Genomic DNA, 270,633 nt, shown 5'->3' on the forward strand with positions numbered 1-270,633 from the left:
AAATTTTTATGGGCCTTTTTCACTATTTCAGGCGATGATAGCATGGTATCCCCCGGAAACTCGGGATTTTTCGTCTAGCAAACATCAAATCGACCACAGAACACGATTTACAGGCATATTGCCTTAGTCGCTAATGCTCCTAAAACCATACAGAAACAACAATAGTATCCAGGGTCAGTAACTTCTTAATACACTTTTCACAGGTATATTTACCCTTGCAACTTTCCATTCTTCAGGAAACACTCCCTAAGACATTGATTATACGTATATAATCAATGTCTTAGGAAGCGTTTCCTGAAGAATGGAAAGTTGTATTTAACTTTCGTTTGTTGAAACAATCCACTCTTTAACAATTTCTTAAAGGCCACCCTCCTGCAGTTCCATTTTGGTGAACTCAAAATCATCTACTTCACTTACATATCCTTGGTTTCGACTTTTGATACCGCTTTCTTTGGGAAACAAGACACGCACAAGATCGCCATCATTGAGTAATCCTATCCAGAAAGCCATCTACTTGAACCAAGTGAAAAGCTTTTTCCAATTTTAATTTCTGAAGCATTATATTGTAACAGCATTTTAAGGATCATCCGAACATATTTACTACATACTGCCGTGATTTTCGTTTTGCATCCTTTGTTTTATTAACATACAGTATCTTCTCTTAATTTCTATATATCTGATCCTTAGAGTCTATACTTCAATTTGCATATTATATTTTCTAGCCCTCTGGAAAGACCAAATGGGCTCTTACGACCTGCTTCCTCACCTCTGTCAAAGAGGGATTCCACCACAGTAGTTCTTTTATGTCTCTGACATCACCCTAAGGCATACGAAGCTCTATAAAAAATATCAATTACAACTTCTCACCAGCCAGACGATCATTCCATTCCTTCCCTCGCTAGGAATGCCTCATCAGGCAGTAGATTTAACAGGAGACTGTTCCAGTTTATTTATATCATTCTAGCCCTTTGGTGTTCTAATTAAAAAATACGATGGTCAGAAGTAGTCGATCCATCTCTAACTCTCCATTTAATACACTGTTGACAAAATTAACAGAAAAATTTTTTTTCATGAATATCTTACTGTGAACAATTGCTGAAGGTCAATATCTATTATATGCATCCTAGCATAGAAATTCCGAGTATTCAATAGAAATCGGTCTACCACTTTACACAGCTGCACTTTATGCATATTCACGCCTATAAAACCATGTTGTCACCCTATTACTTCATACACTTTTTTTTTTTTTTTTTTGGCTCAGGGTGGGAAGGCATCATCATTTATATGATTCTCTGAGATGGTAGGCTGTTGCACAGCTTGATACTGGGCAGTCGCAGGTGGCACAGCTTGTCATCTGGCACCATGGAAGCAGTTTCGGGAGACAGGAACCATTACCAGTTGGCCAAGGTCGATTGAAGGCTGTCAACCAGAACAGACCACTATCTGGCTCTAACAGCAAGATAAACCCTACAATGTATTAAGAAGGCTCAATTCAAGTTGACTGTGCAAGGAAGCCAGTGGTATCCTATTAACCTCAAACCGCCAGAGCTCATCTTTTTTTTTGGTAGTTATTGGCGCATTGGCTTCTATGGCCATAGTGCACCTCCCAAGGTTTTTTGCAGTACTTTGATCCAAGCCCGAGGCGGGATTCGAACCCACGACCTTTGGGTTGCCAGGCAGGCGCTTTACCCACCTGGTTAGCCCGGTCGGCCCCAGAGCTCATCAAAACTGGTGCCACGATCATGACTTGGAGCCCAGACAAATGGAGTAGTTCTGTTCTCCAAGTCCCATATCTTTCCATCAGAGAAAGGGACACTTATGGTGCAGGCAGTGTTTTTGTGAGGGGCAGAATAATGACTACTGTATCTCATTATACTTTGAGTACCAACAGTCAAATCAATGTTTGACTTTCCATTTATAGATGAAAAAGTGGAGTTGCCCTAATTTATTGACCACAATCACAAATGAGTTGGTTCTCAGGTCAATGTTTTTTTGTAAATTTTAACAACTAAAACAAAAGGTTGCCACCTGATAAGGCCCACATTTGCTATCAGATGAATGATTATAAAGCGTAAAGAAATTCTTGCATGTTACCAACAAGTTTTCAATTTTAAAAAGGCATCGTTACCATTGATGAGACATGGCCACACAACTTTGAACCCAAAGTCAACTCAGTGGAAGCACCTATCTTAACCTCTAAATGTCACCGGCAATAATCAAAGGTGAAACAAATGGTCATCGTAGCAAAAAATGATCATTATTGTCATTGATCATGTACCATTTGGAAGATCAGTGACTGGACACTATTATGCAACATTTCGTCAGATATTATGCCAGAAAATTCGTGAGGTATGTTGGAAGCTCATATCCATGATGACATAAGGCCTCATCGCAATGTGTACTTGTTTTTACCGATTACAAGTGGCAAGTACAGTCATGCCCCACAGTCCTTGCAACTGTAATGTTCCTCAAGCTTAAAGAAGTCTCTCACCTGCGTGGAGACTGCTTTTGTGCTTTTCTTTTGGGATAACTCTCATAGTACACCAAACAGGAACTTTTAAGTTCTTTATGAAGAAAGTTTTAGCCTCCTTAAGAGGTAAATCAGAGAATGGGATGGAACTTCTATTCGGCTTCTTTTAACGGGAACAGGCAAGGCGTGACCAATACCTCAAGTGTTGAAGTACAACAAAAGAGCATATTTGTTCAAGAAAACATATGCTCTTTTGTTGTAGAGCATATCTGTTCAAGATTGGTTTTATTTGTTTTCTGATTGGTTAATGCTTATCAGTATTCAACATTTAGGGTGGAAAATTTTATTTTGCTTACTGGCAGCACATAGGAATGCAGCACTACTGAGGCAGACAACATTGTGCTGAAAGATCCCAGCCCATTCTGGAATACTTGGAAATGAAAACACAGATCAGGCAAAAAAACCACCAAAAAATTCAAATCACTGCTATGATGATGGAATACCCTGCACAGTGCCATACTGTCCTAACAGTAAAACATATTTTTCTTGAGTGCCCCTGTAATTAGCAGGGAAGACAAGAAACATTTTTAACTCCCAGAAGTTTACAGAACCTATAACGTCAAAGCATACCTTGGAAAACAAAGTACACATAGATTAATTCTTCACCTTTGTAAAGATAAATATGTTCTCTCACTCCCAATCAGCATGCATATCTATAAACATAAAAAATACCTTGAAAAGCACAATACAGCGACTGTAGCCTTTGTTTCAAAACTGTCCATGCAGACAATATACTTTCAACCTCTCCAATTCTGATGCCTGCTCATGCACATTATCAGAAGTATCCTCTTTTTTTGTGCCTACTATACACAGTTCTTCATCAATTGTTTTCTTACTGTGGTTCATTTTTCTCCCAATAACATTCATGAACTTATAGCTAACAAATAAATATTCAGTGCTTTCCAAACCTTTAGATCCAACATACTTGATAAACTGTTATTATTATTATTAGCATATGGTGCAAGGAAGCCTGAGGCTTATGTTACACCAGCCAAAAAAAAAAAAAAAAAAAAAATTTCTGAGCTACCCTGAAAGAGAGAGATGTAGAAGGAAATCACCAAGAAAGAGAAGAATGATGATATCCAGCTCAGGACCCTAGGTGTGCCAAGCCCATACTCACCAAATGTGAGCCCCTGGGTTTAATTCTTTCTATTCTTCTTTAACAAGACCAACTGCTTCTTCTGTGCTCTGACAACCTAACCTACAGTGATCATTATCCCTCTAAAACTGCTGGCACCTGCTTAGGTGTGGGATAATGCTGGCACTGGGCCCTGTCTGGTGAAGGATATATATTTTTTGCCCTATCTCAGGACAGGATCTTCTCCTGGTAACAGACTGAACCCCAATGGCACCCTTAGGACTTGCAGATGGACAGTACTGCAAGTCCTATGGGTTTAGTCTACTAAGGGCAATATAAGTTGTAGCCTGCCTCTTCCTGGTAGCAATGTGGCCAGGAACAACCTAGTGGGTACACAAACACAGCATTATATGTATCATCTCAGCATACCACTTTCATGAACTAACATTCAGGAGTTGCCCTACATCAGAAACAACAAGTGTTTACATATCTGCCTGCCTGCTTTATCACAATAGAACAAGCACACGGTGCTGTTACTGAAAGAGTATTGCATTTCATGAAAATGGTGGACTTACTCAATAAATCAGCCACTCAATGTAAAGAGAAATAATGACATTCCTCTCCCTGCTGACTAACTTCCTGCTGATCATTGATAGTATGCTGAACCTTTATGGCCAACTGCTTAAACTACCAAGAAACCTTCATATCTGCTTATATTCCATTCCTTCTCATCTTGAACTGTCTTTAATTCCTTACTTCCTAGATTGTATTTCTTTTCCTCAACCTGGATTTCTTTTCCCCAAATGCAAAACCTTACATTTAGGATTAAACTTCACTTGCCATTTTTCAGATTATATGTGTAGCCAATCTGCACTTTCCATTAGACATGTGTTGCATCTTTATGTAGGGTGATCCACCCTCCATTAACTTTTGGCTAAATGTTAGTTAGATAAACTATGGTACATTGTGATGATACATAACTAAACTGGCTAGAAATGAGTATAGTAGTATGTTTGCATAGCATATATTTGGTGTTGTTTAGTTGTTTCTGACCACTTTGCTACCAGACAGCAGCAACTGCAATGAAAGCTGCATTTCAGTACTTGTCCATGCCATGAGGCAGGCCACAACTATAAACATAAATGTCCTCGGTGAACTAAATCTCACACCCTTAGGTAGTAGTTAAAGTGCTGTGAATCAATTCCACTCCACTGGGATCCAATGGTATTAGCACCAGACTGCACCATTTCACAAGCATGAAGAGGCCAGCAAACAAATCTTGCCAAAAGAATGGGGCCAGCAAAATATAAAAAAAAAAAAAAAGAAAAAGTACAAAATCAAGAGAAATGGTAATATACCTAGTGATGGCACTTATTAGAAGCAGAATTGTAGTCATACTGGAAATAAGTTATTTTTTTTCTAGTAAAACAGCTCTGGTGAAGGCTTGGAAAGCTTGAACATTCTCGTGACAGGAAAAACAATTGACATTCATTTCCCGGTGAAAAGGCTCAACTGCTGTGCATTGGCAGGTTTGGCAGTTCTGGAAAGCCATTTGTCAGGGATGAGGTTCTAAATCAAAGGTCTGGATATCAACTCTTAAGGGCAGCCACAATGAACCTCCCAATAAATTGAATGACATCTGGAGAGGGGGATAAGTGCATGATTCACCTGTGGTACCAGCAGCCATTTGCTGGTAGTTTAAAGCAACTTCTCTGTAGCATCAGTTGTTAGTAGCTGGTCTAGGGCAACCCCTAAACTCAAATAATTTTTAAGCAGCATAGCCTGGTCATGATTGCCAACCACCCTACTACTTTTAAATCATCAGCAAAATTTGACAGCTGTCACTGTATATCCTTAATTTTCCTGAGGGATTGCATTATATATTAGTCTTTCACTCTGTCTCCTGATCTGCTTGAAGATCTCCAGTTTTTAGAGTAACCTCTCATGAGGAAATGAATCAAAAATAACTTTACTAAAATCTAAATATACAATATTGAAACTGTTTCCTGCAGCTACATGCTTTATGACTTTATCATAATAATTAATCAGGCTTGTCAGGCATGACAAGCCTGATTAATTACACTACCTAACATGATTTTTATCTCCAGCAAATCAATGGTTGTTTCTGGTCAAGTTTTATGTATAGAATTTAAAATCAATCATAAAAATTTCCTATCACGTCTCAGTTTTAAGTTATAGATAGATAACTTGATTCTTTACAAAGATATCATTACTGTTTGAAATACAATTTTTAAACTTATTAACTTTTGGTTGGTTTTGTTTATTGGGCTAAAAGTTAAGCAAGTACATCATTACTGTTCTTGCAATATAGTATATTTTGATTTTGATGCACTTTTCCAGACAAGTCAGTATTTTTATTAACTTGATTACACCATTCAACTGTACAATATATAGTGTATGATAAACTACAATACAAGAATTCACCTTCTGTTCAAATTTACCAATTGCTTTTATTGTTTTTAGGTTAATGCATTGTTAAAATGGAGAAGACAAAGCACAGAACTTGTGTCAATCACCCAGACAACTTCTGCTGTTTGTGGACACTTACCTCAAAAACTCAGAGGAAGAAAATATACAATGTCACAAAAGTTGCATATTCACTGTACTTTGGCTGCAAGATCGGTGACCAAGAAAAAAATTGGGCTCCACATATCTGTTGTATTACTTGTACAACAAACTTAAGGCTGTGGTTATATGGAAAGCTGAGAGTATTACCTTTTGCCATCCCTATGGTGTGGTGAGAGTCCAAGAATCATTTTGACGACTGCTATTTCTGCATAACAAAAATAAAAGGTATTTCCAAAAAGAGCAAGCACTGCATCAAATATCCAAATATCCCACCAGCAATTAAGCCAGTGCTACACAGTAAAGAACTGCCAGTACCTGTGCCACCAAAATCTTAGGGTATTGGAAGTAGTGATGAAGGTACAGAAAAAATGGTAAAACCATTTTTTCTGTACCTTCATCATGGAACCATGTACTTCACATGATTTGGACTACGAGCCAGAAAAAAGAAAAGGCCCCACACTACATTGATCTCTCCACATGCAAATTTGCATGTGGAGAGATCAATCTGGAGTATAAAAGGAAATCATTGAGTGGGAAACATGTCTAAGTAACATATATTGTGTGTAATAATTACAACCATAAAAAATTCGTATATCTTTTGATGTAGACGTGACAGAAGTAAAAGATTGATATTTTCATAATCAGGACATTAATTTTGTGCAGAATAACCAACTTTTGTTCCAGAGGTATGACAAAAAAAAAAACAATTTGTTGCATAGTGTTATTATTAATCAGGCTTGCCTGTTTAATTACTAATTAAAAAAATTCATGCTGTGATTCCTTCAGGACTTCAATCTTATCAAGGTATTTCTGTATTGTGTCCTTAATGACAAATTCTATTATCTTACAGGTACAGAAGTTAACCCCACTGGTCTACAGTAACTCAATTCCAACTTAGCTCCTCTCTCATGAATAGGTGAGATATTTGTACTTTTCTGGTCCAAAGGAATCACTCCAAAGCCTGGCAATGATCTCAGTTGTAATCCTAGTAGTATGATGCACTATACTCATCTATACCAATGCTACACCTTTTACTAATGGACTGCAATATACTTATTAAATGTAATTTTTAGATGAAAAATTTAAATTTAAAAATGTGTTCTTTATACTCATTGTTTCTAAGTGAAATAAAGCTTTTATTACTTTTTCTGATAATAAAAAACAACATAACCTCTTCACATAATTACTCTGTAAAGACAATAACTTGGTTTTTGCAAAGATAATTAGGAAAACAATGTGTGTAGTCAGGGGGGGGGGGAGGGGAAGGCCACTAATCTTGATAGGATAGGATAAAATCCTATAAAAATTCATGATTTTTTTAAAATCTCTTTGAGAGACCATTTACTTAAAACTCCAGCCAATGATATTATTACTAAATGTATTCTTAAGAAGACCGGTTACTTTATGATGGAAATCAGGTGTCACTCCATCCTTCTGAGATATGGTGCTATCATATATGCCAAGTTAAAAGGCAAAATTATTATTATTATTATTATTAGTAGTAGTAGTAGTAATAGTACTGGCAAATGATACACAATCAATTAATCTCTTTCTGAAAGAAAATTTTTGCACATCTATCCTGCAGCCATTCTTTTTCAAATTTATGTCCCCTTGTGTGCACTGTCTGAAAAAGAAAATACCATCATCATTAAGTTTACTCAATCCATTTAAAGCCTTAAACACTTCGATCAGGTCTTCTCACAAGTGCCTAGTTTACAAGTGGTTCAATTTGCAGAACTGAAGTCTTTTGTGCTAAGAGTAGCCCTTTGTGGTCTTGACTAATCTGGTTCTTCTTTGTAACCATTCTAATAGATCCACATTTTTCTTAAAATGAAGCTTCCATTCCTGCATGCAGCACGGTCAGAGCCATGTCGAAGGTGAGGCAAACGAGGCTCTTGCCTCAGGTTTAAAGATGAAAGGGACACCAAAAGAAAGATTAAATAATTGCCAATGTTGCCATCATTAACAGTAGGGTGCAATTTTTCATTTTTGCCTCAGGTACTAAAATGGCTCGGCACGGCCCTGCTCAAGATGTCACCTAACCTGTCTTATACAAAGGGATAACACCATGTCCCTGCTGGCAAAGTTCCTCTATATCAATGACAAAATCCCATGAGTTGTTCTAACAGCCTATCTGGATTGCTCAGAGAACTTCATATTGGACTGTGCAATTAATACCTAAATTATCTCTTTCATTCTCCACCTGTTATTCTGAGATAACTGCTGCCTATATGCAGTGCCTTGCATTTACCAATATTAAACTTGAACTGCCACTTCTTAGCCCAACTGTCTAAATTATCTAAGTCTTGCTGATGTAGTATGCCTTGATTCCTGTCATTTCTTGAACCCTGCTAACCTCTGTATCATCATGTCAAGGGTTTTTTGATAAACTTCTCCTGATATGATGCTAGAGAAAAATTGGCTGATCTATGTCAACTTTTTTAAACTAAGTTCATTAATTATGAGGGTAAATCAAAATGGAAGATCTTCAATGTTGTGATGTAAAAACTAGGAATACAGAATGCTTGCCTTGAACATTTCTAGAATGCTGTGTTACAAATTAGATGAAAACTGGTCCAACTAATTCCTGCTATAGGTCAATCATCCAGGCATGTTTTATGTTCATCTATTTCTTATAAGGCTGTAGACATAAAACTAATAGACATCTGCAAAGAAATTGTGACTGTATGTTAATGCTACAAAATATGTTTATATGGTTTGCAAAAAATGTCAGTGGTTTAAAGAAGGAAGAAAACTTGCAGGATAGAAAAAGTGCTGGTTGCCCAAAAAAAGAGTAAGTAATCACTGTTGATTTCACAGAACATGGCCACACAATCTTTAGACATAGCTAACTAACTAGTCTAACTCAGCAGGCAATGGGTAACAAGAAAATAACCTTAACTGCTTGATGATAGAATCACCCTCTTGCACGAAAATGCACGTGTGCACACACACACACACACACACACACACACACACACACACACACACACACACACACACTGCAATTCACAAAAGACTGGATGGGTGGAACAGCATCTTTCCCATGTGGAACTGATTTTAACACATTCAGATTTTCATCTGTCTCCTTAAGCAACACACCCCGCAGGAAACCATTTTTGGCAATGCAACAGTAGTGCTTTGAACATCACAACACATTCCTGCAATAGGGTTTCTAAAATCTCACGAAACAGGACAAGTGTTTGAATTTTCATGCAAGTGCTGTTGATAAATGAAGCACACTGTGTATTAATGTAATTTCCTTTCTTTATTTCATTAACTTTTAGGAGGGGGAAAAACCAATAGTGCTGGGATTTGGGATTTGTTTGACCAACTAAGACTGATTTAATAGCATCAGCAAATATTCTTGCACTCCTATTTAAGAGTATTCTATCCCTTGTAAAAATAGTCTCTTCTGTTAACAAGCACAGACAATGCTGAGAAAAATTCAACCCTGTGAGTCTTGCATGGTCTTTCCAAGGCTGAATTGAATGACAAAACTCTCATCATATACTCTCTCTCCAGTCTCAATTCTGCCCAGTATCTTTTGTCTGGCCAGAACCGAGACATTTTTAAATTTATTCTTAACTTGCACTTCATCTCAGCATTACTCTGTACTTGTTAATTAAATTCTCAGATCTTCTACTCTTAATATTATTAGATATTAAGCTGTTTCATTATCAGACATATGGTGCAAGGAAGCCTGATGCTTTTGCTGCACCAGGCAAAAAAAAAATTTCCTGAGTTACCCTGAGGGAGAGGGAGATAAGGGAATCACCAAGAAAGAGAAGAATGATGATATCCTGCTCAGGATCCTGGGTGTGCCAAGCCCATACTCACCAGATACGAGTCCCTGGGCTGTTCAACATTTATAAGAAAAGCATCCTTCTATGGGGATTTGTACTCCATGTAGTCACATTCAGGATTATAGTACTTACTCATTGAGAAAATTTCTCTTCTTGTTTTAGACTCTCCATAACCCTAGCAGCAGAAATGCCTATGGATAAGTAAGAGTCATCCTTCTTGTTTAGTCTGCTATGGTAATCAATTTCCAAATTGGAAAGACTTGAAAAACTAGGTAAAATAAATTAGCATATCTAGGAGTAATATGCATGGATATCAGTACACAGATATGAGGTACACTGGATTGAAGAGCTATGTTCGGATTTTCAAATGTTAGCATACCATTTAATATAAAAAAGCAAATTGCTTTATTGGGGGTGAGAATAGATTTTCTGTATAAGTAAGGATACCATGCCTAGAATTATCAGACTGCTTGGCCTATTTAGAATTGCTTTCACCAGAAGTTTGCAATTCAGAAGTTCTTTTTCTTGAGTTCATCAATTTTTCTTTCAAAACTTTTGGTTCTTGAACTGGATTTGAACATGAGTCAGTACCATCCACTAGTGATCATTTGTTGTACATTTCAATTTGGTAACTCGAAAGAGTGCTTATATTGCTTTTCCCACCTCTTGTAATGTCTTATTAAAAAATTACTTGTGAAAGGCTGCCACTGTTCTACAGGGTGACTGAAAAGTTTCTCTGCAGTTGTACTAGATATACAATATTCACTTTACTGGCAAACATTTTATACAAATATTTACAAAATCTATATACACTATGTTTAGAGTAAGTACTGAAAGTGCTGTCCACCATTTTCTTAACTCAAATTTCAAAAGTATTGCTGAATTAAAAACAATGATAAATATTATATAAAATATTTACTAATAGCTATGGTGAACTTTTCGATCACCCTGTAAAAGTCTAGTTACACATTTACCCTGACAGCCAACATATACACACACATGCTTCATATTGTTTTTTTACTTCAGTGGCATGTATCAGTTGAAGCTGTCTAAAATATCTTTCCTCTAACACTTCTTTCAAGATAGTAGTAAATCTTCAAGTATTTATCCGCTTTCATAAGGACGCAAATCCCTTTATGGCATACAAATTAATAAGATAACAAGGGCAGCCTATTACTACCAAGTGCTCATTCTCTTCTTTTAATACCTTGCTACACATTTTCAGGCCCACCATATAACTGTGCATTATCAACACTAGGTGCAGACAGTTCTTTGAAGGAATCATATGTTTTCAGGTTGTGCAGCATTGTAGCCTGTTGATTCAATGTTCAATTCTGATACTGAGAGCAAACTGTTTTCAATTTGATCGTTATTATTATTATTTATTATTTTTTTATTACAAAAAGTTGACACAATGGGGTATAGCTTGGATAACTTTGATTACTGCCATCTGTACCAATAGAAAATGTCTAATTTTTCAGTGACAAACTACTACTTCTTTCCCTATCCTTTCTAATGTGCTTTTCTGAGAGTAAAAGTACCAATACTTTTTGAAATGCCTTTGTAGAATTAAAAGTCAAAAATGAGACTCATTCTGAGTTACCTGAGTCAGCTCAATCACAAAAATCCTCATACTCATATGGTCAAGGCCTCTTGCAACTATGACATATCTTGTAAAATTCTATGTACCAACTGCAGAATCAATGCATGATAAACTTGGGAAAAAACGTTAATTTAAATTAAAGCACAAGTCATTTTTTAGTGAAGACATTACAAGAGGTGGGAAAAGCAATATAAACACTTTTTCGAGTTACCAAATTGAAATGTACAACAAATGATCACTAGTAGATGGTACTGGCTCATGTTCAAATCCAGTTCAAGAACCAAAAAATTTGTAGTATGCCAAATTTTATTTCCTCATTGTAGTTAATAATATGGTTATTAAGTACAATATGGAGATATCCCATTTTTGAACTGAATTCCCAAATTTCATGAAGCTCCCAGTGCATTTCCCTTTATTACAAATTACTAGTGATTAATAAAGCTATATGGTAATAGGCCTCTACTTATAACTTTCAATACTGCTGAACTATGCATTATTAACAGTAAAAACCTGTCATTAAAACTTGTTAAACATCATCATCACAGACATTAATTACCTTGAGACTTAATTTTAAAAACTTATGCACATCAATTCCAATAAATAGCTTCAAATTATTAGACTAAATTTTTGTAATTTACCCTAACATTCTAATTTTACCAGAGTTACTACAAGTGACCTTGAAATTCATGCATATTTAATAACTCATTTATGACTAATGCTAGAATCCCTATGGGATCATATTTTTGAAATCTGCTGGTAAAAGTATATTTGTACCTTTTAGAGAACAGATAAATTCTGTTAAGCAGACGATTTATTTATATTATCAACTTTCAAATTAGCCATTCTTACAAAAGCATTATCCTGTCAAATTTAGGTTGGTCAAAACTTATCCAGACAACTCAAAATTTTTAAATTTATTGATTTCATAAACTAGAATTCCAACACCTCAAATAGTATCTTTTATAATCTGCCCATTAATGAAACCTTGTAGCAAACAGTTATTTTAAACCAAAAGAAATTTCAGCATTGCCTCACACAATATTTAATTGCTAAACTATATAACATTTCCTACCCCAAAAAATTTATACGATTTGTATATTTTGCTAAAATATATTTTTAAAGCAAATTACAAAATATTTAGAAATGTCTGATGGGTTGTCAGGTTAGTGTTATGCAAAGTAGTGAATGCAACTGCTTATGCAAATTAGTGATAAGTCTAATTTTCATATTAAGGCTGTTTGCATAGTATGAGCCAATAGTTGCACTGTTTCAAAAACAATGTCTTCTTAAAACTTGTAAATGTTATTAGGCAATTAGATAGTATGAACCAGAGCTGTAATGCTCAATACGTTCTTTTTTTTTTTTTTTTTTTTTTTTTTATGTGAACCCCAAACACGAGAGGTATTAGAACCTATAGTACTTAGTACCGTGCTTGGGTTTGAGGTTAAGAAAACGAAAGAAGATATTTGTTGACATTGGACTTGAACTTCTGTAGATTGTAATTTTCAGGAAATACGTATGAAGGAAGGTTCTTCCAGAAAACGGCAGTTGAATGAATAAATGAGGAAGATGAAAAGTTGGTTCTGTGGGTTTGAAGTTGGACAGTAAATGGATGTTGGCTGGTGGCGGCACGTGTTCGGACTGTTTTGAAAGAGAGAGCAGGAATTATAGAAGCCAATTCAGAAGAACAGTGCCCATGGAAGTATCTGTAGAAGAGGCATGCAGCAGAAACAGTGCGTCTATGAGAAAGCGAGTGGAGAGACTCTGTTAGAGATGAATCATTAATTAACCTAACTGCCCTCTTCTGAATGGAATCAAGAAGCCTGAGAGAGGTTTTGGGGGCACCACCCCAGATGTGGGAACAATATTCCATGGCAGGGCGAATTTGCGATTTATACAGAGTGAGCAGCTGTTTGGGAGAAAAGTAACGCCAAGAGCGAAAGAGAAAACCTAGTTTTTTAGATGCAGAGGAAGCAATATTTGTAATGTGCTTGTGCCAAGAGAGATTAGAAGTCAGGGTAATCCCCAAAAGAGATATATCATTTTGCCTAGAAATCGGAGTGTCACTAAAGATAAGCATAGGAGTAGAAGAATCCTTTTTGCGAGATATAAGACAAGACTGAGTTTTAGAAGGGTTGAAATCAACTAAGTTGTCTTTGCCCCACTGGAGAATTACCTGAAGATCGGCATTTAAGGAATTGGTAGCAGATTTTCGAGAAGTTGAAGCTGATTGAGCAGGACCAGGTTTCTCAAAATGGAAAGTTGAATGCAATGTGCTATCATCGTTTTATTATGGATAGGATTTCCAGTCAATGGAAGAAGGTCACTGATATACAAGAGGAAAAGAGTGGGGGAAAGAACTGAACCTTGGGGGACACCGGCATTAGTAGAGAAGTTAGAAGACAGAGAGCCATCTACCATCACCCTCAGTGAGCGATCAGAGAGAAAACTGGATAACCAATTACAAAAAAACAATTGGCAAACCATAAGATGGAAGCTTGTTTAGAAGACCTTTATGCCAAACACGATCAAAAGCCTTTGAGATGTCAAGAGCAACTACTTGTGTTTCACCGAACCTTTCCATTGAATTAGTCCATAAATGGGTAACATAAGCCAGAATATCTCCAGTGGATCGACACTGACGGTATCCATACTGGTGATCGTTGATCAGACGGAAGGTTTCTAGGTAGTTTAAGAGTTGGCGGTTAATTGATTTCTCCATTACTTTAGAAAGAGTAGAAGTAATTGCAATGGGACGATAATTGGATGGGAGGGATTTGTCACCCTTTTTAGGAACTCGCTGGATATGAGCAAATTTCCAAGCAGAAGGAAAAACATCTTTGGAATAAGAAAGTGAAAAAAAGGCGGCAAAGAATAGGAGTAAGTTCAGGAGCACAGGTTTTGAGAACAAGTGGAGAAATACCATCAGGACCTGGAGCACTGATGTCAATATTTCTACATTGATATCAATATTTGTAAAATAATAAGAGAAGTTTACCTCAATATAGTACATAGAACACTTCCGCATGATACTCTCCAGAAATTAAAACAAAAAAATCGAAAAACTTACATTAGAGTAACAAATAGTTTAAAATAAGAAAATTAATTAAAAGAATTTAATGGAAAAAAAAAAAAAAAAAAAAATTTGCAAAACGATTTTCCTTCCTGCAGCTGACAACACTTTTCAACTGTATGTCGTGATCACAGGAATGAAAATTACCGAATAGGGGCAAGTATGAAACTTAAATAGGGATTATTTGTCTTCACGCATGCACGTAAAAGCCCATGAATCGGATATGGGATGTGGCCGACGAACATTAACAGAATTTTTGTGTAATTTAATTTCTACGGTTTCTGCAATTAATAGTCGCGTATAATTACGTTGGGCACTAAGTATTTTGACCTCGTTAAATAAAAAAGTATGTTTTTTGTTAACAGCATGAAAGGCTAATTCTGATGCTGCTGAGCGAGAAGCCCGAACTGAGGCCGCATGTTGATTAATACGAATATTCAAAGGAAAACACGTCGAACCCTGATAAGACGAGTCGCAATCACCGCAAGAAATGTTGTATACCAGGTCATTAATCTTTATATCTCACACAGTGAAGTATTTGTTTATTCAGTTCAATCAACCTGCATAGCAGTAAGCTGTTCAATAATTTATAAGAGATAACCTTAACTATTAATGTCATATAGTGGGAAACAAAAAAAAAAAAAAAAAAAAAACATTCTCAATTTTATATTGAAATTTGTATAGAAGACAGCTTTTGGGGACTTAAGCTTCCCTAATTCATACAAAAAATAATAAATAAATAAAATATATATTATTTCCAAGCAATATTTACAGATGATACATCAATAAGTTTACGAATTTAATGTTTTATTTGATGCATAAATTTTCTTTTTTCTTTTCTTTTTTTTTTTTACAGACATGTATCAAACAAAATGCGCTTTCCTCCTTCAAATATTGAAACTTAATACTTGAAGATATGTATTATAATGCACCAAAACGTTCTGTACATAGGAATTTATACAATATATTTATATAATATGCATAAATATGTATACATTTGAAATAAAATGTATATTGATGTATACAAATTCACGCATTTAATTTTAAAATTGCTACTCACACTGTATGGTTATAGTCACAAGTATTTATTAATCATCCTGATATTCTTCTGAGTTGTTCCTTTTCCTATAATTTCGTCCATTACTCCGCCGTTGCTTTGACTGTGTAAATGTTACCCACACTGAGTTTTCAGGTTCAACACATGAATTTGTATCATTCTCCCTAATATCTTCATGCATATTATTTTCAGTTCTTCCTGTTGCATTGGTATCACATATAATGTCATTTACAGCATCAGCAATATTATTAACTACATTTGATGCACTATCAACAGGGGGTACTCTGGAACAACTGTCAATGAGGGTAACTGTACAGTTGCTGTCATTACTTGTATTTGATTCCTTGGTAGCAGAAGCACCATTGTTACTGTCTGAATCTGAGCTTGAATTACTGCACGGATTTTTTTGAAGAAGTCTAGAACGCTTCTGTCTCAGAAGTTTCCTTTTGTCTCTGATATTATTAACCTGTTTCTGACCAGATAATAATAAATGAATAACTTTTTTGGCATTGTCAAGACACCACTGCCCACTTTCTGAATCAGATTTTGATTGCTTAGAATTGATTCTTAGCTTTTTAAACCATTTGGGATGTTTTTTGGTCAACTTTACTGCTGCTTTTGCAGTTCTTATAAGTTGTTCTTGTCTTTTGTGGGCAATGAGCTGTGATATACGATCTGAAGTGTCATCTTTCACTAGTTCAGGTTTTAGAACACTGCTTGCTACTGAACTATCTTGTAAGCTTGATTCTACTCTATTTTTTAAAGAATAAATATAAGACAAAGTCTGTGGATTTAAAATGTTCTTTTTGCACTTCTTTTCCTTTTCATTGTTATCTTCTTCAGAAGAAGATAAGTTGGAAGAGGATGAAGATGAAGGCGATGATGATGTTACAGATATAACAGCATCTGAACGAACTTCAAACGAAGTGCCAAGTAGGTTGGTATTATTACTACTCGTGTTACTTGAGTCAGAAGACCATCCTTCAATATCTCTTTGAACCTGTAAATCAAAGAAAATATTTCAAATGATTGCATATAGTTTAAAAATATCATTTAGGTAGCATTAAAAATAAACAATGGTAAATGTAACACAGTACAGATTTTTATATTTATGTGGCCCAAAGATGCACTTCTCAAATTAGTGTAATAAATTCCATTTGTAGTTCATTCAAGTTGTTCAATTCTTGAAAATAGTTTATGAGAGCAATTATTATTCTTTTTAAAAGCAACAAAGGCTTTATCAATATTCTAAAAAACTCATAACATGAGCAGTGGTATGGTGATATAAAAATTGACAAAAGCAAAATGTTAGTAATGAATACTTGTTATTCAATGTTAATAATACATCCTTCTGAATACTTGTCATTGATTTTTATCTTCCCCTAGTTAATATAGCACTCTGTTCTATAACATTAAAATGCTATAACCATAAAGCCAATTATTTATTTATTATTATTATTATTATTACTTTTTTTGGAATCCAAGTACAGATTTTTAGTACTTGGATTATGTTGCTATGTGTGAATGTTTATGAATGGCATTCCCCCCCCCCCTTTTTTTTGTTCATTAATATTATTACTAACTTAAAAATGCATAAAAAGGCTTTCTGGTAATTTTTTCCCTTTTCCAATCACTCCCCTAAAAACAATAACTGAAATAAGATGAACAGAACATATACACAACTGTCTTTAACAAAAATCAAATGGAAGATTATACCTTGCTAAAAAGCAAAAGTGTAATATTTTTGATGCAAAAAATCCATATGGTTTTATCTTTTTCACCTTCTCAAATATTCTACCTCCCATTTCCACTGAAAGCATCACTGCCACAAACAATTTGCTACAAGCTATGTTCAGGTTTCAGGATTTGTAATTTCTCCAGGTCATAGAGTGATAGGGAAAAAACAAAATTTCTATTTCATTTTGAGGAAAATGTGACACTGATACTGTATATTGTTATACATCATTTTTTTTTAAGCAACTTACAAAACTATTTCATAGTTTCATTATGTAAGATGCTGTTTTAAACTATGGCATGGATCAAGTCCTAAACTGGAACTCAAAAACCTACAGAAATAAATAGTTATAATAAAAGAAGTCCTAGTAATTTTGTAATAAATAACAGTTAATAAAACAAATTAATTTTTAGCTACAATATAATGAAATGAAAATATTTCAGGATACAATGTAAAGGAGGGTGTTTTGTAATTTTCCAGCCCAAAGCTGCCCATGCCATTGTCAAGTTTGCTGTGTGTAAAAGTCTGTAGCAGAATGATTCCTTCTGACAATTTCTTAAGCATTTTCTTGTGAATTTCTGTATGCCATCATCAAGAAGCAAGTTTATACAGCAGTAAGCATTAACTGCTACACAAAGTTATAAAAAATTAACAAAAACTTTTGAATCCCAAAAGACACTTACCATAATCTTGTGACTGAAAGTTGTTTTGAATTTTTTTTTTTTTTTGGGTGGTGGGGATTCATTATGCCCTAATTCCAAATGGGCTGCTTTGATTCTGGATTGAAATACTATATCCATGTCTCATCACTATTCACTAGAGCTCAAATATTCAGCAAAAACAGTAATGTATTGTGTTTTCAGGTATAATATGTCAGGCATTTCTGGAATTTTACCACACACACTTTGTTGAATAATAAGTTATATAACTGCTTCTTCACACCCAACATTTATGCACACTTTTGGTGCAATATCACTCTAATTCATGTTTTTAAAAATCAGTTCCTTCACAAGAATATTCATATCTGTAGCAGTTGCTGGATGCTCATAAGCATAAAACAGGCTAGCAACTTCTTCACTGTCTTCATAAAACTTGATTATACACACTTTTCTATTATAGAGTCTCTTCCCCATATTGTGAGGAAGTGACTCTGTCATGAGCATGTGGGCAAGTTCACTTTCTCTTTTAACAGAAATTTGTGATACAGTGCTTTTAAAGTATCACAGTATTAAGTTCTACATACTCAGAATGACAGAGTCTGATGCCATCTTGTAGTGTTTGCAATGTGCATTAAACATCTATATTTTAGGAAGAACTAAGAGAAGTTCCCACCATCTGGGAGGGGGGGGGGATTTCAGGTCAACTATGAACCACCCTTTTAGAATACTGTTTGTGGGTTTTTCTCTGCCCAGGTGATTCTTAATTATGTATATTCATTCCACTGAGGATGATTTCAAAAAAACATATTTTCAGTCAAAAATATATCATGAGTCAATAAATTTATCATTTCTGTACTGCCTGCGTAGCGTGTTACTCATGTTATTAAAATGTATGCTGTAAGTTTGGAAAAAAAAATAATACAGATTGTATGCTATGGAGTGACAGATACAGACCTGGGAAAATTGCTGAAACTGAATGATCATTAATGATTTAGTTATGAAATCAATAAGCATAACCATTTTAGATGTTCCATGTGGCAGTGCTCCACAAAGGCACATTTGTTAGGTAAAGTATATTGACTTAAACAGTAAACATTTTATTGTTAACATTATATACAGTCATTGTGAGATGGAAAGCAGGGCTTGTTTATCTGTATAGGCCCAATATTTAATACTAAACACTTATCTCTATTTCACTGGTAATTTATCCATTTAAGTATTCAATTTATTATTAGGTATTCAATTTATTATTTATTATTAAGTATTCAATTTAAAGATAATATCTAACATGTGCTGCAAAATTGCATAATTTTTCTTAATTTTGTCTTTCTTAAGTGTTGTGCTTCAACCATGAGTTTAACAAAAGAATAAAAATACACAGCAAACTAAGTTAGAGAACTGTGTGTTTAAAACAGCATGGACGTCGAAATACTTTTCACCAAACTTTTGGTAAAGCTATTTGCCTCATTTGTATAATTCAATCATCATCATCATCCAGGCTGTTATACCCAGTGAGTTTAAAGGTCGCAGTAGAAATCAATCCTTCTGGATAACCAGCCTTTTAGTCACTATTTTCCTCCATATTATTATCTTATTTCCTGTAGATCTTTAGTCACAGCAATATAAGCCCTCAATCCATTTTCCTCTTGGATTACCTCTAGGGCTATTACAATTCATTTTTCCTTTAAATATCTGTTTAGCTAATTTCCCTTCTCATTCCTGCATGCCCATACCATCTTATGATTGATTCATTGATTCATGTATTTATGTTTGGATATTCATTGCCCATAGAATCTTTCTTGTTTTCTCATTTCTAGTATGGTTTTGTCTTTGCTTCCAGGTGTTAATTTCATTTATTTCTTAAGCAGTTCGCTGATATGTTAAAATATGGCTTAAAAACTATATTATAAACACATTCAAGTCCTCCCCCAAATTATATTACATCAATTAATTCATAAATGATTAATTAAGCTTTAGATACAAACTAAGCACGAAATAAGCCAAAAAATGTATGGAAACTGTGAAGCTGCTTGTGACTTGATAGCAATCACACTTGAAGTTTGCAGTCTTAATATGGAGAAGCAGTTCTACTTTGATACTGTCATCCTGTGTTTTTGAATTCCAGCACCAGGAATTCCAATGTGTGCAGTGAGGAATGGTAAAGATATTAACATAAAAAGATATTTAACTGCTCTGTCCAACAGGACATGGTTCTTTGAATGAGTGCTCGACCAAAATTATGTATCTTTCAATGAAATGCTGTTCTTAGGACAGTAAATAAAGCAGGCTCCAAGAGCTGCTCTTCTGAAGCTGGAAAGATAATTTTTGCAATATATGGTAATGTTAATAAAGAAAGAGTTTCTTATTAGCTGAAACCAATGCTTAGTTCAGGAAAATACTTACAAACACTTTTCTTCAAACCTTCCAAGTTCCTTCATAGTATGCAACACATCAGCATTGAAATCTTCATCTGGCTTGACTAAGAAATCATAAAGGAATGGAAAGGAATCTAATTCATTATAACTAAGGTATTTATCCCACAACTACAGTTTTCTAATCATCATGCTCACTTTTTCTTGAACATGGATATCACCTTACCTTGCAAGGATAAATTATCTCTGCTATATACTTATTTACAAAGCCATTTCCAGTCAAGAATGAAGTTCCACAGATCAGATGTTTCATCCACAGAAACTTATAAAGTTCTGACAGCTCACACTGAACTTTCCACATGAATGCCAACATATTTCAGTGTGAAATAGAGGTAGTGTGAAGTCTCTGCATATCTCATCACAAAACTGAGCAAAAATCCAGGCATTTGGTAACTGGCCTACAACTTAAATGGACTCATCACACCTCTTTAGACCTTCAGGTATGTTCTTGATGGTAAGTGCTTCTCTGTATATATACAACAGTGAGTTAATTTTGCTTCTAATGCAATGAACCGAATACACAAAAAACTCCTTCCTTTGCTTCAGTCACAGTATTAGCTATATGTGGCAAGGAAGCCTGAGGCTTTTGCTGCACCAGTCAAAAAAAAAATAAATAAATAAAATAAAACAAACCATCTATGACTTCCTTCTCACATAGGTACCTATCCAACTGACATTTGAATCTCCTCAAGCTGACAGCCTCAACCATGGAAACTTATTTAATAATTAACAACTATTAGGGTATAAGAAAACTTGCAATCCAGTCTTCTAAAAAAATCCTTCCAGCAATCCAACCTTTTCCCTCATAATTTGAAATTACAGCCCCTAGTTCTGGAATAATTTATAACAATTAAAATTTTGCCCTCATTCATTTTACTTTCACCTCTCAGAGCCTTATACACCTCAATCAAGTCTCCTCTAAGGAGCCTAGTTACCAAACTCTGTGGCCCACATATTCAGAGTCTTCCCTTATACCTACCTTTTGCTGATCTTACTAAGTGCCTAGCCCATCTTTGGACCCTTTCAAGATTAATGTCTTTTTTAGGTGCAGTTGCCATACTTCAACACAATATTCCAAGTGTGGTCTTACAATCTTCCTATCTCTACAAACATACTTATGGACCTTGGACCTTCTTGCTACCTGTCTACAATGCTCGGAGAACTTCATGACCAACCATAACTGCTCATAACTCCCAAATCTCTTTTTATTGTTTGCTGTTATTTGTTGTTAGTTTGAAGGATAATACTATATGAACGAATCTTCCATATTATGATTATTCAGAGACAATTATATAAATTTATGCATCTTAAATATTGAAACAGTTCTTTAAAATTTGCATCACTGCCAAGAATCTGGGATAAAATTAATGGTTCCTGTAGGTTGTATAGAGAGCTAAAGCTGAATTTCTGGATACTTGAATGTTGAGGACATTCAATGAGGATATATGTGATTGTTAGCTGGGATTGGCTGAATGAACACTGAGGAGGGTTCTCTCCTTTAAAAAAATATAGATGAGTTGGATGGGAATGACTGATGTGGAATCTTGCCTACTTTTCCTGAAACCAGATGTCCACAGTAGTGGTTCTTTTTTTTATTTGAAGAAGTTAATTATTAATTATTGATTTCAGTTTGGCACAGTTGAGACCAATGATTCCTATGCTGCTTTAATAATGAATTTGCAGTCGGTGGTAGAGCACTTCCAGCTGATAAGAAAATCCAGTGTCAGGATGTTTGGCAGCATGATCTGCAAGTTCAATACCTGGGATGCTGACATGACCAGGGATTCAGCAGAAGGTGAATGATTGGATGTTTCATAGTGACTAAATCTAGATTGGATCTGTTTCACGATGGGGTGAGAGGGATAAAAAGTGACTGAATAGCAATGACTGCACTTAAGGATTGTTTATGTTATCTAGGGCTAGTTTTATTGCAACATTTCTGCAGTACAGATACTATTCACTGGGAAGAGATACCGCAATTGAGAAGGTGGAAGAAACCTGCAGCATCTATAGCTGCATCTGTTAGGTTTGTTGCATCTGTTTCCAAAATACATGCTTCATGCTGCTGCTGAAAATTGATGTTTGCTAGGGCACATTTTTGCCATCATAGAAAGAAATTGTCACATGGAGGTGGCAAGGAAGTCCAAGGAGGTTCAGGAGTAGCAGCATCTTGAAAGATAAGTTGGAAGTTAACGTCCTGACTATGCATGAACACTTTCAATCAGTCTTGCAGGGCAGTTTTCATTAGGTTTATTGTGGAATAACATGGTATATATTGAGTTGAACAGGGTGCTCCAACTGGGCTGAGATGGAGTACTGTTAATTTTTGCTGCACAGTTAAACAGTAAGGATTTTCTCCTAAGATGCACAGGGGGGGGGGGTGTTCATTTGCCTCAATATACAGGCTGTGGACCACAGATATACTAAAGGCTCTCACAACAATTCTAAGGGCACTATGTTGGATGGTATTCAGATGTAACAGAGAACTTTTCCTTGCTGAGTCATAGACTGGCAAGCTGTAGTTCAAGTGGGACTGAATTTAGATTTTATAGAGCTGTAGGAGGGAGCTTCTATCACCAGGAGATAGTTCTTATGATGTTCAATTTTTTTTTTTTAGACAAGCCATCTGAAGATAAGCTATATGATTACCAAAATTACAATAGAAGCCCAATAAATGGAAGTTGTTGGTAAGAGTTAGATTATTTTAAACATATTTCTGGATCCAGATATAGTTTGTGCTTATTACAAAAATGAATTCCAATGGATTTCTTTTTTTTTTAATTTAGCCCCACCAATTGTATAATTTATTTTGGGGTTGCCTATTTCCCAAACGTAAGACCTTACATTTTTTCTACATTAAACATAGCTAACACTTTTCTGACCAACCCTTAAATCAATCTAAGTCATTCTGAAGAAGTGCTGCTTGGCACTGATTATTAACTATTAACTACTGTTCTGATTTTAATATCATCTGCAAATTCTAATATCATTACTCTCTACGATACCTTTGTATTGATCCCAGTATTGATCCTTGAAAAACCTCACTTTGTACATTAGCCCAGTCTGACGAGTAACCATTGAGTCTCCTACTATGTAGCCATGCTGTGATCCATCTAAGGATTTTTCCTGAGATTCCAACATGTTCCAGCTTATAGAGTAATCTCTCAGGTGGGATTGAAATCAAAGTAAACAATGTTGAAATTATTATTTACATCCCAGCTCATGAGTGATTCCATCAAAATAGCTTACTAAATTGGCTAAATATGATTTACAAAACCATGCATTATTTTTACTTCAGAATTCTATTTCTATCCAAATGATCCTGTACTGCACACTTGAACATTTATTCCATAATTTTCCCTGCCAGAAGAGAGATTGACTGGTTGGTAGTTATCCACTTAACTCTTAGAACCACCTTTATGTAGTGCAATACATTGGCAGTTCTCTAATCCAAGTTAGTCTCCTGAAGCTAATGATGCCTTCATAATTATCATTAATGGTTCAATCAATCTTCTGCCACCTCCCTCAAAATTAATGGGTACCAACTTTGCTCATCCTAACACATGGGTGATTGTCCCTGATAAAGGGTTAAACAGGGATGACTTGGAAAATAGCTTTATTAGTTGTAAGTACATATCTGCACATATCTGACAAGACAAACAACAAAACATTTGCTAAATTTATAATATCTATGCATTCATCAATGTGCAGTCATAGTTGACTTGGCACATTATAGCCTTACATGCTAATGTGCCATAAAATCCTAACACAACAACAGTCATAGTGGTGACTGTGTCATACAGGAAACAATAATTGCACTTTACATTTTTGGCCATATCTGTATTTATAAAATAAAAAATTTTATTTGACTCGGAAACACTAACAAATTTCTGTGTCAGTTTGTCTTCAGCCATCACATTGTAAAATACCCTCTCATCACACTGCATTCTCCCTCATTCCCCATGGATATCCTTATTCCTATTCTGGAGAATTTTACTGGTTTGCCATAGTATTCTTTTTGAGAATCTCATAAATTATATTTTCGAATACTATCTGAAAATATAATTTGTTCTTGGTACTCATCACCAGACCATGAAAAGTGAATTAAGATCTTCATCACAATTCTGGGTTGTTTTTCTTTAATTTACTGTTAATGCCTCTCAGATGATTCACTGAATTGTTATTACATTTACCACTAAAACTTTCCTTTTCTTTCTTCTTCTTTATGTGGCTTCCTTGATGTCAGGGTGCAGCACCATACCTCTCCAGTTTCCTCTTGGTCTCAGCATAGTTTTGTGACCTTGCCCAGATCCTCATGTCATCAAACCACATTCTTCTTCTCCTTCCTCTATGTTTTTCCCACGATCTTTCCCTCAAGGACTGTTGGTGTTCTTTGTCCAGCTGATCCTCTTAGCAAGTGTCCTGCCAGTCTCATTTTTCTTTGAATCATTTCCATTAGTAAAGATCTTTGTGTTCTCATTCTTTGTAGGACATTACTGTTCCTTTTCTTCACACTTTTCTAATGTTTGAACTTCAAATGTCCCTTTTTTAGCCATTAATACATTGCACAGGGTTTAACAGAACAAATACAAAAAATCAAAAAAATAAAAAAATAAACACTTCACTGTGTAGAGAATAAATATTTAATAGCTTTTCTATAAAACTAACTGAAAAATATTAATAAAGCTATATGTTATGTACAGTTTTCTTGGGGATTTCTTTAGTAGCGCTTGAAAATTTAACTATCTACAACTACATTTTACTCTTTAAGATGTATATAATATATAAGTTAGATAATAGATATGAGATTACTTATATCATTCCCAGAATTGCGGAGTTATCCTGATATCAGAAGAAAACAACAATGAATGTGAAGGAACTGCCACAAGAATTACTATCCATAGCAATACTTTACATTCACTGTTGTTCTCTGCAGATATTAGAATGGGACTTCACAGTATGTGAGTGACATAAATAATCTTGTGCCTGTTGTATAACTTATGCATTATGTATCTTAAACAATAAGATGCAATTGTGAAGTTTAATTTTCAAATGCTACTGAAGAATTCAGCAAGAGAGGTGTGCATAACATATAGCTTTATTAATATTTTTGAGTTAGACTATACAGGAAAGCCATTAAGAAGTGTTTTTTTTTTTTTGCTTGTTTTTTCTAATTCTTCTAATTGCTTAACCATGCCCTCTGCTGACAACATTAGAATCCCAACAAAACTTTTATGCACAAAGAAACATTACTAGAGTAAAGAGTACATTAAATATCACACTGTTGTTTCTGCTCATAATATATCCTAGCAGCTAAAGGGTTGATACAAGAGTGTGGGTCTATGAAGCGCAAAAAAAAAAAAACTTTGTTTGTACTGTTCCGTGGTAGTTTCCTGAACTTCGGCAGAAAAGAAAAAAAATAATGAGTGCCAGGAGAAGTTTTCAGAGATCCATATGTAATGGGTGCAATGTGGAGATGCAGAATTTGAAGAAGAGACTAATGAGTTAAGGAGAGCATAAACAGTATTAATTAATAGAACAAAAAAGGGAATCTTGGCAAGATTTTGTTGCAATCCATAGCAGGTTGGATCCTTTGGGTTTACCCTATAAGCTAATCTGATTTTTAAATTTGAAAATGTATTCCACACTGTAATAGGTTCTGGCTGGCATGAAAACATGCAAGAGTTATGAGAGGTGTTATTTCCACAGGATGAAGAGGCAGTCGATGATAAAAAACAAAATAGAATATGAGAAGAAAACAAGAGTTATGTTAATAATGAAACTAAAAAATGAATAGCAAATGCTTAGAAAACGGTACTCACCTTGTATAAATCTGCAATAAATTTTTTTGGTAGATGGTGGTTAAAATTTAGGTTGGAAGAAGCATTAAAAAGAACTAAGGCGGGGAATGGGGTGAAAATATTTTAAATATTTTAAACAGATTTTAAAATGAGCGCAAGGAAGTAGAAATGCAGATCTCCAATCCTTGGTTGTCATAAAGAGGTTAAAAGACGTAAATGAAAAAAAGAGAGAAGACTGGTGGTGCCAATAGTCGTTACGAGGGGCTTTCGTAAGTAAATCGTCATTAGTTGGCAAATGGAAGAGAAATGAGCGCATGCTGTATTTAAAAGTTTATCTAAACTCCCATGATGCTCTTTTTGACACGTGGGAACTTTAGCCACGAGAGGTTCCAAGCCGGTGAAAGGTTGAAGGGAAGTTTAGCGTTAATAATGTTGAGATCGGAATGGGGTCGGTACCATTCGATGGTGAGGGCTTCATATTGAAGAATTCTGTAGCTCGATCTAAGTTTAATAATAGTGATGGCAGAGTCAACAAGGGGGGTGTGGTTGTGGGTTTGAGCATGGGTTGTTAACTCAGTGCAGGATTGACTTGTCCTGAAACTGTTGAAGTGGTAGTATGCGCGGGTATTAGAAGTTGTGGAGGAACTGAATTTGGTGGTAGTGCTGCCGATGTAACAGGTGTCGCAGTTTGGTTGGCATTTTATGAGATATATTATGTTATTGAGATCATTGATGGGATATTTGTGTGTATCTTTATAAGAATTAAATAGGGAACCTAGTTTATTGTAAGTGGAGAAGGTGAGGGAGATGTCGGTATCTTTGAATGTACGTCAGAATTGTGCTGCGAGTTCACTATGGTAAGGGAGAACTATGCGAGTATTTGTCTTGTGACTGTGTCTGGTGGGGTTATTAATACTGTTTTTAACGGTGGATATTGTGTGTTGGATGAGTTGAGTGGGGGGGGGGGGGGGGGGGGGGGTAGCTCCTAGCTATGAATTTATCAGTAAGGTATTGAAGTTCATTGTGTAGATCGTTTTGTGAAGAGGTGAATTTGATAGCGTTGTAGATTTGGTTGTGTAGGACGACTTTTTTGGTACTAAGGGGACACTGAGTTAACAACCCATGCTCAAACCCACAACCACACCCCCCTTGTTGACTCTGCCATCACTATTATTAAACTTAGATCGAGCTACAGAATTCTTCAATATGAAGCCCTCACCATCGAATGGTACCGACCCCATTCCGATCTCAACATTATTAACGCTAAACTTCCCTTCAACCTTTCACCGGCTTGGAACCTCTCGTGGCTAAAGTTCCCACGTATCAAAAAGAGCATCATGAGAGTTTAGATAAAGTTTTAAATACAACACGCGCTCACTTCTCTTCCATTTGCCAACTCATGACGGTTCACTTACGAAAGTCCCTCGTAATGACTATTGGCACCACCAGTCTTCTCTCTTTTTTTCATTTACGTCTTTTAACCTCTTTATGACAACCAAGGATTGGAGATCTGCATTTCTACTTCCTTGCGCTCATTTTAAAATCTGTTTAAAATATTTAAAATATTTTCACCCCATTCCACGCCTTAGTTCTTTTTAATGCTTCTTCCAACCTAAATTTTAACCACCATCTACCAAAAAAATTTATTGCAGATTTATACAAGGTGAGTACCGTATTATAAGGTTACTATAATTTCACTATTGTTAATAATGAAATTAAAGAGAATATTAAAGGATCTGAGTTAAAACAAGCATTTAACAGAATGGTAAATCACCACTATATGATCTGAGGTGAAAGTTGTGAGGGAAAAAAAAAAGGTTTGTTCACAATAATAAGGGCATAGTGCTTGGAATGCTTAATCAAATTTAATCTAAATGTTTATATCAAGGAGTTTTTCCTAACTGTTGAAAGAATGCTCAGTTAAATAATTCTGATTAAGAGTTCAGGAAAAACCCTAGACATCCATCTGCTTATTGACCTATATAGCCTTACTGCCAATTTTAGGAAAGACATGAGAGATTATTAATAAGAAGAATAAAAATGCAGTATAGTGACAGTAGTTTGTCTTCAGATCATCAGATTGGATTTAAGAGTCTTAAATCAGGACGCTTTAAGTGAGGTGAATCTTAATGTGCAAATATCAAATTAAAAATATTCCTTAGGTAATTTTATAGATTTTAAAGAGGACTTTGACTGAATGTGGTAAGAGAGTGTAAGGTGAGTGAGAAACATGAATTGCCCAAATAACTTATATAAAATGGTTATAGATCACTATGTTCATAATAGGAAAATGACAATAAGTATGTTCAAAGTTCCATCAAGTTGATAAAGAAGTTAACAGAGGATGTTCTCAGTGATCCATATTTGGATCCTAATGGCAGAATTACATACCAGATGATTTACTTGTTTTTTTGACTGGAAATCAAGTAAAAAGCATCTGAAGTATTGAGAAATGGTTAGATTACATAAAATGACAATTTCAGCAGGCAAGTCTCTGGCTACGTTACTTAAAGGTCATCTTAATGCAAACAGAACCCTACGGTTTGAAGTGACAAGATAATACCATATGGCGTAGTGGTTAAACATCTGGGAGTTTAAATTGATGATAACGATTTAAACTGATGATAAAAAGAAACTGCAGTCTGAAAGGGAGAACTTTAGATATTTTGTGTAAATCTCTATTTCTCCCTATAATTATCTATGCTAGAGGAGAATAAGGACATTGTGTAAGGAATTAGGAGGCACCTCACATCAGCTCAGAGCTTTGCTTTACTTGGGAAACTCAGGCCTGGAGAATCATTCCTAATGATGCTTTACAGGTTGTTTCTGAAAGATGTCCATCAACTTATTGATTATACAAAAAGTTTTAGAATATGACAAAAATAAACAATTCATTTGAAATAATGTGAATGAAGGCTCATCCTAGGATAGACATTATGAGAAAAAAAAAAAAAGAAGAAAGAGATTTGTAAGAGAATTTAACAGAATGTAGCAAAATAGATGGACCTCTATTAAAGGTAGAGTCACCTTGACATTTTGACATTCATCTGCCTTTTGAGAGTATATGGATTTCAGGTTACATGGAATGATCATCAGACTAGACATGGTTTACAATCAAGTTTAGTCTCTTTAGTGCGGAAGTGAATCCTAATAGTTAAGGTTCTGAATGGACAGTGAAACATTATTTGTGAGTATTCTTTACATAATGATGTTAGCAAGAACTGCAAAGACAATATGGAGATATTTAAATAGTTATAAAGATTTTATAGCTGATGAGGAAGTTTTTATAAAATTTATTAACTAATCTTTCAAAAAGAGAAGCTTACTTAAGGGTACATAATAGGAATGTAAATATATCTGCATGAAGTGTATACAAGTATATATAAATTTATATACATGTTTACATATATAGTTAATGTAAATATTTATGTATCATATATCTGATTTTATATTTGTATGTGGAATTTATGTTTTACATATCAAAGAGTTATTAATATTTGTTTATATCATATACACAATGTTTTATTGAGGGATGAATTTTTATTTCATGAAGAAGTAGCAGCCTGCCTCTCCATAGCTGGGAAGGAAACCTAGACAGAGTCTAATTTATTAGATGGATTTCAAGTATTTATAACTACTAGGCACAGATGAACTTAGGTTGTTGCACTTTCACAGGAAGTCTTAAAAATTAAATGAAACACCGACATGAGATAATGATAAAAGCTGTAGAGATAAAATTATCAGCATCATCTGATAATTTTATTGTCAGCTCAGCTAAGCAGTTATCTTTTCATTATATTAAATATTTCTTTATCAGTGATGTCTTTTTACTAGAATTAAAAACCAGCTGGACAGGTAATCACTGTGCTTAGCACGTAATTGCTGTTTTTAGGTTTAGTTTGTATCAGTCAAAAGTCTCTGTGTGCAAAACAATATGTTACCTGATTTTCAAGAACATAAAACTAATATTTCACAGTTCCTTCAAAACTCTTTATCACTGAAAAAATATCAGAAAATATAACAAAACATGCAGCTGACACATGGATAAACATAAATATATTAATCATGACTTTAGTACTGGAAAGTCGTGATAACAGAAATGCATATTCAAAGAACAAACACAGCATACATGCTTCACTGAAATTTATAAATGATGGCAGACATGTGCACCACATATAAAATTTCTCATTTAGATTTTATAGATAGATATGTAATGTTCTAAGTGAAGTTTTAAATTAGTTTAACAATACTTTTAACAATAAATCTATACAATTAAGTCAGACTAAAGTTTTACAAATTTTTGACCTAATTTGACCTAATAACAAAACTAAAATTAATAACATTTCTGAATTCCTTATTGAATTCCATGTTATCAAGAAGAGTTTGGATTCCACAAGAATACAAAGTAGTGTACACATAGCCTGGAATCAATGTAAACATAATTACTTTAAAACATAGTTACAATATCTGCTCAAAATGGCTTCTGCCAATTTCAAATGCAGCATGTTTCTCTAAATATTTTTAAACTTGTCAAATGTTGATAGATATAACTACCATGCCTATATGATTCTACCTTAAGATATTGCAGATGTTGCTTAAGAAGTTTTTTTATTCAGTTTTACAGAATAAATTTTCAAATTTAAATAACCCCATTCAGCATGGCTAAAATAATGGGGCAAGAGATAATGACAGCACCACTTCTTACAAGAAATGGTCAGAAAGTCTATTTATTTGGTTAAAAGTAAAATAATTGAAGGTGGTGAATCTTCTCTGTTAAACAGTGAAATCAGTTGCAAATTTAATCTTCCTCATACAAGTTTAGTGTCCATATTATTTATTATTAAAAGTATTGTTAAAAATAACACAAAGTGTCTATAATAAAGACAAAATGCAAATTACAAGCCTAAAAAATAACAGCTTCTACTTTACGCTAATGGGCAAGACCCTAACCTGTCATAAAAATGGGGTCTGCATGGAGTTACAAGGACAGTAAGTAAAACACTTTATGATAAATGCCCACACTGTCTGATAGCAGTTCATGTGCTATACATTTTTTTTTTTTTTTTGTCAGGAAAGGGGAGATGGGGTGAATCAATCACAATCATAGCATTCCAATTTATGACTGATGATTTTTGAGTTTCATGCATGTTTTCTGTAATACCCACCCCCTCCCACACACACACACACACACACACACACATGCAAGAAAGGAATTAAATGAAGTATGCACTGCACTGGCATTCTTTTTGAATGACAGATATTATAAAAAGCATATACATTCCATCAAAAGGCATTTCTGTATGGTCTTGCACTGAATTCTTTGGAACAACATTAGTAAACAATAGTAAAACATGAGCCATAGTAAAGAAAATTGAGCAGTGGTAATTACTCATATGTATAATTGAAAATAATAAAGATAGGGTATGCAGCAAAACTTCAAGAATTCGGATTCAAAATTCTGGCACCCAATATTTCTCTGAAGACTGTACAAGGGCAGAAGCACACCACAGGTGCCAGGTTTTTGCATTATGTTCCAATACACAACAGCACCAATTTCATTTTGTTTTACATTTTTTGTGGACTGTATGTCATTATTACTATGTATCTACAACATATAAAATCATTCACTTTGCAAGACATTCAATACTGGTTCACAATATAGTACCTAAGAATGCAGTGGTTTTCAACCGGGGTGCTGCAACAACATTCTCGGGGTGCCGTGTAATTTGGGTTTAAGTTACTTAAAGTTATTATTTTGAAATTCATATATTTATTTCATTATAAAAAAGGTACAATATAAAGGGTGCGGTACAATATCCATTGTACTGTATCTTTTTAATTTTGTGATCTATAATTGATCTTTATTTAGTACCGCTATATAAAGAATAAAATTATTATATATAGGTATATATTAAAAGGTCGAAAACCACTGTGTTATGTATTTCTTTTGGCCTAGGGGTGCCGCGAAAAAATTACTGGAACAGTAAGGGATCCGTGAACCGAGAAAGATTGGGAACCTCTGTAATACAACAGAATGCATTTAGCTTTTAAAGCGATTCAATTGATCAAATCATATCACACTATTTATACCCCATATAAAAACATATTGGATAATCACGACACCCATACTGAAGGCATTATTCGAATCCAAAACCTTTTATTCTTAGGTAAGTACATTACCCATTGGACCAGTCCAGAAGTATGGAATAATCAAATTAAAATAAAATCATAAAACTTAGAAAAAGACAAAGTAACAGTAATTCTGACAACTGCAAGTGCACGACTCTTCACACAAGATGCACCCTCACATCCACTAAAGTATGAGTGAGTAATTAATTAATATTAAAAAACCGATTATAATCAAGTAATTAAAGCATATCACATGATAAAATCAGTTAAAATATAATGAAGAAAGTTGTGGTCATGAGCATTCATTTATGTTCATGATAAATTACTTACTTTTTTCATTTAGACTTGTTGACTGGCTGGATCAATGTTCAAATTTGCATTTTGTATGTTATATTATGTTTGCTTATTTAACCTACAGATAGTGGTGGCCACAGCATACATTATGGTTTTGAGTTTAGTTTGTTCATTATTTTCTTTTCTGGGTTTGGATCATATATGGACGGCTGTTGATATTTGGCTGTAGAGTGGTTAAAGACCAAAATACAATTTTTTTTGGAGTTCACAAGTGCTAATGTGACCTTGAAAAAGTAGTGCTTACGAATTCCGTCTTTATTGCATTTATTTATTATGAAAGTGGCACTGATATCTTGGTTTGGATATGAGGGTACATCTCATCGGGCAAGAAGTCATACATCTGCACTGCTGGTGAGTGTTGGGGGGTGAGTGTTGCTTTGTCTTTTTCTTAATTTTATGATTTTATTTTGATTATTAGGGTATCTTGGTACTCAGATAGTAGAATGGCCCTTTGTCAAATATAACCCTAATTGTAGCATTAATTTACCATATTTTGTGGTATATTTAGTTCATTTTTCTACAGTAGTCTTGGAAATGGAAAATATTTTAGAAATTTTCCCAATTTTTAAGCAACCAAATGAAGTATGACAAAGAAGGGGGGAAAAAATATATTATTTGATTATGAACCCAGTGATGAGGTTCAGGACAATTCAAATGAAAAATTTAAAATAAATACTTTTTAACAATTTATTATGGGGAACGAAAAAACTGGTTACATCATTATTAAATTAAACTTAGGAAACATTTAAACCACAAAATTAATACAGCAATTTAACAGACGTACAAGTTAGTGCATTTGCATCATTTCTGTACATATCCAACTACTTAAGTAGTTATAAATTGGCATCATTAAGTATATCCCATATTGTGAATACCTTTCACAATGAGTTGCCATGATATTGGCACTACTCGAATAAATAATGCTTCACCATAGGAGAAGGCTATTGTTACTTATTCTCAGTGGATACCATCACCCATACGGCACCGTTTCAGAGCTTTTTGTCTCCTCATCCGTGGATGGGCAGGTACCCTGGTGTTGCAATAATGACAACCCAGTTGCAAAGTATAACTCCACCATCAGGCATCTCTCATAGTGTGGAGTCATACTTCGCAACTGGTTGCATCATTGCAACACCAGGGTATCTGCCCACCCACTGATGAGGAACCAATAAGCTCTGAAACGGTGCCATATGAGTGATGGTATCCGCTGAGAATAAGTAACAACAGCCTTCTCCTAAGGTGAAGTGTTACTTATTCAAGGTAGTGCAATATCATGCAACTCGTTGTGAAAGTATTCACAGTATGAGATATACTTAATGATGCCAATTTATAACCAGTGGTGTATTCGGGCTGGAACACAACGAAACAACGTTCCGGTACTTTTTTCTAAATGTCATAATAGAAAATCATTAAATTTATACACCTAATATTATGAAACAATGGCATAATCAAATGGAAGGGAGAAATAATATCCATTTTACCTATTGCTACTAAAAATATATATTAATAGTAATCTTTAAAATTAATATATTTCTTTAAAAATTTATTTAAAAACAAAAATATAAATTTTGAAATGAAACTTGAACGTTTCTTACTAAAATACAATGTGTTAGATAAAGAGATCCAACAACAGCAAGTTTCTTGTTTATTAAACTACACGGTCCACCATTAGAATTATGGAATCAAAATTATGTCTGAACTTGGTTGTGGTTTCATCATTCTGCTGTTGACCAACAAACAAAAAGGGCTGTCACACAAGAATCGTAATCGATCCTGTATGGGAATTTTTGTGATTTTTCTGAACAGTATTTTTTATATTATTTTGGAGTTCTTGTTTTCGTTTTTTTCTTTTCTGATTTTTAAAATTTTTTGTGTTTGTTGTTTTACTTTTGAAATTTTTATTTAATAGTTATAAATAAATACTGAACAAATATTCTAATCTTTGACTTATTTTTGCAAATGAAAAAAGTGTAGGTAACTATTTGTAGTTAATCGACGAGCGTTCCGGTATTATTTTTTTTAGCAATACACCTATGTTTATAACTACTTAAGTAGTTGGCTACGTACAGAAATGATGCAATTGCACTAACTTGTACGTCAGTTAATTCCCTATGTAACCTGAGGCTTTAGTCCTAAACTATTCTGTACACCAATTTAATTTAATTAATGTTGTTAATATGGTTATAGGTAAGGCAAGGTGCTATGAACTTAACTAACCCTATATCAAACGAAAAAATCTGTTTACTCTGATTTCTTAATTTTGGCTGCATTTATTTGCAGGTTGTTTTGGATTCGTCACTTGTAGGAGTCAGCATATAAATTTACATTTTGTTTGTTATGCTTCCTTATTTATTCTATAGAGAGCAGTGGCATATTTTGTTTAGTTGGTTTGTTATTTCTCTTTATGTCCAGGCACACTAGGACATCCATTGATGTTTGGCTCAGTGATTGGAATACAACCCCTTTTCCAAATTCAAAAGTGCTGGTGTTCATTAAAAAGATTGTGTGTGTGCACACGCACACACACTTTGTTTCTACTTGTGGTATTAAAGTATCACTCATTCTTTGGGGGATGTGGGCATGTCTCTTTTGGTGAAATGCTGTGTGTTCATTCCTCCAAGGGTGAACGTTTTCTATTCGTAATTCTTTTCCATTAATTCTAATTTTATGTTTATTTTATTTTTTTTTTTGTTTTGTTATAGAGGTAATTAGAACCATAAAAGCAGAATAGCACCTTTCATTACCTATAACCCTATAACAGCATTAATTAATTCACTGTATTTATTTTGTGGTTCAAGTGTTTCCTAAGCTTAATTTAAAAAAATGTTTTTATTCTATTCTTGAAATGGCTAGTAGCTCTGTTCAAGAAACACAGAATGGTAGATGACTTTCATCAACTGGTGAAATACCACCACTTTGCTTATTGGAGGCTTGAAATGGTGAAACCCATGTTTAGTCTCTAGAGCAAATTTCCCGCATCCCCCCATACCTCCTTTCAACCCATGCACGGTACTAAGTACTATAGGTTTTGATACCTTTCGTGTTTGGGGTTTTCATAAAAAAAAAATAATAAAAATATTTTGAATGTTTTAAAATTTAGATGAAATTAATGTGAAAACATCTTTTAACAAAATTGTATAAAATTAGAAAATTGTCTGACAGATAGCAAAGAAAAAGATACAGATGATTCCAAGTTAGGTGACAAAATAAAATGTTTGAAAGAACTTGTGAATTGAGACTGTAAAAAATGCCATTAAATTTTAATAAATTGACTAGTTTGAATAAACTGTTATTCAAATAAAAGAAAAGCTAAAAATTTGATATTAAATTGTCTTTTCAATCCTTTGACTTCTAACTAGCTTCAAATACTGAAAAAAAATTGCAGTATTAGTTGTGGATAGGACAAGGGGTGCAAGTGAGCCTAGCAGCGGCCCTGCATACGTGTGTAAGTGTATATATGTATACTGGTATTCAAAGAAAGTGCATCACCCCTTAAAATTGTAATTGTCATCTGAATCACGTAAGTATACGGCAACATTTCTTACAGATTTCATCAGATAAGATTGACATGCATAAGTGATGACATAACATTGCATCAGCATGCTCTGCAAGAGTTGCAGTCATTCCTTGCTTGTGTCAGGATAGCGAGTTACATGAAGTTGATGCCACGAAGAAAGAGTGCCATTCTTGCTTTACGTGAGAAAGGATATTCTTCCCGTCATATTGCTTATAGAGTGTCTTGTAATCAGTCGACAGTGAGTAGATTTCTTTCCAAACTCATGAATACTGGTTCCGTTGATAGGAAAAAAGTAACCAGATGCAAACGAGTCTCTACGCCAAAACAGTCTCTATGTCAAGCATTTATGCCTTAAAAACCGTAAAGCTTCTTCGTCTAAGCTGAAAAGAGAATGGGAAGAACATACAGGAGTGGCAGCAAATGCAGTAACAGTCAGAAGATGCTTCTTCAAAAATGGACTTGTAGAAGAAGAAGCCCCTCCTCACACAAAAAATGAAAAAGGCCCAATTAATTTGTGTAAGGAGCATGTCAAATGGACCCCTGAGCAGTGGAAGTCAATTATTTTCTCGGATGAGAAGAAATTCAACCTACATGGCTCTGATGGGAGACAAACAATTCGCTGTAGACATGGTGAAGAATACCATCCAGACTGTATGGGGTTGCATTTTGTATCGCAGAGTAGGTCACCTGCAGTTTATAAAAGTTTCCATAAATGCCAATGGATACCTGGCTATATTGGAAGGCAAATTGCTGTCAACCATTAGAGACCATTTCAACCTGCCAAGTAAGTGCATCTTTCAGGACGACTCTGCTCCTTGTCATCGGGTGAAAAGTGTAAGTAGGCACTTCTGTAGTTACTTTAGCTTCATTTCTGCATTAGAGGTTCAACAGTAATGTGTTTACATTTGTTACAGGTGAAAAAAATGATCGGAAGAATGATCCATTACAACTTTTAGATGGCCAGGAAACAGCCTGGACCTAAACCCTATAGAGAACTGTTGGCATCGTGTGGAATCTGCAGTTGCCAGAAAGAAAGCAAAGACCCTTCGTGAACTTCAGGAAGCCATAATTCATGTTTGAAACCAAGAACTATCAGTTGATTATCTAAAGAAATTGATCTTGACAATGCCTAGATGGTGTGCTTCTGTCATCAGGGCCAGAGGTGATTCAACTAATTATTAGTTTGCACCTGGTGAACTTTTCATTTTGTTTTCCATTTAAAATGATAAACTGAAGCAAACTGAGAACTTCTTATAACACTTCAGCCATAATTGTTGTGTTTACCAAAACTGTTGTATAAAGGTTGCAAATGCTCATTTTGGAATATTTTGAGAGCACCTGTCAAATATTACTTAGCTTTGCCTCAACCATTAATAAATATATTTTGTTTATATTTCTATTGCTAGTCATTAATGTAACATACCATCGCAAAAAAGGGTTAGAATTGTGAAATTCCTAGGTGATGCACTTTCTTTGAACACCAGTGTGTGTGCAGTCGAAGCTCTATATAACGACCCCATAAGGGAATGAGAAAAACAGTTATATCAGAAGGACATTATATCAATCATTCATAAATTCAGCAACAAAACAAGTAAAATCTTGAACATTTAATGCAATTCTACTAATACAATATAGTGTAATCTTATTTATAATATATACTACAGTATTAAATATAAAAATGATTGTAGAGTGCATTAAGGTCACAATTAAAGTACAAATTTCACTACATAGGTTACAAACCTAAAAAGACCTAACAAGAGAATTGTTTCATACTTTAAAATAATCTGTCAAAACACGCTGTTTCAATGGTAGAGCATGTTTTATAAAAGAGAATTATGAAGGTGCACAATAGCAGTTATTTCACTTTCACAGTTAGGCTGCACTTGAAAAAATTGACATACAAGTTCTGATCCTTGATGAACATCTTTCACTGAAACTTCTTGTTCAACAACAGTAGGTTCCTCATCTTCATCACCAAAAATCTCAGAAGATTACATTACGTCTGCAATGAGTTTCTCTTCATTCGTGCATATCCTGAAACATTCAATGTCTGCATCCACTTCTGCATAATCTTTGAAGCTTAAGTTTTCCTGTAAGTTTAGGTGATGATGCATATGCTCAATATTTCTTCCCTATTATTGGACTGTTGTTCTTTGCAATTAATAGAGGAAGAAGCAAGTGAAACTTCACACATTGCATTATTCAAGGCGGTAAATCCAGCATGTTTGAAGCAGTTGGCAATCACTTTTTCTCAACTTCATCACATGCTGAAACATATAAATACATTGCCTGCAGGATATCGATTTTGCATTGAATTTTGCTTTCAAAACATAGCGCAATTATGTTAAATAACATTCTTTGGTAGTTTTTCTTAAAACGATTTTTCTTTCCATTTGTTTGTAGTGTCAATGTCCATGGCTGCATTTTCGCCATACTTTTTTGAAAGACAGGCCATGACGAGTCTTAAATTTCTGGAACCATCCATCTGAACTTTTATATTCTTCAATATCCATTCGATGCCCAAATGATCCAGCCTTAGCTTTTAAAAGATTACCATCTAGAAACATTTTCTGCACACATCATCATATTAGCCATTCCAAAAGTACCTTTTCAAGATCTAAATAATTCTCCTTTTATGCTCAAATCCTAGAACCCAAATGCTAGAACCTGGTGCAGCAGATTTCTCTAAACTTTCAATCTTTTCTTTCAGAATAGTGAACAGAGTACTCTTAGGAATGCCAAACTGTTTAGCAATGTCAGTCTTAGAATACACACCATTATCTACAGCTTGCAAAATCCTAATTTTATCTGCGATAGGCAAAGCTATCCGCTTTCTTGGAGCCATACCAACAAACATACGCTCTAACTATGTAATGAACTTCTAGCTAATGTTCATTTCATGACCACACTGCAAGAAAAGAGAGTGGGAAATCTTAACAAATGATTTCTCACAGTCAGGCTGCAATTACTTCAATATATTTAAAGCATATTGTCATTTTTAAAAGCAAATATTGTAATAAAAATTCAGATTAAGAGGTAGAAATTTATGCTCATTACAGAGAAATCCTTATTTTCAAGGTTGTTACACTGAATGTAAAATAGCATTAGGTTAATGAGAAATTGGCTGGGACCAACAACACACGACATTATAATGTGTTGGGATGCTAAAAATAGAGTCGCTATAAATAGTTTCGACTGTGTGTGTGTGTATATATAAACCCCCAAGGTTGTTTCAAGTACATTCCAAATAATTCCTCAAAATACATTACAGATCTTCTAATAATTGCACACATAGTTTAAGATCGATGGTGACACAAAAAACATTTTAAAATCAAAGCATCCAGTTCTGGCTTACAAAATTCTCTGAAATATATATCCAGAAGTTGGGTAAAATTTAATGAAGTGATACATAAATAGATGTAGAAGATAATATTACATCAAAAAAGAAGTACAGCTGAGTTTTTTATAGTATTTTTTGATTTCTTTTAAAATTTGTTATGAATTTTTTTTTTATAATTTTTTTTATTACTACTTGAAATTCTGATTTAATTTTTGAAATAATTTCCCTCTAATACTGGACAACCATGTCAAAATAAAAACAAATTAATATTTAAAAGCATTTATTGTACAACGCATTCATTTTTATGAAGAAACTTAATCCACAGGGCCCATTGTTTGTGGCGCACACACACAAGGTTGAGTAACTCACTTCAGAAAAGGTTAATTTAATTCAATTCCTTAATTAAAATATGCTCTGCAAATTTCCAATGACCAGATAATTGCTTTAAAAATTCATATACACCAATATAATTGTTTTAAAAATTCCTTTGATAGACAGTAGTAGTTCCAAATTTATTCAGTTTCATTATAAACAAATGATGCTATGCCTTTTCAGTCAATGATTACTGACTGACAAGGAACTTCTGTGCCCTTGATAATAAGATGGAGGGGGAAGAATGTAAAAATTTAGTCAGATATCATGAAGCACAGAACTAATAATCATTACTCTAATATTAAAACCAAAGTTTCTATTACAATCAGTTAAAACATTAGCTAATTTTTAAACTGTTTTAACTTAGCACAAAACACTAACCAGGGAATCAAAGAAGGCCATCATACGTGGATCTTCCTGAACAGACTGATGGCTGTAGTCATGAGTCATAAAATGACCACTCTCAAGAATCAAATTAATATATTCTTCATGGCTGTAAACTCTTCTCATATCATCTAATTTTGGTGGCTCAATCTCTTGCATTCCTACTCCTCCTTTCATTGGAAAAATATTCCATAACTAAAAGAGATGTTAATGAAAATTTTGGTAATTTTAGTTTTTCTATTATTAATATATTCTTTTTTTTTTTTTTCTTGTTAATTCCATTGTAATTTTTTTTTTTCAGATACTGATTACTGTTTAATAATAATTTTGCTATTTACTGATTACTCATTATAATTTTGATTAAAGTAATTGATTCTGTAAAAATGTGAAAAGATAATCATCTTAATTGAAGTTAAAGGGTATTTATACTAATGTAGAAATAGAGACATTTCACTATGCAAAATGTGGTTTTTATTTGTGATACATTTTGATGCCTCACAGTAGGGACAAATTTTCAAATTTCCATTTGTCCCTTCCTTGAGCACAAAATATATTGTTAACATATGATTTTACAATAAAAACTACTTTTAATGCACTGAGGTATCTATTTCTTCAATATTTAACAGCTGCTAGTGAACATTATTGTTACACTTTATATCCTATGAACTAACTAATATGCAATATTAGTTATGCAGTCTCCCAATTTTTTTTACCAATGACTTACTTTGTTTTCAATAAATACTGCCCTTCCTTTTACTACACATTCCATACGTCATTAATTTAAATAAAATGCCTATCATCTGAATTGGTAAATCAGAGACTCGTGTATCTAGAAAAGTACAACTTCTTACACAATATCCATAATGGGCTCAGACAAAATAGAAACACCTTAGATATTTTGGTACAAATAGAAGACTTAATCAGAAATGCCTATCAAACTGAATGTAGTCTGTTTTGATCAAATAACGATTATCTCATGATTACTGGTTTGATAACAGTTATCTAATGGTTATCGGTATGATAATGGTTTGCTTTTTTTGTTTTTATGTCAACAAAGCCTATGACATCACCTGGAAATATAGAATCCTTAACCAGTTATGTTTGCTTGTTATTTGGTTTTTAGGAGGCCATATTGCTCTGGGATATGCGGTGGTCATTCCCTGACCTTTCCGCATTCTCCGTATTTGGTGGTGATGGGCTTGAACCCCGGTCTACTCAAAGAGCGTGTGCTACTGCACTCCCGCTCCTGATCACTCGGCTACAGAGGCCGTTTTATAGTTCTAATCAGGTCACAGCTTGAATATGGCTTGGTTCAATTTACCACAGTGCTATATGAATCTCTTTGAAAATTTTTTGTACATCTACAATTCAGTATAGCCTGTATGCAAAAACACAGAACCTCTACTTTTGATTAGGCAACAACTAATGCTGCAATATGCACCGAAAACACAATCTCTTCCTGAACATACAAACTGGCTGATATTAATCACAGCACACTGGGAAACTCTATATCAAAATCATTCTTCAGGCAGTAGACTTTTAAGAATACCACTCCAGCAAATACTAATGAATTTAGAGCTGACAGTAGATAACAGTGCAGTTGCACCCAAGCTCCCCCATCCACCGTGAAACTCAACTCCACTACAGTGCAGTGAAATCTTACACTCCAGAAGTGGAGCACAGATATGCTTCCTAAGGAAAGATAATCCTTAGTCTTGCAACTACATGTCACCAACAATGAATAGTTCTCCATATTCATTCCAGTATATACAGATGGTCAAAGAGTGAAAACCAAGTAGGAATAGCTGTAGTTTTCTCAGACATAACTTTATAAAAACTACCACCAACAGAATTCAGCATATATGCTAGTTGTTGTTGTTATGGGAGTTTCTGGTGCAAGGGTTACTTAGGCCATATTGCACCCATATATGCTGGTGAATTTATCTGTGGAACATCAAAATCAGCAGCTATCCTCAGAAGTATGATATACACAGATTTTCCTAAGTTCATTGCATGGACTGAGAAATGCTTTTGCGGCTTCTCAATCTATCCTCTGGCAAATTTTCAATTCCACATCTATACTTGGTGAAGAGGGGAAAAAGATATGTTTCTGTTGAGTATCATGACATGATGGAATCCTAAGCAATGAATTAACTGACAATGCTGCCAAGTTAGCCACAACATCACCTAATCATCAAATGAAAATACAGTATGAAGACTTTAAGTAGATAATCTGAAACAGCTGCAAATACCAATGGCAACTAAGCTGGCAATGCCAAATAAACAACAAACTACAACACATAAAACCAGTTCTTCAACTGTGGCTCTCAGGCCTTAGAAGAGGGGGGGGGGGAGAGAGAGAGAGAGAGAGAGAGAGAGAGATGTGTGACTTGTGGCAAGAAGTAACACAAATCTCTCACCATATCATCACTCCTAGGTAATAACATTCAAATGAGAAAAATTTTTTCATCCTGAAAAGAATAGACATATATACAACTATGTATAAACTGACACTCTTACACCTTAAACATGGTGTATTACAGTCATAGTTGCTAATGTGCCTGAAGACCCACAAAAAAACAAGCCTATCATTTTATCTTCATCCTGTGTTTCTTTTCTGTGTCAAGCCAGATTCGCTTGTAATAAATGTAAATGCTTAATACAACTTAATGCAAAGAGTGTTATATATGATTTGAAAGTGTTTTTATGATTTTAAAGATGATAAACTTTTGAACATCGTCGACAAAATAGAACAAAAAAGATTAGAATGGTATGGACATGTTATGAGAATGGGAGAAGAGAGATTACCTAAAAAAGCAATGGAATGGAAACCCCCTAGAAGGAAAAGAAGAGGAAGACCTAGAAGCACATGGATGGAGGGAGTGAGGACAGCTATGGAAAAGAGGAAATTGAAGAATGGAGACTGGGAGGGCAGAAAAGAGTGGAGGAACAAAATTAAATTATTAAAAAAAAAAACTGTAGACAATGGAGAAATCCAAGAAGACGATAAACTTTTGAAGTAATTAGTAGATTTTGGTAGAAAGCTAATTTACAAATTTTTTCAAAATATTTACATATAGAATGAGGCTGCTTTGAGAAATACTATAATTGTACTGTTTCTCAAACTGGCATTCAAGCGTATGACTGGTGGGTCACCCTACTATAAGTAAATTGTATTTATTTACTTACTGGCAAGGTGAACCATGTCAGCATTTTTTGCAAGTTCAATGATAAACTTGTAAAAAATGGAATGGGAAGAAATATTCTGGGTACTACAAGTATTTTGACCTGGATAGGAATGGAACCTATATTTTCCATATCTTTTTGGAGCATATTTCAGTGAGAAAGAATCAAGTTTGAAGATAGATACACCATTCCTGCATGACAACTTCTCTTTACTATAAAAACAAATGTGGTTGCACCTCCAAAAGGCATAACCACATTTAATTTTCTGAATATGTTTATGGTATTTTAATGACTTCTCTTATTTTGATGAATTTGATGGTAATTCCAATTATACTGATATGTTTTAAAGCAATTCCACAACTGAAGATGACAGTAAGTAATAAAATTAAAAGTTTCTCAATCTTCATTCTGTTTGAATGATTTTGTTTAAACTGTCTATTTGTGATTATTCACAATTCAAAATATAATACATTTATGTTAATTACACACAATGAAGTGTTCCTTTAACTTTATTAAGGGTACCTATGTGATTCAGTTATGCTCTTCAATTTCCATATGAAAAAAATATCTCAAGATCATTGATGTGCATGAATTCCTCACAGGTAATGAGAAAACGGCTGGCTCTACCAACCAGATGGTTATGTACAAAATGTACTTCAGAAAAACTGGAAACTAATTTAAATGAGTTGAAGCAAATGCATAAAGTTCATATTTGAAATCTTTGAGAATGTATTGAACTCCCCTACAATATAATCCTGCCGAGATATTGTACAAATATCAAAATATGACTGATAATCAAGTAACAATTAACAAATCACAAACTGAAGCAAAAAAAGAAAAGTACTAGCATATTCAAAAAAAAAAAAAAAATATGTATATATATATATATATATGTCAATAAGTATTCTTATATTAGGAGGACAATAAAGAAGGTTTACATACACACGTATCTAAAATATAGACTTTACATCATTAAACTTAACACTTATAGTATGGGTTTCACATAACACTTAATAATTGGATATCGATTAACTTATCCTTTTACTGTGTACAAAACATAGCATATAAGTTCATTAGGCAATAGTTGTTTTAGAACTGTCACTTAGGCATCTTCAAAAACCATCTTTCTATAAACTCTACCTTTGCATATCCTTCAAAGGTCAACATTCGTGTCGTTGAAAATTCCGAGTGTGTCAGCTGAGAACATGTTACCCAAACAACCCAGCTGACCAAGCAAGTGGCATATCTGCGCACTCTGTTGATAATTCTTCAATTATTCTTAGGTTGCTCAATGAATCTAAGGATGCCCAGGGCATCAAGTCTTCCCATTATAAGTTTAGCGAGGGGGATGATGTTCAAGGTGACAATTATAAGTATCCATGGGGATGGTTTCAAGAGCGAGAGTAAAGCTGCCTTAGAGATGGTGAGGGAGGTTTCCAGTATTTGGTTAAGTCATCTTAATATCCAGTACTCCAATCTGATATACTACAGTAGATTCTCATTAATACAAAGTTCAAGGGACCTTAATTTTCATGTTTTGTAATAACGAGGTCATCCAAAAAGTTTCAAAATTTTAACTTTATTAATTATTATTATTTTTTTTTGGCACATGCTATATATCTAAGAATAATAATAAATAATAATACTAGCAAAAATAAATAAAAAAAATAATTTAAATTAATAAAATAAAATAATTAAAATATAAAATAATAAAAACAAAAGCCTTGTATAACAATACAGTAGGATTAACACTTATTTAAAGATTTTATTTTATTTGTAAGATAAACTAAGAGAAAAGCAATTAACAGAAATGAAAATATTGTACAGTATATATTTGGATATATACAATATTTTAGTATCACAGTAAAAGAATTAATCTTAATATAAAAGGAGACATACAATCCAATAACTTTTTGATAAATTAATCTAATTTAAAGAAAGAATCCAATGTTGTTTGCACAGTTTTTGTCCTATATGCATTTTTAACTACAGCATAGACATAAAAATGCAATAGTTGTTTCTTTATCAATGTTACTGCAGGCCAACACATTCTCTATTATGTTCAATGCATTTTGGGCATCTTTTTTAGATGGTAAAGTGTGTGTGTGTGTGTGTGCATGCGCGTGCGCACACTTCTTCACTTTTGCTGATAACAAAAACACTATTGTTTTGCTTGGTGCTTAGCAGCTCTTCTGCTGTTGCATTTCTGTGGTAGAAACTACATGTACCTTCACAAACTCTTTATATTCACCAACAAAATCCATAACTCCTTCACACTCTCCCATTCCTCAATGTTACTATAACATTTGGCTGCTGGACCATGTTTTTCGATGATATTCCACTCTTTCTGAAGCATTTGATTATTACACTTGATGCAATACTGTCCCAAGCAATAACCAGATTACGGATAGCATCCAAGACATTCCAATTTAGCTGCAAATTGTTCCCTTCCTCCCTATCTCTCTCCCTCTAATGGTGAGGACCAAGTATCTTTTCAGGCAGGCTCTATATGCTCCCTTGTGGTTATAAATAATGCCTTGGTTGAGTGGCTGCATAAAACTGTTGGTTAAAAAAAAAAAAAAAGATAAACTGCAGCCATTATCACCCACTGCAGGATGGAAGCCTCCTGAACAATTCATGTTGAGGGAAATGGACCATAGTCTGCAATGCCGGTCCAGTGCAGGTTGGCAGACTGACTGTATTTAGCAGTCAGGGGCTTGATTCCCAGTCTACTCAAAGAGCGTGTGCTACTGCACTCCCTCTCCTGACAACACAGCTATAGATGTTAATGGGAGGTTAAAAACAACAGCTGTATATTTGTAAACTTAAGTGTCTCAGCAGAATGCACTATACAATGATCTAGAATCATCAAAATGTTCCTTTTTTCCTGAAGCCATTCTTCTGTACACTTTTGATAACCAAGACTGAAAAATGTTTACTGTAAGCCAAGAACTTCTATTGGCCACATAATCACAGAGAAGTTGGTTAACTTTTTTTAAAACATCTTGGCTTGGAAAACTTATCAATCACCAGTGGCATAGTTTTGTATTGCCATTTGAATTTCAGCATAACAGAATAGCGAGTCTTTGTTTACTTAATTTTCCACTATGACAAGACTCCCCTCGAACAGCAAATGGATATATACAATATCCATTTTGTTTGGCAGCAAATTATAAATTAAACCTGTCTCATCAAGATTAAAAAAATTCTTTGTCTCATATTTTTCAAGAATGGACCGTACAGAACACAACCGGTCCGTAGCCTTTTCCTTGTTGACTAATCCAGACTCGATGCAAATATTTCACGAAACCAAGTTATTCCTGTCTAAATCTTTGGAGACAGCCACTGCTGCATTTGAAGTTGCTAATTCCATGTTGCTGAGCCAGATAATTTTCCTTTTCTTGCAAAATTGGACTTGATATTGGCAAATTAGATACACAAATTTGTTGGTACCACTCAAAATGTTTTGTTTCAAGCTCCTCATGTTTTGAACCAGGAATTCATTTCCTGATTTTTTTTTTAATCGCTGCTCCAGTGTCACGCAGTTCTTCCCAAGTTTTTTTTGGTTTTTCAGTATTGTAGATGAAGTAGGTAAAGAGATGTTGTATTCCTTTGCAGCCATTCGCAAAACAGACATTGTAGAAGTCTGTTTTGCGAAGTTCAATCCTATCAGCCTCTTGTATAATTTTCAGTTTAATTTCCAGGCTCAATTCCGTCAGTTATGTTTTGTAACCATAACACTACTAGATGAGATTTAATATAAACAAACTTTAAATTAATTTAAAGACAAGTTCCGAAAAAGACATCAGCTCAGATAGAATGGCACAAAAAATAGATTACTGTATACTCGTAGCAAAAGATTCTTTGAACTGGCATAACAATTGCAACTGACCGTAATCCTGTGGAGAGCAAGGGAGTGTATGTAAACAACTTAAAAAAACTTCTTTTATTCTTTTATTAATTTAACATGATGTTTTTGAGAATACACTTATGTTGTAGCTACTATAAACTGGTTTTGTTTACACAAAAATAATTTCTAACAAGTCAGTGCTATTCTTCGGGAAGCAGGGAACTGGGTGGCCAGAGGCAATAATCGACAGCTGTGCTAAGATTTGTATTAAACGTACAAAATAATATTTATTTCTCACGGGGTGAAAACGAACTTTGTAATACATATTAACCGAATTTTGTAATAAATGAATATATTTACATAGAAGAGCCTATCCTTTCACGAGGGAATGGTATGTACTTCATATAAACGAGTACTTTGTATAGTTTGTATTAACGAGATTTGACTGTATTATAGATATGTTGGCGGGGTGATGCAACTCTGTAAGCCGACTGGGCTAGCCGAGTGGGTAAAGTACCTGCCCGGCAACCCAAAGGTCGCGGGTTCGATTCCCACCTCGGGCTTGGATCAAAGTACTGCAAAAACCTTGGGAGGTGCAATATGGCCACAGAAGCCGATGCGCCAACAACTACCAAATCAAAAAAAAAAAAAAAAAAAAAAAAAAAGCAACTGTAAATATTTTGTGACTAGTTTTATATTGCGAAATCCAACCAGTTCTTATTGTGTAATCCAAATAAATCTATAGATTTATTTTTTGGCTTCTCTAAATGTACCTACCTTCTAGAGCTATACATTTTTCCCATCTTTTAACACTCTTGAACAGAACTCCTCACTTTGAACAGAAAACCAGGCTTCCACTTCATTAATTACCTCCTTGTCACTTTGAAATCTGTGGCCCCATAATGGTTTCTTTATTTTAAGGAAGAGGAAGAAGTCTGGAGGTGAGAGATCAAGAGAATAAGGTGGATAGTGCAGATTTCCAAAGCCACATCTGATTACAAAGTCTACTGTGAGAGCAACCTTGTGAAAAGGAGCACTGTCAGTTAGGAGGTGGACACTTTTAGACTGCTTTCCAAGTGTCTTCAACTTAATAGTCTTGCTTAACTTTTCCAAGAGGTTTCTGTAGTACTCCCCAGTGATGCTGTTACCGTTTTGGGAGGTAATCTGTAGGGATGACAGGAGTTCCTATTCCTACAGATTACCTCCCTTTGCTAACTATGACTGATAACAGACCGGTAACATGACCTTGTTGGCAGACAATTGAACGTTGGCTTTCTTGAGGGTTGGTGAAGATGAATATTTCCACTGTTTGCTCATCTGTTCTGTTTCTGGTCCATAGTGATATAGTCAGCATTTATCCATCATCACAATTTGGTAAAAAAAGATCAGTAACATTCTTTCTACAAAGCTCAAACAATTGTGCAGAACATTCTTTCCTGTGGAGCTTTAGAGGAGATGTCAACAATCTTGGAACCCATCGGGCTGCCACATTAGACATGTACAGGAACTTATGCATTATGATGTAAACAGATCCATGGCTAATGCTTCCCTCATCTGCTATAAAATTTATAGCTACATGTCAGCCTTCAAGGACTGGCTGTTCCACTTGAGCCACAATGGCAGGGTCTATGACCAAAGAAGGGCCTTCCTTTTCTTGGATCAGTGTGCATATTGCTTCAGCCATACCTGAATTATCTTTTCTGATTTTTCATAGTTTTATATGATAGGCAATCCTCCCCATATACAGCTTTCATCTCCCCATAGATTGATTTTGTTTCTTTGTTTAGAAAATGAAGAAATTTTATAACAGATCAAACTACAGCCTTCTCCAGCATACTACCTCTCACTATTTCTTCAAACAGGCCTCTGAGGTTGGGTATGTTCATATTGTAGTTTTAAATGTTTTTCACCAACCTTATGTAGAAATAAAACACAAAGAAAACAAAAACTGGAATCTTGATAACTGTATTTATAATAAGTTATATTTGTCTGTATTTACAATAAATTATATTTAACTTTACAACTAAAATATATACATATAAAATATACATTAAAATATACTGGGTTAAGAACAATAAAATACATTAAAATATACTAAATTAAAATCGATAAAACCAAAGCTTTCGAAGGCTCCTGCCTTCTTCTTCAGCGGTATTTTCTTTGTTCTGCGGTGCGTCTTTAAATACCAGCAGGTTCACGGTACTCATCACGTGTTTCATTCCCACGTGTTCCGTTCTCTTGTGTTACGGAATCGGAAGTGGCTCGAGAGTGGGTCATGTGGAACCGTTCATCCCTTCTGAGGATAGCAGCCTCAAAGAGGGGATGGATCCGCATTCCTCTATCTCTATTAATGTTCACTGTGGAACAGATCCGCAAACTCTCAAGTCACTTCCGGTCCCAGAACTTATTCGCCCGATCGGTGATGATAGCCTCGTCCGGGGAGAACAAAGAAAATACCGCTGAAGAAGAAGGCAGGAGCCTTCGAAAGCTTTGGTTTTATCGATTTTAATTTAGTATATTTTAATGTATTTTATTGTTCTTAACCCAGTATATTTTAATGTATATTTTATATGTATATATTTTAGTTGTAAAGTTAAATATAATTTATTGTAAATACAGACAAATATAACTTATTATAAATACAGTTATCAAGATTCCAGTTTTTGTTTTCTTTGTGTTTTATTTCTACATAAGGTTGGTGAAGAACATTTAAAACTACAATATAATACCTCTCACTATATTCATGACTAGTTCAGTAACTGATGGATCTAGAAAAACAAATATACATTAACTTATGAGACTCATTCATATATATATACATACACATCAAATTTCTAACTCAAATATTTCTATGTGAGAGTGGACTAGCTGACTGCTCCTTATATCTACATTTGGTTTAGAACTATTGATTTGTGGAGTCAATATAGAAATTTGTATTTTGTTTATTATGTCTGTTCATTTAAACCATAAAGAGCAGTGTTGGTCATGGCATATGTGATGTTTATATTTTTGAGTTTAGTTCATGTTACTTCCAATTCTGGATACAAATCACATAGGGACATCCATTTACACTTTGCTAGATAACATCAATGACAGTAATATGATCCCTCTGGAATTCAAATGGGATGATGTTCTCTAAATAAGTGATTCTTGTGGATACCCTGTCTTTATTTTATATATTTTGAATGTGATACTCTTCCTGTGATGGGTGCAAGGGTCTCTTTGGATGTTTGGATGGAGAGTTGGGTGCAGATGACAATGAATGTAATTTATTTATGGATTAAAGTTTAAATAGATAAATTAAAACTTTATCCATAAATAAATTACATTACAGAAATAAATTCATGTTTGCCCGCACAATTTTGTGTTCTCTTATATGTCTGAGATCTGCCTTGCTTCCTTCTTCTGAAGCATCCTCTGTAAGGAAATGAAGGGTATAATAAGATATCCAAAACAAAAATAATTACCTTAAAAAAAAAAATTACATTGTGTGGCAGAGTGCAAGGCTGACTAACCATTAATAAATCTTTTAACAACAAAAGGTACAAATCATTAACAATAAAAGAACCCTAACCTGAACCTAGAAACTAATTTTTGGGAAAGCAGTTGCTTCTGAATACTCCAAAAAGTAATTCCAAAGGGTATCCAGACATGTCTGTTTTTGCAGTCCACTGTACTGTCCCATATAAACAAGTGACAGATCAATATACATTTAAGACATAAGAGTAACAGAATTCAGTTGTTCTCACCATGGCATTTAGCCCAGCTGACTGATTTCACAGAGGTGTTACTATCACATTGCTAGCTTGCCAATTCACACAATTGCTAACAGCCTACACCAACTTAAGCTGACTGTTGATGTTTTCAATAGCAAAACATGAGAGTACCATCTGGCAATGTACAGAAAGACCATGGAGACAAACTCCATGTGAACAGGGACTACTTGAAAGGGTGTATAAAGACATCCAAGTACCCACTGTTCACATGGAGGGTACCTTGTAAGGGTTGTACAAAGACAACTTTGAAAAATACTGACCGGTAGCATGAGGTGTCAAAAGGGGTGGAGGTATGTCCTAAACCTCTACATACAGAGCTCCACAACCTCTGTTTTCATGGAAAAGCAGTGGTATATAAGAAAAAATCACCACCCAAAATCAACAGTCTCGCCTTGCATGGTGCAACGAATGCTGTATTCCACAGAGCAATGGAAATCAGATATGGAAAACAGGGATACTTGTATGAATAAAATATTTTTATTAGTTGTTAAAAGAGTAAGCATTGCCATACATATGGGACACTAGTACAAATCATTAATATTTACAGATTTATAGCAAATTCTATTTAAATGTGCAGATTTTATTTATTTTACAGAATAGGAAGAACATTATAACAAAACAAGTAGTACATTATAACAAAACAAGTAGTACATTAAGTCACATCACATTTCACATAGAACTGGTGGATTTACTATAAAATCCATTATGGGGACATTATCTTTGCTTTTTTGCAATATGCCATAAGAGGACACTCATTATGCATTCCATTTGGCATCTCTCTCTATTTTTTTTTAATAGTTCCTTTTGTATAGTTTCAAATATGCTACTGCAACTGTTCTACAAAATTCCACAGTATCTCAAGTACTTTTGCTGTGAATGGGCTATGTGATATCCAGCCATTGCCATTTTAAGCAATTTCAGTAAGTACAGTAGAATGCCAGTTATCCAGGCAGGTATTCATTGGGTTGGATTAACTGTAACCTCAGATATTATGTTTTTTAGCAATTATTAAAACAAACAAACAAACAAAAAAATAAAAATAAAAAATATATATTTAAAAGCCACATGTGTATCTTGGAACTGGCATTTTGGAACTACAGTACCGTACTTCTATTTCCACAGTTATGTGTTCTGATGATGGGTATCGGTAAGGTACCCAAACATTAATGTACGTTAATGTATAGTAATGTAGGTGAACGGTGTAATAAACCATAGTATTAATTTCACATGGTACAGTAGACTGTCGAAATAACGGGACCCCAAATAATGGCACATTGAGATCGGATGTTTACATACAGTGCAGATGTCTTGCACTGCTGAAAAAAGAAAACGGTAAGCCACATGATTACTTTATTTGTTAAAATTCGCTGTTTTGAAAGTGAATTCTGTACTGATATCACGGATTATAAACTGTTTACATTTATTTTAAATTAAAAACTCCTTAATATGGCTCCTAAAGTTAATAAACCTCATACAGAGAACAAAAGAAGAAGAATTAATTAAGAACAGTAAAGCCTAGTGACAAACTTGATATAATAATAGAAAATAGAATGGGGAATATGTAGGAGTGTATTAATGGCAAAATATAACATTGGATCGTCAACATGTTTATGTTTTTTATGTGCAGTTAATAAAATTGCATTCTTAATCTCTCTATTCTCATTTGGCCTTATTATTTCTGAATTAACTATATTAAAAATAAAACTTTCTAGATAACGAAAAAATCGAAATTATGGCATCGTGAGTCCACAAAGGTGCTATTATTCTGAAAGTCTACTGTATTAATATAATAATAACCAATGTTGATCAACTGTTATACATATGTATGTATTTTCTGGCATTTTTAGGCATTTACAGTTATTGTAAATATCCCAAAATGTCAAGTAAATAAAAATTACTTATTTCAAAAGTTGAAAACAAATCGGAAATTATTAAAAGATACAAAAAAGGGTTCAAGCACAAGAATGTGTTACATGCTTACACTTGAATTTGGAAATGTATGGGATATAATTAAAAACTAAGCCAGGATAGAAGAAATTGTGTCTAAATGTTAAACACTTTCCAGAGCTTCATAAAGAACTGGTGAAAGCAGCTAAAAAATAAACAATTTGACATTGCAATTGGAATGTGACTATGTTCAATAAAACAGGTTTCTTCAAGAGCAGGAGGAATTCCAATATCTCTGCCAATGACTTTAAATAAGGCAAATTATTTTTTTGGAAATTCCTGGAATATTTAAATTTTCTTCTGTTTGGGAAAACAGTTTTAAGAAAGGAATGATATAAGGGAATTAGAAAATACAGATTGAAAAGTTCTGTGCTGATAATGTGGGATCAACATAGTTCTGTGACAAATTATCAAAGATTATCAAGCAGAGAGGTCTTGTTCCAGCACAAATTCATAATGTTGATGAAACAGGACTTTAAGGCTGAGTGATGCCCACTTGTATGTTAGTATCCATGCATGGGGGGGAAATATATATATATATATATATATATATATACACAGTAGAATGTCGGTTATCCGGAATAATTTGAAAGGATGATCTTTCTTTCTTTTCTTTTTTTTTTTATTAATGGTAGTACAGTAAGCTTCAGTTATAGTGATCATGTTTGCAAATTGAATTTTGATTCTAATAAGCGAAAGACGAGTTTACTACCCATTTATAACAGATTGTACAAACAAAAAAGCCCAATAAACCGAAAACTGCACACTGTTTTTATTGTTTTATGGTTGTGACCTTTAGAATTCTATGTGACCTACAGAAATGTGCTTTAGAAAAATATCACAGAGACTACTGGGTTTTCTCGGAAACCATGAGTGAATTTCAGATTAGTTTAGCTCCAGATTCAGTAAGAATAATATCGGCCTGAAACTGAGTGATTTATTTTTTTTCTCAATTTTTTACGCTAAAATGTGAACGAAAATAAAAAGCGTAGTTTTAACATAGCAACAAAAAAACAGAAATTATTAATAGAATTAGAAAAGGTTAAAATTTAGGAAATCTCTCCAAAGAGTTTAATGTGGGGACTTCAACAATTTACGACATCAAGAAAAATTCCAATGCTATAACAGAAATTGTGTTCATTATGGATAGTGAAGGAGGATCTAGCAGGAAAAAAATGTAGAAACTTGAAAATGCTGCTTTAGAGGTGTGCACTCACTTTATTTTTTTGTTTTCTTCAGAGCAAAGTTTAGGTGAACCAGTGTCTGGCTCAATGTTGTGTGAAAAAGCATTGGATTTCAATCAAAAATTAATAGGTAACAAAGATTTTAAGGCAAGCACAGGTTGGCTGAAAAACTTTAAATTGAGACATGGTATACATGAACTAGATATTCAAGATGAGAAACTTTCTGCAGACTAATCCTTTCAGCAGCGGTGTCCTTTGAAAAGCAAGTTTGCTTCAGTTATAGCAAATTATGAGAAAAAAAACGTTTATAGTGTTGATGAGATGGGCTTATTATGGAAAGCATTATCGAGAAAAACCCTAAAAGAGAAATGCCTGCACCAAGATGAGAAAAGAGGAAGGAAAATCGTTTTGCAATTTTTTCATTAAATTAAATTTTTACTTGAATTAAATTGATTTTTAATTGTGTTCATTTGATTTTTAATTATTTCTTACTGTAATGTAAGATTTTCAGTGGTATAAATGTCCCATCACATACAGAGGAAATGTTGTACCCGAAGTCTGTCTAGAGGCTATAAGGTGGCAACCCCACCACTACTTACCCCGCGAAAGGCTGGCAACCTATCCGGGGGACATTCTAAATACTCGAAATAAGCTCAAGGGAAAAAACTGGACGGATCTCAAGGGTAACGACCTAGGCAATGGATATAGGACTACGATTAAGGAACTTAAGGTAGCAACTTGGAATGTTAGGGGAATAAATCACAAATTAGATGAATTGACCATGGAACTAAAAAATAGAAATATTGACGTAGCAGTCATTACCGAAACAAAAAAGAAGAACAAAGGATCCAAAGAAATAGGTAACTTCATAATGATATACGGGGGCGTACCTAGTGAAATTTGGGAATCATCGGGAGTTGCTGTTATAATAAAGAAAGAATGGGAAAACAAAATAATAGACTACTTTTGGATATCACCCAGAATATCGAAATTAAGACTAAAAATTCTATCTTATACAATAACAATCATTGGCATCTATGAACCAGCAGAAGGCAACATGATGAAACCACAGAATTTTATGACGAATTACAACAGATCATAGACCAAACTAACAAAAACGAGTATCTCATACTAGCAGGAGATTTTAATGCAAGGGTTGGTGCTCAATCAGTAGACAAATGTATAGGATCAGAAGGCGAACCCATGGTCAACAATAATGGAAGATGCCTGATAGACTTCTACATTTTTAATAAACTTAAAATTACAAATAGTTTTTTCAGACACAAGAATATCCATAAATTCACATGGGAAGCAAGAAACACAAAGTCTATAATAGATTATATTATCATTAATATTAGTAAATTAATAAGAGGAGTTTACCTCAATATAGTACGTGGAACACTTCCGTATGATACCCTCCAGAAATTAGAACGGAAAAAACGAAAAAATCGACAACTTACCGGTACATTAAAGTAAAATATAAATAATTCAAGTAAAATATAAATAATTAAATAATCAATTTAACACAATTCAAAATCAATTCAAAACAATTAAAATTCAAATTAACGCAATTAAAAGAATTAACGAAAATATTCAAAACGATTTTCCTTCCTGAAGCTGACAATGCTTTTCGACCGACTGTCATGATCACAGGAATTTTCATTCCTGTGATCACGACAGTCGGTCGAAAAGCATTGTCAGCTTCAGGAAGGAAAATCGTTTTGAATATTTTCGTTAATTCTTTTAATTGCGTTAATTTGAATTTTAATTGTTTTGAATTGATTTTGAATTGTGTTAAATTGATTATTTAATTATTTATATTTTACTTGAATTATTTATATTTTACTTTAATGTACCGGTAAGTTGTCGATTTTTTCGTTTTTTCCGTTCTAATTTCTGGAGGGTATCATACGGAAGTGTTCCACGTACTATATTGAGGTAAACTCCTCTTATTAATTTACTAATATTATTATCAACGTAGAACATATTGAGTATTACAGCTCTGATTCATACTATCTAATTATCATTAATGAAAATTTAAATGACAAAATTAGAGACACTAGAGTATTCAGAGGCAGTGAAATTGACAGTGATCACTACCTAGTAGAAAGCACTTTCAAAATAAAAAGAAATTATCTTAATAAAAAGAAGAAAATACCAACAAAAACTACTAAGAAATTAAAAATACATTTGTTGGAAGATGAAAGCACTAAATTCCTGTATGAAAGTCGATTGAAAGATAAACTCAAATCAGATGAAAGTGATAATGTTGAGTAAATCTGGTCAAACATGAAAAAATCAATTCTGGGAGCTGCTGAAGAAAGTCTAGGATATAAACCTATAAAAAATAAAAATTGGCTAAGAACTTGGAATGAAGAATTGAAACAAACAATCAATGAGAAAAAAAAAGACCTATAAACTGTTCTACAAACTAAAGATCTACATCTACACATAAAATATAAAAAGCTTAGAGCAGAAGTCAGAAAACTAACCAGAAGAATCTGACGAGATGACTGGGATAAATTTGTTAAATCTTTAGAACGTGATATCACGGGCTCACAGAGAAGAGGTTTTAAAATTTTTAAGAAATTACAACTAGACACAAATGATCAAATAAAAATCAACTCCATCTCCCAAGCAGAATGGAAGCAACACTATTCCAAACTATGGTATAACCCAGGCACTAGGGAAGTGGAAGATGAATCTGTGATAACCAAAGATGAAGAAAATATAACAATGGAAGAACTAGAGTTAATATTACAAAAATCAAAAAACCGAAAACGCCCAGGCATAGACAATTTGAATGTAGAACTATTTAAATATGGAGGTACCTTACTAAAAAACGCACTACTAAAATTATTTATCATATGGCATAAACAACAGATACCCAAAGATTGGGAAACAGGAATAGTAATCAATTTACACAAAAAAGGCTCCAGAAATAACCCTAATAACTACAGAGGGATAACACTGCTGTCAACTGCTGCAAACCTATACTCTAATATACTAAAGAATAAACTTAATAAACACAGTGAACAATTCTTAGAAGAAGAACAATGTGGGTTCAGAAAAGGGAGAAGCACAATAGATGCCATTTTCTCACTACAACAAATTTTGGAGAAAAGAAGAGAATTCAATCTACCAACATTTCTGCTCTTTATTGATTATGAAAAAAAGCATATGACAATGTAAACCGGCAAAAACGTTGGCAGATTCTATGTGAAGAAAATATCCCAACCCAACTCCGGAAAGCGATCCAAAGCCTGTATAAAAACTCAAAAGTCTGTATAAAATATTCTAATGGCCAACTATCAGATCCAATTAACACCAATAAAGGAGTGAAACAAGGATGTGGACTATCACCAAATTTATTTAATATCTACATCAATAAAATTCTTAAAGAATGGAAACAAACAATTAACAACAGAATACAGTTGAACAACAGGAATAAAATCCAAACTATATTATATGCTGATGATCAAGTTATAATCGCAAAATCCGAAGATGAACTACAGATAGCAGCAAATGAACTTAATAAAATAGGTAAAAAGTACAAGGTGAAAATCTCCACCTCAAAAACAAAATCAATGGGATTATGTGGAAAGAACATACAAAGAGTCAAAATTGTTATTGATGATAAAATAATAGAACAAATATCTGACTTCACCTATTTGGGAAATTTAATATCAAATGAAGGGAAAGACATCCACACTAAACTACAAAAATATAATAAAATGAATGGAACGATTAAATGCCACTTCGGAAAACAAATGACAACCGAAACAAAATTACGACTGCACAACATCACTTCAAAACCAGCCCTCTTCTACAGCTGTGAGACTTGGGTCATAAATAAGAAAGATGCACACAAACTAGAAGCAGCACAAATGAAATTTTTAAGACCATTATTAGGCTTTACAAGACTAGATCACCAAAGAAATATAGATATCTGCGAGAAATTAAAAGTAGATAACATTGTAAATGACATAAAACAGTATCAGGAAAAATGGATCAGCCACATAGAAAGAATGAACCCAGACCGGATCCCGAAATTAGCCTTTAACTACAAACCTACAGGCAAGAGAGATGTGGGTCGACCAAGACAACAATGGCGAGATCAAAACCACCTCCAAGAGCTACAACGTAACAGGTCTTAAAAGACCTAAGCCGGATCAAGTTCATGATGATGATGATGATTTATTAATTAAATTTATTTAATCTTAGTGGAAAATTATCTGGTTTGGTTATCTGGAAAATCTGGCTATCTGGAAGAGGTCCAACATCAATTATTCCAGATAACTGACGCTCTACTGTATATACATATACATATATATATATATATATATATAGTAGATATGGCAAATGGTTAACAGTTGAAAGGTAAAATATTCAATTGTGAAGGTGATGCAAACAGTGAAAACTATAGCAAAAACCAAAAATTAAATCAAAGACCTAATAAAGGTGAGAAGAGCTGATTAATGCCATCAATGTCTAGATAAAACATTACATCAGTCTTAATAACTATGAACATAGTATGAACGAGTAGGTGGTAACTAAGGGATGTGATATCAATCCTAGCTGACTTTGGTCCATGGTATAACCTAGTAGGGAAACATATAATTGTTATAGGCAAAATAAAACAAATAAATAAGGATAATTACTAAATTACTACTAGGTTATACCATGGACCAAAGTCAGCTAGGATTGATATCACATCCCTTAGTTACCACCTACTCGTTCATACTATGTTCATATATATATATATATACACACACACACACACAGTAAGCGCCGGTTATAGTGACTACATTTGCAAATTGAATTTTGATTCTAATAAATAATGATTCTAATGAGCGAAAATCAATGTTTATTAGAATTTTCACATTTCATTTACACTTTATTACCAATTAAATGTGTGAAAATCAGAAGAAATTATTCACAGGTTAGCAAAAAAATAAATAAATTTATATTTACGTACATAGCTTAATGTAAGTATAAATACATATTAAATAAACATAACGCATTGTAATATGATTATAATTTTAAATAGCCACTTATTTTAGATTGCTTTAAATTATCACTACAGAGTCTATTTATAGATTTTTTTCAATATTGTATTAACTATATTGAAAAAATTTGAATTGTATAACTATATACCATATAACTATATTGAAAAAATTGCTAATGCTATAACAGTACAGTTGTGGCCCCGTACTAGGATTGCAGGGGTATTTCAAAAATCAATTCAAAATTTGTATGATTTAACTGCAAAGAAAATCTAAATTCAATCATGGAGAGATTTTCTGTTCTTGGTGAAGACTGAGCAGTGAGTCCTCAATGCTAAGATTTGTTTAACTTAGAGACAAATACCATTATCCAGTTCTGCCTAAGAGTTAATATCCTTTTAAACTGCACAACATAACTGGAATAGGTGAATCTGCTATATATTTAAAAATCTGAGACAATGACAGAACAGCTGTGGCAGTATTTTTTCAAGCAAGTCATGTAAGAGAACTTTTTTTTTTTTTTTAATAATAATAATTATTTAGAGTTTAATTTAGTGTTGAAGACAAGCATACATTCTTTGTTGCCAGTTGAAATCAAGAGCAGAAAGTTCACTAGAAGGCCATACAACTATAGATGCACATTACTCAAACCAGTTACTTTGTGTTAATATGCCCTGTATTTATGTGCCTATAATTGTTATGTTAATAAAAAAGTGTTAATAATAGAACAATGATTAAAAATCAATTTTTTTGTAAAAAGGAGAAAAACAGCAGTAACAGTGACTCAAATAATAGTGCATTGTCGCTTGAGAAGATCAACTTTAACTTAAATGAAACATAAGAAATGTAACTACAATGATGAATACTTGTCATATGTATTCCCAATACAAAGGTCCTGAAGATAACCAGCAGCCACAATATGCACGTTGTTATGAACTGTTGTAAACTGAATGTGTGAAAACAGCCAAATTTAAACATCTCAAAACAAAATAGAATATATTAAAAAAAAATTCTATTATTTTCAAAATGAACAGTTGCAAATGCAAGGATAAAATGTAGAGGGAAAAATGCAGTTAGCTGCAATAATGAAAAGCAGTATTTATTTCTTATCGAGTATCATTCATTATAAAATGTAAAAAACCTCATAATATTACAGAATTTATTGACCGCAAAAATAATGGCCTGTACCATTATTTATGCAGCAAGTATGCTGTGAAAATAAAGTTGCAAAAGACCTCCTGGATTTGATTTCATTGTGAAATATCATGGTCAAGTGCAGAACTTTTACCTACTTAAATTGGTAAAAATATCGGCTAAATTTAATTTAACAGGTGAATAAAATCTGAGCCTATAAGGAGTAAATATCAATATATATATTTTATTCACCTATATTTTATTCAGGTGAATAAAATTAAATTTAGCTGATATTTTTGCCAATTTAAGTAGGTAAAAAAGTACTGCACTTGACCATGATATATATATATTATCAAACTGTTTTCAAAACCGTGTGTATAAGTTATTTCCAATATTTAATTATTTCTCTGACATGTCTGACAATAATTTATTAAGTTATCAATAGAAATGAAACCATTTTGTGTGTGTGTGTGTGTGTGTGTGTGTGTGTGTGTGTGTGTGTGTGTGTGTGTGTGTGTGTGTGTGTGTGTGTGTGTGTGTGTGTGTGAGAGAGAGAGAGAGAGAGAGTGAGTGAGACTTTAGGGAAACAATACCCCTTATGGCATATTTTTCTACAATTAATTCAGCAATATTTATCAATGCAACCTGTTTTTTTTTTTTTACATTTGGCTGTAGTGTGGAAATTATTTTTTTCCCTTACACCATCTACAAATACATCCCAATTGTATTACCACGTGAAAATGTCTACTTACTGTTCCACAGTCCTCTGTGACAACTCAGTCAACATGATATATCACCATTTGCCATCCGTTTGGAGAGCTCTGGGTTTAATTCCCAATGCCAACTGAAGGAATTTCTAAAGTCCTCTTCAACCAATGTTAGTCAATACTCGGGCGGAGTATGTAGGGTTCCTCCACAAGTTATTTGGAATTTTTCAGCCAGCACAACAAATTGGCCTGTTAGCACACACTTCTACAGACAAATACATGATACAAATATGAGCAATGAAGAATTTTTTTCTCTGTTACTGTGAAAAGAACGTTACACATCTGTTGTTGTTCAGCTAAATATGTTATATAAGCATATTTAGCTGAATATTTATGAATATTCAGCAGTGACATTTTTGTGCTCTGTCATGGAGTAATTTTTAATATACTAAGAACAATAGCCTCATTAATAATGCTTCTCTGTATTATGTTTTTTGGTCAACCATCTTGGAACACTGTTGTCCTCCAGTAACAGTGAGAGCACTCAGAATTATGCTCTTTGGAAATGACTACGTTTGTCCACATAATCAACCTAAAGTAACTAATATTGCTTTTAATTGGTTAACATCACCCATTAGGTAAACCAAGGCACTGCTGTGACCAGTAGGTAGGCTGTACAAGCCCAATGTTACAATATATTAAGAAAGAGGGTGCTATCTCAATACAGGTTAAATGCAAAATCTGAAATAGTCTCATAAATAATATTTCTTTGTATTAAGTGTTTCAGTTCAACTGTCTGGGGACTCTTATCCCTCCAGTGACAGTGATGTTAATTCCGAGCATAGTCACCCAAGCATTTCCACTCCTGACTTTCTCATGTAAAACAGCTCCAACTGAAATTAGAAAGTCAAATATCAAAAGTTATCTGGAATTTTTTTTATAATGGCCCAAGGGAATAATATGAATAATATCAAGCACAGAAAGACAAACGAGTTAAAAAGTTGGGAATCTTTTTGTGCCTTTGGTAAAAATTTGACAGCACTTGCAGTGTCAATTTGCTGTTACTGACAAGTGTAGTCGACTGCAAAAATTAGCAGTAAAACATGTCCAAAAGCAGGAACAAAGCACTCCTAATTTTTGAAAGTAAAACAACTCCAACTGAAATTTGAAAGTAACATACTACTTTGAAATTTTTTTACAATGGCCCAAGGGGATATTTTGTATGAATGAAAAAAAGTTAAAAGCCAGGTATCTGCTTGTGCCATTAGTTGTTGTTGTTTGGTTTTTAGGAGCATTAGCAACTAAGGCCATATTGCTCCGGGGATATGCGGTGGTCATTCCTTGACCTTTCCACATCCTCTATATTTGGTGTGCCATTAGTAAATATTTAAGTGCTCACTTCATTTTTCTAATACTAATGAGGACAGTATGCTGCAATAATTTGCCAAGAAAAACAGGAAATGTTTTCCTGGCATCTAGCAGCAGTGCTGTACTGCCAGCACTGCTACTAGACGATTGTCCCACACTGAGATCTAACTATTAAAAAGGAAAATGTGCATACAGTATAAATGCCTCCAAATTGCACATCTATTATCCAATTAATGTATCACGGCATTCTCCATTCCTTTAAATGAAAATAAAAGGACAATTATTCATACAATTTTGCAGCATGCAACAATGATATGGGAATTGAGTCATTTCAGAGAGAATTTAAAATATGCATTACACAGAGAAAGCAAGTGTAACACAGAAAATTTTGTCTAATGTGTGGCACAGATTGTGGGCTTTAATGCTGTGGCAGTGGGCTTGTGGTAAAGCAAGTTTTTATAATTTGTGTGGGGAAACAGAAACTGCAGATTGAGGCTATCAAGGAATGTTTTAATACAGACAATGACGATCTTGCTTTTCCTCAACTCACAGACAGTGAAATAGTTGACACGATTATGCATCCTGAAAAATGTGAAGACACTGATGATGAACTTATTTAACTTTACAAAGTACAGGAGGGCCTCGATTAATTCGTCCCGCAAGCACATCACGCAAAACGGAAACGAGTTAATCGAATATAATAACCAATAGGAAAAATTATAATTGGTCCTTGACCTGGAATGTCCATAAAGAATTTTAAAAATAACTTTTTAACTGTATACAATGTAAAAGATAATGAAAATAATTATGGAATTAAATGTTTATTGCATAAAACAGCGGTTCCCAAACTGCGTGCCGCGGAATATTTTAAATTTTCGAGGGAAACAGCGATACTCGACATCTGTCGGACACCCCGCGAACTACTAGCTTGAGGTAGTTCACAGTTTCAACATTTCTTATTAAGTTGTTTGGACCTAACTACTAAGCGGAACTGTTGGGTATTTCTTTTGGTCTGAGTGCACCTTGAAAAAATTACTGAGACACTAAGAGTGCCATGAACCGAGAAAGTTTGGGAACCTCTGACATAAAATACACAATGAAGAAATGACTGTTGCGGAAATATTTGAACAGTGTTGACTTTCTCTTTTCATCAATCAATTTCCGATAGCCGACAACAATCTTCTCTGGACCCTGGTGAAATAAATATCGCAGAGAACATCAAACCTTTTGTTTGAGGTTCTATGCGATACGAAAGATTTCATCTAATTCTTTTACCGTTATCTCCTTCGCGGTAAAATTTTCATCTGGCTCATTTAAAAATTTGAATTTTTATGCAAGTGTGCATTGACTTTATTAGCAGGAGACAAACAAGTAACACGTCTTCTTCCGATGGAACACACCAAGGCGGGCAGCAGGCAAACGTTTGTTTATTGACCATACTACTCGCGGTAAGCTTAACGTGCGATTCAAATCTTTTTCAACTATCGCATAAAAAAAAAAGATCACGTTAACTGGAAATTTGCATCGTATAAAGTGAAAAGTGGTATAATTTTTCAAATAGCATTAACTGAACTTTGCGTTAATCGAACTTGCATTATGCGAGGCCTTCCTGTATGTTTAAAAAAGTGTCTTGATGATCCTGCTCTACACAGCAGGATCACAAAGAGCAGAAAAACTAACTGCAGTTCCATAGCTTGTGAATTTAAACATAGGATGGTAGTCAGCACCAAAGGTCCCCAGTATCGATATCTTGGAAACTGTACCTTTTCTGGGGTTTTTACGACCTGTGTCTCGGTGTATTGAAATTGGCCCTGTAAGCTTCAGCCAATGGCAATCATGTTATTCTGCTGTTAGTTAAATGGGGAATAATGGAGTAATTCATGCAATAAGGTTAGGTGGAATGCAAGGAAGGCATGTGAGCACGCACATGCACACATCTCCTATGCATTATATCCAGCTACAGGAGATACATTTGTGTGAGTGTACTAAGGATGGGGAATGGGGGGGGAGCATTAAGCAGAAATTTAAATGTTTTGATGGATACATCTGAATCCTTGAAGAAAAGATTTATCATATATTCCAGAATATAAGTAAACTTTATTTTTTGCCTTGAAAATTCATTCATGCTAAAACATTTATTTGATCACTTTTTTTAACAGTCACCTTTTGTATCCTATATATGTATCTCCTATAGCGGTATATTACAGTATTAACAATTAATTGTTACAATCAATGTGTACGGAAAGGATGGACAGGACAGGAATGGAGGAGAGGTTATGCTGTTAGTTAAGAAACACGAAATCTACGGAAGTACATCCAATTGATGTTGGTGGACAATGATGTTTGTTTGTTTGTTATTTGGAGCATTAGCAACTAAGGCCATATTGCTCCGGAATATGCGGTGGTCATTCCCTGACCTTTCCACATCCTCCGTATTTGGTGGTGACAGGCTTGAACCCCGGTCTAATCAAGAAGTGTGTGCTATGCACTGCTGCTCCTTCCCACCTGGCTACAGAGGCGCCGGTGGACAATGAAATATTGAGTGTTTGGTGTGACATAAGCACTGGGAAACGAAAAATGAGAGTAGGTGTGTGTTATAGGCCTAATGAATCTGATGAGTATAATGAGCAATTGTGCAGAGAAATTGAGTGGGTCAGTAAATCAGTGTCTTATAATGGGGGATTTTAATTTCCCAGAGATTGACTGGAATTTGTGGGTTGGTCACTCACACGCTAGCAAGGCTTTTGTGGATTTATTGGATGATTGTTTTCTGCAGCAGCATGTTCAGGAGGCAACTAGAGGGAGTAATACTCTTGATCTGATTAACAGTAGTGATTCTTCAAAAAAGACAGCAACGTGGTAAGCTTCCTCATCTATTTGATGGATTATCAATGCTATCAATTGAATGGGTTTTGTTGAAAGGGCTTGATTTGGAAGATATGATAATAAATTTTTCAGCCATAAAAGCTCAAAAAGTTTTGCTTTAAATGTCTAATTATCAAAGGTTTTAAAAAATGTCGTTAACTGTCACTTTAACATGTTGCGGACATTATTTTGTATACTGTGCCTGAGAGTTTGATTTTTTTTTTCCTTCGTTTGAATTAAAGGCTTTTATGAATAGTTTTATTTTTTATTTTAAATTTAGTGTTATATTGCATATAATTTACTTTTTGTAAGTAAATAAAATATAAAATTAATCGTTCTAAAAGATGAAAATCCTAACGTTGGCAGGAGGGAGCACCATCATTCAATGTCGCCTATGGGGTGCCACATACTCTTGAGCCGGCTTTGCCCACGATCATGAGATGCAATTTCAACGTTAACTTCATATTGAAAGAAACTAAACTGTTATTTCCCTGCAAGAAACATTTGATCTCACAATGAATAATAATCCCTCAATCTCAACTACAAGATCAGGTACACCAATCAACATTTTTAAGAGGCTTTTAGATATGTTTCAAGTGTACGTCTCTTACTTCGGTTATCATAAATCCATTGTATGTCTTCCAGCTGAAATTATTGGAATTTATGATCAATAAAATATTTACAATACAAAAGCTCCTTTATTTCATAATCAATATATACAAATCAGAATACCTAAAACAAACAAAGATTATTAACCTTAACGGAAATGACATCATTTCTGCATCGCATTTTCGTGAAAAATTGATTTAACTTCACTCTGAAATTTAGTAGGTGCTGCCAAAGGTATTTTCACATCAATAAATATTTTTGATCTGATTCTTAATGTATTAGGAATTTTCAGGTAAAAAGACCACTAGATGGCAGTAATCACAATGGGATTAATTTAAAGATTGCTATCAAGGATGTAAAGGAATGGGATTTTACTTTTGCAAAGGTGATTACAATGGTCTTAGTTGTTTTAAAAATTATTTTCACTGAGAAGTGTTCAAGTAAGTAATCATAAAAGCTACGTGCATGGCCGCTTTATTAGGATCATGAGGTAACAGCATGTTTGACTACTGTTGTCCTGAATCACTACTCTGTCACAATATGGTATGGAGTTAACAGGATGTGGAAATGTGACATTACGACATGTGACATCATTCATGTAGCAAAACCATCTTTAATTCCTGGAATTCTTGGCAGAGTATTATGCTGATCAACAAATACTCTTCTAGTTCATTTCACAGATGATCAGTGAGATTGAGATCCAGGGATTGGGCTATCCATGAGGCTAGCCCAACGAGGCTTCCATATGTTCCCCAAACTCCATTTTCACACATGGTACTAGTAGTAGTAGTGGCACGTGATGCAAGAAAGCAAGTGTAGGAGCTTATGCAGCATCAGCCAAAAAAAAAAAAAAAAAAAAAAAAAAAAAAAAATCACACCATTCCCTCCAAATCCCTGTCCAGTTCCTCCTTAAATTTATTTAACCTATCAACTTCCACAACGACAGATGGAAGTTTGTTCCAGCAATTAACCACCCGCTGGCTAAAGGCAAATTTCCGCACGTCTATTCTACATCTGTCCTTTCTTAATTTGAACTTATGTCCCCATAGGTTCGTAATCTGAACAAGTGGAAGGATCCCATCAGAATTCAGCGTGCTCAACCCATTCAAGGCCTTATAAACCTCAATCAGATCACCGCGCAGGTGCCTAGTCTCCAGCCACTGCAATTTGCAGTACTTAAGCCTCTCTTGGTAAGAGGATCCCTTCATTCCCCTCACCAATCGTGTTGCTCTTCTCTGTACACGCTCAAGCAAATCTACATCCATCCTAAAATGAGGCCTCCAGACCTGTACACAGTACTCAAGGCGTGGCCTGACCATTGCCTTATACAGAGGGACAATCACCTCCTTTTCCCTGCTAGCAAAATTCCTATATATCATTGACAAAACCCCATGACCTGCCCTAGCAGCCTGTCTGCACTGCTCAGAAAACTTCATATCTGACTGCACAATTACTCCCAGGTCTTTTTCATTTTCTACCACCTTAAGTGTAGTACCACACAGTTGGTACGTTTCTCTGGGGTTACTTCTACCCATATGCAGTACTTTGCATTTGTCAAGGTTAAACTTCAGTTGCCACTTCTTAGCCCATCTGCCCAAATTATCTAGATCCTGTTGCAGTAGCACACTGCCATGACCGTCATTAACAACCCTGCCAACCTTTGTGTCATCTGCAAACTTCAACATTAAGCCTGATATACCTTCATCAATATCATTGATAAATACACAAAACAACAGTGGACTCAACACCGAACCCTGTGGGACTCCACTAATAACATTAGTCCACGAAGAGCAGCACCCATTGATTACCACTCTCTGTCTTTTCCCACTTAGCCATCCTTTTATTCATTGTAGCAACTTACCCTTAATACCATTCTGCTCCAATTTGTACAGTAGTCTTCCATGCGCAACAGTGTCAAAAGCTTTCCTGAAATCCAAGTATATGATATCAAAATTATTTTTTGTATCCAGTTCCTTTGTGACCACATCATAATGACCAATCAAATTTGTCAAACAAGACTTTCCCTTAACAAACCCATGCTGTGTCTGAATTATTGCTGCAGTCTTGTCTAGATGATCCTGCAATGCATCTTTAACCAGTGACTCCATTATTTTACCCGGAACAGAAGTTAAACTAACTGGTCTGTAATTACTCGTGTCACCCTTCGATCCACCTTTGTGAATTTGGGATACATTTGCACATCTCCAGTCCGTGGGAACCTCCCCAGAGTCCAAGGATGCTCTCATAATTATGGCTAAGGGTTTGCTTAATTGCTTTGCCGCCTCCTTTAATATAACTGGATAGATCCCATCCACCCCAGGTGCTTTTCTTACGTTTAACTTCAACAATTTCTCTTCCACTTTGCTCTCAGTTATTACAAGATCATTAAGCACCCTGCTACAATTTGATAACCTTCTGCCATTTTCAAACCTTAATAACTCCTCATGTGTGAATGTAGATGCAAAATACTCATTCAGTTTGTTTGCTATCTGAGCAGGATCATCAACAGTCGAACCATCGATGTCAAGTGGACCAATCATATTCACCCCTTCCTTTTAGAGTTTATATAAGTAAAGAAATCCTTGCTGTTTTTCTTAGCATCTTTTGCCAAATTATTTCTCGTAATCCGCCTTCGCCTGCCGAACCTCCTTTGTGACCTGATTACAGACTAGCTTATATCTGCCACAGGCTTCTGCGTCGCCTGATAATTTATATGCATCCCATGCATTTTTCTTCTCTGTCACGAGTCTCATTAGTTCATTTGATAACCATTTAGGCCTAAACCTTGAACAATATTTCTTAATCGGTATGTTCCCTAAACTCCATTTTCACACATGGTACTGTTGATGATTGCATTCATCTTGAAAGTACCTTGTCCATAAGTATAAACAAGTAGCATTACTGGATTTACCTGACCCACAACAGTGTTCAGATATGCTCTGGAATTCATGATGCCCGCCCCCAATGGGAACAGGGAGAAGGGGTGAAAACATGCTCTATGTGTTTTCACCTCCCCCCCCCATACATACTGTTACACCTCTCCAATAGCCTGTACTAACAGTACACAACAGGATGGTTCCACATTCATCAGGGCTGAAAAATGCAAACCAGGACTCACTGGCCTGTATGAATTGCCGAAAGTCCTCCTTGAATCCATTCATTGCATTTCTGGCACCAATGTGCAGCCATATTTTCCAGTTAGTGTCAGAGATCAGTAGCTTCCATAAAGGTTTCCTATTCTAGTAGTGCATTCTTTGTGGGGTTTTATGCATGGGATGGGTATGTGTTAGTAATGGTCATATGGTGCAATGAAGCCTAAGGTGCATGTTGCACCAGCCAAAAAAGGAAAAAATAGTAAAATAATAATAATAAAAAATAAAATAAAATATTAATAAATAATAAAAGAAAAGGAAATAGACAACCTATGCATTTCCCTCCTCCTGTAGGTAACTATCCAGCTGACTTTTGAATTTCCCCAAACTGCCAGCCTCTATTACCCATGTAGGTAACTTATACCAGTAATTTATAACTTGCTGGCTACAATAAAACTTCCTGCAATCTGGTCTAAACATCTCTCCCCATAACTTGAATTTATGGTCCCTAGTTCCAGAATCATTTACTGTGAAAATTTCGTCCTCATTCATTTTACTTTTGTCTCTCATGTATGTCCTGAATGTATCCCAAATGAAATGCAGAGGTATTCCATTTTTCAGTGAAAACTACACTTGTTAATCTGCTCAACATATGCTGAGTTCTTCACTCAATCACCTTACATTTCCAGCCACAGATGTCTGTTAACAGATGCTTTCCAGGTATTTCTCCATCTATCAAATACTTAGATGGAGAAAAAAACTTGTTCACTGTCTTCAAACAGTGAACAAGTGCAGCTGACCTCTGCTAAAGCTGCAGTAACAATCATACTTCTTTGGAAATCAGTGAGATCCTGTAAGTTCCACACTGTGAACTGATTAGGGCATTGGGTCACTATAGTGCTTTTCCTGCAAATACTGTAATATTACGCACCACTTAACCTCTTTGGTTTACATATTTTTTAAAAGATGTTGCATACTGCCAAAACTTTCATGGCCCTAATAAAGTGGCTAGGAACTGTACCAAGCTTTTTAAACCAAGTAAAAATACTGTGTAAGGTTTACACAAAAATTAATGTCAGATGAACTGATAAGTTTAGTATAAGAGAAGAAAAATGCATGTGATGATTATAAACTGCCAGCAGACATGGAATCACAGTAAGTATAAATTACTCTGTAACAAGTTACTCAGGGTTATAAGTTACATATTATGGCAGGTTATGAGAAGTAGTTGGCTAACAACCAAGAAAAGTAGCAAAGAATTCTTTATTGATGTTAACAGGAAAGTGAGGAATCAACCCGGTCTAATCAATATGTTGTTGTTGTTGTTTGGTTTTTAGGAGCATTAGCAACTAAGGCCATATTGCTCCGGTAATATGCGGTGGTCATTCCCTGACCTTTCCGCATCCTCCGTATTTGGTGGTGACGGGCTCGAACCCCGGTCTAATCAAGAAGCGTGTGCTACGCACTGCTGCTCCTTCCCACCTGGCTACGGAGGCGCCTTCTAATCAATATAAATGGCATAATATTTTGTGTAAATATTCATATATTAACTTTTTAGAGATAGAGGATACCAGAAATCTAATAATGATTGAGAGTTAATAATTTTCTGATAACTGATAGGAAACTAGAAATGAAATAGTACCAATATGAGCTATATGGTGTAAGGAAGCTCTAGGCTTTTGCCATATAAAAAAAAAAACAAACAACAAAAAAAAAACTTATTTACATGTTTCTTTCCCTACACAGGTGTCAATCCAGTTGATCTTTCCTCATACATCCTGATTATATTAAGCATACCACCACACTGTATAGAAGTATGCTTATTCACTAATATAAATACAAAATGGTAAAATATAAATATTAAAATTGCATAAAAAAAATAAAATTTATGATTAAAAAGGATAAAATCCACCAGTTTAAAAATATACATAGCAGCTTTTGACAATTAAATACTGTCTTCTTCAGCTGACAACTTTCATGTCTAGCAAGAATTTAAATAATAATACTGTTACCGTAATAACTGCAAAGTCATGTGGTTGGCCATGTGCACCGTGTAATGTGATAGAGCCCTCACATTATCATATTCAAGCATTCAATATCATTCCTCATAATTTTAATTTATGGCTCTTTGTTCTAGTATCACTTATAAGTGTGAAAACTAAAAATTTCACCTTCAATAAGTTTACTATCCTCTCTCACAGCTTTATAGACCGTGATCAGATCCCCCATCTTAGGTGTCTATTTACTAAGCTCTGTAGATCACATATTCAGTCTTTCCTCAACAAGCACCCTTTTACCAATTTGACCTAATGCTTTGCCCATTGTTGGACCTTTTTAAGAAGCCCAGTGTCTTTTTTTAGGTGTGGTCTCTATACTTGGACACAAGATTTCAGGTGTGGTCTTCCACTGAATTATAGAGTGAGATTATAACATCTCTATCTTTACAAGGCAATGCTCAATAAATTGTTGAAAGGACACCATGGGTCCACTCTGCAGCATGTTTACACTGCACGAAGCATTTCATGTATGTCTAGACCATAACCCCTTACATCTCTCTCTCTCTCTCTCTCTCTCTCTCTCTCTTCTACTGTCTTTAATTCAACTACTACTACCCCCCCCCATAATGTACAAGTTATTTTGGGAGTTTTATTTTCCATGTGTAAAACCTTTCCTTTTGTAGCATTAAAATATAGATGCCACTTTTCAGAAAATCTCTGAAGCTTATCCAAACTGCTCTGAAGGAACACATAAGCAATGATCATTAACCACTCTCCCAATCTTGATATCAACCTTGCACCCCTTTATCTCTCTCTTACATCTCTCTCTCTCTCTCTCTCTCTCTCTCTCTCTCTCTCTCTCTCTTCTACTGTCTTTAATTCAACTACTACTACCCCCCCCCCATAATGTACAAGTTATTTTGGGAGTTTTATTTTCCATGTGTAAAACCTTTCCTTTTGTAGCATTAAAATATAGATGCCACTTTTCAGAAAATCTCTGAAGCTTATCCAAACTGCTCTGAAGGAACACATAAGCAATGATCATTAACCACTCTCCCAATCTTGATATCAACCTTGCACCCCTTTATCAATATCAATTAAGAAAATCAGAAACAACAGCACAGTCCCAGAATCAACCATTTATGAAATCCCACTTTGAATACTAGCCCAATCTGAGGAGTAACCATTAATTGCTACCCTCTGCTGCCTGTTCTGTGGCTATCTCATTCCATTTAAGGATCTTGCCCATTATACCAACATGCTCTAATGTATACAGTAATCTCTCATGCTGTACAGAGTTTGCTTGCTTTGCTAAAGTCCAAATAAACAATTTCCTACTTCAATTCATGAGTGACACTTTAAAAATCACTAACTGGATCATTTAAACATGATTTTCCCTTTACATAACTCTGCTGTGTTTCCTTCAGCATATCACTGTTATTGCATCTTCAGTGAGTGAAGAACACCTTGAAAATATTTTGCATAAATTGGTGTGGCATGTCAATAGGCAACTCATTATACTCAAAACAACTGTTTAGCAAGTCATCTGAAAGTGCCTTCATTTTCATACCTATCAGTTACAGAGCCGGCCACAACAGAAGTCCCCACGCACAAAATGATATGGTTTTTTTTTCTGAACTTCCTGGAAAACATGGCCAGTGATGGCACAATTATGAACAAGTTGGTCTTCAATGATGAGATAACACTTCTCTATCATCTGTCAGGGATGGATCAGCACAATTTGCATGTGTCAGGAAGTGAAAACCCCTCAAGCAAACAGAAAGTGAAAGAGACAAGCCCAATGTTAATGTCTTTACTGCATTAGCATATGAAAACATTTACAAGTCATTTTTCTTTGCAGAATTGACAAAAAAGGAATTGTATACCTTGGCACACTACATAGCTGGTTAATGCCACAGCTGCAGAAACACATTCCAAATTTCATTTATCATTAAGATGAGACCACCATCACATTTAGGTATGACTTACTTCCATAATGAAGTCAAGTCATTCTGGATGAACTTCTTCCTAATCAATAGTGTGCAGGTCCTACAGTATGAACCCTGAGATCCCCAGATCTCACTCATGGATTTTTGTCTCTGTGGGTCTTTTGATAATACTGTACAAGCTCAAAACATAGATCATAGAAGCTTGTGCAAAAATTGACCACATTATTCATCAAAAAGTGTGGTAGGAGGATGAACCACTCATGGTGCACACAATGAACTTCATTAATTTTTCATAATGCTATTTTTGTTGGTCCATCCTTTGATTTCTATTTCTTAATTATATTTGAAATGTGCATGGAGGCATAAAAAATTTAAATCTATAAAAATCGTTTTTGGACCATGCATTAAATGTTTCAAGTCTTAAAATTTTAACTTCTTCGTACAACATGACAATTCAAACTGACCTACTCCATTTTTAAAATGTTATCGGAAATTCTGAGACTATCCACTATCTTATGAGAAACAAGTGTTTTTATATAGGTGGTCATATCTCATATTTTAAAGAAATGTGAGAATAATCTCTTCATGATGTAATTCATTTAAAAGAAGTGCATCTGGGGACAACTTATAAATATCAAACTTTATTGTATTGTAAGTATTAACGACTATACTGTTACTTATGGCAGGTTGTTCCACTGGCTGCTAAATAGGACTAGATAGAACTCAATTTAATAGTTTGTTTTGTAGGCTATATAACTTTTTCTACATTAAATACTTAAAATAAAAAAAATAAAAAAAAGTTTTTGAAATCCTATATAGAGAATAACAAGTTGTACCAAAAAAGGAAAAAAAGTTCCCTATTTGTTCCTACTTTTATTGTATTGAACAAAATATGGTATATACAGGTGGCTGGAAATATTCAAACACTTTTTCACATAACTGCCCAATTTAATTTGGTAATTAGATATGTCATAACACAAAATCAGATGATTGGTACCACTGTGATAGAAAGTTGCATCCTGCTATCTAAGCCATGTTTTCACTGCTTGCTGAATACCCCATTGAACAAACTGCTGGCCTTCTAAGATTTTTTAAATGAAAGTTAGAGGGATCAAGATCAGTGTACAGTGGTTTTTCAAGAACCTCCCAATTCCAAATTTTTAAGGTATTCATGGGTATTTGTCCCCATTTTGAAAGAATCAACACTATTCTTCTACATACTGAATTGTCATTATTCTTTCCTCACAGAAACAAACAAATGTTCTTCATGAATTTTTGTCAGAACTGAGCCTTTGGATCACAGAAAATGAACAACTGCACAGGTATACTCTCTCAATGTGGACACAATTTTGAATGATTATTATGCACCAGAAAATGAATGGACAAATAGGGAATCTTCCTTATATAAAAAATTCTGCTTCTCATATATGCAATAAAAACTATTGTTTAAAGTAAAACTTACCTTAACAATTTTCTCTACACCAGATGAAGCAAGACTACCATTTACACTGTTATAACGAACTTGATTTACAATCGACCTATGTCCCTTCAGAATTAACTGAGCTTCGTTTACCCAAATTCCTGTAAAGATTTGATACATTTTAAAATAAGCCCTATGATACATACAAATACTTTTCCTTATGTAAATGACCACTGAATACAGTGCCATCACTTAGTTTTACTGGAACATAATAAAAAAAGAAAACAAAATACCACTTTTTAAGAAAACATTAAAATTTATTATGTAATTAAATACTTATTAATTTAAGAATTATACAAAAGCTTGGTTAAAAAAATGGTTTAATTACTTTTTCTTTTTCTTTTTTTTTTTAGTTTAGTTAAAACTGCATTATTTACATGGTAAGTCCTAACCTTTTGGGTACTGGAAGTGGTAATATAAAATATTTCATGAGGCCTTCTGTTTATGGAAAAAAAACAAAGAAGTATACTCTGCAATTAAACAAATATATATATATATATATATATATTTTTTTTTTTTTTTAATGTTTGATGTATATATATCTTAAAATTATTTATGTGATTACAAGATCTAAAGCACACATAAAAACAAATAATTTGTCAATGATCTAGCTGTTTACCAGTATCTTGATAGTGAATGCTAAGAAGATGGAATGGCAGAGATTTTCTCTCGCAACTGAGAAATCTAATTCTTTTGAATTTTGACTAATTGAATGCAAAAAATCCAAGTTGTTAACTTTATACTTAATACCATATATAGTTGAATATACAGGTAGGTGGACAAAATAATGGAAGCAACCTGTGATAAGAGCTACAGGTAAACATTAATAAGGCGTTGGGCAACCTTTTGCTTTTAAAACACTTGTGTTCTATGTGGAATAGATTCAAATAAATTTTGAACTGTTTTAAGAGGTATATTGGACCATAGAGGAAAATTTTAAGCTCCTTGAGTGATATAAGTGGAGGAAATCTGCTTCTTCACTCTCCTTTCCAAATATGCCCATAGTGGCTCAATAACATTTAAGTCTGGTGATTTTGCAAGCCATAGAAGATGCTTAGTTTTGGTTTCATGCGGCTCAATCCAAGATTGGACAGCTCTAGCTGATTGTATTGGAGATTATCATCTTGAAATGTGGTATCGTTTGCAGGAAGTAATGTTTGCACAATGAGATAAGTCTGGTAACTCAGAATATCAAGGTAATCAGTGGCAGTAATTCACCTGTTCAGGGTGATGATAGGACCTAAAGAATACCAAGGTATTGCTGCCTAAACCATTGTTGATCCTCCTCCATGTTTGAAAGTTGGCCAAAGACAGTCAGGATGATGTGCTTCCTTTGGCGAATGCTAAAGGAGGTACATAAAACTCTCCATGAAGTTGGAAAGTTTGAATGATGATTCATCAGAAACATGATGTGTTTCCAATCTTCATGTGTCCAGTTTTTGTGCTCCTTACACCACTGCATCCTCTTTCTAGCATTACCATCAGTAACTAGTGGCTTGACAACAGCAGCTCAGCCATAAATTTCAGCTTTATTAAGTTCTCATCAAACTGTTTTGCTATAAACTAGATTGCTGAGATTCACATTAAGTTCTGTGATTATTTCTGAGGCAGTAGTTTTATGTGTTTGGGCTACAATCCTTTTCAGTGTCCATCAGTCTATTTCATCAGCTTCGATTTCCTTCCACAATTCATCCTATCATATTTTGTTTTCCATACTTGGTGAATGAAGACATAACTTTCAATACAGTTGCTCTGAATATATTAAACAAATCAGCAATTTTAGTCACCAAATGTGCATCAACAATTTAACCTCTCTAGAATTCAGACAGGTCAGTCAATTTCTTCGAGTACCTTTACGGTACCTAGTATACTGGAGGTGACCACTCAGGGTGTCAACCAATATAAGCAGGGGTCGAGGTGGGGTGTCCACACCATACAGAGGAATGCGCCCCTCTGTGTTACTGGGCAATACTAATAGTATTTGCTGTATAGTGCAAGGAAGCCACAGGCTTTTGCTGAATAAACCAAAAAAAAAAAGTAAATAAGAAAACACAAATTACATGCTTCCCTCCTCATATAGATAACTATCCAGTTGACCTTTGAATTTATTCAAACTGTCAGCCTCAACTACCTCTGAGAGCAACTTGTTCCACAATTAATGACTCACTGGCTTAAAGAAAACTACCTACAATCTAATCTAGTCATCAAGATAGATTCTATTGTATAGACAGAGCAGCCAATCTACAGATTCAGATGAAAGAGGTTTAATCATCTCATAATGGATGTTATCTAGTCCCATGGCACTCATCTGGGATAGAAATAGTGCTTTCTATCCCAGATGAGTCACTTTCATTTCCCATTCTATGAGATGCTGATTGTATGCCTCACAGTTATTTGAAAAAACTTTGGGGGGGGGGGGGGGGGAGCAAGATGTTTCTGCAGACAAATGTTTAGAAAATGTATCCCCTAGAGTGTTCACAATTGCAGTTGTGTCAGTAATTACACATCTATTATATTCTATGATCGATGTAGTGTGCAATATGTATCTGTCCATTTTCTGGACTTTGTCCAAGATGAAACTGTCTGGGTGGTGGAAGATGTGAAGAATATCCAAGGTTCCTTCTGATTCTGACATCTAAACGTGCAAATGCCAAAGCATTTGCATGTTTATCTGTGGTGGGATAATGACAAAATATCTTCCACTTTATTTTGAGCCTTTCTTGCTGGTGCTGTACATTCCATCATGGTTTTGGAAATGGTGGAAACTGGATTTAAGTCTTCGGAAATGTAATTGCTGCTCCTTGGACAATACTTTCTGTGATGTCTTAACTGCATCATTAATTGGCTCCTTGCTGACTGTGGTGGTATTAAACATTGCCAGATGCTTTAAGGCATTCCAGTGTGATCAATCTTCCACCATGACAAGTGGCATGGTTTTCCTTTACAAACGATGGATATCAAAGGAAAATGATCACTACTATAAAGGTTGTCTTCAAACTCCCATGTACAAACAAGAAGAAGAAAAGGGTAACATATAGAGAGGCCAAATGCAGTAAATGTATAGGTAGGCATGTGGAAAAGGTCTTAGAACCCACATTTAGAAAGGTCAAGTCACTGCTTTCAAACATACACTCAATAGTCCGACCCCTTCAGTGATATCAGCACTACGTCACAGAATATTATCTCTGTTGAAATACCATGGTAATAGAAAAGTGGATGGCAATTGCTTAATAATGAGAGCATCAAGGTCTGCCTGGAAGATGTCAATTCCAGGTGGCAAATAGATGAAGCAAATAGTTAAGAGAAACCTTGCTCTAGGACAAACTGCTACTACCTCTAAGTTGTTGGTAAATGGCATAGCTTGAAAAGGGGTATGGTTACTCACAAGAATAGCAACTCCTCCATGGGCAGGTCCCTCCTCAGTTCTGTCCTTGCATATAACTGAACAGTTATGCAAATAAGGATCCTCATTCGCCTTTAAATATATCTCCTGTAAGCAAAAGTAGGTTGGCTCATGCTTATGCAGGATGACCTTGCTTTCATCACTATTCTGATGGAATGCATAGCAATTCCATTGTAAGAATTTAAATGTTTGGTTTTTTTTTTTTTTTTTTTTTTTTTAAGGAGCATTAGCAACTAAGGCCATATTGCTCTGGGTCATGCGGTGGTCATTCCCTGACCTTTCCGCATCCTCCGTATTTGGCGGTGACGGGCTCGAACCCCGGTTTAATCAAGAAGCGTGTGCTACGCACTGCTGCTCCTTCCCACCTGGCTACGGAGGCGCCAAATTTAAATGTAGTCATTATTTAGATTTAATGGGTCTGTCTGGTGGCTTCTGAAGGACTGAGGGCTTTGCTGTCCTGTGTCAATTTCTTCCTCTCCTGCGAATAGTCCAAGGACTGAGTCATTTGATACCTCTTTGATTTCGATATCCTTTTTTTTTGGATTGCTGCTGGCTCTTCCAATATATATATTTTTTTAACTTTCTTTTCCACTTGATTTTGGCAGTGGGGTAACACTAAGTGGTACTGATATTGGAGTGGCAGCTGACTGTGTTTATTGGGTGGGTTTTTGTGAGCTCGATATATAGTATACAATGGGAATGAATGACTCTCTTGGTGGAATAGTCATATCGGTTTGCATCCCAATGGAATGCTTCCCTGCAACTTTCTCAGTACATGTAGTATACTGAGAAATATACTGTCAAAAAATATTACTATTTTTTGGCTTCACTGCTTTCCTTGCCTACTGATAGGATATGTTCAGCTCTGCCATGTGTCTTTGTATCTTTATCCTCCTTCCACCATTGACATGCACTTGAGTATGCAGGATATTCATCTTAGCAATTGCTGCATAAAGGTTTCGGAGCTGAACATCCCATAATTTTGTGGTTCTTTGCACCACAGTGAGTGCATGCAAGGACATCATGACAGGCCCCGAGCAAGCATACACTTTCACTTGAATCATCTTAAGGGATTTGGTAAGTGTGACCTTACTTGCAGTGCAAAGTACCCAGCTGTGATGGAATTAGGAGATATAGGTGAGCTGTAGGTAAAGATGAGGTTTCTAGTGGGCACTAGATTCCCATCCCTACTGAGAAATATTCTCTTTACGGCTGTCACACCTTGTGGCTTACATTTAGAACATATTTCTTCCTCTCATACTTCCACAAGATCCCATTTGGAGATCATACCACGAGATAAATTTAGTGTTTTATGCAGGGTAACTATGACTGGTATTTGTCTGATAGTAGTGGAGCAAAGAAGCTGTTCCAAATGCTTATCATTTGTTGTCTCAATTAAAAGGTCATCAGAATGGAGCCAATTTACTAATTTAGGAAAGCCTGCCAAGCCTTCTAACCCCTTCTGTATAAAGAAGGGTGAAATCTTTGTTGTGGGCTTTTCACTAGAATGAATTATCAGGAAGTGTAGTGCAGGTCCTGATACCTCCTCTGTTCTGGGTCTTTTTGCAGCTGTAATAGCATTATTAACACCATCATTATTTTCTGATAGGGACTGTGTTGAGGTCCATAAGAAAAGTTTACATTATTGGAATTCATGAGCATTTTTTTTTTTTTTTTTTTTTTTTAGTGCTTGGGCTACCCACCCACCATGGAGCCCAAATGGGATGCCTACTTCCCGAGTACAAGCAATAAATGTACTTGGGAGTGGGATGCCAGGGCTGCCCAGACACTATGCTCACACTTTTTTTTGGCTGATGCTGCATAAGCTCATACGCTTGCTTTCTTGCATCACATGCCACTACTACTACTACCACCTCCACCAGCCTGAATTCTGTCTCTCGGACCATGAGGGTAGAGGCATGGCATCAACATGGTTGACCCTTGCATGCAAACCCACTAGCCAATTGATCCTGAGCGAGTCGTCCTGGGGGACCTGTCTTGTTGAAGCAAGGGCCAAAGTGGTGCGTTGAAGCTGGCCTCTCAACCACCAGCATCACCCCCTTTCAAAGTTTCCCGGGTTACAGCATACAAAAAAGATGGTGTGGGCTTAGGTCCCACTGATGCCAAACTGGAGGACCAGCAGCATCAATGGGAGGTCCCCTCAACATGTACAGGTGCACATGTTGATGACGGGGGAGGAAAGAGTAAACACTGCCAGGTATCTTCTGGAGCATGCCACTCCAAATGAAGAAGACTTTTTTTGCTCAAATTGTTACTGCTGATGAACGTTGGAATCATTACTTTGATTCAGAATTTAATGTTGTCACCAATGCTGGATCACCCATCCCAAAAAAGTTCAAAGTGCAAGCCTCGGCTGGGAAGATTCTCTTGACAGTCTTTTGGAACTGAAAAGGGTAAAACTGTGACAGAGAGGTGCTATGTGAATCTATTAATCAAATTATAAGAAAACATCAAGTGGGCAGCGACATGGAGCACCATCCCGAGGAGTGTTGCTGTTACTGTTGTTCCTATCAGTTCACATCTGCGAGATGACAATGCCTCAGCTCACAGATGTGAACTGATAGGAACAACAGTGACCAAACTGATAGTCTTTGCTGCATCCACCTGATATGGCTCCATCTCACATTTACTTTTTTGGAAGATTGAAACAGCATCTTCGTAAAATACATTTCGCAGATGGTGAACATTTGAAACAGGCAGTGACTGAGTGGTTTGATGAGAAAAACACAGACTTATCCAAGAGAATTATCAAGTTAAAACACAGATGAGAAACATGCATAACTGGGCGGTTACCACATAAAAAATTCTTAATATGTCATCTGAAATTCGTGTGTTTGAGATTAATGTTGTTCCATTACAGAAACTACATGTTTAACAAAACTTTTTGAATGCCCCTCGTACCTAGCCCCCACTAAGGAGGTGCCAATCAGCACAAAAATGACTAACTGGGAAGTAGTTTTCACAAGCAAAAGTCATCATTCAATGACCTGGTTGATTTGGTGTTCTTGATATTCAGGTCACAAACTTGAGGCTTATGCCAAAGATATAAACTTATGTAAAAAATTATGAATTTTTATACACTTATTACAGTAAATGAAAAAAATGGACCTGTGGGGAGTCACTGGGTTTAGTTTTAACTTAGATTGATGTACATCTCAAGTAGTAAAAAAGCATTATGATATGTAGAGATCATGTTGCTTTCAATTAAATTCAAGCACAAACATTAGATCACGGTGAAATGTTGCTCCATTGCACTGTTAGAATAAGTTTTTTAAGTAACATGATAATGTCAGCAGCTAAAAACAATCAAAAAAATAATATTTTTTGGTTTTTGTAATCATGGAAATAGCCTTCTTCAGTTTTGCTATTTTCAAACTAAATACCCCCCATCCCCAGTCAGGCATGTCCAAAAATATTTTACAGATTTCTTCTTTAATTTGACAAGCCTACTAAAATCTATCTGCCATCCTTAATAGGCATTTTCTAAATTTAAAACATTGCAATTAAGGGATCACTGCTTCCTTTGTCAGATCAACTGCATGATATAAATCCTAATCAATAATATGTGAGTTAATACTGTTCTTTGGGAAACATTCTTAAAGAGATTCACATTTATGACTACCATGATCCAAGTTTTGTCAGGTCAACAAGATGCAATACCAGATGATGTTAGAAATATCAAAAGTAATTCTAAAAAAAAAAAAAAAAAAAAAGCTCTCATTTACTTCTCTGCATCTGAATTATGGCCTTTCAGATAAGCTTTGATAAAATAATTCATCACATCAGTAATATACTTTTAAAAAAACATGTCTTTTTTTATTCCACTTTAAATTGTGAGGATTCTTTTTTTTTTCTGGTAACAGCCACATAAGCTAGAAATGACAGTCAGAAACTCCAAAACTACAGGTCAAAAAGTGATCATAATTCTCCTCCCTCACACACTTACCATGCAATCTAAGTTTGGTAGCTCATGTTAGTTACTAAATAACTTTATAACAAACCAATAAATAATTAAAATGTAATCCCTACATTAACTAGAAATTTCAATGTATATTTTAAAAAGATAATAAATATGTGACATTATGTTCATATAAAAACCCATAAACTTAATGCTTGCCTTTTTTTGAACTGGTTTCTTCAGGTATTTTCCACATATATAATTTGAAATCATCAGAGCCAGAAAGAACATACTGTAATAACAATAAAATTTAAAAAATAATTAATTCAGAATATTGAGATATGCTATCAGAAATAAGGTTCAGTTAGCTGTAGACACTTTTCTGAAGAATAAACAGCACACTAATTCTAATCATATGTTAATAGGACTGTTAAAATGTTTTATTTGGAAGAAGATGATTTACTGGAACTGTACAGTAGTGCCTAGAAAAACTTTATTCAAAGTCAGACTTAAGAAGCTGAAGCCGAGATAATGGCAAATTTACAGAACCAGACTTCTTAAAAAAATCCCTTAAAACTCACTCCTTACAACATCTGACATAGTTTGTTTTATCACGCCATATTCCTCACAGATGTGGGGAACAGATAAACAAAGCCCAACTTCTCTAATAGCTCTAATTTCTGTGCAACACTCATATGCACATGCTTTCTCTTTTTTCCAGCTTTCTTAGGGCCATGTGATACGCTGTAATTACATTTACAACAACGAATAAGAAGGCACAAATGAACACTTAATATAAGAGCAAGTAAACAGATTAAGACACTTGATGGTGGCCAGTGTGGCTTATGAGCACATTCAAAATACACTCTGGTACCAGTCAAATTTTTTTCTTCCATTAAATTCAAATGTCTGCTAAATTGAGGGTGTACTGTATAATTAAATAAGGCACTTTTTCATGTGACAAATTTTATTATAAAATTTATCAAGGCAGCAAAGTGAGAAAGACTTTTTACAAATTTCCTAACCCTAAAGCATCCAAATAAACATGGCAATATTTTTGAATTTCACTGTGAAATTGTCTTTAGACTGGGTAGGGAGGATCCTCATTAAGCGAAGAACATCCTCTCTGCATAAACACTCAGTGGGGTTTATGTGCTATTATGCATTAGTATTAGTAATGGCTGCATGGTGCAAGAAAGCCTATGGCTTATGCTGCACCAGCCAAAAAAAAAAAAAAAAATGAATAAAACAATGATAAAAAAAATAAAATAAATAAATATAATAATAATTAATAAAAGAAAAGGAAATTAAACCTATCATCTTATGCGCTTCCCTCACACAAAGGTAATATCCAGATGACCTTTGAATTTCCCCAAACTGTCAGCTTCTACCACCCATGTAGGCAACTTATTCGAGTAATTTATAACTCGCTGGCTAAATAAAACTTCCTGCAGTCCAATCTAAACATTACCCCCCCCCCCCCCCCGTAACTTGAATATATGTCCCCTAGTTCTAGCATCATTTATAATCTTGAAAATTTCATCCTCATTCATTTTAGGCGCCTCCGTAGCCAGGTGGGAAGGAGCAGCAGTGCGTAGCACACGCTTCTTGATTAGACCGGGGTTTCAGCCACCAAATACGGAGGATACGGAAAGGTCAGGGAATGACCACCGCATCTCCCGGAGCAATATGGCCTTAGTTGCTAATGCTCCTAAAAACCAAATAACAACATTCATTTTACTGATGCCTCTCAGAGCCTTAAACACTTCAATCAAATCTCCTCTAAGGTGTCTAGTTTCCAAACTCTGCAACCCACATATTCGAAGTCTTTCTTCATAAGGACGCCCTTTTGCTGATCTCATCAGGCGAGTTACCAGTCTTTGCACCCTTTCAAGAAGCTCGATTTCTTTCTTTAGGTGCGGTCTCCATACTTGAACACAGTATTCCAAGTGTGGTCTAACAAAAGCCTTATATAATGGGATTATCACGTCCCTATCTCTACTTGCAAAAGTTCAATAGATCATCAATAGGATACCATGGGCCTTCCTTGCAACCGATTTACAATGCTCAGAGAATTTCATGTCTGACGAAATGTCAGACATGAAATTCTGGGGAGATAGTCCCTTTCCTCCAGTACTGGATTTAGTTGAACTCCACCAAGTGAATAAGTTATTTTGGGATTACTGTTTCCCATGTGTATTACCTTACACTTTGTTGGATTAAAGCATAGCTGCCATTTTTCTGACCATTCCTGAAGTCTATCTAGGTCTCTCTGAAGAAGCTCAGCTTGACAGCGATCATAACTACTCTACCAATTTTAACATCATCTGCAAATTTAGACGTCACGCTCTCTATCCCTTCATCTATGTTGTTTATGAAAATTAAAAACAGTGGTCCTAATACTGATCCTTGGGGAACCCCACTTCTTACATCAACCCAATCTGAGGAATAGCCATTTATCACAACCCGTTGCCTCCTGCCCTGAAGCCATCCTGCTATCCATCTAAGGATTTTCCCAGTGATTCCAACCTGTTTCAGCTTATAAAGCAACTGCTCATGTGGGACTGAGTCAAAAGCTTTGCGGAAATCTAAATAAACAATGTCAAAATTATTCCCTAAATTCAGCTCGTCAGTGACCCTTTCAAAATAGCGAACCAGATTTGTTAAACATGATTTTCCCTTTACAAAACCATGCTGAGTATCCTTGACAATTTCAATTCGATCCAAATGATCCTGAATTCTACCCTTGATCATTGCCTCCATGATTTTCCCTACCACTGAAGTCAGACTGACAGGTCGATAATTTCCCACTTCACTCTTAGAGCCACCCTTATGTATGGGAGATACATTGGCACTTTTCCAATTCAAGGGAATCTCCCCAGTGTCTAATGATGCTCGCATAATTAGCCTCAATGGTTCAATGCACCCACTTGCCGCCTCCCTTAAGATTATAGGGTATATTCCATCAACTCCAGGAGCCTTATTGGCCTGTAGGCTCAAAAGTTTTTTCATTAAATAATCTTGCGAAATTTAAATATCATTAATTACATATTTTTCAACTTCGCTCCCACAATTTCCCATTGCCACAAAAGGTTTTTCATTTGTAAATATCGATGCAAAATAACTGTTCAGTTCATCTGCAATGGCAGCTGGTGTATTTAACACTATTCCCTTTCCCTTACACAAAGGTCTGATCTGGTTTGTCCTGTTCTTCTTGGCATTTATATATGTGAAGAATTCCTTATCCCCCCTCTTTTTCTCTGTTTGCTAGTGATTTTAAACTGCCTTTGCCTGTTGAACCTTTTCTGTGGCTCTATTACAGATCATCTTGTAGCTGTTATAGGCTGTTATTGCTCTGTAACCTTTCCATGCCACCTTTTTCTGCTCAAGTAATGTGGCAACTTCACTATTCATCCAACATGGAACCCTCCTCGTGGAGTATTTTTTTATTGGTAAATACGCATTCAAGGCATCTGTGATTAATGTTTTAAAAGCATACCACAGTTCAATTGTATTCATTCTCTATGCAATATCTACCCAGTTAATAGAGGCCATGTAGTACCTTAAGCCATCGTAATTTCCTTTTCTGAAATTAAAACCCATTCCTTTGCCTTTTACAACTGCTACCGCTCTCATCATCATCCACCATAGAACTCCGTGTTCACTTCCTGCTACTGGTTCCTCTAATGTCAGCCCTGTTATGTCATCTGATTCATAGGTGATGAGGTGTAGGATATTCTTTTCTCTAGTACTTTTCCTGATATGTTGATACAAATAACAGTCATCTAGTTGATTTAAAAATTTTGTTCCCCATGTCGAGTTTCCTTCCCATTTACTCCAATCAATTAGAGGCAAATTGAAATCACCCATAATAAGGCATTGACGCTTACTTGCCCATTCCATTTGCATGTAGAGGCTTTCGTCATAATCTTCACAATCACCTGGTCTGTAGATTACTCCTACTCACATTATACCTTTGTTTCAAACTATCTCACACCATACAGATTCTATACTAGCATGTGAAACGTCTAAATTCGGGAAAGCTATTGTCGCACTCAGGCTGCTTCTGATAAGAAGCATTACTCCACCACCCCTAATATCTACCCTATCCTTCCTAAATACATTATGCATTATACTGAAACTCATCATCCCCAATTTCCGGGTGACACCAAATCTCTGTAAGCCCTATTATGTCCGTGTTACCTGTTTTAACCAGCAGTTCCAATTCGCTCATTTTATTGACGACACTTCTAACATTACTATATAAACAATTAAAGACTTACTTGTAAGTCTTAATTGTTTATATAGTAATTGTATAGTGTTCTTGTATATTTCTTGTTCTTGTTTATATAGTAATTGTGTAGTGTCTTATATATTTAACAACCCTTGAAGTTTTTTAGGCTCTCTTCCCTGGAATTAGCTACACGCTCACTTGAAATGTTTCTGCCCCCAGAACATCTAGATAATATGTCCAGTTGGGGTAACAGATAAGAACCCTTGAGGTATGTGCAGGAGTTACTTTGACCAATATTATCAGATAAACATGTGTCAGTATTACCCACATCCCCCACCCCTAACTAGCTCCCTGAACCTTTAAGGTATCCTCAATAATACTGGAAAAAACCTTTGTACCACCTTTGTTTAAGTGTACCCCGTCTCTACAAAACAAATTCCTTCTACCTACAAATGTGGGCCATGCTGATAGAAATTTCCCCCCCTAAAGCCTTGCAGAGTCCTTCAAGTCTTGAGTTAATCCACAAGGCTTTTAACATATAATCCCTCCTATCGTGTCTAGGCAGAATTGCAGACACATAGACATTGCAGCCCAGCTCGCAGCATTTCTTCAGCATGGTCCTGTATTTTTCCAACAAATCGTCAGATTGTGTATGTTTAATGTCATTAGTCCCCACATGAATAATAATATTCTCTTTACCCCCCTTAAAATCTGACAATCTGTTGGTGACATCATTAATAGCTGCTCCCGGCAGACATACCCTGGTTCTACTCCACCTATCCTTATTACAAAAAATATTCCCCATTTCCCTGACAATGGAGTCTCCTTTTTAACCATAGTAGTGTGCACTTGGTTTTTCTGTTTTGAGGCCCAAATCGGGTGTGCATCACTTGGTAGATTGCTGGAGTCTTGAGTCCCTGACGAGCTCCCATATGCATTATTCTCGAGGGCAAGCACCCGTTTTTTCAGTGACTCAAATTGTTCCATCAGTGCACCAAATTATAATTTAAGATCAGTGCACTCCTTACATTGATCACAAAGAAAAGAATCCCCAGGTGAGCTATGGTTAGTCACCAGGTCGACCTTGGAAAACATTCCACAGGTTCCGCAACAGATTAAATCATGACTCACCCGTAAATCGCCATCAGCTATTTCCGTGTGAGTCACGATACCCTGTGACGAGTTTAAGGCAGATCTCGTAACTACCATTATAAAATTAGCTAAATATTAAATTAAAGAAAATTAACTTTAAAAAATTATATCTATAATATTATAAAAATCAAACTGTTACAGGAAAACCTATAACAAAATAATCCAACAATATCTAAATAAATCAAATATTTAAAAGCTAATCAACAGTAATCCAATCCACTTAACTGAGGAGCCCTGACGAAGCACGTCCGCTCACCTCGAATGCCATAAAATTAAACAAAGTAAGTACTGTACTTTGAAAGACACACAGGATTTCGAAAGGCAGATGAGTCATTCTGGCTGCATGGAGAGAGAGAGAGAGAGAGAGAGAGAGAGAGAGAGAGAGAGAGAGAGAGAGAGAGAGAAGAAATATACATCACCTTGTCTTGCATGTTATTCAGTCTTGTTGTTGACTCTGAGTCAGACAGACGTTATTGCTTATATCGCTTGTTGTTATTTGGTTTTTAGGAGCATTAGCAACTAAGGCCATATTGCTCTGGGGATATGCGGTGGTCATTCCCTGACCTTTCCGCATCCTCCGTATTTGGTAGTCACAGGCTCGAACCCCGGTCTAATCAAGAAGTGTGCGCTACGCACTGCCACTCCTGCCCACTTGGCTACAGAGGTGCCTTATATCGCTTCATTTGCATACTTCTTTATACATATATTATATACAGCAATACCCCACATAGCACAGATAATTGGTACCGAAACTGTTCCGCGTTATGTGAAACTGTGCTGATTGAGGTATAATTATAATGGGTTTTAATTGAATGCATACCAGAGACAGTCTATAAACAAATCATAATAAATCTATAAACAATTTGCACTTGATAGCCAATTAAAAGGTTTGAAATAAAAAATATTGCAAAAATTTTATTAATGAAAAGGTAACATCATGAGAGATGAGAAAAAAGCTTTACTGTTTATTTAGGTATTTCAATAATGAAGTCTGGTGAAGTCATCTCTTCTTTTTCTCGGCATACAAGTCTTTGTATCATCGAATTCCATTTTGTAAAATGCCGCACCTTGATGCTACAGTCACTTGTGAAAAAGTTCGCCACAGATAATATGCCTTGAATGTAGCAATTACACCTTGATCCATGGGTTGTAAGAGAGACATTGTGTTAGGTGAAAGAAAGCATATTTTTATATTTTCATTGAGATCAGAAATTTCAGGTGGATGGCCTGGTGCATTGTCTAAAAGCAACAAAATTTTGAACTCCATCCCTTCATCTTTGCAGTAACGTTCAACCGTTGGACAAAAATAATTTGTGAACCATTCTGTAAACAATTCTCTTGTAACACATGCTTTCTTATTGGATCGCCAAATTACGGGCAATGTGATTTTTATGCAACCCTTTAGAGCTCTTAGGTTTTCTGCTCTGAACACAAGCAGAGACTTCAATTTAAAATTCTCAGATGAGTTTCCACCCAACAAAAGTGTTAGATGATCTTTTGATGCTTTATATCCAGGTTGAGCCTTTTAATTTTTAGCTAAAAAAAAAGTTCGTTAGGGCATTTTTTTCCAGAACAATCCAGCTTCATCAACATTAAAAATTTGTTTGTCCTTGTAGCCACCTTCCTCAATGATGTCTTTCAATTCACTGGGAAATCTTGCAGCAGCATCTTTGTTTGCACTTGCACTTTCACCCGAGATACAAACATTGTGAAGCCCAACACGGTTTTTAAATCGCAAAAACTAACCACGACTGGTTGTAAATATTTCTTTAGTCTCTTCATTTTCTTCTTTTTTTTTCAGCGTGTTATAAAGGCTCACTGCTTTTGCTTGAATGATGTTTTGACTCAAAGGAATTCTCTTTTGATTACAATCTTCTATCCATATCAATAAAAGATGTTCCATATTAATCAATAGCGAACTTCTTTGCTTAGTTATCACTTTCATCATGTAAGATGCTGTAGAAATTCCCTGCTATTTATACTGATCCCTCTTTTGAATAATATTTCGCACTGATGCTTCATTCATTCCATTTTCACATGCGATTTTAGCATACGATGCACTATTTTCATTGCACTTGATAATATCAAGTTTTTTTCTAATGTAAGCCATTTACGTTTAGTAGTTCCACCGCTTTCATTACTTTTCCTTTTTTTTTTTTATCATTGTTTCGTATTTAAAGGGGTAAAAAATAAATTGTGAAATAAAAAGTTTGAAAAGCTATTACCTTGTCTTGTCAGGATGAAACACTGAACACTATTGAACTGTTGCCGCTGGCTGCCTGAGGAGAGCTATTGGCCCATATGCATGTAAGACAATAGAGTTGGCACTGCAGCATATATGTAAGCATACCTAGGCTAGACAATACAGCATATATGTGGAGTATGTGTCTAGGTTATTACTGTAAATTTTTGACTTAAACTTAGTCATAAAGTTTATTGCTTCCTCTGAAAACTAATAAATTTATTATTATAAGTTAAGATACAAAAATAAAAAAATAAACAAACAGGACAGCAATAAATATGTAAGTGACCTATATTAATTTTAATCAAGCTAAACAGTTATGGCTAGTTGGCATGAAACGAGTACAAGAGGTTCATTTTAACTAGTATGACAGTTGAATCATGTCAACTCACCATGAGCGTCCCTTTTTTTGTTTTATAAATCTGGTCACCATAGTGTACACTCACACATCAAGATTAATTAATATATAAAGCAGACAAAAATTATAATTATGTACAGACTAAAAACACAGATTTTGGATCTTTCTTTCATAATTTTTTCCTGAAGTCTGAAAATTCCTATTTCTAGAAAATTATGAACAAAAATGACAGAAGCTCATATAATTAAAGCAGACTGTAGAAAAATAATAAAGTCATTCAGATTTATTACATTATGATTATAATTATCAGTTCCATATTTTTGATAGTTATTACATAAAATATTTTGGTGTGTTGGCCTTAATTTTTTTTTTCTTTTCTGAAATGAAATCTGACACGTTTCTTTCAACATGTCAGATTTCATTATTCTGAATTATTCCGCATAATGGTTTAATGTTTTTAAGAGTAAGAATTTATTTTATCAAGTTGTGTAATTATTAGGTTTGTGTATATTGTTAGGCAATGTAAATTATTATTTATTTTAAATAGAATGAACACACTGGTACTCACTTCATGTGAGCATTTCATAATGTGCTTTATTTATTTCTTCCTGGATTTTAATAACAGTTGAAATAAATTAACGTTTTTGGTGTGATTAATATAAGCAAATAATAATTCAAGATTTATACAAGCTATCCCACCATACTGCCCATTTATTCCTCCAATCAGAACATGACAAAAAAACAATAATATCCAGTACTTTACAGGCACAATACAGTAAATCCTCAATTTTATGGACCTTGAATTAACTGACTTTGAATTTAATGGATGAAAAAAAACTTTTGTCTAGAACCAGAGTGAATTCTGAATGTGCTCATGATAGGAAAATACCTGGAACTCACAAGGCTGCAGCTGCCAGCAAACATCCTAGTTTGCTTATGGATTCACTTGTTACCAAATCATTAGTGCTTGTCTGTGCCCTGTTTTCTTTATTACATTGTGTCATCATTACCCCTAATTAAACTGGGAACAAGAGAAAGAGCACACATCTGGGTGTTGCACAGAAATTTTGTTTTTATTAACTTTATTTCAGTGTTTCTAAGTACATACAGGAGCGGTTTAAGGTCAGTTGAGGCCCCGGGCGCAGAAGAAAATATTGGGCCCCTTAAAAAAAGGAGAGAGACAGGGAAAATAAAAATACGTTAACTTTTTTAAAATAAATAAAAAATATTATGTACTATTAATGTTTTATTTCCAATAAAATTTGAATATAATATATGTATAATATAATTAATAATAGCATAATAATAATCACAAAGTTTTGAACTAATAGTTGAACATATTAGTTCACCTATTAGTTGAACTAATATGTTCAGATAATTTGTTGGGGTTTTGCGTGGGGCCTTCAGAAGTCGGGCTCAGGGCGCGCGCCCGGTGCGCCCGCCGTTAAATCCGCCTCTGTGTACATATACAAAGTAACTATTTAAACTTTTAATTATGTAGGGGGAAAATGGTCTCAGAAAAAAAACTTCTGAGCAATAATGGCCATTTCCTTCCTCATATTTGTCCATAAAAGCAAGGATTTATTGAAAGTATATAGATAGCCTATGACAGTGATATGTGAAATAAAAAACAGAAAAAGAAAAAATAAAATAATAATAATAAATTACTGGATTTCTTTCTATTGGTCTGATTTTAATGAAATTTGGAATGGCTCAACAAATCTTTCTAAAATTTCCTGAAAATCCAACCACTGGAAGTCAAGTTATTACATACAGATGGACAGACATGGTGGAGGCAGTAGGTGCTTTATGCATATATGTTAATGTGCTTAAAAATGGGGATTGGGCTATAATCCAATCCCTTGATTTTTATTCAATCCCACTCCTTTGTTTATTACAGATGCCTCAGTAAATAATACTGGAGCCACTAATAAATTAGGATGGATGCAGGAAGAAAATTTCTTAATGATTTATTCATAATTTTGCAAACTTTGCAAAATTATGAATTGCAAAGCCTGAAGAAAACAATACAATTCTACTAAAACTAGACAACATAGTTTTCATTTATCCATCCCATTTATAGATTTCGGCAAAAATAATTTCATCACACTTCTTTCTTTTCCACTGAATGCATCTCACAAACAACCACTTGATCATTCTGTTTTTGGACCACTTTTAAGAGACATTTCAATGATTTCAATTAGGAAATCCAATTATTATATTTTTGGGACTATTTCCTTTTAATTGTAACATATTAACATGGATCCCCCATACACAATTATGGACAAGTCCCTAGACGAGTCCACAGATCCCTGGTTGAGAAACATTGTGTTACAGACCCAAAGAGATTCATTATACATTGAAAGGTTGTTGAACAGATCATGCATACTATCTTTCTTGATCTCACAGAACAAACTCAACATCTGCTCCAGCTTTTCAAGAGTTGCTATTGGATTCGTGGAATGTCTTAAAATTTTCTTGAACAGTCTATCAGTAAGATATTCATACTTCACAATCACTAATGAGAGAGAGAGTAAGTGCAGAATGCTACACGAAGGTACCCTATCAGCATTACTCTTCACAACTGTTTTTATTCTGTTTCGAAAAAAAAAACCCTCAGTTCTGCCTTGTATCCAGATACATCTTTACTACCTTCTCTGCCTTCAGAAACTTCCCATCCTCACTGAGCACCACTAAACTTAATCAGCAACTATATATAATAACTTCATCTTTTACTGCAAATTCTTCAGTCTTGCTAATTAAGGATGAAGGGGTGAATTGATGGCCATCAATTCACTCCTTCATCCTTAATCCAAAATCATGTAGGGTTGAATCAACCCCAACAATATTTCAGCAATTTGTGCTTCATCTACTCCATCCATATAGCTGAAACTTCTAATAGCCATTCTTGAAAATGTTTTCTTTGAATTCTCCACAGAAAACTCCAGGAATGTCTGTTAATTATTGCAGAATTAGGAAAAATTCATCAAGTTAAACCTAATTATATGCATATATTGATTGATATGTGTCATGTTGAGTTACTGATAGCACATTTTCTTTACTGCTGCATGCTTTCTTCCAACTGGTAATGCTCTCTGCCTTCGTCACATTGATGCATCATTTGAAATCAAACTCTTTGTTGACACATGTACCTTACGTTTCATGCAGCAAACACTCCTTTACTGAAAAGCTCACATCTAATCAAAGCATTCATTGAAAGACAGGATTTCTAAATTTGCATTTGCTCAACAACTGGTCTAAAGGGTTTTAAAATTAAATTAAAATATATGTTTTTAATTAATTTAAAATATATGTTTTTAATACAGAACACAGATGTTCCACAGATGTTCAGAAAAGACTGAAAGTGTAGGTAGCATTAAAAAAAAAAAAAAACAATATTGAATTATTTTTCGCTTATTTTTCAAATTTTTGCAGGCCGGATTCAGGCATCCTGTTTCTAAATGTCATTCTTGATTCCAAACTAAGCTTTTTAGACCATTTTTCTTATCTCCATTCAAAAGCATTCAGAGAAATTTGGAATCAAAAAATGGATCTTTGCCAAATACGCAATAACACCTTTATAATGAAGTACATTAATGCCTATGTGATATCTATTCTCTGCTGTGCTTTGGTTTGTGGTTCTATGTTCTGAAAATTCAGAGTATCTAACACTAGATTCTGAAATGAGCTAATGGATGGTCTTACCAACCAAAAACCTCATGATCTGTATTGTGTAAATCCTTAACTATATACCGATCACAGACAGAATCAAAATTAGTAACTCGAAAACATTTATTAAATAAATGTTAATAAATTTAAAGGATAAAAAAAAAAAGTCAACAATGCTAATAGATAAAATATATATATTTTTTATTTTTAAATCATGTGCATACATATGGATAGAAACTTTAACCTGTTCTCCACTGTACCTGATCATTATCCCCAGCAAAACAGCAACTCTTCATTGTACACGAATTGTAGTAACCAGCATGGTCAAACTCAACCAACGGATATGGAGAGCTGATGTGATATAAAACAGGAGGTAGACGTCGTCTAAGAGCAAGGAGGTTGGTACCTAAGCTGTTAAAGCGAACACTCATAGAGCTCTGGCTGGAAAGATAAGCTCCATATTTCATAAGACAGCTGCAAATTAGAACATTAAAAATAAAGCATACAGTATTTTTAAATAATATGCTTTATTTAAACAGAGGGACACAATTTAAAGATATTTGGGTAGTGTTCTTTAATGTACTTTTTAGTAACTGCTTCCTGAGTAAAACGCAAAATCAGCTACCATTCTGCAACCTTTCCTAGTTTATCATAAACAAGTTAGTTAATTGTGATTTAAATTTATTATAGTAGTGGTAAATTGCGATTACTCTTCCAATAAATGACCTAAAGAGATTGAATATTTGGGTCCTATGCAAAGACTACTGAAAGGAACCCCCCCCCCCCGTACTTTTATTAACACAAAACAACGTCAATGCTTTACTTGTAAAAATATTATCTATAATGTACATTTTAAGCAATACTCAACAAATCGAAAATATAAAAAATTGTTAAATAAGCAATTAAATAATTTATAACATTATATGTTCAGTTAATTTATAAATTTGATTATTTAAAAATTCATCTTCCTTGCCTTTATGTTTGCAAAATCGTTAATTAATTCTTTAAGTCTATTTTGGTGGCTTTTTGTGTCAGTAGCTAGTACAGTGAGATCATTTAATATGGTTTGCCTAACAGAATTTCTTTTGTAGTCTTTTATTGTTTTTAATTTCCTAAATACCCTTTTAACACTAGCCCCTGTTACTAGAAACAGTAAGAAATAATGTGGTGGTTCCCTACTATTATATAATTATATTATTATTATTTGATATAGTTTTTATCCTATAATATTTATAACCCCCCCCCCCTTTTTTTTTTTTTTGTGACAGACCCACAAACCCCTCTCTTCAAGGGCCCTTATGCTTTGCTATTTTTCTAATTTTTTTCTGTTCTTGCAGCTTGGTAGCTATATCTCTTCCCTATTGAGCATTACAGCTCTGGTTCATACTATCTCTTCCCTCAATAATATAAGCTTTGTGACAGTAAAAGTGGAGAATGGGGAAAATAATCAGAGCCCAACATTTTATACCCATTACATTAATTTACAACTATTATAACCAGTGTGTATATTAAAAGCACCCATGTTGTAAAAGCTACATTTGTGGAAATGAAATTAAACCTTAACAATTTGCATGTTCACAAAAATAGTTTTAAAAATAAATAATTGGGATAAATAGCCACTTAAAAACAAAGAAATACAACAAAAACTGCAAATGTTGTTACTATTCATAATAAATAAACTAACAGTGTGGTTAAAATACCTGGATCTCACCCAGGAGGCCAGTGTTCAATTCCCAGCATGGGAAAGTTATAATTTTTGATTTCTTTAGATGGCATTTAATTTATTCATGACTGCTGAATATGATGCTGTTTCTTGTATTCTTTCAGTCTTGTGAACTCCTCTGACCATGTGGTCATCCCAGAGTATAAACAGAAAATTTATTTATTTATTTATACCAGGTGGTTATAAAATACACTGGTGTTCAAAGAAAGTACATCACTCCTTAAAATTGCAATTGTCGTATGAATAATGTAAGTATATGGCAATATTTCTTACAGATTGCATCGGATAAGATTGACACACATATGTGATGACGTAATATTGCACCAGCTGTTACTTTCAGCTATATAAGCACGCTCTGCAAGAGTTGCAATCATTCCTTTCTTGTGTCAGGATGGCGAGTTAGGTGCAGTTGACGCCACGAAGAAAGGGTGTTATTGTCGCTTTACGTGAGAAAGGATTTCTTCCTGTGATACTGCTTATAGAGTGTCTTGTAATCAGTCGACAGTGAGTAGATTTCTTTCCAAACTCAAGAATACAGGTTCTGCTGATAGTAAAAAAGGAAACAGACACAAATGAGTCTCAATGCCAAAACAGGACCACGTTTTGAAGTTCTTATGCCTTAAAAAATGTAAATTTTCTTCGTCTGAACTGAGAAGAGAATGGGAAGAACATACAGGAGTGGTAGCAAGTGTAGTAACAGTCAGAAGACTGCTTCTTCAAAAATGGACTTGTAGCATGTCACCTTAATAAGAAGCCCCACCTCACACAAAAAATGAAAAAGGACTGATTAATTTGGTGTAAGGAGCATGTCAAATGGACCCTTGGGCAGTGGAAGTCAGTTATTTTCTTGGATAAGAAGAAATTCAAACTGCATGGCTCTGATGGGAGACAAACGATTAACCGTAGACGTGGTGAAGAATACCATCCAGACTGTATGATGCCTACAGTGAAATTCCCTACCAGCCAAATGATATGGGGGTGCATTTCATATCACAGGGCAGGTCACTTGCAGTTAATATTATTAGATATTAGTTTATAATTAAATATTAGTTTGATAATAGTTCAAACTAATATTTAAATATTAGTTTGAACTGAAGCAAATTGAGGGCAAATGATAACATTTCAACCATAATTGTTGTGTTTACCAAAACTGTTGTATAAAGGCTGCAAATGCTCATTTTGGAATATTTTGAGAGCACCTGTCAAATATCCCTTAGATTTGCCTTAACTATTAATAAATATCTTTTGTTTATATTTCTATTTGTGATACTAGTCATTAATGTAACATACCATCGACATTCAAGATATTCAGGGGACTTTCATGTCAAGTGGACCCAATTTCGGTGAAGTCCGGATGGTCTGTGTCAGCCAAATCCTCTGCTTACACCTTCATGATGGTGGGACTGTTAATAATCCTGGGTATAACCTCGATGCATAAGCACACTGTGGTTGACTACCCAGGTGTGAATCAACGTAAGCAGGGGTCGAGGAGTGGCGCCCACACCACAAGGATGAATGCTACCCTTCTGTGTTACCAGGCAATACTAGGTGGTAGATGACTCTCATCAACCGGTACAATACCTCCACTTTGCTTATTGGATGCTTGAAGTGATGGAGCCCATATTCAGTCTCCAGAGCTAAGTTCTGGTCAACCCTTCCCCATCTCTTCCATCATGTAGTATGACTGTCAACTTTTGAGGTTATGATGGACATCATGGCAAGATCCAATCTTTCTTACATTTTGAGGGTACAGTTCTAAAACGGTGTTCGAAGGCCGGCCGCTAGTTAGTACACCAGACCGAACCTATTGATAACTCTTTAGGACGCTTCTGGATCAGCTAGTATATAATCTGACTGGGGGAGTCCGAGTAGTGTGTATACAGGGGGTGGGGGCATTGTCGAGGCCACATTATGTCAAGGATCTGGGTATATTCTTACCATGTGTACGACATATCCAAAAATTTCATTACTTCATACAGCATGCCCCCCAACTTTTTCTTACTATTGAATAAACCATGAATTGTCAAACTAATCGAGTAAGCTTATCTGCGAAAAGATAAGCTTTTGCAAGGGAGAACTTGTGAGATTTCTTTTCTTTTTTTCCTTGGTCGGATTACTGTTTCAAAACTTCTGATGTCAGTGTTTGCTCAGATTGTGTCAGGGAAATTATTCTTGTAGGAATGGAATCCTTTATTCCACACTCCACTTTAAAATCTCATCCTTTATCTAAACTTTGGTTTTCCAATAAATGTGCTAAGGCTGTTCAAGAGAAGAATGTTGCATATCGTAATTGGCTTGTTTCCAATTCTTCAATTTCATTTTCTGCCTACACCAAAGCTCGCAACAATTGTAAAGCAGTTATTAATCAGTCCAAAACTAGATTTTGAACAGGCTAAAAGTAGAAAACTTGCTTCTTGCCCTAATGGTAGCCGAGCATTCTGGTCTCTTGACAAAGCTATTGGCCGCAACTTTTGCTCATCTCTGCTCCCACCTCTGTCCAAACCAGATGGTTCTGTTGTCACTTCAGCCTAGTATAAAGCTGACTTGCTAGCATCCCATTTTATTTCCAACTCATGTATTAATGATCTTGGTAAAACACCTCCCACCATTCCCAACATTCTCCATTCAATGCCTCCTGCGGTCCTCCATCAAAAGGATGTCAGAAGGATTTTGATGAAACTTGATTCTCAGAAAGCTCGAGGTCCTGATGGTATTTCTCCACTTGTTCTCAAAACCTGTGCTCCTGAACTTACTCTTGTTCTTTGCCACCTTCTTTCCCTTTCTTATTCCAAAGGTGTTTTTCCTTCTTCTTGGAAATTTGCTCATATCCAGCCAGTTCCTAAAAAAGGGTGACAAATCCCTCCCATCCAATTATCATCCCATTGCAATTACTTCTACTCTTTCTAAAGTAATGGAGAAATCAATTAACCGCCAACTCTTAAACTATCCAGAAACCTTCTGCCTGAACAACGACTGCCAGTATGGATTGCATCAGTGTCAATCTACTGGTGATATGCTGGCTTATGTTACCTATTTAGGGACAAGTTTGGAAAAGTTGGAAAAATTCAATGGAAAAGTTTGATGAAACACAAGCAGTTGCTCTTGACTACGGCTTATAATACTGGGATCTCGAATACCAGGATCCCGGTCATTTTTTTCCGGTATTGATACAAAAAATACCGGTTTTTCAGTACTAATTTTAAAAAAATAATTGTTTATAATTTAATCACATAAAGTTTATAAAATAAACTTTTTTGTGATTATGACATCATTATCTCTACTAGCAAATGTTTGATAAATCATCAATAGGACACCATGCAAGAATGCAACCTGTTCACAATTTTCAGACAACTTCATGTCTGAACGTACCGTAACTCCCAAGTCCCATTCCTCCACTACTGACTTTAGTTCAACCCTACCAAGTGTATAAGTTGTTTTGGGGCTGCTGTTCCCCAGGTGTAAGACCTTGCATTTTGCTGAATTAAAGCATAGCTGCCACTTTTCTGACCATCACTGAAATCTATCTAGGTCACTCTGAAGAAGCTCTGCTTGGCAGCGATCATTAACTACTCTAATGATCTTTACATCATCTGCAAGTTTAGGCCTCACTCATCCCTACATCCCTTCATAGATGTCATTTAAGATAATAAAAAACAAGTCTGCATGGGTAGCACAGTGGTATCGTCACCATCCTCCCCACACTGGGTGGAAAAGGCCGGGGTTCGAATCCCATTGATGATGCGAGGAACTTTAATGGGCTTTTTTTCACTCCGTGGCTGAGTATGGCTCTGAAGTCGGTCTCAAGCGTAGATAGCAAGGTTTTTCCCCCCCAGAAACTGAGGGTTTTCATCCAGCAAAACAGACAAATCAACCGTAGAACACATGCAATTAACAGACATAAGACACAGCACGGCAGATGAATTTAATTATTCGGGTGGCCTAAATATAATAGTTCAGTTCAGTAATCAAAAACAACAGTGGTCCCAATACTTATCCTTGGGGAACCCCATTACTTACATTAACACAATCTGATGAATAGCCATTTATCACAATCCTCTGCCTGGTGTCCTCAAGCCATGGTGCTATCCATCTAAGGATTTTCCCTCTGATTCCAGCCTGCTCCAACTTATAAAGTAACCACTCATGTGGGACTGAGTCAAATGCTTTGCTGAAATCCAAATAAACAATGTCGAAATTATTCCCTAAATCCAGCTCATGAATGACCTGTCAAAATGGCTAACCAGATTTGTTAAACATGATTTTCCCTTTACAAAACCATGCTATGTATCCTACAGAATTCCATTTCCATCTAAATGATCCTGAATTCCGCCCTTGATCATTGCCCCATGATTTTCCCTACTACTGAAGTTAGACTGGCCGGTCGGTAATTTCCCGTTACACTCCTAGAACTGCCTTTATGTTCCAATTTACACCAATCCAACGGAATCGCTCCTGAGTCCAGTGATGCTCTCATAACTAGCCTTAATGGTTCAATGCACTTCACTTGCCACCTCCTTTAAGATTATAGGGTATATGCCATCAACCACAGGAGCCTTATCGCCTGTAGGTGCGAAAGTTCTCCTTAAATAATCATTTGAAATTTCAACATCATTAATTACATTTTTTTCAACTTCACTTCCATAATATCTCATTGACACAAAGGGGTTTTTTTTATGTAAATATCGATGCAAAGTAACTGTTGAGTTCACCTGCAACTTTAGCTATGCTATCTAATACTATCCCGTGTCCATTACATAAGGGTCCAATCTGATTTGTTCTTTTGTTCTTTGCATTTATATATGTGAAGAATTCCTTAACTGTACTCTTTGCTCTCTTCTTTATTCCTTATCCCCACTCTTTGCTCTCTCCCAGACTCAGTAAAGATACTATAGTGAAAATTATAATTCGCTTAATAAAACTTCTTTCTCCTTCAGAAAATGATGAACATAATTCAACCATGGAAGGCCAACATGGAACAGAGCATCAGTGTTCGGCAAATTCCTTCAAAAATAAGAAATTGCTCGACTCCAATGAGATTTTAAAAGTTGAACTTGAGTCGGAAATTAATGAAATACTTTTAACTATTATTACTAAAAAAGTTCAAAGCCTATAAAATATGGACTGAGATCGTCTGCGATTATCTCAGTACAATAGTATCAGAATAGAATCCGAAAGAGTGTTTTCTGCCGTTAATCAAATACTGTATGTACCAAAATTAGATCCATTTTAAACAATCATACTATTGATTGCTTATGTTTCTTAAGAGCCAACTTTATTCGGACAGGACAGTGTGGATGCTTAAACATAACTAAACTTTGGAGTAACAATATATATTTTTTTGTTTTTAAAATAACCGTATTTTAATGATTTTTTGCAGAATATTTATTATTGCAATAAAAGTTTATTTAAAACATGAATTCAAGTAATTACAGTACTTGTTTTTTTCCTTATTTTATTGTACCTAATTGTAATCAAAATTTGAAAAAAACGTTTGTTTTTAGAATACTGGTATTAATACCTGTATGCCGGTTTCATAAATTAAAAATACCGAAATACCGGTATTAAGATTTTGGCCCAGTATTGTAAGCCCTACTCTTGACATCTCAAAGGCTTTCGATCATGTTTGGCATAAAGGTCTTCTAAACAAGCTTCCTTCTTCGCCTAGAAATCACCTAGGTCCTAAGTCATCTTATGGTTTGCCAAATGTTTTTTGCAATTGGTTATCCAGTTTTCTCTCTGATCGCTCACTGAGGGTGATGGTAGATGGCTCTCTGTCTTCCAGCTTCTCCACTAATGCTGGTGTCCCCCAAGTTCAGTTCTTTCCCCCAATCTTTTCCTCTTGTATATTAATAACCTTCTTCCATTGATTGGAAATCTTATCAATACTTTTGCCGATAACAGCACATTGCATTCCACTTTCCATTTTGAGAAAGCTTGCCCTGCTCAAACAGCTTCAACTTCTCGAATATCTGCTACCAATTCCTTAAATGCCGATCTTCAGGTAATTCTCCAGTGGGGCAAAGACAACTTAGTTGATTTCAATCCTTCTAAAACTCAGTCTTGTCTTATATCTCAAAAAAGGATTCTTCTGCTCCTATGCTTATGTTTGGTGACATTCTGATTTCTAGGCAAAATGATATATCTCTTTTGGGGATTACCCTGACTTCTAATCTCTCTTGGCACAAAGCACATTACAAATATTGCTTCCTCTGCATCTAAAAAACTTGGTTTTCTCTTTCGCTCTTGGCGTTACTTTTCTTTCAAACAGCTGTTCACTCTGTACAAATCACAAATCTGCCCTACCATGGAATACTGTTCCCACATCTGGGGTGGTGCCCCCAAAACCTCTCTCATTCCATTCAGAAAAGGGCAGTTCGGTTAATTAATGACTCTTCTCTAACAGAGTCTCTCCACTCGCTCTCTCATAGACGTATTGTTTCTGATGCATGCCTTTTCTACAGATACTTCCATGGGCATTGTTCGTCTGAATTGGCTTCTATAATTCCCTTTCAAAACATTCCGAACACGTGCCGCCACCAGCCAACATCCGTTTACTGTCCAACTTCAAACCCACAGAACCAACTTTTCATCTTCCTCGTTTATTCATTCAACTGCCATTTTCTGGAACAACCTTCCTTCATAGTATTTCCTGAAAATTATAGTCTACAGAAGTTCAAATCTAATGTCAACAAATATCTTCTTTCGTCTTCTCAACCTCCAACCCAAGCATGGTACTAAGTATTTAGTATTTAGTATTTAGTATTAGTAACGGCCGCATGGTGCAAGAAAGCCTATGGCTTATGCTGCACCAGCCAAAAAAAAAAAAAAAAAAATCCGAACAAAACAATGATAAAAACAAAAAAAAAAAATAATAATAATAAATAAATAACTAAATAATAATAATTAATAAATAAAAAAAATAAAATAAAAAGGAAATTAAACCTATCATCCTATGTGCTTCCCTTACCCGAAAGTACTATCCAGATGACCTTTGAATTTCCCCAAACTGTCGGCCTCTACCACCCATGAAGGCAACTTATTCCAGTAATTTATAACTCGCTGGCTAAAATAGAACTTCCTGCAATCCAAACTAAACATTTCCCCCCGTAACTTGAATTTATGTCCCCTAGTTCTAGCATCATTTATAATCTTGAAAATTTTGTCCTCATTCATTTTACTGATGCCTCTCAGAGCCTTAAACACCTCAATCAAATCTCCTCTAAGGTGTCTAGTTTCCAAACTCTGCAACCCACATATTCGAAGTCTTTCTTCATAAGGACGCCCTTTTGCCGATCTCACCAGGCGAGTTACCCTTCTTTGCACCCTTTCAAGAAGCTCGATGTCTTTCTTCAGGTGCGGTCTCCATACTTGAACACAGTATTCCAAGTGTGGTCTAACATAAGCCTTATATAATGGGATTATCACGTCCCTATCTCTACTTGCAAAAGTTCGATAGATCATCGATAGGACACCATGGGCCTTCCTTGCAACCTGTTTACAATGCTCAGAGAACTTCATGTCTGACCGTATCGTAACACCCAAGTCCCTTTCCTCCAGTACTGGCTTTAGTTGAACTCCACCAAGTGAATAAGTTTTTTTGGGATTACTGTTTCCCAGGTGTAATACCTTACACTTTGTTGGATTAAAGCACAGCTGCCATTTTTCTGACCATTCCTGAAGTCTATCTAGGTCTCTCTGAAGAAGCTCAGCTTGACAGTGATCATTAACTACTCTCCCAATTTTAACATCATCTGCAAATTTAGACATCACGCCCTCTATCCCTTCATCAATGTCGTTTATGAAAATTAAAAACAACAGTGGTCCTAATACTGATCCTTGGGGAACCCCACTTCTTACATCAACCCAATCTGAGGAATAGCCATTTATCACAACCCTCTGCCTCCTGCCCTGAAGCCATCCTTCTATCCATCTAAGGATTTTCCCAGTGATTCCAACCTGTTCCAGCTTATAAAGCAACCGCTCATGTGGGACTGAGTCAAAAGCTTTGCTGAAATCTAAATAAACAATGTCGAAATTATTCCCTAAATCCAGCTCGTGAGTGACCCTTTCGAAACAGCGAACCAGATTTGTTAAACATGATTTTCCCTTTACGAAACCATGCTGAGTATCCTTGAGAATTTCAATTCGATCCAAATGATCCTGAATTCCACCCTTGATCATTGCCTCCATGATTTTCCCTACTACTGAAGTCAGACTGACAGGTCATAATTTCCAACTTCACTTTTAGAGCCACCCTTATGTATGGGAGATACATTTGCACTTTTCCAATCCAAGGGAATCTCCCCAGAGTCTAATGATGCTCGCATAATTAGCCTCAATGGTTCAATGCACTCGCTTGCTGCCTCTCTTAAGATTATAGGGTATATTCCATCAACTCCAGGAGCCTTACTGGTCTGTAGGCTCGAAAGTTTTTTCATTAAATAATCTTGCGAAATTTCAATATCATTAATTACATATTTTTTAACTTCGCTCCCACAATTTCCCTTTGCCACAAAAGGCTTTTCATTTGTAAATATTGATGCAAAATAACTGTTGAGTTCATCTGCAACGGCAGCTGGTGTATTTATTACTATCCCCTTTCCCTTACATAAAGGACCGATCTGGTTTGTCCTGCTCTTCTTGGCATTTATATATGTGAAGAATTCTTTATCCCCCCTCTTTGCTCTGTTTGCTAGTGATTTCTCATAAACTGCCTTTGCCTGTCGAACCTTTTCTGTGGCTCTATTACACATCACCTTGTAGCTGTTATAGGCTTCAGTACTTTTTATTGTTCTGTAACCTTTCCATGCCACCTTTTTCTGCTCAAGTAATGCGGCAACTTCACTAGTCATCCAACTTGGAACCCTCCTCGTGGAGTATTTTTTTAATGGTATATACGCATTCAAGGCATCTGTGATTAATGTTTTAAAAGCGTACCACAGTTCAATTGTATTCATTCTCTGCGCGATATCTACCCAGTTAATAGAGGCCATGTAGTACCTTAAGGCATCGTAATTTCCTTTTCTGAAATTAAAACCCATTCCTTTGCCTTTTACTTCTGCTACCTCTCTCGTCATCATCCACCGTAGAACTCCGTGATCACTTCCTGCTACTGGTTCCTCTACTGTCAGCCCTGTTATGTCATCTGATTCATGTGTGATGATGAGGTCTAGGATATTCTTTTCTCTAGTATTTTCCCTGACATGTTGATACAAATAACAGTCATCTAGTTGATTTAAAAATTTTGTTCCCCATGTCGAGTTTTCTTCCCATTTACTCCAATCAATTAGAGGCAGATTGAAATCACCCATAATAAGGCATTGACGCTTACTTGCCCATTCCATTTGCATGTAGAGGCTTTTGTCATAATCTTCACAATCACCTGGTCTGTAGATTACTCCTACTCGCATTATACCTTTGTTTCCAACTATCTCACACCATACAGACTCTATACTAGCATGTGAGACGTCTGAATCCGGGAAAGCTATCGTCGCACTCAGGCTGCTTCTGATAAGAAGCATTACCCCACCACCCCTTCTATCTAACCTATCCTTCCTAAATACATTATACAAGCCGTACTGAAACTCATCATCCCCAATTTCCGGGTGGCACCACGTCTCTGTAAGCCCTATTATGTCCGCGTTACTTGTTTTAACCAGCAGTTCGAATTCGCTCATTTTATTGACGACACTTCGAACGTTACTGTATAAACAATTAAGATTTACTGTTCTTGTATATTTAACAACCCTAACACAACCCTTGAAGTTTTTTAGGCTCTCTTCCCTGGCATTAGCTACCCGCCCACGTGAAACGTTTGTGCCCCCAGAACATCTAGATAATACGTCCAGTTGGGGTAACAGATAAGAACTCTTGAGGTATGTGCAAGAGTTAGGTTCTAAGTACTATAGGTTCTAATACCTCTCGCATTTGGGGTTTTCATTAAAAAAAAAAAAAAAAAAAAAAGAAATGTGAAATTCCTAGGTGATGCACTGTCTTTGAACACTAGTGTAAGTTTCCCTATTCAGGAGACCCTATTGGCAAAACGGTTAGAGATAGCACTGTGAAAATTGGTGGTTATTTCATTTAGGGTATGGAAAAGCGATTTGTAGAAGAAAAAAAAATAGTTTAAAATTTTGCCACCAGTGGAGAAATTGGCACTGTAAACATGAGATGGAATACTCAACTTAGGATTAGATTTTAATATCAGAACTCAGAAATCTACAGATATTGTTCTATGTGCTTTCCTTGACTTGAGATGATATTCTGAAAATGGAGGACTGCGTGCAACACAGTTTTGTGTAGCTTCTCATTGGGGATGTTGGCTACATGCTGTTTAATGCTTGTTTTCAAATCGACAATTGCCTGTATGCCACCACGGTAAACTCTGTCTTTCAGGTATCCCCATAGCCAGAAATCACAGGGATTGAGATCTGTGGATCGGGCTGGCCAGAACTGTGGAAAGTCTCTAGAAATGATGCAATCATTTCTGAATGTTGAAGAGCAGTTCCTTCACTTGTTGACCAACATGGGGTGGGTCACCATCTTGCATGAACACTATGGTCTGCAAGCATTGCCTTTCTTGCAGAGCGGGAATAATGTGATCTCTTAGAAGAGCGCAGTACCATCCATTAGTTACTGCACACCTTATGGGGTCATGAGGTGTAGACTCTTCAAAGAAAAATGACCCAATTATAAACTCTGCTGTGAAATCACACCATACTGTAATGTATGGACTTTGTAATGGTCTTTCATGCATAGCATGGATGAGAATATTCGGCAGTTTTGTGCATTTACAGCCGCATGAAGAGTAAAATGTGTCTCACCAGACCACAAGATCATTCGAGTCCATGTATTGCCGAGTTCCATACGAGCCACAAATCACAGAGCAAAGTCTATTTGTTGTTGCTGATCACAAGACTTTAGTTCTTGCACTACATCAATCTTGTACGAGAACCAGCGTAAAATTATTTGAAGCACTTTATGTACAGTAGACCAAGGAAGGTTCAAGTCTCTTGACATGCCTCTGGTACTACTGACCGTTATTATTTCACATTCTGCCCATTGACTATTCTGACCTGGAATTACACCTAACTCCCCAGTCATTTCAAATTTCTTTATTAGTTTTCGAAGTCCCACTGATGTCAAAGGTCTTTTATGCAAACCTTTAAGTTTCCGATATTCACGTAGTGCTGCATTAGCGTTACTATTATTCTGGTAGAATAGTTTTACTAAAAGAGCACGTTCCTTTTTTGTAAGAGCCCTAATGGTTATTGACATTGGCGGCCGCCTCCGTAGCCAGGTGGGAAGGAGCAGCAGTGCGTAGCACACTCTTCTTGATTAAACCGGGGTTCGAGCCCGTCACCACCAAATATGGAGGATGCGGAAAGGTCAGGGAATGACCACCGCATACCCCCGGAGAAATATGGTCTTAGTTGCTAATGCTCCTAAAAACCAAATAACAACAAACAATTGACATTGGCCTTTCTGCTTTTATCTAACAGGATGTCATTTGCATAAGCAGTGTGTCTTGAAGTAAATGACAACTTTTATATATGTGCAGCACCGTTTTCCCCAGGTGGTGGAAATTTTAACTAAATTTTTTTTCTTCTACAAATCGCTTCCCCATACCCTAAATGACATACCCAACGATTTTCACAGCACTATCTGTAACCATTTTGACACTAGGGGCTCCTGAATAGGGAAACTTATTTTATAACCATTCAGTATATTGAGCATGTGACTGAGGTTCTCTGTGCTAAAAAGAGCTGCCTAATGGCTGCTTTGAAGTGCACATCAATAAATAAAGAATAACACATTTGCAGGAAGGGAAAGAATTTAATAGAATCTGAAAGAAAAGTATAAACTTGACAAAAAAACATATCGCTACTGGAAAAGATGGCAGGCATGTGAATTTCTTTGACATGATGGGTTATTTAGTATGTAATGTATTAAGTAATGAGAGGTACTTTTTAAAATATACTTGACTTTCATTACTGACTCATTTTTAATTATATCTAAAAATATTAATTGTCACTTGTTTCACTGAAAAAGTGTAGTTTCTCTTCATCTGGCTATTTAAAATATTTCTTATTCACATAAACTTGGCTTATTCAATCTATATTATTCAGAGTTAATTGAGAGTAATATAAAGAACTATTTTAAGGAAAGATAGAAGGAACAGAGGAGATGGCATAGTAACAAAATAGAATTTTGTTAATAACAAAGCTCTTTCATTAGTTTTGATTTTCTGCTTCCTACAAATAAGAATTTGCTACACAAAATGGACTTAGTTCTGGAAACCATTATATTCACATTATTTCTTATAGCATGGCATATTATAAGCCAAATTACTGATGAGTAAAATGAACAACTATATAGACTGGGTCAGCAAACTAGAATGCCTTATCACTAGAGGATTTTAACTTTCCAGATATTAATTGGCAACCCATCAGTAGCAGAATATTTCTGCTGGCTGGATGGCTATGAAGGGAAGCCATCTCTTGGAAGGCAATTAAAATTTTCCCTCTCCAGTCACCATTTGGATTTCTTTAAATAATATTGGCAAAAAGGAATTCATACTGGCCAATTCACAGGATGGTTTACAATACAGTAATACCCCGACTTACGGAACTCAGAGTTACGCGGTTCTTAATTTTTTCGTTTGGCAACACTGCCGCCCACTATCTTCAAGGTCGTTTTTCATATGCTGTCGATATACGGTGCGATGGCGGAGAGTGAGAGCGAAAGATGAACAAAATTCAACTTTGCTGCCGCATGAGCTGCACACATATACAAGAATTTGTTCCAACTGTCATATTTATATGTGTGCATTCGAATTCACGCTCAACTTTTGTCGGAAATTACATCATTTTCATGAATAAAAAAAACTTTCCAGGCTTTAAGGTTTCCAAAGACCGATTGACAATGATGGTCGGCGGGAATGCAGCTGGTGCCTGCAAGTTAAAACCTCTCTTAATTTATTGCTCCAAAAACCCAAGAGTTTTAAAAAATATATCTAAAATTAGCTTACCAGTGATTTAGAAGTCAAATCATAAAGCTTGGGTGACAGCTTCCGTTTTTGAGGACTGGTTTGGTCACCACTTCATACCTGAAGTCGAACATTATTGCAAGTCTAAACAGATTCCATTTAAACTGATCCTTCTTATTAACAATGCACCCGGTCACCCTCCTGCCACCCTAATTAATTTCGACCGACGCATGAAAGTTGTGTTTCTGCCTCCAAACACAACCAGCTTGCTTCAACCAATGGACCAGGGAGTCATCAAAACCTTCAAGGCCTACTACACGAGGCGTTCGTTTGCACGTCTGAATGAAGCTATGAGACAAAATAGTGAGATATCTGTGAAAGACTTTTGGAAACAATTCAATGTTTTAGATCCCGTAAGAATCATTGAAGAATCTTGGGATGAAATTCACAAAAAAACATTGAATGGTGTCTGGAAGAAACTTTGTCCATATTTTTTCAAAAACGAGATGAAAACAACGCCAGAAACTGATCATGTCGCTCATATGATAGAAGTTGTTAATCTTGCCAGGCAATTAGGTTTGGAAGTCAATGGTGATGATGTCAACGAGCTTTTGGATTCACATAGTGAGGAGCTGACAATGAATGAGCTCATAGAGATGTGTGAGCAAAACGTCACTGAATTATCCGACACTTCAGACCCAGTTCCACCAGAAAAGCACATGACAATTGCAAGCTTGACAGAAGGTCTCAGCTCAATTGAAAAGGGCTTAAAAATTTTAGAAAACATAGACTCCAACGAAGAACGCGTTATAGCTACAAAGCAAGGAATAAAAAATTATTAGCTCGCTACGAAGAAATTCTGCGTGAAAAAAAGAAGGCGCTGTGTCGTCAGATGAATTTTTTAGATTTTATGAAGCCATCGACATCGAAATAACTTTTTTACGTAACTCATTTATTTTTTAATACATAATTTGTATTAATATGTATAAATAACTGCAATTTTATTAAATATTTTTCTTTTAAACTAGTGTTTTTGTTAGTCCTTGGTCCCAATTAAACAAAATTTATATGTATTTGTATTCAAAGTTGTACCCCGACTTACGCAAATTCGACTTAAGCGATTTTCGTCGGACCCACCTATCGCGTAACTTCGGGGTATTACTGTACTGCATCCTTCTCTTCTCCCGATTTTTTTTCAGTTCACTTCAATTTTCAAATTTAAAATTAACAGGGTAATTTTGGTTTCAATTAACTATTTTAATTCTTTGGCCTGATGACAGGATTCAAAGAGGAATACAGAAATTCCACCAATAATTAAATAATTCTATTGAGCCAGAGTCTTAACTTATTTTATGTAATATTTTTTATACAATAATATAATTTAAACAAATCATGGTTTGGCATTAGCATTAGCATTAGTAGAGGCATATGATGCAAGAAAGCAAGCTTATTCAGCATCAGCCAAAAAAAAAAAAAAAACCACTACTCCCATTTCACCCCTCCGTTTGTTCGAAATACCTGTCCAGCTGAGCCTTAAATTTGTTTAGGCTATCAACTTCAACAACAAGCGATGGGAGTCTATTCCACAAACCAACTGCCCGCTGGCTAAAGGCAAATTTCCGCACATCTATCCGACATCCGTCCTTTCTCAATTTGAATTTATGCCCTCTGAGGTGATTATTCTGGGCAAGATGAAGAATCCCATTGGCACTGAGCATGCTCAAACCATTCAAAGCCTTATACACCTCTATCAGATCACCTCGCCGGTGCCTAGTCTCCAGACTCTGTAATTTGCAAAACTTAAGCCTTTCTTCGTAAGAGCAACCCTTTGTTCCATTCACTAATCTTGTTGCCCTTCTCTGTACCCGTTCCAGCAGTTCTACATCCTTCTTGAAATGAGGCCTCCAGACCTGTATACAGTACTCAAGATGTGGCCTAACCATTGCCTTATACAAGGGAATAATCACCTCCTTATCCCTGCTAGAAAAATTCCTTAGATAGTATGAATCAGAGCTGTAATACTCAATATGTTCTACGTTGATAATAATATTAGTAAATTAATAAGAGGAGTTTACCTCAATATAGTACGTGGAACATTTCCGTATGATACCCTCCAGAAATGTACCGGTAAGTTGTCGATTTTTTCGTTTTTTCCATTTTAATTTCTGGAGGGTATCATACGGAAGTGTTCCACGTACTATATTGAGGTAAACTCCTCTTATTAATTTACTAATAGAAAAATTCCTGTATATCATTGACAAGACACCATGAGCTACTCTTGCAGCTCGTCTGCACTGCTCAGAGAACTTCATATCTGCCTGCACAATTACCCCCAGGTCCTTTTCATTCTCCACCACTGTCAGTGTAGTACTGCAGAGTTGATACGTTGCTCTGGGGTTACTGTTTCCCATATGTAGTACTTTACATTTGTCAATGTTAAACTTCATTTGCCACCTCTCAGCCCATCTGTTCAACCTTTCCAGATCCTGTTGCAGCAGCATAGCGTCAGTAGTGTCCTTAACGACCCTGCCAACCTTTGTATCATCTGCAAACTTGGACATTAAACTTGATATCCCATCATCAATATCATTCATAAACACCGAAAACAACAACGGACCCAACACTGAACCTTGAGGAACTCCACTAATAACATTAGTCCACGTTGAGCAGTGTCCATTGATTACCACTCTCTGTCTTCTGCCACTCAACCAACCCCTTATCCATAGCAGCAATTTGCCTCCAATGCCACACTGCTCCAATTTGTGCAGCAGTCTTCCATGTGCAACAGTATCAAAAGCCTTTCTAAGATCCAAATATATAATATCAAAATTATTCCCTGCATCCAGTTCTTTTGTGACTACATCATAGTATCCAATCAAATTGGTCAGGCAAGACCTGCCCTTAACAAAACCATACTGCGTCTGAGCTATAACTGAATTCTTGTCTAGATGATCCTGCAGTGCTTCTTTAACCAGTGCCTCCATTAATTTACCTGGAACAGAAGTTAAACTAACAGGTCTATAATTACTTGTGTCAGCCTTTGATCCTCCTTTGTGAATTGGGGTTACATTTGCACATCTCCAGTCTATGGGTACCTCCCCTGAGTCCAAAGAAGCTCTCATGATTATGGCTAGGGGTTTGCATACTTCCTTTGCTGCCTCCTTTAATATAACTGGATAGATCCCATCCACCCCAGGTGCCTTTTTTATGTTTATCCTCAACAATCTCTCCTCCACTTTCCTCTCAGTTATTACAAAATCATCCAGCTAACTGCCAATGTTTACTTTACCTACATCATTCTCCTTCCTGAATAACTCCTCATGCGTGAATGTAGATGCAAAATACTCGTTTAGATTGTTAGCCACCTGAGCAGGATCCTCAACTGTTGAACCATCAATATCCAGTGGACCAATCTGATTCATCCCTTTCCTTCTCGAGTTCAAATATGTAAAGAACTCTTTTCTGTTTTTCTTTGCATCCTTTGCCAAGGATTTTTCGTAGTCTGCCTTTGCCTGCCTAATCTCCTTTGTGACTTGGTTACAGACCAACTTATATCTATCATAGGCTTCCATGTCACCCATTAATTTGTATGTATCCCATGCATTTTTCTTCTCTGTCACATGTCTCATTAATTCATCTGATAATTCACATTTAATTAATTCAAATTAAATAATCAGGCTGCTAAATTTTACATCAACATTCCCACAGAAAGATGTTTTTAAAAATAGGGATAACCAGTGGTTTATCTAATACTGACTGGGAATTAAATGATTTTTATGATAATTGAAAGGAAATTGGAAGTAACTATACAAGCCACCTGCAACTGACGAAATCTAAAAATTATATTAAAAAAAATTAGCAAAAGAGGTGACGAAAGCTTTAGTGATAATAACGAGCATCCTCAGATCAAGGGGAAAGTCAATAAAAGCCGGATTATGAAAATCCAATTCACAAAGTTTAAAGAGCGAATTAGTAATTACAGACCTATAAACTTCTTCTTCTTCTTCTTCTTCTTCTTCTTTAATGCTGCCGAATGGCGTTTGCGACTTCGTTTTCATATTGTTCTCTGTCTAGCGCTGCGTGTAGAATTTGTGCTGTTGTCATGTGAAGCCAGGTGTTGATGTTATCTAGCCATGCCATTTTCAGTTTGCCTGGGCGTTTCTTGCCTTCGATCTTTCCCTCCAGGATGAGTAAACTTAACTTCTGATATTCCTATAATTCCTATAGGAATTCCTGAATTCCTATAAACTTAACTTCTGATATCGATGTTATTATTATTATTATTATTACAATCAACTTTTTATGGATAAGCAAATAAGCCAAAGGATAAATGGAACATTATAAATAACCTGTTAAATACAAGGAAGAAATTATCAAGGGGAAAATAAAATTAAAACACTAGAACAGATTTCTGGTACAAACATACAATATGAGGCTGCAAATAGGTTTGCCAAGGCTATATTAGATCTCAGTAGGAATTATATTTATGATTGCCAAAATTTTTTTAACCACAAGATAGTCTTCCTCAAATAGTGAACTCTAGTGTAGTCTTAACTCCACAATATACTGAGATTCTTAAGATTATAGAACAGTTGAAGAACAAGAAATCTTGTGGAATGGACTGTATTACAGCAACCAAGGTGAAGAGAAATAAAGAACAGTTCTCTGTTCCCTTGGTGGAGCTTATAGCACAGATGTTAGAATCAGGAAGCTATCCAATTAATTTACTTTCATTTAAGGTAATTCCAATATATTAAAAGAAATCATCAGATGACTATTACAATTATAGACCAATAACAATACAGTCAGTTATAAATAAGATAATAGAAAATTATATATTTTTTTTGTATTAGCAAATACTTACATCAATATTGACTGCTAAACAAATCTCTATTCTCATTTCAGAAGGGTAAGAGCACACAGACCTTATTAGAGAACTTAGTGGATTCATTTAACTTACATTTAAAGGACAATAACTTCATAATGATTTTATTTATAGATTTGACCAAAGCATATGACTTAATTGATATCCCAATATTGCAACAAAAATTACCGAAATATGGTATTAGGGGAAGAATCAACTTTTAGCATGTTATTTAACCAAAAGAAAAATAACAGTTGTAGTAGAAAATACAAAAGGAAAATCATATAATGTAAAGAGGGGAGTACCTCAGGTCACTCATGCAGGACTAATAATGTTCAACATCTATATAAATGAAATATTTGAAGTAATTAAGAAATCCTTTATAAAAATTTATGCAAATGATATAATCTTATATACAGTTGGAAATAACTTAACAAAAATGACTTATGATTTACAGGAGGATGTAATACATTTGCAAACTGGCTACATGATAATAAATTAGCACTCAGCTTTGAAAAGCAAAATTTTTGGTAATTAGACCTCCTCATCAAATCTTAGATAGTCATCCCTCTATTAAATTATATAAACATGAATGCCTTCATAATCAGAATTTCCAGAATTGCAAATGTCAAACTGTGGTAGAAGTTTTAAATCACTGTTACTTAGGTTGTGGATTGACTAGTCTAAGTTGGGCAATTCACATAACAAATCTGTACAAAAAAATTAGATTTTATGTGTAACTTTTTTTACTACATTAAGAATAAGTTAAATCTTAGAACAAAAGTTACCTTATATTATGCATTAGTGGATTCCCAACTCAATTATTTAGTAAATGTATGGGCACAAGCAAATATAACTGAAATAAGGGTAATAAACAACTTAATTAACAGGATTTTGAGACTTTTAATGGGAATAAACATTTGGAATGACCTGAATAAGAAGAGAAGGCAATTTTTGTTTAAATATAAAATACTTTATTCAGTTCAAAAACTGAAGTTAAATTTAATCTTGAAAAAATCTAAACATTATTTATGATGATCTCAATGAGGAAAGGAATTTCTCACATAATTGAAGGAACCCAAAAGCAACTGTTTTTCCTCACCCTAGGGCAGTGGTGTGCAAACTATGGGGTGCGACCCCTCTGGGGGTCGCAGGATAAATTACAGGGGTTGCAGCAATTTTTAAATAAAATTGATTATTGTGTACATAAAGGCTAAAAAACCTGTTGTTAAAATTATTTTTTCAATACGTAGGTGTAGAGACCTTACTACTCGAACGAAGTCTGAGATACGAATGAACCCTATTGCCACTCTATTTTTAGGGTGGTTTCACGTGCAATACAAGTGGCTTTCTTACTTATTGTCCTTATAAGTAATATGCTTTAATTTGCTCATTGGCTATAGACACCCAGAAAGCAGCTGGCTAGTGTGACTTCTGAGTATGTATTAACACTTCTCAGTACTACTCAATTGCTAAATCGTAATCCCTTTAGCTCTTAATTTGTGCTTCCTACAGGAATTTCCTAAAGGCCAGAGGTGCGAATATTCAGTGCTTTCACGTCAACTTGGATGTGTTATATTTTTATATTTTACCATGGACAATTGGGTAATCAGAACAAAACGGTCGAGGAGTGATCACAATAATGTTGCTACAGATACATCAAAAGCTGAAAGGGTAAGAAATGTATCAAGTGAAAATTTGGACACTAACGTTATTTCAAGTGTATGCAACCACCAATTTCTGGTAGAGGGCCATCATATTCCAAATCAAAAAAAGAGTAGAAAATATCAAGAAGAATTTATGAAATACAGTGTTTTTGATGATGAGCAGTCTTGTGTGCATAACATGTTAAGAAAAACTGGTTAACAAAAGCATGAAACCTATTAAATAGAAAAGACAGACACGAAACATCCAGAGATAATGAAAAATACTGAATCTTTTTCAAAAGAGACACCAACGCGATTCATATTTAATAGGAAAAAATTTGAAATCACATACTATTGCTGAATCTCTTGTTCTTCCTGCTGCTATAAAAATGATTTCAATTATGCATGGAGAAAAGTACAGCAACGATTTAAATACTATCCCTCTATCCAGAGCCACCACAGTCTCACAGCATATTACAGTTATCGCGGACAACATAAAATTCAGTTTATTAAATCGACTGAGAGAAAGTCCAATTATTGCAACGAAGCTAGATGGATTCACAGATATTTAAAACCTTGCTCGACTTATTGTATATGTCAGATGAGGGAGATACTTTGGAGGATTTTCTATTTTGCAAAGCTTTAGAAGAACGACAGAAGAAAGAAGAACGACGGGCAAGAAGATTTTTGATGTTATAAATATTTTCTTTCAAACAAAAATCTAGAATGGAATAACTGCTTTGCGATTTGTACTGATGGTGCAACTGTATTAACAGGATAAAATAAAGGTTTAAAAGGCAAAATAAAGGAAATTGCTCTAAATAGTTTTGAATCATTGCATTATACATAGGGAAGCATTAATAGCAAAGGAAATGCAAACTGATTTGCACGAAATTTTGAAAGGTGCGATAAGTGTGATAGGCTTTATTAAAAAAGTAGATGCTTAAATAGCAGACTTTTCACAATGCTTTGTAATGAAATTAAATTTTCTGTTTATACTCCGGTACGACAACTAAGTCAGTAGTTTATAATAAATCATCAATACAAATATTTATTGTATTTAGTAGTCACGGGCTTGAACCCTGGTCCATTCAAGGAACATATGCTATGCATTCTCACTCCTGACCACTCGGCTACGTCAAGCCAGCAAGTGCTTCTTTTATATACGAAAGTGAGGTGGCTGTCCAGTGGTAAAGTGTTGCTTCGTCTTTTTTACCTCAAACGTATAGTTTTTTTCTGTTTTTATCGGATAAAAATAAGAACCTTGTTCAATTGTTTACAAATCAAAAATGGCTTTACAAATTGAAATGCTTTTTGTAAAAGCATTTCAATTTGTATGATCACTTTTTTGAACAACTTACAATGTTTTTAACCCGTTCTCTTAGCTAACCACTGAAAATATTTGTTTTCAGGTTGATTCCTTTACTAAAGATATGATTAATAACTAGCAAAAAATACAGAATTACCTTCGAGGCTTTCGTACATCCCACAACCCAACACCTTCTTTGGCATTTGCAGTTGCCAGTAGACGAGGCTCAACAGGATTATACATAACTGCATGAAATGCTGAGGAGTAACCAGCTAGCATGAAAGGATCTAAAATAACAAAATCAGGACCTTTAATTATATACTCTACTGCAAGTTTAGACAACTAAATAACTGATCTGTAAAAGAAAATTATGAAGTAACAATTCCTAAAAAATTTGATCATAATGAAAACATAAGTAGTGCCCACTTAAAAAAGCAATGAAAAAATTTTAATGTGTATGCATATGCACTATTTAAGGAAAAAATATTTTTGAATGAATTAGTTTTTTTTTTTTTTTTAATCCTTAGCTAATTAAAGCACTCAGCTTTCACATGTTGTAATAATCAAAATTATATGCAGGTTTATCATTCATAATTACTCTAATATACAGTACTTGAATAATTCAGAGATATATCACACAGGCATATTTTAGGCTCCTGGTTAAACCAAAAAAAGTGGCAAAAGATAAAAGTTTAAATGGTTTTTTTTTTTTTTTTTGGTAGCTGTTGGCGCATCGGCTTCTGTGGTCATAGTGCACCTCCCAAGGTTTTTGCAGTAGTTTGATCCAAGCCCGAGGCGGGATTCGAACCCGCGACCTTTGGGTTGCCAGGCAGGCACTTTACCCACCTGGCTAGCCCGGTCGGCAAGTTTAAATGTACTGATAAAACAAACTACTTAGTATTTATTGCATTACATTTTATTTTAGTGTTTGACAATATTTTATTAATGAAGACCTTTCACACAGACACTGGTGTGTGTTTTGCTGTTATTATTATTTATATAATGTATTAGCATCTAAAGCCATATTGTAGGGGCATATTTTTCTATTTAGAGTTACTATGAAAAAGATTTTGCCATTACCAATGCTAGAGAGGTGAATATAGAGCCAAACATGAAATAAACATGAGGTTAACAGGTTGAGGTCAATAACTTTGAATGTTTGTCCTTGTGCCTTGATAATGCTCAAAGCAAATCTCAGGTAACTAGACCTGCTTAAACTGAAATGGCAGTTCATTTGGTATGATTGGAAAGTGTGAAACAAAAACCTGACCTGGTGTGCAGCTAATCAACTGCTGCTGCTGCTGCTGTTGGTGGATCTAGATTCTTAGGAAACATGACAAGTGCATCAATCTTAAGATTATTCTTCCACAGAGATAAGAAATTCTGCTAGATAATTGATTGTCTCACTGGTGTTGGTACAATATCAACAGATCTCAATTTTCTGTTGTCAATCAATGTCAATTTTTGTGCCACTATGGATTTGCTTTCATTTGCTAAAGCAAAGGCACTTATGGTTACAGAATTGATATTCAACATTTAGAAAAAGTACTTCTTTCAGTTTGTTAAATATTAAAACTGTTTTTTTTTTTTTTTTCAATGGCTTCCATAAAATAGTTAAATCTTAATTTCAGATGCAATAGCTCCAGTTTGAGCATAGCTTCAGCAAACAGCGCAATAAATGTATCACCCATAATTCAGACACAGCATGGGTTTGTTAAGGGAAAGTCTTGTCTGACAAATTTGATTGGATATTATGATGTAGTTACAAAGGAACTGGATGCAAAAAATAATTTTGATATCATATACTTGGATTTCAGGAAAGCTTTTGACACTGTTGCACATGGAAGACTACTGTACAAATTGGAGCAAAATGGTATAAAGGGTAAGTTGCTACAATGGATAAAAGATGGTTGAGTGGGAGAAGACAGAAGGTGGTAATCAATGGGTGCTGCTCTTCGTGGACTAATGTTATTAGTGGAGTCCCACAGGGTTCGGTGTTAGGTCCACTGATGTTTTGTATATTTATAAATGATATTGATGAAGGTATATCAGGCTTAGTGTCGAAGTTTGCAGATGATACAAAGGTTGGCAGGGTTGTTAATGACAGTAATGGCAGTGTGCTACTGCAACAGGTTCTAGAAAATTTGGGCAGATGGGCTAAGAAGTGGCAACTGAAGTTTAACCTTGACAAATGCAAAGTACTGCATATGGGTAGAAGTAACCCCAGAGAAACATACCAACTGTGTGGTACTACACTTAAGGTGGTAGAAAATGAAAAAGACCTGGGAGTAATTGTGCAGTCAGATATGAAGTTTTCTGAGCAATGCAGACAGGCTGCCAGAGCAGGTCATGAGGTTTTGTCAATGATATATAGGAATTTTGCTAGCAGGGAAAAGGAGGTGATTGTCCCTCTGTATAAGGCAATGGTCAGGCCACACCTTGAATACTGCATACAGGTCTGGAGGCCTCATTTTAGGAAGGATGTAGATTTGCTTGAGTGTGTACAGAGAAGGGCAACAAGATTGGTGAGGAGAATGATGGGATCCTCTTACCAGGAGAGGCTTCAGTTCTGCAAATTGCAGCAGCTGGAGACTAGGCAACTGCAAGGTGATCTGATTGAGGTGTATAAGGCCTTGAATGGTTTAAGCATGCTGAATTCTGATGGGATTCTTCCACTTGTTCAGATTACGAACCTAAGTGGGCATAAATTCAAATTGAGAAAAGACAGCTATAGAATAGATGTGCGGAAATTTGCCTTTAGCCAGCGGGTAGTTAATTGCTGGAACAAAGTTCCATCTGTCGTTGTGGAAGCTGATAGGTTAAATAAATTTAAGGAGAAACTGGACAAACATTTAGAGGGAATGGTTGTGTGAATTTTTTTTTTTTTTTTTTGGCTGATGCTGCATAAGCTCATACACTTGCTTTCTTGCATCACATGCCACTACTACCTGTTAGATGCACATTTGAAGGCTGAGTTGTTGATTTTTCTTCCAAATGTACAATGATTTAAGGGAAACCTGAACACCAAACTAGCTGTTCTCCTGTTAGCAGTGTGTGATGATGCGACTGCAGGGGCAATTAGTTTTCAATCAATCACTCCAAGCACATGATTTAAAGCTCTCTGTTATTTACCTTAACAAAGTTGCAATATTATTCAGATGACATCATATGGGACTTTACCACATTTGAACATAAAATTAAGTAATGAATCAAATTGAAGCTCTCTTTCATTTAATTTATGTTACTCCTTATCACTTATAGCATCAACATTAATTAATATCACAAATTTTCACACTAAATTCATTGTTTTTTTCATTTGAATTTTTACTTCATTCATTTATAACATTCATATTAATGATATCAAAAATTTCCTAAGCAAAAATATTTAATTAATGGTGCACTATTTTTTGTTTATAACAAAAATAATGTTAAAAATTACAAATTTTCCAAGTAAACTGATTTATACCTTTACTCAGCACTGGAAGTTTTTGAGAGATAAAATGATTACTCACAATAACCATGCAGTTGCACCAATTATAACAATAACAGTGCTGGTCTGACAGACCCCAAATTTTCATTTGTTAATCTTAAAAAAAAGAGATTCAAAGTGGTCTATATGGACCCCCATGGGTTGATCACTTTGTGCAGGGGATCAATAAAGATGTAGAGGTCCAAATGGAATTGGTGAATAATGACTTGCAACTTAAGGTGAACTTATGATTGCAATGGTCAGCTGTAGATCACCTTGAGGACTTGGACATAATTGTTTTCGGCACCCTCTATCCCTTTTATTTAGTATCTGTGATAGAACAAGTGTAAGCTGTCCTCGTCAGTGACCTCTGTCTTTCAGTGCTTGAAGAACACTTCATGTAATAATAGATTGGCATTCCTTGGGTGTTATCCCAAGTAATCCTGCGTTTAACCCCCATGCACAAGCACTCTGTGGTGACCACCCAGGTGTGAATCAACGTAAGCAGGGATCGAGGTGTGTCACCCACACTGTACAGATGAATGCCGCCCCTCTGTGTTACCAGGCAATATTATGTGGTAGATGACTCTCATCATCTGGTGCAATACCATCACTCTGCTTATTGGATGCTTGAAGTGGTGGAACCCATGTTTAGTCTCCAGCGCTAATTTCCGGTGATCCCTTCCCATCTCTTCATTCATGCAGTATGACTGATGACTTTTGAGGTTATGATGGACATCATGGTGAGATCCAATCTTCCTTACATTTCAAGGACACAGCTCTGAAACGGTGTTCGCAGGCCGGCTGCTAGTTAGTACACCGGACTGAACCTATTGGTAACTCTCTAGGAGGTTTCTGGATCAACTAGTGTATAATCTGGCTACCTCTACTCTATCAGATAGTGACTGGAGGGAGTCCAAGTAGTATGTATGCAGGGGGCATTGTAGAGGCCACATTATGTCAAGGAGCTGGGTATATTCTTACCATGTGTACGCCATATCCAAAAATTTCATTACTTTATACAGCACCTCCACACACTATTTTTACTATTGAATACACCATGAATTGTCAAACTAATACAGTAAGCTTATCTGCGAAAAGATCTAAACCTCCCAAACACTTCCTAGTTTATTTCACAAATATACGTGGTCTCAGTTATTTTTATGTCCCATGTACTTTTTCTGACATAATCTCAGTTATCGGTTAATTCAACTACTGCTCATCTCAGTTGCCAAATTATTTGCCTCAAAGTAAGTTTTTCAAAAAATGCATTAATATGAAAAAAAAAATTATATATTAGAAAGTTTCAAAGTAAGTAAGTATTCTCCTCTGGAATGTATGTAAAAACAGTGTTTTTGTAATAGTGTTTTTTAATTTTTTATTTTTTCAAATTTTACAGTAACAGAAATAATTAAATAATTTTATATTATACTGAACAAATATTTTAAATATGAATAATATTTAATACATTAATCAACAATTGCAGTCATCTCATAAAAATAGGAACATGAATAAATAATAATAGGAACCAATAATCAATAGGTAAGCTCCTTGACAGACATGAGAAAAAGATGCAGATGATATTATTAATTAGACCATTTGCATGGGGACCTGTTCAACAGAACTGGCTGAACATGCTTGTGGCCGGTGCTGCTTGTAAATATCACATACCTATCCCTCTGTACTGCATTCTGTTACTATTGCTCTTCCCTTACATTCCTACTATTGTTTATTTATGTATTTTGATATATATACATCAGTGTATAAAGTTAACATTATCATGTATAGCAAAAAGAAAATTTGTATATAAAAATTTGAATGCAGAATTCTACATGTGGGAAAGTGATAAAGCACTTTACCCAGTATTTCCCAAAAAATTTGTAACTCATGATTGAAACAGAAATCCATTTTTTACTCAAAACTATTTAAAGATATGACTGCCAAATGTTATCTTTTATTAAGGAATAACTAGTCATGTAGCATTCAAAAATTAAAGAAACTGGTGTGTTTCTGACTGTTGAAAGCATCAGCAAAATCTTGTATTACATATTAAGTCAGAATTGTTCTTAAAAGCAATTTTAGTAGATTATTGGATTTATTTATACAATATCAAGTTGATACAATTTATAAGTCAAGTTAAAATGGTAAAATGAAAACAACTGTGTGCATGAGTAGTAGACTAATGGAAAATTAAAAATAAATTTATATACACCAAGTGATCAATGAATCAAGGCCATCTAACCAATACCATGTTGGGGCACCATTTGCATGGATAACACCTGCTATTTGCCCAGGCATCGACTTCACTAGATGTTTGAAGATGTCCGTAGGGTTCTGCTTCCGTGCTGCCTGCAAAGCTTTCCAAGTATCAGAATAGATCATGGTTGCACATCCATATGCCTCATTTCTGGTTCCAAATTCTACCACAGATGTTCGGCTGGATTGAGATCAGGTGAATTTGGAGGCTGATCAAGTTGGGATACCTTCACTGTATTCCTTGAGCCACTCACGCATAGCGAGGGTCTGACGACTGTGCATTATCGTCTTGGAAGAATCCCATTTCTGTCCAGGAAAAAATGCAGCATGGCAGGGTGCATACAAATGTTGATCCATATGCAGCAAGGGTTCTGATTCTCGCTGGCAAAAATGCTCCATATTAAGCAACCACTGCCACCTGCCTGAATAAGGGGCACCATGCATTGGTCCATGGACTTGTGTTGCTTGTGCCACACAGAAAGGCACAAGCACCACAAAGCACAGTATTGGCATGCTACACTAGGTATTTGGACTCATCCAACCAGCACACTCATTTTCAGTCTTCTAGTGTCCAATCAGTGTGTTGTTAACATCGCAGCATTCGCTGTCAGTGATGATCAATGAAGAGAGGGTGTCTCTTGCATCATCTGCTGTGGAACCCCATACATCTGAGTGTGTGGCACATCGTCATTTGGGATATTGTTCTTGCATTTCCCATATTGTACTGTAATGTCCTATCCCACAGTGACCTGCTGTTGAGACTGTACAATATGCTGCACCCTTCACACACCACAAACATCCACCTTGCATAATTATTTAGTTCTGGTAGTGGGAGGTGGTCTGACCCATTCAACACCATTCTTTGTACACCTTAATCACAGTGGGCCATGAGCAACTGACACAACATGCCATTTCCAATATGGAAGTAATTGACGCATGAGCTCCGACAATCATGCAGTTTGAAACCCCGTGATATCTTTACTACATCCCATAACTGCTACTTTATCACTTTGATTTGATTTGTGCAAATTACCACTGCGCTGCATAGGAAGCTGATCAATATTTTATACCATGGGCTATGCTGCGCAATCCATTATGAATGAGATGGTCATAATTCAGTGATCACTAAGTATTATATATAAATTTTATAAAATCCGAACTACTATTGTTGTCTTGTGACCATATAATAATACAAGATTCAATTATTTCACTGTTTTCAGTTATTTTTGTTTCATATATTAGCACAGGCACAATGCAAGAAAGAAAGCTTATACAGCATCAGCCAAAAAAAAAAAAAACCTTCCCATTTCACTGATCCATTCATTCTAAATGTTTGTCTAGTTCTGCATTAAATTTATTTAATGCTATCAACTTCCACAACAACAGACGGAAGTTTGTTCCAGCAATCAACTACCCACTAGTTAAAGGCAAACTTCCTCTATTTTACAACTGTCTTTCCTCAGTTTGAATCTATGCCCTCTCAGATTTGTAATCTGAGCAAGAGGAAGAATCCCATCAGCATTGAGCCTGCTCAATCCATTCAAGGCCTTATACACCTCAATCAGACCGCCTCGCAAGTGCCTAGTCTTCAGAAGCTGCAATTTGCAGAACTTAAGCCTTTCTTCATAAGAGCACCCCTTTGTTTCCTTCCCAGTCTTGTTGCCCTTCTCTGTACTCATTCTAGCAACTCTACATCCTTCTTAAAATGAGGCTTTCAGACTTGTATGCAGTACTCAAGGTGTGGCCTGACCACTGCCTTATACAAGGGGATATTCACCTCCTTATCCCTGCTCACAAAATTCCTGTATATCATTGACAATACTCCATGACCTACTCTGGCAGCCTGTCTGCACTGCTCAGAAAACTTCATATCTGACTGCACAATTACCTCCAGGTCTCTTTCATTCTCCACTACCCTGAGTGTAATGGAAAATGAAAGAGACCTTAAGAATAGGTTAGAAGAGTAGATAAGTCATATTTGTATCCTGCAAGATAAGAATACAATGAAAACAGTATTTTTTATATATTAGCACTAGTTAGTAGAGGCATATGATGCAAGAAAGCAAGCTTATGCAGCAAAAAAAAAAAAAAAAAAAAAAAAAACTCCCAATTCACCCCTTCATTCGTTCCAAATACCTGTCCAGCTCAGGCTTAAATTTATTTAGGCTATCAACTTCCACAACAAAGGATGGCAGTCTGTTCCACCAACCAACTACCCGCTGGCTAAAGGCAAACTTCCACACATCTATCCTACATCTATCTTTCCTCAATTTGAATTTCTGCCCTACCAGGTGATTATTCTGAGCAAGAGGAAGAATCCCATCAGCATTGAGTATGCTCAAACCATTCAAGTCTTTATACAACTCAATCAGATCACCTCACAGGTGCCTAGTCTCCAGACACTGTAATTTGCAAAACTAAGCCTTTCTTCGTAAGAGCAACCCTTTGTTTCATTCACTAATCTTGCTGCCCTTCCTGTACTCGTTCCAACAGCTCTACATCTTTCTTAAAATGAGGCCTCCAGACCAGTACACAATACTCAAGGTGTGGCCTGACCATTGCCTTATGCACGGGAATAATCTTCTCCTTATCCCTGCTAGAAAAATTCCTGTATATCATTGACAAGACACTATATGAGCTACTCTTGCAGACTGTCTGCACTGCTCAGAAAATTTCATATCTTTCTGCACAATCACCCCCAGGTTCTTTTCGTTCTCTACCACTGTCAGTGTAGTACCACAGAGTTTATATGTTACTCTGGGGTTACTACTTCCCATATGTAGTACTTTACATTTGTCAACATTAAACTTCATTTGCCATTAGTGTCCTTAACAATCATTAGTGTCCTTAACAATCCTACCAACCTTCTTATCGTCTGCAAACTTGGACATTAAGCTTGATATACCATTATCAATATCATTTATAAATACAGAAAACAACAATGGACCCAACGCTGAACCCTGAGGGACCAGTGTGTTGGGTCCATTGTTGTTTTCTGTATTTATAAATGATATTGATAATGGTATATCAAGCTTAATGTCCAAGTTTGCAGACGATACGATGGTTGGTAGGATTGTTAAGGACACTAATGGCAGTACGCTGCTGCAACAGAATCTAGAAAAGTTGAGCACATGGGCTGAGAGGTGGCAAATGTAAAGTACTACAAATGGGAAGCAGTAACCTCTTGAGTAACGTATCAACTCTGTGGTACTACATTGACAGTGGTAGAGAATGAAAAGGACCTGGGAGTAATTGTGCAGGCAGATATGAAGTTTCCTGAGCAGTGCAGACAAAACAATGGGGGGGGGGGTATTAAAAATAAGGATGGTGAAGAAGGAATATGCACTTGATAATTTAGAGTTCACTATTGCACATGTTGCTGCGGTTCATTTTCAGTACTGCTATAGTGATATTTTATGTTAGCTTGTTTTCGATTATCTGCAGGCACTGGTCTAAATTTAACTCTGAATTTGATGTATCAGCCTCTTATTTTATTTAGTGAACTCTAAATTATTAGGTACATATTCCTTCTTCAACACCCTTATTTTTAATATCCCCCCGCCCCATTTTTTTGTGTGTAAATATATATACAGTAAACCCCCACTATTCATGGTATCTGTATTCACGGTTTCGCATATTCGTGGTCGCTGATTTAATATAAAATTAAACCTAAAAAATGTGAATTTTAAAGCGCCGTGAACATTTTCCGGCATAAAAAACATGGGCGTGGCTAAAATTATCTTTCCCGGTCAAAACAGCGCTCAGTGGGTGGGGGGGGTGACAAAATCCCGGCGTGGATGTTTCTCACTACTCCTTGTTCAGTATGTGTTATGTGCTTGTCATGGAAGGTTTCGTCGTTTGCTTTTAATTTATATGCTTATAAATTGAAGAAATTTATCAATTTATAAATTTATAAATTGATATGCTTACAAAAGTGATAAATCTACCGTTTTGCAGTAAAACAGACTTTCGAGTGTGTTAATGGAAGAAAGTGACTTTATTGTGGACAAGTTCTTTCTAACTCGTACAAAAATATGGCTACGAATAACAAGGGAAATTTGAAAAGATCAAAGAAGGTGATGACATTAGCAAATAAAACTGAGTTATTAGACAAAATTTCTAATGGTGAAAATGTCTCCTCAGTGGCAAAACATTATAAAATCAATGAGTCAACGGTACGACCAATCAAAAAATCGGAAGAAAAAATGTGCCGTAGTGTCCGTGAAAACGCGCTAATTGTTTCAAAAATTTGCTCTGTAACTCGTGATGTTAAATTAGAAAAAAAACGGAAAAAGCCTTAAATCTGTGGATAGAAGACCGAACTCAAAATAAAATTCCGTTAAGTTCACTCATCATTCGTGAAAAGGCAAAACTCTTTTATCAACACTTTAGCGAAACTGGTGATAGCACTGGCGGGATAAGTTTTTTAGCTTTAGCAAAGGTGCTGGATTGAAATTTCTAATAAATATTACATTTAATATTAAATTGTTTCTTATTTTCATTTCGATGCCATATGCTTGCATTTCACTATGTACTGTCTATGTACATAGTCATATTATGAAGATACATATAATACATACATACATACATAGACAAAATTTTAGACTAGTTTTTCTTATATATTTCATACTTTGGAATGGAACCCCTTTATTACTATGGGAGCCATAATTCAGTATTCGCGTTTTTGGTATTCGCGGCATTTCTCAGGAACGTAACCCCCGCGAATAGCGGGGGTTTACTGTATATATAAAAAAACTGTTTTCATTGTATTCATATCTTACAGGATACAAATACAACTTACCTACTCTGCTAACCTATTCTTAATTTAATTTAATTTGCATTTGTAATTTAAATGGCATTATATACAGGGTGTTTCAATTAAAAGTCACTGGGGGTCTTTCACTTATTTTTACATTTAAGCAATTTGTAGTCTGGACTTTTTGCCATATTTGAGGTGTTTAACATGAAAATTGGACTAAGTGTTATTGTTTAGGTTTTATGATTTCTAAATTAAAATTTACCTTAATAAAGTGCATTTTTCTAAAAACGAAAGTTGCCCCCCAACCTCACTTTAGTCTAAAATTGTTTTTGGTGTACTTTTGAAACAAATAATTTGAAAGTAAAAAAACAAAAGAAACACAAGCAAGACTGTATATAATGTTTGTGCATTTAGTTGTGGAAAGCCGTGGCCTGTATGAAGCCTGTCTGTTGTGTCTGCTTATTCTACAACTTTTTTTTATTATTCAAATAAAATCAGTTTACTTTTGTTTCAAAAATATACCAGTGACATTTTTCAACTGAAATGAGGATGGGGAACAACTTTCCCATTGCTTTTTTTTTTTTTTGGTAGTTGTTGGTGCTTCTGTGGCCATAATGCACCTCCCAAAGTTTTTGCAGTACTTTGATCCAAGCCCGAGGTGGGAATCGAACCCGTGACCTTTAGGTTGCCAGACAGGCACTTTACCCACCCGGCTAGCTCGGTCGGCCTTTCCCATTGCAAAAAATTCAATTGATTGGGAAAAATTTAGATTTAAAAACTGTAAGATCTAAATATAATACTTAATAAAATTTTAACATAAAATTCAGAAAATACATCTGAAATACAACAAAAAATGCTCAGACCACAAATAGCCTACACCTAAAAATAAGTGAGATAGATCCCAATGTCTTCTAATTGAAACACCCTCTATATACAGGGTGAAGAGAAACTCTACCGACAAACTTGAACAGGTAATAGATGGTACCAAAAGAAACATTTTTTGTCAAGTAAACATAAGTCTTAAATAAGTTGTTATAGTAGCAGAAACTATTAAAGGGTTGCAAAAATCAGAACAACACATTCAGTAATTTAATATCATTTAATGAAATTTTTTTTTCATTAAACGGCATAAAATTTTTTAAAATTTTTCAACAACCAATCAAATAGTCTTATGGCACTCACCAAAATTCTGCGCCCCAGGCAACCGCCCAGTGCTCAGGCCAGTTAGAAGACAGAGCACCATCTACCATCACTTGCAGTGAGCAGACAGAGAGAACACAGGATACACAATTACAAAATACAGTTGGCAAACCATAACATAGAAGCTTATTTAGAAGAACTTTATGCCAAGAGCAACTGCTTGGGTTTCACCAAACTCTTTCACCGAATTTGTCCATAAATGGGTAACATAAGCTAGAATATCCCCAGTGGATCGTAACTGATGAAATTAATACTGGCGATCACTGATCAGATGGGTTTCTAGGTAGTTTATGAGCTGGCAGTTAATTGATTTCTCCATTTCTTTAGAAAGATAGAAGTAAGTGCAATGGGATGATAATTAGAGGGCAGGGATTTGTCACCCTTTTTTAGGAACTGGCTGAACAGGAGAAAATTTCCAAGCAGAAGGGAGAACACCTTTGGAATAAGAAAGTGAAAAACGGCGACACGGTACAGAACTAAGCTCGGGAGCACAGGTTTTGATAACAAGTGAAGAAATATCATCAGGACTGGAGCTTTCTTAGCATCCTAACTGTTCAAAATCCTTCTAACATCCTTTTGATAGAAGACCACAGGAGGCATTTAATGGAGTGTACTGGGAATGGTAGGAGGTGGTTTACCAAGATAATCAATACATGTGTTACTAGAAAAGTAGGATGCTAGCAGGTTAGCTTTATCTTTAGCTGAGTGGCAATAAAATCATCTGGTTTTGACAGAGGTGGGAAATGAGATGGGCAAAAGTTGCAGCCAATAGCTTTGGCAAGCAATCAAAATGCTCAATTACCATTTGAACAAAGGAAAAATTTTCACTGTTATAAGGGATTTCAGAAATAGGGCCCATAAGTTAAAATTACTAAGAGGTTTAGAGTCAATCACAGGAAGTTTCCTTTTAGCTAGTGAGTTGTTGGTTAATGGAACAAGTTGTCTCCCCTGGTAGTTGAGGATGACAGTTACAGAGTTCAAAGGTCAATGGATGATTACCCATGTGAAGAGGAAAGCACATAATTAGTCCATTTTCTTAACTATATATATATGAAGTTATGTAGAAGAATATAAGAAATAGAAAAAGAGAGAGTGGCAGAACAGATTAATGCCATCAAATTTGTGATTGTACATTACATCTCTCTGTATATAACAATTTTTTAGTTAATTATAATACCAACTAGATAAATTGGAGAATTTAACATAAAAGTATTATGGGTGAAAACTACACTCATTAGTTCAAAGGACCAAGTATTTAGGTAACCTAAGTTGAACTTCTTTGTTGTACCCTATAAATAAACACAGAATATAATAAAATAAAAAAAGAAAAATTAAAATGATAATATAGCTAATTATAGATATATATGGATACATTGAATGGAATGTTAACTAGGACTAGCTCCACTCAATATATCCCATCAATAATTAGCTGAGGCTATCTGTTTCTGTTTGCCATTTGCCAGTTTTTCTATGTTCAAATATACTGAGAATTTACTGTGAATACTATTTTGTTTAATTTTTATTTTATTATACTCTATGTGTTTATTTATAGGGTACAACAAAGAAGTCGAATTTAGGTTACCTAAATACTTGGCCCTTTGAACTAATGAGTATAGTTTTCACCCCTAATACTTTTATGTTAAATTCTCCAATTTATCTAGTTTATAATTAACTAAAAAATTGTTAGTTAATTATAATTAATATATATATATATATATATTTTATATCTTCCATTATATTTTTATTAGTTTTTGATTTATTTATTTTATTCCTTTGTTATTATTGTTGATTATTATTCTTTTTACTTAATATTATTATTATTTTAATTATTTTTTTGGCCAGTGCAACAAAATCAGACCACTGAGGCTCTTACCATTGACTCTGTAGTTACATCACTCAGCAAATAATAGCAGCTGCAGAAACTGCCATACCCAAATCATCTATGAAAACCAGCACACACCCAAAAATATGATGGAATAAAGCCTGTATCAATGCCAAAAAAAAGAGAAGGAATTTATTTCGAAAACACCCAACCACAGTTAATTTCATACAGTTTAAGAAAGGAGGAGCTAAAGCTAGTCATATACAACGAATGAGTAAAAAAGAGACATGATCCTGATATGCCTCCACTATAAACAGAACCACAGATATCAAAGCAGTATGGACTAAAGTCAGAAGAATTAATGGGAAATACCCTGCTGTAACCACTCCAATATTACTTCTAAAAGGGAAAGAAATCCTGAACCCTGAAATTGCAAATTCATTAGGTGAAACCTTTCAAGTGCTCTCAGCTGTAAGAGCACTTGAAAGGCTTATGAGCCAACTTTTCAGTCACATAAAGTACAAGCAAAAAAATATAACCTGAATTTTAATACTACACACCAGCTTCCATATAACATACCCCTTACAGTAACCGAGTTACACAGTGCACTCTTACGATCAAAAAATAGTGCTGCTGGCCCAGATGGGATCAATTATACCATGTTATGTCATTTGAGTGAAGAGTCCCAGTCTGCTCTTCTAAAACTATATAATAGAATATTTCTCGAGGATTACTACCCTACTAGTGGTGTCATTTCATTGTACTAGCTTTCCCAAAACCAGGAAAGGACCTATTGCTTTAACTAGCTGTTTAGGAAAGACATTAGAAAAAATAATTAATGGCAAGTTGGCATGGTTCCTGGAGGCAGAAAACATCCTAAGTTGAAGTCAATATGGCCTTTAAAAAAAGTAGATCAACACTTGATCTCATTTTCAAAGCTGAAGGTAACATTCGAAATGCATTTCTCAGGAACGAACACTTAGTGATGATATGCTTTGACGTCCAAAAAGCTTTCGACACAACCTGGTGATATGAGATTCTTCACGATCTCTATGAATCCAGGTCTTCGAGGTCATCTTCCTAAATTTATTTGGATCTTTTTGAGCAATAGATCATTTCAGGTATGTTTTCACTCTGCTGTCTCACAAACTTATGTGCAAGAAGAAGGGGTCTCCCAGGGTTCCGTGCTTAGTGCCACACTCTTCTTCATCATGATTAATTCAATAACCAACTGCATTCCTGACACAGTTGAAACATATCCGTACGCTGACGATCTCGCAATCTCATGCCACTCTCAAAATATGCATGTCATTGAAAGACAGCTTTGAGGCACAATTAACAAGCTTGTTCAGTGGACAAAAAATAATGTTATTGACTCTCAAAGCAAAAGACAACAGCAATTCATTTTTGCCATAAACAAAATTTATATCCTGATCCAGACTTACAACTTGACTCTCATCCAATTACTTTTCAACATAGTAAGATTTCTTGGACTAATTCTGGATAAAAAATTAAGTTTTTTGGAGCACATTAAGCTTATCTGTACAACCTGTCTAAGGAAACTGAATCTACTTAGGGCAATTTCTGTCGTGGGGTGCAGATCGGTACATGCTACTGCACCTAGTGTTCACTAATTAGATCTAGACTAGACTATGGGTCTCCTGTCTATGCCTCAGCCAAACAAAGTGTATTAAAATGGCTTGACCCAGTACATCACAATGCTCTCCAAATTGTCCTAGGAGCTTTTCGTACATCACCAGTTCAGAGTCTATAAGAAGCACACAAACCACCTCTATTCCTTTGTCGGCATGCTCTGCTTTTAAATTATGCAGCTAAGGTCAGGAGTTTCCGACATCATCCTATATGGCAATATTTGTTCACACCAAAATGGGATAATTTGTATAAAAATAAACCATGTGGTATTCAGCTACAAAGCCTAAACACATGTTGGGGACTAAATATGGAAAACATAATTCCAGATGAAAACACGGCTACACCACCATGACAAATATCCTTGGCACATGTAGATAAACACTTCCAACAATGGGGAAAGAATGCCCTTCCAAATTTCGATATTAAGCAGATTCATGCAGCTCACTCCTTTCAATTCACTAGTTACACTCAAATTTACACCGATGGCTCCAAAATGGAGAATGAAGTTGGTGCAGTTGCAGTTCTATCAAATTTTATAATATCTCATCAGCTCCCTTTGGAGTGCAGCATTTACACCACAGAACTGTGTGCTATGCTGATGGCTTTAGAGAATGTAAAACAGTCTTCATATCCTGAAACCATTATATATACCAACACCTTAAGTGCAGTATCCACTCTTCAATGGATACTACTAAAGTGAATCCAGTGGATCCACCCTTCCTTCCAGTCATCACTTTTTACAACAAATTCAATTTCATTTAGCACAGCTTCTTACAAACAGGAAAAAAATAATCTTCTGTTGGATACCTGGACATGCTGGAACCACAGGCAATCAACAAACAGATATTTCTGCTAAGAATGTGAGTCTCATAACATCAGATACCTTACACCGATTACAAACATGTCATACAATGCACTGGAAGGAAAAAATGGCTATCCATTTGGCAGGAGAACAAAACCAGATTAAAAACTGTTCCAGATTAAGAATGATCACAAGCAGTGGGCATCAAGCCTAAATGGGAATAAATAGAAAGGAAGAAGTTGTGCTTTCTAGATTACAGATTGGGCATACCAACCTAACTCATAGTTACCTACTCACATGAGATGATCCTCCACTATACAGTAACTGTCAAACTCAACTCACAGTAAAACACCTTATACTAAAATGCCCATTATACCTGAAAGAACAAAAAAATAGCTTTCTCTTCACATCTCTGTTCCTCTAATGAATTTATTTTACAGCTAATTCTCAGAGACCGACAAGATGTAAATGACCTTTTTGCCTTCCTGAAAATGATAAAAAAATAACATTTTATCTGAACCTGCGTGTTTAATATATCAAACCTGTTCCAACGAATATTGTTATAGGTACATTATGGCCTTAGTAGCCCTTGCACCAACAACAACAACAAGTGCAACAAAAGCCTGGGGTACCTTGCACCACATGGCTAACACTAACTGAGATAATTCTAACTTTGGAGTTATTAGTAGTAGCATATGATACAAGAAAGGAAGCTTATAAAGCATCAACCAAAATAAACAAAAAACTTCTCACATCACCCACCCATCTACTCCAATAATCTATCTAGTTTTTCCTTGAATTTATTCGAACTACCCACTTCCACGACAACGGATGAAAGTTTGTTCAAACAATCAACCACCTTCTGGCTTAAGGCAAACATTTACACATCTATCCAGCAAACAACCTTCCTCAATTCGAATATATGTTTCCTCATGTGTAGTCTGAGCAAGTGGAAGAATCTCATCAGCATTAGGCTTGTTCAACCCATTCAAAGCCTTAAACAGATCACCTTGCAAGTGCCTAGTCTCCAGATGCTGTAATTTGCAGACCTGAAGCGTTCCTTGGTAAGACCACCCATCCATTCCCATCATCAATCTCTTTTCCCTTCTCTGCACCTTCCAACAGCTCTACATCCTTCCTAAAATGAGACTTCCAAAATGCAGTACTCAAGATGTGGCCTGACTACTGTCTTATACAATGGGATAATTGCCTCCTTATCCCTTCTAGCAAAATTCCTGTATATCATTGACAAAATCCCATGAGCTGACCAGGCTGCCTATATGCACTGCTCAGAGAACTTCATATTTGACCGTACAATTATTCCCAGGTATTTTTCATTCTCAGCTACCATGACTGTGGTACCACACAGCTGGTACATTAATCCCGGATTATTGCTCTCCGAATGAAGTACTCTGCATTTCTCATTATTATACTTCGATTGCCATTTCTCAGTCCATCTGCCTAATTTGCCTAGATCTTGTTGCAGTAGCATGCCCTGATTAAAAAATGCCAAAAATCTATGATTGTTTCATATAATTCTTACTGTGATGATTCACTGCTTTTACTAATAATGAGTCACAACTTTTTTTTTTTATTTATTGTACCAGGTGGTCACAGCCAGCTTTCCTGGCAACCCTGCCACTAATCACAATGCCGTACAAATATTTATAGACTTACATCACTAATTCCTCCTCCATCACAAGATACTGAAGTTCCACACTCCATGTTCCTGCACAAGAATAAGACATTGAAGAGCTGCAGTTCATATAAAATGAATTTGGAGTCCCTGCTAAAGAAAGTAGCTAATAATGCCATCAGTGACAATTTCAATGTGTCCAATCTGAGAAAGAAAAGTCTTTTTAATAAAAGAAATATTACACGGAAAGCTGAATTCCACACCATGGAAGTATTCTCCAAAGTAAATGGTAGTCAGAAGATGAACACAGATCTATTGCATATGCATCATCTTCATAAGCGTTGAAATATGTTTAGTTAGAAATTGATGTTTCTAACCGACTCATACAGTACACTGACTTAAAACACCAATCAGTGATGAAATGCACAATCTGAATCACCTATCCTCGTGTACTCAGACTTGAAATATCACTCAGGGAACCACCTGTCCTCGAATACTCTGCCTTGAAAGTGCACTCAGTGATTAAATGTGGGCTAACTAGGGATGTTTGTCTGGCCTATAATAGTCCTCTTGAATCATTAGTGATTATCTAGCAGGTGCCAAAGCTCATGCCTGCAGTATCTGGAACCACATCACACAGCTAGGTGGCACAAGGAACCACCTTGCTGTAATCTAATGATCAACAAATGAAACAGCTCACCTTCAGACATCATGTTGTAGGAACTGATGACACCTTGGAATTACAATTTAAGTATGATTTAGCTAGATGATCAACTCGTGCAACAAGGATCATTCAAGAAAATGTTATAGGAGCTTTCACGGCATGGTTGAAATTGTTTTCGATATGATGTTGCATGGAATTGGTTCTGAACACAGCTTCTTCCATGAATAAATATCTCTGAAATTAGCATTAGCATAGAAATTTGATAAGAAAGCAAGCTTTTACAGCATCAGCCAAAAAAACAAAACTTCCCACTTCACCAATCCATTCACTCCAAAGTCTGTTCAGTTCTTGAATTTATTTAAGCTATCAACTTCCTAAACGACAGATGGAAGTTTGTTCCAGCAATCAACTACCCACTGGCTATACCCCTTAGGTTCATAATCTGAGCAAGATGAAGGATCCCATCAGCATTGATCTTGCTCAAACCATTCAAGGGCTTATAAACCTCACAGGTGCCTAATCTCCGGAGGCTGCAATTTGCAGAACTTAAGCATTACTTGGCAAGAGGACTCCTTCATTGCCCTCCTCTGTACTTGTTCTAGCAACTCTACATCCTCCCTAAAATGAGACCTATACACAGTACTCAAGGCCTGGCCTGACTATTGCCTTATACAAAAGGATAATCACCTCCTTTTATTCATGCTAGCAAAATTCCTGTATACCACTGACAAGACCCCCATAACCCGCTCTGGCAGCCTGTCTGCACTGCTCAGAAAACTTCATATCTGACTACACAATTACCCCCAGATCTTTTTCATTCTCCACCACCCTGAGTGTAATGACAGTAATGGCAGTATGCTACTGCAATAGGATCTGGAAAATTTAGGCAGATGGGCTGAAAGGTGGCAACTAAAGTTTAACATTGACAAATGCAAAGTATTGAATATAAGCAGCAGTAACCCCAGAGTAACATACCAACTGTGCGGTGTCAGGGTAGTGGAGAATGAAAAAGACCTACGGGTATTTGTGCAGTCAGATATGAAGTTTTCTGAGCAATGCAGACAGGCTATCAGAGCAGCTCATGTGGTCTTATTGATGATATACAGGAATTTTGCTAGCAGGGATAAGGAGGTGATTATTCCTTTGTATAAAGCAACTGTAGTATCACACAGTTGGTACATTTCTCTGGTGTTACTGCTACCCATATGCAGTATTTTGCATTTATTGATGTTAAAACTTCAGTTTCCACCTCTCAGCCCATCTGCTGAACCTCTCCAGTTCCTGTTGCGGCAGCATACTGTCATTAACAACCCTGCCAACCTTCGTATCGTGTGCAAACTTGGACATTATGCCTGATATATCTTAACCAACATTATAAATAAATATAGAAACCAACAATGCGCCCAACACCAAACCCTGGGGGACACCACTAATAACGTTAGTCCATGATGAGCAGTGTCCATTGATTACAACTCTGTCTTCTCCCAGTCAATCCTTTTATCCATTGTAGCAACTTTTCCTTAATGCCATACTGCTCCAATTTGTACAGTTCCATGTGCAGGTGATCCATGTACCAACTGAAATGTTGGTAATAATCCATAATTGCTTTTTTAAGACAATAAGTTCAAATGAAGAAATGCAGATTCTAGAGGAATATGGGAAGCACAATAAAATTAAATAAATTATTTTAGTTAAGTATATTTTAATGCCAAAAATGAACTATTCTTTAAAATATAATATGTAGTAAATACTTTTAGTTTAAGATTCAAGTTTGTAATAATATTTCTTTAAAGCTGATTTACTTATACTAATCTTCATAGAGCAGGAGGGGGACATTCACATAGAAGCATAGATCAGTGGTATTCATAATCAGTTCAAGCGAGAGAAATACACATGACATCATCAAATTGTGTATCAGTCATTTTTAAGCATAAATAAGTTCTGCCCTAATAAGTACCTGAAAGTAAAAGATTACCCAAAATATTCACAACCATAAAATGGCTCGAAACTAAAGCTTAAGGAATGGTGTATGATATTTTCCCTATTTTTCTATTACTACTGTTAATGTGTATTGAGAAATTACTAACTTTAATATTCTAGATTTGAACCTGCCTTCTTTGGAATATTTTGAAATTAAAGCAACATACCATATGTATTTGGTTCTCGAATATCCCATATTAGAATCCGTCCATCATCACAGGCACTAGCAAATACATTATCATTCCAAGGATCAACAGAAAGCCCATACACAGCTTCATCATGTAGAAAGACATCTAATGGTTCACCCCTAAAAGAAAAATGCGGAGATATGTAATTAAATCCAAAAGGAAGAGTGCTTGTGATACAATAAAAATTAATAATAATCTAGAAGATTTATAGCAACACATAGTTAGTCATTATGGTTCAGGAGTGTATTTATTAGGTAGATAAACACCACGCCATGAAAGCTTTTAGGAACAAAAATCTCTGCAAATTAAGAATATACATTATAATAATATCCAGTATAGAAAACTCCCAAAGAAGGGAATTTTCAGAGGTAGAAAATTTGCAATTCAGATTTTTAAAAAAATAAAAAAAATTAAAAGAACAGAAATATCCTGTTTCAGCTTAGAAATTACACAATAACAAGCTGTAGTTCTCAGAAAGGCCAAGCCAAAGCATAATAATAAAGTTACTCATTATTTTGCACAGAAGGGAGAAATTTTCTCCGAATGTGATGATACTATTAAATAGCATAACTTGCAGGTTAGAAATGAAAAAAAAAACGAAAAACATTACAAAGGAAAACTTAAGTAAAGTTGATTATGATTAAAGAGGCCTGTGTGCTCTGGATTCATTATTACTATTATGGATTATTGCGGACACAGAGCGAAATGGAGACAGAATAAATAATGACAAGTTTGATATTAATTGGAAAACACACATATATTAAATTAGATACATACAAAAGCTTTCGGTTAGTTTGCTAACCTTCATCAGTCAAACTGACAGGAGTATGGAACATGAGGGTGTGTACTGCCAATCATGTATATCAACTGCGTGATGTGATGGTTAACTGTTGGACATTGAAGCCTGTGGCTGTGATGCATGTGAACATTCCCAACGTATTTCATTAATCAAAATGGTTGCTTCAATGATAGGGTGGACACAACATCCACTGCTCCTGTTGACTGAGATATTAGAGCATGTGATGTTCAACAACTCCAACCAGGCACATCGCCGGTAGTGGCGGGACCTATCTACAATCATGACATTTCAGTGTGGGTAAATGTCATGGTGGGTTGACCATAAGTGTTCGGCAATGGCAGAGTATCCTATGTCTGCTAAGCGGATGGCTCTTTCGTGTTCTGAAAGACGTTTTCCCGAGTCATCTCCCAGTTTCCCCAATGTAGCAGCTAGTGCAGTCACAGCAAGAGATGCAGTAGACTAGACCACTTTGTAGTAAGGTTTGTTTGTTTTTTATTTGATTTTTAGGAGCATTAGCAACTAAAGCCATATTGCTCCAGAGATATGCAGTGGTCATTCCCTGACCTTTCCGCATCCTCCGTATTTGGTGGTCATGGGCTCAAACCCCGGTCTAATCAAGAAGTGTATGCTGTGCACTGCTGCTCCTGCCCAACTGGCTATGGAGGCACCTTGTAGTAAGGTGGGAACCAGTATTTTCACTTTAGAGATGAGGGATCATAACTTTCTGCCTGGGAGTTGTATGCATTTTATCACATGTGATTTTAGGATCCTAGAAACCTATTGTGATAGGTTTGGGTAGTATGAGATAAAGGTGCTCTTGGTTGAGTCATTACCTTGGATGTTTCTGTTGGTCACTATGTGGTCACTACTTGATTAGAAAAGTGGGATAGCCACACCTCGCAAGATCCACCTGATTTTTGAAATCTTAGTGCAGCTCCCATCTACAGAACTAGAGTGGGTCCAGGCACGGGTTAGTAAAGTTTTTTACTGGAAACAAAGTAGTTTATATTGTTGCAACAGTTTTTTTTTTTGTTAAACTGAGTAAATTTTAGCTGTTTTCAAAGAAAAAACAGAAAAATATGAATATTCAAATTGTATATATCTAAAAAAAATCAGTTACATCATCAATTTTTCAAGTGGGTAATGAAATTATCAAATCAAATTATATTTGTAATGATTTAATAATTTTATTTATTTTATTCATTTATATATGACTGACAAAACTGTTAAACACACATTAAAAAAAATGTTACAGTGTTCATAAATTTTAATTCACTACAAACAAGAATTAGTTGCCCTATTTGTTTCAAAAGACTTAGAGAGTGCACAGTTTTTTTTTTTTTTAATGGTAATTACAAACATGAAATTGAAAGCTATTGCACTCTAGTACCACGTGCGTAGTGAAGGTTGAGAAAAGACATAAGATGTGTGTTGATATTGGACTTGAATTTTTGTTATACTTTAGGGGTAATTATGTAATCCTATTCACAATAATACACATAAAGGAAAGTCGTACCCCAAAGAACAGAAACAGAAGTGCTAAATGAATAAAAGTTCAATAAGTTTGAACTAAGTTTTAATATTAGTATTAAAAGAAGTTCCCTGTTCAAACCTTTAAATTTATATAAGCACTCCAGTTCAACAAAACTAGGTGATGATTATCCTAGCAGTTAAATAATCCTTTGGTTAAAAAATATTATCTTTATATCCAGTCTACAACTATATATCCTTCCTTAAGTGTATGCCATGTGAGACAACTGTGATAGAAGGGAAAAAAAAAAAAAAAAAGGATATATATTCCAACAATTATTCAGTTTACTATGATTAGTTGTTCTTTCAAAGCCTTAAATATCTCAACAAAAAGATAAAGTACAGCCTTAAGACTGCATCCCACAAAATTGAAGACTCATTATTGGAATGAAAAAATTATAATTCCTCAGAGCGGTTAATACTAGAATATACATATAGAGAAAACGGTTAGTATACAAAAGAGCTTTCGGCTGGGTAGACAGCCTTCTTCAGTTAAACATTAAATGACAGTTAGAATGGAGATGTGCACTGCCAAGTTGGTGCGTGAGGTGCGTGGCTAATTGTTTGAGGTTGAAGTTTGTGGCTGTGACGTATGGTGGTGACGCGGCCAGCGTTTGTCTACGGACAGAATTATTGCTTCTGTGATGGGGTTAACTTGACAACCACTGTTCCTGTTCAAAGAGGTATCCGAGCATTTTATGTTTAACGATTCCAACCAGGTGCGCCGTAGGTAATGGTGGGACCTGTCCACAACCACGACATCGTGGTGTGGGTCAATATCGTGGTGGGTTGTCCAGACATGCTCGGCAATAGCTGAGTGTTCCACATCTGCCAAACGGATCGCCCTTTTATGTTCTGAGAGACGTTTCTCGAGCCGACGTCCAGTCTCTCCAAAGTAGCAGCTAGTGCAGTCATGGCAAGAGATGCGACAGACCAAACCGCTCTGCAGAAGGGTGGGGACAGGTGTTTTCACGTTGGAAATGAGAGAACGCAGTTTCTTGCCTGGGAGTTGGATGCACTTTATCCCATGTGATTTTAGGATTCTACCGATCTGTTGTGACAGGTTGGGGTAGTATGGGATAAATGCCCTCGTGGATGACTCACCACTGTTGACGTTACTGTTGGTCGCCACGTTATCGCGTGCCTGTAGGTCACACCTGTCAAGGATGTCGATGGGATAGCCACACCTCGCAAGGTCCACTTTGACCCTGGTGATCTCTGTGTGTCTTTCATCTGCAGCGCTAGAGTATGTCCAGACGCGAGTTAGCAAGGTTCGGGCAGTGGTGAGGAGGTGACCCCGTGCGTGTGCTGACCGGAAGTTGGTAAATTGGCCAGCACACATAGGTTTACGATAAACTGTCATCTTCAAGCATGTGTCTTCGCGCCGGACGAGGGTATCTAGGTATGGTATGGTGTTGTTCGACTCCAGCTCAATCGTGAATTTTATGAAGGGCGATAGTGAGTTGAGGTGGGTTAGAATTCGCTGACCTGAGTCTCTAGGGATAACTACGAACACATCGTCTACATAGCGACACCAAAAGGCAATGTGATCTGGTGCGTGTGTAAACACACGTCCCTCTAACTCCTCCATCACGATGTTTGCCGTGACCGAACTGACAGGGGAACCCATGGCTGTGCCATGCACCTGCTGGTAAATTGAGTCGCTAAACATGATTGCACCCCCTGTTAAGCACAGTCTGAGGGCGGTGGAAATGTCATCAGGTGTCAGTCTGGTTCTGTCGTTAAGGGTTTCATCATTGTCCAAGAGTTGTTTTGCACAAGAGATGGCAAGTTCCACTGGGATGGAGGTAAAGAGTGATATTACATCGAACGATGCCATGACTTGATCTTGTGAGATGGATATAGTGCGGATCCTTTCTATGAACGCAATACTGTTGGAGACGGTGTAGGAGGTCTTTCCAACTAGAGGAGAAAGAAGCCTCGAGACAAACTTAGACAACTCGTAAGTCGGTGATCCACAGGATACAATTGGTCTTAGTGGTGTGTCTTCTTTGTGTACCTTCGGCAGGCCGTAAAACCGTGGGATCTGACACCCGGAGGCACGGAGGTGATTACGGGTTGACTGTGTTATCTTCCCCTGTTTGAGCCAACTATTGATGAGGAATTATAATTTTTTCATTTCAATAATATGAATCTGGAGCGCATAGGGCCTCTTTCACCATATGAAGACTCATTCTCTATAGGAATGCCTCTATATCAAAAACTAACCCTGCTGCTCTTCACTGCATCTTTTGCAGTGGATACACACCATCCCCAAAATGGTTCGACCTGCACACAATACTCAAGTTGTAGGTCTTCTGGAACCTTTCTGGAAGAAGACCAAAAAGCCTTCTGGAACAGCTATTATACAATGAACTCAAGTGCATGTGATGAGGTGAAAATACTGGTGATATGATTAGTTGTTCTATTATTCTTCACTTGTATTCAACCAATAAGATTTGTTCTGTAAAATAATGTTCCCAATAGTTTAATGTCCATACTATTTCCATCGTGATGTACCTTTGTCAGATGTTGTGCCAATCCCTGCAAAATACAAACTACAGAAATTGTAAAGTGAAGTACTGGTAATTCAAACTCATAGCCACTAGAGTGAGTGGTAAAATACTAGTTGTTAAGCCAGATTTCTTAAATGACATGGTGACTGTGCTTGTGCAAGTCCTAACAAGACATTATACAATGGATAATTACCTCTTTGTCCTTACTAGCAATCCTGTACATCGTGAGCTATTTTAGAGGCCTGTCTACACTGATGGAAGAACTTCATGTAGGATTACCAATTATCCCTAAGCATTTTTCATTGTTTGTTACTTCCCAAGACAACCTGGGCTTGCTATTGCCGAAATGAAGAACCTTACTTTTTATAGTTACTACTATTTTTCTGGAAAACTAAATAATTTATCTAAGTCATAAGGAAGTAGCCAACTTTGCCAGCTGATATTGTTTACTATCCTCCCAGCCTTTGTATCAACAGCAAATTTTGATATTAAGCCTGTTATGCTTTCACCAACTCATTAACAGATATCAGAAACAACATGGCACCCACATGTACTGGACCTTGTAGAACTCCACTTGAGACCTGACTCATTAAGAGCAGTAGTCACTTACAACAGCCTTTCTCTGCTATCATCTAACCAACATTTTTTCCACCAATGTCATACAGTTCTTATTTATGCAAAAGACTTTTGTGGCAGATAACAAAATCCTTACTTAAATATACTACATCAAAATTATTCTCCACAGCCAGTTCTTTTGTGAACCTGATAACAGCTTATTAAATTAGTTAGACACAATTTCCCTAACAAACCATATTTCTTGTGTAAATCCATTTCTGTCCAGGTGATCTGCAAGCACATCCAAAATTATCATTTCTACTTTAGTAAACTGAAGAAACATTTACAGATATCCAGTCTGCTAGAAACAGTACAGGGATGCCTATATAACAATAGTAATTAAAACAAAACATGTGTACCCTGTAAGCATGAAAGATGTTTTATGTGAAAACATCTTTAATGAAAATCACACAGGCACACACAATTTTTATATATGCATTTTTAAAGAACTGTTTTAAAATTGAACAGCTAAAATCAAAGGTATGAACAACGTAAAGTTTTATGCTCATGCCCACTACTTACTCTACCTAATCAACATGAGACTGAGTTAGCGTCATTACTGAGTTAGCGTCACATTTTTGTGACAAACTGGTTTTACTTCAGTCAGAAATTCAGTAGGTGCTGCCAATGATGTTTTCATATCAACAAGACAGGACAGCTTGCTTGAATTCATCCATGATAGGAAGGAACTCTCGGTTCTCACACTTGACTGCCAAAGCCTACAGGTGCACCATGCCGACCTCACTGACAATGTTACACAGCAATGCCAAATCTTGCTGCTATCTGAGACTTGGTTAGACAATAACAGGAAAATCAGCATCTTGAACTTCGATTGCATGGTTCAATTCAAGCTTGAAACCAAACAGACAGCTGAAGTTGCAAAATATCACAAGATGGACGAGGTAGTAGTAGTAGTGGCATGTGATGCAAGAAAGCAAGTGTTTGGAGCTTATGCAGCATCAGCCAAAAAAAAAAAAATCACACCATTCCCTCCAAATGCCTGTCCAGTTCCTCCTTAAATTTATTCAACCTATCAACTTCCACAACGACAGATGGAAGTTTGTTCCAGAAATTAACCACCCGTTGGCTAAAGGAAAATTTCCGCACATCTATTCTACATCTGTCTTTTCTTAATTTGAATTTATGCCCCCTTAGGTTCGTAATCTGAACAAGTGGAAGGATCCCATCAGAATTCAGCGTGCTCAACCCATTCAAGGACTTATATACCTCAATCAGATCACCATGCAGGTGCCTAGTCTCCAGCCACTGCAATTTGCAGAACTCAAGCCTCTCTTGGTAAGAGGATCCCTTCATTCCCCTCACCAATCTTGTTGCCCTTCTCTGTACACGCTCAAGTAAATCTACATCCTTCCTAAAATGAGGCCTCCAAACCTGTACACAGTACTCAAGGCATTACCTGACCATTGCCTTATACAGAGGGATAATCACCTCCATTTCCCTGCTAGCAAAATTCCTATATATCATTAACAAAACCCCATGACCTGCCCTGGCAGCCTGTCTGCACTGCTCAGAAAACTTCATATCTGACTGCACAATTACTCCTAGGTCTTTTTCATTTTCTACCACCTTAAGTGTAGTACCACACAGTTGGTACGTTTCTCTGGGGTTACTTCTACCCATATGTAGTACTTTGCATTTGTCAAGGTTAAACTTCAGTTGCCACTTCTTAGCCCATCTGCCCAAATTATCTAGATCCTGTTGCAGTAGCACACTGCCATTACTGTCATTAACAACCTTGCCAACCTTTGTATCATCTGCAAACTTCGAAATTAAGCCTGATATACCTTCATCAATATCATTGATAAATATACAAAACAACAGTGGACCTAACACCGAACCCTGTGGGACTCCACTAATAACATTAGTCCAAGAAAAGCAGCACCCATTGATTACCACTCTCTGTCTTTTCCCACTTAGCCATCCTTTTATTCATTGTAGCAACTTACCCTTAATACCATTCTGCTCCAATTTGTACAATAGTCTTCCATGCACAACAGTGTCAAAAGCTTTCCTGAAATCCAAATATATGATATCAAAATTATTTTTTGCATCCAGTTCCTTTGTAACCACACCATAATATCCTATCAAATTTGTCAGACAAGACTTTCCCTTAACAAATCCATGCTGTGTCTGAATTATTGCTGCAGTCTTGTCTAGATGATCCTGCAATGCATCTTTAACCAGTGACTCCATTATTTTACCCGGAACAGAAGTTAAACTAACTGGTCTGTAATTACTCGTGTCACCCTTCGATCCCCCTTTGTGAACTGGGGATACATTTGCACATCTCCAGTCCGTGGGAACCTCCCCTGAGTCCAAGGACACTCTCATAATTATGGCTAAGGGTTTGCTTAGTTGCTTTGCCGCCTCCTTTAATATAACTGGATAGATCCCATCCACCCCAGGTGCTTTTTCTTATGTTTAACTTCAACAATTTCTCCTCCACTTTGCTTTCAGTTATTACAAAATCATTAAGTATCCTGCTACAATTTGATAACCTTCTGCCATTTTCAAACCTTAATAATTCCTTACTTAATACCATTCTTAGTTGTCATCTATTAACAAACAACTAATCTGACAGTCAGTGTTTGGCCTATTGGTGCCCTATGTACAACGGAGTGCTTGTTACCCAATGGCCAAGTGATACTCACAATAGTTGTCTCTATTTCTCCTAACAGTGCCATACAGGATATAATTGACTTCGTTCATTTCTTTTTGCTGCCATACTCATACCAGCATACCCATGATAATGAGCTGCATATCATACTGGCATGCCACATACCCATGATCATGAGTAGCGATTTCAACATTAACTTTGGATTGGAAGAAACTAAACCATTAATTACTTTCCTGCAAAAAACATTTGATCTAACTCTCAACACTAATCTCTCAATTTCAACTACAAGATCGGGTACGTCAATCGACACTGTTTTCCAGAGACATTTAGATATGGGTCTATCACAAGTATCGTCTCATATTTTAGTTATCATAAATCCATTCTATCTTCTTGTCTTCCAGTTGAAATTATGGTTGCGAATGATCAATAAAATATTTACAATACAAAAGCTCTTTTAATTCGTAGTCATATATACAAATCAAAATATCTAAAAGAAACGCGAAGGTTAGTAACCTTTATGGAAATGACGTCATTTGAGTAATTTCCATCTTGCATTTTCATTACCACATTACTTCAGTCCGCTACTTACTCTATCAAATCAATGTTAGTGACTGAGAGCCACAGCATCATTTAGGAAGTGACATAATTTGCATCATTTCCACATCACATTTTCGTGACAAATTGGTTTTACTTCAGTCCGAAAGATGTTTTCATATCAAAAAAAAAAAAAAAAAATGAGAGAGGAGGAAGGCAATGGACCCCCAACCAGAAGGCATTCGAGGAGTTCTGGGATAACCTGTGGAGCAGTAAAGTTAGCCATAACAGCCATGCCCTCTGGATAGATCTAGAAAGGAAGAAAACCAAGAACATACAAGAGATGACAAAATGGGAGATTTGGGAGTAAGAAGTAAAACAGTCAATCAGGAAGTCCCACAGCTGGCAAACCTAGGAAAAGATAACATTAATGACTACTGGTACAAGGAAGTATTAGCTGCACACATACAGGCACATAGTGGCCAGTTCACCCAAATAATAAGGCACCCTAACACAATTCCAGAGTCTCTGCCTCAAGGAATCACATGCCCTAAGGCAAAAGACAGTGACACCACAAACCCAGCAACATACAAACCAATCACCTGTCTCCCAATAATGTACAAGATACAGACAAGCTGCATAACTAAGAAGGTATCAGACCACTTGGAAAACCAGGATATCACGGGTGAGCAGATGATGCAAGGAGCAACTGACCACTGACATTGCAGTTATGGAGGAAGCCTACAAGAAGTGCCAAAACCTGTACATGGCCTACATTGACTACTGCAAAGCCTTCAACTATGTGGCCCATAGCTAGCAAACGGAGACAGTGAAGAACCACAAAGTCAACCTGACATTGATGCTTGCTAAAAGCAACCATGGTGAAACAGAGGACTACCATCGAGGTCAAGAACATCATGACTAGACTGATAACCATCAGAAGAGCAATCTTCCAGGGAGATTCCTTGAGCTCATTATGGCTAGCATTCAAACCACTGTACCCATGCTCAATAACAGCAATTATGGATATACCCTGAAGGAAGGAAGAACATATACACCCTCTCTGACCTGATGTACATGGATGACATCAAACTGTATGCTGCAACTGAGAATCAACTCCAACTGAACAGTTCGGAACTAACATCAGGATGCAATTTGGCTTAGACAAATGGATTACACCAAGAATATCTAGTCGGACAAAACTAACAGCTGAAGATTTGTGAAGAGATTCAAGTCATGACAGAGGAGAGCCATCTGGGAATGATGCAGGCCCACCAGTTAGAACACAAGGAGATAAAGACCTGCCTGACTGAGAAGCCTGCTAAAATCAAAGCTGAATGGAGGGAACGTGGTCACAGACAAACACTTATGCAGTCCCAGTAGGGGGATCTCCATAGCCAGATGGGTAGGGGCAGCAGTGCGTACGTAGCACACGCTTCTTGATTAGACCGGAGTTCGAGCCCGTGACCACCAAATACGGAGAGGTCAGGGAATGACCACCGCATATCCCCGGAGCAATATGGCCTTAGTTGCTAATGCTCCTAAAAACCAAAACAACAGCAGCAGTCCCAGTATTAATGTACTCCTTTGGGATCGTAGCTTGGATCAACACTGAGCAGGAGGAGATTATGAGATTGACCAGGATACTGATGACCAAGAGCTGCCAACACCACTTGAAGTTGGCCATCGAGAGATTTGACCACAGCCCATAAAGAAGGAGGGAGGGGAGTTGACTGACCTCATGAGAAAGAAGGCAATTAAGAACCTGCAGGTTTATTTCAGGAAAACACAGCACCAATCTGCCAAGTCATAAAGACAGACAAACGGCACACAACACTCATCCTTAACAAGGATGACCCCCACTCACATAAAGAGAAGAAACAAAGACAGAAAGACAGGTGAGGAAGACACTACAACGATCTCCATCAAAACTACATAGATAAAATGGCTTACAACGCTTGGTTCACAAAAGGAAAGCTCTTCCCCGAAGACCGAAGAATTCATGCTCACCATCCAAGATCAGGTAATCAACACCAGGAACTACAGGAAATACATTGCCAATGACCTCGGAGTAACAGATAACACATCACCAATGCTACCTGGCCTCAGAAAAAATCCAGCACATCACCACAGGATGCAGGGTTATCATCCAGATGGAGTGCACTCACAAACACGACCGGATAATACATCAGAAGCTAGCACAAAAATACCAACTGATCAAAGAAAGTTTACCGTATTATTTGTACGAGCCTCGGGCCATACTAGAGCTCCCTACTCACAGACTATACTGGGACTGTGCCATAATAGCACACAAGACAATGCTGCACAACAGAACACACATAACACTCTTCGACAAGAAGAAAATGACTAGCTACCTGATTGATATAGTGGTGCCCTACACTAGCAACTTCTAGAAAACCTATGAGGAAAAAATCAGGAAGTACATATAACTAAGATGGGAAATCAAAGATATGTGGCTATGTAACAAAAAATTACCATCCCGATCATTGTGGCAACCACCAGCATGGTGCTAAAGACCCTCTATAAGAACCTAGCAACAATAGACCTCCCAAAGAACACTTCCATGGAACTCCAGAAAGCCATAATCCTCAACACCTGTAAGGCAGTAAGAGAGTTCCTTGACGGTGAATAACAATAATAGTAACTGGACATAACCAACCACCCCAGTGCACGTGGTACCAGTACCGATAACGGGGAATAAAAAATCCCATAAAGGGGAAAATGTTTTTTTATAATAATAATTACAAAGGAGAAAATATAAATCAGGAAAGTCGCTTCGTTGTGAAAACCTCTCTCAAGACTGAAGGGATGCCTGAGGCAGAGTGGTGCCATCTATGTCACTCCCAATAACTACCATCCACCACTGGATGCAAAAGCCAAAGCTAAACATGTCTACTTCCATTGCTGGATGAAGATTAGAAGTAGAAATATTTCAATATACTGCACTGACTGTGGCACAGGATGGAGTCACTCACATTCAGGCCTTAGGTAGAGGGGTTAGTTCGAAAAGTCTGAGACAGTCTCCCAAAGATGACAGTGCAGCAAGTGGCGCTGTACCCTATATGGCTACCACAACTAAAGGGCAAGACCACTCAGCCCAACCAACTGGAAGCGTTGGAACTGGAAAACTAATTATCTTATCAAAAAGATTTACAAATCTTGTTAGACAGTTTCCTTTAGAAAGCCATCCTGACTTCTGTATGTAAAAGAAGCCTCACATACTGTTCTTCATTATCAACACAACATTTTCTGAAAAGGCAATCATATTTGCTATGTTACTATTTTATTCATGGTTTTAATAACTATACTCAGAGACTGATAAAGAACTGGACTAATTTTTTGCAACCAGATGTCGGTGCGCAACGTGATGTATCGCAAGAACTTCGGAACATACTTCCTTTAGGTGGGCTATAAAATCTTTATGTCTTCCAACCATGGAGGTAGCACCATCAGTGGCACAGGATACCAAATTTTCCAATGGTACTTGTCCTTCACCAAACCACATTTTTACAGAAGCAAAAGTGGATGCTCCAGTACAATCAGTTTCTATAGATTTTATAAACATCTTTTCTTGCAATTTACAATCATCATCAAAGTAATGAATATATGCCATCAGTAACTGTGGATTCATCAATCTGAATAGAAAATTTTCTCGTTTTTAGTTTGTAATTGGCTGCTCTTCAATGTTAACTGACATTTCATCGTTTCGTTTTCGAATTGAATCATTGCTCAATGGCAATGCTTTTAAAACACTGGAAGGATTTTCATGCATCGCTGTTGAAATTACAGTCTCTAATGCGGGTCATATAACAGTCTCAGCAACCGTATGAGCACTACCAAGTTTTTTGCAATGATTTCTGCAATTTCATAAGGCGCAATCATTTCATTGTCATTGTGTGTTCTTCTTAAATAAGGAAGTAACAGTGTTACATTGCTCAAAATTCTGTTTTAAAATATTCGATATGTTTACCAACTTTATCAAGATGTTTCCATTTTAAGTGATCTAAAAATCGTGATGATTTCATAACCCCATTTGAAAAGGAACTATTACACATAAGATACATAGGCTATTTGAGTCAAATGGGCTTTCAATAACACCATAAGCTAGATATTCATCCAGATTGTGTCGACACTTTTTATATTCAGCACTTGACATGATTGTGATGGGTTGAATAACTACAAAGAATTAAAAAATAAAATATAAACTATTTTTATTTAACTCTCATAGTCCGTGTCACTCACAAAAGCACTGTGGATCAAAAATAAACAACTCCCACAAGAAAACAATAAATCAATACTAATTGTCGCTTAGAAAGTAGAAACAATAGACTGAAACATTTCCTCATCCCATCCAAGCCTCATATTCGCCCACCAATGAAACAAAAAAAAATAAATAAATAAACCTCACCCACCACGCCACCGCCAAAGTTGCACAAATGCTAAGGATTGCAAAGAATTACCTCTGAAAGCACTTAGGCATTTAATACCTATGAAAAGCAAAGGTTATTGAATTAAATCACGCCCTCTATCTTCCTTTTATCAAAATTTCTCTCTCACTCTTAATATAATATACCTACATGTTAAAAATCAGTTGTCTCAAGGGAAAAGAAAACCCAATAAGAGAAATTAAATATTAAGGAATAAGATATCATCGGGTAGGGTTGAACTTTGGAAGGCCGCAAACTGTTGTAATACCCATAATTTTTTTACCCCCCCAAAAACCAATTTTCACCACCTTGGGGATAATATTGCCCCCATTGAGAATCCTTGGTATATATATATATATATATATACAGGTAGTTCTCGACTTTACGAGTTAATTCGTTCCTAGTGCACACTCGTAAAGCGGGAATTTATTTGCTATAGACATAAGGTTAAAAATGGGGGTTACGTTCTCAACAATGAAATTAGTTAGCTAATTAGTTTATGTTTAAACAATGATTGATTTATCCAAATAAATGAAAACGTAGCCTGTAAAATAAGCAAATTATAATAATAGAGAGATTATTTATGATTTACAAATGTCAAAGAATGTTTATTCTTCATCATCATCGACTAAATGCACACTCGTTGACCACTCATTATTGGCTTGGCACTCGTTGGTTTGTTGCACGGGTCATCGCCTTCTTCAGAAATGCTTCAAGAGACGTTTGCTTTCAAGATAATCTTCTCTTTTAATTATAAATTGCAACTAACACGATTTGCATGGAGTAACAAGTTTACGAAGCTTAAAATAAAAGGAATGAAGAGAAGATTCTAAAAATTTATTTATGTTTTTTAAACAATTGAATATTTCAGTACAGGGGAAACACATTTCACCATAATAACGTAAAAAAATCACACAATTCCAGCTATCAGTATTTTCAAGTGCAAGAAGATCGAGTTCACTACCCATTTATAATTGCTTGCAGTAACAGAAAAGACCAATAAACCAGAAAGTGCAAATTGTTTTTATTGTTTTATGGTCGTGATCTCCAGAAATGTGCTTTAGAAAAATATCACAAAGGCATTTAAAATTGATTCTTATAATGGGAATATATGATAACGATGAAAGTGTAGTGCGTTTTAATGATTTGAATTGGTAACTAATTTACAAACCACGCTCACGACCTTTTATATGGCCTTAAGTCACGTTCATGACTTTAAAAATGACATTTTAGAGAGATAAATAGCTTAGTTATACAGCGAAAATTTCAACTTCCGAGATCTTGAAACAAATTACCAAAAAACAATGTGTTATTGGGTTCACATTACAATATTTTTACAATACGATGGTGTCTCTGGAACTGATTAATATCGTAAAGCGGAGTACACTGCATTGTATAGCTATGTACGTGGTTTGGAATGCGGTATTTATGAATGTTTAACATTCATTTTTTTTTTTTTTAATTAATGTTCATCTTTTCGATTTTGTTGATACCTGATACTTGGGGAAAAATGGCCTCCGTAGCCAAGTGGTCAGGAGCGAGAGTGCAGTGGCACACGCTCTTTGAGTAGACTGGGGTTCAAGCCCCTGACTGCTAAATACGATCGATCTGCCAACTCGCACTGGACCAGCGTGGCAGATTATGGTCCGTTTCCCTCAGCATGAATTGTTGAGGAGGCTTCCATCCTACAGTGGGTTGATAATGGCTGCAATTTACTTTTACTTTTTTACTTGGGGAAAAAAACTCGTAAACCAGGGAACTGCCTGTATATACATATATATATACAGTAAAACATCGATTTAATGGACCCCGATATAACGGATTTCACGGACAGGACAAATAATAATACAGTAATGTACATATTAATCTTGACCATATTATTTTTTTTTTATGTAATAACAAAACTTCAGCGTTATTATTAATTAAAAATTAATAATAATTACCTATTTCCATTATAATAATAATAACAAAATTCTTTATTCATAGAAGTGTAGGACACGATTCCCACTACAGGCAACCAGAGGAATCTCGCAATTAACTGGAAACATTACGTTCAGTATATACAAAACTACGTGGGTACACAGCAAATACATAGCAAGTGCTAATAGATTATACACAGCTTATATTGTATTATATATATTTTATAGTTATTATAATAGATTATACAGAGCTTATGTTGCATTATATAGATATTAACGAAGTTGAGAGCAGCGGAGCACAAATTAAGCGCCATTGTGAGCTTCCTCGCATATGCCAGGTGCTAGGCTAGAGTGTATCTCAGATTTATGCAGAACTGTGATTCTGATGTTGTATAGGGTAGGTGAGTCCAATTGTTGGCCCACTTTAGGACCCAGAATTCCAGACCCCAGAGCATCTTCAGACTGGACATAGGAGCAGCCGACCAAACTTCAATACCATAACCGATTATAGAACTAAAATAGTAGAGGAGAAATTTTCTGATTGTTTCCTTGTTGTGCACTCTAGAGAGATCAAGTTGCATACCCCAGAAAGCCCGTAATGCTCTTGAACGCAGTTGCTGGATTTGTTCCTTATATGTTAGGTTTTCGTCCATTACCACTCCTAGGAATTTTACGGAAAAAGGTTTACAAATCGTGTTAGACAGTTTCCTTTAGAAAGCCATCTTTGAGAGAACATATCCTGCAATGGAGGGCTGCAGAGAGGTTGCTGGATTGAGGTCTGCTTGTGCTCTAGGTGAGAAGATGATATATTTGGATTTTTCCGGGTTTATTTTAAGCTCAAAATAAGTAGCATATTTGCATAAAGAGGACAGATATTTGTTCAGGATGACAGATTTCGATAATTCCTCTTCCTGGGTCTGGTGAAGTGTTGTCGGGTTTGAGATGTAACATACAATATCGTTGGCGTAGGCCATAAACGCAGGTATCTCATTCATTAGCAGAATAAATATCACTGAAAAAAAGCAGTGCCGACAACGATCCACATAGGGGTATACCGACTTCCACCTGTTTTGTGATGCAGTTATTCCCTTGCTGGAAGGCAAGGCACCTCTTTGTTAGCAGATTCCTGAGGAGCTTTGAGACATTACCTGTGAAACCATAGTAGTTCTCCAGGAGGCACACATAAGTGGCTTAACTTGCACTTCAAAGGCCGCTTTCAGATCCAGAAAAACAGCATGAGCAACATAGCCTTGCTCATAGGCTTGAAGGATTTTCAAATTCAGAGCCTGTATGCATGTTATCGGTGATCTTTGTGAGAGTGCGTAATGTGTATGCTGAGGTCTCTGGAAAAGAATATGATTGGCAACCACTTTAAGCATGCACTTCTCCAGGCATTTGAGAAAAGGAGAGGAGATGGAAATAGGCCTATAGTCAGCAGTTGAGGTCAGATTCTGCACCTTTGGAACTGGAATGACTCTATAATTTAGCCAAGCATTTGGGACGACTCCCTGTTGTAAAATTCTGTTAAACAACTTCGTCAGCTCATCGCTGATGAAGTAGGAGGCAACTTTTAGGCAAAAGGTGGGAATAGAGTCACTTCCCATTGTTTTCTTATTGGACAGGGTATTGATCGCCTTGATTAGCTCCTCTTTGCCAGTCGTCACGTTAGTGAGATTAGTTGTCATAGTGGGCACTGTTACAGGGGAAATCCGCAGCTGCACTGTCTGTTTCGAAGAACCGGGTTACATGATTGCACCATTCGGCCAGGTCTAACACCGGATGTGATTGTCCAACCAGGATCACTGGCCACACGCTATCCTCTTCTCCATGAACAAGTCAATGGCCTGCTCCTTGGATTTCTGGAAACTGCATCTGGCTATTGAGTACGCTGAGTATGATCTTTCTGTGGGTGATCTCTTGAATTGGGCATGTAGTTGTTGTTTTTCTTTAAACTGGTGCATAAGGATGCTGGATCGCCACGGCTTCGAGTGTGGGCAGATGACGCATACTCTTGACATGGCCACTCTAGCAATGAAAGACAACCATTTCTGAAGCAAAAACACAGCTTCCTCTATATCGATTTCACTGAGAGTTTGCCAGGGGTAGAGCCTAAAAAGATCCATTGCTGTTTCAAGTTTTAGGTATTTTGGATCATATACAGCCTTCCTGATCTTTTCAATCGCGTTTGATTGGTTTGGTTTGTTATAGCATTCTTTCAACAGGATGAGAGAATGCTTCAATTGGCCTGTGGTCAGAGGGAAATGCCGAATTAGAACTGATTACCGCTTCAACACTCCCATGGCTGGAAAAGATTCTCTGTAACGTGCCTTCTCCACAAGAGGGAGCAGACACAGTTGCCATGGACGTTGAGACTAGACAGATCAGAAATTAACTGATCGAGGAGCTTCAATGCAGCTGGTAGGGGCAGGCTGAAGTCTCCGAGAACTATTACACCAGCATGGCCTACACTGTCTGAAATGAGAAATCTCATGGACATTGCCATCCACTACATAGGGACATCCTCTGACCCTGAAAGTGTCCCTTACTGTGAACATTTTCGGCAGTTCAGTGCGATCATTATTAAGAAACAACATCAGAGTGGCGAACAACTGAAGCTGGATGCTTTCTTTAAGCAAACTTCACCGACTCCCACCCCTATTTCACCTCCAACTGCTTGTACATCTCAACTGTCTACAAGCAAACAAATAACACCAGTGCCTCCATTTGTGAACATTTCAGAAGAATCTGAAGCTGAGGATTCCCCTTCACCCCTGCCTTCAGATACTGAATAATGACTACTGTACTACTACCACTATGGTCATGGCAAAATACTCAACTACACTGTCAAAAAGGTGAGTAAATATTACATATTCTTTATTATAATTTAATAATTTTATATTGTGCAGTACTGTATATTGTATTAAAGCTTTTTTTTTTTTACATTAAGAATAATAAAAAAAAAATGCCCCCCCCCCCAGGTTACATTCAATTTAACGGACTTTTGGCATTAAAGGACACCCCCTTCTCCCCTATTAGTCCGTTAAATTGAGGGTTTACTGTATATATATAAATAGATTTGAGTATGAGTGGAGAAAATTAAAAAGGTAGCTGTAAAATAAAATAATACAAACAGTACTTGATGCTATAGATCCTGTGACAAAGGAGGACAACCAACTGTGGTGCTAAGCAGGAGCTGGTGATATGGACTGAGGGGGAGTAGTATTGCCGGCTCCTGTTTGACACCACAGTAAGTTGTCCTTTGTTCTATTTCCTTTCATTTTATATTATTTTTGTTTAAATTTCCTCCTACATTGCATGCTATTAATTTAATCTTATTTGGTTTTATATTGTCTTTTACTTGTATTTTTATTTTAGATTTGATCTGATATTTTATTCCTTTCCATTTCAGTCTCTGTCTGGTTGGCTATGAAATATACATCAGCTCACTTTTTACCTCTTGCTACATATATTTCATATCAGAAACAGAGGACTTACTTCTTGCTGTATTTCCTTTGGTTTGGGCTGCTGACCCTTGATGAAGAAGTTAAAATCACAGTATCTATAGGATCAAGTACTATTTGTATTATTTTATTTCATTTTAACTTTATTTTATGGGTATCTTTTTAATTTTTTCCATTGCTGCTACATCTGACTTGGTCAGCATTTCTCCACACATACTCTAATCTACTTATCTACATTCCATTATGGTCGTTGGGTATTTCTGCTATTCTAGCAGTGCCCCTTGTCCATAATCCATCCCAATATTTTAATATATCATTCCTTTGTAAGCAGTAACTATTCACTACACCCTCTTATTATTAATACATTATATATATATATATATATATATATATATATATACCTTCTTCTTCTTCCAGTCACATAGCTCCCTGAGAAGCTGTTGTGGCTGGCCACCAACAAATTCCGCCAACTGCATCAATCATGTGCTCTACGAGCGGCATCGCAAAGTGTCATATCCAGAAGTTCACTGATCCCATCCTTCCACCTAGTTGTAGGTCTTCCTCCGCACTTCTTCCCCTCGATTTTTCCTTTCATTATATTCTTCAACAGAAAGTTTTCCCTTCTTACTATATGACCAAAAAACTTGAGTTTTCTTTTGTTGATGCTATGAAGAAGGATTTTAGGCCTGCCAATTTTATTCAATACCCACTCATTTGTTCTTCGATCCAAGTAAGAAATACGCAGTATTCTCCTGTAACACCACAATTTTCTTCCTGTCAACTCAACTCTTTTCAGATTCCATCCTTCACATCCATAAGCGGCAACTGGAAAAATTAATGAATCAATGATTCTCAGTTTCGTCTTTAGGAGGAGATCTTGACCATTCCTTAATTTTGGCATATCAGTTCTCAATGTTTTAACAATTGCCTGTCATCTCTTTACATCGTTTGAGCAGTCACTATTTTTATTTATTCTTGACCCTAAGTAATCAAATTCATCGACTTCTTCAATATCTTGCCCATTAACCTCCACTTTACCGGAACCCAGATTATCACCAATCACCATAATTTTAGTTTTACACACATTCAGAAACAATCCTTTTTTTTTTTTCTTACTTGCTTCACATACTCTCCTCAGAGTTTCTTTAAGATGATCTTTAGAATTTCAAATTACCAAAGTATCATCTGCATAACGAAGGTTGACATAGCCAAATGGTCAGGAGTGCAAGTGCAGTAGCACATGCTCTTTGAATGGATAGGGGTTCAAGCCCGTGACTGCTAAATACGATTAACATTTGTATGAATCGATTGATTTATTGTAAACTCCACTGACCTGGTGGTCGTGCCACAGTATAAACAAGAAATTTTTTTTTGTTGTTGTTATAACTTCAGTCCCCCAGTTTTGATACCAGTCTCTAAATCTTCCAAAGCTTCATGCATGATATCTTTGGCATAAAGATTAAAAAGGTGAGGTGACAAAATACAGCTCTGCCTTACACCATTACCTATTGTGAAAAAGGTCCGCATTTCTCATGTTGGTTCTCAAAGTTCCTTCCTGTTCCTGGTACAGTAGCTTAATCAGCTGAAGTATGTGGATTGGGAAACCCATATTACTCATCGTTTCCCATAGTTTCTCATGTTGAACCATTAAATGCTTTTGCATAATCTATAAAACACAAAACAACTGGAACATTGAATTCTTTGCATTTTTCAATAATCAGAAGTAGACTTAAGATCTGATCTCTGGTTCTTCTGCCCCCTTCTGAAACCTGCTTGCCCTTCTGGCATTTCTTCTTCAAATGATTCTGTTTAATACGATTTTAAGAAGAATCTTGCTAGTGTGAGAAATTAGGATAATAGTCCTGTAATTTGAGCAAATTTTCAGATCTCCTTTTGTTGGTAAGAGAATGAAAATTGATTTCTTCCAATCTGATGGCCACTTTCCCATTTCCCCAATTTTTACAATTATTTAATGAAAAAACTCAGAGCCTTCATACCTGTAGCTTTAATCAATTCCGCTGGGATTTCAACGATTCCAGGTGACTTACCATGCATCAGTAAATACATAATATACATATATATAAAATATATTAATAATATATAAGGGGCTTCAAATTTAAATATGGCAAGGGGGCCTATTTCATCCTTAATCCAACCCTGCGTATAAAGTAAAGGTAATAAATTGTGAGCACTGGATACTAACAATTTACTATCCTCGTAAATAAGACGAAGAAGAAGTTATAAAGTAAGAAAACATAACAAAAAATTCATTTTTGAATTTCAGATATGAAAAATCCCCCTTTTTTTTCTCCAAATATAAAATGTTAACAAAAATAAGAGTATACCTACGTTTCAACATCATGAAGAATGACCTGTTCATCATTTCCTAAAAGGGAAAGAACCAAATGATTATTGAATACATAAATTAAAGAACTTTTTTGATGTGAAAACATCTTCAGCAGCACCTACTAAATATTTTGGACTGAAGTAAAACCAATTGGTAATGAAAATGTGAGACAGAAGCGACGTCACTTCTTAAATGATGCTACCTTAGTCACTAATGTTGATTCAGTAGAGTACACTGAAAGGACAGAATTCATGGAATACCTGGGAAATGCAATGCTGTTACTCTCTTACTAGTGGATGACCCACTGCTTGGCAGGAATATAGGTATGCTGCATCACTGCATTCATGTAGATGGTAATTCAATGTCAGTATGAATAAACATTGTGAGTTAATCGAGTTTGAAATAGGGATGATAGTGGGTGCCTGATGCATGGGTCACCCTATCGTGGAGGTGTTACAAAAATTGCACTATCTTCGTCTGACAGTATCAAGAGTGTATCAGGAATACACTATTTCCAGAATGACAACTCATTGTGGACACAGCTGTGGGCAGAGAAAAGTAGTAGTAGTAGTAGTAGGTGACATGTGATGCAAGAAAGCAAGTGTATGAGCTTATGCAGCATCAGCCAAAAAAAAAAATCACACCATTTCCTACAAATGCCTGTCCAGTTCCTCCTTAAATTTATTTAACCTATCAACTTCCACAACAACAGATGGAAGTTTGTTCCAGCAATTAACCACCTGTTGGCTAAAGGCAAATTTCCGCACATCTATTCTACATCTGTCTTTTCTTAATTTGAATTTATGCCCCCTTAGGTCCATAATCTGAACAAGTGGAAGGATCCCATCAGAATTCAGTGTGCTCAACACCTTCAAGACCTTATACACCTCAATCAGATCACCATGCAGGTGTCTAGTCTCCAGCCACTGCAATTTGCAGAACTTAAGCCTCTCTTGGTAAGAGGTTCCCTTCATTCCCCTCACCAATCTTGTTGCCCTTCTCTGTACATGCTCAAGCAAATCTACATCCTTCCTAAAATGAGACCTCAAGACCTGTATGCAGTACTCAAGGCGTGGCCTGACTATTGCCTTATACAGAGGGACAATCACCTGCTTTTCCCTGCTAGCAAACTTCCTATATATCACTGACAAAACCCCATGACCTGCCCTGGCAGCCTGTTTGCATTGCTCAGAAAACTTCATATCTAACTGCACAATTACTCTTAGGTATTTTTCATTTTCTACTACCTTAAGTGTAGTACCACACAGTTGGTACGTTTCTCAAAGTACTGCATATAGGTTACTTCTACCTATATGCAGTACTTTGCATTTGTCAAGGTTAAACTTCAGTTGCCACTGCTTAGCCCACCTGCCCAAATTTTCTATATCCTGTTGAAGTAGCACACTGCCATTACTGTCATTAACAACCCTGCCAACCTTTGTATATCATCTGCAAACTACGACACTAATCTGATATACCTTCATCAATATCATTGATGAAGGTATATCAGAACAAAACAACAGTGGACCCAACACCGAACCCTGTGAGACTTCACTAATAACATTAGTCCACGAAGAGCAGCACCCACTGATTACCACCCTCTGTCTTTTCCCACTCAACCATCCTTTTATCCATTGTAGAACTTACCCTTAATACCATTCTGCTCCAATTTGTACAATAGTCTTCCATGCACAACAGTGTCAAAAGCTTTCCTGAAATCCAAATATATGATATCAAAATTATTTTTTGCATCCAGTTCCTTTGTAACCACATCATAATATTAAATCAAATTTATCAAACAAGACTTTCCCTTAACAAACCCATGCTGTGTCTGAATTATTGCTGCAGTCTTGTCTAGATGATCCTGCAATGCATCTTTAACCAGTAGCTCCATTATTTTACCCGGAACAGAAGCTAAACTAACTGGTCTGTAATTACTCGTGTCACTCTTCGATTCCCCTTTGTGAATTGGGGATGCATTTGCACATCTCCAGTCCGTGGGGACCTCCCCTGAGTCCAAGGATGCTCTCATAATTATGGCTAAGGGTTTGCTTACTTCCTTTGCTGGCTCCTTTAATATAACTGGATAGATCCCATCCGCCCCAGGTGCCTTTCTTATGTTTAACTTCAACAATTTCTCCTCCACTTTGCTCTTAGTTATTACAAAATCATTAAGCACCCTGCTACAATTTGATAACCTTCTGCCATTTTCACACTTAATAACTCCTCATGTGTAAATGTAGATGCAAAATACTCATTCAGTTTGTTTGCTATCTGAGCAGGATCATCAACAGTCAAACCATCGATATCAAGTGGACCAAGCATCGATATCAAGCGCCCTGCTACAATTTGATAACCTTCTGCCATTTCAAACCTTAATAACTCCTCATGTGTGAATGTAGAGGCAAAATACTCATTCAGTTTCTTTGCTATCTGAGCAGGATCATCAACAGTCGAACCATCGATATCAAGTGGACCAATCAGATTCATCTCCTTCCTTTTAGGGTTTATATAAGTAAAGAAATCCTTGCTGTTTTTCTTAGCATCCTTTGCCAAAGATTTCTCGTAATCTGCCTTCGCCTGCTTAACCTCCTTTGTGACCTGATTACAGACTAGCTTATATCTGCCATTGGCTTCTGAGTCGCTTGAAAATTTATATGCATCCCATGCATTTTTCTTCTCTGTCATGAGTCTCATTAGTTCATTTGATAACCATTTAGGCCTAAACCTAAAGGTGGTGGATGAACATGTCCGTTGACATTTGTCTCACATTGTTTCAGCTAATTGGAGAGCGATGGTGGCACAAATCACCATCGACTTCAACGAGGGAGGTGCTAGAAACATCTCCACCAAGACCATCAGGCGATAATTAGCGGCAATAGATTATGGGAGCCGCCGACCCAACAGAGTCCCATTGCTAACACCACAACACAGGACTCTACGCCTCAACTGGGCGAAAGAACATCGGCACTGGTCCTTGAATGATTGGAGTAGGTCCTATGAGTCCCATTTCCAGTTATTTTGAGTTGACGGGAGGGTGTGTATCTGGTAGAAACCGCATGAAGCTATGCATCAGTCATGTCAACAAGGAGCAGTTCAGGTACGTGGAACGTGGGTGATGGTCTGGGGCAGGTTCAACTGGCACAGGTTGGGACCTCTGATATGTCTAGATGCATCTTTGAATCGTCCGGGTTATGTGTCCATGCTTGTAGACCATCTGCATCCCTTCATGATCATCGTGCACCTACAGGGCAATGGACTCTTCTAGAAAGACAATGCACCTCTCCACAGAGCTGTGGTGACTAAAACATGGTTTGAAGAGCATTCTGCAGGTTTTACCACAATGGGATAGCCTTCTCATTCACCGGACTTGAACCCTGTGGAGCATCTTTGGGATGCAATGGAAAGGTCTATTCGAGCTTTGGATCCTCCACCCAGGAATGCAACAGAATTATAAACAGCAGTGCAGCAAGCAAGGATGGAAATACCTGTGGAACGCTTTCATGAACTAGTGGACTCAATGCCTCACTGTGTGTTGCCCTTATCCGGGCAAAAGGTGGACCTACCCGTTACTAGGTAGGTATCCCATGATTTCTGTCCACTCAGTGTAAGTAGCAGGTGTGAGCATAAGACATTACATTGTTCATAACTTCGGTTCTAGCTGTTCTATTTTAAAAATTTTAAAGGTTTTGATTTTCGTCAAAGATGTTTTCACATAAAATAAAACATCATTCGTGCATATAGGGTACACACATAGTTTCCTTTAATCTTTATACATTTTTAATACTATGAAAAACTGTAGCTGTTAATTTAATTACTTCATAAAACTGAAAGCTACTATTTCTTTCTTAAATTTCTACTTCACCATTAATTTATTCATTCACTATTTTATTCCAAAAGTATCTCACTGCAAAGTGAGACACTGAAATAAAATAAAGCACAAATACTTAATATAAATCCTAATTTGAAAAGCAGGATGTAACAAATGATTAACAAAGATAAAATGCATTACACTGATTAAGATGTACAAGTGTTATTCAAAATAAACACAAATATTACAATGAACAGTTCAGATATGAACCTGGTTAAAAGTAAAAAGACATGGCACTGAGATAATGGTCTCATTGTGTCCAAACAAAACATATCATAAAGTGACGAATTCTACTTACTGCTGATGAAACTAATGTGTGATAGTCTTCTTCACTTCACTCAAGGATTTTCACAGCGAAAGTGAAAATCCTTGAGTGCTTTCTTTGGGGGAGGATAAAAATGTAGTAGCCACAGGGCAAAAGGTATAAGAGTGCTGTCACTCTTCATCTCCTCCAATAGTTGTGGAGTCCTGTTAACACTCCAGAATTCATAAATCGGAGCGTTTTGGGGATAGTATGTCGCTATAGACAAAAGAACAATCAAAACAGTGGAAGATTCCATCTTCTCCCTCTCCTAAAAAGTTTTGAGCACAGAAGTCAGCTAGGAAGCAGAAGGGATAATCATGGTACATTTATTGGAATGAGGTGCCACTATCAATACTGAGTATTATTCTAGCCTACTGAGGATTAGCAAGGAACTGAAGTTCAAGAAGTGCAGGAAATTGGCCAAAGAAGTCATTTTGCATCAAGACAATGCACTGGCACACACAATGTATGTGACAGGCAACACTGCATTGACTGTGGGTTCAGACTATTACAGCATCCATCCTACTCACAGGATTTCGCTCCGTTAGACTATTTTCTATCTCCAAATCTCAAAAAGTACTTGAAAGAACAGAAATTCAAACAGTGACAATGCTGTGATGGATGCAATGAACAGCTTGTTCAAGTCAAAGTCTTCTGAATGTTATTTGAGTGGGCTACAAAAGCTAGTGTTTCATCTCAGAAAGCATGTTTATTTAAGAAGAGATAAAAATAAATGGGTTTTCACAACTTTCAGGCATTTCTTCTATGAGAGGCTAGAAACTTTTCAACCTCCCTCACATGTTGGGTTTAGGGCAGAGTGACAGACACTAAGTGATTAATGTGCCATAAACCCTAATAATTTTTTTAATAAAATTGTTACGTATTAGGAGAAGCACAGCATATAGCAAATCAGTTAATGGACTTAGAATTTTTAATAGTTACTGTATAGTACATTTTATTTTAATTAAATATTCATAAAAGTTAGATGATGTAAAATCTGACAGTCTCTTCTTCTTAAGATCAGCTTAGAATATTTGTCTTAATGCAGAAATAGTGGGTTTGAAGCTTCTGTTACTACTGCAAAAGAGATATTGACTTCCTTTAATTAAGAAACCTGCATAAACATGTCTGACACAAAACATGTCTGATGAGGAACTAGATGAATCAGTAAGACAAAACAAGAGAAAATATTCAAACATTATGTTTTGCTGAAAGAGCTTTGAACAGATTGAAAAATCATAAACTATGGGGATTTTTATATAAACATAGAAAACTACCAGAAGACTTTAGGAGGTCATATGAATTTACAAGTCTGCTCCATTTATATCACAATGATTTCCATCTTCACAGATAGTGATCTTTCTGATATAAATGTACTGGACCTCTGTGCTGAGCTGAAAAATATCTTTGTTTTCATTCTATCTACTGAGAAAGTAGATAGAATCTACTGAGAAAGATTTACTATAAGAAGCCCTTCAATTCATCCACGAATTGAAGAGCTTCTTATAGTAAAGCAATATTAGCAATACTGCTTTACTATAAGCAATACCTTGCCAATTATGTGTGGTACTATGTATTTTACTGATCATACCAGTAACAGTTGACCATGCTGAAAGAAGGTTTTCAAGATAACTAAAACCTACCTTTGGTCCACAATGAGAGGAGAGGTGAGGCTCTCATCATTGGAGGGCTAGTGAGATTGCTAATAAGCTTGACAAGACGTCAACTGTAATGCATTTTGATGGACCAAAGGCTCAAAAAAATAAATTTTATTTAGTTCTTAAAATGTATGTATTGTTTTATTTCTTGTGAATTTTGGAGCTAAATATAGTTATTTAATAAAAGTGTTTTTTTTTTGTAAAATTAATCTTTATTTCCCTGAAGTAGCTATTTTCATTTAAAATAAGTAATCTAAATATTTCTTTTCTATATATTATACAAAAAATATTTTTTATAAAGTGAAATAGCAGCACAATAGAATCACTTGTACTAGGCAATGTTTGAAGTAGAGAGAGAGAGAGAGAGAGAGAGAGAGAGAGAGAGAGAGAGAGAGAGAGAGAGGAGAGAGAGAGAGAGAGAGAGAGAGAGAGAGAGAGTGTGTGTGTGTGTGTGTGTGTGTGTGTGTGTGTGTGTGTGTGTGTGTGTGTGAGGGAGGGAGGGGAGGGAGGGAGGGAGGGAGGGAGGGAGTGAGTGAGTGAGTGAGTGAGTGTATATGCTGTAGAGAGCTTATATATGAAAATCATATACAGTGAACCCTCAGTTTTATGGACTTCAATTTAAGACTTTCGATTTAATGGATGAAAAAAATTTTGATACCAGCATCAGAGTGTTATTGTTAGCTTGTTATTTGGTTTTTAGGAGCATTAGCAACTAAGGCCATATTGCTCCATAAGAGTGTTATTCTGAGTGTGCCCATGACATAAGGAAAATTAGAAACTAGTGAGACATGTGCAGATGCCAGCAAGCAATCCCATTGAGTTTATGGTTTTGCTCACTATCATATCAAATGCTCATCTATACCGTTTCTTATAACCTCACAGTATATAGTAGTAGTAATCGTGGCATGTAATGCAAGAAAGCAAGCATATGAGCTTATGTAGCATCAGCCAAAAAAAAAAAATAAAAATTCACACAACCATTCCCTCTAAATCTTTGTCCAGTTCCTCCTTAAATTTATTTATCCTATCAACTTCCACAATAACAGATGGAAGTTTGTTCCAGCAATTAACCACCCATTGGCTAAAGGGAAATTTCCACACATCTATTCTACAGCTGTCTTTCCTCAATTTGAATTTATACCCCTTTAGATTTGTAATTTGAAAAAGTGGAAGAATCCCATCAGAATTCAGCATGCTCAACACATTCAAAGCCTTGTACACCTCAATCAGATCACCTCACAGGTGCCTAGTCTCCAGCCACTTCAATTTGCAGAACTTAAGCCTCTCTTGGTAAGAGGATCCCTTCATCCCCCTCACCAATCTTGTTTCCCTTCTCTGTACACACTCAAGCAAATCTACATCCTTCCTAAAATGAGGTCTCCAGACCTGCACGCAGTACTCAAGACGTGGCCTGACCACTGCCTTATACAGAGGAACAATCACCTCCTTTTCCCTGCTAGCAAAATTCCTATATATCATTGACAAAACCCGATGAGCTGCTCTTGCAGCCTGTCTGCATTGTTCAGAAAACTTCATATCTGACTGCACAATTACTCCCAGGTCTTTTTCATTTTCTACCACCCTAAGTGTAGTTACCACACAGTTGGTACATTCCTCTGAGGTTACTTCTACCCATATGCAGTACTTTGCATGTGTTATTGGGTAACCGAAAGAAACAGAACATGAAGAAACAGAACAGTGACAAAACAGGACTATGACAAAACAGAACAGGGGGAAAATAAAACATTTATTTTTGTCGTATCTCGATATGTCATATCTATTTATTTATGAAATATCTATATAAAACAAAATATACAGATATTTCATAAATAAATAGATCCACAACACTGCCATGATTCTAATCCTCAAAAAGCATAGGCAAACATTTTAAAGGCTAGGATGAAGCAAGACATGAAGGCAGTTGGTGCAACTCCGAGGAATGTTATGGGAAATATTTTATCAGAAGTGAATAGGGATGTTTTGGAACACTTACCAAAGCAATCCTCACTCACGCGGTCTTTTTAAACATACAGAAACTACTTATATTCCCAATCCAGCTACAACTGATTTTACTATCCCAGAGAAGTATGCTAGCCTCATTTTGTATGATACGGGAGCTGATGACCCAGAAAGAATATTGGCAATTGGGAATGATGATCTGCTCTCAGAATTAAACAAGGATGTCATTTATGGAGACGGAATATTTGAAAAAGCACCTAGCATGTTTTATCAGCTGTATACATAGCATGCTAAAATTGGCAATTCAATCCTCCATGTATTTATTTTCTTTTGCAAAAAAAGAATATGGACACACACAACAGAATGTTTACCATATTGCAACAATTGGTGCCCAATATATCACACCCCAAAAGATTCTGCTGGACTTTGAAAAAGCATGTATGCCTGCTGCTCAAGTTGCCTTTCCACAAGCAGAAGTAAAAGGGTGCTACTTTCACCTTTGCCAGAGTGTTATTAGGAAGATCAACAGTGTTGGCTTAAAGGAAGTGTACGAGTCTGATATTGACATGAAGTTGAAACTGAAGTCCCTACCTGCTCTTTCCTTTGTGGCAATACCAGGTGTAAGAACTGTCTTTGACCAACTAGCTGCCACATTTCCAGATGAGGATAACTACAATGAAGGAGTTGCAGGAAGGTCACCCCTCTTTCCAATTAGAATATGGAATCATTTTGAGGCTGCTGCTGAGAGATGTCCTAAGAATATAAATTGTTGTGAAGGTTTTCACAACGCCTTAAACTCATTGTTTCATTGTAGTCACCCAGGCATTTGTAACCTATTAGATGGATTAAGAAGAGATATATGCCGACCGGGCTAGCCGAGTGGGTAAAGTACCTGCCCGGCAACCCAAAGGTCGCGGGTTCGATTCCCGCCTCGGGCTTGGATCAAAGTACTGCAAAAACCTTGGGAGGTGCAATATGGCCACAGAAGCTGATGCGCCAACAACTACCAAATCAAAAAAAAAAAAAAAAAAGAGATATATTATTATTATTAGCCAATGCCCATACAGGTCACCCAGAAGTCAGAAAAAAGAGGGATGAGACCCTTAGTAATCAAGTGGCAATAGTTGTGCAGAAATATCAAAATCAAGAAGATAAATTGAGGTTTTTATGCCGCATGGCGAACCTGCAGTGATTAAATTTTTTTTTATATATATATTTCTTTTATATAGATATTTCATAAATAAATAGATACGACAAAAATAAATATTTTATTTTTCCCCTGTTCTGTTTTGTCATAGTTTTGTTTCTTCACCGTTCTGTTTTTTCATGATCTGTTTTTGTCATATTCCGTTTTTTCACGTTCTGTTATATCATGCTTCGTTGTTTCATGGAACCGTGTCAGTGTTAAACCTCAGTTGCCACTTTTCAGCCTATCTTCCCAAATTTTCTAGATCCTGTTGCAGTAGCACAGTGCCATTACTGTCATTAACAACACTGCCAACCTTTGTATCATCTGCAAACTTCGACACTAAGCCTGATATGCCTTCATCAATATCATCGATAAATATACAAAACAACAGTGGACCTAACACCGAACGCTGTGGGACTCCACTAATAATATTAGTCCACGAAAAGCAGCGCCCACTGATTACCACCCTTTGTCTTCTCCCTCTCAACCTTCCTTTTGTCCATTGTAGCAACTTACCCTTAATACCATTCTGCTCCAATTTGTACAGTAGTCTTCTACGTGCAACAGTGTCAAAAGCTTTCCTGAAATCCAAGTATATGATATCAAAATTATTTTTTGTATCAAGTTCCTTTGTAACCACATCATAATCCAATCAAATTTGTCAGACAAGACTTTCCCTTAACAAACCCATGCTGTCTGAATTATTGCTGCAGTCTTGTCTAGATGATCCTGCAATGCATCTTTAACCAGTGATTCCATTATTTTACCCGGAACAGAAGCTAAACTAACTGGTCTGTAATTACTCGTGTCACCCTTCGATCCCCCCTTTGTGAATTGGGAATACAATTTGCACATCTCCAGTTCGTGGGGACCTTCCCTTAGTCCAAGGATTCTCTCATAATTATTGCTAATGGTTTGCTTAGTTCCTTTGCCACCTCCTTTAATATAACGGGATAGATCCATCCATCCCAGGTGCCTTTCTTATGTTTAACTGCAATAATTTCTCCTCCACTTTGCTCTCAGTTATTACAAAATCATTAAGCACTCTGCTACAATTTGATAACCTTCTGGCATCCTAACTCCTCATGTGTAAATGTAGATGCAAAATATTCATTTAGTTTGTTTGCTATATGAGCAAGATCAACAGTAAAACCATCGATATCAAGTGGACCAATCAGATTCATCCCCTTCCTTTTAGAGTTTATATAAGTAAAGAAATCCTTGCTGTTTTTCTTAGCATCCTTTTTCAAACATTTCTTGTAATCTGCCTTCGCCTGCCTAATCTCCTTGTGACTTGATTACAGACTAGCTTATATCTGCTATAGGCTTCTGTGTCACCTGATAATTTATATGCATCCTATGCATTTTTTTCCTTCTCTGCCACGAGTCTCATTAGTTCATTTGACAACCATTTAGGCCTAAACCTTGAACAATATTTCTTAATAGGTATGAAACGTTTAGCAGCTTACACGATTAATTCCTTGAATGCTTCCCACTTAGAATTTGCTGTTGGTAACATCATCAGTTGGTGAAACTGTACAGAATTTAAATCATAAATATCATAACAGCTCCCTAAGAAAACTAGTGAAAATAGAAAGTATGCATCTGAGTGTGGCACAGAAATTAACACTGTCAGAAAAGGGTGAACTGTGTCAGACAATGTAAAAAGCAAGGCTAAAAGTAATTATTTTTAAATCCAAGTGTCCTTGAAGTTGTCACAGACATTCTCTCAGATATGCCAGACAAGCTGTACTTGCTACCTGGGAGTCTAAAACGCTGATGGAACTGATATTCGGGTGACACTCAAGTAAGTGGACATAATTTCGGCGAAGTCCGGACGGTCTGCTTGCACCTTCACGATGGTGGGACTGTTAGTAATCCTGGGTATAACCTCCATGCGCAAGTACATGGTGGGTGACCACCCAGTGTGAACCAACGTAAGCAGGGGTTGAGGTGTGGCGCCCACACCACATGGAGGAACACCACCCCTCTATGTTACCAGGCAGTACTAGGTGGTAGATGACTCTCATCAACTGGTGAAATACCACCACTTTGCTTACTGGAGGCTTGAAGTGGTGGAACCCATGTTTAGTCTCTAGAGCTAAGTTCCGGTCAACCCTTTCCTATCTCTTCCATCATGCAGTATGATTGATGACATTTGAGGTTATGATGAACGTCGTGGAGAGATCCAATATTCCTTACATTTCGAGGGTACGGCTCTAAAACGGTGTTCGCAGGCCGGCCACTAGTTAGTACACCAGACCGAACCTATTGGTAACTCTCTAGGAGGCTTCCGGATCAGCTAGTGTATAATCCTGCTACCTCTACTCTGCCAGATGGTGACTGGAGGGAGTCCGAGTAGTGTGTATGCGGGGAGCATTGTCGAGGTCACGTTATGTCAAGGATCTGGGTATATTCTTACCACATGTACGCCATATCCAAAAATTTCATTACTTCATACAGCATGTCCCACCCACTTTTTCTTACTATTGAATACACCATGAATTGTCAAACTAATAGAGTAAGCTTATCTGTGAAAAGATCTAAACCTCCCAAGGACTTCCTAATTCATTTCACAAATATATGTGGTCTCAATTCTAATCTCAACGATGTCCATTTCCACTTGCAGTCTGCCAAACCCCATGTACTTTTTCTGACAGAATCTCAGTTATCGGTTGATTCAACTACTGCTCATCTCAGATGCCCAAATTATTCGCTGTATGATTCCTTTTTCCTCAAAGGTGGTACTTGTGCATATGTCCCTTCTGGTATTCCCTGTCAGAGACTTGGCAATTTGGAATCTCCTCTCTTTGATCTTCTCTGGCTTAAAATCTCTCTACCTCATTGTGTTAAATTCATCTGTTGTCTCTACCGTTCTCCCAACTCCACTAATCATTTGGAGCTCTTTGACTTCCTCTCTTTGCAACTTGACTTTCACCAGTCCAACTTTCCTAACAGTGAGGTAATTTTCCTTGGTGATTTTAATATTCAGAACTCCAGCTGGCTTCCGTTTTCTAGTCACACCGACCCAGCAGGTCGAGATGCTGAGGCTTTTACAATTACTAATGACCGAGCACAGGTTGTTCATTTACCTACAAGAATACCGGACAACCCTAATCATACAGCCAATACGCTTGATCTTTTTCTCACAAACAACCTTTCTAAGTACACGGTCGAAGTGAGAGGTCCTTTAAGCACTTCAGATCACAACTTGTGATTGTCTCTTCTCCAATGGAACCTTTATCTCATGGCTATTCCGAACCTTGTATTGTTTGGCATTACTAGAATGCAAAATGGGATGACCTGCGAGACTTCTTTTCATCTTTTCCTAGGTCGGATTACTGTTTCAAAACTTCTGATATCAACGTTTGCTCAGATCGTGTCAGTGAAATTATTCTTGCAGGAATGGAATCCTTTATCCCACACTCCACTTTAAAATCTCGTCCTTTATCTAAACCTTGGTTTTCCAATAAATGTGCTAAGGCTGTCCAAGAGAAGAATGTTGCATATCGTAATTGGCTTGTTTCTAATTCTTCAGTTTAATTTTCTGCCTACACCAAAGCTCGCAACAATTGTAAAGCAGTTATTAATCAGTCCAAACTAGAGTTTGAACAGGCTAAGAGTAGAAAACTTGCTTCTTGCCCTAATGGTAGCCGAGCATTCTGGTCTGTTGCCAAAGCTATTGGCCGCAACTTTTGCCCATCTCTGCTCCAACCTCTGTCCAAACCAGATGGTTCTGTTGTCACTTCAGCCAAGGATAAAGCTGACCTGATAGCAACCCATTTTTCTTCCAGCTCATGTATTAATGATCTTGGCAAAACACCTCCCACCATTCCCAACACGCTCCATTCAATGCCTCCTGTGGTCTTCCGTCAAAAGGATATCAGAAGGATTTTAATGAATCTTGATGCTAAGAAAGCTCCAGGTCCTGATGGTATTTCTCCACTTGTTCTCAAAACCTGTGCTCCTGAACTTACTCCTATTCTTTGCCGCCTTTTCTCACTTTCTTATTCCAAAGGTGTTTTCCCTTCTGCTTGGAAATTTGCTCATATCCAGCCAGTTCCTAAAAAGGGTAACAAATCCCTTCCATCCAATTATCGTCCCATTGCAATTACTTCTACTCTTTCTAAAGTAATGGAGAAATCAATTAACCGCCAACTCTTAAACTACCTATAAACCTTCCGTCTGATCAACGATCGCCAGTATGGATTCCGTCAGTGTCGATCCACTGGTGATATTCTGGCTTATGTTACCCATTTATGGACTAATTCAATGGAAAGGTTCGGTGAAACACAAATAGTTGCTCTTCACATCTCAAAGGCTTTTGATCGTGTTTGGTATAAAGGTCTTCTAAACAAGCTTCCATCTTATGGTTTGCCAACTGTTTTTAGTAATTGGTTATCCAGTTTTCTCTCTGATCGCTCACTGAGGGTGATGGTAAATGGCTCTCTGTCTTCTAACTACTCCACTAATGCCGGTGTCCCCCAAGGTTCAGTTCTTTCCCCCACTCTTTTCCTCTTGTATATCAATGACCTTCTTTCATTGACTGGAAATCCTATCCATAGTTTTGCCGATGATAGCACATTGCATTCAACTTTCCATTTTGGGAAACCTTGTCCTGCTCAATCAGCTTCAACTTCTCGAAAATCTGCTACCAATTCCTTAAATGCCGATCTTCAGGTAATTCTCCAGTGGGGCAAAGACAACTTAGTTGATTTCAACCCTTCTAAAACTCAGTCTTGTCTTATATCTCGCAAAAAGGATTCTTCTGCTCCTATGCTTATCTTTAGTGACACTCTGATTTCTAGGCAAAATGATATATCTCTTTTGGGGATTGCCCTTACTTCTAATCTCTCTTGGCACAAGCACATTACAAATATTGCTTCCTCTGCATCTAAAAAAACTTGGTTTTCTCTTTCACTCTCGGCGTTACTTTTCTTCCAAACAGCTGCTCACTCTGTATAAATCGCAAATCCGCCCTGCCATGGAATATTGTTCCCACATCTGGGGTGGTGCCCCCAAAACATCTCTCAGGCTTCTTGATTCCATTCAGAAGAGGGCAGTTAGGTTAATTAATGATTCCTCTCTAACAGAGTCTCTCCACTCGCTTTCTCATAGATGCACTGTTTCTGCTGCATGCCTCTTCTACAGATACTTCCATGGGCACTGTTCTTCTGAATTGGCTTCTATAATTCTCGATCTCTCTTTCAAAACAATCCGAACACGTGCCGCCACCAGCCAACATCCATTTACTGTCCAACTTCAAACCCACAGAACCAACTTTTCATCTTCCTCATTTATTCATTCAACTGCCGTATTCTGGAACAACCTTCCTTCATATGTATTTCCTGAAAATTACAATCTACAGAAGTTCAAGTCCAATGTCAACAAATATCTTCTTTCGTCTTCTCAACCTCCAACCTAAGCATGGTACTAAGTACTATAGGTTCTAATACCTCTCGTGTTTGGGGTTCACATAAAAAAAAAAAAAAAAAGTGTGAATAAGTTCTTCCAGGCACTCCTATATAGTCACAGTAAGTTATCTTTTATTAACTATATGCTTTTTATCAACCAATAAAAGTCAAGGTAAAAAAAACAGTTTTTTATATAGTTTAACTTTATTTCAGTGTTTCTAATACTAACTTTATTTCAGTGTTTCAATTTAGTGGATTTTGACAATAATGGACACTTAAAGTTCAACACCAATTGTATCAAATTTTAAATAAATAAATAAAAGTCTACCCATATACAGAGTAAGTAAAAGAAGAGTAAACAAACTCCAAACTGCTTGTGCGATGATAGGTCTCCTTTCGGGCAAAAGTTATTACAAGTAAAATAAACAAAATGAAAGAAATGTCATAAGTGATTTTCATAAGTGAAAGAAATTTCATAAGTGAAAAACTCCATTATGCTGGCAAGAGAATATGAGGGGCATTCGATAAATTATCTACCTAAGGTACTTTTCATAGTTATATTTCAATGATTCATGATTTTTCATGTTCTCAACTTGAATCATACTAATTTTGATCCCACTAAATGTTTAGGTTGTGCCGCTGTAACAGAAAGAAGGAAGACATCAGTATCAAATTATGGATTTGCTGAAATTGGAGTATTGTTCAGTCATCCAGTTTCTCACCAAAGAAGGAAATGAATGGGTCAAAGGCCATTCATGAAAGGATGGTGGCTGTGTATGGCAACAGTGCACCTTCACAGTACCAAGTGCAATTGTGGTCAAAACAATTCAAGTGAGGTAGAGAGTCCATCGAAGATGATCCACATCCAAGATGGCCTGTAACAGCGACCACTCCGAAAATGTGACAAGCTATCAAAACCACTGTGCTGAATGCAGATGTTTAAATATGTCCTAAATCTCTAATGTGACATATCTGAGGAAACAGTTATAACCGTCCTCCATGAACATTTGGGGATGAGTAAGGTCAGTGCCTCAGTAGCCAAGTGGTCAGGAGCGGGAGTGCAATAGCACATGCTCTTTGAGTAGACCAGGGTTCAAGCTTCTGACTGTTAAATACGGTCGATCTGCGAACTCACACTGAACCAGCGTGGTAGATTATGGTCCATTTCACTTAGCATGAATTGTTGAGGAGGCTTCCATTCTACAGTGGGTTGATAATGGCTACAGTTTTTTTTTTTAAGGTCAGTGCAAGATGGATCCCCAGATTTCTGATTCCTGTGCTAGATTTTGGTGTCCGTAGGCCCTAGGCACTTTTATTCCAAAATGTGCTAAAAGATGGGGGGGTTAAATATTTTCTTCTATTTTAACACTGACTATCACGTCAATTAACGCAACTCAAGTTTCAACTATAATAAATGATAAACCACCTCAATTGATGGAGCGACCATCACTTCGATTTTTCTAGTTTCGAGAACAGTCACTAGATAGCATATACATATTGAATTGAAGCTCCTAGAGCCAATTGCGCTCATTTTCTCAGCTCATTTTTCATTACACATAGTGGAAAGAGTGAACTGCAGTTTTTTTGGTTTTTTTTTTTTTTGCCTTCTTTTATAGGCCCTAAAAATTTTGTAGGTCCTAGGCACTGTGCCTACGGTGCCTAATGGGAAATTGGCTCTGCCCTGTGCAAAAGCAATTCAGAGCATGATGTTGTGAGGAGAATTTAGAGCTTTATGGAAGGGATCCTGAAACTTTCATCTCCAGAATTGTTACAGGCAATGAAACATGGAGTCCTGAGACTAAGCAAGGATCAATGCAATGGATGCTGAAGGGTTCTCCCCCCAACCCAAAAAATTTTGGGCACAACCTTCAGCTGGAAAGATTATGGCCACCATTTTTTGGGATGCTGAGGGAATGTTGTACATTCACTATTTGGAACACAAGCAGACAGTCACTGGGGAGTCATATGCATCCCTACTGTACAACCTAAAGGATGTCATAAAGGAAAAACGCTGTGGAAAACTTTCCAGGGGTGTGCTGCTTCTTCAGGACAATGCACCAGTGCATAAGTCACATGCTGTTGCTGCTGCATTGAGAGACTGTGACTTTACAGAACTCACCCGTCCACCTCACAGTCCGGTTCTGGCCCCAAGTGACTATTTCCTGTTTTGACACCTCAAGAAAAATGTACGTGGACATTGCTTTGCTGATGATAATAAACTGAAATCTGTTGTTTCTGCATTCTTTGATGGACAGGGCAAAGAATTTTATTTGTCTGGTATTTCCTCATTGCCAACAAAATGGACAAGTATATTGAAATTCAGGGGAGTTACACTGAAAAATAAAAACAGATTTTTGCCTCTATCTCATTTCTTTCATAAGTAGGTAGGTAGATAATTTATTGAACATCCCTCATGTATTTCTTTTACTGGAAATATATAATCTAAAGCCATCAACAAGCAAGGAGAGTGATGCATAAAATACAAAATAATAAGGATGACAAAGAAATTTGGCCAATGATTCTCCATCTCTTCAAGGAAAAGCTGCAAAGCACTCCAGCAAGCAAAGAAAGAATAGTGTTCAGATAACATTCTCATCCCAGGAAGATCTGAGATGAGAGGCTATAGCTCAGATCCTCCAGCTCAACTCAGATCTTGTCTAGTCTATTCCAGTCTCATATATTTTTCTGTCAATGCATGATCACATGTTCAATACTTGGCTGTTTCCTTGCACTCTCTATCTTGATTCCTTGTCTCCCTTTTCATCACATTTCAAAATTTACATCTTTTGGTTCCTTCCTTTAAATTATATCTACAATACAGCTGAAGTATGAAATAAAATGATTGTTACTCTATCCTCACTAGTGGTACAGTTTGGGGCCTTTATATTCTTGTGTGTGCATTTTTAGTTCATTTTTTACAGCTTTGGGTGCTTCATTGGTCAGGAATGTGTTTGTTTACTAGCTGCCATAGTGCAGTCTTGCAACTTGACCTTCCTGGGATGAGGGTTTACTGAAGCATTACATTCTCTCTCTTTGCCCTTTGGGAAAGCTAAAATGCCTTTTAGCTTTCCCCTGAACAGATGAAGCACTCACAGCCAAATTTCTCTTTCTTTACAATCCCAGGTATTTTCAATTTATTCTAATATTTGATGCACAACCATCAAACCTTATTTCATTGGGCGGACTAAATTCATTTAATTTCAGTCATTTTTTTCTCTGAATTCATTTCAGCTTGTGATGGCTCTAGACAAGTAAAAAAGACACTGTCACAATGGCTTTCCAGAGTTTTTCACTTCTGAAATTTCTTTGTCATTTTGTAGACTTTATTTGTGATAACTTTTTCTGAAAGAACTACCTCTTTCTTTCAATTACTCTACTTTATATACGGGTGCACTCTCCTTAAATTACTTTATTTCCTTAAAATCAATATGATTGGTATTAAGCTTTAAGTCAACTCGTGACATACTGTTTTGATTTAACCAAAGAGGAAATACTTGATTTCTACTTCAAAAACCTGAAAGAATTTAATTTCACACGTGAAGAAATCTCCCAAGAGATCACTTTCCGATTTAAAATTAGCTCCAAATCAAAGAACACTTCTAACTGGGTGTTTGATTTTACCCCACATATTTTTTCAGCTATTTCTACTTTAGACAGGTTATTTATTGGGTGGACCACTCACCGATTCAAGCCTTTCATTGTTGTGACGAAGTGCTATTGTTGTCTTGCTTTCGGACACATTTCAAGTACGTGTAAACAAGAAGACCTTCTTGTGGACATTGTGGCAAACAAGGCCATATCTTTGCTGAGTGCCCCAGCAAGGATCAACTGCCTGTCTGCATTAATTGCAAGAGGCACAAACGTGATGCTAATCATTCAGTCAGTGATATCAACTGTCCTGAATACATAAAGGCTCAAGACACAGTAAGGCAACGAACAATTCCCTTCTAATATCACAGTTTTATTGAGTTCAAGCGCTTCCCAACCAAATATCCTGACTGTCAACAAAATTTCTGCAAGCCAATGCTCACCATTCACGCAACGTGGCAGATGAGCTACGTTGTGTGTCTGAGAAGAAACTCATTGACATTATTATTCTTCGAGAACCATATCATAGTAAAGGACAAATATCCTTGCTCTTCGCAGATTTTACAGCCAACCCATCCAGATCCCAAGGTAGCCATCGTAATATTTAATAAAAATGTTGACGTTTTACTTTTGTCCTGTTTAACATCACAGCATGCTATTTGCATTCAAGTCTTGAGCCCTAATCACTCGACTTATGTTATCTCAATGTATTGCCCTCCGTCATCCGATATAATTCCTCACTTGCACTATATCGATTCCGTATTCAGTTTATTAGGCCCTATTCCTCTGTTAATTTTACTTGACTCAAACTCCAAGTCTGCATTGTGGCATAGTTCTTTCACAGATGCTCGGGGATTACTGCTTGAGGATACCATCTTCTCCCATCAGCTTACTGCCTTGAATCAACCAAACCAGCCATGTACCTTTTCTAATTCCCTGTGTGAATCAAATATAGACATTTCTCTGGCCACAACTAGCACTGCAGATTCAAAACATTATCATTACTGCAATTCAGAAATCTACGCATAAAAATAAGCTAAAAACTAACTGCACACCTTGGTGGAATAACGAACTTTCTTCTACTTGGAAACTTGTACACAAAGCCAGAAGAAATTTTCAGCACAAACGGTGTACTTGGCTTCAAGAAGAAGTTAACAGATTATATGAAGAATACAAAACTCTCAAAAGAAAATATGTAAAATTGATTTATGAATACAAATTGCAATTCTGGCACAATTTTGTCCATACATCTGGGAATAATAATCCTTGGGGTGTCATTTATAAAATTGCTAAAAATAAAATGATCCTGGGTGACATTTTTAACTCCATTACCGCCAACAGTATGGCAACTCTTATATTAACAGACTCCATAAATGCCGTCTTGGACCAACTGCTTCCTAATGATGATCTCACTATTGACATTTCATACCATCTATCTATTAGAGATTTAAACCAAAAATACCTTCCTTTAGAAGAAACAAGTCCATTCACTGCAGAGGAACTTACTTCAATCCTGAATAAAATTCAGTCGAACAAATGTCCTGGCAATGACCTGATTGATAATATATTTATCAAACATTTTTATGACCTAAAGCCCAAAGTTTTACTTAAATTATTCAACTGCTTATATACAGGAACGTTTCCAAACCATGGAAACACACCATTCTTAAGATTTTACATAAACCTGGTAAGCCACTAGACAATGCCAGATCCTACCGCCCCATAGCCTTGCTCTCTCACCTGGGAAAATGTTAGAGAGACTAATCGCTAATAAAATTACCACACTGCAAGGAGCTACAAGCTCCACATCCTTTCTTCAATACAGTTTTAGGCAAGGGCTTGGATGCGAAGATGCCTTATTAGAACTTCACCACCTCAATGATAGCTCCACTTCCAAGTACGTCATGGCGATCTTTATCGATTTTGAAGGCGCTTTTGATACTTTGTGGTGGGTGAGCACCCTCAGTAGACTCCGTTCCAATCATTGCTCTCTTCAGCTTTATAAACTTGTTAGAAACTACTTTGCTGATCGCACCATCACCATCATCACTAAAAGCAAGAAGATTCACAGATCTGTCTCCCATGATTGCCCCCAAGGATTAATTTTGGGTCCTTTGATTTGGAACCTAGTTCTTGATGATTGGCTGCTTAGGACGACTTAATTTCAAAATGTGCAACAACTTGCGTATGCAGATGACCTTGTCATTTTGGTGAAGGGAAACTCAAGATCTGATTTAGAACTCTATGCCAATAGGCATAGAGTTCTAAATATCATCTTGGTCCTCTAAGAACAAATTGAAATTATCCCCAACCAAATAGAAGATTATGATTTTTAAACACAAATTAGACTAGGGCAGACCACCAGTTGTACAACTTGACAAGAAATCACTTCCACTTGTCCGAAGCACCAAATTTTTAGAAGTCATCATTGATGACCTTTTCCTTTACTGCACATATTCAATATCTGCCTGTCAAAGTTAAGAGTTTTACCGCAATGCTGCTCCAAATTACCAGACAAGACTGAGGATTAAACACTAAAACCCTACATCTAATTTATAATGCTGCCATAATCCCAATTACAACCTATGCTGCCATAATCCCAATTACAACCTATGCTGCCAGCCTTTGGTTTAGACGTACTGCACTTAAAACTGTACAAACTAAGTTATCCACTATTCAACATTGTTTTCTCCTTAACCTACTTCACGTTTGCCGAACAGTATCAACTCCAGCTCTACAGACTCTTGTGGGCACTATACCACTTGACCTGCACGTTGTGTTTAGAGGGCTTTGGTTTTACATCTGCAGAGGCATTTCTACACAATTTCAGGGAATCATTGTTAACCCCCAGGCTGATCCCAAAACTGAATGAACCCAATGCTGGAATTTGTTAGTGAACACCTGGCAGAATTGGAATTCTACCGAAAAAAAGGAGCTATTACCAAAAAATCCGTTCCCAATGTAACTGCACTACTTTCATCATCCACCAGAAAATGGTTTTCACCCTCTCTGTTTACCTCCTGCATACTAATTGGACATGGTTCGCTTAACGCAGAACTCTACCAATTCAGGCTTTCCAATACAGTCTGCTGTCGATGTGGGCTACAGGAAGACTCTCCTCAAGTACTTTTTGAATGCTCCATTTACAAGGGCCTAAGATTGGCTCTTAAGCCAACAGTACCAAACCTGTGTCCCGGATGTGAGAAGATACTGATTTCTGTCAACAACTTCCAGGCTCTTCAAACCATCTGCAATGCTGCTTTTAATCGAAGGAAGTCTTTCAATGTTAATGGAAGCAATCAAACTGAAAACACTTCATAAATGAAAATACAACCTGTTGCCCTGTTTGCCATCCTGAAGATGTAATATCCAAAATTTTGCTGGTTTTCAAGAACACACAAAGGTTTTAACAGATGCTGCATTTTTCTGGTTCATTCTTTATCAAGACTCTCCACAACTCAATCGTTCCTGCACAGTGACATCGTCATCAACCAGTGACTTCTGATACCACTCCAGATTAACAGAATTCTATCTAGAACTTGTTCCTGCTGATTGATCTTGTTTTTGGATGACATTACAACTTTTGTTTGACAATATGCCTTGTGGACTACTTTGGGCAGCACTGCATAAAGATGTGGGCAAAGACATGGATAAAGATTTTATTTTCTCTTTACTTCTTCGTCTTCTGCTGTCCTGTCTCCTGGGAATAACTGTGTGTGTGTGTGTGTGTGTGTGTGTGTGTGTGTGTGTGTGTGTGTGTGTGTGTGTGTGTGTGTGTGTGTGTGTGTGTGTGTGGGCGCATGCTGTTGTCGGCTTGCTGGCATGGGGTTCTTTTGAATGGCTCCAAACCTGCTTTGGACATTCAGCGCATGACTGTTGAGGTTGGCCATGGTTCATGCGTAGTTGTGGCCTACATCCTCGTGGTGTAGACGGACACTGGGCAGGATTTCCAGGTGATCACCTGCATGGTGACAAAACGGCCAGAAACAACACAACAACATGCACACTGCGCGAACATAATATTACACACATTTCTGGCCTGTTACAGTGCTCTGTAACCATCACAGTGTCAAAATAGCATATCTGCTATTTTGACAGACAAGTTGTCCCATAGTCGTGTTCACTACAAACCTGTTACATGTTGGTAGCTTCCCCCTCAGAAATGACTCAACAATCAAAAAGGATAAAATATTTTATCCAACAATCATGGGTGGATCTAGATTGTTTTTCTAGCCAGATTTTCTAGATTGCTTTTCTAGCCAGATTTTCTAGATTGTTTTGTTTGTCAACATAAATGTTGTAAAAAGTCCAGGAGGCATACCACTTAGGTGGCTTTGGGCTAACCATTGCCACCTGTAGCAGAAACCTTTTGGTAACCAGACCTCTGGTTTTCAGCTCCCACTTTGTTTGCCATAGCTCATGGAGCTTTGTGGCTATTCTTTTTCTTTCAGCATTGAAGGTGTTGGCTGTTTAAAAGGCTATCACCAAAAATTCTGTGACCCTTTGGCTACTTCCAGGTAAAGTGGAAGAGCTTCAGCCACCAACTAAAGTGCAGGTATGCTTACTGTGATACACGCTCTTGTATTAGTGAGTAGTATTGTCCTTTGTATTGATTCTAAATTATTCCTATTTCTTACTATGGCAGAGCAGGTGAACCATGCACTGGCTCCATAGGTGATAACAGGTAGGAATATCACATGGTATATGATTGCCAGGGTCTTTCTTTTGAGCCCCCAGTCTGCTCGACTGATCCTGGCAATCATACTGTATAATTTCTCACTTTCTTCGCCAAGTAGAACAAATGGGGATAAAAAGTTAATTTATAAACAAAGACCACAACAAGGTATTTTAGCTCTGTTACCATTTTTATAGTGGTTGTGTTAATTTTGATTTGTGGACATCTTATGTCAAAATTGCATTTTGAAAGTATCTGTTTGGTTTTTCAGGAGATATTTTGAGCATGTACATTTGTGCCCCCTCCTGCAGCTGCAAGAGGGCAGGATTTGATCTTTTCTCTACAACCACTCACTTGTTACCTTTTACATGGAAAATCATGTAATTTGCATTTGTCAATGTTCAACTTCAGTTAGCACTTCTCAGCCCATTTGCCCAACTTATCTAGATCCAGTTGGAGTAACATACTGTCTTTACTGTCGTTATCAGCCTTTCCAACCTTTATATCATCTGTGCAAACTTGGACATTAAACCTGATATATACCTTCATCAATATCATTGATAAATATACAAAACAACAATAGGCCCAACAATGAACCGTGGCAAACTCCTCTAATAACATTAGTCCACACAGAGCAGTGTCCACTGATTACCTCTCTCTGTCGGCTCCCACTCAACCATCCCTTTATCCATTGTAGCAACTTACCCTTAAGGCCATACCTCTCCAATTTGTACAGCAGTCTTCCATGTGCAACAGCATCAAAAGTTTTCCCGAAATCCAAGTATATGATATCAAAATAATTTTTGGCATTCAGTTCCTTTGTGACCACATCATAGTATCCAATCAAATTTGTCAGACAAGACCTCCCTTTCACAAACCCATGCTGTGTCTTAACTATTACTGCAGCCTTGTCTAGATGATCCTGCAATGCTTCTTTAACCAGTGATTCCATTATTTTCCCCGGAACACAAGTTAAACTAACAGGTCTATAGTTACCTGTGTCAGCTTTTGAATCCCCTTTGTGAATTGGTGGTGCATTTGCACACCTCCAGTCCATGGGGACCTCCCCCTGAGTCCAAAGAAGCTCTCAGAATTAAGGCTAAGGGTTTGCTTACTTCTTATATTGCCTCCTTTAATATAACTGGATAGTTCCCATCCACCCAAGGTGCCTTCTTTATGTCTAACTTCAACAATTTCTCCTCCACTTTACTCTCAGTTATTACAAAATCACTTAGCTCCCTGTAAAGTTTGATAAACTTCCGATACTCTTCCCACTGAAAACTCCTGATGTGTGAATGTTGATGCAAAATACTCATTCATTCATCAGCTACCCGAGCATGATCATTAATATTCAACCCATCTATGTTAAGTGGTCCAATCTGATTATCCCTTTCCTTCTAGAGTTTACATAAGTAATGAACTCTTTGCTGTTTTTCTTTGCATCCTTTGCCAAAGATTTCTCATATTCTGCCTTCGTCTGCCTAACCCACTTTGTGACTTGATTACAGACTAGTTTATATCTGAAATAGGGTTCTGTGTCGCCTGATAATTTATATGCATCCCATACATTTTTCTTCTCTGCCACGAGCCTCATTAGTTCATCTGACATCCATTTAGGCCTAAACTTTGAACAGTATTTTTTAGTTGAAATGAAAAGCCTAGTAGTCTCTAAAATTAAGTCCCTGAAGGTTTCCCATTTAGAATTGAATGTTGGTAGCATCATTGGTTGATCCCACTGTACAGAATTTAAAAACTGTCTGAGAACCCTGTAGTCAGCTTTACGAAAGCAAAAGTCCTTCCCTTTAGCCTTGATGGTAGTTACATCTTTAAGAAATTCCCACATCAGTACAATTGTGATCACTGCCACCCAGTGGTTCCTTTATCTATAAATTCTTAATGCGTGAATAATCACTGCTGATAATCAGATCAAGAGTATTACTCCCTCTGGTTGCCTCTAGAACATGTTGCTGTAGAAAAAATATCATCCAAAATCTTGCTACTGTGCGAGTGACCAATCCACAAGTTCCAGTCAATATCTGGAAAGTTAAATCCCCCATTATAAGACATTCTGATTCTGGCCCACTCTATTTCTCTGCACAATTGCTCATTATACTCATCAGATTCATTAGGCCTATAACACACACCTACTCTCATTTTTCCTTTTCCAGTGCTTATGTCACACCAAACAGACTCAACATTGCATTGTCCACCAACATCAACTGGATGCATTTCCTTAGATTTTGTGTGTTTCTTAACTAAAAGCATAACCCCTCCTCCCTTCCTGTCCTGTCTATCCTTTCTGTACACATTGTACTCCCCAAATTCAAATTCTGTACTGCTTATGTCTGTGTGGCACCACGTCTCTGATATCCCAACAATATCTGCCTTTGATGTCTTGACTAGCACTTCAAGCTCATCAATATTATTAACTATACTCCTAGCATTGGTGTACATGCAAGTATACATGCACCTGTTTCTACTCTTAGTTACCCTAATACAGCCCATGTATTTATTTATCCCACTATGACTCCCAGTAGTCCTGGAAATCTCCACTGCCTTGCTTTCCAGGCTGCTGCTCATTCTAATAGAAGCAGTGCAAGAATCACTTTTGCCTCTGCCTGCAGCCACTGTTAACCTTTTAGTCTGTGTATCCCCCAAACTAGCAGTTTTCTGACCCACCTAACACTGCCTCGATAGCATCAGCAAATATTCTTGCACCCTTTCTTGCACCCATCCCCTTAGAAGCAGTCTCTCCTGTCAACAAGCACAGACTAGGCTGGAAAAAATTCTACCCCTTCAGCCTTGCACAATCTCTCCAGGGCTGAACTGATCGACAAGGCTCTCATCACATACTCTCTCCTATCGTGTCTAGGCAGAATTGCACTCTCACATTCAACCCTAACTCGCGACTTTTCCAGACTTTTCCTAACTCACAATGTTCCAGAAGAAAGGGCCAAGGATTGAACCCTGCGAGCAACGTTTATTCACAGGGTGTATCAATTCCTGGAAACTTGTGCATACTGAGACACTCCTGTCTGTAAGGTAGCTGTTTATTACGTTATATTGGTTTTGTGGGGCTTTTGCCTGGCAGAGTCTCCTAAGGAAACTAGGCCAACAGAGTGAGTCAAATGCCCCAGCAAAGTCAATAGACATTGCCAGCATATATTTCTCCCCTGAGTTTTTAACTGTTGTCAGTAGGTGGTGAATGGCATCTTCAGTAGAGTTGCCCTGCTTAAAACCATACTGATTGTTGCAATATAAACCTGCTTCCATGTAGTATTGAGCTAATCTACTATATATTAGTCTTTCATATATTTTCCCTAGTACAGGGAGTAGGGCTATTGGTCTATATGATTTTGGATAAGTAGGTGGTTTCTTGGGGTTTTTGAGAATTAATCTTAACACAGCTTTTTTCCATATTTTTGGGAATATACCTTCTGGGAACAGGCATTCTGTGTGTTATCAGACACTCAGTCTAAAACACTGATGGATCCAATATCTTTCTATTTCAGAAGATTTAGGAGAAGTCCGGTTGTCCTGCCTCCCTAAAATCCACTCATGCACACCTTCTTGATGGTAAGCCCTGTTACATCACTTAGGTGGCAACGAACGTGTAGAGTGGTTCTCTTCAAGACGCCTGGTCAGCATGAAGAGGAAAAGATCAAACCCTCCAGCACATGACAGTAAGACAAAACAAATGGCCCTCAGTCCCCAGCGGCTTTCATTCCCCCTCTTATGGCAGTGAGAGGATCAGAGTGGAAGCAGAGGGTGGTAAGAATCTCTGGGTACGATCAAGCTGCCACGCACGGAAACTGAACTTGTCCTGTTACAACGTAAGATCGCTCAGCATGAAGACAGGATACTAGAGCTGGAAAAAGAATTAGAAAATGTAAATTGGAATATAATCGGTTTGGCTGAAACAAGAAGAAGTGAATCACTTATAAGTTTATCAAGTGGAAATCTGCTATACAGCAATGGAAACAGTGAAAGGAGTGAAGGTGAAGTTGGCTTTCTGGTTCATAAAGACATAAAAAAACAACATTTTGAAATTCAAAAGTACATCACCAAGGGTGTCAAAGACTACTACTCAGGATTTCTAAGAGGTATAAGCTAAAGGTTTTAATGATTTATGCACCAACATCGAGCCATGATGATGAAGAGGTTGAAGAAATGTAAACCGAAATTGAGAGTCTTCTAGATGAATAGAAAACTCACTACAATATCATTATAGGTGACTTCAATGCTAAGGTTGGAAAGAGACAAAACAGCGCAGAAAGGGGAACTATAGAAAATTTTGGAATTGGTGAAAAAAATGAAAGAGGTGAAAGACTTGTGGAATTTGCAGAATCTAGAGTATACATTGTCAGTAATATTATAATACATTGTCAGTAATGAACACTTTTTTTCAAGAAAAGGGTGAACAGAAAGTGGATATGGAAGAACCCAAATGGATTAACAACTAATGAAATAGACTTCATTCTCACTAACAGAAGATATATTGTGAATGATGTTACTGTCCTGAACAAGGTAAATGTTGGAAGTGATCACAGAATGATGGTAAGATGCACACTTGATGTAGATGTAAGAAAAGAAACGAAAAAACTGACTCGAGTAAATAATACAAAGGTCTTTGAGATAGCAGAAGAGGAGAAAAAGCAGTATGTACTGGAACTTAAGAACAAGTTTGAGCTTCTGCAGACTGTTCAGGACCAAGATATTGATGAGGGATATTACAACTTTCTGAAAGTGATAAAGCCCAAGAAACCTATAGGGAAAAAGAAATCCAAAGAAAAAAAAAATCAGTCAAGAAACACTTTCATGATGAACCGAAGATGACATATGAAGAGCAAGAAAAACACTGACAGGGAGAAAATTGAGTATATTGAGTTATGCAAAGCCATTAGAAAGAGACTTAGAGAAGACATAAGAAAATTTAACACAAGAAAAGTAGAACAAGCATTAAGGGAAAACAAAGGATTTAAATCAGCAGCCATGAGCAGTAATACAGAAAAACAAATGATACTGAAACTGAAGAATAGTGATGGTGTACTTGTGAATAAATAGCAGAAGACTACTATAAAGAGTTATACAAGGAGTGAGGGGAATGATGCCAGCAGTGGGGAAGATGGATCGCAAATTGGCAACACATACAACATATCTGATATCCTTCCTGATGAAGTAGAACATGTGTTGAAGAAAATGAAGAATCAGAAAGTCCCAGGGGAAGATGAAGTTACTGTAGAGTTGTTAAAATTGGGAGGAAGAGACATGACACAAAAACTGGCAAGACTCTTCACAAAATGCATTAGAAAAGGTGTGAGGCCTAAGGAATGGAATAATGCAATCATAGTTTTGCTGCATAAGAAAGGAGATAAATAAGAAATTGGAAATTATAAACCAATTAGCTTGTTATCCCACATCTACAAGTTGTTCACAAGGGTCATTACTAACAGATTAGAAAGAATACTTGATGAGAATCAACCGAAAGAGCAAGCTGGCTTTAGGACAGGATTCTCAACTATGGATCACCTTCACATAATGTCACAGCTAATGGAGAAAGCAAATGAATATAAAACACCATTATGCCTGGCATTTGTGGATTATGAAAAGGCATTTGACTCCATACAGCATAAAGCAATTTCAGGGCACTGGAAAGACAAGGCACAAATACCCTATATATTATGATTTTGAAGAAAATATATGAAAATGCTACCTCCTTTATTAGACTAGACAAAGACAGTAATAAATTTAAAATTGAGAAAGAAGTTCGACAAGAAGACACAACATCTCCAAAGTTGTTTACTGCTGCCCTTGAGGAAGCTTTCAGAAGATTAGACTGGTTGCAGAAAAGAGTCAATGTGAATGGAGAGTACCTGAACCATTTACGATTTGCAGATTAAATTTTGGCCATAAGCCACGATCCCAAAGAATTAGAGGAAAATCTTAATCAGTTATGCACAGTTAGTAAGGATTTTGGACTAAAGATGAATATGGCTAAAACAAAAGTAATGATGAACAAGTATGCCACGGAAAGGGATATAATGATTGAAGGAGCAGTAATTGAAAAGGTGGAGTCATATACTTATCTGGGACAAGTCTTTAGCTGTAATTATGATAAATGGCTGGAAGTCAAGAGAAGAATAAATTTTGGACAGATAGAATTCAGGAAATATAGTCACATACTGAGGAGCAATATCCCCAATTTGTTTTGTCTGAAACGTAAAATAATGAACCAATGTATACTCCCCACCATGACTTATGGAAGTGAAACTTGGGCACTCACCAAAAGAATGGAAGAGAAGCTGAGAACTACACAGCGAAGAATGGAACAAATTATATTGGGAATCGACTGATAGATAGATAATTTAGTCTGATAGATCAGACTAAAGAACTAAAATGGTCTTGGGCAGGACACAGCTCGAAGGCATGATGACAGATGGACGAAGAAAATAACAGAATGGTACCCAAGAGGAGCTAGAAGAAGACCTGGAAGACAACAACGGAGACGGAGATGTAATTCATGAGTTTGTGGGTAGTAAATGGATGGCCATTGCACAAAACAGAAGGAACTGGAAAGTTGCTGGAGAGGCCTTCATCCTGCAGTGGATTGAAAATGGCTGATGATGACCTTCTGTCATACTGTTATTATACAGTGCTATTAATTTGTCTGGTGTTATTTCTGCTAATTTTTTGATAATTTCAACCTCTAAGAGGTCAAAACCTGGGCATTTATTGTTTTTAATTTTATTGTGGTGCTATTTCTAAGTCTTGTATAGTAAACAAAGGTTCAATATTGGCATTGACATGTTCAGTGTTTTCTTTTATGTCTAGATGGGTGGGGGAATGATAGCTGGTTTCAGTCTGAATAATACTGTCTAGGATTTTATTTACAGAATCTGCCCAACACCGGTTTCATCTGGTTTGACAGTAGTTTCCAAGACATCTCTCCTCTTGGCAGCTTGTTGGTCACTATTCTGTAGACAACTCCCCAAGGGTCATTGTTTCCAGTAGTTCCCACCAAGTGCCTCCACATTCCTTTTTCTTGTCTCTTTTGAGGGCTGTATATTGATACCTGAAAGTTCTATAAGAATCTCTCAGTGCACCTACCTCATTTTGTGTTCAAGATTTTCAGCCTCTTTGAAAATGTCTCCTTGCCTGGTACACCCTTCTCCTTAGTATAGTCAGTTCAGGGCACCACCAGCGGACTGCCTGCTTCCTCGGTTTTTTCCACGGGATAGACAGGTTTGCTGTTTTTGTTAAAATGTGTCATAGTCAGTGCTTGTTTGTCTGGGCTACAGCTGTCTGATCTAGACCACTCGTTTTGCTGTTTTGCAGCTCAGCTGCTGTATGTTCTGCAAAAATCTTCCAGTTTGCCTTTTTAAGGTTATACCTTTTGATATCCAACAAGGAATGTTGGTTAATTTGTAACTGCCTGTTTAGTTTGAAGGTGATGGTTCTATGATCTGATGCGGTCCGGGCTGGCTGGATACACCAGCATATTTGACAGCAAAGTGTAAGATATGATATACCAATGAATATGTTAATTAGGCAGATCGGCTCCAGACTTATACAACTGGAGTAACTTGTTTAAGAATAGAGAATGGACTGCAGCTTTTGCTGAGTTTGCTATAGAGGTAAGCAGGATTAGGCCATTGTAAAAAGTTGTATATATGTAAACAGTGTTTTATGGAGTTGACATATAGTTGAAATTGGAATTTATTGATTTTATTGTTTAAAATTATATAAAAAGGAAATGTTGCAAAAAGTATAAAATACAAAATACAAAAATGTATTGATGAATTTTATTCTTTAGAGTTTTATACTGATTTTAGAGTTTATAGTTGTATAAAAAGAAAATATTGTAAAAAGTATAAAATACAAAAATATATTGATGATTTTTATGTTTAGAGTTTTTAATTTGGCTGGAACAAGAATCAAAGTTTATAGAAGTTTGCCTTTGAAGTTTAAAGTTTAATTGAATTCTAGATAGTGGAGATCTACCTCTTTGGGGCAGGGGCAGTAACATATCCACAATGTTTGATTTATCACACAGAGGATATGACTAAGGATCAAAGATTAAAATTGATAGGATAGAGGAATAAAGCATGGACGAGTTTATTTCTCAGGAAGTGCAGGTACAAGTAGGTGTTAGGATAGTGATGATGTCTCTTATGATGGCTGTATACTGATTCCTGAGGGTTCTATAAGAATCTCACAGTGCATCCACCTCATTTTGTGGCCAAGATGTTCTAGCTCTTTGAAAATTCCTCCTCGTCTGGTGCACCCTTCTGAGTATAGTCAGTTCAGGGCACCACCAGGGGACTACCTGTTTCCTTGGTTTCTTCCGTGAGCTAAACATGTATGCTGTTTTTATTAAAATATTTGTCATAGTCAGTGCTTGCTCATCCGGGCTACAGTTGCCAGATCTAGACCACTCATTTTCCTATTTTTGCAGCTCAGCTGCTGTATGTACTGTGAAAATCTGCTAGTTTGCCTTTTTAATGTTGTAATTTTTGATATCCAACAGAAGTGTTGGAATTTTTGTAATTGCCTGTTTAGTTTGAAGGTGATGGCTCTATGATCTGATGTGGTCGAGACTGGCTGGATACACCAGTCTGTAATTTTATAAGCTATTGAATTGGTGTCAAGACTAACATCAATGTCACTCTCCCACATGGTACTGCTAAAATATGGGAGATTATTTGGTTGGTTTAGCACTTGAAAGGGTGAGGTGGCTATAAAATTTGATAATATCTAGCCATTGTGGCTATTCAGCCTTATGGCTATGCCATAAGACTGACCGGCAGTTGATATCAGCACACATTATGATATTTGCTGTAGGTAGCACGTCTGTGACTGCTTGTAAATATTCTATTGTAGGATTTATATCTTCACCAGGTCTGGAATAAAGTGAGATAACAAAGAACTCTCCCACAGCACTAGTGATATCAGCACACACACACACACACACACACACACACACACACACACACACACACACACACACACACACACACACACACACACACACACACACCCCACACACACACACACACACACACACACACACACTGCCATTGGGGAGCAGAAGTGACCCACCTTTGTGACTAAGGTCAGTGTTTTTAACTACATTGCTGTAGAGGGGACAGCCGAGGTGTATTCTATAATTTTGTAGTTTCTTCAGTATCCTTGAACCCTACTCATATGTGCGTGTGGAGTACCAAGATGTCTATGTCATTTTCTTCTAATTTGAGCTTGATCTGATCTACAACAGCTCTTGCTCTTTGAGCATTCAATCAGATAAGATTTAGAGCCCTAGTCACGTTTATATTTTCAAGCCGGCCCATAACTGGTCCTAGATTATAGTTTTACTATTTTACTATTTTTACTTTTTTTACTAAGTTTTACTATTTAATTTTTTACTAATTAATTTTTTACTAAGTTTTACTATTTTTTTATAGAAGGAGCATTTGTCATCCCTGATGCTGCGTGCATAGTCAGTCAGCCGTGCTGCCTTGCAGATAGCACATTTTGGCTGCTGAGACTTATTTTTGCAACTTTTGTAATCGTGGCCAGTGACTGCACATTGACCACAGACAGATTCTTTTTGATTGCAATCCCTGGCAGTATGACCATACCTAATGACATTTAAAACATTTCTGTATGGGGGAAATGTTCCCTGAATCTATGGCTGGTCCAGCCAGCATAGATTCTATGTTGTTCCTGCAGTGCCTTCCATATTTTAGATGTAATTTCTGCTATTATGTTAAATAATTCATTTCTTTTGCTTTTGGTTCATCTTTTTAGAAGGAATTCAGCAGCAAATTCATCTATTGTCATTATGCTACTGAAGTTTTTAAAATATATATCCATCATTAGGTCTTTTTCTAACGTTGCCTCTGGTACATGAAATTTATAATGTTGCCTCTCCCTGAAACTTGGGTTTTTCTTGCAGCAAACAGAAAATCGACCTCAGAACACTCAATTTACAGACAATACACATGGAGCAATATGGCCTTAGTTGCTGATGCTCCTAAAATGCTGTTTACATGCCACCAAATACCACTTCAGTTTTGCAACCAATTGAGCAGGGACTAATAGCAACCTTTAAAGACTATTCCCTTCGCCAAACTTTCATGAAAATGGTAAGAATTTTGGACAGGTCAGACAAAATTATCAAGGATTATTGGCACTCATTCAATATTTTGAAAGGCATTAATAACATCAATGCAGTTCAGGAGGAAGTCTCAGTGAACTGTTTGAACAGAGTGTGGTGCAAACTTCTCGCACAATTTATGCACGACCTCACAGAATTAGAGCCAATGGAGAACACTGTTAAAGACGTTAGCAAGGCAAGAGGTGGGATTGGACGAGATTGTAGCTGAAGATATAACAGAGCTGTTGGATAGCCATGGACAGCAGCTTTCTAATGAAGACTTGGAAGAATTGGCTAAAGAACTAAGCCAACAGAAGGAGGAAAAAGAAAAAAGATGAAGAGCCTCCTCTAAAATCTATGAATACAAGCAATCTACAGCACATCCTTTCAGCCATCAAGACCCTCTCTGATGAGCTCTGTGAGATTGACTATGATTGGGAGCGAAGTGCAAAATGAAAAGGAGCGTAACTGTATCCATCAGCCCATATTCTGAGATTCTCAAAGAAATAAAGAAAGAAAGAGAAAATCTCGACAGTCAATGCTGCATGCTTTCTTATAAAAAAGGAAAGACCTCAATTTGTTTATCCCTGCTTATCTACTTCAATTGCATTTTATGACCTGAGGGCAAGAGGAACAAAATATTCTATCTTTTTACAAGAAGTAAAATCAGTTAGTTTGAGGTCTGTGTATTATTTATGATGGTACTTGTCAGAACCACCATGTGATGACTAATACCATGACAAACTGGACAGCAAACATGGTGAGTTGGAGTAAGTGATGAACGGCTGGCATGGATTCAATAAGTCATAATAATAATTTCATTTACAATGAAACTGAAATACAGATAGAGAGTGTGTTAGCAACTATGCTCATTAATATCAAAAAAGACTGATGTTCACTGGTTCCATTTACTATACTATTATGGACCATGAGCTTTTACTGCCAACACCAATTTATGCTGGTTTCTTAACAAAAGTCAGAGACAATAAAAGGTATTAAATAATGTGTTAGTTCTGTACACTTTACACTTCAAAGATTGGTATGGCTGTTCTGCAAGATAAAAAAAAATGATATTTAAAACAAGATGAAAATGATGACAAAAAAATTATTACCCTTCCAAAGAATGGAAAAGCACTATAAAAAGCTCCACATAAGTAAAACTTCATGCCTAGTAATTAGGTTATCATAATGTTCAATATAAATATAGAATAAAAAATTTTAAGCCTAATGTCATTTTAATTAGTTTTATTTACCTGCAGAAAGTAATTTTTTATGCCTTGAGTCAAATCCGAGGCAGAAAATGTTGCTATTATGTTCCCCTTTCATTGAACTTGGAAAAACCTTACTAGTCAATGCTTTTTCAACATTCCATAACAATACTCTCCTGTCATCACCACCTATTTAAAAAAAAAAAAAAAAAGTTAATTTAAAACAAAAATAAAAGATTTAAATTTTTTAATAAAAAGTTTTAATTTTAAGTTTGAAAGATAGAGTGAAAGGAAAATAAAGTAAAAACAAAAGGGATAAATAACTTAGCAGTAACAATATTTAAAATGAAATAAAAACAAACACTGATAATCTGGAGCATAGGGTGTGAATTTTGTTTGTTTCTTTTTTTTTTTTTTTTTTACTTCAAATGTAACAGTTTTATTTTATAAAGCTATTGTGTTCTATCATTGTTTTATTTGATATATAAATATAAATTACAGTTTGATTATTAGGAGAGGTATATTTATTTTTTACCAAACTCTAACCTGAATGAAATCATTAGTTTTATTTGTGGGGGGGAAGAGTAAGGAATTGTACAAATTCATTTATCATTTTGAGGGGGCCACAAAATTCTATCATTTAAGAGGTTTGGAATACAGTAAAGTTAGAGGAAGCCCCCCCCCCCCATTTAGGGCATAAGCTTAGTGTACTTCTGAAAGTCTGTTTCTTAAATTCCTGTTTATTTCTGAAAATAGTGCAGGTGCATGCACTTTTTTTCTTTTTTTTTTTTTAAATAAGAGAAAACAAAGAAAAGTTTCCTTCATTAAGTCTTAACATGTGGCACTGATCTTTCTCATAATGAGACTATTATAATTAGTTACCTCAAATGTTATACAATAAATAATAACAAGTAATGCCACACTTCCCTTCGATAAAGTGTTACTTATATGTAGAGTAGCATGAAAGCAACTCAGCTTCACATTAGGGATATCAAAGCTATTAAGATTTTTATCGTTAGCATTAGTAAAGGCACATGATGCAAAAAAATTTTCAGCTGATGCTATATATATGCATCATGCATGATGCATATATATAGCATCAGCTGAAAAAAAATATAATAAAATAAACAACAAACTTCTAATTTCACAGATACACTCACTCCAAATGTTTGGAGCGAGTGTATCCTAAAGGCAAACTTCTGCACATCTATCCTACAACTGTCTTTCCTCAATTTGAATTTATGCTGTCTCAGGTGATTATTCTGAGCAAGAGGAAGGCTACGATCGGCATTGAGCATGCTCAAACCATTCAAGGCTTTATACATATCAATCAGATCACCTCACAGGTGTCTAGTCTCCAGACACTGTAATTTGCAAAATTTAAGCCTTTCTTTGTAAGAGCAACCCTTTGTTCCATTCACTAATCTTGTCGCACTTGCTCCATCAGCTCTACATCCTTCCTAAAATGAGGCCTCCAGACCTGTATACAGTACTCAAGGTATGACATGACCATTTCCTTATACAAGGGGATAATCACCTCCTTTTCCCTGCTAGAAAAATTCCTGTATATCACTGACAAGACACAATGAGCTACTCCTGCAGACTGTCTGCACTGCTCAGAAAACTTCATATCTGCCTGCACAATTACCCCCAGGTTCTTTTCATTCTCTACCACTGTTGGTGTAGTACCACAAAGTCGATACGTTACTCTGGAGTTACTGCTTCCCATACGCAGTACTTTACATTTGTCAATGTTAAACTTCAGTTGCCACCTCTCAGCCCATCTGCTCAACTTTTCTAGACCCTGTTGCAGCAGCATACTGTTATTAACAACCTTCCCAACCTTTGTATCGTCTGCAAACTTGGATAATAAGATTGATATACCATCATCAATATCATTAACAAATACAGAAAACAATAATGGACTCAACACTGAACCCTGAGGGACCTCCACTAATAACATTAGTCCACGATGAGCAGTGTCCATTGATTACCACTCTCTGTCGTCTCCCACTCAACCATCCCTTTATCCATAGCAGTTGCCTCCAATGCACACTGCTCCAATTTGTGCACCAGTCTTACATGTGCAACAGTATCAAAACCCTTTCTAAGATTGAAATATATGATATCAAAGTTATACCCTGCATCCAGTTCCTTTGTGACCATATCATAGTATCCAATCAAACTGGTCAGACAAGACTTCGCCTTAACAAAACCATGCTGTGTCCAAGCTATAACTGAAGCCTTGTCTAGATGACCCTGCAGTGCCTCCATTAATTTCCCTGGAACAGAAGTTAAACTAACAGGTCTGTAATTACTTGTTATTATTATTATAATTATCCATATGGTGCAAGGAAGCCTGAGGCTTTGCTGCACCAGCCAAAAAACAATTTCTGAGTTATGAGAGAGAGAGAGAGTGTGTGTGTGTTATGGGCGTTTAACGGCACATAAGCTGCTGTGGCTATAATGCACCTATTCACAGGAAAATGCTAAAAACAAAATTTAGGCATAAATAACTAAAATTAAAATTTAGGCATAACCACTTGGTTGTGTTTATAGAGATATTTTAGAATTTATCATATAGTCCAATTATTTTCAGATAAGAGTTCAATTATTTCAGTTCAATTATTTTCATTGGTGTTTGCATCATCTCCAATAATATGTTGTAATGTCATTGGCTCTTGTAGATTTCTCAGGGAATACAGGACAGATGTTCTGTCCTGATGATAGTGAGGGCAGTCAATCAGAATATGTTTGACTGTTAAATTTTCTGAACAGTATGGACACTGAGGAGGATCTTCGCCTCTGAGCAGACAGAGGTGGGTTAGATGTGTGTGTCCGATACATGCCCGAGCAAGTACACTTCTTCTCTTCACACTGTTTTGGTGCTAGAGTGCCAATGCTTTGGATCGTGTTTCAACTGATAGAGTTTATTATTGGTTTGGGTACGCCATAGCTCTTTCCACTGCGCGAGACATGCTGTTTGTATGATGTGACTGTAGTCAGAGGCTGGAACCAGAACGGAGGTTAAATCAAAAATTGATGGATTTTTAGCAGTTTGATCAGCAAGTTCATTCCCCTTTATCCCCGAATGTGCTGGGATCCAGCAAAAGGTCATTGATTGATGACATTCTTCAATTTGTAATAGGAGTCTTCTGATTTGATTTAACATGGGATGAACCTTGTAGGAGGAGTTTTGAATTGCTGTAATTGAGCTGAGAGAGTCAGTATGTATACAACATATTTTAGGGATGGGTAGAGATTCAGGTTGTCTAAAGCTAATTTTATTGCATGAAGTTCTGCAAAGAAGCTGCTATACTCAGGTGGAAGTGCAGCCGAAATGATAGTAGAGGGAAATTCTGCCACTGCCCCAACAGCTGAATGTGATTTGGAGCCATCAGTATTTATTGGTAAAAAATCAGCGTATTTCTGAATATGGATTGCATGGAGTTGTTTTACATTGAGTGTCGGTAGATGATTCTTTTCCCACTTATGAAGATAAGTATTGAAAGATAACTGAGGAGGGGGAGTCCAAGGCAGTTGGGAGTAATTCATTAATTGTTGCCTGTTGAAAATAGGAACATTCCAACTCTGCATTAATTCAATAAGGCATAGACCTGCCAGTCTTATTTTACTGGGTTTATTTCTATAGAGGTTTTGTAGTGGTGGATTAAAGAGGTATGGCTCAATAGGATGCTGACAAAAACTTTGTAACTGCATACTTAAGAAGTAGTGTTTTTCTGCGGAGGCAAAGAGGGGGCTCATGAGCTTCAATATATAAACTATGGGTAGGAGATGTCCTGAGAGCACCAAGGGGCAATCCTCAATGCACTATGCTGTATAGGTTCCAGCCAGCGGAGTGTACTCTTTTGGGCAGAATCACAGATTGGAGCACCATATTCCAAACGAGATCTGATCAATGCTCTATATAGGAGCAGCAAAGATGCACAGTCTGCTCCCCAAGACAGAGCGCAGATAAAGCTTTTAGTATACAGTCAGTCCTCGTATAACACGTGTTTACACTACACAAATTCGATCATACACGATTTATAAATAGGGGAACGATATCTTGTATAACACGAATCGAATTCGCTTATGCACGATTCGCCTTTGTGTTTACAAGAAATGGCAGTCGAACGCAGGATCACCCCAACCGAACGCAACACGATAGGAATGAAGAGAAAATTCTGAAAATGTATTTATGTTTTTTAAATCAGTGAAGGGGAAACACATTTCAATATTATAACGTAAAAACCAACACAATTCCAGCTATCGGTATAATCACAAATGCAATTAGATCGAGTTTACTACCAGTTTATAACAGATTCCACTGGCAGAAACGCAACTGGAAATTGTTTTTATTGTTTTATGGTAGTAACCCCCAGAAATGTGCTTTAGTAAAATGTGAGGTATTAATAATGTATCTCTGCCTTTATGGTGTTGTTTATTCAGTTGCTACACGTGCGCAGCTTTGTTTATGTGTATCAAGCTTGCCTCTTCATTTTGTAATTGTGCTTTATTCCCTAAAAACGAGTAAAATTCTTAAAAGGTGTGAACAGGAAGCGTCCTGGTGAAGACACTACAGATTCAGAGAGAAAAAGAAAAGCAATATCGATAAACAGAGGCGGACTGGATCAAAAATTCTTACCCGGGAAAATTTGTAGTGCCCTCATACTAGCGTTTATGGCCAAAATCACATCGGCCTCCAGCCCACCGGGGTTTCCCCCGGTAAGGCTTATGGCCAGTCTGCCTCTGTCGATAGAGAAAAAATATGAAATTGTGAAACGCTTTGAGCGAAATGAAAGACCATGTGATATTGCACATGCTACAGGCCTAAATGAGGCAATGCCGAGAATTACAAAGAATGCAGAGAAAAAAAACTTTCATAGCAGGAACAACTCAGAGTGTAATTAAAATCCATTAGATTAAGACAAAGAATTAGAAGAGATGGAACAGCTGTCATCTGTTTGGATAGAAAATCAAACAAAAAACAAGTTTGCTTACGATAGAAGCAAAAGCAGTAGCAATATTTTATTACGATTATTTATTGTGTTTGGTAATGTTTTAGTTACAAATGTGTGTGTTCAATCTTGGGTGGTCGGCACCTAACCCTATTTTTCTCATAGGGCCTGTTGTTTATATTGCACGATTTTGCACTGCACGAGGGTTTCTAGGAACACAACTATCGGGCTATATGAGGACTGACTGTATTCAGCTTTCTGAGGCAGGTAGTACGCACAAATTTAATGTGCTCAAAGAAATTTAACTTCCTTTCAAGGATTAATTCCAAGAATTTGACGTTGTCAGTTACTGGAATGGTAGAGTTTGATATCTGAAGTTCAGAATCTGTACGTAATTTTCGATGATTGCAAAAGTGAATTGCAATGGTTTTCTGCTGTAACAGACGATAGCCATTGCACACTGCCCACCTTTGGACTTTATTCAGGGATATCTGTAATTGCCTATCAATGGATCTCACGTTCTGAGAACGTCAAGAAATAGAGAGATCGTCAGCATAGAGGTAGGTCTGAACAGTATTTAGAAGTTCTTTTGTGATGGAATCGATTCTAAGGGCAAAAAGGTTTGCACTCAATACAGACCCCAGTGGTACTCCTTCTTAATGTAAAAATGTCATAGGAAGTAAGTTGTGGTATCGAATTTGGAACGAACAGTGCTGGAGGAAGTTCCTGATGAAGTTCCCTCGTAGACCAAGAGCATGTAAGTCACTGAGAATGCCATGACGCCAGGTAGTGTCAAATGCCTTCTCTACCTGGCATTTGACACTACCTGGCGTCATGGCAGGTAGTGTTAAATGCCTTCTCTATGTCAATGGAAACCATAACAAGGTGTTCATTTTTTACAAAGGCATTACGAATTGCAGACTCAGCTTTGATCATGAGATCTAAGAAGATCCTCCTTTGTGAATTGGGGTCACATTTGCACATCTCCAGTCCATGGGTACCTTACCTGAGTCCAAGGAAGCTCTCATAATTATGGCTAAGGGTTCGCTTACTTCCTTTGCTGCCTCCTTTAATATAACTGGATAGATCCCATCCACCCCAGATGCCTTTCTTATGTTTATCTTCAACAATTTCTCCTCCACTTTGCTCTCAGTTATTACAAAATCATCTAGCTACTGCCAGAGTTCAATTCACCTCTGCCATTTCCCTCCCTGAATAACACCTCATGTGTGGATGTAGATGCAAAATACACATTTAGTTTTTTAGCTACCTGAACAGGATCATCAACAGTTGAACCACTGATATCAATGGTTGACTGGAATTTGGGGGCTGGTTACTCACACACTAGCAAGGCTTTTTTGGATTTATTGGATGATTGTTTTCTACATCAGCATGTTTGGGAGGCAACTAGAGGGAGTAATACTCTTGATTTGATTATCAATAGTGATTCTTCATGCATTAAGAATCTGCAGATAAGGGAACCACTAGGCGGCAGTGATCACAGTGTGCTGAAGTGGGATTAACTCAAAGAGGTAACTACCATCAGGGGTAAAGAGAAGGGTTTTTGCTTTCGTAAAGGCGACTACGATGGTCTGAGACAGTATTTAAATTCTATACAGTGGGACCAACTGATGATGTTACCAACAGCAAATTCAAAATGAGAAGCATTCAAAGAACTTATCTTGGAAACTACTAGGCTTTACATACCAACTAAGAAATATTGTTCAAGGTTTAGGCCTAAATGGGTGTCAGATGAACTAATGAGACATATAGCAGAGAAAAAAATGCAAGGGATACATATAAATTAATGGGTGACATGGAAGCCTATGATAGATATAAGCTAGTCTGTAACCAATACACAAAGGAGATTAGGCAGGTAAAGGCAGATTATGAGAAATCCTTGGCAAAGGATGCAAAGAAAAACAGAAAAGAGTTCTTTACCTCTATAAACTGTAGAAGGATTGTTTGTTTGTTTCGGAATTTATTGGGCGCATCGGCAACTATGGCCATAGTGCGCCACTGTAGAAGGAAAGGGATGAATCAGATTGGTCAACTGGATATTGATGGTTTAACAGTTGAGGATCCTGCTCAGGTGGCTAACAAACTAAATGAGTATTTTGCATCTACATTCACACATGAGGAGTTATTTAGGAAGGGGAATGCCAGAGGTGAAGTAAACTCTGGCAGTGAGCTAGATGATATTGTAATAACTGAGAGCAAAGTGGAGGAGAAACTGTTGACGATAAACATAAGAAAGGTACCTGGGGTGGATGGGATCTATCCAGTTATATTAAAGGAGGCAGCAAAGGAAGTAATCAAACCCTTAGCCATAATCATGAGAGCTTCTTTGGACTCAGGGGAGGTACCCATAGACTGGAGATGTGCAAATGTGACCCCAATTCAAAAAGGAGGATCAAAGGCTGACAAAAGTAATAAGAGACCTGTGAGTTTAACTTCTGGTCCAGGTTATTTGTTATTTGGTTTTTTTTTTTAGGAGCATTAGCAACTAACGCCATATTGCTCCAGGATATGCGGTGGTCATTCCCTGACCATTCCGCATCCTCCGTATTTGGTGGTGACGGGCTCAAACCCTGGTCTAATCAAGAAGCATGTGCTACGCATCGCTGCTCCTTCCCACCTGGCTACAGAGGCGCCTCTGTTCCAGGAAAATTAAAAAGAGGCACTGGTTAAAGAGGCACTGCAGCATCATCTAGACAAGACTTCAGTTATAGCTCGGACACAGCATGGTTTTGTTAAGGGGAAGTCTTGCCTGACCAATTTGATTGGATACTATGATGCATTCACAAAAGAACTGGATGCAGGGAATAACTTTGATATTATATATTTGGATCTTAGAAAGGCTTTTAATACTGTTGCACATGGAAGACTGCTGCACAAATTGGAGCAGTGTGGCATTGGAGGCAAATTGCTGCTATGGATAAAGGGGTGGTTGAGGGGGGAGAAGACTGAGAGTGGTAATCAATGGACACTGCTCATCGTGGACTAATGTTATTAGTGGAGTCCCTCAGGGTTCAGTGTTGGGTCCATTATTGTTTTCTGTATTTATAAATGATACTGATGATGGTATATCGAGCTTAATGTCCAAGTTTGCAGACGATACAAAGGTTGGCAGGGTTGTTAAGGACACTACTGACACTATGCTGCTGCAACAGTATCTGGAAAGATCGTGCAGATGGGCTGAGAGGTGACAAATGTAAAGTACTACATATGGGAAACAGTAACCCCAGAACAATGTATGTGGTACTAAACTGACAGTGGTAGAGAATGAAAAGGACCTGAGGGTAATTGTGCAGGCAGATATGAAGTTCTCTGAGCAGTGCAGATGGGCTGCAAGAGTAGCTCATGGTGTCTTGCCAATGATATACAGGAATTTTTAAAGCAGGGATAAGGAGGTGATTATTCCCTTGTATAAGGCAATGGTCAGGCCACACCTTGAGTACTGTATACAGGTCTGGAGGCCTCATTTCAAGAAGGATGTAGAGCTGTTGGAACGAATACAGAGAAGGACAAGATTAGTGAATGGAACAAAGGGTTGCTCTTACGAAGAAAGGCTTAAGTTTTGCAAATTACAGTGTCTGGAGACTAGGCACCAGCGAGGTGATCTGATAGAGGTGTATAAAGCCTTGAATGGTTTGAGCATGCTTAATGCCGATGGGATTCTTCCTCTTGTTCAGAATAATCACCTGAGAGGTCATAAATTCAAATTGTGGAAAGACAGATGTAGGATAGATGTGCGGAAATTTGCCTTTAACCAGCGGGTGGTTGGTTGGTGGAACAGACTTCCATCCCTTGTTGTAGAAGTTGATAGCCTAAATAAATTTAAGGCTCAGCTGGACAGGTATTTCGAACGAACAGAGGGGTGAAATGGGAGTGGCTTTTTTTTTTTTTTTTTTTTTTGGCTGATACTGCATAAGTTTGCTTTCTTGTACATATGCCTCTACTAATGCTAATGCTAATATCCAGTGGACCAATCTGATTCATTCCCTTCCTTCTTAAGTTTACATAAGTAAACAACTCTTTGCTGTTTTTCTTTGCATCCTTTGCCAAAGATTTCTCATAATCTGCCTTTGCTGGCTTAACCTCCTTTGTGACTTGGTTACAGACCAGCTTATATCTATCATAGGCTTCCGTGTCAGCCATTAATTTATATGTATCCCATGCATTTTTCTTCTCTACCACATGTCTCATTAGTTTATCTGACATCCATTTATTCCTCAACCCTGAACAGTATTTCTTAGTTTGTATGAAAAGCCTAGTAGCTTCCAAGATTAATTCTTTGAATGCTTCTCACTTTGAATTTGCTGTTGGTAACATCAGTCCCACCGTATAGAATTTAAATACTGTCTCAGACCTCTGTAGTCACCTTTACGAAAGCAAAAACCCTTCCCTTTACTTCTAATGGTAGTTATCTCTCTGAGTAAATCCCACTTCAGCACACTGTGATCACTGCCACCTAGTGGTTCCTTTATCTGCAAATTCTTAATGCATGAAGAATGACTACTGATAATCACATCAAGAGTATTACTCCATCTAGTTGCCTCCCGAACATTCTGCTGTAGAAAGCAATCATCCAATAAATCCACAAAAGCCTTGCTAGCGTGTGAGTGACCAACCCACAAATTCCAGTCAATATCTGGGAAATTAAAATCCCCCATTATATGACTCTGATTTACTGGCCCACTCTATTTCCCTGCACAGTTGTTTATTATACTCATCAGTCATTAGGCCTAGAACACACTCCTACTACTCTCAATTTTGATTTCCCAGTGCTCATATCACACCAAACTGACTCGACACTGCACTGTCCAGCCATGTCGACTGGCTGTACTTCCTTGGATTTTGTTTTTCTTAGCAAATACATAACCCGTCCTCCCTTCCTATCCTGTACACATTGTACTCCCCAAATTCCATTTCTGCATTCCTTATATCTGTGTGACACCACGTCTCTGATATCACAACAATATCTGCCTTTGATGTTTTGACCAACACCTCAAATTTATCAAATTTATTTACCAAAGATGTGCAGAAATTTATCTTTAGCCAAAGGATGGTTGACTGTTGGAACAAAGTACCATCTGTAGTTGCTGAAGTGGATAGTTATGAAAAAATTCAAGGAAGAACTAGACAAACTACTGAAGGGGATAGAAGGTGTGTGACAGGTTTTTTTTTTTTTTTGGCTTATGCTGTTATAAGCTTAGATAAAATGGGTTTTTATCCATGTGGATGAAAAACTGCCTGACTTTAATAATTATTTTCTTCTGAGTTGATGGAAGAAACACCAGCTATATTGTCAAATAACCTTTGTCAGCAGCTTATTAATTCAGCCATAATCAGAAGAAAGCCAAAAAATGTCTTTGTCTCTCTCTCCCCAGTCGAGATTGATTCAATCCTGTAATTTTTGTTTGTTTGTTATTTGGTTTTTAGGAGCATTAGCAACTAAAGCCATATTGCTCCGGGAATATGCGGTGGCCATATTCGACGGGCTCGAACCCTGGTCTAATCAAGAAGCGTGTGCTACGCACTGCTGCTCCTTCCTACCTGGCTACGGAGACACCCTGTAATTTTTGAATTTAGTTCATTAAAAGCTGTAGGTTAAGCTGTCAGTGAGCATGTTAACAGATGTCTGTCTCTCACAAGCGAAGTGCCAATAAACACCAAAATGGATGTGTTGTGTAAGTCAAAATTGGCACAATATTGACACAATTATACTTCCCTTTGGGAACATGAAGGGAAGCAATTCGACCCCAAGGGCTCACATCTGGTGAGTATGGGCTTGGCACCTCCCAGGGTCGTAAGTTGGATATCATCATCTTTCTCTTGGTGACTCTCTCTCTCAGGGTAATGCATGAATATAGCTAATAATAACTGATGCAACTCACTACTCCAGACACAGACAGAGAGAGAGAAGAGCTTCACAAGGAGAGTAGGATGGATCATTGATCTGTACAATGCCATGATTTGTCAGAAATGACTTCACAAGTGTGAAATGGGCAGGGGTATTGTCATGCAACAAGAACCAGCTACCTTTCTCTCAAAATTGTGGCCTCACCTGGGAAATGAACGTCAATAACCATTGAAGCACCTGTACATAGAATGCAGCACTGACTCAATCCTCTTCAGGTACAAATATGATACGTAGAACACTTCCATATAATGCTCTCCAGAAATTAAAACTGTATAAATGAAGATCGATGTAATAAAGCATCATATGTTCAAGAGTGTAAGTATTCTATATAATATTGGTGTAAATACACCATAGAAAACTCTTAAACGAGAAAACTACGTTTGTAGTTTTCTCGTTTAAGAGTTATAAAATTATGCCCCTTCAAACTACAAACGTAGTTTTCACCAATTATTATATAGAAATTAAAACGAAAACAATTTTTTTTAAAAAATCGAAAATCTTACATTACAGTAAGAAATAATTAACAATAATTAAAAATCAAATGAACACAATTAAAAATCAAATGAACACAATTAAAAATCAAATGAACACAATTAAAAATAAAGTCAAAAATTAATTTAACAAAAAAAATTGCAAAACAATTTTCTGTTCAACATATGGGACAGAAATAAAGTATTTTTTGATATTACTATTGTTGGTTGGTGTATTTTTTTGTATTCTATCCTTAGCTTGTAATTCTGTCTATTGTAGCAAGTGGGTAACACAGTGGCACAAACAACTTAACAGATTCTTTAAAGATACCGAATTTAAAATTGTAGCCAGGCTAATACAGAAATTACACACTATACTAAACAATCGCTCAGTCCTTTCCTCGTTCACAACACAAATAAATGACCTGGTATACATTTCTTGCAGTGATTGCGACTCGTCTTATAAGGGTTCTATGCGGTTTCCTCTGAATTTTCGTGTTAATCAACGTGCAGCCTCAGTTCGTGCTTCTCTTTCAGCAGAGTCAGAATTAGCCTTTCATGCCGTCAATGAAAAATATACTTTTTTATTTAATGAGACCAGAATACTTAGTGTCCAATGTAATTATACAAGACTATTAATTGCAGAAACCGTCGAAATTAAATTACATGAGAATTCTGTTAATGTTTGCTGGCCATATCTAATCTCCGACTCATGGTCCTTTATACGCATGCGCAAAGACAAATAATCCCTATTTAAATAAATAAATCTTTATTGTGAAGTAGAGTTACAGCACAATATCCCATCACGGCGACGAGCGCCAGGGGTTCACATATAGATAAGATAAGTACGGCATACAAATACAAAAGGCTACAAAATACAGCGAACATACAAAAAGGCTACAAAATACCGATCACAATTGCAACAGAAATACAAATACAGCATAAAAACACAGAGCTAGACACAAATACAGCATAAAAACACAGAGCTAGACACAAATACAGAAATAAATACATAAGAAATACAAATAAATAAATATCAAGGTTCAAGGGCTTTGATAAAGTTGTGTCTGTCCTTCTTGTTACTTATTATGCTGTCGATGTCAGCGTCCACACAGTTGAGTGCGGGGAGCATCTGCTTGGGAAGAAATCTCTCAGTGAGTACAAGCCTGTTGTGGTGAGCCACGAGTGCTGGTACCGACCTTAGGCTTGGCTGTGGAATCCTCCAAGAGCAAGTGTTCCAAATATTTGGAGATGATATCTGGCCTGTGATGAGTTTGGCTGTGAAGACCAGCCTCTTTTCCACGATCAGGAACTTCATCCTTGGGATGTCGAGTGCTTGTGCAATCGTGGTGGTTGTGGTAGCGGGAGGTAGCCGAAGCTTGTTATTGGCCCATTTCAGTAGCCAGTATTCAGCAGTGTACACCCGCTTGAGGTTTGTAGGTGCAGCAGAGGCCCATACTTCTGCACCATAGAGAATGGCGGGGTAGACGGTGGAGGTGATGAACCTTTTAACAGTGACAGGATGTCAGACGTGTAGCAGCTGCTGCTTTGAGATCCACTGTAGACGAGAAAACCTGGTACTGATTTTGTCAATCTGGTTGACAAAGGACATCTTTTGGTCAAACAGAACGCCAAGGTCTGTGTGTGAGGGTACGTTTGGTATTCGTACCCCTGTGAGTCACTATTTAAGTTCCGTGCTCACCCCTATTCGGTAATTTTCATTCCTGTGATAATGACATACGGTCTAAAAGCATTGGCAGCTTGAGGAAGGAAAATCATTTTGCAATTTTTTTCGTTAAATTGATTTTTGACTATTTTTAATTGCATTAAATTGATTTTTAATTGCATTAAATTGATTTTTAATTATTGTTAATTATTTCTTACTGTAATGTAAGAGTTTCGATTTTTTTTTTTTTTTTTAATTGTTTTCATTTTAATTTCCGGAGAGTATTATAAGGAACTAAACTATATATCATATCGAGGTAAACTTCTCTTATTCGTTTACAAATATTGATATCAACATCGTATTGAGCATTATAGTTCTGGTTCATACTATTAATATGTTTATGAAATTATACCTTTCGAATGTTGTAATTTGTGCATTTTTTTTGCATGTTTCATTTATTATTTCAAAGGACTCAGTTTACACACACAGGCAAAAAGACACCAGACAAAAAAAAAATTGTCAATTAGTTATATGCCCAAAATACTACAATTTTTTGTGGTTTTTTTAGGCCATATAATACAATGAACACTATCCTCAACATTTGTTTGCTTACAATACTGAAATTAGAGCATAAGGTTAACTACAATTTTTCTATTTACAAATATATCAGCAGTAACTGAAGAAGCAAAGGCTTCCATCATGAAAGATAAGCAAAGAAAAGATGTTAATAAACACCAAAAATGAATGATAGTATTTGGCAGGTCTAAAAGACATTCTGTTAAAAAAAAAGTAGATAAATTTGCTGGTTTTCAAAAGCAACAATAACAGTTGTGAAACCTCCAGATCAAATGCATACGGTGTATCCTCCACCAGATATTAAAAGAATCAGCGCAATGTACATTAAAAAATTGTACATATTAGAATGAGGTATACACAGCATACTGATTTAAAGTTTCATCTGTTAAAATGATTCACAATTACTTGTTTGTGATTTGGATACACATATTTGAATTTCTGCAATCTATTCTTATAGAAGGTGAATGACAATACGGACTTAATCAGAATGATGATCCAAACTTAATCATTTAATCATGAGGGACAAGGTCCAATTTCATTTGAATGGATATGTAAATAAACAAAATTTGATATTGGGCATCAGAAAATCCGCATCACCTTCATGAGCAAACACTTCGCAGCCAAAAAATTACCATTTTGTGTGGGGTGTGTGCTTTCAGTATCATCAGACCATACATTTATGAAAATGTTAATGGTTCAAATATTGCAGTAACTTCAGCCCAATAATGTAAACATGCTGCAAGAATTTGTAAAAAAAATTCTTCACCAAAAAGGAGTCAACTTACAAATATTTGGGTTCAACAGGACGGTGCTATAGCTTACCAAAGGACTTTTTCCATGGACACTTTAAAAGAAATGCTTCCAAATCACATTAAGTCTCATTTTGGTAACATAAATTTAGTCACCACAATCACCAAACGGCGAAGGTAAAGAAAGCCAACAGGAGAAGAACAACGGCAAACTTTGGGACAAACTTACCAGACAAACTCGTTTCCCGCTGCCACAGTTTCTCCCTGCATTCTCACTTAACAGATGGTGCATGTTACTGGTAGTGGCAGTAGAAGTTGATAATGATGTTGATTAGTTTTTTCTCATTATTAAAATCAGATTATTGGAGTTCATGAATGTAATGCCTTCATGGCTGAAATTTACTTACGGATACACCCTCTAGACTGCCTCAGTCTTAGGGTGTTTATCCGCCCTTCCCGCTGTTTTAAAATAGGAAAACGACTTATACAGATGCCAAGTGTTATCGGTAGTGGCAATAGAAGTTTTCTTATTTTAAAACAGCGGGAAGTGCGGGATAAACACCCTAAGACTGAGGCAGTCTGGAGGGTGTACTTGTAAGTAAATTTCAGCCCACTCCTGAATTCCAATAATCTGCTTTTAATAATGAGAAAAAACTAATCAATACATCGTTATCGACTTCTGCTGCCACTACCGAAAACATGCGCCATCTGTTTACCGAGAATGCAGGGAGAAACTGCGGTAGTGGTAAATGAGTTTGTCCGGTAAGTTTGTTCCAAAGTTTTCTATGGTTCTCATGTTGGCTTTCTTTACCTTAGCCCACCAGACTTATCTGTTTGTGATTTCTTTTTATGGGGTTTCTTAAAATCCTAAGTCGATCCATGGACACTTGAGTGACTGAAACAAAACATTTGTGATGAAATTGAAAGAATACTGCCTGAAATTACACAGAGCAATGGATAATGTCAGAATAGAGTATCGTGTTTGCAATGGTGGTAGACATTTAAGTGACAATTTTTCAACACTGAGGAGAGTAACATAAATGCTTTGAAGTATATTATTAAACTATAATAACAATAAATTTCTTTTCCAATTTGCATAGTAATAATTTCATTTTTAAAATGGGTAGTTGTTTCTGCTCAACCCTGTATTTACGTAATCCGAAGGAAGCAATTTACTGTTATGGCCTCACAAAATGACATGTTATTGCATAATAAAAGTTTGTCTTTTGATAGCCTAGTTCATACCAAATGGATCCAAGTCCTGCTATTTATAATAGCATATGTATACTATACCAAAAAACTGCAAGAAGCGAGTGGTGATTTTTATTCCTGTTTATTTCAAATTCATTAATGTATTTCTCATTAAATCTATAGCGCACACTATCAAGATCATTTTTGAATATAATCCCAAAACTTGAGTATTGTATATAAAAATGTCTCCAATCCGTAAATTCCCTGCAGATTATATAAGTGCAAATGGTTTTCTATTCACGAGGGTAGTTCAAAAGTGAAATGGGTAATTAAATATGCATAAGTTCAACTTCTGGGTGAGGGAAAATAATAGGGTCAACAGTCAAAGAAGTGAGGCAAATCATCTGATTAGATATTATTAGGTCATCACAATGGAACTGGATGCAAAGAATAAAGACATATATTTAAATTTCAGTAAAGTCTTTGTTATCGTATTACATGAAAGACTGTTGTATAAATTTACACAATTTGGTATTAGAGTCATAAGTGGTAAGATATAAGACTGGTAAAAAATGACCTCTGCACTTCACTAATATGATGAATTGGCTACCACTGAAGTTAGAATCCTTTTTATTTTCAATAATTATTAATGTGACTAATGTAGAAATTTGATGTTTGCTAATAAAACAAGGGTGGGTAGGGTGATTATTGATGGTAATCAGGGCATGCTACTGCAAGGTAGAGAAAACCAAACAGATAGGATGAAAAGTGGCAAATAGAGGTTCAAAAAGGTATTGCAGAAACCTCGAATACCACATCATTTCAATAGTACAGCACTAAACTCAAGGAAAAAAGATCTAGGGGTAACTGTACAGTCCAACATGAAGTTCTCTGTACAGTGACAAAAGGATGCTGGTACAGCTCATATAGTTCTGTCAATGATATATAGGAACTTTGATAGCAGGATCAAAGAGGCGATTATCCCACTGTATGAAGCAATGTTTAGGAATCTAGCATACAAGTTTGGAAACCATAATTTAGTAAGGACGTAGTGTATAGTGTTGATTGTCAAGCAGCACTGGTGGTTCCTTCCCCCCCACCCCCAACTCAGCACTTTTAGTAAAGACAATAGATCTGTTGAAAACAGCACAGAGAAAGGCGACAAAGATTAGATTATGGCAGTGGTGTCCAACCTACAGCCCAGACACGGCCCGCAAATAATTTTTATATGGCCCACACGGAAGGTGGACTAAAATAGCATTTTAGAGTCACGCCACTGCATGTACATGCATGCAAGCGCCGAGCTCAACTGTATTAAACATGCACCTGCAGCTCAGTGCAGTCATACGAGTATGCATGCTAAATGCAGTTATGTATGTATCAATCTTTTTATATTATGAAATTCTACTAACACAAAATCAACAAAATTCATCTATTGGAAGCCACACTGGAAATGAAAAAAAAAAAAAAAACTGATGTAAAACTGATAACACTACAATGCACATTTGATTAAAAAAAAAAAAAAAAGTTTGTTTATTGTAATTTTTTTTAGGAAACAATATCAGTACATCACGTTTTCTGGGTGTATATTTGATCTCCCAATGAAATACCAAGAAAATATATTTATTGTTAGTTTGGTTATAAACTTCGAAAAATGGTGTGCAAAAGAATAAAAAATCATCTGCTGTGAATAATAGATTATTTTTTGTAATGTATATTGTTACAAAAATTACAATATTTTATAACAATATATTTGTATTGTTAAAAAAATTGCAATATTTTGTAACAATACAGAGAATTCTAAAACTACAACTAACGGATTGTTCACAAAATATTGTTATTATTTGTATTGTTACAAAATATTTCAATATATCCTTGGAGTGCATTTGATGTTATCACAAAGGGAGAAATTCGGTTTTAGTACAAGCCAAAAAAAAATTCATCGTCCAGGGTCATATACTGTTTGAAGTGTGCATTTCCTGTTTTGAGCTGAAATAAAAAGATATACCCTATTGAAAAACTGATTTACTCTCACTCTCTCTTTTGGTTTTACTATAACTTGAGAAGAGATTGTTTCCCCACAACGAATACTATCCAGATCACAAGCCATTACTGCTCCATTCTGTCTTCTAAATTGCATTGCTTGAGATGATCCCCTTCGGAAATATTGGTAAATACTTGCATCTGTTAGAAGCAGAAAACAGTTTATATTCCCCCACCGTAATGAATTATCTTTGGTAACATAAAGGGTAACATCCTGTTTGATTTTACCGCAAGGGACTTCTCAGAATAAAACACCTATCATTACTATCTTCACTGCAGTTGACATTATTTCCAGGTGTAATACTGAAAAACGATAAGTTTTTGCTTATTATTTACATAATTGTTATTTTATATTGTACTTAATACGTTGTCTTATAGTTCTAATTACGCTGGTTATTTTTATTTTTATTTGTATAAACAGTTTTTGTAGATATACGTAATACTTTATAAAACCGTTATTTCATTTGAATATTGCAGGCATTGTTTTGTATATAGTGATCGGGAATTCAAATTTTTAATTGAGGTAGTTAGGTAGCTCTAACGTATAATTATAGAAACAGTAATACGCTTCACTGTTTCTATTAGATAGCGTAGTATTGACATTTAATTTAATTTAATTTAATTTATTGATCTTATTAATTTAAAATACCATGCCCCAAACTAGAGCAGCAAAGCAACGGGCACAAAGTGGCAGGAGTGCTGTGACTCGGGGGAGAACTGAGGGGGGCGATTCTCCAACGCATCACAGCCTTAAAAAATGTGCAACTTGTGAAATGTTTGCCGAACTATCTGGAATGGAACATGATATTGGCATGGGGGATGTCTTTGTGTGTGCGCGATGTAAGGAGTGTAAGGAAATCAGGCGACAACTCAGCGTTGTTCTGGGCCTATATGAGAGTTTGAAGGACAGGGTGGATGCCCTCGAAAGATCTAAATTGAGGGGCCCATCAGGCTCTCAGCTGCCCACATCAACGGCAGAGCTTGCACTTGGTCATCACGCAACACAGCGGCAACCCCCCAGACAGATTGCGCTGGTCCCAAAGGAACTAGTAGTTGTTGGTGACTCTATTGTCAGGGAAACGGGAAACATCCTTTGTAGAAAGGATAGATGGAACAGGACCAGGGTATGTCTGCCAGGAGCAAAGGTTGATGACGTTGTAGAGCAGATATCATCTTTTAAGGGCACAAAAGGTGATATAGTTGTACACGTTGGCACTAATGATATTAAGAGTAGGAGACCAGCAGAATTACTTAACAAGTACAGGTCACTGATGAAAAAAAGCCGTGAATTAGGATTGAATTTGAAAGTGTCTGCAATTCTGCCCAGACACGATAGGAGGGAGTATATGATGAGAGCCTTGTCGATCAATTCGGCCCTAGAAAGATTGTGCAAGGCTCAAGGGGTAGAATTTTTTTCAGCCTGGACTGTACTTGTTAACAGGAGAGATTGCTTCTACAGGGATGGGATACACTTAAATAGAAAGGGTGCAAGAATATTTGCTGATGCTATCGAGGCAGTGTTAGGTGGGTCGGAAAACTGATAGCTTGGGGGGGGGATACAAGGACTAATAGTTTAACAGTAGCCGTAGGCAGAGGTGAAGGTGATTCTTGCACAACTTCTATTAGAATAAGTAGCGACCTGGAGCGAGAGGTGTTGGGGGTTTCAGGGACGGATGTCAGTCATTATGAAACAGGTGGGTATATGGGATGTGTTAGAGTGGCTGGGAATAGGAATAGGTGCATGTATACTTGCATGTATACCAATGCTAGAAGTATAGTAAATAAATTTGATGAATTTGAAGTGTTGGTCAAGACATCAAAGGCAGATATTGTTGGGATATCAGAGACGTGGTGTCACACAGATATAAGGAATGCCGAACTGGAATTTGGGGAGTACAATGTGTACAGAAAGGATAGACAGGATAGGAAGGGAGGAGGTGTTATGCTGTTAATAAAGAAAAACATAAAATCAAAAGAAGTGCGTCCAGTTGATATAGATGAACAGTGCACTGTTGAGTCAGTTTGGTGTGACATAAGCACTAAAAAAGCAAAAATTAGAGTAGGAGTGTGTTATAGGCCTAATGACTCGAATGAGTACAATGAACAATTGTACATTTAAGGTATGTTCGTGTCAGACGGCACCTGGGATTTCTCCCATCTCCGCGTGTATTTCGCTGTATCGAGGACAGTACACTGTCAAGCCAGAGACTTGAAAATGTGTGGGTCGTGTCTGTGCAGTGTGATATGTTCTGCTGAACAATTGTACAGAGAAATAGAGTGGGCTAGTAATTCGGAATGTCTTATAATGGGGGATTTTAACTTCCCAGATATTGACTGGAACTTGTGGGTTGGGCACTCACACACTAGTCAGACTTTTGTGGATTTATTGGATGATTGTTTTCTGCAGCAGCATGTTCGAGAGGCAACCAGAGAAAGTAATACTCTTGATCTGGTTATCAGCAGTGATCATTCATTAGCATTAGCATTAGTAGAGGCATTTGATGCAAGAAAGCAAGCTTATGCAGCATCAGCCAAAAAAAAAAAAAAAAAAAAGAAACCACTTCCACTTCAATCCTCTGTTCGTTCAAAATACCTGTCCAGCTGAGCCTTAAACTTATTTAGGCTATCAACTTCTACGACAAGGGATGGAAGTCTGTTCCACCTACCAACCACCCGCTGGCTAAAGGCAAATTTCCGCACATCTATCCTACATTTGTCTTTCCTCAATTTGAACTTATGCCCTCTCAGGTGATTATTCTGAGCAAGAGGAAGAATCCCATCAGCATTGAGCATGCTCAAACCATTCAAGGCTTTGTACACCTCTATCAGATCACCTCGCTGGTGCCTAGTCTCCAGACACTGTAATTCGCAAAACTTAAGCCTTTCTTCGTAAGAGCACCCCTTTGTTCCATTCACTAATCTTGTTGCTCTTCTCTGTACTCGTTCCAGCAGCTCTACATCCTTCTTGAAATGAGGCCTCCAGGTATACAGTACTCTAGGTGTGGCCTGACCATTGCCTTATACAAGGGAATAATCACCTCCTTATCCCTGCTAGAAAAATTCCTATATATCATTGACAATACACCGTGAGTTACTCTTGCAGCCCATCTGCACTGCTCAGAGAACTTCATATCTGCCTGCACAACCATCCCCAGGTCCCTTTCATTCTCTACCACTGTCAGTGTAGTACCACAGAGTTGATACGTTGCTCTGGGGTTGCTGTTTCCCAAGTGTAGTACTTTACATTTGTCAATGTTAAACTTCATTTGCCACTTCTCAGCCCATCTGCTCAACCTTTCCAGACCCTGTTGCAGCAACATAATGTCAGTAGTGTCCATGACAACCCTGCCTACCTTTGTATCGTCTGCAAACTTTGACATTAAGCTTGATATACCATCATCATGTATTAGGAATTTGCAGATAAAAGAACCACTAGGTGGCAGTGATCACAATGTACTGACGTGGGATTTACTTAAAGATTTAATTACCATCAGGGGTAAAGGAAAGGGTTTTTGCTTCCGTAAAGGCGAGTACAGTGGTCTCCGACAGTTTTTAAATTCTGTACAGTGGGATCAACTGACGATGTTCCCAACAGTAAATTCTAAGTGGGAAGCATTCAAGGAATTAATCGTGGAGGCTACTAAAAGTTTCATACCTATTAAGAAATATTGTTCAAGGTTTAGGCCTAAATGGTTGTCAAATGAACTAATGAGACTCGTAACACAGAAGAAAAATGCATGGGATGCATATAAATTATCACGCGACTCAGAAGCCTATGGCAGATATAAGTTAATCTGTAATCAGGTCACAAAGGAGGTTCGGCAGGCGAAGGCAGATTACGAGAAATCCTTGGCAAAAGACGCTAAGAAAAACAGCAAGGATTTCTTTACTTATATAAACTCTAAAAGGAAGGGGATGAATATGATTGGTCCACTTGACATCGATGGTTCGACTGTTGATGATACTGCTCAGATAGCAAACAAACTGAATGAGTATTTTGCATCTACATTCACACATGAGGAGTTATTAAGGTTTGAAAATGGCAGAAGGTTATCAAATTGTAGCAGGGTGCTTAATGATCTTGTAATAACTGAGAGCAAAGTGGAAGAGAAATTGTTGAAGTTAAACGTAAGAAAAGCACCTGGGGTGGATGGGATCTATCCAGTTATATTAAAGGAGGCGGCAAAGCAACTAAGCAAACCCTTAGCCATAATTATGAGAGCATCCTTGGACTCAGGGGAGGTTCCCACGGACTGGAGATGTGCAAATGTATCCCCAATTCACAAAGGGGGATCGAAGGGTGACACGAGTAATTACAGACCAGTTAGTTTAACTTCTGTTCCGGGTAAAATAATGGAGTCGCTGGTTAAAGATGCATTGCAGGATCATCTAGACAAGACTGCAGCAATAATTCAGACACAGCATGGGTTTGTTAAGGGAAAGTCTTGTCTGACAAATTCGATAGGATATTATGATGTGGTTACAAAGGAACTGGATGCAAAAAAATAATTTTGATATCATATATTTGGATTTCACGAAAGCTTTTGACACTGTTGCGCATGGAAGACTATTGTACAAATTGGAGCAGAATGGTATTAAGGGTAAGTTGCTACAATGGATAAAAGGATGGTTAAGTGGGAGAAGGCAGAGGGTGGTAATCAATGGGTGCTGCTCTTCTTGGACTAATGTTATTAGTGGAGTTCCACAGGGTTCGGTGTTAGGTCCACTGTTGTTTTGTATATTTATCAATGATATTGATGAAGGTATATCAGGCTTAATGTCGAAGTTTGCAGATGATACAAAGGTTGGCAGGGTTGTTAATGACAGTAATGGCAGTGTGCTACTGCAACAGGATCTAGATAATTTGGGCAGATGGGCTAAGAAGTGGCAACTGAAGTTTAACCTTGACAAATGCAAAGTACTGCATATGGGTAGAAGTAACCCCAGAGAAACGTACCAACTGTGTGGTACTACACTTAAGGTGGTAGAAAATGAAAAAGACCTGGGAGTAATTGTGCAGTCAGATATCAAGTTCTCTGAGCAATGTAGACAGGCTGCCAGGGCAGGTCATGGGGTTGTGTCAATGATATATAGGAATTTTGCTAGCAGGGAAAAGCAGGTGATTGTCCCTCTGTATAAGGCAATGGTCAGGCCACGCCTTGAGTACTGTGTACAGGTCTGGAGGCCTCATTTTAGGAAGGATGTAGATTTACTTGAGCCTGTACAGAGAAGGGCAACAAGATTGGTGAGGGGAATGAAGGGATCCTCTTGCCAAGAGAGGCTTAAGTTCTGCAAATTGCAGTGGCTGGAGACTAGGCACCTGCGCGGTGATCTGATTGAGGTATATAAGGCCTTGAATGGGTTGAGCACGCTGAATTCTGATGGGATCCTTCCACTTGTTCAGATTACGAACCTAAGGGGACATAAATTCAAATTAAGAAAAGACAGATGTAGAATAGATGTGCGGAAATTTGCCTTTAGCCAGCGAGTGGTTAATTGCTGGAACAAACTTCCATCTGTCGTTGTGGAAGTTAATAGGTTGAATAAATTTAAGGAGGAACTGGACAGGCATTTGGAGGGAATGGTGTGATTTTTTTTTTTTTTTTTTTTTTTGGCTGATGCTGCATAAGCTCATACATTTGCTTTCTTGCATCACATGCCACTACTACTACTACAAGTACTTTCCATCCCATCCATTTGAAGCAGTAAACATTCCCCACTACCCACATTACAGGATTACTTTATGCACAATAAAGGATTACCACTGGTTAATTTTACGAATGTTCATGCAAAGTTGCTTCGACACCAGTTTTCGAAGTTTATTACAAAGCTATCTATTGATAGCTGCTTTATAAATTTCGCAGTCACATTTGACTTTACCAAACATGTACCTGTAGCCCAGTGCCGCCATATGAGTATGTATGCTAAAGCAGTTATGTATGTATCACTCTTTTCATGTTATGAAATTCTATTATTTTGATATTACTTGTTCATTTTATTGAATTATTATTAATTTGTACTGAATTCAAAAATCGTCCTTAAAAATGTCCCAAAAGAGGAAAGTTGATTTGGAGTGTCGTGTTTTTAATCAAAGGTGGACTGAAGACAATTTCCTCATTGAGTATGATGAAAAAGCAGTGCGTTTGGTGTGTAAAGAGACTGTGACAGTTTTAAAAGAATATAATTTAAAACGACACAATGATTCCAAGCATAAATCTTATGATAAATATAAAGGAGGGTTGCAAAATGAATTAAGAAAACAACAAAACACACTGAAAACTTATCAGTCAAAAAATTTCTGTTGTAAGTGCCAGTTATCAAGTTGCACTTTTGATCACTTTTGAAATTAAACCAGTCAGTGATAGTGAATTTGTTAAACAGTGTTTATTAAAAGTCGTGGAAGAAATTTGTCCGCCGAAACGAACAGTGATACAAGACATTAGTTTGTCTCGACAAACAATTATGCGAAGAATAGAAGATATTGGAAAGAATTTGTTCGAATAACTTTTGGAAACTATAAAACAAATGGAATATTTTAGTGTGGCACTGGATGACAGTACTGATGTAAATGACACAGACTTATCTTCATACATGGAATTAATGCTAATTTTGTACCAGTTGAGGATTTAGCTGAGCTACAGAGTATGCATGAAACAACTACAGGTGAAAATCTTTTTGAAAATTTTTGCCAATCTATTGAAAAGTTAGAATTACATATTAAAAATCTGGTAGGAGTCACAACTCACAGTGCAAAAAATACGACTGGTAAAAACATTTGGCTTATGGATTGAATAACCAAGAAAATTATAGACATTGGAGCTGAACCTCTGATTGGAATTCACTGCATTATGCATCAAGAAGTTCTCTGTGGGAAAATATTAGATCTCCAACACATTATGAATGCGCCTATTTCAACTGTAAATTTTATAAGATCACATGGCCTTAATCACTGTATGTTTCAACCGTTTCTTTCAGAAATTGAAGCTGAATACAAAGATGTAATTTTACATAGTTCAGTGAGACGGCTTAGTCGTGGAAAAGCATTATATCGTTTCTTTAAACTGCGATTTGAAATCGATATTTTTATGACAGAAAAAGGAAAACCAATAAAACAACTATCATTTATGGAGTGGCTGTTTGATCGTGCAATTCTTACAGACATTTCTAGTCATTTAAATGCTTTTAATTTAAAACTACAAGGGAAAGGAAAATTTAAATGCTTTTAATTTAAAACTACAAGGGAAAGGAAAATTTAAACGCTTTTAATTTAAATGCTTTTAAATGCTACAAGTTTTAATAACTACATTTAAATGCTTTTAATTCAAAACTACAAGGGAAAGGAAAATGACCTCTGCTCTTCACAAACTAATATAATGAGTTGGCTACCACTGAAGTTAGAATCCTTTTTATTTTCAATAATTATTAATGTGACTAATGTAGAAATTTCATGTTTGCTAATAAAACAAGGGTGGATAGGGTGATTATTGATGGTAATCAGGGCATGCTACTGCAAGATAGAGAAAACCAAACAGATAGGATGAAAAGTGGCAAATAGAGGTTCAACACTTCTATTCATTATTATTATTTGTTGTTATTTATTATTTGAATTTATTGAATGTTGTACCGAGCTAAAAAAAAAAAAACACATTTCTAAAGAATCGTTGCCTCTCATTATTAAAATTACTTTTTGACGAGTTTGAAAGTCGATTTGCTGATATAAGATCCCATGAAAAAGACATAAGCTTGTTTGAGAATCCATTTACTTCTATGGCTGAAAACTACAATCCCAGCTTGCAGCTTGAAATTAAACATTGTTCAAAAATAAGTATATGGACTGCAAAAATAAACTACTTGAATTCTACAAGGCTCTCTCCATCTGAAGATTTTCCATTAATAAAATAAAATACCATAAAAGCTACTTTGTTCGGATCAACATATGTTTGTGAGCAAAGTTTTTTCACGCATGAAATCAAATAAATATTTTAAAAGTAACAGAATAACAGATGAGCATCTTCATTCTGTATTGAGAATTGGCATCACAAATTTTCAACCAGATTTGGAACAGTTATTTAAAAATATCCAGCCTCAATCATCTCTTAAACATTAAGTTTTGTTCAGTGAATGGTCAGTGTATTTATGTGTGTTGTTATATTTAATTATTCACCTTAATATTGAAAAGCAGTGATCCTTTTCAGATTTTAAATTTTCTAAAGCGAGCATACAAAAGCAAAAGTAAAGTATTAAAAAAAAAAGTAAAATATATTTTTTAAAACTTTTGTAAGTCATATTTTATAATTTTAATAAAATATAAAAAATAAATCACTGACATAGATTTGTTGCACATAAAAGTGTCAGGAATTTGCATTTTTTATATATACCCTGAAAATAAAAATGGTAACATGAAAATAGAAACTTCCTTTTACATGTAACAAGGCATGGGAACGTAACACCCTAATTTTTCTTGAGAATCACACAGTGTGGCCTGTGAAACAAATCGAACTTTGAATACGGCCCAAGAAAAAGGTTGGAGCAAGCTTATACACCATCAGCCAAAAAAAAAAAAAAAAAAAAAAGACCTATTCGCCTCTCCATTCATTCCAAACGTTTGTCCAGTTCTTCCTTGAATTTATTTAAGCTATCAACTTCCACAACAACAGATGTAAGTTGTTCCAGCAATCAACCACCGGCTAGTTAAACAAAAATTTCCACACATCTATCCTGCAACTGTCTTTCCTCAATTTGAATTTATGCCCCTCAAATGCATAATCCCATCAGCATTGAGCTTGCTGAAACCATTTAAAGCCTTAAATATCTCAATTAGATCACCTCGCACGTGCCTAGTCTCCAGAATTTAAGCCTTTCTTGTATAAGCCCTTGAATGGTTTGAGCATGCTCAATTCTGATAGAATTCTGCCTCTTACCCAGATTAATCGCCTGATGGAACATAAATTCAAATTGAGGAATGACAGTTGTAGAATAGATGTGCGAAAGTTTGCCTTTAGCCAGTGGGTGGTTGACTGCTGGAACAAACTTCCATCTGTTCTTGTAGAAGTTGACAGCTTAAATAAATTCAGTTCAGAATTAGACAAACATTTGAAGTGAATGGATGGGTGAAATGGGAAGATTTCTTTTTTTGACTGATGTTATATAAGCTTGCTTTCTTGCATCATATGCCTCTACTAATGCTACCTTTGCAGATAGTTAAACATTGCTCACAGTGCTCTTGGTAAGAGCACCACTTTGTTTCCCTCACCAATCTCATTGCCCTTCTCCGTACCCATTCCAGCAATTCTACATTTTTCCTAAAATAAGGCCTCCAAACCTGTATGCAGTACTCAAGGTATGCCCTGACCATTGCCTTATTACAAAGGAATAATCACCTCCTTCTCCCTGCTAGCAATGTTCCTGTATATCAATGACAAGACCCCATGAGCTACTCTGGCAGCCTGTCTGCACTGCTTTGAACACTTCATACCTGAAGGCACAATTACCCCCCTCCCCCAGTTTTTTTTTTTTTTTTAATTCTCCACTACTCTGGGTGTAGTACCGCATAGCTGGTACGGTACTCTGGGGTTACTGCTATCCAGTACTTCACATTTGTCAATGTTATATAAACTTCAGTTGCCACCTCTCTTCACATCTTTTCTAGATCCTGTTGCAGCCGCATACTGTCATTACTGTTGTTAGCAAAACTACCAACCTTTTTATCAACTTGATACTTGGACCTTAAGCCTGTTATACCTTCATCAAGATCACTGATAAATACAGAAAACAACAATGGTCCCAACACCAAACCACTAATAACATTAGTCCACTACAAGCAGTATCACATGATTAACACTCTGTCTTCTCCCTGCTCAACCATCTTTTATCCTTAACAGCATCTTTCCCTTAATACCATACTGCTCCAATTCGAACAGCAGCCATCTACGTGCAACAGTATCAAAAGCTTTCTTGAAATCCAAGTATATGATATCAAAATTATTTTTTGCATCCACTTCCTTTGTGACCACATCGTAGTATCCAATCAAATTGGTCAGGCAAGTTTTCCCCTTGATAAACCCATGCTGTGTCTAAACTACAGATGCAGTCTTGTCTAAATGATCCTGCATTGCTTCTTTAACCAGTGACTCCATTACTTTTCCTGGAAAAGAAGTTAAACTAACTAGTCTGTAATTAGTCGTGTCACCTTTGATCCCCCTTTGTGAATTGGGGATACATTTGCACTTCTCCAGTCCGTGGGGGCCTCCCCTGAATCCAAGGATGCTCTCATAATTATGGCTAAGGGTTTGCTTACTTTTTCCTGGAAGAGAAGATAAACTAACTAGTCTGTAATTAGTCATGTCACCCTTTGATTCCCCTTTGTAAACTGGGGATACATTTGCACTTCTCCAATCCATGGGGACCTCCCCTGAATCCAAGGATGCTCTCATAATTACGGCTAAGGATTTGCTTAGTCATAATTATGAGACAAATATAACTGGATAGATCACGTCCACCCCCAGTGCCTTTCTTATGTTTAACTTCAACAATTTCTCCTCCACTTTTCTCTCAGTTATTACAAAGTCATTTAGCTCCCTATTAGAGTTAGAGAAACTCCTGGCCTCCACTTCTCTTCAGAATTCCTAATGTGCGAATTTAGATGCATAATATTCATTCAGTTTGTCAGCTACTTGAGTAGAATCATGAATAGTCAAACCATCGACATCAACTGGACCAATCTGATTGATCCCCTTCCTTCTAAAGTTTGCATGAGCAAAGGAGTCTTTGAATGACTGAGGTTTTGTAAATTGTAAAAGGCACCAAAAGTAAAATTGAAAATGGATGGTTATAGAACAGATTTGCAGAAATTTGCTTTCAACCAAAGTAATTGACTAGTTGGAATAAATGTCCACCTCATTTTGTGGAAGTATGAATGAAAGATAGTATGAATAAATTAATAATAATAAATTATAAATTATTAGAAGGAAAAGGCATAGGAAGTATGTAAAAATTAAATTTTTTTTTTGCTGATACTATATGAGAGCTTTCTTTCATCACTTTTTGAACACTAATATTAAAGACATATTGATAATCATCTGGTCTAAAGGAAAATTTTGTTGACCTTCCCAAAGTATAATGTTTGCCAATAAAAATCTCACTATGATATCATTTGACTACCCATTAATGATTAAATCCCATGCTATACATATTTCATTTGTTTGACAACTTTATTCTGTGAGTTTGTTGACTACAGGCTTTTTGTTTCCTATTTTTTACAACATAACATAGCATAACATAACAATACTCATATATAATTAAGTAAGATTAGTATCACGATTCTATGAAATCTGGCAGGTAACATAGAACTGTTTGATAATACTTTGCTGCACAAGATGCATAAGGGGCAAGTTCATCACCTGTATACTTAAACCCCAGAGACAAATCATCATACTTCCACTTTTAACTACTTTCTGCAGTTCTAGAACTGCCAATACTGGATGGCAACGAAAAACGTTGAGATTCACTTACAACTTGGTTACATCTGTACTTACTGTAGTAGTAATTCATTATTTACTTAAACTACCTCGTTTAGCCACTGATGCATGATAAATAAAAAATTAATTAGCATTACTGTTACTGCACATTACTTCATTGATACTACTGTAACTAATAAAAATAACTACTTTACTTTCCTTGTAATTATGGTAATGCTATATGAACTACGATTAAACTGAACTGGTGATCCATAGCAGTGGAAGTCACAGCTGCAGATTACTAATATATGTAGTAGGTGCAACAATGCAAGTTGGTTAATTTTATTTTAACAAGCATATTTCTCTCTGCAGCCACATGCGAAATACAATTTTTCAAAAAATACAGGAGATTTTTTAAAATCCAGACTTTGGAAATACTAATAATCCTCTGAACTAATGTTTGGATGCAACCTACAGCCCGTGGGCCAGATCCGGCCTGCGAATAATTTTTATAAGGCTCACAAGGAAAGTGAAATAAAACAGCATCAATCTCTACTACGTGTACAGGCATGCAAGCGTCCAGCTCGACTGTTTCAAACATGTACATGTGGTTCAGTGCAGTCATATGTACACTAAATACAGTTATGTATTTTGATATAGCTTGTTCATTGCATTGAATTAATTATTAATTTGTATTGAATTAAAATAAAATCGTTCTTAAAAATGTTCCAAAAGGGGAAAATCAATTTTGGAGTGTAGTGTTTTTGATCCAAGGTGGACTGAAGACTTCACTGATTACCACGAAAAGCAGTGTGTTTGGTGTGTCACAAAATTGTGCGAATTTTTAAAGAATATAACACTGATTCCAATCATATATCTTATGATCAACATAAAGAAGTGCTGCGAAAAGAAAAGTGTTCAAAGTTACAAAACGAAATAAGAAAACAACAAAACATACTGAAAACGTATTAGTCCGTTTTCACCGGACCGAACCTATTGGTAACTCTCTAGGAGGCTTCCGGATCAGCTAGTGTTATAATCTTGCTACCTCTACTCTGCCAGATAGTGACTGGAGGGAGTCCGAGTAGTGTGTATGCGGGGAGCATTGTCGAGGCCACGTTATGTCAAGGATCTGGGTATATTCTTACCACGTGTACGCCATATCCAAAAATTTCATTACTTCATACAGCATGTCCCACCCACTTTTTCTTACTATTGAATACACCATGAATTGTCAAAATAATAGAGGAAGCTTATCTGCGAAAAGATCTAAACCTCCCAATGTCTTCCTAATTCATATCACAAATATACGTGGTCTCAATTCCAATCTCAACGATGTCCATTTCCACTTGCAGTCTTCCAAACCCCATGTACTTTTTCTGACTGAATCTCAGTTATCAGTTGATTCAACTACTGCTCATCTCAGATGTCCAAATTATTTGCTGTATGATTCCTTTCGCCTCAAAGGTGGTACTTGTGCATATGTCCATTCTGATATTCCCTGTCAGAGACTTCGCAATTTGGAATCTCCTCTCTTTGATCTTCTCTGGCTTAAAATCTCTCCACCTCATTGTGTAAAATTCATCTGTTGTCTCTACTGTTCTCCCAACTCCACTAATCACTTGGAGCTCTTTGATTTCATCTCTTTGCAACTTGACTTTCTCCAGTCCAACTTTCGTAACAGTGAGGTAATTTTCCTTGGTGATTTTAACGTTCACAACTCCAGCTGGCTTCCGTTTTCTAGTCACACCGATCCAGCAGGTCGAGATGCTGAGGCTTTTGCAATTACTAATGACCTAGCACAGATTGTTCATTTACCTACAAGAATACCGGACAATCCTAATCATACAGCCAATACGCTTGATCTTTTTCTCACAAACAACCCTTCTAAGTACAAGGCTGAAGTGAGAGGTCCTTTAGGCACTTCAGATCACAACTTGGTGATTGTCTCTTCTCCAATGGAACCTTTATCTCATGGCTATTCCCAACCTCGTATTGTTTGGCATTACAAGAATGCAAAATGGGATGACCTGCGAGACTTCTTTTCTTCTTTTCCTTGGTCTGATTACTGTTTCAAAACTTCTGATGTCAACGTTTGCTCAGATCGTGTCAGTGAAATTATTCTTGCAGGAATGGAATCCTTTATCCCACACTCCACTTTAAAATCTCGTCCTTTATCTAAACCTTGGTTTTCCAATAAATGTGCTAAGGCTGTCCAAGAGAAAAATGTTGCATATTGTAATTGGCTTGTTTCTAATTCTTCAGTTTCATTTTCTGCCTACACCAAAGCTCGCAACAATTGTAAAGCAGTTATTAATCAGTCCAAACTAGAGTTTGAACAGGCTAAGAGTAGAAAACTTGCTTCTTGCCCTAATGGTAGCCAAGCATTCTGGTCTCTTGCCAAAGCTATTGGCCGCAACTTTTGCCCATCTCTGCTCCCACCTCTGTCCAAACCAGATGGTTCTGTTGTCACTTCAGCCAAGGATAAAGCTGACCTGCTAGCATCCCATTTTTCTTCGAGCTCATGTATTAATGATCTTGGTAAAACACCTCCCACCATTCCTAACAAGCTCCATTCAATGCCTCCTGTGGTCTTCCGTCAAAAGGATATCAGAAGGATTTTGATGAATCTTGATGCTAAGAAAGCTCCAGGTCCTGATGGTATTTCTCCACTTGTTCTCAAAACCTGTGCTCCTGAACTTACTCCTATTCTTTGCCGCCTTTTTTCACTTTCTTATTCCAAAGGTGTTTTTCCTTCTGCTTGGAAATTTGCTCATATCCAGCCAGTTCCTAAAAAGGGTGACAAATCCCTCCCATCCAATTATCGTCCCATTGCAATTACTTCTACTCTTTCTAAAGTAATGGGGAAATCAATTAACCGCAAACTCTTAAACTACCTAGAAACCTTCCGTCTGATCGTTGATCAGACGGAAGATCGCCAGTATGGATTCCGTCAGTGTCGATCCACTGGTGATATTCTGGCTTATGTTACCCATTTATGGACTAATTCAATGGAAAGGTTCAGTGAAACACAAGTAGTTGCTCTTGATATCTCAAAGGCTTTTGATCATGTTTGGCATAAAGGTCTTCTAAACAAGCTTCCGTCTTATGGTTTGCCAACTGTTTTTAGTAATTGGTTATCCAGTTTTCTCTCTGATCGCTCACTGAGGGCGATGGTAGATGGCTCTCTGTCTTCTATCTTCTCCATTAATGCCGGTGTCCCCCAAGGTTCAGTTCTTTCCCCCACTCTTTTCCTCTTGTATATCAATGACCTTCTTCCATTGACTGGAAATCCTATCCATAGTTTTGCCGATGATAGCACATTGCATTCAACTTTCCATTTTGAGAAACCTTGTCCAGCTCAATCAGCTTCAAGTTCTCGAAAATCTGCTGCCAATTCCTTAAATGCCGATCTTCAGGTAATTCTCCAGTGGAGCAAAGACAACCCTTCTAAAACTCAATCTTGTCTTATATCTCGCAAAAAGGATTCTTCTGCTCCTATGCTTATCTTTAGTGACACTCCGATTTCTAGGCATAATGATATATCTCTTTTGGGGATTACCCTGACTTCTAATCTCTCTTGGCGCAAGCACATTAGAAATATTGCTTCCTCTCCATCTCGGCGTTACTTTTCTTCCAAACAGCTGCTCACTCTGTATAAATCGCAAATCCGCCTTGCCATGGAATATTGTTCCCACATCTGGGGTGGTGCCCCCAAAACCTCTCTCAGGCTTCTTGATTCCATTCAGAAGAGGGCAGTTAGGTTAATTAATGATTCATCTCTAACAGAGTCTCTCCACTCGCTTTCTCATAGACGCACTGTTTCTGCTGCATGCCTCTTCTACAGATACTTCCATGGGCACTGTTCTTCTGAATTGGCTTCTATAATTCCCGCTCTCTCTTTCAAAACAGTCCGAACACGTGCCGCCACCAGCCAACATCCATTTACTGTCCAACTACAAACCCACAGAACCAACTTTTCATCTTCCTCATTTATTCATTCAACTGCCGTTTTCTGGAACAACCTTCCTTCCTACGTATTTCCTGAAAATTACAATCTACAGAAGTTCAAGTCCAATGTCAACAAATATCTTCTTTCGTCTTCTCAACCTCCAACCCAAGCACGGTACTAAGTACTATAGGTTCTAATACCTCTCGTGTTTGGGGTTCTCATAAAAAAATTAAAAAAAAGTGGATTTATCTGATGTACATGCCAGTTATCAAGTTGCACATTTTATCGCTTTTGAAAGTAAACCGTTCAATGATGGTGAATTTGTTAAACATTTTTTGTTAAAAGTTGTGGAAGAAATTTTTCCGGAGAAACGAACAATGATACAAGACATTAGTTTGTCTCGACAACAATTATGCGAAGAGTAGAAGATATTGGAAAGAATTTGTTCGAAAAACTTTTGGAAAACATAAAACAAATGAAATATTTTAGTGTGGCACTGGATGACAATACTGATGTATTGTCATCCAGTGCTATGTAAATGACACAGCCCAACTCCTCATCTTCATACGTGGAATTAATGATAATTTAACCCCAGGGGCTCACATCTGGTGAGTATGAGCTTGACATACTCAGGATCCTGAGCTGGATATCATCATTCTTCTCTTTCTTAGTGATTCCTCTTCTACTTTTGACTCTCTCTCTCAGGGTAACTAAGAAATTTTTTTTTTTTTTATGGCTGGTGCAGCATAAGCCTGGGGCTTCTTTGCACCATATAGCTAATAATAATAATAATAATTTTGTACCAGTTGAAGATTTAGCTGATCTACAGAGATATGTGTGGAACAACTACAGGTGGAAATCTTTACCAATCCGTCGAAAAGTTAGGATTAAATATTAAAAACCTAGTAGGAGTCACAACTGCCGGTGCAAAAAATATGATTGGTAAAAACATTAGGCTTATGGGTAGAATAACCATGAAAATGATAGATATCGGAGCTGAAACTCTAATTTGAATTCACTACATTGTGTATCAAGAAGCTCTTTATAGGAAAGTATTGGATCTCAAACACGTTATGAATGTGATGATTTCAACTGTAAATTTCACAAGATCACATGGCCTTAATGTGGCTGTTGAAACATCACTGAATGTTTCAACACAGAAAAAGGGAAACCAATAAAACAACTATCAAATATGGAGTGGCTGTTTGATCTTGCAATTCATACATACATTTCTAGTCATTTAAATGCTCTTAATTTAAAAATACAAGGGAAAGGAAAATTGGTCTGATTTGTTTGGTGACATCAAATCATTTCAGAATAAGTTGTAATTATTTAAATTCCAGTTGAGCAAGACAATTCAGTTCACTTTGAATGTTGTACTGAGCTAAAGGAGGAACACATTTCCAACAAATCGTTGCCTTTCATTATTACAATTACTTTTTGACAAGTTTGAAATTCAATTTTCTGATATAAAATCCCATGAAAAAACATAAGCTTTTGTTTGAGAAAACATTTACTTCTATAGCTGAAAACTACAATCCCAGATTGCAATGTGAAATTATTGATCTTCAAGCCAAAATATTATTCAAAAATAAGTATATAGACTGCAAAAACAAACTATTTTAATTCTACAAGGATTTCCCATCTGAAGATTTTCCGCTAATAAAAGAAAATGCCATGAAAATGGCTGCTTTGTTCGGATAAACATACGTTTGCAAGCAGATTTTTTTACTCGTAAAATCAAATAAATATTTAAAAAGAAACAGATGAGCATTTTTTTTTTATAATGAAAACCCCAAACACAAGAAGTATTAGAACCTATATTACCATGTATGAGTTGGAGGTTGAGAAGCCAAAAGAAGATATTAGTAGAAATTAGACTTGAACTTCTGTACACTGTAATGTTCAGGAAATACGTATGAAGGAAGGAAGGTTGTTCCAGAAACAGCAGTTGAATGAATAAACGAGGAAGATGAAAAGTTGGTTCTGTGAGTTTGAAGTTGGACGGTAAATGGATGTTGGCTGGTGTTCAGACTGTTTTGAAAGAGAGAGCGGGAATTATAGAAGCCAATTCAGAAGAACAGTGCCCATGGAAGTATCTGTAGAAAAGGCATGCAGCAGAAATAGTATGGCTATGAGACAGCGAGTGGAGAGGCTCTGTTAGAGATGAGTCATTAATTTACCTAACTGCCCTCTTCTGAATAGAATCTAGAAGCTTGAGAGAGGTTTTGGGGGCACCACCCCAGATGTGGGAACAATATTCCATGGTAGGGTGGATTTGCGATTTGTACAGAGCGAACAGCTGTTTGGAAGAAAAGTAATGCCGAGAGCGAAATCCAAGTTTTTTAGATGCAGAGGAAGCAATATTTATAATGTGCGTGTGCCAAGAGGGATTAGAAGTCAGGGTAATCCCCAAAAGAGATATATCATCTTGCTTAGAAATCGGAGTTTCACCAAAGATAAGTGTAGGAGCAAAAGAATCCTTTTTGTGAGATATAAGATAGGACTGAGTTTTAGAAGGATTGAAATCAACTAAGTTGTCTTTGCCCCATTGGAAAATTACCTGGAGATCGGCATTTAAGAAACTGGTAGCGGATATTCGAGAAGTTGAAGCTGATTGAGCAGGGCAAGGTTTCTCAAACTGGAAAGTGCAATGCAATGTGCTATCATCGGCAAAACTATGGATAGGATTTCCAGTCAATGAAAGAAAGTCATTAATATACAAGAGGAAAAGAATGGAGGGAAAGAACTGAACCTTGGGGGAAAACCAGTATTTGTAGTGAAGTTAGAAGACAGAGAGCCATCTACCATCACCCTCAGTGAGCGATCAGAGAGAAAACTGGATAACCAATTACAAAGAACAGTTGGCAAACCATAAGATGGAAGCTTGTTTAGATCTTTATGCCAAACATGATCAAAAGCCTTTGAGATGTCAAGAGCAACTGCTTGTGTTTCACTGAACTTCTCCATTGAATTTGTCTATAAATTGGTAACATAGGCCCGAATATCACCTGTGGATCGACACTGACGGAATCCATACCGACGATCGTTGATCAGAAAGAAGGTTTCTAGATAGTTCAAGAGTTGGCGGTTAAGTGATTTCTCCATTACTTTAGAAAGAGTAGAAGTAATTGGATGGGAGGGATTTTTCACCCTTTTTAGGAACTGGCTGGATATGAACAAATTTCCAAGCAGAAGGAAAAACACCTTTGGAATAAGAAAGTGAATAATGGTGGCATAGAACAGGAGTAAGTTCAGGAGCGCAGGTTTTGAGTACAAGTGGAGAAATACCATCAGGACCTGAAGCTCCATCGAAAAATACCATCAGGACAAAATCTTCATTATGTATTGAGATATAGCGTCACAAATTTGCAACCAAATTTTGAACAATTATTTAAAAATATCCAGCCTCAATCATCTCATTAAGTGTTAAGTTTTGTCCAGTAAATGTTATTTTGTATTGTACTTAATAAAATTTTCGAATACAGTATTTCAATTTAGGTTTATCATTATATTTGTTTATTCAATTTAATATTGAAAAATGGTGATCCTTTTCGGGTCATAAATTTTCTTGAAATGAGCATTTAAAAGCAAAAGCAAAGTATTTTTTTTAAACAAAAGTGAAGTAATTCAAACAGAAACAAAAGTAAAGTATTTAAAAAAAAAAAAGTAAGTCATATATTTATAATTTTAATAAAATCTAAAAAATACATCACTAACATAGATTTGTTGCACATAAAAGTGCTGGGAATTTGCATTTTTTTATATATAGCTTGAAAAGAAAAAAGGTAACATGAAAAAAGAAACTTCCTTTTAGTAGTAACAAGAGATAGAAAATGTGACACACATTTTTTTCTCAAATCACTCTGTGTGGTCCATGAAACAAATCTATTTTTTAATATGGCCCCCCGGCATGGTAAAAGGTTGTACACCACTGCCTTAGGGTATGCATTCAAACATTAGCTCAGAGGATTTTTCTGTTTGTCACTTCCCATAGACAGAAAAATCATCTGAGCTAATGTTTGGATTGTGTGTTATATACTGACTCATTATATGATAGCTTAAAAACTTTTCAAATCTATTCTTACAGATTTTACCCTCTTCAGAAATATCAAGTCAAAGTTAATTTTTAACAATGACTCTGTTGTTTAGATTTGACTGTCAAGGTCATTCCCAAAATTTCCTAAGGAACAAACATTCTGAGTTGAGTTCCCCTGGAAATGCTCTTGACAGCCCCACCTAGATATTAGCATTAGAAAGCATGCTAATACAGTGGCAGCCAAAAAAAAATAAATAAATAATTCCATTTTCACTCATCCATTCGCTCCAAAAGTTTGTCCACCTTTTCCTTGAATTTATTTAAGTTATCCGCTTCCACAATGACAGATGGAAGTTTGTTCTGGCAATCAACTACCCACTGGCTAAAGGCAAATTTCTGCTCATTTATTCGACAACTGTCTTTCCTCAATTTCAGTTTATGCCCTTTCTTTTTTTTTTTTGGTTTGTAATCTGAGCAAGAGGAAGAATCCCATCAGATCACCTTGCAGGTGCCTAGTCCCCAGATGCCGAAATTTGCAGAACTTAAGCATTTCTTCGTAAGAGCACCCTTTTGTTCTCCTCGCCAGTCTTGTTGCCCTTCTATGTACTTGTTCTAGCAACTCTACATCCTTCCTAAAAATTAGGCTTCCAGACCTGTACACAGTACTCAAGGTGTGGCCTGACCATTGCCTTAAACTCCTTATCCTGCTAGCAAAATTCCTGCATATCATTGACAAGACCCCATGACCTACTCTGGCAGCCTGTCTGCACTGCTCAGAAAACTTCATATCTGACTGCACAATTACCCCCCGGTCTCTTTCATTCTCCACTACCCTGAGTGTAACACCACCCAGTTGGTACATTTCTCTGGGGTACATTACTGCTACCCACATGCAGTACTTTGCATTTGTCAATGTTAAACTTCAGTTGCCACCTCTCAGCCCATCTGCCCAACTTTTTCAGACCCTGTTGCAGCAGCATGCTATCATCACTATCATTAACAACCCTGCCAACCTTTGTATGGTGTGCAAACTTGGACCTTTATGCCTGATGTCAATGATATACAGGAATTTTTCCAGCAGGGATAAGGAGGTGATTATTCCATTGTATAAGGCAATGGTCAGGCCACACCTAGAGTACTGTATACAGGTCTGGAGGCCTCATTTCAAGAAGGATGTAGAGCTGCTGGAACGAGTACAGAGAAGGGCAACAAGATTAGTGAATGGAACAAAGGGGTGCTCTTACGAAGAAAGGCTTAAGTTTTGCAAATTACAGTGTCTGGAGACTAGGCACCAGCGAGGTGATCTGATAGAGGTGTATAAAGCCTTGAATGGTTTAAGCATGCTCAATGCTGATGGGATTCTTCCTCTAGGTCAGAAAAATCACCTGAGAGGGCATAAATTCAAATTGAGGAAAGACAGATGTAGGATAGACGTGCGGAAATTTGCCTTTAGCCAGCGGGTGGTTGGTTGGTGGAACAGACTGCCATCCCTTGTGGTGGAGGTTGATAGCCTAAATAAGTTTAAGGCTCAGCTGGACAGGTATTTTGAACGAACAGAGGGGTGAAGTGGAAGTGGGTTTTTTTTTTTTTTTGGCTGATGCTGCATAAGCTTGCTTTCTTGCATCAAATGCCTCTACTAATGCTAATGCTACAGATGATGTTCAGTTTATTGAATTTATATCCTTGCTATTAATCCTGATTATCTTAATCAACATTATTGATAAATATAAAAAACAACAATGGGCTCAACACTAAACCCTAGGGGACTCTACTAATAACATTAGTATATGAAGAGCAGTGTCCATTGATTACCACTCTGTCTTCTCCCAATCAATCCTTTTATCCATTGTAGCAACTTGCCTTTAATGCCATACTGCTCTAATTTGTACAGTAGTCTTCCATGTGCAATAGTATCAAAAGCTTTCCTGAAATCAAAGTACAGGTAACCCTTGTATAACACTTTAGTTAGGTTCTTATAAAATGTCGTGTTATGAGAAACCATGTTATACCATAAGAATAAGTACAAAAAGGGGTTACATTCCAAAAGCTTTCAAATATACACTATTTTGGTAACAAAATGTTAACAAAACTAACAAAAATATACCATTCTAAATTTTGTGTATCTTCTGCTCTCTTTAAAAAATCAGTAATCTGGGTTTGTTTGCTTTTGTTTGATAAATATTTGTGAATTTCGTCGTATGGAATGAACTAAGCATTTTTCAAGCTCCCTTTTGAACTCTAGGCTCCTTTCATTCTAAGATAAGATTCTAATTGCTCAGCTAACTTTATGCCTTCCCGTATGCTTTTCAGTTGTAAAATTTGGAAGTTTAGAATTTTCATCTGCGCTATCCTCTAAATTGATTTGGTTTTACCTCTGATGCCATTTCCACTAAATCCGTTTGGCAGCCTCTTTTTCTACCAGTAATTCTTGAACGTCTTCAGTAATTATATGTTTTTTTATTTTTTTAGAAGCATCGGCAACTAAGGCCATATTACTCTGTGTATATTGTCTATAAATTATGTGTCCTGAGGTCAATTTTCTGTTTGGCTGGACGAAAAAGCCGAGTTTCCAGGAGAAAAAACCATGCTACCCTTGCCCGACTAACTGAGCCAAGTTGTGAAAAATAAAATACCCATAAAAATTCTTCCCATCATTGACAGGATTCAAACTCAGGTCTTTTCCCCCCAGTGTGGAGTTGAGGGCAATTCTATCAACTGTGCTACCCATGAGGGCTTCAGTAGTCATATCCTCAAAACCGTCCCCTCCTACCAACATAGCAAGTTCTACTATTGCACCCATTCTGTTTTCTGTCGGTTCGACCATATTTCCTGAATGAACTCACTTTGGCCATACATTCTTCCACATGCATTTAACATTGATGGTTTTGCTTCTTTCAGCGATAAAGCTACGATTCTGATACAGTCCACAATTGAGAAATATTTTCGTGCCTCCATTAATTCAATATATTCAGAATCAATTTTTTCCAAAATCCATTGTAACGATTTTCTGATGTAATGAATTTTTTAAAGGTAGATATAATGCCTTGATCTAATTGCTGAATGAAGGAAGTTGTATTAACCTAGTACAACTGTGGTAGTAGGAACATAACTTCAAGGTTTGGATGACTTAAATCTTTTGGATGGCTTGGAGTGCTATCTAATAATGATAAAACTTTGAAATCTAGATTTTAACAAGCAAAAGTTCAATAGCACAGAATGTAACACGGGGATTTCGTAACAAAATAAAATTCAGGGATTTCTCAATATTTTTTTTTTTTTTTTTTTTTCCTAGCGAGTCAACAGCGGGGATTCAAAAGGAGTGGAAATGTTGAAATATTACATCCAACATAATAGCAGGGTTTTCCCCTGCACAAAAGCTCAAAAATACTCTGTTATGCGAGGTCTACCAAAATTCTCTAACCGTGTTAGAGAGAAACCGTGTTATATAAGTACCATGTTCTGTGAGGATTGCTGTAATTTATCAATTGTGTTAGAGCGAAACTGTGATGTAGAATACCGTATTATACGGGGTTTTGCCTGCATATGATATCAAAATTATTTTTTGCATCCAGTTCTTTTGTAACTACGGTATAGTATCCAATGAAAAATTGGTCAGACAAGACTTACCCTTAACAATGCTGTGTCTGAATTATTACTGCAGTCTTGCTAGATGATCCTGCAAGGCTTCTTTAACCAGTGACTATTATTTTCCCTGGAACAGAAGTCAAATTAATAGGTCTGTAATTATTTGTGTCATATTTTGACCTCCCCGTTGTGAATTGGAGATACATTTGTGCATTTCCAGTCCATGGGGACTTCGCCCAAGTCCGAGGATGTTCTCATAATTATGGCTATGGGTTTGCTTACTTCCTTTCCCCTAACAGCTTTAATATAACTGGATAGATTCCATCCACCCCAGGTGCCTTTCTTATATTTAACTTCGACAATTTCTCCTCCACTTTGCTCTCAGTTGTTACAAAATCATTTAACTCCCTGTTAGAATTTGATAAACATCTGGCCTCCTCCTCCTTGAATAACTCCTCATGTGTGAATGTAGATGCAAAATACTCATTTAGTTTGGCAGCTATCTGAGAATGATCATCTAGAGTCAACTGATATCAAGTGGACCAATCTGATTCATACCCTACCTTCTAGAGTTATATAACTAAAGAAGCCCTTGCTGTTTTTCTTAGCATCCTTTGCCAAAGACTTCTCATAATCTGCCTTCACTTGCCTAACTTCCTTTGTAACTTCATTACAGACTAGCTTATAACTACAATATGCTTCTGTGTCGCCTGATAATTTATATGCATCCCATGCATTTTTCTCCTCTGCCACGAGTGTCATTAATTTATCTGACATCCATTTAGGCCTAAATCTTGCACAGTATTTCTTAATCAGCATGAAAAGCCTAGTTATCTCCTAGATTAATTCCATGAATGCATCCCATTTAGAATTTTCTGTTGGTAACATCATCAGTTGGTCTCGCTATATAAAACAAACTGTCTGAGACCACTGTAATCACCTTTACGAAAGCAAAAACCCTTCCCTTTACCCCTGATGGTAGTTATATATTTATGTAAATCCCAAATCAGTACACTGTGATCACTGTCACCTAGTGGCTCCTTTATCTGCAAATTCTTAATGCACGAATAATTACTGCTGATAACCAGATCAAAGTATTACTCTCTCTGGTTGCCTCTTGAACATGCTGCCAGAAAACAATCATCCAATAAATCCACAAAAGTCTTGCTAGTGATTGAGTGACCAACCAACAAGTTCCAGTCAATATCTGGGTAGTTAAAATCCTCCATTATAAGACATTCTGATTGACTAGTTCACTATTTCTCGTAAAATTGTTCGTTATACTCATTTGAGTTATTAGGCCTGTAACACACTCCTACTTGCAGTTTTGCTTTTCCAGTGTCACACTAAACTGAATCAACATTGCACTGTCCATCTATGTGAACTAGATGCTCTTCCTTACATTTTGTATGTTTCCTAACAGTATAACCCTTCCTCCTTTCCTATCCTGTCTATCCTTTCTGTACACATTATACTCCCTAAATTCTAATTCTGCATTCCTTATATCTGTATGACACCACGTCTCTAATATCCCAAAAATACCTGCCTCTGATGTCTTGACCAGCACTTCAAATTCATCAAATTTATTTACTATACTCTTAGCATTGGTGTACATGCAAGTATACATGCAGCTGTTCTCACTCTTAGTTACTCTAACACAGCCCACGTATTTACTTTTTCATTATGACTCCCAGCAGACCCTGAAATCCCCAGCACCCCACCCTTCAGGCTGCTACTAATTCTAATAGAAGCAGTGCACGAATCATTCACCTCTGCCTACTATTGATCTTTTAGTCTGTGAATCTCCCCAAACTAGCAGTTTCTGATCCACCTAACATTGCCTCGACAGTATCAGCAAATATTCTTGCACCCTTTCTATTTAAGTGTATTCCATTCCTGTAGAAACAATCTCTCCTGTTAACAAGCACTGCCCACGCTTGTATAATTAAAAGGTATAATCAAAACTAAGCTGTCAAATCAAAAACAGCTTGCCCAGTATTATACTCAGTCACCTTAGTTGCCAACAATCTGCTTTTTATTTGATATATATATATATATTTTTTTTTTTCTTTTTATTTGGAAAGGCCACCCAAACAGGATAAAGCCTGAAATCAATTTGATTACCGCTATCTGTAGCACCCAAATACGGCACATTTTTCAAGGCCATCACTACCTATTTATTTTTCCTCACTGTACAATTTCTCTAAAAATGCCTGCTATGTTTGTTCTTCCACATCCATTTTTTTTTGCTATTTCACTATCAAGAAACATAATTATGAATGGCATGCCTGCATAATTAGCATAGCTGCGAATTATGTTCTATTATAAATTATGTGAATAATACTTAGCACATATGACAGCAACATATTCATTGTGGAATGTTACATCTATTTTTGCATTTCTTTCTATTTAAAAATAACTAAATGCACAAGGCATAATAAGTTAAGAGTTAATTATCTATATAATATCGGTGTAGATACACCATAGACAACTCTTAAGAAACTACGAAGTTGTTGTAGTAGACATCATTTGCTCTATTTCTCATATTGTGCTCTTCCTTCACGACGAGTTGCCATGATATTGCACTACCTCGAATAAGTAGCACTTCACTAATAGAGAAGGCTACTGTTACTTATTCTCAGTGAATACCATCACCCAGACGGCACAGTTTCAAGGCTATTGGCCTATCATCAGTGGATGGGCAGGTACCCTGGTATTGCAGACATGACGACCCAGCTGTGAAGATAATCACACAATATGAGAGATGCCAAAAGGTGTATATGACAATATTTAATTTAATTGTCTATGGTGTATCTACACCAATATTATATAGATAATAAACTCTTAACGTATTATGCCTTATGCATTTAGTTATTTTTAAATATTGTCATAAACACCTTTTGGCATCTCTCATATTGTATGATTATCTTCACAACTCGGTCGTCATGTCTGCAATACCAGGATACATGCCCATCCACTGATGATAGGTCAATAGCCTTGAAACGGTGCCATCTGGGTGGTGGTACTCACAGGGGAATAAGTTACTTATTTGAAATTACTTATTTGCTATGCACTGCTACTCCTTCCCACCTGGCTACGGAGGCGCCGCATCTTGCAAGCATCTATATTTTTGCTTTATATACAATACTACTGTAACTCTCAATGTGCACCCATAAATTCTGTGTGTTACTTACTCGAGGTAGTGCAATATCATGGCAACTTGTCGTGAAGGAAGAGCACAATATGAGAAACAGAGCAAATGATGCCTACTACAATTACTACTTCGTAGTTTCTTAAGAGTTGTCTATGGTGTATCTACATCAATATTATATAGATAATAATTTCTTTCTATGCAATACATATTGTTCTTATGCTTATTTCTTTGCAAATTTTTGATTACATAGTGTTTCCACTTGAAATTTAAAAAATCACAACTACATACAATACACAAAGCAAATGCATTACTTTTCCAGATTTTACAATACATGAAATCTTGCATATATTTTTATTTCTTTGACATGTTACTGAATACACAGTTAATTAACTAAAAAAAAAAAAAGAAAGCACCATATAACAGATGCTTGTTCTCTTGTAAAAAATTCACAAGTTTTACACATTTTATGAAACAGAGACTAGTACATCTGACAGCCATTTTGTTAACAAAAATAAGAAGACAGCAAAATTTAAAAAAAATACTGAATTTAATGAAAAAACCCAGTTTACTATTGTTTTGCAATAAAGGCTGAGAAATACTACATGATGGCAAAATGAAGGAGTCAAAAAGATGAGTTTCAATCAGAAATCCAGATAGATGGCAGGTGCATATACATTAATTACTACCTCTATTGACTGGAAATCATATCCATCTTTTTTGCTGATGATAGTCTACCACGTTTCATCACAACAAACCCTGTCCCCCTGCTCAAGTAACTAACAATTTTTTTAATAACTCTCGCCAATTCTTCATATGCTGATCTTCATGTAAATTAAAATTTATCTCTGAAAAACACATAATAAAGAAATTTTCATGAGATATATTAACTCATACCTTATCTCAAAAGTTTGCTATTGCTACTGGACCATGATATTGTCTTCAACATTCCTATCTGACATGAAAAAAGATGTGAGGAGATTGAATTTTCAGAACTAAATAGGTACCAATGGGTACACTTTCCTTAAACAACCTCAAGATCTACATTTGTAAAGAATCTAGCCCATACTATTTATTCTCGTACAAACTATTCACTACATAAAGTACAAAGCACTGACCAACCTGTGCACACAAGATTGGTCAGTGTTCTCAAGAACACCACCATATTGACACCCGGAAACATTGGTCCAAAGGTTTCAGTGCATTTCTAAAACACACCCAAAACTGTGCTCCACTTACAATTGCTTAAATCAATTTGATCACAATTTTCCAAAATCCCACAAGTCTCTAAAAGCTGTACTCAGTTTTGGTCTGTGGAAGCTGCAGGGACTCACATCTGGCAAGTATGGGCTTGGCCAGGGTCCTGAGCTGGATATCATCATTTTTCTCTTTCTTGGTGATTCCTTTCTACTTCTCTCTCCCTCCCTCCCCCTCTCAGTGTAATTTGGGAAATTTTTTTTTTTTTTTGGCCAGTGTAGCATAAACCTCAGGCTTCCTTGCACCATGTGGGCTAATAATAATAATAATAATAACTGCCATTTGACAATGTTAAACTCTACAAATTGCAACAGTCCCAAATGGAAAATCTGCATCTTGCAAGCTGTTTGTTTGTTTGTTATTTTGGTTTTTAGGAGCATTAGCAACTAAGGCCATATTGCTCCGGGACATGCGGTGGTCATTCCCTGACCTTTCCGCATCCTCCGTATTTGATGGTGACGGGCTCGAACCCCGGTCTAATCAAGAAGCGTGTGCTATGCACTGCTACTCCTTCCCACCTGGCTACGGAGGCGCCGCATCTTGCAAGCATCTATATTTTTGCTTTATATACAATACTACTGTAACTCTCAATGTGACTGTTTTACCTTATGCTATTTAATTGTCTAATAATGCTTTATAATACAACTTCAAGCACTGGTGCACCCATAAATTCTGTGTATGTGTGTGGGAATAGAGGGCAATTACTCATTCCACACTGATGGCTTTTACTAGCATCAACACATGATAATACATGCAATATAAAAAAAATTGATTTTAGGAACTTCAGCCTCCCCCCCCCCCCAAATATAGTCAAATGATTACTGCTATACCTTTTTTTTTTTTTTTTGTTTTCTTATGATCCTATAAAATCCTTTTATTAATGAATAAAAAAAATTACTATTCATTTATTCCTGGTAGTGCAACATGCCATCACAGTTGCAAAGTTCACAATATGAGAGATGCCAAAGGGTGTTGGTAATAATGTATTTGAAAATGAAATGCACAAGGCATAATACTTATGAGTTTTGGTAATTAACTATATAATATCGGTGTAGATACACCATAGTTAACCTATAAATTTGAACTACATATGTAGTGTAAAAGGAATCGTTTTAATAGTTTTAACATTCGTTTTAACTGTGATGGCATATTGCACTACCGGGTACCTGGCCGCCCACTAGCTTCAAAACGATCGTCTGGGTGGTGATATCCTCTGAAAATAAATAACAGTAGTCTTCTCTACTAGAGAAGCATTATTTATTTGAAGAAGTGCAATACCAGCTATCTTGTTGTGAAGGCACCCACAATATGAGATCCTATTAAAACGATGCCTTTTACACTACATACGTAGTTCAAATTTATGGGTTAACTATGGTGTATCTACACCGATATTATATACATATATATATCATATATTTTTACTGGGAATAACCCTAACTTTTAATCTTTGTTGACATGAGCATATCACAAAAAAAAAAAAAAAAAAAAAAAGTTGCTTCCTCTGAATTGGAAAAAAATAAATTAAATTAAAAAATTGGATTTTCTCTTTCCCTTCTCTGGTTACTTTTCTTCTAAACAGCCACTCTGTACAAATCTGCCCTGCTATGGAATTTTGTCCCACATTCAAAATAGGGCTCCAAAAACTCAAACTCCATCCAAAAGAGAGCATTCCAGTTAATTTATGATCCCTCACATGCAATCTCTCACTCCACCGCCTATCACATAAATGGTACTCCATTTCTGCTGTATGCCTTTGCTACATATATTTTCCTGGGCACTGTTATACTGAATTAGTTTATTATATATAAACTAATTCAGTGTATGCCCACCCACCGATTGCCAACAGCTTTGATACGGTAACCATTTGGGTAGTGGTATCCAGTGAGAATAAATAACAGTAGTCTTCTCTACTAGAGAAGCTTTGCTTATTCGAAAAAGTGCAATACCTGGTATCTCGTTGTGAAGGTAGCCACAATATGAGATACAATTAAAAACGATGCCTTCACACTATGTATGTAGTTTAATTTATGGGTAAACTATGGTGTATCTACACCGATATTATATAATTAATTTAAACCCATATTATGCCTCGTACATTGAATCTTCAAATATTGAATTAGTTTATGTAATTCCACCTCTTTCTTAATTAAATTCAAGAAGAACATTGCATGAAAATACAATAAGTAAGAAAGTTTAACAAAAAAGACTCTTTACTATCTGAAATATTTAATTATTTTACTGGAACGATAAATAAAATTGGCTACATTTCAAATTTTTACATTGAAAAGTTTTCAAGGTCTTGCTTTTGAGATTAGGAGGTCTGTAACATGGCTATAGGTACAATACTAAAATGCTTAAACCCAAAATCCACACAGATTTCAACACTAATATACAGAAATATAGCCAATTTTATTTAGCTATTGGGACTGTTTGTATCTACTTGCATAAAACCACCCTTTCTTACCAATAAAATAATTATGTGATTAAGCACCTTTCACTAAACTTTCCACCTCTCTCTTCCAAACCAGTTTGAACATGTATATCAACCATATATGAACATCTATATCAAGCTACAAAAATTTAACTCCAATCAATGCTAACAAGTATCATAGTAATTGGGCACTACAGATTCAAATATACCTTTTGTGTTTGGAGTCACCAATAATAATAATTATTAAGAAACAACACAAACACAAAAAAACTTTACCTTTAGACCAATCTCTGATATGCTGAACACAAGTATATTCACATCTCCATATGTGAATGTCATAACTGTTAATCTTTCTAACAAGATGAAATATTGCCACATCATTTAAACAATTTTTGACACACAGGTGTTATCAGCAGAAAGCAAGTCCACTTTTACACAAACCTTTTTGCAGATGAGGGGAGGAGCAAGACATATTCTCAGAGATTTCCATGTTTTCTCTGCAATGTGAAAAATGTATTTAAAAACTTAGATTAATTATACTTACAAGTTTACCACACATTACATAACTACGTGTTCCTTCTTCACATATGCATAGCAAGATTAAATTTTTATAAAAATACATGCCTGAAATTCACTACACAATACTAGAAAGTGAATAAAAAAAAAATCTTGAAAATGGTTAGCAGTAAAATGAACTACTAACCATAATTAACAAAACAGATATTTTCATTAGCTTGTAGGTTGGACATAACTTCCTAATAAAACTGTGGCACACCACCTACAGACAAAACCCAGTAAACCTCATGTGGTAAACCAGATAGGGTTTACTGTCATTCCCTGGAGGCCTGCAATGTGGTTGACAAGTAACCAGCCAACACCCAGGAGTTACTATACATTACTGCCTACAGCAAAGCCCAGCAGTTTCACTAGTTGACTGTCCAACCTATAAGCTAATGAAAACCATCACTATTATTTGTCAATTCTTGTTCATTTTACTACAAGATAACAACAATTTTCAAAACTCTTCTGATATAGATCCAGTGCCATACCTAATTATCTCTTCCAGGAACAAGTCCCTAGACGTGCCTCCCTATCGAGGTTCCAGTTTACATAACCCTGCATGTGTACCTCCTCTTGATCTATGCCTCAAGTGGCAGTTTCCCACTCACCCATCTCTAGACCTCTGTATATTGTGTCACATATTTCAGACATGTATTTCATTTAAATTTAAGTCTCAGTATACATGTTATTAATCACTGAAGAAGGAACACTGAGTTGTTCTGGAACATATGGTAATCTCATAAGTGGTTAATCTAAATCCCTTCAATAAATTATTTTCCTTTTGTAGAGAAATATTTTCATTAACACGTACTTCAGGCTTGTGTGTATAATATGCTCTTCAGCTCCCAGATAAATTAAGGATTGGCCTACTGCATAGATTTTCATGGGCTAACAAAAAAAAAAAAAACCCCAAACACACTGAACTGTTGCCACACTAGTAGCAAGTATCCTGGACTGCTTTCTTCATAAATGCAACCACTGTCAGTAAATTTTCAAACCCACTCACAAATAAAACGTTCTTTTGATTGATCTTTTCTGTATGTTTTTCAAAGCTCTTATAGAACAGAAATTGCAGATTTTGTTGTGCCATATTACTATTATTATCAGCTACATGGTGCAAGGAAGCCTGAGGCTGGTGCTTTTTTGGCTGGTGCTGCTGCACCAGCCAAAAACAAATTTTAAAAAAATTCCAGAGTTACTCTGAGAGAGAGAGAGAAAGAAGGGAATCACCAAGAAAGCGAAGAATGATGATATCCAGCTCAGGACCCTGGATGTGCCAAGCCCATACTCACCAGATGTGAGTCCCTGCGATTCTATGCAAGTAAACAAAATAGTTTCTTAGGTTGAGAAACTATTTTCAAAATTAAACTATCAGTGCTCCATATGAAAAAATGTTAATTATCAAAATTTGGGAATATAATTGAACTTTTCTTATATAGCTATCTTTCCACTGTACCTTTGTTAGTTTTAAACTTTTTTTTTTTAATAAGGAAAAACATTTCTATACTGTATATATATATATATATATATAATTACAAAGTATTATTAATTCTATTCCTACATATAAAATTATTCACAATGAAATACTTAGACAATTACTATTGTTGAAAATCAAAATTTTTTTCTTAGCAAGCTTTGGTTTCCTGACTTCATTATAGCAAATGGGCAATAAAAAATCCTATTGATGTGGTGTTTATTTTTCCATGCATATGAAACTTGAGTGCTTTTATTTCATACAACTGAAGAATATGTATTGTGTGTAACAGTAATTATATTTGCAAAAGATGGAGCCAATTAATCTTATACTAAGTCAGTAATTCAGAGAACAGGTTTATGAGCTTGAGTATCACTGGCACACCAATAAATTTATATGGAAGTTTGTTCCAACAATCAATCGCTCTTTCGATGAAAGCAAATTTTCTCACATCTATCCTACAATCCTAATTATGTTAGGATGCCACCTATACTTAATTTACTCTTTCCATTTAAGGCCTTAAACACTTCCATCTAGTCTCTCTGGTTTCAAGATGCTACACTTTGCAGGACTGAAGTCTTATGATAAGAGTACCTTTCTGTCTCCCTGTGTATTGTGTTACACACAATACTCAGGGAGACAGAAAGATGATGATGATGTTTGTTGATGTTTTCTGCACCAGTTACAACAGATACACATATTTCCTAAAATTAGGCTTCCAGATCTGTATACAGTACTCAAGATGTGGCCTAACCATTGCCTTATACAACAGGACAATCATCTCCTTGTGCCTGCTGGCAACATTCCTGTATAGCATTGATAGAACCCCCATGAACTGTCCTAGCAGCCTGTCCACACTGCTCAGAAAACTTCGTGTCAAACTTCAACTTTCCCCAGGTCTTTTTCTTTCTCTACTACCATTAGCATGGTGCCAACTAATTGGTATGTTAATCTGGGATTATTGGCTGCCCTTCTAGATTTTGTTGCAGTGTCATACCCTGATTTATATTATTCCAGTTGTGTTCAGAAAATCGGTTGTGTACAGAAAAGACTGAAAATAAAGATGGGCATCAAAAAAGTGAACAATATTGAATTTTTTTGTGATTTTTCAAATGACAAACTAAGCCAAAGTGACTCCACACAAATAGAGGAAGAATCATCCTTCATTTGAAGAACAACCGTCAGTGACAGGCTAATTATAAAAAATTAAACTGAATTTTTACTGAATTGAAAATAGTTATCTATTAATTATGATTGGCTAAACTCAATTAAAAAATATTGAATGAATATAAATGATAAAAACAAATAATAATAATAATAAAGTTGTATCATATTTTTCAAGGTCACTCATCTACTTGATTGAAACACAAACAATCCCATGGTGTATATCTAAATGAAAGCAGAAAATACCGTATAAACAGTTATAAACCATTGGTGGGAAAGGGTAAACAGGTGGATTTTATTTAATTTACCAATTTAAAAAAATTGGCATTTGGAAAAGTGGTACCTGTCAGTTACCATACTAGCAGCAGAAGGTTAAGAATATTCATGTTGAACAGCATATTTAATGTACATTGGCAACAACATCACATCAGAATACTTCCTATGAACTATATTCTTCACCAACCTTCAAAATTTCTAAATGAGGCCAAAACAATGTTGTTGTCATTGTACCATTAAATATGCAGTTCAACATGAATATATTCTTAACCTTTGAATATACTCTTAATATTCTTTTTTTCCACGGTGTGCGTTTATGAGGGGGGGGGGGGGTATCGCTGTTATATTTTAACGATTTCCCAATATTAACTATTTCTCCACACTACATTACGAATCGTGGACTGTTTGCCCCCTGCACACTGGGAAATGATATGGGTGGAGCTTATTAGGGGTGCGAGCTAAACTTTCACTCTCATTCTGAATATATGATTTTACGAAAATCAAACAAATAAAAAAAATTGGATGGAAATATTGCCCATATCTCCAACTTTTTTTTTTTTTTTGTTACCGCTATAAATAGGGCAATTTGTGTCGTCTTCCTAAAAGTGGATTGTATTAGCATTTCAGACTTTGTAACATTAACAAAATCGGCATTACTTTCTTTTTATCTTTGAGAATGCCATTTATGTAGCATTCCAAAAGAATTTCAAAATGATCATTAGAGCAAACTGCATTTTAATTTTTAGTATAACATAGAAAAAAAAGTAAACTTACCGGATGCAAGCCATTCACCATCTAAAGAAAATTCTATAGCATTGACGCAACCATAATGGGCGAAAAGATCTTTACGATACAAAGTTTTAGCATTTTGTAAGCGAAATCTCATCATCAACGTACTAAGTCTTGGATCACCATTACACTGCTGATTAACAAGATACGATATACTTGTTTTGTATCTTCCCATTACTATACCAGCCATTACGGAAGATCAGTCAAATTATGCTACTTTTGCGAAATTATCATGTACACAACGACGAGGTAGTAGGGAGATGCACTCCCTTACTTTTTAGCTTTCCTTCACAATTATTTTTTGGCCTTTAAAAGTCAGACCGTACATCAACGCACATTACTTGTTTACGAAGCTACACCTGACAAGTTCTCGATCGCTGAGAAACAGCATGTTACTTACGAACTGCAGTTACTCAGTACTCCGCTAGATGTACTTTTTAATAAAATAATAAATAAAATAAATAAAAAAAGCTATTACAAAAATAACATATAATAAACGATCACTTCATAATCATTTTTAACGAATGTACATTTCATTAAAGATCATAAATCTCAAAAATATTATCAAAATAAAGTGTTAAAAAGTATTTTATGTGGCATCGTCGACAACTGTGTGCCCTTCCTTAAAAGAGCAACTATGGTATGCACTGCAGATCCTATCTAATCGTTGCTTATACAAATTAGCACTTAATAGCTCTCTATTATCAAACAAATTAATCTCAAAACTTTTTGAGTTTTAAAGCTGCCTTGAGTTAAAGACACCCTAATTTTCCTGGCATCCTGGCAATATAAAAGTACAGAGTGAAAGTAGAATTGAGTTAGTTTGCTTATGTATCAGTGACAATAATTGCCATGAAAATAAGAAAATACAACTACAGTACTCAACACGAAAACTTTTAAAAAATATAATAAAAATAAAAAAGACAGGTGGTGGCGCTTTCTCCTAAGTTTTTGTATTACTATTCACTTTAACATTAGCTATGTGTTGCACGGATGACCCAGACCACAGAGTAATAAAATATTACTATGTGCCACAGACCTTTAGCTGACAAAAAAAAAAAAAATATATATATATATATACAGACATTTATAATCTTTTATCTCTGTAACATTCGTTTTTATCAGGAGGATGTAATACATGGACAACGTTTTATGATAAAAAAATTTAAAGAAATCAGTCATAAAAAAATAATCATTATCATCCATAATGTTTGATTCACCATCCATTCCAAATAGACACGAGTTTATAACGGACAACAGTAAAGCAAATAACGTGGAAAGTCCTCTAAGAACGACACAGTATGTTATTATTATTATTATTATTATTATTATTGTTGTTGTTGTTGTTGTTGTTAGCCACATGGTGCAAGGAAGCCTGAGGCTTTGGCTGCACCGGCCAAAAAAAAAAAAAAAATTCTGAGTTACCCGTGAGAGAGAGAAGAATGATGATATTAGCATTAGTAGAGGCATACGAACCAAGAAAGCAAGCTTATGCTAGCAGCATTTTCGCAGCATTAGCCAAAAAAAAAAAAAAGCACGCTCCCATTTCACTCTTCCGTTCGTTCCAAGTACCTGTCCAGCTCAGACTTAAATTTATTTAGGCTAGCAATTTCCACAACAAAGGATGGAAGTCTGTTCCACCAACAAACCAGCTGGCTAAAGGCAAATTTGAATTTATACCATCTCAAATGATTATTATGAGCAAGAGGAAGAATTCCATCAGCATTGAGCATGCTCAAACTATTCAAGGCTTTATACACCTCAATCAGATCACCTCGCAGGTGCGTAGGCTCCAGACACTGTAATTTGCAAAATTTAAGCATTTCTTCGTAAGAGCAACCCTTTGTTCCATTCACTAATCTTGTTGCCTTTCTCTGTACTCGTTCCAACAGCTCTACATCCTTCTTAAAATGAGGCCTCCAGACTTGTATAGCGTACTCAAGGTGTGGCCTGACTATTGCCTTAGAAAAGGGGATAATCACCTCCTTATCCCTGCTAGAAAAATTCCTGTATATCATTGATAAGACACAATGAGCTACTCTTGCAGACCGACTGCACTGCTTAGAAAACTTCATATCTGCCTGCACAATTACTTCCAGGTCCTTTTTGTTCTCTTCCACTGTCAGTATAGTGCCACAGAGTTGATACGTCACTCTGAGGTTGCTGCTTCTCATATCTAGTACTCTACACTTGTCAATGTTCAATTTCATTTGCCACCTCTCAGCTCATCTGCTCAACTTTTCTAGATCCTGTTGCAGCAGCGTACTGTCATTAGTGTCCGTAACAACCCTGCCAACCTTCGTATCGTCTGCAATCTTGGACATTAAGCTTGATATACCATCATCAATATCATTTATAAATACAAAAAACAACAATGGACCCAACACTGAACCCTGAGGGGCTCAACTAATAACATTAGTCCACGACGAGCTGTTTCCATTGATTACCACTCTTCTCCCACTCAACCATCCAGCAATTTGCCTCCAATGCCACACTGCTCCAATTTGTGCAGTAGTCTTCCATGTGCAACAGTATCAAAATCCTTTCTAAGATCCAAATATATGATATCAAAGTTATTCCCTGCATCCAGTTCGTTTGTGACCACAGCATAGTATCCAATCAGATTGATCAGGCAAGACTTTCCCTTAACAAAACCATGCTGTGTCCGAGCTATAACTGAAGTCTTGTCTAGATGATCCTGCAGTGCTTCTTTAACCAGTGCCTCCATTAATTTTCCTGGAACAGAAGTTAAACTAACAGGTCTATGATTACTTGTGTTGCCCTTTGATCCTCCTTTGTGAATTGGTGTCACATTTGTACATCACCAATCCATGGGTACCCCCCCTGAGGTGGGAGGGGGAGGTACCCATGGATTGGAGACGTTTGCACAATATCCATTACTGCTACTTAAATTAGTTTGCACAATATCCAGTCCATGGGTACCTCCCCCTGAGGGGGAGGAAAAATACCTCCATTTTTCCCGATAAGAGAAGAAAAAACTGTTAATTTATTGATTTTATGTATTTTTAATTAATTCTTATTGGTATCTAACAGATGTGTTAAAAATTAATTCTATTAACAAGAGAAAAATGAGAAAGTCTAAAGTAAAGTGACCAGATTCTTAGTGTTCCAATGCAGGACATCAAGGAAGGGGATTTTAAACCCCCCCCCCCAGAAGCAATATACACATATATATATTTTTTTAAATTCAATTTGTTATTTATAAAAATAATATTCACATACAAATTAAATATTTAAATACAAATTAAATATTCATATAAATTAAATATTTTGTATGTGAATATCCATACATATACTTCTTTGAACTAAACTTTTAAAAAAATATATCACGCTTCTAAAAAAAAAAAAAAATAGTGACTATATTTTATTTTATTATTATTATTTTTACAGAAAGGCTGAAATTCAGTACACGGTACCCCTCGTGTTACGCTGCGTGACGAACAGAAGATTGCTTGAAGGACATTAACTCAGAAAAATAATTGTAATTAGAAGAGAAAAAACACTTATTAGAGGGATCATGTTTTAATCGATTTTCATTTCTGTTTAGTGAAAAAAGTTTTTTTCTGTGAAATAATAATAAAAATACATACTTCTTTTAACAATAAAAACAAGACAAATTAAATATATTTTTCCGCTGAGTGAATTTTTCTTAATCTGGTGAGTACGCGCTTCGAAAACCCAGGGTTTGAGCTGGATATCATCATTCTTATGGAGTCTCTCTCTCTCTCTCTCTCTCTCTCTCTCTCTCAGGGTAACACGGGATTTTTTTTTTTTTTTTGGCTGGTGCAGCATAAGTCTCATTCTTCCTTACACCTTATGGCTAATAATAATAATAATAATTTTCTATTTCTTCGTAAATTTCTTAAAAATAATTAGTAAAATTGCACTTAACTTGTAATATTGCTTTCAGCTTTTCTATGGTCAGTTGTGTTGTCGTTGATGACACAACTAATTTACTAACGAAAAAACTCTTTCCGTTGTACCATTTGTTCCCGGCAAACATAATGCAAATGTTTTGCATTATGTTCGCCTTTAAGTATGGAGACTACATGTCCAATCCGGGAGTTTGCAATGCGGGGTAAACGACTGAAATCCGGGACATCTGGTCACTTTAGTCTAAAGGCATTTTGTTCGTCAATGAGTAATGAAAAATATAAAATGTGTATTGGTTAAAAAATGGGTGCAATTTTTCTCAAAATTTCCAGAGGCAAATAGGTTATCTCATATTGTAAGCTCCATATTAAGCATTCCACATTCAAAGGCTTCATCAGAAATAGTTTTTAGCTTAATGAAAACTGCTTGGCGGAAAGAGAGAAATCACCTTTTATTGGAAAATTTAGAAGCCGAATTTATGGTAAAAGAAAATTATAACATGTCCTGTTCAGAATTGAAACTTTTTAAAATCTTCGAAAGCAGCAGAAATTTTAAAACTAGCGAAATCTAAAGAAAAATATATGAAGTAAAAGTAGTCTCCTTGCTATTTTTAAATAATTATAAATAATTTATATTATATAGAAGAAAGAGAAGAAGGATAACCCAAGTCTGGAAGACCACCGAAGGCCAGGTAAAGGAAGACAACTTGCAGAACAAGGGAGGCCTGCAAGCGTAAGAGCCTGATTGACATCCCACATCTGGCAAACCAGATGTCTGCTGCAACTGACTAAGCCAAGGGTATACAGGTCCAAGGAAACTAGAGGTCAACAAATTCGCCCACTGAAGAGGACGTTTGCACGGTTCTCATTTCCGGTTTATCAGGAAAGCGGGAGTAAGTCCAGTGGTAAGGTGATTTTGTGACAGAGGTTTAGATCTTTGGGAACCCTGAGGTGGGGGTAGCATTGGCCTGTGTTGCAGCTGTGCTTATTTTTTTATCGTTGTAAGTTTATAGAGAGAGAGAGAGAGAGAGAGAGAGAGAGAGAGAGAGAGAGAGAGAGAGAGAGAGAGAGAGAGAGAGAGAAAAGAGACCTTCTGCGGGTGAAGGCTGCCAGTAAAAATGTGGAGTTCTTTTGTAATGCTGTCCCACCCACATGGAGATGGACAGCATGATACTTCTGAGTGGGTGGTAATTTTCACAGTGGTAGAGCACATTCTTCCAGTCCTCGAGGGTGTCACAAAAAGAGGATGGACTGTCTGTGAGGCCCAGGTTGCAAGCTTCTGGTTTCATGAGCCATGTGACAAGATAAGTAATATAGAGACCTCATGAAAACCAAGGTGTGACAATGGCATGTGATGGTGACTTCAGGAATTAGCATTAGCATTAGCATTAGTAGAGGCATATGATGCAAGAAAGCAAGCTTATTCAGCTTCAGCCAAAAAAAAAAAAAAAAAAAAAGCCACTCCCATTCACCCCTCCGTTCGTTCGAAATACCTGTCCAGTTGAGCCTTAAATTTGTTTAGGCTATCAACTTCGACAACGAATGATGGAAGTCGGTTCCACCAACCAACCACCAGCTGGCAGAAGGAAAATTTCCGCACATCTATCCAACATCCGTCCTTCCTCAATTTGAATTTATGCCCTCTCAGGTGATTATTCTGAGCAAGAGGAAGAATCCCATTGGCATTGAGCATGCTCAAACCATACAAAGCCTTATACACCTCTATCAGATCACCTCGCCGGTGCCTAGTCTCCAGACTCTGTAATTTGCAAAACTTAAGCCTTTCTTCGTAAGAGCAACCCTTTGTTCCATTCGCTAATCTTGTTGCCCTTCTCTGTACCCGTTCCAGCAGCTCTACATCCTTCTTGAAATGAGGCCTCAGACCTGTATACAGTACTCAAGATGTGGCCTAACCATTGCCTTATACAAGGGAATAATCACCTCCTTATCCCTGCTAGAAAAATTCCTGTATATCATTGACAAGACACCATGAGCTACTCTTGCAGCTCGTCTGCACTGCTCAGAGAACTTCATATCTGCCTGCACAATTACCCCCAGGTCCTTTTCATTCTCCACCACTGTCAGTGTAGTACCGCAGAGTTGATACGTTGCTCTGGGGTTACTGTTTCCCATAGGTAGTACTTTACATTTGTCAATGTTAAACTTCATTTGCCACCTCTCAGCCCATCTGTTCAACCGTTCCAGATCCTGTTGCAGCAGCATAGCGTCAGTAGTGTCCTTAACAACCCTGCCAACCTTTGTATCATCTGCTAACTTGGATATTAAACTTGATATACCATCATCAATATCATTCATAAACACCGAAAACAACAACGCACCCAACATTGAACCCTGAGGAACTCCACTAATAACATTAGTCCACGTTGAGCAGCGTCCACTGATTACCATTCTCTGTCTTCTGCCACTCAACCATCCCCTTATCCATAGCAGCAATTTGCCTCCAATGCCACACTGCTCCAATTTGTGCAGCAGTCTTCCATGTGCAACAGTATCAAAAGCCTTTCTAAGATCCAAATATATAATATCAAAGTTATTTCCTGCATCCAGTTCTTTTGTGACTACATCATAGTATCCAATCAAATTGGTCAGGCAACACTTTCCCTTAACAAAACCATGCTGTGTCCGTGCTATAACTGAAATCTTGTCTAGATGATCCTGCAGTGCTTCTTTAACCAGTGCCTCCATTAATTTTCCTGGAACAGAAGTTAAACTAACAGGTCTATAATTACTTGTGTCAAGCTTTGATCCTCCTTTGTGAATTGCGGTTACATTTGCACATCTCCAGTCTATGGGTACCTCCCATGAGTCCAAAGAAGCTCTCATAATTATGGCTAGCGGTTTGCTTACTTCCTTTGCTGCCTTCTTTAATATAACTGGATAGATCCCATCAACCCCAGGTGCCTTTTTTATGTTTATCCTCAACAATCCCTCCTCCACTTTCCTCTCAGTTATTACAAAATCATCTAGCTCACTGCCAATGTCTACTTTACCTACGTCATTCTCCTTCCTGAATAACTCCTCATGCGTGAATGTAGATGCAAAATACTCGTTTAGATTGTTAGCCACCTGAGCAGGATCCTCAACTGTTGAACCATCAATATCCAGTGGACCCATCTGATTCATCCCTTTCCTTCTTGAGTTTAAATAGGTAAAGAACTCTTTTCTGTTTTTCTTTGCATCTTTTGCCAAGAATTTTTCGTAGTCTGCCTTTGCCTGCCTAATCTCCTTTGTGACTTGGTTACAGACCAACTTATATCTATCATAGGCTTCATGTCGCCCATTAATTTGTATGTATTCCATGCATTTTTCTTCTCTGCCACATATCTCATTAGTTCATCTGACAACCATTTAAGCCTAAACCTTGAACAGTATTTCTTAGTTGGTATGTAAAACCTGGTAGCTTCCAAGATTAGTTCCTTGAATGCTTTCCATTTTGAGTTTGCTGTTGGTAACATCATCAGTTGGTCCCACTGTATAGAATTTAAATACTGTCTCAGACCATCATAGTTGCCTTTACGAAAACAAAAACCGTTCCCTTTACCTCTGATGGTAGTTACCTCCTTGAGTAAATCCCACTTCAACACATTTTGATCACTGCCACCTAGTGGTTAATTTATCTGCAGATTCTTTATGCATGAAGAATCACTACTGATAATCAGATCAAGAGTATTGCTCCCTCTTGTTGCCTCACGAATATGCTGATGTAGAAAACAATCATCCAATAAATTCACAAAAGCCCGGCTAGTGTGTGAGTGACCAACCCACAAATTCCAGTCAATATCTGAGAAATTAAAATCCCCCATTATAAGACTCTCTGATTTACTGGCCCACTCCATATCCCTGTACAATATCTTATTATACTCATCAGAGTCATTAGGCCTATATCACACTCCTACTCTCAATTTTGATTTTCCTATGCTTATGTCACACCAAGCTGACTCCACACTGCCCTGTCCATCGATGTCGACTGGCTTCACTTCCTTGGATTTTATGTGTTTCTTAACTAATAGTATAACCCCTCCTCCCTTCCTGTGCTGTCTATCCTTTCTATACACATTGTATTCCCCAAATTCCAGTTCCGCATTCCTTACATCTGTGTGACACTACGTCTCTGATATCCCAACAATATCTGCCTTTGATGTTTTGAGCAAAACCTCAAATTCATCAAATTTATTTACCAAACTCCTAGCATTGGTGTACACGCAAGTATGCATGCACCTGTTTCTATTCTTAGCTACCCTAACACAACCCATGTGTTTACTTGTACCGCAGTGACTCCCAGCAGTCTCTGAAATATCCTGCATCTTGTTTTTCCGGCTTCTGCTCATTTCAATAGAAGCAGTGCAAGAATCACTTCCACATCTGCCAGTGGCTACTGTTAATATATTAGTCCTTGTATCCCCCCCCACCAACTAGCAGTTTTCCGACCCACCTAACACTACCTCGACAGCATCAGCAAAAATTCTTGCACCCTTTGTATTTAAGCGTATCCCATCCCTGTAGAAGCAGTCTCTCCTGTTAACAAGTACAGACCAGGCTGAAAAAAATTCTACCCCTTGAGCCTTGCACAATCCCTCCAGGGCCGAATTGATCGACAAGGCTCTCATCATATACTCCCTCCTATCGTGTCTGGGCAGTATTGCAGACACTTTCAAATTCAACCCTAATTCCCGGCTTTTTTGTCAACAGTGACCTGTACTTGCTAAGTAATTCCGCCGGTCTCCTACTCTTAATATCATCAGTGCCAACGTGTACAACTATATCACCTTTTGTGCCCTTAAAAGATTATATCCGCTCTACAACGTCATCAACCTTTGCCCCTGGCAGACATACCGTGGTCCTATTCCACCTATCCTTTTTACAAAGCATGTTCCCAGTTTCCCTGACAATCGAGTCACCAACAATTACTAGTTCCTGTGGGACCAGCGCATTCTACTTAGGGGGCTGCCTCTGTGTTGCATGATGACCAAGTGCAAACTCTGGCATTGTTGTGGGGAGCTGAGAGCTTGATGGGCCCCTCAATTTATTTCCTTCGAGGGCATCCACCCTGTCCTTCAAGCTCTCATTAAGGCTCATACCAACGCTGAGTTGTCGCCTGATTTCCTTGCACTCCTTACATCGTGCACACACAAAGACATCCCCCTTGGCAGTATCATGTCCCGTACCCGACTGCTCCGCAAACGTCAAGCAAACAGCGCATTTTAAAAGACTGTGATTCAGAGGGCAACTTCCCCCTTCAGTTCTCCCCTGAGCCACAGCACTCCCATTAGCTTGAGCCTTTTTCTTTGCTGCTCTGGTCTGAGTCATGATTTCGATTTAATTCAATAAAATTTCAAATTCAGAACAAAATTAAATCCTTAAGTTATATCCCAAACAGTTATAACGCTATATTTATTTTTTCGGTATCGAGTGTTTTCTACGAGTTCCCTTTATACAACTTCCGTATCACGTGTACCACTATAGTTATGTTTTTATTATTTGTTACGGTTAAGTCGTTATGTACTGTATATATATATATATAGAGTTAAAAGTACAATTTAATTGACAATAAAGTTTATCAAGATTAATAAATTTATTGATTAATTGACAATATTATATTATGCACTCTACTACACTAAGCTTATGCTATCGTGTAAAAATGGCGGGAATTCACGAACGTTACTTCTAGGAGTCGTAAGTATTGATTAGCTTCCAAATCTCGCTATCTCAATTTAGAACAAACTAAGGATCCTGACTAGGTCTATAATCTACTTATAGAAGATAATTTGATATAACAATTGGTTAATAAATCAACTAAATTTAGTTAAAAAAAAAAAACTTCTCGTTCAACGGAGCTGCAATTTGTAACACGTGGATTTGATACCGTTACCGATACTATGTGATACCTACAAAATCTCTGTCTAAGTTAAAGTTTAAACTAAGTATTTTAACTTGGAATATAAAGCTACTCTAGAAAATAAGTTAATATGCCAATTTAAGCTAATGAATCAGAAAATAAATCAGGAAAAACTTCTCTGTTCCAAGAGCGTCAAAGAGCTCGGGCCGCACAGGCTAGCCTCGTACCCGGAATGAATTTGTTTGTACCCAACCCCTTAGGGGATGGTATTCCAGTCATCTTGCCAAATTTGAATGGGGGGGGGTATACATTCTTTTCTTTTCTTGATTCCAATTATTGGTTGAGTCAAGTGTGAAGTTCAGTTATGTTGCTGGAAGTGATTTTCTGAAGCAGTAACAAAGGCGATGGCTTCGAGGTGGAGTGGCACAGCCGAGTCAGTACTTTAAGGGCAGGTGCGCTGATGGTGCCGAAATCTCAGGTGATGGCAAGCAAAAAATTAAAAAAAAAAAAAAAAAAAACTTTCTATCTATGCCTGAGACCGATTAACTCAGCCACAGAATGAAAAAAAGCCCATTAAAGTTTCTGGTGTCATCGAAGGGATTCCAACAGGAGCCTTCCCACCCGGTGTGGGCAGGATGGTGATGATACCACTATTATTTTTTTAGGCCACCCGAATAATTAAATTCATCTGCTGTGCTGTGGGTCTTGTGTCTATTAATTGCATGTATTCTGTGGTCGATTTGTCTGTTTTGCTGCACGAAAAACCCCAATTCCTGGAGGGAAAACTTTGTTATCTACGCCTGAGACCGACAAACTTAGCCACAGAATGAAAAAATCCCATTACAGTTCCTCGCATCATCCACGGGAATTGGAACCTGGGCCTTTTTCAACCGGTGTGGGGGAGGACGGTGATGATATGGCTATTATTTTATTTTATTTGCATTATTTTATGTATACATATCAAGGGTGGCACCCAGACTAATGTCCATCTCCACCCCTGTATATTCTGTATCCAATGGGCCTATAGTGCTATGTGTGGGCATGTATGTGTGATGTAAAAAAAAAAAAAAAACAGGCCTCTTCACCACCAGGGAGCAGGCACTATCTGAGTGCCTGATATCTGGTGACCATCCCTACGACATGAGGCAAGGCCTGGGTCTATTGCTCTATCAGTGCAGTTTTCACTAAAATTCCCGCACCCACCAGAGGCAGTGCAACACCGGTGGGTGCCAGAAATCCCACTTCCAGGTTGCCCAAACCTGGAAGCCAGAAAAAATAAATAAATAATTTTTTTAAAAAATAAACAAATAATACAATAAATAAATAACAAAAAAATTAAATTTAATTTTAAAATAGAATAATAAAATAAAATGCAAAAAAAAATTCCAGCACTCAATATCAGTCAAACGATAACTAACATGGACCTCTAGAAAATTAAACAAAAAAAAACAAACTAATATCTATAATGTATCTATTAAAACAGCCAACTGTTTTCTTTTTTGAAAGACTAATCTACAATATTCTTGAAAGCTTAAGTAACATATCCGGAGCAATATGGCATTAGTTGCTAATGCTCTTAAAAACCAAATAACAAACAGCAACCAATAATATATTCCTTGGATTAAAGATATACATATTCAAAAACTCTCTCAAAATTAGAAAAATGATCCCTTAATATATATCTGTATTCCTCATATAGCCGGCACTCATACAGCACATGCTCCCAACTCTCTACAATTTTACATTCAAAATATTGTTGGGACTCTAAACCAAACTGATATAACTATTGTCTTAGAGATATAACTGATATAACTTTTGTCTTAGAGATATAACTGATATAACTTTTGTCTTAGAGATATAACTGATATAACTTTTGTCTTAGAGATATAACTGATATAACTTTTGTCTTAGAGAACCATGACAAGTTAATATAAAAGGGGTCTCAATATTAGGATAAAACCATTTAGTCAACTTGTTTTCATAATTAAAATTAACCAGTGGAATGAACAAGCGAGTCACAGCATATCACTACTATTCCACCATCTGCAAAATATCAATAATTTCGTAAGAAAATTTCTTTCTTAATATCTATCATTAAATCATTGGTTATGCCCAAAACCGTAATCTGTTTACCCTTTCTTAAAAATATCCAAAAGCTCTGGATACTTCCACCAAATCTAAAGAAAGTGCCCTAACTAAAACCTGCAGTGCTTTACTTATTACAGTTTTACATGCTCTCACTATTGTCAAAAGCATGACTCTTTGAATTGATAGTAATTTCTTCTGGAACTTAATATTAGTAATCCTATGATACCACACTGAGACTGCATGCACAATAATAGGAATAAAAATTGCCTTATAATACAGACTTAGAATACATTTTCCTAGTTACCATTCTGATTTAGTGCTACGGATATTAGATGCTGTAAAATTTTTAATATTAATACTTGTATTTTCGAGATGTGGGGTAAATAACAGGCAGTCATCTATAAATATTCCCAAATATGTCACCTTGGATACTAAGGGTATTTTTTTATCATTTATATGTAACCTAGGGGCTTACCATAATCTAACTTCCCTCTGAATATCATCATTACTGTCTTACTAGATGAAACTGTGAGTTTGTTTTTATCCCATTCAATCAAGGTATTAACAACATTATTCATTTTTCTTTCTATTTCCATCCTAGAGTTTCCTTTAACACAAATAACCATGTCATCAGCTATTGCCACTTTGCGGAATATCTGATGACGTAGTATCCAATGATTCAGTTTGAAGCCATTGATTAAGAATAGGTTCCAGAATACTGGACCTAAAACTGACTCTTGTGGAGGCCCTCTATCTATATCCCTTTTGTACTCTAAATGTTGCGATCTAACCAAAATCCTTCTTCCACATAAATAATTTTAGCAGTGTTAGAGAACAAATCAGAACAATTAATCGTCCGTAGAGATTGGTGGACGCTCTCATACCACATTGTGTCGAAAGCGCCTTCAAAGTCCACAAGCAGAGCTAACACATACTTACTAGAAGAAAGCCTACAATAATTTACCAAGTCATTTATAGCATCCTCCGCAGAACAGTTTTTCTTTAATCTGTACTGGTAGGGAAAGGATACATTAGCAGTGTTAAACAAAAACTCCAATCTTAATAAAAATAATCTTTCAAATATCTTGCCCAAGATAGCTAACAGAGAAATAGGCCTGTAAGCTCTTGGGTCAGTTAATTCCTTCCCTGGTTTATGAGTTAATTTTAATAGGGCGATCTTCCAGAAACATAGAAAGACTCCCTCCACATAATACTTATTATACATTTTAGAATAATTTCAGGGAAAAGTTCAACAGCTTTAACTACATTGCTGTTTTCCACTATACACTCCCAGGGGCACGCATCTGGTGAGTACGGGCTTGGCACATCCAGGGTCCTGAGCTGAATGTCATCATTCTTCTCTTTCTAGGTGATTCCCTTCAATTTCTGATTCTCTCTCTCTCTCAGGGGTAACTCAGTATTTTTTTTTTTTTTTTTTTTTTTGGCTGCGGCAAAAAAAGCCTCAGGCTGCCTTGTACCATATGGCTAATAATAATAATAATAATAATAATAATAATAATAATAATAATATTGTCATTATTATTATTATTGTCATTATTATTATTATTATTATTATTATTATTATTATTATTATACCCTCGGAGCTGGAGGATATCATGAGAAAGACAAGAACAATGATGACCAAGAGCCGCCGACACCACCTGAGAGCTGCCGTGGAGAGACTGACAATTGCCCGGGAAGAAGAAGGAGGAAGGGGCCTTAGAGACCTAATTGAGCAACAGAAGACAGCGATAGTTAACCTGAAGGATTACTTCTAGAAACACACAGTAACACTCCACCAGGCCATAAGGAAGATAGACAAGCGGTATACCCCACTCAACCTAAGGGTCTACGTGGGTAGCACAGTGGTATCGTCGGCGCCTCCGCAGCCAGGTTGGCAGGAGCAGCAGTGCATAGCACACGTTTGTTGATTAGACCGGGGTTCGAGCCCGTAACCACCAAATAAGGAGGATGCGGGAAGGTCAGGGAATGACCACCGCATACCCTCGGAGCAATATGGCCTTAGTTGCTAATGCTCCTAAAAACCAAATAACAACAACAACAGTGATATCGTCCCCGTCCTCCCAACACCCGGTGGAAAAGGCCCGGGTTCGAATCGCGTCGATGACGCCAGGAACTTTAGTGGGCTTTTTTCACTCCGTGGCTGATTTAGTCGGTCTCAGGCGTAGATAGCAAGGTTTTTTCCCACAGAAACCGGGGTTTTTTTCTTCCAGCAAAACAGGCAAATCGACCAGAGAACACGCAATTTACAGACACGAATACGGGTTAATGTAATCATTTACGGGTTACCCTAATATAATATAATAATAAAAAAAAAAAAAACTCGACCTAAGCGAGGAGTTTCTTCCAACCAGGAGATACAAACGAAGCGAGAAAGATGGGCAGAGAAGACACTCCATGGCAGACACCATAATGATCTCCATCCAGGTACCATAGATAAAATTGGTTCCAATGCATGGCTCACCAAGCATTGGATTACCAAGATATCTTGGTAATCCAAGAGACCTAAACACATATGCGAATGGTTCAAGGATACCCAAAAAGGCTTGAAACTAATAGAGTACACCTCAGGTGTCCCTTCTATCGCAATAGTAGTTAAAAATACTGACCTTACAGTCACCTCCAGTCCAGTAGGACAGTTTTATATTACATCTCTTTATGCAAGACCAGGTAAAGATATAATACCTTAATAGAGATTACTTACAAGCAGTCATAGAATGGAGAGATTTATTAATTAACAGAGATTACTTACAAGCAGTCATAGAATGGAGAGATTTATTAATTAATAGAGATTACTTACAAGCAGTCACTACCTGAAAGAGAAAGAGCAGTTGTAGATCAGATCAAACTCAATTTATAAGAACATAATTTAGAGATCGTGGTATTCCAAGAGCCCTAAACACATATGGGAAGGGTTCAAGGACACTCATGGCATAACCGTACAGAAGACATAGCAGGCAAACACAATGTCCAGATATTATAAAATTTTATAGCCACCTCACCCTTTCAAGTGCTAAACCAACCAAATAATCTCCCAAATTTTAGCAGTACCATGTGGGAGAGTGACATTGATGTTACTCTTCCCACAAATTCAATGGCTTATAAAATTATAGACTGGTGATCCAGCCAGTCTGGACCACAACAGATCATAGAGCCATCATCACCTTCAAACTAAACAGGCAATTACAAAAAACCCAACACTCCTTGTTGGATATCAAAAGGTACAACATTAAAAAGACAAACTGGCAGATTTTGGCAGTACATACAGCAGCTGACTGCAAAAACAGGAAAATGAGTGGTCTAGATCAGGCAACGGTAGCCTGGACGAGCAAGCACTGACTATGACAAACATTTTAATAAAATCAGCATACTTGTCTATCCCACGGAAGAAACCAAGGAAACAGGTAGTCCCCTAGTTGTGCCCTGAACTGACTGTACTCAGAAGGGTGCACCAGACGAGGAGAAATTTTCAAAGAGCTAGACCATCTTGGCCACTAAATGAGGTGGATGCACTGTGTCGATTTGCCTGTTTGCTGTTCGCTAGTCGATTTGCCTGTTTGCTGGAAAAAAACACACTAATTTATGGGCGAAACATTGTTTGAAAAGTCCTAGACCAAACCAAGATGAAATCCCTTTAATAGTTTTCACTCCAGGCAGAAAGGCAAAGGAAACACACTCCTGAGGAGAACCGCTACATCTTTCCTGCCATATATAGTTTATATCTTGCTGTAACCTTTTCTTTTCTACTTTCAAATCGTGTCTTCCATACTCTCTTTTCACTTCTCAACAAGATTTTATTCCCATACGTTCTATTCTCTTATTATTCTTAATCGCATATTCAATTGCCCTTTTAAGTATAATCAGATACATTGGCTCATTCCGCAATAACTTCCTGAGCATCATTTGAAATGGTTCTGCAGGACCGCGTCACCGCCAGAAGGGCAAATCTCTCTGCTGAAATAAGACTTCATTTAAGGTGTTTATTGGTCGATCTATGTTTCCAAGCCCCATATGCATGTCACAATCGGTACAGATATACATTTATAGAGGAGGTCTAAGGAATTGCCTTTCACTCCCCATTCTACCCGTGTGACTTTCTAAATTTTTAAATAAATCATCCTCACTTTATCTCTTAATTTCTGTATGTGAAGCAAAAAGGGCATCCTTTTATCCATATAACTCTTAGGTACTTGACCAAGGGGGCATATGCTATCGATGTCCCAAATATTTTTGGTACTTCGTAAGAAACAAGAGACAAGAAAAAGGAATGCTGGAAGCGCTCGGTGGTAACTGCTGGAAACAACTACCCGTGGGGAGTTGTTTACAGAATAATGACCAACAAGCTGCCAAGTGGAGATGTCTTAAAAACTATTGTCAAACCAGATGAAACCCGAAACCTGTGCTGGGAGGGCTCTGTAAATAACACCCTGGACACTATTATTCAGATTGAAACTGGGTGTCATTCCCCCATCCAGCTAGATATTATAAAATTAAACACTGAATATGACAATGCCCATATTGAACCTCTGTTTACTATACAAGACTTAGAAATAGCACCACAATAAAACCAAAAACAATAAATGCCCAGATTTTGACCTCGTAGCGGTTGAAATTATCGAAAAATTAGCAGAAATAATATCAGAAAAATTAATAGCACTATAAAGTTCAACTCCGTCTTTGTACACTGTGATGGTTACAGATCACTGTAACAGGCCAGAAATGTGTGTAACGTTATGTTCGTGCAGTATGTGTGTGTTGTTTAGTTGTTTCTGGCCGTTTTGTCACCAGGCAGGCGATCACTTGGAAAGCCTGCCCAGTGTCCGTCTACACCACGGGGAGGTAGGCCACAACTGCGCAAGAACCATGGCCAACCTCAACAGTCACGAACTGAATGTCCAAAGAGGGTTTGGAGCCATTCAAAAGAAACCCGTGCCAACACACACACACACACACACACACACACACACACACACACACACACACACACACACACACACACACACACACACACATTCCCAGGAGACAGGACAGCAGAAGACGAAGAAATAAGGATGAGAATAGCATAAAGAAAAAAAATAAAATAAAATAAAAAAATAATAATAAATAAATAATAATAAAAAAATAATAAATAATTAAAAAAAATAATAAAAATAAAAATTAATAAAATAAAATAAAATCTTTATCCATTTCTTGACCACGTCTTTATGCAGTGCTGCCCAAAGTGGTCCACAAAGAGAAAAGGTGTATTGTCAAACAGAAGTAGTAATGTCATTCAATCATGATCGGCAGGAACAAGTTCTAGATATAATTCTGAATTTTGGAGTGGTATCAGAAGTCTCTGTTCGATAACAGTATCAATGAGCAGAGGAAGGATTTAGTTCAAGAGAGTCTTGAAAAAGGATGAGTCAGAAAAGTGCAGCATCTGTTAAAATCTTTGCCGCAGACCGCAGGCCGATCCCGCGCCCATGCTAACCACAGTTCACCGCGACAGCGCCTACAATGCACACGTGAGCATCGAAACTGAACCTTGAGTGATTGGAAGAAGGTCGTCTAGTTCGATGAATCACATTTCCTGTTGCACCATCTGGACGGCCGCGTACATGTGTGTCGTTTACCTGGGGAAATGATGGCGCCTGGATGCACCATGGGTTGAAAACAAGTTGGTGGCAGCGGTGTTATACTTTGGGCGATGTTCTGCTTGGATACTCTGGGTCCAGTCATCCAAATCATCATTCTTCTCTTCTCGGTTGTTTCCCTTCTCTCTCTCTCTCTCTCTCTCTCTCTCAGGATCACTCTGAAATTTTTTTGGCTGGTGCAGCATAAGCCTCAGGCTTCATTGCACCATATGGACATTGTTATATTATCCAGTCTGACTTGGGGGCGGTTTCAGGGCTTCTGTCCATTTCGTCACTGGGTCAGCAGAGCTGCATAATATTACAATTTGTAAAGAGTCTAAATCAGGAAGATCCAAAACAGTGTTGTCATTCATGGAACAGTGGTCCCATCCCAATAACGATGGTAGTCATTGACAGTCCAGCTTGAAATTGATTCAGCAGAGCTGCATAATATCACAGTTTGTAAAGAGTCTAAATCAGGAAGGTCCAAAACAGTGTTCTCGTTCATGGAACAAGTCCCGTCCCATTAACGATGGTAGTCGTTAATGGGATGGGACTTCTTGAATTTGGGCAAGACGAGTTAATCTGATGTACATTCGTTCCAGCAGTAGGGATCATCTTCTGAAGAGCTCCTGGCAGTATTGCGAAATATCACAAGAGAAAGGCGAGACCATTCAGCTCCACCAACTGGAAGTACGTCCTGAGCAACTGCGCTAGTGACCACCCAGGAAGGGAGAAGTGGTGAATCGAAATGAATATGTACTTCATGCAAACATACTACAAAATAACAAAGTAGGAGACCGACATGACAGCCTACAGGGCAAGACTACATACCATGTGGCTGGAACGATTCCCGGATATTCAGGTCACCGAGAAGCGAATAGCAACCAGAGAAGGACTATCATCACGAAGAACCTAACAGCAGACCAGAGAAGGACTATCGTCACGAAGAACCTAATAGCGGACCAGAGAAGGACTATTGTCACGAAGAACCTAATAGCTCCTGCAATCTTGGAAAAAATCAAGAAGGACCTGTGCGACCAACTACAAAGGATAAAGAATATGGAACCAGAGGAGGAAGAACATACCATACCCGAACCAGATGAGAAAGAGAAAGAGGAAATACAACCCGCAGCAGCTGAAATGGAAACAGATGAGGTCATGATATCCAGAATAGAGGATGAGTGGAAGAAGGCCCTAACAGAATTCGGAGGAATGGACCCCGCAAAGACTCACGTGATACCAAAGCAGAGGCCGAACAGAACCTTGTGGAGAGTCACGGACCACCTGAATCTGCACATATACCGCATTACCTCGACAGCAATGGTGCAACACTGGAGGCCATCAATACAGCCGTGTATTGTTCTGCAGTAGGAGCCACGAGGATTAATGGAAGAGAAGCGAGAGACCAGCAGAAGAACAGAAAACAGAAGGAAACACTAACTTGGGAAAGAAGACTTCAACAGAAAATAGAAGAATTAAGAGTCAAGATAGGCCAATTGACCCAGTGACAACGGGGAAATAGTAATAAGAAATTAATTGCAAAAGTGAAGAGCATCCTCAAGAGAGACAGCATCCACAGCAAATATGAGACAAAGAATCAGAGAATAGAAGAGTACTTGGACACACTGAAGCAGAACCTCCTTTCACTAACCAACAGACTATGCCGATATAAAGAGATCTCCCAGAGGTAAATAAACAACCGAATATTCGATGAGGACCAAAGAAGTTTCTACAGGAATCTCGGAGACGACGAAAAACAAGGAACGGACAACCTGAGAAGAAGACGATTGAGGATTTCTGGGGAAACATATGGAGCAGCGAAGTAAAACATAACAGCCGAGCCACCTGAATAGACCTAGAATGCAAGAAAACCAAGGACCTACAGGAAATGAGAGGGTGGAAGATTCGGAAAGAAATGAAAAACTGGCAAACTCCAGGAATAGATAACGTACACAACTTCTGGTACAAGAAACTCACCTGCACACATAAGCACTGACAGAGCAGTTCACCCGAATGATAAGGCACCCAGAGACAATCCCGAAGTTTTTCACTCAAGGAATCAATATCTGAAGCCTAAAGCCGAAGATACAAGACATCAGGCGAAATATAGGCCAATTACCTGCCTCCTAACAATGTACAAGATCCTGACCAGCTGAATAACAGGGAAGATATAAGACCACTTGGAGAGCCAAAATATAATGGCCGAACAGCAGAAAGGATGCAAGCGGCTGAGCAAAGGATATAAGGAGCAATTAACCATAGATGCTGAGGTTATGGAGCAGGCCTACAAGAAGCGCCGCAACATGTACACAGACTACATCGATTACCGCAAGGCCTTCAACTCCGTGCCCCATAGCTAGCTAATAGAGGCGCTGAAAATTTACAAAGTCAATCCGATAGTGACAAACTTCTTAGGAGAAACGATGGCGAAAAGGAGTACCACCATTAAGGTCGAAAACATCACAACCAGACCAATCCCCATCAGGAGTGGAATCTTTGAGTGAGATGCCCTGAGCCAATTGTGGTAGCAGAGTCTATCCAAAATTCCCAATATGGTTTTCTCCAGGCCTGCATGCTTCATATTTGCCTTCTGGCCATGGTTCAATAAAGGCAAAATTAACAACTTTTGGCCTAGAAGAGAACCCAACATGCTCCTGTGGAGGAAATGAGGACTGGGATCACCTCATGCACGAGTGCCCCCTCTTCGATGACCTCCGCTGCCAGCTTATCACAAAAGGCAAAGAAAATCATCTACCGGATACTAAGGAAGAGTATCAAGCTCGCACCAACTACACACAGCAGCTTTTCTTGAGGAGAAGACAACTAATCGCAGCAACGTGATAACCCTCTACTAAATGAACCCAGGGATCCTGATGGTACTGGAACAAAGCAGCTAAACCTGACCAGCATTACCATCATTGGTGTGAACTACCATACATTCTCCAAAGATATCACCCACCAAAGATAACTACCAAGTAACAACCTTTGAATAGAGACAACCCACAAATTAAGACAATCTAAGAAAGACAAAAGGTTCGTATACTTCTGGACTTGACTCTCACGGATGTGACCAATAAGACAATCTCCTAGATAAAGACACAACGCCACTGGCGTGCCATTAGATGTCAACTGCTTACCTTGGCAAACTAGCGTTCCGAACCGGGTACCCTAACTTGGTCCACTTAATCCCCCCTCTCCTGGTAGGGAGAGGGAGGGGGCTGGTTTCTGTATCTCCCCCCCCCCCTTTTTTTTTTTTCTCTTGGTGGGGCCAGTCCCCACTGACCTTTCTGGGGTTGCCTTTCCTACATCCCCACATTTCTATCTGTTCCCCCTTCCTCAGTCTTGACCCTTACTCTAACTAAATATGCATTTTTTTATTAATATTATTATTTTTATTTTTTATTTTTTTTACTTTATTTATTTATTTATTATTATTACTGTTTTTATTATTATTATTTTATTTAATCTTTTCTATTTATTTATTTTTATTTATTTTTTATTATTTATTTATTTATCATTTATTTATTTATTTATTATTATTATTTTATTTAATCTTTTCTATTTATTTATTTTTTATTATTTATTTATTTATTATTAATTTATTTATTTATTATTTTTTCATTTTTATTTATTTATTTATTTATTTTATTATTATGTTTTTTTAGGCCCTTGCCACTGAAATCTTATGAAATTAGGTGGCAGGGCCTGCTAGAGTACTTACTTCTAATGCGATTCCTCTATGACTGACCTGCCCCCTCGGGGATAAGTGTGGCAATGGGGTCCCACTAGGGGCCCAACGGCTAAAAGGTCAGAGGAACAACACAACATGACACTACACAACATAAACATGTACCTTACACTTTTTAAAATCTCTGGCCTTCACAGTGTTCTTTGTTTCACAAACAGAGTACACAACACAGAGATGGGGGAAACTGCTGCGGCCGTTAGACAATGAACACTTTACACTTTAGCCCATTGTGGTTCTGTCTAGCACTTAACCCACTTAACCCACCATGCTCAACAGTAGCAAGTTTGGATATAACCTCAAAGAAGGAAGGAAGAACCTGTACATCCTCACCCACCTAATGTACATGGATGACATCAAGCTCTACGTGGGAATCGAGAAGCACCTTTAGAAACTACTCCAGATCACCGAAGAATTCAGCAATGATATTAGGATGGAATTTGGTGTAGACAAATGCAAGACTCACGGATTACACCAGGGAATTAGTCAAGCGAAACTACCAACTGCAGACTGATAAAGAGATCGAAGCCATGCCAGAGGGAGAGGCCTACAAAAAAGGCTCAGCAGTTACAGCACAAAGAAATTAAGGCCTGCTTGACCGAAAAATACCATTTCAGAGGCTCAGAAACCTGCTGAAAGCAAAGCTGAATGGAGGGAACAACACCTATGCAGTCCCAGTACTAACATTCTCCCATTGTCCTTCGAGGTCATAGAGGGGACTAATACCGAGCTGGAGGATATCATGAGAAAGACAAGGACAATGATGACCAAGAGCCGCCAACGCCCACAGAGATCTGCCGTGGAAAGACTAACAATTGCCCGGGAAGAAGGAGGAAGGGGCCTGATAGACCTCATTGGGCAACAGAAGACAGCGATAGTTAACCTGAAGGATTACTTCCAGAAACACACAGCAGTAGCACTCCATCAAGCCATAAGGAAGATAGCATTAGCATTAGCATTAGTAGAGGCATATGATGCAAGAAAGCAAGCTTATTCAGCATCAGCCAAAAAAAAAAAAAAAAAAAAAAAAAAACAACCCTCTCCCATTTCACCCCTCCGTTCGTTCGAAATACCTGTCCAGCTGAGCTTTAAATTTGTTTAGGCTATCAGCTTCAACAACAAGTGATGGAAGTCGGTTCCACCAACCAACCACCCGCTGGCCAAAGGAAAATTTCCGCACATCTATCCGACATCCGTCCTTCCTCAATTTGAATTTATGCCCTCTGAGGTGATTATTCTGAGAAAGATGAAGAATCCCATTGGCATTGAGCATGCTCAAACCATTCAAAGCCTTATACACCTCTATCAGATCACCTCGCCGGTGCCTAGTCTCCAGACTCTGTAATTTGCAAAACTTAAGCCTTTCTTCGTAAGAGCAACCCTTAGTTCCATTTACTAATCTTGTTGCCCTTCTCTGTACCCGTTCCAGCAGCTCTACATCCTTCTTGAAATGAGGCCTCCAGACCTGTATACAGTACTCAAGATGTGGCCTAACCATTGCCTTATACAAGGGAATAATCACCTCCTTATCCCTGCTAGAAAAATTCCTGTATATCATTGACAAGACACCATGAGCTACTCTTGCAGCTCGTCTGCACTGCTCAGAGAACTTCATATCTGCCTGCACAATTACCCCCAAGTCCTTTTCATTCTCCACCACTGTCAGTGTAGTACCGCAGAGTTGATACATTGCTCTGGGGTTACTGTTACCCATATGTAGTACTTTACATTTGTCAATGTTAAACTTCATTTGCCACCTCTCAGCCCATCTGTTCAACCTTTCCAGATCCTGTTGCAGCAGCATAGCGTCAGTAGTGTCCTTAACGACCCTGCCAACCTTTGTATCATCTGCAAACTTAGACATTAAACTTGATATCCCATCATCAATATCATTCATAAACACCGAAAACAACAATGGACCCAACACTGAACCTTGAGGAACTCCACTAATAACATTAGTCCACGTTGAGCAGTGTCCATAGACAAGTGGTATACTCCCACTCAACCTAAGCAAGGAGTCTCCCCTCAACCAAGAAGTACAAACGAAGCTAGAAAGATGGGCAGAAAAGACACTCACTCTATGTCAGACACTACATTGATCTCCATCAAGATTTCATAGGTAAAAGTGCTTCCAATGCATGGCTAACGAGCAGGACGCTCCTCCCCGAGACTGAAGGATTCATGCTTGCCATCCAAGACGAGGTAATCAACACCAGAAATTATAGAAAGCACATCGCCAATGAGCCTGGAGTGTCCGATGATACATGTCGACGATGCCGCCTGCCATCAGAAACGATCCAACAGATCACCGCGGGGTGCAAGTTGATCACCCAGACTGAGTACACTCATAGACACGACCAGGTAGCAAGGATAATACATCAGAAGCTAGCGAGGAAAAATCGGTTGATATTTCCTCGCTAGGAAATAACGGATAGAATAATCCGTTATTTCCTAGCGAGGAAATAACGGATTGTTCAATTAATAATAATAGATAGAACAATCCCTCACAACAGACCCGACATAACCCTTGTGGACAAGAAGGAAAAGACTACCTATCTGATTGACATAGCGGTACCCACACTGGCAACCTGCAGAAAACCCATGGGGAAAAATCAGGAAGTATAGGAACCTAAGACAGGAGATCAAAGAGATGTGGCACATGTAGCAAGTACCGACCATCCCGATCATCGTGTCAACCACAGGTATGGTGCAAAAAACCCTACATGACAGCCTAGCAGCAATAGGTCTCCCAGCGAACACCTACAAGGAACTCCAGAAAAATTCACAATCCTGAACACCTGTAGGTTAGTCAGAGAGTTCCTCCACCAACAGTAGCACCAGACATAACAACAACCACCTTGTGTACTTGGTATTAATATCCGTCACGAGGTGGAATCCCCAATCAGGGAGAAATAATATAAGAGCAATAATAATAATAATAATGTGCCGAGCACTCTGACGTCTACCACCTACCTAAACTTCATTGCTGAGCAGGAACCCCCTTTCATGGGAACGTTCTTCCCATCTGGCGGTGCCGTCTTTCAGCAGGATAATGCGCCAGGCCACACCGAACAGGATTGTTCGCGACTGGTTCGCGGAACATGAGGAAGACTTCCAGGTTGCCCTTACCTCCAAATTCCCCAGACATCAATCCCGTCGAACATCTGTGGTTTGTGTTGGAACAGCAACTCCGATCTGCGGCGTCTCAGCCACGGAACTTACAGGATCTTCTGGTTAAGTGTTCGTACCAGATACCACATGACACAATTAGAAATCTTGTAGCGTCCATGTCTTGCCGTGTATGGACTGTTTTGGCTGCACTAGGAGGACCAACATCATATTAATTAGTTGGGCATAATGTTTTGGCTGAACTGTGTATATAGTAATAGTATTAATACTGATACTATATTTTATTACTATACATATAATAGTATTTCGTTTCTTTTATATATTAATAATAGTAATAAGTTATAAGAATTTAGTTTTATAAATCTTAACGATTCATATCTCCAGTGGCTCACATCTGGTGAGTATGGGCTTTTCAAACCCAGGGTCCTGAGTTGGATATCATCATTCTTCTCTTTCTTGGTGATTCCTTTCTACTTCTCCCTCTGTCAGGATAACTCGGGATTTTTTTTTTTTTTTTTTTTGCAGTTGCTGCCTAAGTCTCATCCTTCCTTGCACCATATGGCTAATACTACTGCTACTATTACTACTACTAGTATATAATAATAATAACAATAATGTAATTTAACATTAATTTTAATTCCATTTTTTATTTTTAAATTTCGCCGCCTATTGGAGGTATTAGTTAGTTGGGCATAATGTTTTGGCTTACCTTACTGCTCTAATTGCAGGGCCGAGAAAGTTTCGACCGTAGCTAACGGAGGTTTTGTGACTGAATAATTCATTTCTTATTTTGAAAAACAATTTCTTAGGTCAGTGTTAGCTGGTTGCAGTATGTCTGGGCTTATTTCAACGTTATATCGTAGTGTGTTTCGACGCACGTCGACATATGTTTTAGCTTTAGTTGCTGGTGCATTTTTTGTTGAACGTGGTTGTGATGTAGCTACTGATTATATATTTGATAGCATCAACAGAGGGGTGAGTTAGTAAATTTGTTTCGATTGTGTGTGTGTTTACCCTATTAATGATTTAGTTTTTCTGAATACGAATTTCTTATGGAAATCATTGTTCGATGACGACTCCAAATAGTAGCTATACTATATGGCGATTATGAATAATGTAGCTATATAGCAGGGACGGGCTACAATCGTTTTTAAAATATATATAATATACGGCCCGCCTAAGAATATGTCATGAAATTATGTTTATTGTAATTTTATTATATTTGCTGTTATTAAATTGTTTTTAATTTTTTTATTGAGCGACGTCTAATGAATCATTTGAATTTGTGCCATATATTTAATTAGCGACTCACATCTGGTGAGTATGGGCTTGGCACACCAAGGGTCCTGAGCTGGATATCATCATTCTTCTCTTGGTGATTCCTTTCTACTTCTGACTCTCCCTCTCTCTGGGTAACTCGGGAATTTTTTTTTTTTTTATTTGGCTGGTGCAGCATAACCCTCAGGCTTCCTTGCACCGTACGCTAATAATAATATCACGACTCGAGTAGCAGCAGTGTTGCCAAACGGTAAGCAAGCATTGCTTCTGGCAACAGTAGTAAAAAAGCATAGACTTACACGCAGTCAGCAGTGGGTCCCAAACTTTCAGCTCTGTAGAATGTGATTGCAGTGCAGGTGTATCGTACTTTTCAACAAGAAATGCCAGTGAATAATCAACGGATAAAAGTAAACAATTTGGAGACGATTTACCGTATTTATTCAAACCTATCACATTAATAATCTTGGATTTTCAATTATGCAAAGTTTTAATAATTTGGAAACGATTTCTAAATCGTTGAAATGATAATAATTTTCGATTTAATTTTTTTATAATTGTATACTATAATTGTATTTTTGGTAATATTCCAGAACAGTGTACTCCTCCAAAATGGGGGGGGGGAGAAAAACATTGGGAAAGCAGTGATTGACAAGTTGACTCCACCCACTCACTACATTCCCCTTCACATCACACTTGGATGTCATGTGACAAAACGCTATTTCGCAGCTGAAAATTCACAAAAACAAATAGAAAAATGAAATGATTCCACCCATGAAACAGCTCTTTCCCAATCCACAAAATGTTTTAAAAAAATACATTTTGAAACAAATTATTCACAGCTTCTGCCCCCAAACCACCGCTTTTGCAACCCACCATTACCAAATGATGCCACTTGCGATTACAATGAAATTACTCTTTCTACATTCACAAAATGTCCAAAAAAAAAAAAATCCTCTTTCTTGAAACTCCAAAATCTGATAACCCTTCCTTACTCTGGCAACAAAATAGCTTCTCTCACTTCAATCTGTCCCGAGTTACTACTGTAATATCACCCAACTCACGCAAACAAAAATCACCTCATGAGTCTTAAACGTGGCCAATGACCAGATTTTTGCTTGAATTCTTCCCGAGGTCATGTAAAAACCAACTTTTTTTCACTAGAAACTAAACAAAAAACAACCTTTTTTCTCAAAAAAACTAAACGAAAACAACACTAGTCCCCAAACCCCTGCTTTTCCAACCCCCATATCCAGATGATGCCATGTCATGTGCGTTTGCAATAAAATTTCTCTTAAATACCTACAAAACGTCCAAAAAAATGCATTTTCCTGAAACTCCAAAACTTAATTATTGCTCCTTACTTTGCCAATAAAATGGCTTCTATTGCTTGAAACTGTCTCGCATTATCACACAACATAACCAAACAAAAAACCCACACTTTTTTTGCTTGAATTTGCCCCAAATTCAGCCACACAAACAAAAATCACATCACGAATCATAGCCTTGACCAATGACCAGTTTTTTGCTAGAGTCAATCCCGAAGTTGGGTAAAAATTCTCAATAAACTAAATGAAAACAAAGGAATCACCTAATCAGTCCTCGCTTGAAGGCTGGTATGTACTGCCAACAGCATTCAAAAACTCCATAGTAAAATTCTCTCTACCTCAGTGCATACGCCACCACATATTCTGGGAGGTAGAAGTCAAACTGACCATCTACAATCCTTGGTAAAAGTTGCCATATGATATCACTCCACGTTCCCTCGTTACTGTTGGTGTCACTACCGGTTTTATATGAACAATTACTACCAGATCTTTTTCATTCTCTACCACTCTAAGTGTAGTACCACATAGTTGGTACATTTCTCTGGGGTTACTTCTACCCATATGCAGTACTTTGTATTTGTCAATGTT

General features: G+C 36.7%; 2 protein-coding genes across 2 annotated transcripts in view; one reads left to right on the forward strand and one right to left on the reverse strand.

Moving 5' to 3' along the window:
• Positions 1–15,718: 15,718 nt before the first annotated feature.
• LOC150085839 (DDB1- and CUL4-associated factor 5) lies at positions 15,719–243,494 on the reverse strand. The gene is made up of 11 exons (XM_090373516.1): positions 243,077–243,494; positions 191,420–191,563; positions 157,355–157,391; positions 136,525–136,664; positions 116,274–116,403; positions 93,847–94,060; positions 82,151–82,223; positions 76,725–76,736; positions 74,592–74,710; positions 40,457–40,654; positions 15,719–16,736 (listed from the first exon to the last, which is right to left on the reverse strand). Exons 1-11 carry the CDS (start codon positions 243,279–243,281, stop codon positions 15,768–15,770), a joined length of 2,241 nt encoding a protein of 746 aa, XP_090229642.1. The 5' UTR covers positions 243,282–243,494; the 3' UTR covers positions 15,719–15,767.
• Positions 243,495–268,128: 24,634 nt separating this feature from the next.
• Positions 268,129–270,633, forward strand: part of ox (ubiquinol-cytochrome C reductase complex subunit oxen) — a 23,376-nt gene continuing 20,871 nt past the window's right edge. Inside the window, exon 1 of the mRNA XM_090373517.1 lies at positions 268,129–268,417. Within this exon, the coding sequence (XP_090229643.1) occupies positions 268,274–268,417 (144 nt within the window). The 5' untranslated portion in view covers positions 268,129–268,273. The remainder of the gene's footprint in view (positions 268,418–270,633) is intronic.

The sequence above is a fragment of the Mastigoproctus giganteus genome, chromosome 5, assembly GCF_048544385.1.
Source record: "Mastigoproctus giganteus isolate SK-2022 chromosome 5, ASM4854438v1, whole genome shotgun sequence".
Classification (NCBI taxonomy): Eukaryota; Metazoa; Arthropoda; class Arachnida; order Uropygi; family Thelyphonidae; genus Mastigoproctus; species Mastigoproctus giganteus.

Bases quoted from the DNA above. Each gene is read 5' to 3' on its own strand.
- LOC150085839 (XM_090373516.1), bottom strand. From the start codon at position 243,281: ATGGCTGGTATAGTAATGGGAAGATACAAAACAAGTATATCGTATCTT. The intron at 136,665-157,354 runs GTAGGTATACTC...TTTTTCTTTTAG, and splicing joins ATTCTTCATGATGTTGAAAC to GGGTGAACCATTAGATGTCT. The intron at 94,061-116,273 runs GTAATTCTGTAT...TCTAATTTGCAG, and splicing joins GATGTACGAAAGCCTCGAAG to CTGTCTTATGAAATATGGAG.